Source organism: Acipenser ruthenus, chromosome 5, assembly GCF_902713425.1.
Source record: "Acipenser ruthenus chromosome 5, fAciRut3.2 maternal haplotype, whole genome shotgun sequence".
Taxonomy (NCBI): domain Eukaryota; kingdom Metazoa; phylum Chordata; class Actinopteri; order Acipenseriformes; family Acipenseridae; genus Acipenser; species Acipenser ruthenus.
The window spans coordinates 40,515,698-40,789,643 of NC_081193.1; the positions used below are offsets into that span (position 1 = coordinate 40,515,698).

General features: G+C 37.8%; 5 protein-coding genes and 1 pseudogene across 9 annotated transcripts; 2 read left to right on the top strand and 4 right to left on the bottom strand.

Annotated features, from left to right (window-relative positions):
- The first annotated feature begins 8,974 nt into the window (after window positions 1–8,974).
- Window positions 8,975–20,955, top strand: rsph3 (radial spoke head 3). Of its 2 annotated transcripts, XM_034004050.2 has the most exons (10): window positions 8,975–9,108; window positions 11,271–11,362; window positions 12,694–12,781; window positions 15,988–16,129; window positions 16,841–16,986; window positions 17,729–17,932; window positions 18,252–18,414; window positions 18,579–18,665; window positions 19,795–19,877; window positions 20,796–20,955. In XM_034004050.2, exons 3-9 carry the CDS (start codon window positions 12,725–12,727, stop codon window positions 19,869–19,871), a joined length of 876 nt encoding a protein of 291 aa, XP_033859941.1. In that variant the 5' UTR covers window positions 8,975–9,108; window positions 11,271–11,362; window positions 12,694–12,724; the 3' UTR covers window positions 19,872–19,877; window positions 20,796–20,955. The 2 variants fall into 2 exon arrangements, with proteins under 2 accessions (XP_033859941.1, XP_033859940.1); XM_034004049.3 differs by lacking the exon at window positions 8,975–9,108 and having other exon boundaries at window positions 10,935–11,362.
- Window positions 20,956–42,840: 21,885 nt separating this feature from the next.
- LOC117403085 (ezrin-like) lies at window positions 42,841–72,632 on the top strand. 3 transcript variants are annotated; one of them, XM_034004991.3, is made up of 14 exons: window positions 42,841–43,053; window positions 43,876–43,966; window positions 52,324–52,407; window positions 58,105–58,200; window positions 60,127–60,401; window positions 60,883–60,966; window positions 61,079–61,225; window positions 66,107–66,203; window positions 68,013–68,176; window positions 68,865–68,995; window positions 69,312–69,472; window positions 69,775–69,867; window positions 70,181–70,426; window positions 70,859–72,632. In XM_034004991.3, exons 2-14 carry the CDS (start codon window positions 43,955–43,957, stop codon window positions 71,021–71,023), a joined length of 1,755 nt encoding a protein of 584 aa, XP_033860882.1. In that variant the 5' UTR covers window positions 42,841–43,053; window positions 43,876–43,954; the 3' UTR covers window positions 71,024–72,632. The 3 variants fall into 3 exon arrangements, with proteins under 3 accessions (XP_033860882.1, XP_058880171.1, XP_033860885.1); XM_059024188.1 differs by lacking the exon at window positions 42,841–43,053 and adding an exon at window positions 43,299–43,317; XM_034004994.3 differs by lacking the exons at window positions 42,841–43,053; window positions 43,876–43,966; window positions 58,105–58,200; window positions 60,127–60,401 and having other exon boundaries at window positions 52,349–52,407.
- A 1,037-nt stretch (window positions 72,633–73,669) lies between these two features.
- LOC117402602 (synaptotagmin-like protein 3) lies at window positions 73,670–107,826 on the bottom strand. 2 transcript variants are annotated; one of them, XM_059024187.1, is made up of 17 exons: window positions 107,710–107,826; window positions 104,760–105,195; window positions 100,185–100,400; window positions 98,154–98,221; window positions 97,415–97,466; window positions 93,418–93,468; window positions 88,648–88,714; window positions 88,117–88,189; window positions 87,589–87,710; window positions 85,487–85,618; window positions 83,627–83,805; window positions 83,304–83,406; window positions 82,641–82,811; window positions 80,356–80,473; window positions 79,707–79,815; window positions 76,209–76,414; window positions 73,670–75,756 (listed from the first exon to the last, which is right to left on the bottom strand). In XM_059024187.1, the coding sequence occupies exons 2-17, from the start codon at window positions 104,867–104,869 to the stop codon at window positions 75,617–75,619; spliced, it is 1,917 nt and encodes a 638-aa protein (XP_058880170.1). In that variant the 5' UTR covers window positions 104,870–105,195; window positions 107,710–107,826; the 3' UTR covers window positions 73,670–75,616. The 2 variants fall into 2 exon arrangements, with proteins under 2 accessions (XP_058880170.1, XP_033859816.3); XM_034003925.3 differs by lacking the exon at window positions 93,418–93,468 and having other exon boundaries at window positions 107,710–107,825.
- A 4,902-nt stretch (window positions 107,827–112,728) lies between these two features.
- Window positions 112,729–158,913, bottom strand: LOC117403254 (ectonucleotide pyrophosphatase/phosphodiesterase family member 3-like). The gene is made up of 23 exons (XM_034005270.3): window positions 158,346–158,913; window positions 153,150–153,222; window positions 148,816–148,876; window positions 143,651–143,748; window positions 140,217–140,296; window positions 139,950–140,069; window positions 132,199–132,308; window positions 131,886–131,951; window positions 131,573–131,645; window positions 130,955–131,063; window positions 130,142–130,273; window positions 129,790–129,821; window positions 129,574–129,701; window positions 126,675–126,744; window positions 119,507–119,594; window positions 118,795–118,979; window positions 118,456–118,498; window positions 116,859–117,013; window positions 116,120–116,255; window positions 115,340–115,414; window positions 114,914–115,046; window positions 114,376–114,532; window positions 112,729–113,656 (listed from the first exon to the last, which is right to left on the bottom strand). The coding sequence occupies exons 1-23, from the start codon at window positions 158,499–158,501 to the stop codon at window positions 113,489–113,491; spliced, it is 2,448 nt and encodes an 815-aa protein (XP_033861161.1). The 5' UTR covers window positions 158,502–158,913; the 3' UTR covers window positions 112,729–113,488.
- A 12,949-nt stretch (window positions 158,914–171,862) lies between these two features.
- Window positions 171,863–180,675, bottom strand: LOC117402645 (peroxisomal biogenesis factor 3-like). The gene is made up of 12 exons (XM_034003997.3): window positions 180,423–180,675; window positions 179,734–179,865; window positions 178,719–178,800; window positions 178,268–178,311; window positions 177,924–178,048; window positions 177,494–177,560; window positions 177,354–177,408; window positions 176,061–176,229; window positions 174,749–174,819; window positions 174,239–174,361; window positions 173,619–173,715; window positions 171,863–172,938 (listed from the first exon to the last, which is right to left on the bottom strand). Exons 1-12 carry the CDS (start codon window positions 180,493–180,495, stop codon window positions 172,855–172,857), a joined length of 1,122 nt encoding a protein of 373 aa, XP_033859888.3. The 5' UTR covers window positions 180,496–180,675; the 3' UTR covers window positions 171,863–172,854.
- A 23,556-nt stretch (window positions 180,676–204,231) lies between these two features.
- LOC117403166 (androgen-induced gene 1 protein-like) lies at window positions 204,232–261,820 on the bottom strand (annotated as a pseudogene).
- Window positions 261,821–273,946: the final 12,126 nt, after the last annotated feature.

A 273,946-nucleotide genomic window follows, 5' to 3' on the forward strand; every position in this document is an offset into this window, starting at 1 on the left:
ATTAATTTCCTAAATGCATGGGCCACCTCACAAAACTTCCACCATCACATGTATTATAATCATCGGTAACACTGTATATGACTGTGCTGCTTATTAATGTTTTATAAACCTATACTATATGCTGAATAACTATGTTATAGAGTGTTAATAAAGCATTATAGATGGTTTATAACCATGCAATAGCAATAGACAAAATTACATCAAACATCCCAAAAGTAGATTAGCCAAAAACCGTCCCCTTTATAAAATTGTAATTCTGTATATGGCTATCGCATGTATATAAAGCATCTATAATGCTTTATTAACACTATATAACATAGTTATTACGCATAAATTATATATTTATAAAACATTTATAAAACATTAATAAGCAGCACCTTCATATAAAGTGTTACCTAATTAACATAGTCTGATGATGACAGTTTTAAAGGTGTGGTGTGTGAAAATGTAAAGCTGATTTGACCAGCCCACTCCTGTAATCATCATAAGCATGAAAGGCATTTGCAGGAGTAAGTGACGAGTTGTGGCTATCTGCCCTGCTTTTGCAATGGATTGCTCACCACTGCAGTCCTGTACTTTTCTAATGCTGAAAAACAATAATAAACGTTTTCAATGTCAACAAAACATTATTTCCTGTGCAAAAATAACCACACAGCACCATTGCCACACATCATCATAACCACAGTGCCTTCTGTCTCTTTATTTCACAAACATACCATAGTCATCTTCACATCTAAATGTCAGTTCTTGGGCATGTTTAATACAAAACAGAATACTCTTATAATGGGTAAAGTCCCCTTTCCACAGTCCTCCACAGAAATCAACATATTTTATAAAGTGACTGCATGCACTGCTCCACGTTCACTGTACAAATGTATAAGATCTTGTGATGTCCAACTCACTCATGTGACAGACACACTGCAAGTGAGATATTGTGTTTACAGTTTGATTTATAGAATTACCCTGTAGTTCTGCTTCTCAATGAACATCAGTGAGGTTATCACACGTGATTCTAACTATTTCTGAATCAAATTCATAAATACAGAAGTGCCTTTTTTAAGGAAGTGAAAAATGCATATCACATGCATGCTTTGTAGATCACATGCATGCTTTGTAGATTTGCTATTACAGAAGCTTTAAGTAAAGCTTATTCATCAGAGAGATCAGGTTTCTGGGAGATGGACACTCTGTCACAGTTTTAGCTCATATTACAAATTCAAGGTTTGGATAATCAATCAAGTTTTTTTTTTTTTTTACAGTCCCTGGTAAACATCTTTGACGCTCTATTAAAACCATATATGACCTAAGGGCTTACATTTATCCGTTACCTTTAGTATGGTCAGTGCTCATAATCAGAACTTTATGTAAATACTTGGCCAGAATCTTGTATCACAGATTATACTATAAAGTATGATACATAAAAATTACATTAAGAAATATGATTTCTAAAATGTGTTTTTTACATTCATAAGAGATATACTTGCTGTTATCAACAGACTGTTGACAAAACATCCTGCGGTCAAGCACTGCAGTTCTATTCTGCACCTGAACTCTCCATTTATTACCACAATCTCAGCAAAAAGAAAAAAAGAAACTGCTTCCAACTACAGTGTTAGACAAATGTAATATACTCACATAGACAAGACTTTTAATTTATTTTTTTCATGCTGTTATTAGTTTCAGTTGTAATAATAAAAAAAAAACCTTTATTCTAACTATCCCCACTCTCCCCAGGTAATCAAATCAGTGAAATGACCAAATTCATATTAGTGACGTGACACTCTTGATAAGACTGGGGAGTGGGGGCAGTTTAATACACTGTACAAGCCATGCTCTTGTTTGGTCAATAAAAGTAGCCTACTGTACTGTACCTTGTTTGGAAACACATGGAAACACATGGAGCACTGCATATGCTGCAAATTACAGATGAGCTTCTACAGCAACTCCGCAAACCCAGGAGCTGCGCCGCTCCAAGCGGACCTGCTCCAACAATCCATTACTGCTTCATTATAGAGACGCCATTCACCAAACTGCACAAAGCCCTTTGTAAAAAAGGCATCATTATTCCGTCTGGTTTGGATCGGCTTGCTCTTTTTCTCAGTTTTTATTGCCAGGCTGTTTCAGCTGAGCCTATCATTCCTCCCAGCCTGTTTGCCACTGTTCAGTCTGCCTGCAGTCCCACTAAGCAATCCTCCGTCCCCTGCTCCCGTCCCTGCTTCAACTCATAGAGCAGCCGCACACCAGGCAGCTCCCATCTCACAACCAGCCGCTGATATTCGTCAGGAATTTTTATGAGAAGATATGAGAACTCTGATGCAGCCAGTAGCAGATGCCATCTCCTCCATTAACACCAGGCTTGATGATATTGATAACCATGTTCTCGCTTTATCAACAACAGTCGCCATTCCTTCATCCTCTATCACCGCAGCATTAACCACAGCTCCTCCCCCCAGGCTCCCAGCTGTAGCTCCTACAGCAGATCTTCTGATATACAAACTGGCTTCTGCATTAGTAGTCGGATCTCAAGCTCCTACTTCCATCCATCATCTTTCTCTTTCCACTCTTGCCTCAATATCATAGAAAATCGCCAGATTTCAGCAGTTGGTTCCCACAGCATTTCCAACATCTCTCCAGTTCCAGAATGCCAGCACCTAGTATTCCTGTGAGCTCTCCTGTCTTCAATCTTCTCCAATCTGCTAGAAATTACATGTCCACTGCACTAGCCCCATCAACAAGATCATCCTACTCTATAACCTGGTCTTCTTTCTCCTCCTTCTGTGCAGAAAAACAAATTCAGCCAGTTCCATTTAATCAAGACTGGATCCTAGCCTTTATCATCCACGCACAATACAATCTACACCTCTCCGCTTCCACAATCAAATCTTACATCTCTGGAATTCAGTTCCATTACCATCTCATGTCAGTGTCCTCTCCGATTCTTCTGGCCATTCCAGCAATCCGCCTGACACTCTGTGGCATACCTAAGAGCTCTCCTCCTACTTCCCCATCTCGACTTCCTATATCCTCGGATATTCTACAGACGCTCATATCAACCTTGCGGAAAGGCTGTTTCATCCCCTTCAACAATCTCCTCATGGAAGTCATTGGCTTAACTGCTTTTTTTGATTCCTCAGATGCTCCGGATATACAGTCCCTTCCCTTTCCAGCTTCCTTTCTCTCGGCATCCATTCCAACGACATCTCCTTAGTTCCAGATTCTCATTTCCTAATTATGCTCTGCATCTCTAAGACCAATCAACTTTGTCAGGGTCAATTTATACAGCTGTCAAAGATGAATTCTCCATTATGTCCCTACACCTCCATGTCTAGATATATCTACAGCAAGAAGGCTTTCCTCATGACATATTCAATGGGGGGGTGGCTCCTCTCCACTGTGCGGCAGGTAAACACATAATTCCACTCTACCCTTTCTTTTGTCAAAAAAATCCCTTTTGTTTGTCTAGTATGTCTTTTCCTCCTTTTATGTTATGCACTGGCACGTGATCTATTGTTTGTCCCACAGGTGTGGGGAGCCGGGGGTCCAACCTTTAGGGGTAAGTGAGGCTCACTTTCCCGACCTCAATGGCCACAACCATCTACGCCTCCGCAGAGGGGGGGTTCTCACCGCGTGAGTCAGAGGGGACCACACACTCTATTCTTTAGCAGCTCCTGCTCTTTATCTTCCTCAAACTGAGACTGGGCTCTATTTACAGCTCCCTATCCTATCATTCCTTTTCCAGGTTCTTCAGCGCAAGAGCCTTTCCTCCTACACGACTGCTGCTTCGCAGAGCCTGTCATGGGCTCTGCTGAGCCAATCTATCTTATGTGTTTTCCTGTTCCTGAGGCTGCTGAACAGCCTGCCTTCAAGGCCAGTCCCTTATGGAAAAAACATATATTTTTAATATATGGTAGAAAAGTATGATCCTTATATTTTTCATATACAGAAATTGGCCCCTTGTTTGTATATTTAAAATATATGGGATATATTTAAAATATATTTTAGTCTGTAATCCATATAGTTATTTTATATGTTGAAAATATATGGTGCACAATATATTTTCATTAGTATGTAATCCATATAAAATAATTATCACCAAGTGATGTCACTTCCGACTCAACGATGCAGAGCACCGATGAATTTAACAACGCACCCAAACTGCACAATTAAAACCCAACAAAACATTATCCAATCTCTGGCTAGTCATGTTGTCTTTGCAGCCAATCACAGTAAGAATAAGAAAAATTCAGAGCTGCACAGGTTGAAGTGTAAACACCCCAGTCCAGCTACAATCCCAACTGGAACCATCGTCAGAGGCAACCGCTAACAAAAGAGGTGCCTATTATGAACTGTTTTATAACGTATTAATGCATGTCCTTATTGTATTTATCTGTATGGCTTTATATTGACATTTTAACATGTTCACTGAGTTTAATAATTTAATGTGCTTTCTGTCCTTATCTTCAAAGGCGTATTGGCTGTGGTCAATAAAGTGAATAAGAATAGCTGTTTTTTTGTCTCTGATTTTTTTTTAATATAAATATTAAGTTTTTGAATATTAGTTAAAAGTAACATTACAGTTAAAATGAAAGGCTCTTTTTTATGCCTACCCCATTAACATTCAAGATTGTACAGTATTTATCAAGATTACTCAAGGTAATGCTGCTTACCCCCTGAAAATACATTTTACTCTCCCAGTGTTAAAATTAGAGGGTAAGTTACTCCCAGACCCAAACGGACTTCACAACAGCACACAAACTGTCAGTTAATGAAAATGACGACCAGATTTCAAAATGTTACTGATGAAAACAGAAACGTGTTTGTTGAAAATCAGGAAAAAGCTGCCACACGAAAAAAGACGTTGAGTGATATAAATGTACTGAAACTTTTACTAAAAGCGTAACTCAACAACATTACGGTATATGGAAGCAAAGACGGGTATTTAACGTGACACAAATATGAAAGTTCAATTTACTATGGTAAACAAACAGACTTCACAAAAACAAAATAAAATTTAGTGGCAAACCAAAAGCATTACAAAAAAACAAGGGAAGGGAAATGGCCATATGTGCTACTTCTCAAAGCTACTATAAACGGCTGTAACTGATTATAATAAATCAAGTGCCCCAAAGCATACCTGTCAACATTGAGTTTTCAAAATACGGGAGCTTTTGTAAACTGAAATCATGGCTAAGTATGTGAACTTGCCTCGCGCACTGAATGCATGCTTGCCACAGGACAGGCCCGGTTTTTGGGATGGAACCGCATAACATTCTCGCGTTGTGATTGGTCCATGTCTGTCACATGAATATGTCGTCACACAAGTGGAAAAGCGTGCAGGCATTTTTAACATTGTAAGCAGAGAGAGAGAGAGTGATCTGCTTTCCACAACCTTACCATTAAAATATAATGTGGTATTACGCTGTACTGATATAACAAACTGTGGGTAATTATTTTATATGAATTATCATGTTATGCACAAATGTAATTTTTGGCTTTCTGTAATGGTGTACTTTTTAGCATATATCTATAATCGTTTACGCGATATATTTTAATATCAAATATATGTCTTCCACACTATTAGTTTTGTTAGAGGATGTATTAGTTTAGATATAATGTAATCACAGTTGTACATATAGACTGCCCATGTTTTCATTCACGTCCCAAATTATGTGCCGCTTTGGTTTTTAGATAACGTCCCAAATTCTGGGCCGCTTTAGTTTTTAGATAACGTCCCAAATTCTGGGCCGATTTGGTTTGCAGATAACGTCCCAAATTCTGGGCCGCTTTGGTTTTTAGATAACGTCCCAAATTCTGGGCCGATTTGGTTTGCAGACAACGTCCCAAATTCTGGGCCGCTTTGGTTTTTAGATAACGTCCCAAATTCTGGGCCGCTCTGATAACATCCCAATTTCTGGGCTGCTCTGGTTTTTAGATAACGTCCTAAATTCTGCATTTTCGAATTCAGGTCAGTTTTTTATCAATACATAGTGAGGCGTAGGGGTTTATCAGAGCTTCTGGGTTTAAGAGACCAGTGCCCTTCAACAACTTCAAATAAATCCTATTGTATTGTATTAGTCAACATTTCCCTTATCTATTCCTGATAGTTTATACTGTAGGTCAGGGGTTTTCAACCTTTTTTTGAAACTGTACCCCTTCTATCTGGAGGTTTCAGCTCGAGTACCCCTTTACAATTTTCGCTCAACTGAACGGTACATCAGTTACAATAAAATGGAGAATTTAGGAGGCTGTGTGGTCCAGTGGTTAAAGAAAAGGGCTTGTAACCAGGAGGTCCGCGGTTCAAATCCCACCTCAGCCACTGACTCATTGATTGACCCTGAGCAAGTCACTTAACCTCCTTGTGCTCCATCCTTTCGGTGAGATGTAATTTTAAGTGACTCTGCAGCTGTTTCTCTGTTCACACACCCTAGTCTCTGTAAGTCGCCTTGGATAAAGGCGTCTGCTAAATAAACAAATAATACTAAAGTGTTAGAAAATATATCCTATTAATACTAAAGAATAATCTGATGACCCCCCCCCCCCCCCCCCCCCCGTTTATTTAATACATTTGGGTGACAAACTGCTGGTTTAGGACAGAACAACAAATGGTAGGCTTAATTCTTAAAAATTTTAAGTACAAGTATTTGGATGCACAGAATTAAAAAGATGAGTATTGGATTAGGAGCACACCTATTTTTTTGTAACTTTGACAGCCTTTTTTTAAATTTTGACCGCCTTTTGTAAAAGTGAAGGACTTTTGATACCCAGCATACACTGCAATACCCAGCAAAGTTATACACTGATATTCTGATAGCACAGCAATTCAAATGAAGTTTGTAATTGGTTGTGTTCCTCAAATACACAGTAAAAAGTGATATTTATAGGGTATACAGTTGTACAGCGATACAATGGTTTCGGACATCGAAGAACAGGTACTGCGAGCATCTGGATTCATACCCAGAGGTACTCTGTAGCCTCCTGGGACATTCACAGCTTGTTTGACACCCTCTTGTAGTTGCCCGTTTCTGCATATAAAGCAAAATGCTGTTTGTCAATCTCACTTTTTTCTTATAAATCAGTCTTTGCAGGAATCATTCCAAAAACACTTGAATCAGTTAGGGACTACCAGTCTGACACTACAGGCCTTTAAATTGCAGTACCAATTTACAAGTTGCTAAGTGGTTGCGTTCCTCAAATTTGCACTGCAAAGTGATATTTTAAACAATAGGGTATATAGTGCTTTTTTTCGCCTCTGCTCGCTTTTGGTGCAAAACTCTGCTCCGATACACTCAAGCTGATACCGTGATCACAAAACACTTGGAATGGACTTAAATGGGTGCTTCTGTTGCATAAATACACTACAAAATGTGCACATTTCAGGTCTTACATATAATTAACATTTTTTGTATGTATTTTGCTATAGGAAATCACGGTCGGGGGTAGGGGGTGGGGGGTCCTCCTGTCGTACCCCATGAGTCCACAAATCCTGGGCCAACAAACTCGCTAGTACTCTCTTTAGATGCACAACAGTCTTAGCTAAAGAAAATGGGCTCCTTCGAGCTCGTACAACCCACGACCACCATTGGCCGAGCCTTGCCCCGATGGTGTTTTTATAATGGGATTTGCCATAGGGAAGGGGGTGGTCTCTTATCGTACCCGTATCTCCACGACCTCTGGGCCAACGAACTCAGAAGGGCACTCTTTGCGTGCACAAGAGTCTTAGCTACAGAAAGACATCGGCCACGGGTTCAAACGCCACCCCACCGCCAGATGGTGGGCGTTGACCCAAAGGGGTTTTATAATGGGATTTCCCATAGACATTTTTCAGGGTGCTGTATCTCGGGTTCCGGGGGTCCCCGAGACTTGAAAATCGGTACGAAGGTCCAATTCGGGGCCCCTGTCGATCCCTCCAAGCGTAAAAGAAAAGGGTAAAAGAAAAATTACTACAATCATTTATTTTCACTTTCGGCTCCCAGTCTCCTTACCCTCACTTTATGATTTTATTTTGTGATTATTTAATTATTGTCAAAATAAACGGCCTTCATCTACTCACAGTTGCAGTCTCATTTCTGTCCAAAAAGAACCTGAAACACTGCAATATATTGATGGACGTTACATAAGAAAATGAGATGTCCTTTTTTCAGAATACCATGTTCCTTCCCAAAAATGTGTTTTAATATTAGCCTTTAATAAAGGAAAACGACTCCTTTAAAATACATTAACTTTGATTCATATACTAAGGGTTACTCTCAAATGAATTCACGATCCAGTTTATGGTAAACTGTGCATGGATGACTTAGAAACTCGGCTGTCAGCTGAGTCCCCAAAACTGGGCTGAATTCGAAAATGCTTATCTAAAAACCAAGGCTACCCAGAATTTGGGACGTTATCTAAAAACCAAAGCGGCCCAGAATTTGGGACGTTATCTAAAAACCAAAGCGGCCCAGAATTTGTGACGTTATCTAAAAACCAAAGCGGCACATAATTTGGGACGTTATCTGCAAACCAAATCGGCCCAGAATTTGCGACGTAAATGAAAACAGGGGCAGTCTATATGTAAAACTGTGATTACATTAGAGATAAACTAATGTATCCTCTAACAAAACTGCAATAGCGTATACATTTTATATTAAAATATATCGCAAAGACGATTATAGATATTTGCTACTTGAAAGAAAAAAGTACACCACCACAGAAAGCCAATTCTTACATTCGTGCATAACATGATAATTTATATAAAGTAATTCCTCATAGTTTGTAATATCAGTACAGTGTAATACCACATTATATTGTAATGGTAAGGTTGTGGAACGCAGATCACTCTCTCTATCTGATCACAATGTTAAAAATGCCTGCACGCTTTTCCACTCGTGTGACGACATATTCATGTGACAGACATGGACCAATCAAAACGCTAGACTGTTATGCGGTTCCATCCCAAAAACCGGGCCTGTGTCATACCTCCCGGAATTGCAGTAATCACACATCTGCTACGAATGTTGTAGACATTAAAGGTTTGCTGACATAAAGGGGTATCACAGTAGAATACAGGAGAAAATTGGTCCCGGGAGGTGTCTGGGAGAAGGGTCCAAAATACGGGAGAGTTGACAGGTCTGCCAAAGTATGCAATAAAAAGCATGTAATTGTATCGCGGGCTTTTGTGCCATGGACACTCCACCTTTGCTATTGTCATTATCTTGCCACGAGAGTTTATCCTTATATTATTATTGGTGTTTTATTTTTTGAACTGCCTGTGTTGTCAAGTGTAACAGAAAAAAAATATATATATATATGTTACAATGCCATGCTTAGGATGAGTAATGATTAGTTGCAGTGATTGTGAGAGTAAAATGATTAGAAATTGAACCAGCATAAAAGATTTGTGAGCTAGTTTCCCCCCTAGTTTAAGTCTGTATTTCAAATAGGTTTATTTGTAGCTTTATTGTTGTGGACTATTTGGCTGTCCTGTGTAGTTGCTGTTCTATCTCAATGGCAGCATGCTGTGTTCATTTTTAGAAAGGGAAATTCAGAACAAAAATGCAGCACTCTGATGGCTGAAACACTTCACAGCATGGTGATGCTCAATTGTTGTCTGCATGAGATGGGATGTTGGTAATGTAGTTCAGTTGTGTGTACCATGTGAAAGATTTATGGGGACGCGCCTGTCCACATCTCTCGTTTTTTAATTGGTTGATAAGGCAGAGCTTATAAGAACATAAGAACATACGAAAGTTTACAAACGAGAGGAGGCCATTCGGCCCATCTTGCTCGTTTGGTTGTTAGTAGCTTATTGATCCCAGAATCTCATCAAGCAGCTTCTTGAAAGATCTCAGTGTGTCAGCTTCAACAACATTACTGGGGAGTTGGTTCCAGACCCTCAGTTCTCTATGTAAAAAAAGTACTTCCTATTTTCACATCGAAAAAAGTCCCTTGGGTTGACATTGTCAATACCTTTTTAGAATTTTGAATGCTTGAATCAGATCGCTGCGTAGTCTTTTTTGCTCAAGACTGAATAGATTAAATTCTTTAAGCCTGTCTGCATATGACATGCCTTTTAAACCCAGAATAATTCTGGTCGCTCCTCTTTGCACTCTTTCTAGAGCAGCAATATCTTTTTTGTAGTTAGGTGACCAGAACTGAACACAGTATTCTAGATGAGGTCTTACTAATGCATTGTAAAGTTTTAACATTACTTTCCTTGATTTAAATTCAACACTTTTCACAATATATCCAAGCATCTTGTTGGCCTTTTTTCATAGCTTCCCCACATTGTCTAGATAAAGACATTTCTGAATCAACATAAACTCCTAGGTCTTTTTCATAGATTCCTTCTTCAATTTCAGTATCACCCATATGATATTTATAATGCACATTTTTATTGCCTGCATGCAGTACCTTACACTTTTCTCTATTAAATGTCATTTGCAATGTGTCTGCCCAGTTCTGAATGCTGTCTGGATCATTTTGAATGACCTTTGCTGCTGCAATAATGTGTGCCACTCCTCCTATTTTTGAGTCATCTGCAAATTTAACAAGTTTGCTTACTATACCAGAATCTAAGCCAGTAATGTAGATTAGGAATAGCAGAGGACCCAATATTGATCCCTGTGGTACACAACTGATTACCTCACTCCATTTTGAGGTTTCTCCTCTAATCAGTAAAATATGCAAAAAATGTATGGTGCAGTTCTCTTTTAAGAAAATGGGTGCTTCACAGAGATAATTGTGCGCAGATTCTGTGCAGAATCTGACCAGTTTAGCCAATGATCTTCTAAGAACGATCTCCGTGAACGCACCCATTGGCTAAAGTGGTCAGATTCTGCACAGTATCTGCGCAGAGTGATCTCTGTGAACGCACCCAATGTTATATTTACACGCAGGACACATACGTTTACTTATTAAACAAAACATTTAGGATTTTTTTTTTTGCTATAATACCTTTAAAACAATGTATCACCACATGTGTTGTAATATACCTCCAAGATCTTGTATTTCTTTATACATTTTTCTTTTGTCGCTGATTGTGTTTATTTATTTATGTGGATTTGTTTGTTTATCCCTGTGTATCTTGCCAAGCGGAAGTGGCGTTTTGAAACGCTGCAACAGTGTTTATGCTGGATACGGTTGCTAGGGACTGGAACGTAACTAACATCAAGGCAGACTGTGACAAAACAACTTGGACATCGTTGTGTTTTTACTTCTGGCACGTTTCATTTACATTTGTAGTTTTAGTTTAAAGTTATATTATTGTTAACATGACGTCTATTTTACAGCCCCAAAAGGAGGCGACCGGTACCTACACATTTTCTAGTCGACCCAGAGCTCTACAAAACCGGAATAAATACAGAGACCCCGTGGCAGAGCAGTAAGTGTGTGCGTATTTTGGTCGGATAGCATGCTATATTGATAGAAATATGCAGTTAATAGGGAACCAGTTGAGCAAAATGTACCAAATCAAATATTTGCTTCAGCTTCGTATAGCCTACAAATACATGATTCAGATATACTAATTTAAGGCATCACATTTTCTAATAACTACTGTACAGTTATACCAAAAATATGTGCTGTATTGTGAGAATCTTATTGCTTTCTACCCATTGCATAGTGAAGGGACATCAAGTTTCATTTCATTCATTGCAACATACAGCAGTGACATAATTGTTTGTTATAACTGTATCCATGGATTTAGAATGGTGTGACATCATTAAGTTCATCATATATGGGTGAACATTTTCTTAAGAATGTTGTTTTGAGATATGCCTAAAGTATATGAGGAACTACAGGAAAATGTCAGTATATTAAAGCCTTGCAAGTTACTAAATATTACTAAATAATATTTAGGTGCCACCACCAAGCATCCAGTGTTTATTCATGTAGAGTAAAAGCAAAAGGATAATGATTATTCCTATATGGCCAGTCTTTTAGTTCACTGTTATCAAGTTAACTGTGCATAGAGGGAAGCAGTCCTTGATATTATACAAAATGACATTCTGCTTGGTTCACAGGTTCATTTAATATTTATATTCTTTCAATTGGTTAGCATATTATTGCTTTTTTTATTTATTTTTTTAAATATAATTTCTCGACCTGTGACTTATATTGGAAAATTATCACACAGATGGCGTTTATCCTAAAAACTGCCATTTATTTGACTTTAATGGGGTATTAATAGGAAATTAGGACTCGCACCATCTAGACTGTATGGGCTGAATCACTGGTCTAGATTTGCCTGCCTAGAATGATTAAATAAGAGCTACATACAGAACAAGAAGAAATATTAGTGTGCATTTTACTGCCAAGGCCAAAACTTGAATTGCACACTCAATATATACACATTGCCAACTGACTGGTTAAACTTTGCATGGGACAGTTGTGAGCTGTTCTAGTACAAGCTGTGGATGAAAGTTAATTTAATGATCATCAGCTACCTATTTGAAGATCATTTTCTAAAAAGGTTCCATTCATTGCAGACATAAAAAGAAGCATGTTTTCTTAGATTTCTGTAAAAAATTTTGCACCCAAGCAAAAGCTTATTAAATCTTGCCCTCTGTGCATTGCACTGTTTGATCTTATCCAAATATTAAATGATGTTATCATTATTGCATTCTCAATAACAGTATTTTGCTCAATTATGTTTCACTATTGTATGATAAGGCTTTTTCTTCAATGATTTGCTTTTTATGTTCTGTAATACAGAAATGAGGAACAAGCACAGTATGGGAATATCATGTATGACAGGCGAGTTGTGCGAGGAAACACTTATGCACAGAACATATTGCCAATTGTAAGTATATTATCTATCTTATCACCCTAGTTTGAGGATTTAGGAACAATCTGAAAAGAGCAAAAAACAATTCCATATTTACCAATGCATCTACATTTGCACCCAGAATAGGGTCAAGTGGATAGACAATGATTTTACTTAAATGATAACTAAAGTCAAGGTCACTAAATTAAACTGTGAGTGTTTTAACCTTGAGGATTTTAGGACAAAAGGACTGTAATATTTGGAACCCTTATTAACTTCCAATGCAAGTAGACACTGAATTTGGCTCAAGCAAACTGGGTACCCGAGGGCACTAAAGATTGAATGTCCTCTTGTTACACAGCCACCTTTTGGTAAAAAAAAAAAAAAAAAAAAAAAGTGTGTGTATGTTATTCTAAGACCACTTCGTGAAAATTAATGAAAACCTGGTAACATATTAATTAATACCTTTCCTTAAAACTTGCATGAATTCATAACGACTTCTTTCAGTACAAATTTCCATAGCTTAAAGAGTAAGTAGCGGGGTTCTGAAAAATATAGTGTTATACATCCCCACCTATTGCTACAACTGTTTAAATAACATAATTTTGTAATTTTATTTTCATTGGCTTTGTTTACATGCACGTGAAAATCGACTACAGTCATGACTGTTGTGACGTTGTCACGTGAATACATCATGAAACAGCAAAAGGACGTCCTTTTGGCAGCACGACTTTAAGGGCAGGGTCAATCGCTTTCTCACGATAAAAATAACTGTAAAAACCCATGTAAACAGGAGCAGGAATCATGCTTGTGGCTCACGAGATTTCAGCAGTCAAGATCCCGTTTTTCTGACTTAATCTCACGTAATCTCCAGCAGGAAGGCCGTACAAAACACATGCACACACATACACACACAAAATGTACATTTATGGACTACTTTAACACTAGAACCTACAACCGCCAACGGCAGTCATTATCACGGTACATTTTAAACATCATCAATATTAAAATGAAAAACAAACTAACAGATACAACTCAAAAGTTTTATTCAAGCACATCATATCAAACATCTGCACAGCCGAAACGCCGTATTTAAATGAACAATTAAACATAAAAGGGTTTATTTTCTAACTTACCACATATAAAGCACTACATCAAAAAATGAAAAACTAAGGTAACCAGACAAACAAGTAGCTAATGTGCGGCGTAATTCAGAATGTGCGCGACAACAAGTGAATTCATTTCTCTTGTTAAATGTTTATCTTCAATGTTTAGCTCTCCTCACGATATTCAGAGGCATCATTTTCCTACTTAGTAAGCAGACACAGACATTTAAATATCCCCTCCCCTAAATGACTATGAATTGAGTAATCTGCATTGGTATGGCCATTTTTTTTCCTAAATCAGAACTGCATAACAACGCATTTCCTGAAATGTACGGCAAACACGTCGTGAGGAAAACTGTCAAGACTTGTGCATGTAAACGCCGCCAGTGTTAACATCCTGACAACTTTTTACATTTATAACTTTAAAGTCTGTTTCAAAGCTGTTTTTAAAATGTCAACTCAGGTGCACTGATAGTGTAGAGATTATTGCAAACATTGGCAAACAGGTAACACAGCATTAATGATCCATGATGTGGTACAGAATAGAAAAACTAGAGCACTTGTTATTTTTTTTATTGTTTTTAATCACTGTTCCTGCAGCGATTTAGAGGACAGATCTCAAACCCCAGTGCACTAGAGCGGACATTTTGAAAAGAGCATTTGCTTAAATTTAATGTATCAGTGTTCAGTGGCTACCTCTAATTAAATTGAAAGTGTATTTCTCACACACCATTTGCTTTGTCAGGCAATTACAAAGAGTGCAAGAGAAACTACACTCTCAACTTGATTAGAGAAAGCCACCACACACTTATAAACATATTATAAGTTATTAAATCTAAAAGAAAAAAAAAACATATGAAAACCTGATAACACACTTAATATGTTTATTTATTATTATTATTATTATTATTATTATTATTATTATTATTATTATTATTATTATTTATTTCTTAGCAGACGCCCTTATCCAGGGCGACTTACAATCGTAAGCGAATACATTTCAAGTGTTACAATACAAGTAATACAATAAGAGCAAGAAATACAATAACTTTTGTTCAAGTGTGACAAACCACAATTCAATAATACAGCAGATAATAGTGATAGTTACATCAGGATATGATTAAATACAAAATACTACAGGTTAAACACTTGGCAGATTACAGTATTCTGAAGTACAGGATTAAATGCAGTAAAATAGGGGCAGATAAGAGCAAAATAAAGCACATTTAAATGAAGGGTGATAGTGTCCCAGGATACAAACAGAGGAGTTCTACAGGTGCTGTTTGAAGAGGTGAGTCTTAAGGAGGCGCCGGAATGTGGTCAGGGACTGGGCAGTCCTGACATCTATAGGAAGGTCATTCCACCACTGCGGAGCAAGTGTGGAAAAGGAGCGGGCTCTGGAGGCAGGGGAGCGAAGAGGAGGTAGAGCCAGTCTTCTAGTGCTATATAGAACCTGTTGTGGTTTAAACATCTAGAATGCTTTGTCATTGACATTCTGAGTGTGGGATCCACACTCTTAGTGGAAGTTTAGTTGCTGCTAATAGGTTACAATGGGCACATGACTTCTTCTTCTTATTATTATTATTATTATTATTATTATTATTATTATTATTATTTATTTCTTAGCAGACACCCTTAGCAGACACCCAGATCCAGGGCGACTTCCAATTGTTACAAGAAATCACATTATTTTTACATACAATTACATTATTTTTTACACATTATTTTTACATACAATTACCCATTTATACAGTTGGGTTTTTACTGGAGAAATCTAGGTAAAGTACCTTGCTCAAGGGTACAGCAGCAGTGTCCTCCACCTAGGATTGAACCCACAACCCTCCAGTCAAGAGTTCAGAGCCCTAATCACTACTCCACACTGCTGCCCAGCTTATAATGCTTTGTACAGTCAATCTGTTAGACATGGACAACGTTTATCCTTTAACACGATGTGACTTGGGGTCTATTATTATTTTAGTAAGATCAGATCAAATGTCTTACCTCTTGATTCACAAATATTTTATATGTAAATGTTCTTGTTGAGCATTTAAATAATAAAGAAGCTAGCTCAATTTAACCTTTGTGTTGTTACCCTTGAACCTTTGTTTTATTATTTGTATTTGTGATTGTTCACAGTCAGCACAAACTGACCCTATAGAGATTCAGAGAATGCAGGAGGCAAGGAGGAGAGCAGTTGCCAGGAAACGAGCTAAAGAACAACTTCGACCCAGAACTCCTGAGCCTGTGGAGGGCCGAAAACATATTGATGTTCAGACAGGTACAGTGATCAGTAAAGACTGCTTTGTTTATGCTTGGCAAATGCCATAGCAATCTATAGCAGATCCAGTGTGTCTTTGTCCCAGAGCTCAGTGTTTCACTAATAACCTAATTTTTCACAAACAGCTGTATTTGCATTTTTAGGTGTTTTTTATGTTTTGTTATCTAGAAATTATATTTCTAAAAATACCAAGAAAATCTATATCGAGTCTCGTGCAGATTGTATTAATAGATTGTATCTAAAAATAGAATGTCATTTATAATAAATACAATTGCGCGAGACTGTTTGCCACAATAAAATTCAGCAATCCAGTAGTTTTCTAAATATAAAGAATGTGCTGAAATACTTGTACAAGTATTTACTGAGTAATTTCCTACTTTTAAATGTCCAACAGTTGCAAGTGGACTGTATATTTGTAATAATATAGTAAGTAAAGTAGTTTATAGTCCAAATTTCAAACGTTAATGTGGGTTTACAACAAAACCCCTTACTGTATCTGGAAAGAGAATGGTACATTTTTAATTCTCTCAATAGAATATTCCTCAGCAATTCTACCTGCTGACATTTGTAAACATAACAGCTCACCAAAATGAAAATATTGTCGTTCTTACTTATTGCTAGTGTGGATCACTTTGTATTTCATTGTGTTCTGTAGTTTAAATTTGAAACTAAAATTAGCCTTTTGTTTCTAATTTGGTTTCTTTTACTCAGAATTGTACCTTGAAGAACTGAGTGACCGTATTGAGGAGAGTGATGTGCAATGTCAGACAGATGCATTCCTGGACAGACCGGCAACACCTCTCTTTATACCAGCAAAGACAGGGAAGGATGTTGCAACACAGATATTGGAGGGAGAGGTATGGCATACCCTTGCTTATTTAGGACATGGTCCTAAATAAGCAATATATTACTGTAATCTTTAGTATGGATTCTAATATATCTGTAATTTTCACGATAGTGGTATTTGAAAAGGTTACAGAACACACTTAAATGGGTACAAAAGACATGTTGCTTTACGTTTACTTATTCCTGTGTCTGTACAGCAAAATTACAGTATGTTGTCATACATAATAACCAATGTTTTAATATTTTTATTCACACATAAATCACTTGGGGAACATGTTTCTCTTCGCCAGAAGAAGAATGAATGTCTGTTATAAGCATTGTAGCGTGTCCAGATTTCTCTCCATCCTGCAATGCTGTTTTGTCTTTGTTTCAATTAGGGACTAGCGTTGTTGCAGACAGGAGCAGCAATACACTATGATTTCTTCTTCTCATGAACGCTACAAGAGGAAAAATTGAATAATGTATTTCTAGTTGATCACTGTGTGAATAAAATTATGAAAGCCATCAGGATTATGTTCAAAAGTATATGGCTGTGCTACATGGGATAAACCAGTGCTGAAGTAGTGTTTCTTTTAAACACTGCAGGAAGTTCTGTGACACATTTAGTAATAATTATTGTAAACATATGTAATTTTTAAACATAGGTCAGTAAACTTGTGTTTCAAACATTATACCAATTGTAATGAAACCCCAAGCTTCTTAAAACAAGTGGCTATTTACTTAAGCTGTCATTCACATATTCTTTCCCTTCAGCTTTTTGACTTTGACGTCGAAGTCAATCCCATCTTGGAGGTGCTGACTGGAAAAACGATTGAACAGGCCCTGCTGGAGGTCATGGAGGAAGAGGAGTTAGCTAGCCTTCGTGCTCAGCAGCGGGCTTTTGAAGAGCTGCGCAACGCTGAGCTGGTGGAAGTACAGAGACTTGAGGAGCAAGAGCGAAGACGCAGAGAGGAGAAGGTATTTGTTGGAGAGATTTAAATTCATTGAAAATTGATACTCTCACTTTTGTTATTCTGAAATCTGGTATGGATTCTTCTGATCCAAAATAAGACTTTTCTTCACTGAATTTTAGGTCTGCTCTTTGTTATTACAGAAAATGGGTTGGGTTACTAGCTTCCAGTTCACTTAGGCCCAACGCTGTTTTTCTATAAAAATGTTTTTTGTTCAAGTGTGATTGGCTGTAATTGAATCAAGCGATATGTTTACTGTGGTGCACCGTGACCTGTGTTATATACAGTAGTATATTTAGCTTGTGTTCGCTTTCTTTACTTTAAAGGAACACCGCATGAAGCAACAGAGGGAGGTTCTACGGTTGGAAAAGGAAAGTGCCAAGAAGATTGCAGCACGAGCATTCGCACAACACTATCTGGCTGACCTCCTTCCCTCTGTTTACAGTTCATTGCAGGATAATGGTTATTTCTACGACTCAGTTGAGAGAGGTTTGTACAAAAGTTCTTAATCTTAAAATGGTAAATTTCATAAAATGAAAAATCTAGCATACAGAATCTTGATTGGAGGTTAGCAAAGTCCAGCTGTAGTAATGTCATAATATAATACAATTGTATAATATTAATTGTAAACATTTTATTTTTCCCTGTCACAGATGTGGAAACAGAATTCATGCCTTGGCTAATGACAGAGGTAGAGAAGACTTTGGATAAGAGGGTATTTGGCAGAACAATGCTGGATAGTAAGTAACCATTATGTAGTTATTGCTTTAAATTTTCTAAACCCAGTAAGTGGGAAGTGGGATCTTTTTCACAGCCACGTCTTGGGTTATATAGTCTCATTACGTATGGCCATCTTGCTTAGACACAGAACACACACATGCTTGAAGATGAGGAATTAGTAATTGTACTTGTATTGGGGTTTAGAGGAACTACTTTTTCTATAACAGGTTCCATGCTTAAAAAAACAAAGCCTAGGAAACGCACACGCACTTTAGTTTTGTGATAGTGAGAAACACTTTACAAGAAAGAATTGATCATACTATATTTACAAAGTGTTTACTCCAGTAAAACAACTGTTCATTTTACAAAATGAGAACCGAACAACCAAGCACTCTCAATTTGTATGTTCATCATTAACATGGAATTTTCTTCCTAATTGGAGTTCATTAAAAATGGGAGTAAACACTTTGAAAGTATCCCCCTATAGTGATCTAAAATGCACACTTAAACAAGTGTTGAGATAATGGTAAAACTGGCCATTTTTATTGGACAATGGAAGTGAGGTTTTATTAAACATATTAGAATATTGTTGGTAACAAAGCTGAAGTGTACAGACTGATACATTTGACTAGCACATCAGCGCCACCTTGTGACATTGTTTTTTATTTCATGATAATCTACCAAATCAGACTTTTAGTATTCTTTAGTAACGCATGATTTAAAGCAAGTGTTCCAGTTATTTTATGAAGGAGCAAAAGTTTTCTGGACTACTTTTATCTTTACATAATTTATTTTACAGTTACAACAACTCCTTAAAAAGAAAACAGAATGTTAAAAGAGAAAGGATAAGCTACAAATACATTTTGCAATACATAACATTAATTTAAAAGTACATCTGTAGTCTAAAATTACAGTTCTACTATGTGGTAAACTCAGTAAAATAGTAAGTTAACTGTGCACTGGAGTAGGACATAACAGTGGAACTAGCACCAGAAAAAATACTAGCACAATCATCCAATATATTCAGTTATTAATTTGACTTTGTTTATTGTTATTTCTGTCATTAGTGCAAAGTGATGTTGCCTTGTTGTAGGACAATACCAACATTCTGACTCTTCACATTTAACAAAACTGTTTTTCTTCTTTTAGTGTTGATCCGTGAGGTGGTTAAGCAGAGGTTAGATGTCTTTGAGAAGATGGAACAAACGAACCATGCTTCAAAATAATGAGAGGTAATGATGGGTAAAGTGTTAAAAAAAAAATCTTGTCAGGCAAAACAGTTACCATTCAAAGCATGTAGCACAGTAAAATAAAGTAATTGCTTGTTACTTAGAACATATTGTTGTTTTGTACCTGTTTACCCATTTTATTTGTAATGCTTTTTCTTGAAACACAGCAGTTCTAACAAATTGCTCCCATTCCCTCTTTAACTGTACAACTAAAAACTTTACTATAGAAATACAATAAGAAGCATTGAATACATATTTTTTTGTCAGGAGTGGCATCCAATATCAAGCCGAAAATAAGCTGCAGAAAAAAAAATGCGTCCTTCTAATATGCAGCATTCCTTCCCCTTTTTTATTAGTGTGCCATTCAAATTGGGGTACTATTTAAAGACAGTAAATGTCTATATCTTTATAATTAACAATATTTCTTGTCTTAGTTAGAGGCAAAAAAATTAATAACTCCAGGGTTCATTGAGTGTACAAGCTGATATATGTTACTTTGGACTAATGTTTTAATAAAAAAAATTTAAATTTAAGTCAGTTATTAGTGTTCAGTGGAATAGGTCATTCTGTGGAAAGTTGGGCTTTGCTGTGAAGGGGAGCCTTTGTGATGTTTGTTTATCGAAACTGTACCATGTCCTGTTATTGCAGGATAACACTATTTGGAATCCCAATGAAAGTGAATGGTAGAAAGATTCAATTTGTCATATAATGCACCATACCAGAATTGTAATGTTTGCCCTTCATCATTAATATTTATGACCTCTTATTTTGAGTTACATGAAAAGCAAGAAAAAAAAGGAGGCAACAGATACAGTATTATTTTGCATGGGAAAAATAATAAAGGCTGCCATTATGGTAAATATTACAATGGAGATCAAAAATGAATGTATGTCATCTTAACAAGTACGTTCTTCTTTACAGGAGTTTCATTTTGGGGAGAAAGAGAGTAAAGAAAATAACAACTGATCCTCAAAATTAGGAAAGAATACAGTTATTAAATTTGTATTTGTGTTGTATTTGTGACCGTACATTGACATTATATGCATCCATTTAAATAATAATAAAACGTTTGTCAAATTGTGTTTGCTTTTGTAATAATGTAATACAAAGATGTGGCACTGATCTTTAGCACCTCACAACAATACGTCATATTAAATGAAGTGATTTAGATGCAACACAAGAATAAACAATATCCTTGTTGTTGTTACTGATTTCTTGATGCATATTACTAGTATAAAAAATAAAGAAACAAATCTAATGGTGTTTCCTGCAGGATTTTTTTGTTTCAGCTTGAAAATGTAGCTTGGTGCTGAAGGTGTTTCTCAGTAGTTACAACAAAAGAATTAACTCCTTGCCACATATAGGGGCAGATGTAAGGATACATGCAAAGTGATTTGCGGCTGCAAAACACCCATATTGCTGGCATAAAATGGGACTTTAGCGGTCACTAAAAATGGGACGTATGTAAAGAATAGTTTTCACCTGATGCTCTGTACCCACTATCAAATTAGCACTTTGCCATCATTAATCAATTTAAATGATATTGAAATGTATTCAAATGAAGAATAGAGCATTGGAATTGAGCGGGGATCTGGAATACTAAGCGGGCGCAAACATTATAATGAGATGTAAGGATTTCGCTTTGCACTCGGGCAATTGCTGGCTCTCCCGCACCTTTTCTGACAAGATGCAAACCATTGTAATAGCCAGTAATTAAGAGCTGTATAAAAGCACACACCTGCAGAGACCTGTCATTGGCCTCAGGATGGCTGCTGTGGTACACTTCTTGGTGTGGCGATGCTTGTGTAAGGCTTTTGAAACCCTTGCCTATATATTGCACTAGCCTTGTAGGGCGTAATTAGCTTTTCATAACTCAGAGTGCAGCTGTGATGATAGCACTTGTTTCTGCTTACTAAGGTGTTTTAAGCCTATGTACAAACCATAATTAAACCAATTAAAACTGGTTCTAAAACCACTTTTGTTAAAAGTGACATGCTGTAACTTTAGGTAAAGTGTCATGGAATGCCTAATAACACATTATAATGGAACACTAGGTTTTTCCAGTTAAATTGCACAAGTTCTTATTGTTTCATCAGCCGTTTGTTCCTTTCCATTATGAAACCCCTTGCTTATGTGCCCTTTAAATAGTAAAGAAATCATTGAAACTGTAAGTAAACATAGTGTTATTTTCCTGTTTAATGTAAGCTCTGAATCAACGCAGGGTAAATGAACTTTTAAAATTAAGCTGTACACAACTGGTGTACATCAGCAGTTTGCAATCACCAGTCTTGTCGTTCGACCTTGTGATGCATGGGTACAGCACTTTGCTGGCTGTCAGAATTTAGCAAACTCTTAAATAGAGGTGCAACAATTAATCAATGCATCTATTATTGATCAGCTGTCCTTGAATTTCCCAAGCTTTGATTACATATTGGTGAATCAATGCATCAAATTAGGACCCAGTTTGAAGTCTCCTTTTGCCGGTTTGCATTAAAACCTTGAGTGTGTGAGAGTGCACTTCTTTTAGTACTAGTACGGTAGATTAGCTCGTTGCTAGGATACACACTTTAGCCTCTACATTTGCGTTGGACAAGCCAAATCAGAAGTAGGCCTAAGGCAATACATTTTTTTTTTAATCTATTAAATCTACTGATGACCGTCTTTTGTTTCAAAGCATGTTGTATTTGGATTATATGGCAATATTATATAAAAAGAAGCTGAATTTAGTATGATAGTTAAATTAGTCAGAATTTGTGAGATTCATTCAAATGTTTTGCTTTGCTTTTGGACATGAAATGTTAACAATAATGAAAAACCATAGTTCAGATAGAAATTATTACAATGTTAAAGGGACCTCTGATGTGGACGCACGCACATTATTTTCAGTTGTTAAAAACTCAAGTCCTTTTTTTTTTTTTATAATCGGAAGTGTACTAATTTGAATATAAGTTGTGCTTATTTGTTTAACTATTATGCACAACAGTGTTTTTAGTTATTGGATCTTCTGTTAAATTTTGAAAAATAAAACGTCAATGCATAAATGTCTATACGATAATTGAATATGAAATTAGGGTGCCGATTGCACCACTACTCTTAAATGTAACTTCTTGTTTTCTGCTGACCATGGTGAAGTGAAGAAGAAACACAGATGTTAACTACTAATGTGCTTTGTCTCACACCATGCTAGAGAAATAACAAATTACGTAAGCTAGCTGTATATCTGTGCTGAACGAAGTAATTTCTTTGCTCAGCTCAGAAACATCTGCACTGATGCCAGCTCAGAAACTAACATCTCTGTGCCATGCCAGCTCAGAAAAAAAACAACACCTCTGATGCCATGAAAGGTCAGCTCAGAAGAAAATAACATCTACACTGATGCCAACTCAGAACACCAAGTGAGACTTGTGTGTGAGATCACTGATGTATCACATTTGATTTGCTTTGCTCTTGTTTGTGTTTTGATTCCTGAATAAACTCTTTTTGATTGACGTTATCTGAAGAATTTTACACTTGGCTCTTGTTGAGGACAGGCAGGAAAACCTTCGGAGGAGAAGGACAAGACAGAGAAGACCACGCATATTCAAACCCAGGGTCACTTTGTTTGGGGTGGATTGTCCTCTCTGCTTGCCTCTACAGCGGTGTCTGCTGTGATGTGACTGGCGGCCCTTCTCCTGTTCCTGCTACGTTGCGAGTTTTGCTTTTGTTCATCGCCGCAGGTCCTGCCACTTTTTCATTACCTGGTTGACTGTCCTCCTGGTAACACCAACAGCATTGACTTTCTCCACTATAGAGGACTGTGACACTGTATTCCCTGCCCCTGTGCATATTATGATTTGTATTTTGTTTTTGTTTTATTATTATTATGTATTATGTTTGGCAGGATGAGCAAGGTGCCATCCGCCATTGTTTGTTATTGTTTTGTGTTTTTCAATACCTTGTGAGAATGCGTGACTGTCAGCTACTGATTATTTAATTAGCTGACAGTCACGCAGAATTGTTAAACCTGTGCAAAATGTGACTGAGGGGTTAACAGGATAATTGATAGCTAGTTAATACCTCGGTCACCACTATAAGGACCTGTTGGGCTGCACAGGGTTGAGTGTTCAGGAGTGGAGAATGTAGTCTCGGAGTTTTGTAGGCTCAGTAATTCAAGTTTAAAGTTGCAGAACGTACCGGTACGTTCGTACTCCCTAGGGACCACAGAGCAGTGAACGTATCGGTATGTTCATACTACTCAAAGGGTTAACCCTTTGCGGTCCTATGTCGGACCAGGTCCGACATTACAATTTTCCCTTTCCTGTCCGACATCATCAAAAAGACATAAAACACAGGTCTCTAGTCGTTTTTTCTCCGGAAAAAGCCGAGAAAACCATTCAATGGCCGAGTGAGACCGATAGGAGCTAAGAGAAGCCAAAAAAAAAGGGGCAGATGTGAGCAATACACATAGCCCCGGCACCACAGAGATAACATGGCCATAAACAAACAAGATGAAGAGGTATGTGAAAAATACAGCGAACAAGGGGTGAGGCAGTCTGAGGGTGGTAAACCAAGGTCCTGATAGATTTAATCCCCAATAGTTTACATGTTTCACGGGCCAGCCGGGACATAAAGTTGGTTCCTTGGTCGGTCAGCATTTCCTTGGGGATCCCCACCCAAGAGAAAACCTTCACTAGCTCATTGGCAACAGATTTATATGCCACAGAGCGGAGGGGAATGGCTTCCAGATAACGCATATCGTAATCCAAAATAACCAATAGGTGTGTGTCCCGCTGCACTCCTTTCTAGCGGTTCGACTATACCCAATACGCTCAAACTGAGCTTCATCTAGTGGCAACGGCACCAGTGGGGCCTGTGGAATGGCTTTAGGGCTGGCCATATGGCATTCCTTGCAGTGTTTGCAAAAACGCTGCACATCCCCATCCAGCCCCAGCCAATAGAACCATGTCACCAGCCTCGCTTTGGTTTTATCCCTCCCCAAATGACCCGACGGGAATAGCGTGAGCCAACTGCAATAAGTCCTTTCTAAAAGGCTGAGGGTATTTGTTCAACATGATACAAGAGATCTTGATTCATTTCAAAGTGAGGGTACGTGGCGGCGCGTCTGGGCTCTAATCACAGCGGCTTGGTCAAAGCCTGCCCAGAACATCATCATGCCCTTGCTCGAGGCAGAAGTCACGGGAGCGAGCCAAAAAATCAGCTCCCATGGCTTCCAACTCGGGATCAGGTCAGTCCTGAGCAGAGACAGCCATGCTAAACCCTGGCTCCCCCCGGAACTTTCACCAATCGCCCCCACCTGAAACTTCTCAGACCCCTCCATTGTCTTAGCAGCCCGGCGTTCCCGTTTAGTTTTTCATGGTTTAAATCTATAGCAAAACCACGCTGGATCACGAAAGGCGAAGATCTCTCCAATTACTTCCTCTTTCTTAGCCAATAGGGAAGACGGGGCAGTCACAGCAGCCAGACAGTTTTTGAACTGCTCGCAGTCCCGCCCCAGAATGACAGGAACCAGCATGCAAGGACACAAACCCACTTGTATTCGCGCAACCTGCTGGCCAATTCTTTTAATTTAAAATAACCTTTGGATAAGTACGCATATCCCCATGAATGCCCCCGTTATTTCTTTATGCCCCGGTGAGATTAACCCTTCTTGTATTAGGGACTGAGAACACCCTGAATCCAAGAGAGCTTGGGTTTGTGTACCATTGTAGCAGGGCGATTAACCTGCACATGTGTAAATTAGTGTTGGTATAATTTGTATGGGGAAATGGGTTTATTGTGTGTCTTTGTGCTTTTGAAGGCAATGCCCAGCCAAAGCCATATGAAGCAGCAGCAGTCGTCGTATGAATACCAGCTCATCAGTAGGTTAGTTTAGGGGATAGTGATCAGAGGGAGTAATGTACAGTGAGGGTTGCGTAGTGTAGCCGGTTCCTGGAGCGGGATGCCTTGTTTTATAAAGCTAGATCCTCTCTACCAGCCTGTTCCTCCGTCGAAAAGACCTCTTCCCGAAACTTTCTTCGAAATCCCTCTGGAGTAGCCCCCACCCGAGTGAGGATAGCAGCTTTTAAAGTGGGGTAATCCATCATCCTGGCCAGGGACAGTTCTTGCCACTGCCTGTGCTTCCCCCGTCACCTGGGGCCACCGGGCCGAGAGTGCCAGGGCCTTGAAGACGTCCAGATAAGCTTTGGGACGGTTCTAATTGTCATCTTAGTCGGCCGCTGTAGTCTCGGATCAGGTCCCACAGACCTTGCACCTCCCTGCATGGCCACCGTCAAGGTTTGGCGCAGGAGATCCATCATTGTGGCGACCTGTTCCGTGTCCATTCCGCCTCTCCATGTATGGTACTGCCGTGTATAAGCAGAACCAGTGAATCCCACGGCTAACACCACGTGAGACAGAGTGTTTGTAATTGTAAACGCCGCTCAGGCTGGCAGATTTATTCTGTTCTGTATCCCGGTGGTATGGCACCAGGAATGCACCAGGGAGGTTTACCAACAATGGTATTCCTGTCCAGGGTGTGGAGACAGCTTCTATTATGGAAATAATAATCCAGAAATCCACAGGCGAAAAAAACACAAGAAAACAAATACTGTAATTTCAAAACTACAAATAAACCAGCAGTATCAGCCTCTGCTAGTCCGCAAGGCGCCAGTTTGTTCTCCCCTCGCTATACTAGAACAGGGTTGCCCAAGTTTTACCTGGAGCTAACTATTGGATATAAGTCCCAGCGACTGTCAGTCTGGGTACGTGGAATTGTGCTGCCTCACGGCAGTACCCCTCCGCTGTCTTTCTTGCCATTTTCCTTTACAACATGCCCCACAGCTTTCAGCAAACCATCCACATTTTGTTTCTTTGGTTCTCTTGGGTTCTTTGCCTTACTCCGGCTCCCAAAACCAGCATCCTGCTGGCTTTTCTCCTACACGGGCAAGACAGAGGGAATCCCAGCATGTTATTTATATTGGCCAATCGTTCCCCCAAGACCCGCCTCCCGACCACTCAGACACATTATAATGTTTAGTTCCCTGTATATTTTACAAATGGTGCTTGAAGGGTATCGTCTAATGACAACTGGAGGTTTAATCCTAATGTTATATATATATATATATATATATATATATATATATATTTTTTTTTTTTTTTTTTTTTTTGCTGTTTTATTGCATTAAACATTTTAAATTAAGGTTTCTTGTATGCTGATTATCCTTTTAGCAAACATGGTACATGTTTTGTCTTTTTTTCATCTTAATTCAACTGAGAAAAATATTAAAGGTTTATTTTGGCTTCTTCATGTCAAGCTAACAGTGATTAATGGCCAGTTGTTGAATGGATTTGGATCAGCAGTAAACAGTGTAAGGGCATACTGACCTAAGAAATATTCCCTTCAATATGCAATATGTAGGTAAATTACTAGGAGTAAATTAACAAAGTTCTAACAGCAAGAAAATATCAATTTACTACTTGTACTAAATGTGTATCGGGTGTTAATGAAGGGCATATTGACAGCAGAGTGAGCTCCAGGCACTAAAAGTAAACAGTAGAAGCTTGGGAAGTTCCACCACAAAATGTCTTTTAACTCTAGGTTGCTCTTCAAGTCCAGCCAAGATTGGTCATGTCCGCGCAGTTAGTTCCTAGTGGACATCTCAACAAAACACATGCTGTTGGCACTAATGGTCTTCTTTGCTGTTAATCATAAAGGTTGAAGATTGTAGCATAATTTATGTGACATACAATACAATACGGCATAAACGTCTATGATGTACCTGCCCTGTGAATAAATAAGTTTCTGGTCAGAACACATTTCTTATGTACTATAGCAATTTAAAACAAAAGGATATCAAATAAACACATCACAATGTGCTACTGACAGAAAAGGTTAAATGCAGGAAGTTCAGATAAAACAACCAACATAGCTGTCAGCAATTAGTATAGGAAGGTAGATATGTGTAGATAAATGATTTTATAATTTTCTTGACCTTTTACAGTTCTGCTGTTCTTATTATCACAAGTAAGCAGTTTATGATACATTGTTACTGTATGTCCCTGTTCTTAAGATATGTTTGATAACTCAGGCTGTAAAAAGTTCCTGATACAAATAGCCTAATTGGGCCTTGGGGTACACACTGCTAATATGCAATTATGGATCAGTCCAGGGAAGACACAAGGGATTGTACAAAATGTAATTCTATATATATATATATATAGAGAGAGAGAGAGAGAGAGAGAGAGGGAGAGGGAGAGGGAGAGAGAGGAACGGTAGTTCCTCATACAAGTTAGAAAAACTTGTTTGAAACTACCGAGTCTCTATACAGCTCAAAGAGTTTGGCTGTTTTTACCATGTTGCAGCAGCAAAACTAAATCACTTAGAATTACCGTCTGTACTAGTATTTCTTACCTCAAATGTGAAAAAAACGTACATACCTCTTATACACAATGAGATATAAGTCGTCAAACTAAGGTAAAATTGTTATTCTCCTTCTTCCCCTTCCGTCTTTTTAAGGGTGTGTAGCGACTATTCAAACAGAAAAGCTAAATAACTGGACATCTAGTTGGTCAACGTCAAAACATACAGGGCGTAAGCAGTTTGATATCCACACCATTTGTATTAAACAAGTGGTTTGAACTTGCAACATGACGTTCTTGAAGAGCACACGACCTTAGCCCACTGCGCAGTTGTTGAAATGCATTCATTTTTTAAGCTTAAATCCAAGCCTGACCAGCTTCGATTTCCTGTCTCAAAATTTCTAGTTTCCTGTTTGTTATGGTAGATACCATAGAATGGAATTGCACACAAGAGTGGCATGTAGCTTCCTTGTCTAAATCTCTGATCTCTGATAAATTGTAGTTCCTCGTTTAATTAAAAATAAATAAAGGAATTATTTATTTGGTAGAAATAAATAAATGATTTAAATAAATGCATAGATGAATAAATACATTTAGAAATAAATATGTTTAAATAAATAAATGTAGAAATGAATACATGTTTATATCATAAATGTATAAATAAATTAATAAATAGCAAGCTAGAAAACTACGTCATATTAATTGATTTGGCTGATGCGTTTATGCACAGCAATTGACATTTATATACCTATATAAAAAGTACAAGTTTCATGTAAAAGAAAAAAGTAAGTTGCCTATAATTAATAGCGCATCAAAGAAAGTCGCCGAGGTTGAAATATTTAATGGTAGCTACTGAGTCAACATGTACATTGTAACGTTTAAAACAATCTTTTAAAATGTAATAAACAATGGTTATTTAAATGTGTTGCCTGAGAAAAGTAACAAGCAGACAAAACTGATGAAAACTAAACAAGTTTGAATGACAAATTCGGCAACATTGTCGAGTTTTGTAAACATTTAAAACTTGTATACAGTAATTAAACGGACTGTGTTGTATAGCGTTATGCTGACTTTGAAAAACAAAATATTAAAAACAGGATTTTAACGCAAGTGACAAACCCGTTTTTTTTTACACACACTAAATTATATATTACGCGCACGCAAGCATGCTCACACGCGAGCGGGCTCACACACACACAGGCAGACAGACAGACAGACAGACAGACAGACACACGCGCGCGCGCGCACACACACACACACAGACAGACAGGCAGACAGACACGCGCCGACACACACTCACACGCACGCACCCACACGCACACGCACACACAAATTATCTGGCCCGTGAGCAGAAAACTAGTTATTTGTTAAAAGCCAGCATGGGCAGCAGTGTGGAGTAGTGGTTAGGGCTCTGGACGCAGGTGGGGGACACTGCTGCTGTACTAAATAAATAACAATAATAATAATAATAATAATCGTGCATCTTGTTGCAGTTTCAACACTCGTGCTTTGTCTTTGTTGTGTAAAAACCTGTCCATGCAGAAACTGCTCGTGCTGCATCCACGGCGTTTGGTGGAATTGAACAAAAAACAGAGTGCAATTTTTGACATGTTTCGTAATCTGATTTCATACCTCAGTCAGAAATCACCAATATTTACATTTTTCATGGTAGGCAGTCATATACGTGAAATCGTGAATTTTCCGTGGCCTTACACAACGAGACACTTAGTGATCCGTCGCTTGCAGCATCTGTGGAGTAGCGGTTAGAGAACTTTGTTCTTGACTGGGTTCAATCACATGTGGGGGACACATTGCTGCTTTATCTAGATTGGTCCAGTAAAAAACCCGACTGTATAAATGGGTAATTATATGCTTGTTTGGTTGGTACTTGGATGGGAGACTGCCTGGCAATACCAGATACTGCAAACTTTTCTTTGAAGTTTTACTTGTATTATTAATAAATAGTAGATTAAACAGCAAAAATGAGCTGATTTACTTTTAATTTATTGAAATGGACCGCAAAGGGTATTAATCGCTATTGAAATAATTGCATAAGAGACGTTATAAATATATTTATTTCACTCCTCCACCCGCTGTTTTAATTGTACTTGGATCATTCCAGACACCACCTGATAATTGAGCGCAACTAACTCAGCAATGCATTGAACATTAATACATTTTAAAAACAAAACATCAAAGTCACAGCATGCATTATATTCGGGCGGGGACATTTCAATTTGATGAGAATAAGCATTAACAGAAGTGACATTAAATTTGACTGTATTATGGCTACGTCTGTCATCTTTTCATACATTTACACTGTAAAACACGAGGCTGAAGTTGGCTTATTCGCCAGCTTCTTATTCGCAAGCTTTTAAATGCATAAATGTATTTGTCTACGCTGAATAAGTAGCCTTGCATTTAATGGGTTAAATCACGTTTGGCCGCTGATTGCTCTGCCGGTACCTGACAAGGGGCAACCCTCTGCAAGCCCCACTTGTTACCCTGGCCCAACGTGGTTTACTGGGGAAGAACAGCGGGTAAATATGCCACATATGCCAATTGCTCAGCTTCTGATTCGCTATTTATGTATCTACGTTGAATAAGTAACTTTGCATTTAACAGGTTAAATCATGTTGGATTGCTGATTTCTCTACAGGTACCCAGTGAGGAGCACCCCCTCTGCAAGCTACACCTGTATTTAGCCCGACCCAACATGGTTTACTGGGGCAGAACAGAGGGCAAACATGCTACATATGCCAATCGCTCAGCTTCTTATTTGCTCTTTATGTATCTATGTTGAATAGGTAGCCTTGCATTTAAGGGGTTAAATCACGTTGGGCCGCCGATTTCTCTGCAGGTACCTGGCGAGGGGCACCCCCTCTGTAAGCTACACCTGTATTTAGGCTGGCCTAATGTGGTTTATTGGGGCAGAACAGCAGGTAAACATGCCATATATGCCAATCGCTCAGCTTCCTATTCGCTCTTTATGTATCTACGTTGAATAAGTAGCCTAGCATTTAACAGGTTAAATCGTGTTGGGCCACTGATTTCTCTGCAGGTACCCAGCGAAGGGCACCTCCTCAGCAAGCTACACCTGTATTTAACATGGCCCAACGTGGTTTACTGGGGCAGAACAGCGGGTACACTTGCTACATATGCCAATCGCTCAGCTTCTTATTTGCTCTTTATGTATCTATGTTGAATAAGTAGCCTTGCATTTAACAGGTTAAATCACGTTGGGCCACTGATTTCTCTGCCGGTCCCTGACGAGGGGCAACCCCTCTGCAAGCCCCACTTGTATTTAACCCGGCCCAACTTGGTTTACTGGGGAAGAACAGCAGGCAATCATGCCATATATGCCAATTGCTCAGCTTCCTATTCACTCTTTATGTATCTACGTTGAATAAGTACAGAAATCGGCGGCACAAGGTGATTTAACCCTTTAAATGTCAGGCTTTTTCCAGCGAAGAAGCTGTGCAATTGGCATATGCGGCATGTTTGCCCTCTGTTCTGCCCTAGTAAACCATGTTGGGCTGGGCTAAATACAGGTGTAGCTTACAGAGGGGGTGCCCCTCGCCAGGTCCCTGCAGAGAAATCGGTGGCCCAACGTGATTTAACCCATTAAATGTAAGGCTACTTATTCAACATAGATACATAAAGATGAAATAAGAAGCTGAGCGATTGGCATATGTGGGAAGTGTACTCGCTGTTCTGCCCCGGTAAACCACGTTTGGCCAGGCTAAATACAGGTGTAGCTTGCAGAGCGGGTGCCCCATGCTGGGTACCTGCAAAGAAATCGGCGGCCCAACGTGATTTAACCCGTTAAATGCAAGGCTACTTATTCAAAGTAGATACATAAAGAGCGAATAAGAATCTGAGCGATTGGAATATGTGGCATATTTACCCGCTGTTCTTCCCTTGTAAACCACGTTGGGCCGGGCTAAATACAAGTGGGGCTTGCAGAGGGGTTGCCCCTTGTCAGGAACCGGCAGAGAAATCGGTGGCCCAAAGTGATTTAACCAGTTAAATTCAAGGCTACTTCTTCAACGTAGACAAATACATTTATGCACTAAAAGCCAGCGAATAAGAAGCTGAGTGAATGAGAAGATGGCGAATAAGAAGATGGCGAATAAGAAGCCAACTTCAGCCTCGTCTCTAAAACCACAGACGTGTGAAACGTTTGTATGTAAATGGAATGTGTGTATAGTAAAAAAAAGTGCTCTATTCCTAAACAGCAGTGTTTATACCTCATTATACCTGGACTCTTGACCGGAGGGTTGTGGGTTCAATCCCGGGTGAGGGACACTGCTGTTGTACCCTTCAGCAAGGTATTTTACCTAGATTCAGTATAAACAACTGGATAAATTGGTAATTGTATGTAAACATAATGTGATATAATTGTGACAATTGTAAGTTGCCCTGGATAAGGGTGTCTGCTAAAAAAATAAATAATCATTTAAATGCAATCTGCTGAACTATTTGCATTTGACTTGGTATTTGTATATTCTGAAATATAAGAATTTGCATTTGAATTTAAAATCATGGGAAAGCTTCAAAAATATTTCAATTTTAAACACTTTTCAATAATAATGCTCATAATAAAGTAGAGAGACTTTTCAGTATTGCTGGTAAAGTTGATTAACCTGAAAGATGCAAACTAAAGGACACTTTTGAAAACTTCATGTTTATTAAACATAACAAACAAAACAAGTAAAAATAATAATTGTGCAATGCACACATATATAAATATATACATATATCTCATCATTGATGTCAGTTATTCACAAACCTGGTCCTGCGGGCCCACTGTGTCTGCTGTTTGTGTTCCAACTGAGTTCTCAATTATTAAATTGATCCCCAGTTGAACTAACAATTAGTGACTTAATGCAATGTTAGACATAACTTGAAATATCCAACTCTTCTGGCTGCTTTCACAAACCCTGATCAGCACTAATCTTGGACTACTTTACCTGAGTTAACATTAGGTAGTCCTAGATTAGTGTTAATTGAGGCCTGTGCAGTCAGCCATTTCTATAAATAATTCAAATGCTCTGATTAGACATTTTATTCATTCAATTGAGGGTTCAATTCATAATTTAAAGCTCAGTTGGAACACAAATCAGCAAACACTGGGTCCTCAGGACCAAGATTTGGAAACACTGTTTTATGTAACTTGCTTCCTATATTGGTACATACCTGTTAATTATTTTGAACTACGTGATTACTGTGTTTATGTTGTTATTATATAAACCGCTTTCCTTGTATGTCACCTTGGATAAAGGCCTCTGCCAAATTCATGTTAATAAATTAACATTTGTTGTATGGGAAAGTATTTGAAGTCCATTTAGCATTTGTCACTGGCAGAGTGTCCCGCCCCTATTTATTATTATTTGTATTATTGTTTGCGGCGCGGATAACAGCGTCGCGTATTTATTATTATTTATAATTTAAAAACCTGTGAGGATGCGTGGCTGATCAGCTACTGATTATTTAACTAGCTGACAGTCACGCATCCTTACCAAACGCGTGCAGACTGTGGCCGAGGGGTAATAAGATAATTAACAGCTAGTTAACCCCTCGGCCAGAATATATAAACCTGCAGCTCTCTGCACTCGGGGTGGAGTGTACAGAGGAGAGTACGGGGAGCGGAGAGAGAGAGAGAGCGAGGAGAAATAACTACATTTAAAAACGACTGCTAAACAGTATTTATTTATTCGTTTGGCCCTTGTGCCTTTTTGTTTTGTGTTTTGTTGTTGGTTTAAATCTTTTGTTTTGTTTATTTGATTTATTAAACACGCTGAGTGCCGTAGCATTCAGCTTCACCCGCCCATCCACTGTTTTGGTTCAGTTACTTCCTGGTCCGCAACGTCACGCAAGCCATCCTGCCACAGTCACATATTTGCATTTGTATTTAGTTTGGTAGTAAATGTATCACATTTGCATTTGTATTAAGCAAATTCGCAAGAACATTGGCATTGCCACTGGTCTCATCAATTTCCTACTATCTGAAAAAACACAAGTATGCTCAAAACCATAACCATCACATTTAACAATGGTGTCACCCATACCTTTCAACATTTATGCTCAAAGTTTGAAATCATGGATAGAGTCTACATTGTTCGAGAGCAGTTCCCAGTCATTGGTGCTCATGCAATCACCATTCACAAATGTCAGGGGATGACTCTAAAAACAGTTAGGATGGATCGTGGTAACTCCATTTTCTCCTATGGACAAAGTTTCATTGCACTTTCCACAGTTACTTCCTTAAGCGGTATCCACCTTATCAACTTTGACCCCACCTGCATCTATGCATGTCAAACTGCAGTTGAAGAGTACCATCGGCTGACAGGGATTTATTGTCCGAAGTTGAAAAGCTTGAAGGAGACTAACGCACAAGGGAAACAAGGGAAAAGATCATGCGCATTTCATTCACCGAGCCATCATTAATGTTCAGGAACAAAAAAAGCCTCAGTCTTCTAAGAGAACATTGCACTTACACATCCATTCAGAGGCTTGAGCAACCCCAATTTCACCTCATGCTATGCAAATGCAACATTGCAGTGCCTTCTTCACTTGCAACCTCTGAAGGATTCATTAAAACACAGTCAACAAGAGGCTATCAGGAGCTTTGTTCACAAATAGGATCACTTGCCATCCACTGCGTCTCTAACTACTGTGGATATTTGTCAGAACCTTTCAATAGAGGTGAGCAGCAAGATGTTGCAGAGTTTCTCACCAAATTGTCTGAAATTTGTCCTGAAGTATCTTGCATGGTTTCAGTCACAATAAGTCATGGCATTCTATGTACTATATGTTACTACTGCTCATCAAACCGAGAGGTGTTGTATATTTATCCTCTACATGTACCTGCTGGTACGGATTCCATGTGTTTGGAAGAACTAATTTATAGAAATGACAAATGGGCAAGGATTCCTGGTAGCAAATGTAGGCAATGCAAAATTTCTCCAATCATGAAACGTGAACTTATTCAATCAGCACGGAGACTGATTGCAGTCCAACTTATGCTTTGGGAAACCAAACCAGACTGGACCGTTACAAAGTGACATAATGCTAAGTTTACTGCTGTGCAGAAGAGCACAATTACTGTGGACAACAGGAATTACCAATTAGATTCCATTCATACACCAAGGACAGGGTGTTACTTCAGGACACTATGTGTCTGTTCTTGCTGTGGGTGCTACTGGAAAATGGTGCATGCAAATGATGCACTTATTGAAGTCAAACCATGGTCAAGAAATGCAAAGAAAATGTATATGGCCTTTTATGAAGAGATCTAATGCTTTACAAATGCCTTAGCCTAACCACTATATCAAGGAGAATAAGGTTTTTATCCAGCATTAAAATGTGTTAGTATACTACCCTTTAGCACGGACATGCATATGTACCTTTTGAACCATTTATAACATTGTAGTTTTGTACCTACGTAAATATCAATATATCAATACCTACCAAAATAGACATATTGTTTTCACCTCTCATGCAACTATAAGAATATAATGTTTACACTTTCAATACTGTCCAAAAGTCCCTTCTACCATTATTTTACTTTCAAATCTTTTCTCATTTCTCTTATATTACTCTACTTATTACTCTCTTGTAATGTCTGTCTGTCTATTTACCATACACATTCTCAAATATCTTGCCCCCGCTTTATTCATTATTTGATGAAGTAAAAAAGAAGTGATATCTATAACAAAAACATTGTCAATGTAAAAAAACAAGTTAGAAAAATGCATCAGCCATTTAAAGGGGTGATATCAAACACAAAAGCCCAAGTTAGGAGAAGCAATTAGGCGAATCTTGTCAAGCATCAAGCAAATAGGCACAATTGGAAAGTTGCTGGGGCCCAAGATTCACACAATTCTTGCTTCTAACTTGGCGCCTTTTTTTGATCGCTTCGCTCCACTTTATCGCTCCAATTGAAATGCTCTTTGTATGACTTGAAGTGACTGAGACACACACACACACACACACACACACACACTCTGAGGCACACACATACACACTGAGACACACACACACACTGAGATACACACACACTGAGACACACACACACACACTGAGACACACACACTGAGATACATACACACATACTGAGACACACGCACCCACACACACACACTGAGGCACACACACAAACTGACACACACACACTGAGACACACATACACTGAGACACACACACAATGACACATACACACACACACTGAGAAACACACACACACACTGAGACACACATACACTGAGACACAAACACTCAGAGACAAAAACACTCTGAGACACACACACACTGATACACACACACACCGAGACACATACACTGAGAAACACACACACTACAACACACACAGTGTGTGTGAGTGTGTCTCAGTGTGTGAGTGTGTGTCTCAGTCACTTCAAGTCATACAAAGAGCATTTCAAGTGGTTTGAACTTGCAACATGACGTTCTTGAAGAGCACACGACCTTAGCCCGCTGCGCCACTGTGTATTTCAAGTGGAGCGAAGCGATCAAAAAAAGGCGCCAAGTTAGAAGCAAGAATTGTGTGAATCTTGGGCCCCAGCAACTTTCCAATTGTGCCTATTTGCTTGATGCTTGACAAGATTCGCCTAATTGCTTCTTCTAACTTGGGCTTTTATGTTTGATATCACCCCTTTAAACGGCTGGTGCGTTTTTCTAACTTGTTAGAAATTATAGAAAATGTCTAGAAATTTGTAGAAAATTAATTAAAAATAAAAACTGAAATAGCTTGGTTGGACAAGTGTCCAACCCCCTTGTAATAGCAATCCTAAATTAGCTCAGGTCTAACCAATCGCATCCAAAATCACACACCAAGTTAAGTGGCCTCCACCTGTGTTAAATTGTAGTGATTCACGTGATTTCAGGATAAATTCAGCAGTTCCTGTAGGTTCCCTCTGCTGGGTAGTGCATTTCAAAGGAAAGACTCAACCATGAGCACCAAGGCACTTTCAAAATAACTCCGGGACAAAGTTGTTGAAAGGCACAGATCAGGGGATGGGTATAAAAAAATATCGAAGGTCTTGAATATCCCTTGGAGCATGGTCAAGACGATTATTAAGAAGTGGAAGGCGTATGGCACCACCAAGACTCTGCCTAGATCAGGCCGTCCCTCCAAACTGGATGACCGAGCAAGAAGGAGACTGATCAGAGAGGCTACCAAGAGGCCAATGGCAACTTTGCAAGAGCTACAGGCTTTTATTACCAAGACTGGTCAAAGTGTGCATGTGACAACAATATCCCAAGCACTCCACAAATCTGGCCTGTATGGTAGGGTGGCAAGAAGGAAGCCATTACTCAAGAAAGCCCACCTTGAATCCCATTCGAAGTATGCAAAAAAAAAAACACTCAGGAGATTCTGTAGCCATGTGGCAAAAAGTTTTGTGGTCTGACGAAACTAAAATTGAACTTTTTGGCCTAAATGCAAAGCGTTATGCTTGGCGCAAACCGGACACAGTGCATCATCCAAAGAACACCATCCCTACTCTGAAGCATGGTGGTAGCAGCATCATGTTATGGGGATGTTACTCATTGGCAGGGAATGGGGCACTTGTCAGGATAGAAGGGAAAATGAATGGAGCAAAGTACAGAGAAGTCCTTGAGGAAAACCTGCTGCCCTCTGCAAGAAAGCTGATACTGGGACGGAAGTTCACCTGTCAGCATGACAACGACCCATATCACACAGCCAAAGCTACACTGGAGATTGCTGTCCATAACGCTCCCCAAGGAACTCGACAGAGCTTGAACAGTTTTGTAAAATACAAAATATATTTATTTTGGAAAATAAATATATTTTTAATATATGCCATTATATATTTTTTAAACCTGAAATGTATTTATAATATATATTTTTAAACATGACATGTTGCTTAAATATATTTATAATATACTATAAATGTATTTTGTAAATCAACATATTCACATTTATACATTGTATTTTTCAAAATTCTATTCAAAATACATTGTAAAATATGTTGTAAATAAATATATTCACATTAATATATTTAAAAGTGTATGCAGTGTTTTCAAACAATATATTTATATATTGCATATAATGGGAGACTGCGACGGTCAGGCAGCACTAAATTTAACACAAGAAGGCTTCATAAGTTTATCCATGTACAGCAGATAAAAATACAGACACTGTGATTTGAATTCGGTAAATAAATTTATTCTTGATGGAACAAATATGGTCGTTAATCAATCTTTCTGCAGATACCGAAGTGTTACAGATACCTCATAAAAGATAACTGGGCTAAGCCTAGTATTTAGAAGAAGAAAAAAAGAGAGAGGTCAATAACAATCAAGGACACAATAGGCTGTTCATATTTTAAGTCACCTTAAATTTAAACTGTATGCCCACCAATATGAAAAAAAATAATTAAATTGTAAAAATGTATTTCCAGTTTATTAGTGTGTTTTTTTTTAGCTCTATTTTCAGCAACAATTCCATAGCTATTAATAAATTTTTAATTGGAAGCAGCAGTTTCAGAAGAACAATGTTAGCAGGTCTACAGAGAAGCAGCCCAAACACCTGTTGTAATGCAAACAGCCATTTAGCATATGTTGAAAGCTTTTCATTTTTGTACTTGAGTGTTTTATATACACTGAATTTTTACAAAATGTTGATATATTCTGTTATGTTTAAAGATAGTAGTTATTTTTAAGTGAAATTGCGGAATTCCATTCCTTTCTTATTTATTTGCTTCATATCTGTTTGGTGGAACACATGCAAAATATGGTGTGTGTCCAGGCACTTTACATTATGTAATATATTGTGAATACATTATATAATACATGTTTAGTAAATATATTGAATAATACATTTCTAAAAAATACATGGACAATATAATTGATATATTGTTACCTGAAATTATATTTTAAATATATTTTACATATGTTTAAGCAAATACATTGTAAATATATTTTACATATGATGAAAACAGGCCAATTTTGTAATATGTTAAATATATTTTATATAACGTTACATGCATAATATATATATTTTTCCATATATTTTATCAACGACTATGAGTTTTATATGAATAATATGTTTACAAAAATATATTTAAAATATATATCTTTTTAGTATGGGATGGTCAAATATTGTCAAATCTAGGTGTGCAAAGTTGGTAGAGACCTATCCCAACAGACTCACAGCTGTAATTGCTTCCAAAGGTGCTTCCACCAAATATTAAATCAGGTGGGCGAAGACTTATCCAATTATAATTTTTCCTCAATAAAAACTTTTTCCCCCTTAACTGTGGAGTATGGTGTGTAGATAAGTGGAAAAAAATCCTCATTTAAATGCATGAAACTCTGAGGCACTGACACAACAAAATGGGAAAAAAGTTCAAGGGGGTGTAGACTTTCAATAGGCACTTATATATATTTATATGTATAGAAGTATGGAAAGTGGGAATAGACCAAAAAATAAGGGACTTGCACAGTAGGTAAGAAAAACATTTTTAAATCCTGGGTTTACTACACCTTTAAGTGCATAGATATTATTTTCAAAAAGCTAATTGTGGTTCAATTGATTTTATATGGGACATAGGACCAATTAAAAACTATACCATTTTGTATTCCCTCAGGTAAAAAAAAAAAAAAAAAATCAAGACTTTCAGAAGACTCTGCCATGTGTGATAGTAGCCTATACAGTAGCAAAGAAAAAAAAAAAGAAATCCGGAAGACTGCTTTCCACTTTCCACTGTTTGCCAAAGACTGTTGGCACTGTTTTTAAGTATTAAGAATAAAAGCAGGACTCACTTCACATCTTTGTTTATTCATTTTAAATATAAAAAAGAGCAGACACGCAAGCACAGACGTGCTGTGGTTCCATGCCTTCCTCAATACAGCTGAAACACTAGGCGAAGAAGGTAAGTTATAATACACGTATACTACTCACAAACCTGAAGGAGGAACGTTTATTATATTGCTCTACAGGAGCGCCTGAAGCATATATATATGGTTCTATTTTAATCGCGTTCTCCTATTGGTCAACCTTTTCTGGTACGACACCCTCCCCAGCCAGTTCGAGCTTCCACTGACTGAAGTTCCATTGGGCTGCCGTGGGAGTATCTACGACCGCTGCTGATATAGCTATGTGAAAGGTATGACTTGTACCACGTACCCACGTAATGCAATTAGAAACACTACATTGTATCTGTGTAAATATCCATATGCATTAGTCCTGCGACCGCTTATTCGCTAGCGGTTCACAATCTCTGTTGCTATGATCCCTTTTGTTTGTTGTGCTAGTGAGGCTTATTAAGTTTGCATTTGTAGTCGACCTTGTAAAGAACACAGCGTGACAAAAAAGTGCAGGTGAATGACGCAAGTGTAACTTAGAAGTCTAATAACCAGATAAACTGTATCAGCCCTATTTGCCCCACCTCAAGTGCATGCATTTTATTATACTATTCACGAGCTAAGCTTACTTTACTAACCAATTAGGTTAAAAAATACAATAGTACAATCAAAAAACACGTAGGTTTTCTGCAGTAAACTGCAGTAGTTGCTATAATATATAATAGGAAACTATAGTATTTTTTTTTTATGGGGACACATAAAAGTACATTAATTGATAGTATTGATACATTGTGTTTACCTCAGCACAATATAGGTTACAATCCAGGGATTCTATGTTATGGTCAAGGAAAGTGGGAGGTTGAATTGGTAAAGTGATGTTACACTGCAGCTTTTGGTATAAGACCCCTTCTGTTAGACATAAATAAACCATCGATTTTCTTTTCTTAATAAAGCCAAATATAATAAGCTAGATATAAAGCTCATAATAGGCCAATACAAAATCATTCATTTGGACTCACTGTTAATATATATATATATATATATATATATATATATATATATATATATATATATATATATATATATATATATATATAATACAGAATTATAATACAAAAGAACAGGTTGCACTAAAGCATGATCATCTTGTAAATGGTATTATAAAATGACCTCTTATTAGCACTAGTAATAATCACCTGTCCTCCTTTTCATCTGTTGAAGATCTTCAGGTGGTTTGCTTGTATTTTTAAACCTTTAGAATATGAAGATATATTTCAAAGGCTAGTACACAAAAAAGGAAGGAAGTAAAAAAAAAAAACCAGTAGAATGGATTGCATTGTACTTGACAAATCTTTGTATCCTGAAAAAAAAATAAGAGTGAGCCTCAACACAAGAAGAGGCTGGCCAGTGACAGTGCTAACAGGTAAGACATTGATTTTGAAACATCTGTTAACCCTTTAAAAACACTTTAAATGTACTATTAATTGATCTGAAGTTTATTTAAATCAGTGCTGTTTTTTTTTTTAGATAACCTGCTAACCTGCATTAAAGAATGCTCCAATATCCAAGTGTTACTGCTACCAGTATTTCCACAGTAGCTATACTTTAAAATGAGTGTCTCACTTTTCTTGTCTGATATATGATTATACAGCAGCTATGTGCAGCTTTTTTTGCAGGCAGTCTAACACAAATGCTTTTCATTTGCAACTCTCACCTATGGCACTGTTCAATCATACTCTTGAGTATGGCGTTTGAGTTGACATAGAACAGAGGGATGTAAGGTATCTGTTTGTACTTTTAAATTAGTATGAAAGGTGAGTGACATGGCATTGGATATGAACTCCCAAACTGCCAAGCCTGTGGTTGTTTTGCTATGTGGACACACTTATATTTCTATGAACTAAACTAAATAAGAGCAGCACCTATAGCTCATGTCAAAAGGGATTCTGTTATTTCTCTGCCTCGAAGATAAGATTTTTTTTTCATTTTCCATAGCTTGTGAAGCTTAAATACAAATCTATATGATGATATCAAATCTGACACATCCTGTCTTATAAATAAATACTGATATGAGAACTTATCTCTGTAGCACTTTTCACATAGCAACTAAATTAACCACCCTAAATACAGAAGGCCAGGGGAAACTACATGTACAATATGTCATCATGTGACATTTCGACATTCTTTCAGATAGTAAGTTTGAGCTCTGTAAAAAAAAAAAAATACTTCCAATGTCATACCTTTGAATATTTTAACTTTCAATTAATAACACATGGTTATTTTTAAAAAGCTTGCAACAGAAACACCTTTAAATATGTGTTTATTTGTAATAGGGGTAGGATTACAGCTTTACTTTTTTTTGGATGGAATGATAACATTCTTCGTTTATAGCTTGCTACTTTTATATCTTCTTCTTTATAGTTATAGTTGTAAGTGTGAAATCAATAGACATTCTCAAAGTTGTTTCCTGTCTGAACGTACATGTTAAGCCAAATGATCATTTACCGATATCTTAAATTCAATTTCTATGGCAAGCCATATTATCATTTAGAGATAACTTAAATAGCATTTGAAGATTTTTTTAAAAAATATTTCAGGATAGCTTGAAATCGTTTTGCGATATCTCTAAATGATAATTTGGCTTGCCATACAGTATGCAGATATTTTTAGACGGATTGAATATGAAACCGACAGGTCTGACTGCGTGCAGTCAATTTTCTTTTCTCAATGAAAGAGCCACTGTTTTAGTTGTATATAATTCCCGTGTGGACACAGGCGGTGCTTGTTGCTGTTTTATTTCAGGGTGGTAGGAGTCGCTGGAGTAGTCACCGATTCTCATCGGCAGCGGTAACAAACAGGAACAGGCGGGTGATGAAATTAATAGAGCTGTGTGAGTTAGAGGGGCAGCCATATTGCAGCATTATTACTCAATTCAGGGAGGGGATAAACGGACGCTAGTACTGTCTGACTGCTGTAAATCCCACCTGTACGGGTAAGAAAAGAAAAGTTACATTTAAGTATGTGTTTTTAGCACGACGTAAAATTCAATCGACCAACAAAATAGACGATGTTTCTAGATTGTTTGTACTGTATAAGAATTAAAAGGAAATCAGTCAACAGGTGTTACAGGGATTACTGTGGGCTGTGGCTAGTATAAATGCTGAAGGTTAGGTAAACCGATTGTATTTGCTGTCAGTTCACTATCTACACAAAAATCTATTCCTTTTATTTTCTAAGCTTTTATTTTTAAATCAAGGTAGATTTTAAAGATACGATTTGGTAGATGGCAATTTGATTGGCACATAGTGCCGTTTTAGTGGATTGGATAAAATAATAACAACATCAACAACAACAAATAACAATTTTGTAATTAAATGTGTTTTTCTTTTTTTTTTTACGCAATACTTAAATACCAAAGTTGTGAAGGAATGGCCAAGCAGTAAATGTTACTTAGTTAATTGTTATTGGGTCGTTGAAAAATGTAAAGGTGCAGTATAAAAATGTCAGTCTTTGTATTAATCAGTGACTATGCAGTTAGGAGAACGTAAACTTTTGTCTGTTCAAGGGTCACACCTTTAATAAAGGTGATGAGTTAAGTATTTACCTAAAAGGGTGGGGACTGGACGACCTTTAAGTAATGCTATTACACATGCAGTTGGACTCCTGTGCTTGGAGGGTGAGGCTCATTTCTAATCAGGGGTTCTGTATTCACAACTATTTTTTCAGTAGCCAAGTGTACAGGCAGCAGTTGGTTGAAGGAGCAACAATCTTCTGACAGCGGTTTCTGAAGTAAAGCACCTTTCTTTTAATTTAGGAAAGGATTTGGGGGAAAAGAAACCTATTGGAAGGAGAGATTGCAGTGCTTCTGAAGGAAACCTTGAAAACAACTGAAAATGCCAAAGCCAGTAAGTACATTCAGGTACATTGATTTCTTTGGCCATTTCTTTGTGTAGCTATAACTTAATTTTAAATAGAATTTTTTAAAGAGAAAGCTGACCTTCAGTTCACTTTGGTTGAAAGAGAGAATATAATTGAATTAAACAGACAAAAAATAAAGCTTTGGGAGAAACAGTAGAAAAAGGTGGAAAATTGGCCTCAGGTCAGCCACAGACACTTGAGGTGGTGTTATGTGAGACTTTCCAGCCAAAATTAATCAATTTCTTCAAATACATACTCTAACTTTACTATTTTCCCAGTCACCACGGACTGTAGTCGGTATTGGTAATGCTGGTATTTTTTTTTATATTAATGTGTGGGCCAGTGACTATGATATGGGCCTTCATTAACATTATTTCCAAAATAGTCTATAACAAATCAAAATTAGATTATATATATATATGTGTGTGTGTGTGTGTGTGTGTGTGTGTGTGTGTGTGTGTGTGTGTGTGTGTGTGTGTGTGTATATATATATATATATATATATATATATATATATATTATAATATGTGTATGTGTATATATGTATATATACATATATATATATGTATGTGTGTGTGTATCTATATATATATATATATATATATATATATATATATATATATATATATATATATATATATATATATATAATATATATCTGTATATACTGTCATGTTAGGATAGTCACTTGGTGCAATGTGACAGCTCTCCATGACAAAAAAAAAAAACACTAATCCCCTAGGCAAAATACTCCTGATAGTAAAATTTCTGGAAATCAGTGGGACACACAACTTGTGCCTGTAGTTTTTGAAGCATAGATCGCCAATTGCATGTGGTGTCTTGCCAGTAAAACCCGACTACTTCTCTCTCTTCAGTTCCTAATTTTATAATTTGCATTGTACAGCCATCATGATTGCGTCTCACAAAACTACCGTTTCAGGTGATTTTACAGGCGTGTCAGCTACCACTTATAAAAAATACATTTGTTTGTTTTAACTTTTTTTATTATTTTTTTATTTAAAGAATTGGAATGTGTTTATGAAAAGTAGTGTCTTGGTTAGATACAATCACTTTTATTATACCAATCTAACCTCTTGCTTGTCATATGTGCAACATTGTTCCGAAAAATGGTCTTTACAAGCTTAAGGGTCTACCAATAAAAATGGGTGAGGTATTTGGATCTGCTGACATGTTCCAGACACCATTTGTTTTACTGCAGTCTGAAGTATTAGCATTATCCTAAAATTAGCTGGGGTAATCTTTGATAGTAAAATAATACATTGTGTGTATATAATATACTGTGTGTAATTTGTTACAATGTATTAAATTATTTTACAAATCTGAAGTAATGCACTTTATCTGTGTAGAGAAACTTTACCGCTATGCAGTTTTACACAAGCCTCTTGTCAGTTCTGCTATATTTATAGCAAAGCAAACATACTAACAAAGTAGGAATAGTTAGGTGTGGTTTTAATCCACTTATCTGCTCAGTGCTCTTTTGTTCCCACACCTTTTTCTGTCATTTGTCCCAATGAATAATTTACTGATATACAATAACTTGTTACCGTTAAACCTTTTAGGGAGTAATGTATACAGGTGGCTGTTGTCACTGTAATAGTTTATAATTGTAACGTCTGAGAAACAGTGCATGTATTTATTCAAACAATCTACCAGTATAAATATGCAGCTGTAAAAGTCAGCATTGCACTTTGGTCAAACAAGTCAATAAACTACATGTCAATGAAGGTAGTCAGAGTTTAACACCTGTGTGATGGGAAAAATAAGAAACATACGCCGCTTCTAAAAGGTAGAGAAATAACACGTTGCACTTTCTTGGTCTCAGACTCAAAGTCTTGGGTTACTGCGGTCACTGCATTTTTAGGAAGTGTTTCCATAGCTACAGTGAACACATTGCAAAAGCCAAATAACATGGTGTTTGGTTAAGGCTTTAAGACCTGCATGAAGGTTAAAGTAGATTCTGGGATTAGATTTTAAGTGTGGCAAGATTTCAGTGGTTCTAACCAAAACTGAGGTCATTGCAAATATGTTAAACTGCAAAAATGGCCTGAAGTATCAGTGAGCCATGGAACTGTTCTAGTTTTAGTTATTTTATACACCTTGACTTTAATTTACTTTAATAGGGATTACAGGTCAGGTTACAGAATCCTCAGTAAATGTGAGTAACTGATTGCCACTGGAACTAATCTAGTCATTCATTCTAAATGCTGCAACCGTGTGGAATTTGAGATGTGGTTATTTAATTACATAGTTCTTGATAAAGGTAAATGTTATCTTTACCTGTCCTTTGAGGTCTGTATTGCCAAAGTCATTTGGGTGTGTATACGTTAAGTATGAAAATTAGCACATCCACCCCCTTATTGTTTTGTATGTTTTATATACATTAATACAGTGATGGGAAGTAATAAATATTGCATCAGCATTCACGCCAAGAACAAAGAAATATCTTTGAATGGTTTCAATTTTTATTCTCAAAATTAAAGTTTTTAAAAACAAACAAAAAATGTATTGGGAGGTTAATCAAACCAAGGGTTTGATTCAGAGCGTGAATTTTTTCTTTAGTTTTCAGAACAACGTAAAACAGTTTGAAAATGGAAGTCGTCAGCGAGAATACAGAAGTTTTCTCAAAGATTGAAAACATTTTTGGTAATGTTTTACAAGATTTTCAATCTGACAGTGAGGATGAAAATGCAAGCTGGTCATTCGTCGAAAATGAACGCTCTGAGAATCCAGCCCTGAAGTTGGAGCAGCCAGAGTGTGCTCCGAGCGCTCCGAGTTTTTGAACGCCACCACAGAGCACTCCAGGAGTTTCCGAATGGTCAGAGTGCGCTCTGACACTCTGAGATTGAGTTTACAAACACACCCCAAATGCATTTAACTGTATTGTGTGTCAACATCATTATTGGTGCCAAAATCTAGCTGATTTACTGAACTAATTAACATCTTGCCCAAAGAAAGTACAGTAATCCGTCACATATCCTCCCTAACTTTTTATCCACAATGATCAATGTCTTCAGCAATGTTAGTTTTATTATTGAACAGAGAAGATTAGTTCAGAGATCCTATTAATGTTTTCGTACACTGTGTTTTATGTGCTCCGTGCACACATTTCCGATCCTAAACCAGGTTTTCTCCTACAATATAATTGTCAAAGATGTTCTGCTTTTTGGAAAATTAAGTTCAGCAATTTTAATTAATGTAAAATATATTTAGTTTTTTAACCTTGTAAAATATGTCTTGTGCTTTTGTTTAAACACCATCAAAGTCCTTAACAGTGGTCATTCATAGCAATGGTACACATATTTTAATTCTCTTAGCAACAGCTCTGACCAAGACTGACCCATGCTCACTTTTCACATCACAAAGAAAAGAATATGGTGGTAACGCATTTACTTCAGCTTTCTGAAGGTGAGCACCAACAAATTCTAAAAGAGAAAGATGCTAAAAACACAAAAGTTGTAATGAAAATATCTACTGCTATCTTTCAGCAAAATCTCCACTCCAAAAACAGAGACTTAGAGAAGCTATGGAGAAATATGAGCCTCAGGGCAATATAATCCCCTGTCTGACAGTATATGCTCCTCGGAGACAATAGTGTTCCACTATATGCCCCAACTCCAGTCCATATTTGTACGTATGCATACATGCCTACATACATATACACACACTAGTATATTGTGATACTATAATAGTCTGGAATGTTAAGATGTAAATCATGTCTGTGTTTGTTGATTAAAATGTTATGAGCAATATTTCATTTTCAGAGATTCCAGTTACTGTACATATCTGGTCCATTCTCTTTAATTTAAGAATTGGTATGTTTGATATTTTTCAAGATGGTTAAAACTTGGTCCAAAATGTTGAAACAGAATGTGTAAGGACAGTATGTGTTCGAGGAGGAAGCAAAACCTTCCTTTTGTTTTGAAGGAATTGTCCAAAAGAGGTTCTCTGCCATGGTGGATATTGTTGGGACACCTGTAGAGGAATTGTCGGCATGATGAAATCAAGGGGTCAATAGTTATAGAAAGGTGTGACTTGGAATTATGCATTAGGTTATTAAAAACACATTTGCTAAACAAGCAATTTACCCCTTACAATATGTAACTGCATAGACTAGGTATTCTCCCCTGTGGGTAAACTGCCCACTCCATAGGAAATGAATTAGATGGGCAGTTTGCCCACAGTTTGCACATGGGGAAAATCAGGCCTTTAGAGGTTTTGGTTTCTTGCATTTATGCAGATACATAATGGATTAAACTTACTGAACATTTCTGTATAGAGACGTTTGCATCAAATTCATGCATGTGCTGGGGGAAATCATTGCTTTAGAACTACTGTACGTTTTCAGGAAAAAAACTGACCGCTATTGATAGCAATATCTTGGGGTCTTTGTGGTTTTTGTCAATTGTATATCCTTTTTAGTTATTTTTATTTATTTTAAGCCCTGCATCTGCAACATTGTCTCTCTAGTCAGGTGATTCTGGCAGGAACGCTTGGGCTTAATTGTCAGTTCTATAGTCCACGACTCTGTGTCGACAGGGACGTAAATTGTGATGGAGTGTGCTAAGGACCTTCTTTAGCACAAGTTGTTATGAAAACCTGATTCTGGGTTGTATAGTGGGACGCATTGTCTGTATGTTATGCTTTTATGCTATGCTTCTCAGTTTCTTTCTTGCTTTCCCTATCTGTTGAGAAATGGCTATTCAAATGCATTATATTATGCATGTACGCCATTTTGCCAAAATGTGATGAATATACTAGAAAGAAAATCGTGTGTAACAATGTTAATTGATTGTTTCTGTTAAATTTCCCACGTATTGAAATGGATTCCAAAATGTTCACTTCTGGCAAGTGACAGGTCTAGTGTGCATGTAAACCCAGAACAAAAGGGTGAAAACAAGGGTTTGAAACACTCCACCATTTAAGTTTAATTTAGTGCCCTATTCACAAAGCATAAACTCATGAGTTATTAAATGTGATATTCATGAAGAATAGAAGTTTGATATGCAGGAAGTTGTTCTAATCTGTTGTGGGCTTCATATTGTAATAATGTCCCATGTACACCACATTTTACTTCCATAAACAGCCTGGTAAACAGTGAATCTGAAAGTGAAATATTGATTTAAAAGGTTTTCTGTAGTGACAACAGTATGTAGAGTATGTTACTGATATTTTAATCTATATTTAAGGAATTCCTGATTTAACCTAACTTCCTGTACCTTTATTGATGTCAAAGGTATAGCACCCTATGATGTTCAATCTCATACCAACCCTTGTGTGCTCCACCTGTGAGTGACTTCCAAAGCAATGCAATAATAGAACGCTAACCATAGGGATTAACAAGGGCCCTTCCTGATTTGCAGTCCAACCAACACCCCCAGTTTATTAAAACTGAATCCATGAACCACGGGAAACTAGTGCCCATGATTCGAGGACTAATTCAGCGAATTACCCCTTTTATTAGTCATGTATGTACATAGGCTATACTCCCCCAGGATTGCTGCAATATTGAAGGCAGATAGTTGTCTTCATTTTGTGTTAAAGGTTATTCCTCAAATAATTATGCAGTGATATGGCATTTCCTAATTGCTCAACCACTGTATTAGAAATAGGACTTTCACTCCATAGACTTTCCTTAAAGATTCCTCCGGTTACAAAGTCTTGCAATGATATGCACAAATGTACTGTAGCTTGTTTTAATTTCAGCTTCAGAAATATATAGTCAGAGAAGTTTATGGCAGACTAAAAAATAATAAAATTATTCAGAAACGTATGTTTCTAAGCATTAAACAAACATGGTTAATCAAAGTATTGGACAATAACATTTCCCCTCCTTGATTTTAATGGTATGATAATGAAACTTCTTATACTTCCAGTGCTTTTTCTCAAGCACTAACTGTTACCTCAGTCTGGTCCTAGGTGATCTTTTCCACCTGTGTAAAAGGTGCTAATTGTATGAATTGCAATCCAAGCTAATTTAAATGACTTGCTGAACACTACAGGTGGTACTTGTTATAAATTAATACTTAAGATGTAAATGACTGAGGCTTTAAAAGTCTTCTCACATTCACAGGTGTCTTTCTCTATGCAAAATGTTAACATTGTATACAGTGGAACTCACCTATACAGTACCTGGGAATAACGTACACCCAGTATATAAGGTACCTATTGTAAGCCGTGGATTCAGGACCCAAACAAGTGATTTACTATCAAAACACATCCTTTAATACGTACTCTGCTGCTGTGTACTCCTCGGATATTACGTACTAATATCAAAATCCCGGTATGTATTATAGGTGTTTAATACTTGCAATCAAATCACTCTCAGTAAGAACCCTTCCATAAATGTTCTATTCTAAATGTTTGAAGATTGCATAATAAAATAGAAATATTGAAACCTACAAGCTTAAAACTAGCTAATATGTCAATCATGTTCCAATTGGCAAATTAACTACCAAACGGGTCTGCAGAAAGCTTAAAGGGTATTAAGTTTATTTTAAAGCATTTTGTATGTGTAACATAATCTCAACATGTGGCCAGATAGATATAGGGAGATCGGAACTGAAAATGCCGGTGCCACAAACATGATGCAACAGCAAAGTCACAAAACTAAGTCACGCTCACCCTAATATAAGCAGTATCTGTTATAAGTGGCTGTTGGGTACCTGTTCTGTTACCATGGCTAGTGTTAAGAGATCTCGTTTATCAACCTCTCAAAGATATATATCGGTGAAATTTCTAAAGGGTGGAAACAGTCCGATTTGTGTGCAGAAACTGGCTATCAAAACAGTTTTCTTAATACTGTACTGTTTTATAAGTTACTTGAAAAGGATACATTCATTAATAGTGTTTTACATTTGTTAAATACAGTTTTGTCCCTTTTTCTACAAAATATTGTTTTAAATTCATTGAATATGGAGGCTATGTGGTCCAGTGGTTAAAGAAAAAGGCTTGAAACCAGGAGGTCCCCAGTTCAAATCCCAGCTCACTCACTTGACTCTGTGTGACCTTGAGCAAGTCACTTAACCTCCTTGTGTTCCGTCTTTTGGGTGAGACGTTGTAAGTGACTGCAGCTGATGCATAGTTCACATACCCTAGTCTCTAAGTCGCCTTGGATAAAGGCGTCTGCTAAATAAACTAATAATAATAATAATATGCATTTGTTGCAGTTTCTACAAATAGACCACTTTCCCTATATGCATTGAAATAAAGGCATTGTTGGATATAACATACCTTGCTTATAAAGTACCCTTTTTCTGGTCCGAATGTGGTACCCTATATTAGTTTCACTGTATTTCTTTATTACAACATAGGGCTGCCCCTCATTTTAAAAGTTGATATATTACTTACCAAACAGAAGAACTGCTTTATTGTTCCAAAGTTCAAATGATGGGTTATGAAACTTATTTTTTAAAAACACTAAGCAACTGAATTGTAAAGTGTGCAATATGAAGGCACATAACTTCACAATTTGTCTCTCAACTTGAACTTTAATGAAATTATGCATAATGGTAGCAGTTTGCACCGTGGAGTAAAACTGTTTGTGTAAAATGTATCTTTTTAGGAACACTATCCACATTTTTATATCCACGTCTGGCAAATTTGCAAGCTGTTTCTGAGCAAAAATTGTGGGGAGGGGGTAATACCGTACACCCTGGAGAGTTGACATAAATACAAAAATAATAATCTCTAGTTGTACCCTGTGTTTGGTAGTATTAAAGTTTAATGAACTACTATCCCCCTTGTAATTCACTGTAGCTTAATGTGATACTTTGTATTGTGATATTTTGTAACAACTGTAAGTCGTCCTGGATAAGTGTATCTGCTAATAATAATAATTAAAATGAACTGGCTTCTATGTTCCTCTTCCTTTTAGTTAAAGGTGAATGGTTCGAACCATGCATCCTGTGGATATGGAGTTACTCATGTGCAAGTTTTGGGGCGTTTATTAAGTAAAATAAATACATACTTAAATGTAAATCCACATTTAGGGTAAAACCTGGTTGGAACAAAGTAAGGAATTGTAGTTGTGCCCTTTTCGTGTGTGTGTGTGTGTGTGTTTTATTTATTTTATATATATATAGTTTTTCATTAAGTGTGTGAAAAACTACAAAGCGATGTGTAAGTCAATATGTTAACGCGACATTATTCAGCAGGTTGCATTCGACTTTATGAAGCAAAATTTGTTAATTCTATGTGGTGATGCGAAACTTTTTGCCAAAGCTGTACATTGTAGAGTTATAAGTCTGGTGAGTTAAATATCACCTCAAATGTAATGTTTTTAAATAGATATTCCTCCTAATATTTTTGCATTTGTTTTTGCCAGATCAATGTTCGAGTTACCAGCATGGATGCAGAGCTGGAGTTTGCCATCCAGTCCAACACAACCGGCAAACAGCTCTTCGACCAGGTTGGTTTCTTTTAATTCTTTGGCTTTGATCTGGTATGAGCTCTTGAACATGTTATCAGAAATGTAGATGTGTGCTGTATGTGGCAGTAACTGTTCACTGCCTTACTTTTTATGTCAGCTATTTCAAAGAGTGATCGCATCGACTGATTCTTGGATTGGCACACTGTAAAAGTCCTTTCGCAAGAATGGATTTTAGATAAAATATTACCTTACCCAAGAAAAGGCAAATTGAACGATCAATTTGAAAGATCTTCTATTATAAAAATGTAAAGTATAGAATGTATTGTCCATATAATGGATCATTCATGAAAAAATACACAAAAAGCAATACCCTTTAATACAATGACTGTGGTCATGGAAGTAGAAGGCAGAGAGTAGAATATGAATATATTGAAAGTATTAAGAGTCAGGTACTAATTCAGATCAATTTGTAAGTTGTGCAGAGAAATATATAGCACATTTAGACCCTAGTCACGATGAAGGAGTTAAAGGGATTGACAGCTGGGACCTGCCAGGTTGGAGACCAGTGTTTTAATTTAATCACTGTATTATGGCGTTGAAATTGTCAGTTGCCTTACACACCAGTACTAGTTCTTGTTTACACCATTTCACAAGATCTATAGATTAATGGTAACCACAAACATGTAACCGAAGAAAGCAGGGATCTAAATTCAGTTTAAGATTTTAATTATTGTAATTTTTTGTGGCTTAACTGAACCTAGTTGGTTTTTAAACTACAGTGCTCGTCTCCAAATGCCCCCTGATGCATGAACTTAAAAAAGCCTGTTATAAAAATTGTCCAAGCTTAAAATAAATATTACTTTTCCAGGTGATGGTGAATGTCATTCTATATACATTTCAATCTATCTAGAGAGAACTGGCCTTCCCATTTTGATGAATTAAAAAAATAGCTTTAGTGTAAGTGTGTAGGTCATGGTGGCCTACTGTACTGAGTTCTGGTCCATGATTGTCTGCACTATGAAGGTTAGCAACCCATCCTTTTTTAGATAAGATTCCACTGTGAAAAGGACAAAGTTATTTTGTTTTCTGCTTTGAAGGTAGTACGTTTATTTTTTCTGCTTCTTTAAGAGTATGCAATAAGTAATGCAGTGTAGAAGGGGAATTCCTTTCATTACTTGAAACATTTGATAATGTTTCCTTTTGAATCTTCTGTCATCTGAGTTCATTCTAATCGTACTACGTCCTCTTTCTTAGTTTGCATCAACCATAGCTGTGCTTTCATCAGGTAACCTGATTTAATGTGTAACATTCCATGGGTATCCATCGTGATAGTTATATTTACGCCTTTATTAAATACAAGTGGTTGGTTAATCTAGTTTTTAGCACACACAATGACGCGTTGTGACATGTCTTTGATTTCTATAGGATGAGAGTCAGCAGGTTTTAAGATTATCATTTTGATTTTTAAAAGAACAATAAATGTATTTGTTTGTGTGTGGGCACATACAGGTATTGCAGTTGTCATTGTGCAATGTCTTCTCTTGAATTTTGGGATACTAAAGGGTCAGCCCTGAGAAAACATTGTAAAATACAATGTTGTGTGTTTTATTTTTTATCTCTGCTCGTTGATGAATGGTGGACAGAAAGCAAACTCCGCAAGGTGATAATCAGCCTGGCTGTTAGTGCATCACCAAGAAGAACAATCTTTCTGAATAAAGATCAGCTTGTTAGGGGTGCCCAGATCCCAAATTGGAGCATAAACACTAGAAACAATTTAACAATTTTTCAACTATGTGTTTTAGATTTTCTGCAAGTACTGCTATACATCTCTGATATCATAATTGAATATTTAAAGTTATGGATTACTGAGTATCAAACCACTTGGACACCAATAGTTTTCTTGGTATTCACAGATCTAATTCTGAGTAAACATTACTTGTTAAAAATTCCTCTACTTTCAATTAAAGCGTGAGAAATAATGATTGATGCAGATGGTGTTAAGCACCTCCCGGACTTGTAATGTTTTTTACCTTATACACTTAGAAGTTATGAGACATGTAAATAGTTAAATTCACTTACACATATTAGTAAATCCAGACAACTCAAACTGATAAGCAGGGATGGATTACAGTGTTTACTCATACAGGCCTTGTATGAAACAGCCCTGTTATCAGCAGGAAAATGGGCTGTACTGCTTTGATAAGGTGGGGAAGTTGTTTGTTAAAGGTGAAGTTGTTTCTTGACATTCTATTAACCAAGATCCTTTTAATCCAGCACAGTACTACTATTCAGTGTACACAGGAATTTGTACAGTTCAGTCTTTTAAATTTGTGCTGAAGTTTTGGTGTCCTAGTGGTAAACCTCATATTTTAGGCATAAGTGTTTTTACATATGTAAAGTTAAACACAAATGTAAACCTGTTTGTACGAACTACTGTGGACAGAAATCTGTGATCTGTGAACCCTCGAAAAAAGAACTGTCACAATTCTGCATCATAGAGTATTGCAGTTTCTGCTTTCAATACGAGAACAGAAATTGTATGATGCATTTACAGAAATTGCATTACAAACCATCATTGTATAGCGAAAGACCTGATCTTCTCAAGGCATTTTTTTATAAAAAGAGGAAACATGAGGAAACAACAAAGCCTATTCAAAGCCTGGGAAAGTTTGTAACATCATTTTCTTCATTGTTGTTTCAGTGGTTTGTAATTTAAACAGCTATGGCTAAATAAGCCTTTAACTGCTGGATCTCTTTGTTGTCAATATTATGCTGTTGGCACCATCTTAAATACTATTATAGTACATAGTATAAATGGTAATATTGAATGCCAGGCACATTTTTTTTCTTCAGTTTCTATAATGTTAGCAAATTGTGTGTTTTAACAATTCAATGCACTATTGTTGGGTTTTCATGACTCGAGTCCCTGCAAGCAAAGACTCGACTCGACTCCCTGCTCAAAAGACTCTCGACTTGACTCCCTGCTCAAAAGACTCTACTCGACTCCCTGCTCAAAAGACTCTACTCGACTCCCTGCTCAAAAGACTCTCGACTCGACTCCCTGCTCAAAAGACTCTCAACTCGACTCCCTGCTCAAAAGACTCTCCATCTGACTCGAGTCATTGTCTTTATGATAAAATCAATAACAAACTTATTTCATTTTCAATACATGCAGCCCCTCTCTAACACACACAGTCATCTTGTCATTTTGCACATAAACAGGCTCCTGCCATGGTTGTTAAGACAATTGCAAAGGAAATAGAAAACCCCTTTCTAGCCTATAGCACAGTTCTGTGATCGTAACGTCACAAGCAGCAGGGAGCCCCGGAATCAAAATATGTAGGTGGGAACCAAAGACAGATTTCTGATCACTGATCACAGAAAATCCTGAGGAAAGTAGTGATTTTTTGAGTTAAATCACAGACACGAAAAAAACAAAACAACAGCATGGAGAGTACACTAAAAGTACCTGCGGTGGTGGAGTTCTGTTTTAATAATTATAGTCGACAGGGAGAGAAACAAGCAGGCTGCATCCCGCCAGCACTGTAATTTAAAGCGACAATATGAATAAACTGCATTCAAAACAAGCACGGTAACTGCCACTAATTTATACCAGTAGGTTTTTAATTTTTTTTCAATGGCTAAAATGAGAATCTGAATTAATTAAAATCTCATGCACAATGCAACAGCAGTATTTTTCCAAAATGAGTAGGTAGTCGATATTCGATATTTAAAAAAAAAAAAAAAAAAAATTCCAGGGCAAATTAAACAAAACGGCAGAAAAAGCATTGATTAGGAGTTATTTTTCAGGTTTTGCTAGCACACAAACAAAGGTAATGAATGCATCTAAAATGTTTGTAATAAGTACAAATTTGAAAGCTTGAAAAGTAAATAATTTGGGAAGTATTTGGTGCTCACTATTCTCTTTATTTAATGTATGTATGGTTGTATGTATTTCTGGACAACATATCTCTTAAGGGAGTCGGTGCTTTGTAGCTATTTTTAAGTGTTCCTTTAAAACCAATACTGAAAAAAAACATTGTTTACAGTACACATTTGTTAAGCTAATGCAAACTAATAAACTACAAATATTTGGAAGCTTAACTAAACTAATATTAGGTAGTCTAATCTCAGTGCTAATCAGGGTCTGTGAAACGAGAGGTTTATGTTAAACTTTAACTAAGGCTTAAAACGTTTTTCTTTTCTTTCTTTCTTTCCGGTCACGTGTTATACTTTAACATACATATACATAAAACTTGAACTTAGTCGTATGTATATTAAGTGACTGGAGAGAAAGTTTAAAAGATTAATTTGTTTTTGTACTTTTTGCAGTACAGTATTATGTTTTGTTATGCCATTAGGACTCCAACAGACACCTTTTTATTATGTGTTGTGCTTTTGTGAAACAGTATCTGTTACTTAAAAATGTCTAGTTGACATTTAATGGAAAAAGACACAACATAGCTCAGCTTACACTAAGGAGAGAGATGTAGTACAGATTCTGTTACCTGTGAATTATATAAAATTTTGCCTCAGTTTCTTTATTTTTCTGTTTGTCTCCTATGTGTAATATTACCATGAAGTAATATCTCAACATGAAATTAAATGCCACCAAAGTCTATAAAAATATTAGATATGTTCTTTGTTTTGTGGTATCATTCATTACTAAACACCCAACCCAATTGAGCACAGAGAAAGGGGTCTTTATACAGTGGCAAAATGTGCTTATAAATAGATCGAGAAATCCAAGTCACTAAAATGGAAAGACGAAAACAAAGCAGAAACCGTGGACTTTTAATGATGAACTTACTTCATCATTGAGCTTACTTGATTTGAAAAACGTCATGAACGACATACTTCTTACACTACTTGGTTTGATTTAAATGAGTAGCACACAACAAAATATGAAAGGTGAATTTTAACAAAGAACGACGACAACTTTTTAATGAAAAAAAAATATTGTAGCCTACTTCAATAAAAAACATTAGCCTGCTATATTCTATTAAACCAAAACAATAAAAAATAACGACCTGGTTCTCTCTCCCCTTTTTCAATGAATATAATTATATTAATAGAGAATAAAAACATACTAAGATAACAACTACATAGCCTAAGTTTAATTAATCGTTTTTGTAATCTACCAGCAGCTTTTGTTGCAGACACATCTGATAATAGTGTAGACCGTAGATCAAACCAATGTTCGTGTTGGGGTGCGATTTTTTTTTTTTTTTTTTTTAATCCATGTCGTCCTTCTGGAGTCAACTGAATGCCTTTTAATTTTTGTTTTTTTAAACAATTTAATGCAAAACCATAACAAAACATGTACACAGGCTTTTTTCTATTTATTATTTGTCCTGCCTTTAATTAATTTTTCTGCACGCACTACTACTTTGTATATGATGTAGAATACGTGAATGTAAACGTCTAACACTAGTACATTCAATACTCAAATAAACGTGTTATGATTTTGAATATGCGCTTCTTAAGGATGGTATTATTGTCATTGCTTGAGCCCCGGCACCTCTTTCTTTACAAATTAAGCATTGGTCAGAACTAATGACTCTAAGTGACTCAAGCCAGATTGGTTGTTCGACTCACGACCCAATTTTGGTGACTCGTTACAAATCTGACCTGGACAAATGCCAATATTAAATAAAGCAGTCCTTATCTTGAATTCTGATCATTTTAAATGTGTAAGATATGATTTATTCAGTGTGTCTTAATTCTATTTTACAGGTGGTTAAAACCATTGGATTGCGTGAAGTGTGGTACTTTGGACTTCAGTATGTGGACAGCAAAGGGTACCAGACATGGCTGAAGCTGGATAAAAAGGTAAAGGTTCACATCCTACCATTAGGATATATGGTGGATAACAGTGTGTGTCTTGTTTACGGAGATGAGACTACTGTGTTTTTTTTTAACTGATTCATTTGTTTTTATGACTGACCAAAAGTATTTTTTTTAATTAAATAAATAAACCCTAGAAGTTTACTGTACCTTCCAAAATGAGCAGTGAAATGGCAGTTATGACAATTTTGTCCTGCACATGCTTTGTGCTGAAGCAGCGGCCCTGGCTGGGTGCAGTGTAACTGTTTATCTAGAGCATTCTGGCCCTTTTGAAAGCCCTTGCTCTATCAGAGCTTTTTTGATCACAATATAATATGGAATGCGGGGGATGTAAAATGTGTTCTAAAAAAATGATTGCAAAGAGAATGTTACAATGTGCACAGTATAGTAGTTTTAAATAATGAGTTGCTGGGACATAGTTCGTGTACCTGTACTTTGAAGTTCATCTCAATTGTCTTGGCAGCAAAATTCAAGAATTCTGTACTATGTTTAGCAATTTCCATTAATCGCCCATATGTATTGTATGCAGGGCCTCTGCATTCAGGTGTTCCAGCTGTGGGATGTTCACATGGCTAGTTTTTATTATACACAACACTGTGGTATACCACACAGGTCTAGCTCACCAAAAAAAAAAAAACTTAAATTCTTCTGTACATTATTATTGCAGTACAGTTAAATGTGAAATATTGCAAGATGTCTTTGCTTATATAGTACAGCAGAACCTCAGGTATGACCACCAAACTTCACTGGTCAACCGAACAACCCACGTTTTAGCTGGAAGTGTGCAAGCACTCAACCATTCCTACAGTGCAATCGGAAACCAATTAAAAGTGCAAGGGTACTGAAATTTGAAGAACTGGGAAACACAAACGTGTGTCTCATTCAATTGAAAGAAAATATTTTAAAACTTTGCATTTATTGATTCATATTGTCTGATGGTCAACTCTGTCTCAAAGCACACTTTGGCTAAGAGAACACTTTGCTTGCTTCTCATGTATGGTACGATTTTAAAGCCTTTCAAACTATAACTGAGTATTGCATTACTGTGCTGTATCCTTGTATTATTCACTAGATTTAAGGCTGTTTATTAAAAACTCATTTTCAGAATTAGACATTGCAGACTTATGAACAACCTCCATTCCCAAGGTGTTTGTAAGTTTGAGGTTTTACAGTACTTGTGGTATAGAAGGGATACACCACACATTAAAGTAGTACACGTATTAGCTGCATTGCTACAGCATGATGCACATGGGCATAACACAAGATGTATTTATCTGAGAGAGTTCCTGGGAAAGTTTGCTTGCAACAAACTTTCCCAGGCTTTGAATATGCTTTGTTGTTGCTAATGTGTTTATTTATTTAACCAGGAGATTTACCCATTGAGACCGAGGCTTCATTTACAAAGGGGTCCTGGAAAACAATAAAGATAATTGCAATGTATAAAAGACAATTTACAATGTCACAATAAAAACAGATGCGATTCAAACTTAATCAGCAGCATACAGAGATCTAAAAATAGTAAAGATAAGTCATATCTATTTTAATGTGGTCTGAGGGAGAAGCATTAGCAATTTCCTAATACAATCTTTAATAGAATACTCATTTGGATGCCAAGAACAATGTTGTAATAAAGTTCATTTTGGACTACAATGCAGGTCTTTTCTTAACTTGATTTTGTGTGGTTAAGTTGTGTAGCTGATGTTTTCACCATGTAGTTGTACTTTATCTAACATTATGTTTTAAAGGATATCCAGATATGTCAAGGATTTAAAAAATTAAAATCAGACAGGAGGCACACATGGTCTGTGTATTTCCGCTAAGTCTGATATTCAAACCTGGGTGGATATTATTCTTTCAAATATGGCTTCTTTAATACCCGTTTCATCTTTTTTTTTTTTTTTTTCAAAAAAGGTTTCTTCCCAGGAAGTGAAAAAGGAAAATCCTCTGCAGTTCAAGTTTCGTGCCAAATTCTTCCCTGAAGACGTGTTTGAGGAATTGATCCAGGATGTCACACGGAGGCTGTTTTTCCTCCAGGTGAAGGAAAGCATCCTCAGTGATGAAGTCTACTGCCCACCAGAAACTGCTGTTCTCCTGGGCTCCTACGCAGTCCAGGCCAAGTTTGGAGACTTCTCCATGGAAAGTAATAAACCTGGATATCTGTCATCAGAACGTATCCTCCCTCAGCGGTAAGTGATGTTGTTACTGTGTGTGTCTCTGTGTCACTTTGAACGGTATCTTTTATACCGATTCGGATAAACCTTCATTGGCATAACTTTTGTTGTGGGTGTCAGGCCCTCAGTCATGGTGACCTCCTTTTGGAATGAGTTCTAACATGCCTGCAATTGGTTGGTCTGATGAAGGCAACAACTGCAGAACTGCTCGACCAAAATTCGATGAGACTTTACGTGAACCTTGAAATGATGTTTGACAGCATGTCCGTTTGTTATGGGTAGGGTGGTTGATGTCGGTTGTACAATTGGAACCCCATACAATGTCAGTGTAACTACTGCAGCCTTGGAGACATTCATTATAGTGTAGGTTTACATCTAGTTGTGTCAGCCACTGGAAGTTTAACTTTAAATCAGTATTTGCATGAGGTCTGTGACCTCGTCTGAATTGTAATACACTTAAATGCCCTTTTAACCCTCACTGTTTTGTTGTATTTAGTGTTCTGGAACAGCACACACTCTCCAGAGAACAGTGGGAGGAACGCATCCATGTCTGGCATGAGGAACACCGTGGAATGCTCAAGTACGTTGTGTTAGAGGCCTATTTAACATGATCACAGCCTCATACAAACATGTTGTGGGTGTATTATTTTTATTTTTTCACATTAAATAAAAAAAGTGTGCTCTTTTAACAGGGAAGATGCCATGCTGGAGTACCTGAAGATTGCCCAAGACTTGGAGATGTATGGCGTGAACTATTTTGATATCAAAAACAAGAAGGGAACAGACCTCTGGCTGGGTGTAGATGCCCTTGGAGTGAATATCTATGAAAAGGAAGACAAGTAAGTGACTCGATATTATTTTATTTATTTTTTTATTTATTAATTAATTAAAAAAAAAAAAAAAAAAAAAAAATTATAGTACCATTGAATGAAGAGTACTTCCTTTTCATGATTTTATTTAAAAGATCTATTCTGTACATGGAGCCATGTCTGCATAATTATCCTCCAAAATAAGTGCCAAAAATTATCCATGGTTACGTGACATTTTACATGTAGTATTGGATTCTGGGGATAAAGAAGGTACATGTCTGTAGCTTTTTTGCACGCTACCATTTTCACGTGTACAAGCTGTGGATATAGGTGTACAAGCCGTGGATACCTTTTCATGATACCGATGGTTTCTGACGTGCTTGTCATATAATAATAGGGTAACATTAATAAGTAGGGTGACAATTTGCTTGAGGCTGATGTAACCCAGTGATTCAGAGTATAGCTAGCAACTGGTGTCCTGAGGCAGGTTTAGCCTGTCCTATGACATTTTAAACCTGTACATGCTGAAGAGATGGGTCAGTGTAGTCGAATACACAATTAAACAAAAAAAAAAAAAACTATTCGAATAGCATACTGCATATTTGACGACATGAAAAAAGTATGTTGGCAACAAGTAGAATGCTACCGCTTGACAAGTGTTAAGAATCAGTGTTAAAACCTGCGCATTCATGTGAATGAGATTGACATATTAAGGACCCTAATTAATCATGCAATGCTTGTAACAGCAAAATTCTACAGTAAACGTATTCTGTTTGAAATTGTTGCCAATTCTGTTGCCTTGTTTTCGAATAATGTTAGTAGATCCCCTGCTTGAGTTCCCTTGTAATGACTGCACACAGCCGCTGTTGCTAGGCAGCCGTGAAACAGTTTCCGGGATCACGGCACCAGCTAACTTTAAAATTTGTAAACAAATGAATATAGCAAGTGCTGAAATGGAAGCCTAACGTTAGTAACGTTGAAATTAGAATGCTACTTTAGCTTTTATTTTGAATTTAAAGACATACTAAATGCTAAGCAGAACACTGCAATGACTAAGAAAACAGTGTGGAAGGAGTAATGTCAACATTTGCACTGACCATTAAAAGTACAACCAGGTATGTTCCTTGTTTTGAATTATTTGCAGGTTATTGAATAAAGCAAGTAACTTGAACAAAGAAATCTCGTCTTGGACATTGTTTGTATACTTCGTGAACCCGGCCGGTTCCTCCGGAGAGTGAACTTAAACTTTAGCGGCTTACACTTTTTATGCTGTCTGCTGTAGTACACATACGTATTTGCCTTTTTAGTCTTTGTTTCGGATATTCGAATACACTAAAATGTTGGCCCCCATGTATTCGAATAGGAAACTATTCGGAATTCGCATCCCTAATATGCTGTATTCACCTACCAGGTCTTGCACAATTATCTTTTGGAGTTACAAGTATGTGCTTGGCAGGTCTTGCACTCCTACCTGTGATGTGTACATTGAGTCATTCCGAGGGTGAAGGTGGGCCTGACCTGCCTGTCAAGACTGCCCCCCAGAGGAGAAAAAAGGATACGCATTCAGTTGATAAAGCATATGTAAAAAGGTTGAGCCAACAATGGTAAAATACTTGTGTAATTTGGAGTAATACCATTGGTTTTTACATACAGTATTCACCAATCCAAGTTAAAATAAATCACCAAGGACTTTTAGGATTTTGTTCACAGTAATTGGTTGCCCTTAGAAATTTTATTGACGTGATGGGCCTATGCAGTACCTGAAATTTGTCTTTTGAAATTACTCATCCTGTTTCTTTAACCAAATACAATTAATAAATGGATAAAAAGTGTAAATGGTCTAATTGAACGCTCAGCTTAGTTGTAAATACCTGTGCACCAGCGCTTCAGGAATTTCAACAGATACAATCTGCATTGCTGGAAAAAGCCTACCTTATGTATTGTTGGGAAATGATTTAGTATGTACGAATTAATATTTTCCATTCACAAGGTATGGCAACATAGTTACTAAAGTGCTGCAATCATTAGTTTCAGTAATTGGTAGGTGGAGTAAAGAAATCTTCAACATATCTGTGCAGGTACGGTACTGGTATGCACTACTTCTTTTAGTTTCTGCTGAGGTACTTGCTTCAGGAAAGGGAGTGGCAAGGACAGGGTGTTCTCTTCTTTAGACTGCTGAATGCTTCTCTCCTACAGTGACCTGAGCTGTAACCATGGATATGCACAGACTGGTTTTTCAAGCTGTGCAGCATTCTAGGTTGTAGCTTATGTGGCTACATACAAGTGCTTCCTCCTCCTGAGAAATAAACTGATTAATCCTTTGCAGGCAGTACAGGCACAACTTTCTCATGTGTTTGGTTTATGAATCACCCTGCATACAATAGGTAAAAAAAATTTCATATCTTGTGCTGCACAAACAGGTTATTGGATTGTTTGGGTTGAGCTCTCCACAGAAATCAGGTCTTTGGTGCTGATTGATCTAGTTTACTATTTCAAGTGAAACGGGAATCAGCTGCTTGGATTTTATATATAAATTTGTTGGTACCCTTACAGCTCATTGAAATAATGCTTCATTCCTCCTGAAAAGTGATTAAATTAAAAGCTATTTTATCATGTATACTTGCATGCCTTTGGTATGTCATAGAATAAAGCAAAGAAGCTGTGAAAAGAGATGAATTATTGCTTATTCTACAAAAATATTCTAAAATGGCCTGGACACATTTGTTGGTACCCCTTAGAAAAGATAATAAATAATTGGATTATAGTGATATTTCAAACTAATTAGTTTCTTTAATTAGTATCAAACATGTCTCCAATCTTGTAATCAGTCATTCAGCCTATTTAAATGGAGAAAAGTAGTCACTGTGCTGTTTGGTATCATTGTGTGCACCACACTGAACATGGACCAGAGAAAGCAAAGGAGAGAGTTGTCTGAGGAGATCAGAAAGAAAATAATAGACAAGCATGGTAAAGGTAAAGGCTACAAGACCATCTCCAAGCAGCTTGATGTTCCTGTGACAACAGTTGCAAATATTATTAAGAAGTTTAAGGTCCATGGAACTGTAGCCAACCTCCCTGGGCGCGGCCGCAAGAGGAAAATCGACCCCAGATTGAACAGAAGGATAGTGTGAATGGTAGAAAAAGAACCAAGGATAACTGCCAAAGAGATACAAGCTGAACTCCAAGGTGAAGGTACGTCAGTTTCTGATCGCACCATCCGTCGCTTTTTGAGCGAAAGTGGGCTCCATGGAAGAAGACCCAGGAGGACTCCACTTTTGAAAGAAAAACATAAAAAAGACAGACTGGAATTTGCTAAAATGCATATTGACAAGCCACAATCCTTCTGGGAGAATGTCCTTTGGACAGATGGGTCAAATCTGGAGCTTTTTGGCAAGTCGCATCAGCTCTATGTTCACAGACGAAAAAATGAAGCTTTCAAAGAAAAGAACACCATACCTACAGTGAAACATGGAGGAGGCTCGGTTATGTTTTGGGGCTGCTTTGCTGCGCCTGGCACAGGGTGCCTTGAATCTGTGCAGGGCACAATGAAATCTCAAGACTATCAAGGCATTCTGGAGCGAAACGTACTGCCCAGTGTCAGAAAGCTCTGTCTCAGTCGCAGGTCATGGGTCCTCCAACAGGATAATGACCCAAAACACACAGCTAAAAGCACCCAAGAATGGATAAGAACAAAACATTGGACTATTCTGAAGTGGCCTTCTATGAGTCCTGATCTGAATCCTATCGAACATCTATGGAAAGAGCTGAAACTTGCAGTCTGGAGAAGGCACCCATCAAACCTGAGACAGCTGGAGCAGTTTGCTCAGGAAGAGTGGGCCAAACTACCTGTTAACAGGTGCAGAAGTCTCATTGAGAGCTACAGAAAACGTTTGATTGCAGTGATTGCCTCTTAAGGTTGTGCAACAAAATATTAGGTTAGCGGTCCCATCATTTTTGTCCATGCCATTTTCATTTGTTTTATTATTTACAATATTATGTTGAATAAAAAATCAAAAGCAAAGTCTGATTTCTATTAAATATGGAATAAACAATGGTGGATGCCAATAACTTTTGTCAGTTTCAAGTTATTTCAGAGAAAATTGTGCATTCTTCGTTTTTTGTGGAGGGGTACCAACAAATTTGAGCACGTCTGTATATAAAATATAATATTACACACAAATTACTTTTTAATATTAGGATAATGGCTTCATAATGAGAATGCAGGACCTATACCTTATCTAAAATAACACAAGGTAGTCCAAGATTAGTGTTAATTGGAGTCTGTAATTAGCCAATTTTAAAGAAATGTCTTGGTTATTGTCTTTCTCACCAAGATGAAGTTGCTAATTCCAATATCATACATCATAAGTTACACCACTTATTATTTTTCTGAATTCTAAATGTGCAGTTTACGTACAATACATAGGCATATGTAACTCCATGCTACGGTTCTATCTAAAATGAATAGCACTAATAAAGAAAAATGCCTAGCACCTGTGGATTTGATGCAATTAAAATCTGGGACACAGGCTTCTCTTGAAAACAATACTTAAGCATCTAACCTGTTAATTGCATTAAAGTAAACATGTTGCACAGTTAATGCTTGTACAGACTTGAGAATCAAGTAATCCTTTTGGCAACGTCCCAGATCAAGCTTGTCAGGCAATATCAGGAACATCAAAGTACACAGGCATTGAAATGTTACATTTACAAGATATAGATAACTTGTCCCAGTATATTCCATCAATAATTTTGGCATTTTGTGGTTTCATCAAGAGTGTCTCACTGTGTGAGTTGCCTTGAAACACTTCAGTGTTTTAATCAACTGATCTATACAGTTTTAGTCTATTTCAGATGTCATGCTTGGGCTTAAAAAATATGGAAGGTGTAACATGTAACTTATCATTTCAGACTAACTCCAAAGATTGGTTTCCCCTGGAGTGAAATTAGGAACATCTCCTTCAATGACAAGAAGTTCATTATAAAACCTATTGACAAGAAGGCTCCAGTAAGTACAACATCCTTATAAAGCAAGTCTAGTGCCCAGGATACAGGTCATTATTTTTAATACGCTACAGTAATATGCATATACTAGTTTAGTGGTTTGTATCTAAAATGTCTTTATGCCCGAAAAACAGGTTTTATTATTGCAGTCAAATTTTAAAACATGACCTTATTTGGTTACCAACATTAGTGTTTTGGTGACCCATGACTATTGAATGGTGTACGTCAAAATCTAGTGGAAACAACCCACACATTCCTTGTAGAAGTTAAAAGGTAACTAACACAAATTACCCATCTTACAGTATTGTACCATTTCCCTGCTTTTATTTATTTGTTTGTACACTATTTAATTTTAACTATTTAAAAGAAGTTTTTTCTTCTTTTTATGTAAAATTATGCTTTCAGTTAGTCAGATTACTGCTAGAGCTAGGAAATCTCTGTGCAGTGTTTTGATGTTGCCATGGAAATCTTGTGTTGTGCCTATGAACATACCGTACATTGCAACAAGGTCCAATATTCCCTCTTGCTTGCTCACTCATTAGGGTTGCAACCAAAGAAAAACATCCTGTATTATCAAAACTAAAAATACTACATTTGCATATGTGCTATAAAGATTTTATTTCTGTACACAATGTCCTTTTTATGTTCCTTTAATCAATATAACTGACAAAACTGCACCTTCAGTATTAAACAAACTTGTGAAGCATAAAGGGAGAACTGGATGTGTTTTGCTGACCGCTAAATAAGGCTCACCTCAGTTTTACACTAAACTACCTAAACTGTGGTTTGTCTAATTCAGGTTCCAGTATAACCTGGCTCAAACCGCAGTACAATGAGTGCCTTGTTATCATTCCTTATGTGGTTGTTACTCATACTATGGATATGTATTTTGATGCCAAGAGGGTTGGTGATAGCTTGAGCAAAAAATAGTTGTTAAATTCAAATTTTAAACAAATGTAGAGCCGAGGGTTCACCGAAGATTGGTTGCTATAGCATTTGGCTGGTTGGCAATTGGTGTACATTATTTTTGAAACATTTTAAAATGATTTGACTTAAATACTCAATATAGTAAACTGCAGTAGGTAATTCCATTCAAAATCTGTTTCTTCTCTCCTGTGAGTAAAAATTGACTTAACAGTTACAGAAGTGCAGTATCAGGTCACCTAGCAAAACGGAGTGTGCTAGTACAGAACAGAGAAAAAAGCAAGTGTAGCTTAAGGCAATCAGATAAACAAAACCCCCAAACAGGTTGCATGTAGAACTAAAGAGGATGGCAAAGTTGAGATTTGTGCTGTAGTCTTTACAATTGTATTTGATTTATTTTCTCCTTTGGTGTGGATATTCTTAGCACAAGTTATAGAGATAAGTGATGCAACCTGCTTCTCTGTGTTACTTTGCATTTTTACATGCTTATTTAATGGATATAGATGTTGGGTGATGTTTGTTACTGACATACAACCACAGTGTTGTAGATGGAAATGAAAAGCACATATATTAAAGTACTTTACCTTGGGTCATTCATTTTGGGTTATTGGATTCAGTAATTTCCGATTTTACAATCAGCATCTGTTTGCAGATGAAAGTATGTATTTAGACCTTCTCGTCTTTCCAATACAGTACCTTTTGGAAAGTGGCTTATTGTATTTCAGCCTGTGACCTATATGATTCATAATGTCAGCACTGGCAATATTTAAAGTGCGCTTGCAGAAGGTGCATCGTTTGTTTCTATCCCACAGGCCTGGTTTTGAAAGGGTTGACTATTGATGAAAGTTTGAGGCAGACAATAGGAAACCTCTTTGTTGTGTGTTTTCAGGACTTTGTGTTCTATTCGCCACGCCTGAGGATTAACAAGCGCGTCCTGCAGCTGTGCATGGGGAACCATGAGCTGTATATGCGGCGCAGGAAGCCTGACACCATCGAGGTGCAGCAGATGAAGGCACAAGCCCGTGATGAGAAGCACTACAAACAGATGGAGAGGTGGGTCTCCTACATGGCTGGGGTTATAGAGTAATTCATGTGTACTATTCTGTATAAGTTGCAATATCCTTGCTAGCTGACCTGCCTTATCCCTGATCTTGTTTAGTCCCCTTTATGTAAATAGGGCAAAGCTGCTTTTTAGGGTATTTTCAGTGAAAAAAAGAACTATGTAGAGAAAGCATAACATTGCATTATTGTCCTATTTTCATAGCATAATTTTGCTGTACTGTATGAATTTCTTAAAACGCCTGCCATGCTTTCTTTCTTGGTTTAAAAAGTATTTGTGGTAACTGTGGCTGCCACAAGAGAAAACATTAAAAAAAAAAAAAAATTAAATGCACTTCTGATCTTTAGAACTAGAACGATTAACTGCTTATCTAAAAGATCTGTGTTTATACTTGAAACTTCCTTAAAACTGTAATAATCAGAATACACGAATATAACAATATTTGAAAATATATATATTTTTCCATCAGTTTTTCTTGATATGTTGTCAATTCCCAATTCCCACCTGTCTGTCAGTGTATTGCCACAGAAGTCTTGTGTAGTGCAGATACCCATCCACTCCCCACCCCCAAAATCATCAGTCCCTCAAGGAGTACAGTATCTGCTGAGTGCATGTTTGTCTGCATGTCACTTTTATTGTCCTCCCCTGCCTTTGTTAACACTGGTCTGCTCTTATCTACAGAGCACAGCTGGAGAGTGAGAAGAAGAAAAGGGAGACCATTGAGAAGGAGAAGGAGCAGATGGAGCGAGAGAAGAGAGAGCTTGAGATGAGGCTGCAACACTTCCAAGAGAAGACCATTAAAGCAGAGAGAGGTAAGGCTCCGTATTCATACTTTCCGGGGAACTGGATTAAAAGAAAATAGGAAGCAGAGTGTGGGGCAGTACAAGGGTTGGTGGTGTTGGGGAGTGGGGTGGAACGACTGGTAAGGGATGGCCAGGGAGAAAACAAATCTTAGCAGTATGACATTATGCTGTGGACAAAATATCATAGTTCACATGTCATAATATTCAAAGGGTTGTGTGCTACATTTCTCTTAAGAGATTCGTCATAGTAATGGGTCTAGAGTTTGAGGGGTGGTGCTGTGCCCTAACTTCACAGACCCCTCCTGATTAACTCTTGGTCTTGTAGATTTGCAAGAGCAGATGAGGAGAGCCATTCAGCTGGAGGATGAGAGAAGAAAGGCAGAACAAGAGGCAGCGCGTCTGGAGGCTGATCGCCAGGCTGCGCTTTTAGCCAAGGAAGAACTGGCCAGGCAGGCTGAGGACCAAATGAAGAGCCAGGAGCAGCTGGCAAGTTATACATTGATACATCTGCTTCCAGGACTAGTTTCTTCTTTTAAAAGACTGAAACATGACTTGTGTTGCATTTTATCCTAACAAATTGTAGTTTGTGGAACAAGATACACAAGGATTTAAGGGGGTTTCTATTTAATTCATTCTGTTTTTACTTGATTTTATTTTATAACTGCCTTGTTCATATTGAATGTTCATTTCTATTTTAGAAAAGTAACTTTATGACACAGCTGCAATACAGTGGTGCATAATGTGCTTTTTTTTGGTATCACTATTAAATTGGAACTGTTTTGTGACAGGCTGCAGAGCTGGCAGAATATACAGCCAAGATCGCACTTCTGGAGGAGTCCAAGAAGCGTAAGGAGGAGGAAGCTGACCAGTGGCAGCACAGAGTGAGTTTTCTGTTTCTGAGGCCCCAGTGCAACACCAAGTTACTTAACAGAAATATAATTTACAGTTTTGAGTGGATTCTTTTTTTCTTAAACCTTTTTTTATGGGCCATTATATTTCATATACAGTAACTTCACTTCAGAAAGATAATTTGAAACATACAACTTTGATTTATTTATTTAAAAGAAAAAAAAATGCTTCAGTGAGTTTGGGAAGTAAGCCAGTCTAGAGCTGGCATTGGTGGTATTAACCAAACACCTGGTTTCCTTTATTATTACTAATATGTGAACCTTTTATCCCCATCCTTTTCCTCAGGCCACGGAAGCCCAGAAGGACTTGGTAAAGACCAAAGAGGAACTGCACATGGTGATGACAGCCCCTCCACCACCACCCCCTCCCCCAGTGTACGAGTTTGTGGAAGACAATGAGCAGGAGGATGTTGAGGAGACCAATAGCACCTACAGCGCCGAGCTGCAGTATGAGGGCATTGATGACCACCGCAAGGAGGAGAACCGGATCACTGAGGCCGAGAAGAACGAGCGCGTCCAGAAGCAGCTCATGGTAAGAACAATAATCCCATTCCCTGATCAGATGAAGTGTACCGCCTTCCAGTCGCCTCCCAACCCGTCTACTGAACAGATTAAATGTAAATTGAAAATGCAAAGCAGTTTTAAATTGTTGTACTGTAGAGCATCAGCCGTTTACAAAGAGAACATTCAATCCTTTCTTGTTATCGGTCCAATCTGTCCTAGGGTCAAAAGAGAAACACTTCCGTGTAATGTTTCTTTTTGCATTTTTTGTTTTCTTTCCTTGATATATTTTTGGTACAGGATTTTTTTAAATAAATTCTAATTTTAAATACATTATTTTTTTTGTTTGCCTCAATAAATTTCAAATAGTGTTTGTTTGAATGTTTATTTGTTCCAGCACTAATCACTCCCCAACTGCAGTGTTTCAGTTCTTAATGGATTTCTGTCCCACTGTCTTCCCCAGGCTTTGAGTTCAGAGCTGGCCCAGGCCAGAGATGATAGTAAGAAGACCCACAATGACCTGATCCACACTGAGAACGTGAGGGTTGGCCGTGACAAGTACAAAACACTGAGGCAGATCCGACAAGGCAACACCAAGCAGAGGATCGATGAGTTTGAGGCTCTGTAAATCCCTTGCTGCACTGTGGGCTTGTAGGTACATACTGCAGTACACTGTCCCAAATGCAGATCTCTCACCTTTTTTGACTTTCTGAGTGGTCAATGTAGGAGCTTGTAGTATTATTGTAAAAAAATAAATAAATAAAAATTAAAACACTGGTTTTCACCAAGCAACAGTATATCAGAGGACTGCTGATTCATATAGAGCGCAATACAGTTTGGTGATAACAGGTGTGAAGATTGATTGATTGATTGACTGGTTGATTGATTTAAAAGGCACAATGTGTTTTAATTTTATAACATTCCAGTGCCAAAACTTATCAGATTTATTTCTTTCACAATTATTTTAGTTTTTTGGTAGCCCAATTACCTTTCACCACATAATTGCCATTAATCTAAAATGTTTTAAATATACTTCTGAATTCCTTTGCAAGGGATAACGGAATACAGACACACAAGGAAGATCGTTGTAGTTTGATTTGTGCTTGGTTTACAATAGAATACGTGTAGCCAAATAGCGTGCCATATAAGCTAAGGGAGCTTTGAAGCCAAAACTAAACCCATTGTTTGTACAGGGCTGCATAGTGTTTTAAACCATATACGATGGTATATTATATACAATTTGCCCACAGCTGAAGGCTGTGACCTTTGACTTCAAGAACTGAATTATTAATTTAGAGATGAAAGATGTTTTGCAGAGGCCACTCAGAAATGAAGATGAGAAAACAGTATAAAAACAATTTCAAATTACTAGCAGAACAGCACTTTTTTTTTTTTTCTATATTTGAAAGCACATTTCCATACACATGTTTAATATTCCTGGATAACCAATAATATTGAATGGTTTATTATTTATACACTGGTCATTCCAATAAAAAAGGTAATTGATTTTGTTTTGTATATTTTTGCTACATAGTATATTGAAACAGTTAAAGTTGTGTAATAAAGTTCCTGCGACTATATATCAACCAAAATAATGTAGGTTTGTGTTGAGTCTAGTTTCTAAAGATGACTTAGTTGAAAGATCTATTTGTAAATGTCATTTTTTTACTTTTAAAATTCAACTTTCATGAAATTCTTTGTATAAATTAATCTATAGCAAATAACATTTCTAGATGTGTTATTTATAACAAAACAATGTTTTAAAGCTAATGGCATCTGCATTTTGTAAGACTCCACAATTGAAGTGAGATATATATATATATATATATATATATATATATATATATATATATATATATATATATATAAAATCTCAACTTTTTTCACATGTCTTTTTGCACCTTTTCTAATCACTACACAATGATGAGTAATGCAAAGGAGACTATCACTGACTATCACCATGTTTTAATAAGGTTACAGTTAATAATGGGTTGAAATTAATAGTGTTCAGGTATCTGGGTTTTTTTTTTTCTATACTGCTTTTAACACATTTCAGATAACCATGTCTGTCTTTTCTTTATTTTTATTCAACATGTGTAGTTACAGAATGTTTTTGTTTAGTGTAAACAGGCAGCAATGCTCCTCCACTACATACTTGCTGGTTTGTATTGAAACTGAGTACACTTTTTACTAAGGTGTTCATTAAAACATTTTTGGCAATAAAGATCTGCAAAAAACTTATGTTTTTGTCTTTTTCATATAATAATCACCAATGGCTTTGTATAAATACAACTGCACATATGGACATATTTCTGCACAATGTCTTTGAGATGTGAAAGTGAAATTAACCCTACTACATTGATCAAGTCTTAGGTTAGTATTTAAGTTCATATGCATTACATATGTTTGTTTTGTTTTTTTTTTGCAGCTTTCCTTTTGCTGAAATATACAAAATATATTCTCTACAGATTAGTCTCTTTCAGATTAGTTTAGTGATCTGCTGTTTTGAGTGGAGCTAACTTTCCTAACCCTGGTTTCAATGTTGATAGAGTAAGTTGTTGCTGCTTTTTCTTTCTTTCTTTCTTTCTCTTTCTTTTGGTGTTTGCAATTATTCTTAGTCGTTCCTATTGCAATTGCTCATAATGGTGTTTTTTTATTTATTTTTTATTTTTTAGATACAGTTTGTGATAAGGTGCTTTGACTTGTATATTGACAGTAATGCAAAAGAGAAAAAAACTTGATTTAGTTTGTAATTTAATGTAATAAACAGAAATATTATTTTTCAATCTATATACTGGCCTCTGATTTAGCTAATTTTGAGCACGCTTTTCTGAAGATAAGACCTAAACGGCGTATGGCCATTTGTTAGAGAAGAGTTTCCACATGGAACACCTTACTTTCAGTGTGACAGCTGGTTGGCACCGGTATCGATAGAAGCAACACCAGAACCACTTCTTGAGTTTGGATGGTCTGCCTGGCCATATGGCAATGATAGATTTAGGTCATGTTGAACTTTTTTTTTTTTTTTTTTTGGGGGGGGGCACCCACTGCTGTAATGTGTAATTTATTTGAGGAATCTTCTACCACTGCCTGATTTGTCATCAATTAGACTTTGACTAACATTTTATTTAGCCATGCATGTGCACCTAATGGGACAATTAATGTATTCCCAGGGGAAAAAATATATTTGTAATAGGTTCATAGAAAAACGTATCCCAAAATAGGACATTTTAGTTGAATCTTGTGAAAGCAATTTATTATGATGATGGTACAGAATTTAATATGTTTAAAAAAAAAAAAAAAAAAAGGTAACAGATTTAACAGTTATGACCAGATGCAACTGATACAATATATTTCTGTTTTGCTATGTGGTGTAACTAAAAATATATTAAACTTATTAAATATTATGCAGTCTCATTTACAAGGGCTAATACCTACCTCCCCTCACTTTTACATAGTATACAAAGACTAAAAATCAATACAATTAAGTTTTGGATACCTACAGCTATGGCCACGGGTTTTTCATTACCTAATTTTGCTTCATAAAGTCAAATGAAACCTGCTGAATAATGTTACGTTAACATATTGAATTACATACCGCTTGGTAGTTTTCCATATACTTAATGAAAACTGACAAATGAAAAAATGTGACATTTCAAAATCTAACATGAAATACTGCACTGCTATGGCTTCCGGTAGACACTCGCAATATCATTTTGTAGTTTATTTGATTTACATGATAAATAAAACACCTAAACTATGTTCATAAATATTTTATTTTTATTTTGTCTCAATCCTTAAATTCTAGGTGATGCAAAACTTTTGGCCATAGCAGTACATGTCAAAATTAATCGCCCCTCATCACTTTGGCATGTGGAGTATCCAATTATACCTCTACTGTACAATACAATTGTATTCTTGTTCAGATTACTGTAATTTCTATTGAAAAATACACTGAAGAGTAAATAAAGTCCTACTGTACATTCTTACATTCTAACCGTTAAATGCAGACATTTCAACTTTCCAACTGACCTTCCACTGTAAATGCACGTCAAATGTATGCGTGTGTGCTATTCAGCAGCATATTATCTTTTCAGAGCTGTGGTGGTTCTATACATTATATTGTAGTCTGTGTATTAATGTGTTTTGCAATATACGTGCATAGGTTTCAGGTGCGTGATAAGCATTCAGGTTAGTAACATAAAATAAAGGGGGGCTCAGACACAATATTACAGCATGTCTTAGAGAGTCCTGCATCGGGTCGGGTACTCGCGGGTCGGGTTCAGGTTGGAATGTGAACTTTTTCACGGTTTGCGGTTCGGGTGCGGGTCCAAAAAAAAAATTGGGGGGTCTGAATTTGAATCACCTAAAACGTTTTCTGTCCTTTCAGCGTACTCGTCTGTAACCCTTTCCCAAATAATTAGAATGTACCGGTATTTCCAGCTAAAGCAGGAGGCGATCAGATGACTAAGCACTGTTGTTCTCGCTTTTTTGACACGTCGCAAGATCTTTTTATCACGTCTGCTTGGTGATATTAAAAATGCCTGTGGACGAGGTGAAACAAAAGATAGCGCAGGATTTACATCATGTAGTGGATAATAGTTTGAGGGTAAATCACAAGTGTGGAATTCGTTTGGAATCATAACGAATGAAAATAATAAACGTGACTGGATTTGTTGCTTGTAAAACCTGTCATTATGTTTTTGTAAACGACAGCCACACAACTCTGTGGAAGCACAGGTGTAGCTCCCTTTCAGCTGGTGGCACGAAAGGAATAGACAGGTATTTTATAGTAAATTAAGTAGAGACAGTTCATGTTAAAATATATTCAGACCATTGTGTAAACTCAATCCATGGAGAATGGTAGAGATATCTGTGTGTGGATGTGAGCGTGAGAGAGTCAGTCGACGCAGGCAGTAGGTAAAGGACAAACACTTGCAGGTTCAGGTCGGGTTGCAGGTCTTATTAAAACGGGTCGGGTCATGGGTAAGAAGACAGTGTTGCAGCGGGTTCGGGTTGGGTCCTGTAGTAGCGGGTCCGGGTCGGAAGTGGGTCGTAAAAATCGGACCCACACAGGACTCTAGCATGTCTTGGTCTACAGTATATTCTTCGCTGGCTCCTACAATTTTAGGACCAACAATATTAATGTTCTACAAGCTGTATCTTACTATTGCACAAATAGGTGAAAGGATCCATAAAGATGCATTTGGAACTGGTCCTGTTAGGTTTTCATCATGTACTCCATATTTGGATGAAGTGTAAGTGTGGTGTCATTCCAAGTGTTTGGTCTCCTCAGAATGTTTTGCCAAGATTGTCCAGAAGCGACTTCCACCATGTCACGGGAGTCTGTTGACAGTATCCCTGTTTAATGTATAGACAAAAAATTTTTATATATATATATATATATATATATATAGATATAGATATAGATATAGATAGATAGATATAGCTCATATTGATATTTGTGTAACACTGTTTAGTATTTCTTGGTTTTTGTGTTTGTGTAAATTATGACATTTTAGAGATGTTATTACCAGGGTATTATACCAGTTTGTTCTTTAAACTTTAAGATATGAAAATGTAACTTTATCAGTCAGCCCAAAGGACAGTATTAACAATTTAGAGATGTAACAGAAAATTAGGTGGAAACCCCTTAAAAATACTGAATTAGATGATGGCATAATGGAATACTTACACAGATAGCTATATGCTAATATAACAGTGACAGACCTCTAAGTACCAGTACAAGAATAAACCTAAAAAAAACAGGGTCACAAGTCAGTCACTCTCTATTGCCACCAGGATAGTCTTACCCCTCTCTAGTCGGACTCCCCCCAGGAAACGGTCGGTGACGCCAAAGGCAGCATGGTCCCAGACAGTGATATCAAGACAGGAGTCCAGCAGTTCACACAGAAGCACATCGCTGAACACAAGCTGGTGGTTCCACTGTGGGCAAGCTTTCTTCTTAAGCACTGGAGTCTTCTGTTTCAACTGCCTATTGTCTGGAAGTATTAGGCACCTGAAAACAAAGGACATAGGCATTATACATTTTGAATATGTTTTCATATTGGGCCATGTTTTCATACAGTATTTATTGGGCTTTTCTTATTTTTATACTGTACATTCCAGAGGCTAGAAGACACTTTTTTACACAGAGAGTGGTGAGTATATGTATGGAATGGGTTACCGAGTCCTGATGGAGCTCCTATGTCTTTGTGATGTCTAAAGAACCGAGTAGGCATAGATCCGGGATGAATCATCTATCAGGAACCTGACAAGCATTAATGGGCCCAATGACCTCTCGTTCACTAATCTTGACTAAAAAATTAACTAAAAAAACAGTTGAAAATCCACAATCAGCCATTCATTTGAACTGTTTGCAATCCTAAATTCTGTCATGCAACTCTGAATACAAAACTCAGCTCTGGAGGTGTGTATTGATAATGTAACGCATACACATTTTAGGTGTTCTTAGTATAGTGTATTCTGCATAATAATATAATAATGTTTTGAAGCTGCAGTTAAGTGCAGTCATTCCAAATCCAATACAAGTACATTCTGAAAAAATGTGTAACATGATTCCACTGTAATGTACAGTAACAGGAAAGTGATTAAGTTGATTAATTAAACAATTAAGTTGATTAATTAGCAACTCAACAACATCTCATTAGTGACAATGTGTCTTTTGTTTTGGTAGTATTAAGATGTTCATACCCTGGTCATAAAATGTTACTTTAAAGAACCCGTATAACATCCATATAAGCTATGACAATACCTGTAAGAAGTATTGGACCTTTCTGTGCTGTTTCCTATCTTCCTGGATCACTTGAAATAACTTTCAGTACTTTTTCGGCATTATGAACTGCTTTAAGCTACTCCAATCTACCCCTGAAGCTTGTTTACATATGGTTGCAGTCCTGGAATTAGCATCTTCATTCCTTCTGGCATGGTGCACCACAATAAAAAATGTCGTATGATACACCTATTATTCTTACTCGAATTGTAGCTCAGGTTGCTAAGGCACAGTCTGCCTTGCTTGGGTCATGGCTGCTGGTGCGCACACAGGCTCCAACAAATTAAACTGGTGCCGTGACTCAGATTCTCAGCCAACCACCAAGATTAATTCAGTCTTGGGATCATGACTGCTTGTATGGTATGGTGAGAGTGGTGATTATGGACTATTTGGCCACTGGTCCCACCTGTTAAGGGGAGAAGAAGCCACTGCCCTATGAAAGAGGAACTGATCTGGTGGTGAAACTCAGGTATTGACCGCTGCCAAGGGTACTACTGCCATTATAAACCAAATTCAGTTAATGACCCTGCCGACGGCATTACAGACCAAACTCAGGTATTGACCTCTGCCGAGGGTATTACTGACCAAACTCAGGTAATGAGCGCTGCCGAGAGATTTACTTCTGTTATAAACGGCAAGCACAAAGCAACACGGTGTAGCAGGAAAACAAATTCCCCCAAAATAGAAACAAACTAACAAAAAATTATAATAAAAAATATATATATATCGACTTAAGACTGTGACGGTAAAAAGGATAGGACAATCAATCCCATGATTCAATGTGCGTATCACTATGGGCGACATTATTGGAGCTCACTCAGAGGTGGAGGGCAAAGCATTGGACAGGCAGAAGAAGAAATGGAATGTCAAATTTTGTAAGATAATGTATTGCCAAAATTGCATAGGGAAGTATTGCAAGCCAGAACGAGAAGATGTCGTAAATCCATGCTGCCATAATTAATGCAGACAGAAAAAACTCAGTGGTGAGCGTAGGGGACGTGGTGGTAATGACACACCTTAGTAACAATGAATATGTTACTACCAATTCTGGAGCCTAGATGGGTCAGCAGGGCTGAGGCGACAGGCTCGGGACTGTACAAACAAGTAAAAGCACAACAAAACACAGAGCATGGCGGAACATAAGCGGGCACTGTAAAACTGAGAGAGGCATGGTGAGTCCCCCAAACAAAACCCACGAAGACAAACCAGGTGAACCGCTCCTACAAAGTTTCTCACACGCAAAGCACAGAAAAATGTAACAATGTAAGCAAGAGCCTGCTGCACAAATGAAAACTTTTTTTTTTTAATCGGCAGTGCAGCTGTAGGATTACAACAGGAATTGTGATGACAATGCCCAGGTGAGTTTACCTGAGATTTATATAACATGAGGAACTGCTCTGATGAGAGAGCAATCATTGAATAATCCCTCCCCCAAATTTCAGCCTAAGCTTCTAAGAGAGGAAGAAAGTATAACGGGCAGTGTTGTGTGATGTACTGCCGTATTCTGTAAATCAGAAATTTAGGATCAGTTGAGTTTAAAGGCTGTATAACTGTCTTTTGTGCAGTGGTTAGGATGCTCGCTTTGGGCATGCATTGTCACTGTTTGGTGCACAGTCCACCCTGTTACACATATCTAACTCAATATTAAAAATGTGATTTCTAAACAGTGAAATTATTCCCTCAGCATTTCTTAAGTGCTGTTTCATGACACTAAACAAAACCACACAGGTCCTGCAAATATAGAACCCTCTATTTAAACTCAATATTCCATAAGAATATTTGATTCAGAGGAACCTTGCACAAAAAGAAACCTTAAGATCAGGTCCATGATATCCATTGTTTTTATCGTAAAAAAAAAAACCATGTCATCAAAAACTGTACTCTGCTGGGTTTTAAAGTGCTGTAAGCTAGGCTTTGCCTAGGACAATTCTTGTTTAATGACACATATAAAAACTACTGCTTGTTCAGCAAGACATATCACAGTGTTGACAAAGCAAAGATCAAACTGAATTCAAGAAATAAGAGGTTAAAGGCTGCAATGACATGGGTAATGGCACATGAAGACAAGCAGACAATAACATTAACGAGGAATCTAGTCAAGTGCATTCACACACTTCTGTTTACTGACACAAAAGTAACAGGTTACAGTCTCAGGCTTTTAAAAGAAGACACTGCTTAAACATTCGCAAAGGGAAACTCAGACTGTGCATACTGGCTGCTCCCAACACATTCAGAATGTGGAGTAATGTAACACACACACAATAATGAGACAATAATAATCACAACCATACAATGAAATGCTTTTTATTTTACAGAGGAGTGGGTCGCTGGTACAGGCTTTCCCTTAGCCCATGCCAATCTGTTTAAATGCTAGGGAACCATCACCACAAGTTGCAATTAATGTTTTTTTTTTCCTTTTAGAAATGAATGTGCTAAAAGCAATTTGGAATTAAAAGCTGTGAGAACACACTGTAGGTCCACAGTGTGCATACACTACACACAATTTTTGTTTACTTACACTTTGACAAATGAGTTTAAAGTACCATCAGGCCTTAAAGATGGCAGGTTTTTGGCTCCAATGATCACAACTTTGAGTTGACCGAGGATAGTCATCTTGTTCTGCAAATCTGCAAAAAAACATGTTTCCATTAAGATGCTGATTAGAGAAATGATTAGGACAGTATTGGTTTATAAAACAGAGTGGTTTTAACACTATTGCTAGTTCAGTTCCAGAGAATCAAATTAAATGTGAAGAGTTGTTTTTTTAACCATACACAGTAGCCTGAAAATATGATGTATCTTATGTGATCAAGTAGCCTGCTTCCTATTGATTTTACAGACATAAAACACATGGTTCAATAACTCCACAGTACCTGAAGACACTTAACCAGAGACACATGTTAATTTTCAAATTGGTAGCGCTGTGTAAAACAAATCTGTGCTTGGTGTGTCTTCTTATATCAAACTCAGCCCAACCAATCCATTAGGAGAATGTACCACTGCAAGTTCAACATGCATCAGTTAATTTAGTTTGGTCCTACTAAGTATTGCCCTTAAACATCCAAATACGTAAAGTGTTCAATAAAATATTTCTTTATATCCCCTTGATACTATTGGGTTTTGGGGCAATGATACACTTTTTTTTTTTTCTTTTTTTCATTTCCTACCTTCCATTGAGAGCTGTTGAGTCTGGATTTTGGAGCTTAGCGATGGTAAGACAAATTTCACCTTGATACAGAGCTCCCCATTGTACTGTACTGGTACACAATCTTCATACTGGTCAGGCTGAATACAACACAAAAACAGCTGTTATAGGTACAGTGCCGTGAAAAAGTATTTGCCCCCTGTCTGATTTTCTGCATTTTTGCATATTTTTTGACACTGAATGTTATCAGATCTTCAACCAAAACCTAACACAAAAATGTGACACATATTTCATTTATTTATTAAAGAAAGTTATGCAACACCCAATGCCCCCGTGTGAAAAACTAAATCGCCCCCTTAAGACTCAATAACTGGTTACACCACCTTTAGCAGCAATAACTGCAACCAAACACTTCCTGTAGTTATTGATTAGTCTCTCACAGCGCCGAGGAGGAATTTTGGCCCACTCCTCCATGCAGAACTGCTTCAACTCAGTGACATTTGTGGGTTTTCGAGCATGAACTGCTCGTTTCAGGTCCTGCCACAACATCTCAATGGGGTTTAGGTCTGCACTTTGACTAGGCCATTCCAAAACTTTTAATTTCTTGTTCTTCAACCATTCTGATGTAGATTTGCTTGTGTGTTTCGGATTGTCTTGCTGCATGACCCAGCTGCGCTTCAGCTTCAGCTCACGGGCGGATGGCCTGACATTCTCCTGTAGAATTCTCTGATACAGAGCAGAATTCATGGTTCCTTCAATGATGGCAAGGCGCCCAGGTCCTGATGCAGCAAAGCATCCCCAAACCATGACACTACCACCACCATGTTTGACCGTTGGTATGAGGTTCTTACTGTGGAATGCAGTGTTTGGTTTTCGGCAGACATAACAGGGCCCACGTCAGCCAAAAAACTCCACTTTTGACTCATCTGTCCATAGAACATTGTTCCAGAACTCTTGAGGATCATCAAGGTGCTTTTTGGCAAACTTGAGATGAGCATTCATGTTCTTCTTAGTGAGCAATGTTTTCAGCTTTGCTACTCTGCCATGAATCCCATTTTTGACCAGTGTCTTTCTGATGGTGGAGTCATGAACACTGACCTTAGCCGAGGCGAGAGAGGCCTGCAGATCCCTCGATGTTGTTCTAGGGTTGTTTGTGACTTCCTGGGCGATTTTACGCCTTGCTCTTGGAGAGATTTTGGCAGGACGGCCACTCCTGGGAAGATTCACTACTGTCCCAAACTTTCTCCATTTGGACAATATGGCTCTGACTGTGGTTCAGTGGAGCCCCAGAGCCTTAGAAATGGCTTTGTAACCCTTTCCAGACTGATAAGCATCAAAAACTTTTTTCCGGAGGTCTTTAGGAATTTATTTTGTTCGTGGCATGATGTGCCTCTAGAACCTGTGTGCTGACAACTTCACTCTGATGGTAATGGCCAAAGTTAGTCAGATTTATATTGGGCAGGCCTGGTTGTAAAGTACTCAAACAGCTGACCCTAATGATCCCTTTAATTGGGTTGAGTTAACTAGGGGAGGCAATAACTTTTTCACACCTGAAGATTGCATGTTTGATTACCTTGCACACCAAACAAATGAAAGAAGCACCAAACTTTGGTGTCATTTTTTCTCTCAGACTCCCTCTATATACTACTACAACCCATAAAAAAATCTGACCAAGTACAATGTGAAAAATGTGCAAAAATGCAGAAAATCAGACGGGGGGCAAATACTTTTTCACGGCACTGTAGGATAGTGAACATTTTAGTACAGGAAATAGTCAATTATGGCTGGGTTGAGCATAGGGTTTTATTAAGAAATATATGCTTCAATCCTAATTTCATTAAGAAATTTCTTTTTTATTTAGGATTTTTTCTTAACTCTTTAGATATTTGCAATATTAAGAACACCTTCACATACTATATTGAATTGAGCACCTCTAGCTTGAACTACCTCAATTACTGTACATGCCAAAGGTTATCAATAATACACATACAGCACATCTTGGCTGAGTATCCAACTGCTTACAGACCCCAGCATTGTAGACTTAGCCACTTTATACTGTACTGTACTATGGGCATCTGTGTTAAATGTTAAGCAACAAAATATCTGGAAGCTCTCACTAATGCTTTAGCATTTGTTAGTACATGATAGCACCAACATTGTCAAAACCATACATCAATATCTGACTCTAACAAACTACTTTAAACATTGCTATCTGAATCCGACAGTTGAGGTGCAAATTTCTGTACCACTGGACAGCAACACAATTTATGATTTACAGAATACTATGAAAGAAAGCAGTCGGCTTACCTTAGAGTTCAGTTGGTACCAGTTGTATGACTGTGTGGAGTCCTCTTCAAACTTCCAGGAATCCAGAGGAATGATGACCTCCCCCAGGAAGACCTTGCGTTTGAGAGTCTCCGAGTGCCACACAGACACCTGCAGGGATCGGGTTTCCAGCTGAGACCGATCGATGTTGTACTGGAATGCAGGTGTGGGAGCAATGCATTGATTTTAGACAAGACTTTGTAATATGGTATTATATAATATTCCAATGTCTGCTTAAATTCAAACAACCAATCATTTTTGTGAAACTTTATCTAAATACTGAACAGATCAGAGTATACACTAAGGTAATGCTTTGTTTTTGTATATCATTTTAATTTAAAGGGTTTAAAATTCATTCATGTTTGTTTTGCTGACTTAATTTTTATATTAACCCAGGTACCCAATTTATCTGCCACAGAAAAATTGTGTTACGTACTTGAAAGAAAGCTGTTAGGTTAATGCAAGGAAATAACTGGTCATTCTTTTAAGCAGCAATGTATATCTGAATGTTCCAATGGACAGCTCATGTTATGGGCTTCATGATTGTGAATACAGGTTTTTAATTCCTGACTAAAGCCCTGCTCTGGCAACCCACATCCAGACCTCAGTTAGTTTCCACAGTTGGAAATCTGCATGCTTTCTTACCCTTAATGTTTCACTGAAAGTGGGGTGTGTTGTGTTCTTTTTAATTGTTGTTTTCAGTTTACTCTGAGGGGACTTATCAGGAAGCAGGTAGGTTTTGATGTATCTGTATAATTAAAAACACACACATCATCACTTGGTGCATTCAGGTTATTGTGGAACACCATGTTATGAGATATATGAGCAGATAGCATCCAAAAATAATAAAACAGAATGTACTATATTTGCCCAGGCTCATCTTTCTGCAATACACAATTATCACAATGATTTATGGTTTAAGAGCAATGGATTGTTTACACACAACAATATACACATAACAGACTTACGGGCTGCACTTCTTCTTCTTTTCATCCCCGTAGGCCAGGTTTTTACAAGCTTTGATACAGATTTCTAAGCAGGAGGTCTTGTAGTTGTACACAATGCAAAATTCAATTTCTCCAGTGACTCTGGCATTCTCAAAATTGCCATCTTCAGTACATGTACTGCTGATACTGCAAGTACTGTCCTGTATGGAATACAGCAAAAAATCAGATACAATCATGAATACATCAAACAAGCAAGCACTATTGTCCCAGGAACACTGGCTGTAGGGGAACTCACAGATGCTCAAGTTGCCAAAGTGGCCATTAGGCCATCAAATGAGAAAGATAAAGTGTTGCATCTAAATGTACAGCTATAGCCAAAAATTTTGCATCACCCTATAGAATTAACTCATTTTGCTTCTAAAAGTCGAATGAAACCTTCCGAATTATGTCGCATTAACATATTGATTTACATATCGCTTTGTAGTTTTCCATACTTAATGAAAAACTGACAAACCTTGAAAAATGTGAGTTTTCAAAATCTAACATGAAATGCTGTACTACTATTATGGCTTCCGGTAGACTTTTGGGATATCCTTTTGTAAACCTTTGGCCATAGCTGTACACAGCTTTTAATAGGATTTAGAGCTTTATAGCATAGAGGCTGTCTTCATATAACACAGTTAAACCTGGCATTGTAATTGAAAAATAGTCAAAACAGGTAATACGAGAGGTCCCTTATGCATTAGTCATTTCCCAGCAATGGTGGTAATACAGAGAAGCTGGTATTCAAATTAATCATCCAGGAAGAGTCATTTTGTGCCCCCTCATAATGTAATATGCTTTAAAGATGATCTGCCTTATAGAAATGACACAAACCCATCTTGATACATAGCTCTACTTTCCTGATTTCCTGAGCCGGCCACACTTCCTGAAAATGTATTGGGGCTAGACTAGATGAACTGAGCAGGTTTGGTCCCGATCCAAAACTCCAGAACAAATGGACAAGCAAAACAAGGTGCATTCCATAGGCAATGGTAATGATATAATGGCTGGTCAATTTGGGCAAACCAAATATGTTTCCCTCCCACCGCCATTCAACACAATACCAAAAAGAATATTCCATTGTTAATTGATTATTCTCTGTTTGTTACTAATTGGTCCTGTAAGGACAAACAGGTTTCTCATTGGCACTGACACTAGCCTATTTAAGTAAGTGTCATGGATCTCATTATGTCTGGCAATTGATGAGAACAGATTTACTGGGGTTCATTGCAAATTAACTAAACAGCGGCAGATCTCTGTTGGAAATGGTCTATCTTGTTCGTTGGTATCAGCTGCTGTTTAGAGGGCTGTAACTTTTTAAATATATGTGAACTTGGAAGGTTAACTTTAAGGATGTTTTTGGACACTATAAATAATTTTAACAAATAGAAATAATTAATTATGAGGCATACTTAGGACCAAGCACAGCGATTTTCTTGTAAGAATTTCCAGGCAGTACATATGCACACATAACAACAGTTGTTAATGTTGTTGGGTCATGTACCAACGCTATTCATTCCACCTTTAAACTAGACGCCTAGATGCATCTTTAATGGTGTGGAAAAACTATACACAGCAGATAACTGAAAGTTCACAAATGGAGACCCAAAATGATGGACCACCAGATTCTAGCACTTCACCGCAAGTCAAAGAGTCTGTTGTATGATATCTTTGAAACTGATAATACTGCTAACATTCATTTTATGCATGGGTTCTCTATATTTGATTGATGACATCCTTCAATTTCATTAGCAAGGCATTTTAGCAAATTGGCTGGATGATTTATAGTCACCCTGTGTATTACACTTTTTAACACGAGTGGATACTGTCAGCACTAACCATTTTCGCTGCTCCAGTGTACACTGTATCTGCAGAGTTGGCTTTCGCCACACGGCCAATATCTACTCTGTCTTCATCTTCATTAGCTGTAGCTTTTTTGAACAGGATGGGAAGACTGGGTGCCTTTGTTAGCTGTAAAGGGAGAAATGAATAGATGGCTCTTTTGCACACTATACATATGTTCATACATGCATACATACTTACACAATATAGATGGTATCAAACAATACCATAAATGTAATTAATTACACTGCAAAAAATATAGTTTTTCCTTTTAACAAACTATGAATTCCACTAATTATTACCACCCCCCCATTCATTGCAATAAAAAAAATATACATTAAAAATATATCTTTTAAATTATTTGAGAACAGAATTTTTTTTTATTTTTATCATATACTAACAGTGCAGTATGTGCTTAATATCTTCTTCTCTGACTTGATCACTTAGAAGAAAAACTGATTAGGAAGGAAAAATAGTGATTTCTTTTTGGGAAGTGGGGGTTAGGAGTACATTTTTTAAAAGTAATATAATCATTTTAATGGTATAAAACTCTTTGCTAGTTTTTAATTTTAAAATTGCTTTATTCAGGGGTCCCCAAGTGGCTCATCCAGTTAAAGCTTGTATTGTATTGTAACACTTGAAATGTATTTGCTTACGATTGTAAGTTGCCCTGGATAAGGGCGTCTGCTAAGAAATAAATAATAATAATAATAATAATAAAGCGCAGGATGAGTCACAAAGCTTGGACGGTGCCATTTTGGGTCCGGGCTGTGCGAATTTTGCTGGGGACTCCGAAGGGGGCGTCACATTGGCTCTGACGCTCCCGTGGTGGGGGAAGGGAAACCTACAGGGATCTCATTATGTCTGGCAATTGATGAGAACAGATTTATGGGAACTGTGTGGGGACTCGCTGTGGTGAGGAGAAAAAACCATAATTGGACATTCCAAATTGGGGGAAAATAAATAAAAATAATAATTGGTCACTCTAAATTAAATATATACTTTTATTGGTTTTAGAAATTTTGCATTTGCCTGACCACTATTCCTAATCTTTGGAGTTCCACTCTCAGTGAATGGCAATACATTAGAGACAAGTGGCAGCTGGTGAACAAAAGGAAACTGGGGAGGCAGAAGAAAGATAGAGGGTTTGGGGTTCCCTTAAGCCCCCATCAGTAGAATAATCCTACTACTGTATTCTGACTAACACCACTTTCATATCTTAACATTTTACCCCAATTCAAGGCTGTTAAACACATTCTTTCCACAGTAGAAAACAGTAGCCCATCACAGTGTGTATTCCAATAAACGTAACGGTTACACACTCCCAGCATATTTAAAAATACAATATATACAAAATTAATATAGCATTTAGATTTCAAGACCATGTCTTTTTAACATACTTAAAATATTTTCTAAACAAAGTTGTTAAGGCAAAAGAAAGGCGGACAAAAATCAAGCACATCCTATTGACTTAATTTGCTAAACTCTAAATAAATTACACCTATCTATTTAATAAAAAGAAAGCAATTCAGCCAAACTTTAATTCTGGAGCAAGGTACATTACAATTTGAAGAAACAAGTAAAAGGGGAGTGGAGGCATGCCAGCATTGACTATTTTTCAGATGGCTTTACCAGTTGAAGAAATGGAATAATATGACTGGCTAATAGACATGCAATTACAACTACAAAGAAGACAAGAGTGCGCCTGCCTCCTTCAAACGTACTGCAGTAGCTGCATGGAGAATTTGGATCTGATGGCTACCTCCTTGTAAAAGCTATGATGTAACTATCACTATTATCTGCTGTATTATTGAATTGTGGTTTGTCACACTTGTACTTTGCTTGAACAAAAGTTATTGTATTTCTTGCTCTTATTGTATTACTTGTATTGTAACACTTGAAATGTATTTGCTTACGATTGTAAGTCGCCCTGGATAAGGGCGTCTGCTAAGAAATAAATAATAATAATAATAATTACATATTAATAAATAAAGGCAGTGATGAGCCTGGTCAATGCATACGATTACTGTGCACGTACAGGAACATGAAAGCATAATGAATACAGCCCCTAATGTCAAGTTTTACCACTCCCCTCATACCATGGCTTGTTTGTTTATGGCTGTGTCTGACTGACTTCTTCTCTCATTATTGGTTCCCTGTCCGTAATCTGTTGTCAGGAGAGTTTGGTTTACTGTCACATCGTTATGGGACTTGGAGATTTCTGGAATGTAATGAAAATTATTACTTAAAGTGTATTTTTAATACAGCGAGTGAGTTTTTGCATTGATAATGATGGCAGTACAAACCAAGGATTTCACACACACGCACACGCACACGCACACACACACACACACTCACATGCACACTCACACGCACACACACACACACACACGCACACACACAAATGTATTGTGCAATTGTGGCTTACTTTTAACACTATTTCTCATTACTTAAATCTTTTTAAATTGTAAAACATAAAACCAATAAAAACGGTCACTTTAATGAGTCTATAATGATGGTATGTTTGTGACATTTAGATCATGGCTTATACTGTTAACAAAATACTTGGTTTTAAAATGTATATAGTGTGTCACCCATTCATAAAATAGAAATAAAAAATGACTTACTTTTCATGTGAGTTGTGAGTGAAATGAACAGGTTTTCTACTGATTTAGTGAATCCTTTTGTATGTTTCAACTCCTAAAATCATAAAGCAATGCAAATGATTTCCAATGTATTTGCTAGTAACATTCAATATGATTAATAAACTGTACATTTCATTATAACCAGACTAGATGTTTCTAGTATTATTTCTGTACTGTATTCACCATGTGAAATATATGAAAATGTAAAGTAACAAGGACACCTGGGACCAGGTCTATTTTAATGATCTAAACAGTGACACATCTAAATTCCACCACCCTTGTTTATTATTTCTGATGGTGTTTCCTTGCTAAGGAAGACTCCATTATAAAAAAGAGAACACAAATATGGTGGTTTAAGAAGGGCCGTGGTATTTAATATCTTGTTGTTAAGGTCCTTAAAATAGACTCCATTCATTTACTTTTATTTTTAATTGTAATGCCACCAAATAACCAATGTGTGTATTCAGAACTGTTAAACTAGCAAACAAATGCATTGAAATTGGATTACTTTACCCCAGTATTGCTTACAGACACATTCTCAATAAAAGGAGGTGGAGTGGGAGGTACAATGGCAATATTACTGAAAATTAAACAAAACAACAAATTAAACACAAATATTAAAGATTAGTTAAAATTCATAAGGAAAATAAATATTATAGGAATATACATGTACATGTATTCTGCAAATGTATTTAATTACCTTTTTTTTTTTTGTATGAAATATAATGACATACATGATGTAATTAATCAATAAACTGAGCCAGGGGACATTATCTAATCTATATACAGTGCACTCCGTTTATTAGAATCACTGATATTAGAATCAACCGTATATAGCGATTAAAACCATTGGGACAAAATCATTCCTATACCAACCAATGTAAGAATCATGCAATCCGCTTATAAGAATAATTTCGGGGCAAACTGACTACATGTAATACGGTACTTGATCAAGTGCAATGATGTGTACAGCCAATAAAGCTGTTTTTGAATTTGAATTTGATCACATCTCTCGTGATTAGGCACGTTCGCAGTGTGGATCGTGCAATGATGTAGGAAACACTGCATTGTTTGTAATCAAATGATGCCTGTTCCACTGCATTGTGCATTATGTTTTTTTTGTGTGTTCTCTGTTACTGAAAATGTGTTTCAATAAAGTGAATACACATTCATTGAATACATACTGTGTACAGCAGTGTTATTGTGTGATATGCATGTACAGGGAATGGGATTGTGATGTGGCGCGGTGAGGAGGAGGAGGAGGAAGAAGAGGAGGGGGCGTTGCAGAGATCTGCATCTCCGTTTAATGAAAAACTATGAGATCGCAACAGAAAATAAGTAAGCCACAGAATGCAGTGGTAGTCCTGACAGTAAAATACTGTACTGTAATGTCATTTTAATTCAAAGGCCAACACCGCACAGCAGTTAAATCACTTCTCAAGTATACTATACTATAGTTTCTGCAGCCTTGAGTACACATGATTGTGATCATAAAACAAGCTGCTTACCCACGAGGACTTGTTATGATGTATTGTCCTCAGTGATTGAGCACCATTGACATCTGTATACTGTATTTAAACTGCTGATGGCATGCTTTTGCTAATTGTAATGCGACAGAGTGGCCGAGGACAGTGAAAATTATCAGGCTGGTGCAAGGCTACTCAACCCTGGTCCTGGAGGGCCGCTGTCCCTCCTAGTTTTTGTTCTAACTGTACACTAAACTGATTAATTGGTCCAATTAAGATTCTGATAAGCACTTAATTGGTACAATTAAGTAATTTAGGGTACAGTTAGAACAAAAACCAGGAGGGACAGCAGCCCGCCAGGACCAGGGTTGAGTACCCCGTACAGTTGAGTACAGTTAAGTACAGTTTTAAACCGGTGTTGGTTTTATTTTTCTTACACTGCCATGGTGAAACAACCGCTAATAAAACAAACAAAATAAACCTAGCTCTCAGCTGGAGAACTAACTAAACAATACTTTGTGTGGAACAAACACTAGATCTCTTACTCACATTTTGGTTTCTTTTTCTTTTTCCTTTTTCTTTCTTCTGCTTCCTTTCTCCTCTATAGCCCCATCACAAAGCTGTCGGCTAAGCCATTTCTATCTAGGTGTCATTAAGTTTAACAAGCAGTTAACCAATTGATTATTATCCATAATTCTTAAGGAAAAGCAGCTGTGGATTTTTCGTGGGCGTGCATACATGCGGGAACTCGTGACATCTAGTGGTCAACCTGTTACACTGCAGCCAGGAAACAAGCTCTTGTCATTCTCATAGTAAGTTTGATTCTGCACCACAGTAATCATATCGGTCCGCTTTTAAGAATTAAAACACCCGGGACGGATGTGATTCTTATAAACGGAGTGCACTATAATTGATCTTTGCCTCTAAAAGTTAATGGGAATTTTAAACGGCATCTACCATAGTATAACCTGACTGGTTGAGACAATCTGTGAGGTTAAAAATGACCAGTATGTTACATCTGGGTTTTAATTTGGTTTCAATACATACATGATATATCCTAAATATATTTATTTTTATATGAAACAACACAGCAGGAAAAATCTAATAATTTAGTCATATGATATGTGTCATGCCTCTCAGCTCCATCATTTCATCAACTGAAGCATTCCATCCACCGGAGGTGTGTAAGCTACTGCAATATTCAAATCCTGAATACTAAATACTGTCAAGGTTTCACCTTATATTACAATTATACTTTCAAATAAACAGACAAGATCAATTAGCACCAGAGAAACCCATAGCACAAACTGGAAGTCAGTGGCAATCATTCCTGGGACAGTGAGTTATTCAATTATTTTTAGATAAGCAAGGTTGCATTGAATCTGATTATATATGTAGAATAGGGCAACATGTAGTATAAATCGACATATAGGCATGCCTTAAATTCAGCTAGATTGCTTTTTTATTCTAACCTCATTCAAGACGGTTCTGCAAATCCCAGGCACCTCTTTTCAACAATAAATCATATGTTGCAACCAAAACGTGTGTCTGTACCCACTGGCTCTAAAGAGCAATGTGATACATTTCTCCATTACTTTATAAGTAAAATTGACAATATTATACTTCAGCTGTCACGTTCTGTACCACATGCTGTCTTGCCTACCACATCGGTTTTTACATGCACTAACTTGTCCTGTTTTGCTGAGGTTACTTCTTCTAGCTTGATTGAAATAGTCACTGAAACCGACCTCTTGTTTCTTGGGTCAAGCACCAACTTCACTTATTGTGTCTCAATTCCCAGTTCTCAGCTCGGTGGTGACTGACATCATCAATAAACCACTGGGTACTGCAGTAGTTCCGTTAGCATTTAAATATGCTGTTGTGACTCCTTTGCTAAAAAAAAAAAATCTCGATCCAGATGTTCTCAGTAATTATAGACCTATTTCCAATCTGCCATTTCTGCCCAAAGTTTTGGAACATGTGGTGGCTCATCAGTTACAGAGTCATGTCTTGAAATGTGACATCTATGAACCCTTGCAGTGAGGTTTTAGATCACAACATAGCACTGAAACAGCCCTTGTTACGGTTGTTAATGATCTGTTCATGGCACTGGCCATTTTGGTCTTGTTAGACCTCAGTGCTGCTTTTGACACCGTAAACCACTCCATTTTAATCAATCGTTTGGAATGCTGCGTGGGTATTGCTGGCACTGTTTCACAGTGGTTTAGATCATATTTGTCAGATCGCAAACAGTGCATTTCTATGGGCGGTTATTCATCCGACCCTAGTTCAATATTTACAGGTGTGCCACAGGGCTCCATTTTAGGACCCTTACTTTTTAACATCTATATGCTGCCACTTGGACAGATTATGTTGTCAAGGTGTGAGCTTTCACTCATACGCAGACGAAACACAATTATATATTCAGACTACACCCAATACAAACGTGGCTGTCTCGGTACTTAATAACTGTTTATCCGAGATCAAAGTATGGATGCGGCAAATTGTTTTGCAGCTAAATGGCAACAAAACAATAGTAATGCTGCTTGGCTCTCCCCAACAACTGAGAAACATTGGCTGTTTTAGTATTGTGAATGATGGGCTCGAAGTTAAATCTAATTCTGAAGTTAGGAATCTGGTTGTGGTTTTCAACCCCAGTTTGACTTTTGAGTCTCACATCTGCAAAGTCACAAAGGTGTCCGTTTTTCATCTCTGGAACATAGCCCCTCTGCACTCTATCTTGTCCATGCCTGACGCAGAGAGGCTGGGCATGCCTTTGTTTCCTCCCGGCTTGATTATTGTAATGCTCTGCTTGCTGGTGCTTCCAAGGTTGCTATTGGCAGGCTGCAATACATTCAGAACTCTGCCGCTCGCATTTTAACTGGCACCAAATTGGGTGCTCATATTACACCAGTTCCTTCCTCTCTGCATTGGTTGCCGGTTAAGAGCAGGATTGATTTTACGGTTAGGCTTATGTCACTGTGCAATGTTTTATTTTTTAATCTGTTTAATTTTTAACTATATGCTGTGTATTTGTTGTTTCTACTTTGTTCCATTGTTTTTAGTGTTATTGTTCTAAACTGTACAGCGCTTTGAGATGCTTGCATTTAGGCGCTATACAAAATAAAGATTATTTATTTATTTATTTATGAATAATACATATCATTTTACATTTAGAAAAAAAACATTGTGTGAGTAGCTTAATAATAACAACAGGGATGGGCTTTATTTGCATAGCTGTTGTGTAAAATATGAATGGATATTTGTTCTTATTGGCTGAAACAACATGCAGAAATGTGTCATTAAAGTGATTATATTATTTGGAGAAAGTGCTTAAATATTTCTTATCATTACACTGGGAGTTTTATCCTCTGGTGCTAATTATTTGACTTGTTGATCAGACCTTGTTGTGTTTTATTTAAACTCTCATTAGAATCAGGTGTATAGGATTGTATTAATACAAACTTGTTTGCAGCCCTATGGGTTTGGGTAACAATGGCAACTTATCATTTTGGAATATGACTTTTCAAGATGGACAAAAAAAGATGGTTCATCTTTTTTTCTTGTTGACTCCAAAATGATGCAAAAATCTTAACTTTTTTACAACAAAATTGTAACATATCAGTCAACAACAATAAACAAAAAATATTGTAATGATTTAGAACATGCTATAAGGCACTTTTCAGAGAACTTGAATCTTCATCCATTTTCCACACCTCTACTTCCTCCTACCCATCTTATTGGCTATGTTTACAAAAGAGAAAAGGGACTGGTATACTGTTGGCGTACCTTTGTAATGATAGCATTTTCAATTTACCTGCTTTTGGGAGGGTTTACAACTTGCTTGTAGTCTGAAGCGGCCATCAGTCTAATTTAATAATAATAAGGACATATCATATAGTAAAATACATTTTAAAAGAAAAACAAACTGTTAAATATAGGAAAACAAAATAGCACAAATAGCTTTTAGTGAAATCAGAACAAATTCACTTATTGAATAATTATGAAATTATATATATATATATTGAAAAGTACAGAGTGAGATTGGAATTAAACCCTTGGTTTAGAAAGCAGCTATTTTAAATTGTATTTTAAGAACTTACAAAATCCTACCTAATACAATTTAGCAAACATCATACAGGTATGCTTTGGAGGAAGATTTCAGGTGAGATATCGTCAATAATCTGAATAGGTTTTTGTGAAAAAGGTGACATACAATAGGCATTGACAGATTACAAAAAAATATATACTGTGTGTATACCACTCATTGATACAACCCCATAAAAAATATTCAGTTATAACTTACATTTTCGGGTACATTACTATCCCACTGTTAACACTATCTTCAAGTTATATAAATATAAGACATTACAATAATTTAAATTAGGGCTTTAAGTCTGGGCAAATTCTTGGAAACATTTGTTTTCTTTTGAATATTCATTTTGAATACTGATGTACGTTTTTCTCCCCATTCCTAATCCACTAAAAATATTATATTTTTGTGCAAAAATATAATACTATTATGCCCAGCAATAGCCGCAATAATCAGAGTTTGACTGGCCAACATAATCTGGTGATAACGTGTTTGTGAACCACGTTTGAACGTTATTTGATCCTTTGACGTCTAAACGTCTGTTGTATCCTAGGATACAGTGTAGGGCTGCTTATTACAATGTCAGTCAAAATAAAACAGCATTTTAATCAAAATATTGTGTATTTCGTAGAAAATAGTACCAGGAAAATATTGATTAACAGAGGAAAACACGGTATAAATCAGTAAAAAAACAACGTCTAGTTAAAAAAAAAATCCTGTAATTTTTCGGTAAAATTCGGAATAAACCGCAAATGCGGAACACTAGTTATTCTTAAACATGATTCGCATGGGACTAAACCCTACATACCTTCAAATGCGCCGTTCAAAGTATCCATTTTTTAATAGTCACCAGTCATGTTTTGTATTTTCCCCCGATCCCCAATTTGGTTGTTGCGTTTTAGTGAACTGTAGAATCTCAGGACAGATCGTATCCATTTTAATATTATATTATGGTTTATTGTAAAGTCTGGTGTTGCTTTGAGGCAAATACCCCGGAAATGTTGTATCAATTCTAACACAACACTGACATGGACGATTGGCACGGGAGTAAAAAGACACAGGACGCCTGATTTCACCTATGTCAGTAAAAATTCCCAAACCACCTGTCTTTAGTTAATTTTTAACTGTTGTTGAAATTATATATTATTTATTATATTATGAATTAATTTAGTAGGTTACACTTTATTAAAACTCAGTATTTTAAACAAATATTTTGAAAAATGAGGGGTTTGGGATTTAGATTTCTGTATGTTCATGTTGCAGTTACATGAAAATTGTTTCGAGTTGTATCGTAAAGACGAAGTGAATGGTATGCTGTTTTTCAAGCCAAAGTGGCCTTTGGCTCGTACCACAAAATAGTGAATTATGGGAAGATAACATACAGTTTGGCTTGCCAAGTCATTGTAAATGTAGCCAGTGTAAGGATATTGTTAGATTTAGTACCAAAAAGAGTGTAATGAATGTCAATTCTAATTCAATTTAAAAGGTGCATTTTTTAGCCTCATGCCACATACTAAGCATGCACTCAAGATTAAACTAGTTATGGTTTAAAACTAAATAATGCAATGGAGACACACTCTTGTCACTTTCTTCAGACAGTATCGCTCTAAAGGGCATATAAACAAATTAATTAATTTTAGAAGCAAATTATACTTAACTTAAGTTTATAGTGTTTTTTTATTATCAACTTCCCCTTTTTAAAACTTTTAAATCCTTCAGGCTGGAAACAGACGTCATTTTAATAGCTGCGAAAAAAAAAAAAAACTAACCAAACAAATCAGTTTTTTTGATTAATGTCAAAAGAACTTTGATAAAGCTGAGGCTGCAACCCTAGGGTTACCTAGCAACAAACAACAGAGCGATTCTGAAACATCCGTTTTTTGATTAATGTCAAAAGAGCTTTGATAAGGCTGAGGCTGCAATCCTAGGGTTACCTATCAACAAACAACAGAGTGATTCTGAAACTTCCTTGCAGCCAATTCAAAATTATTTTAGGTATCAATGAAGAAAAACAACTCAAAAGTTGTATCCAAAATAAAATGACATAAATGCAAATGTTTTATGGGTTGTTTTGTATTGTTTTTAAAATTGATTAAGAAGCAACACAAATTGCTTTGTATAAAAGGTTTCTCCACAGTAATGCTCGGCTAACTATTAATTAAACACAGCAAATTGCTACGATTTCTAAAAAGCTACTAAAAAAAAAAAAAAAAGGACAAATGTTTTGGCTATAACCTTCATCATTTTGTCTACTTGGCTTAGTTTTGAGGTTACAGATAGATTGAATTTGCAATGAAGACCCTTTTACTGTTGAAACATGACTAGAATGAGGATTTTTAAAATGTTTTACTTTAATACAGTCATTATGATTTAGACCAGGGGTCTCCAACCCTGGTCCTGAGCTACTGTGGCTGCTGGTTTTCGTTTCAACCAGTTACTTAATTGAACCAATTATTGGCTTAATTAGTCAAGATTAACAAGTGTTCCAGATCTTTAGCCACTGATTACGTAAAGACATCTATAAAACCTGCTGGATGGCGGCTCTCCAGGACCAGAGTTGAAGACGCCTGATTTAGACAATACTTATTTAGAATGACATACTGGATCATATATAAAATGCTTGTAACTTTGTCTTATTTAGTATTTTTTTTTGTTGCTTTTAGGCATGTTAAAAGGGGTCAACAAATCACCCTTTTTTTAAAGGGCATCTTATATCTGCCGCTGTTAGACCATTTATATCAGGGGCGTCAAACTCCAGTCCTCAAGGGCCACAGGGTCTTCTGCTTTTCATTCCAATTTAAGCTTTCAATGAACATAATTGATCAAATGATTTGTTCAATTGAACAAAAGCCAGAAGACACTGCAGCCCTCTAGGAACTAAGTTTGACACCCCTGATTTAGATAGATTAACCCAATTGATATGCATTGACATTGGGGTGCCATGTGTAAAAAAAAGGGTTCATATTTTAACATTTCTTCCCAGATTTAACTGAAATCTTGTATTTTTAACCCAAATTTATAAATGTTATGAAAATAAATAAATATTTTTTTAAATGTGTACATTCAGATATAATTTATAAATCTAGTTACAAGATTTAACATTTAGCTAAATATTTAACTAAATCTTAAATCTCTTAACAAGATTTAACATTTAGCTAGATATTTGACTGGCCACTTAAATCTGGAGTTTGTATGCAAATGAGCTCTGCCCGCTTTGTGCTTTCACACGATTTGATTGGCTCTTGTAATGCTAATCAGGAAATATGCAAATTTCAGCATTACAAGAGTCAATCAAATCGTATTTAACTAAATGTTAAATCTAGTTAAGAGATTTAAGATTTAGTTAAATATTTAGCTAAATGTTAAATCTTGTAATTAGATTTATAAATTATATCTGAATGTACACATTTAAATAATATACATTTATAAATCTGGGGAAAAAATACAATATTTAAGTTAAATCTGAAAAAAGACATGTTAAAATATTAACACTTTTTTTACACATGGCACCCCATACATTCTGTGGCTTTAGTAACAACTTTGATGCCAAGATACTCTTTTTGACAGCTTTCACCACAGCCTTCAGCAGCTCTTTAGCAACTTGTATCCACACAGAAGTGATTTATGCAATTATGTAACTGTAACAGTAAACAGCTAACAATTTGCTTATAAAATTCATCCATAATACATTCTATATAACAGTATAGAGTACTGGGCTTACCTTAGTCCTTGATAGGATTTTAATAATGTTTCACCAACAGACTCCTGTTTACCTGTAAGAGCAAATAAATACTGTTCATTTGTAAAGCATATCAAGTTCATCCCTTAGTTTGAAAACTTGTTTTACATGAATGCAATCGGATGTATTTACCATACGGTCATTTTGAACATATGCTTGTCTAAAATCTGAAGTTACTGAAGTCTTTAACTCCTTTTTTGAGAAAAAAACAGCTATTTGTTTTATAAAACATGAACCAAACAACAAAATCATAGATAACTAAATCCTGGATACTCTTTGAATATGTGCCTCCCTGTGTGATACATTATCTTGTGACACACTTACACAATTTATAGTTATAGTTAATATAACAGATGATGCTGTGGTATTCTTGGGGTGCTGCAGAAACAATTGGCCCTGCACTTTCTGGGATGCCTGACTCCTTACCCAGTGTACTGTAGAGCTGACTCTGAGAAACATGCAGCATATCTTTGCAAGTGTGCATCAGGTGTGAATTGGATTGCCTCATTTGACACACATAGTTGCTATCAGCCAGTCTTAATCATTTGTGGTAGTATTCTTTCTTAAATGATCCATACTGTATGTATTGTGCACTTTGACGTTTTGGGTTAGACATATTAAGAAGTATAGACTATATCATAATGTAAAGAAATAACACAGCATAAATGCAAACTTAATTACATACAATACTGGTAGTCAAACAAATATATTAAAAGACAACCTTCACAACTTGGAAATTTGTTTGCTCTTTCTTCAAAAAACCAGTCTCCAGATTTGATTTTCACTTCCCTGTATATAAAAAAAACAGATGCAGACAGTTTTGGTTTAATTGTAGCATATAGCATACAGCATACAGCATACAAACTAGACAAAGATGGTGAGTGGCTGGAAGGTGAGTCGATGCATAACATAATACCAGACTCTTTCTTTGTACTGTGGTAGCTTTAGTGAGTTTGGTTTTGTTGCTTTTCTAGACAGAATAGAGACAGTATGCCACTTAGGAGAGTTTACAGATATCCCAGATACTGATTCATTCATCTGAAGGTGCTCAAATTTCTAAGTACTGCATGAGTTCATGAAAAGCTTTTAGCTAAATGTAGTACCAGATGGATCATGCCAGCCAACATGGCTCCTCCTACTGGTCATGACAGGACATGCCCCCCACTCTTGTTTATCTGGATAAAACCTGGGAGTTACAGAATTTACACCTTCTTGGTTAGCAGTTAGATGTTTAGTAGTTAAATTAGGAAAACTGGGTATGGAAATAAACCACTTTGCAGGCTGGTAGTTAAGGAAAATGTGGAGTACAGATAGGGATTGTGGAATGATATTGAATGCATTGGTTTGCAGGTATGCATTTGGCAGTAAGATTATTTTTAGGTTTGGCAGATCTCTCCAACGTGGGCCTTTGTGAGTTCCATTGAAATTAGGTTTGTATGAAGGTATGCAAATAATAAATACTCTACATAACTTTATAATTCATATTGCTGTAAATGTGCTAATTTTAGTAGGTAGGTCTATACATTTTGCAATATGTCACTATGTACAGTTAATATGAGTTTGAAGTTTAGTTCAGTCTCACTATTGTTACCAATACCTTAACCTTAGTCATTTCAGTATGCTATGAAGGTGTTGAATGCATTTATTATGACGAGTAAAGTACTTTAGTTGAGTTAACATGTTTAATCTTCTTGTATATGATTTGCAATTAGTTTTAGCACATTACATAAGTTTATGTATTCTTATTACAACAATAACCATTTTTCAGCAATCAGTAAACCAAAAATGAAAAAACAGTCCGTCTCACGGTCATTAACTGAACATTTCAATGTGTATAGAAAGAGTGGATTCTGAGTCGCATGAAAGCCTGCCGAGACAGGGCAATTAAATTGTGACCTTTGCTTAACGTCTGACTTTTGCATCAGCGTAACAATATATAAACACACATGACCAAATTGGATTCACTTTCTCTGACAATGTCATTCCTTATTTCCTCATCAACTAATGAGCCAGAAGTAAAGCAGTCTACTACCTGCTTGTTGTGTCCCAAATGCTAGACTTCAGATGACAAATACACAGAGACCCCTGTTGTGTTTAATCGGAGCTCTGCATTCCACGGTGTGTTTATTTTCAACATATTTGGATAAGATTTCAGATATTACTGATATATAGTCACAATTACTGTAAGCTGCATTCTTCGAGTCACTAATCAGTTTAGTTTAAAATCAACCATGCCTTGTCACTCTGCAGAAAGCTTTCTAGCTACAGAAAGAGAAAGGTTCCACTTGGTTTACTACAAATTTAGTACAGTATTCAGAAAAAAACACTCAGGCTCAATAAGAGGTCTGTGACGGCCGATCCTTGTAGATGGGCAACTCAGGATTTCTTTGCAGCAAAAAATGGCTGTGGTTTTTGGTCTACGAAGCAGGAGTACAATGATAAAACTTTTTTTTTGCTCTGGTAATAAACAATAATTACCTTCCATTCACACCTCTAACACACCAGTCTAGTTGTCTCAGTTGATGTTACAGGTTAGTTGTCATGAAACATATATGGTACAAAAGAGCCAATAAAAAATATATACATATACATTTACTTAATTTCTGATAACTGTACAAACTATGTTGTTCAAGTGTTCTACGTTTTCTAAAGCAGCAATACCTACTACTTAATCTCCAGTTTTCTAGTAGCCTGCACCGATTCCTATTGTACACATTTGAGTTTCTGAGAAGGCGATGCAGTTATGGCTTACCCATAAGCGTAACATACTGTGCATTTCCACACCCTGGCAGAGATAATGATACGGCAACTGGTACAGATTCGGTGGCTGCATCCTTTGCACACAGCTCCGCTGTTCAATATCTTCCCAAGGGATTTCTGACATCTGGCACAGGTTTTATTTGTGTACTGCTGGTTGAAACTCTTGGCACCCTTCCAGTGGATTTTTTTGAGCTCAGACTTCAGCTTTCTGTAGAATAATAACAAATTAAGAACATATTCTCATAACACAGCATAGCATACCAGGAAGCATGCAGTAGAACAAGGGTAGACAACTGCTGTTCCGTTACAGGTTTCATAGAAGGAAAGGTCATGTTTATGTGACAAATCAATCAGTTCAATTTGCTAGTTTTGCAACATATTTTCATTGTCAATTTAAAAGTCGCAGTGCAATCATACTGCAATTTGCATTTTTGTTGCGACAATTTGTAAAGTATACATTTTGTGGTATGTACTAAGAGAAAATATGTTTATGGAGAGAGCCGCAACATACTAATTTAAATGTTTGTTGCGTCATCTTAGCGAGATCTCTAGCATTTTTTCGAATAAATAATGAAAGGCAGTTTAATCCCATCAGATTCTACAGTGGGGTCCCCACCTTCACCCCCAAATAAAAAACGTCTCTATCAAAAAGCTTTTCATAATCATACAGTAGCCCCTCACTAAACTAGACATGTTTGTCCGACTTAAGGCGGTGTCGGGTTTAAAAAAATACAATAAAAGTCGCACACACATACATTTATAGTGCTCAATGTACTTTAAATGTATAAATCATTGCGCTGAAATAACACTAATGTGTTTTGGGTAGACTACACATTACATTATGTAGAAATATAAATATGTAAAGTAGACCTATACAGTATACAGTACAGTAGTAAAAAAAAACTTTTTACTTTAGCCTGCATTGTTTTTTTTTGTTTTAATTATTATTATTTTTAATTTGGCCTACTTAGTACCCTTGACAATGAACACAAAATAGATCATGGTGCTGCATTAACAAGTTATGATACTTACAGGAGGACAGTCAATTCTTGTTAATACGAATTTCATATTATCATGAGTAGCCAATAAGCCAAATGCATACTGTACGTTTTTATTTAAGTTAGTCAGTGGTGCAGTGCTAAATTGTGCACAATTACAAACCACCTGCACATTAATAGAATAGGTGTGTTTCCTATTCCTATATGCTAAGAATGAGCTGGAGGGGTTAGTGGCACATGCGTGCAGTCTATTGCTCCCAACACGTTGGGGAAACCAGAAATGTCATAGAAATGAGTTTTCAAGGCTTGGAAGTACACCCTACTTTTAGGGAAAAATAGGTATTTGGGTGTCGCCATAAAAATGCATTGAGCTCAACTGGCAACGCACGATAAAAAGGGGACTGGGAAATTCCAGCAACAGCTGCCACAGTCCCCTGAAGGACCCAGAGGTAAGGTAATGCAGAGTGGACAATAGTGTGACCACTGCAGAGATAGCATGGCGTCTCTGGGTGACAGGCTCCAGGTCATCTTTTAAATCAGACAGCAGCTCAAGAATTATGTGGCTGCCGAACCTGTACCTGTGCTTAATTTGGTCTTCATTTAAATCGAAGCAGATAATGTGGGTACAAAATACCCTTTCTCTTCTCATCCTACAACTCACTCATTTTTGCCGAAGACAATGTCTCCTTCTTGCTGCAATCACAGCTGCCATGGTTAGGGGATAGTGTTTTTGCATACATTTTAAAGGTTTGCTAATTGCAACTATTTAAAACGTGCTTTCAAAAGTTCTTAACAAATTGATGCAATTATAAGTGTTGCAATTACCAGCAGCTTTTGTACATATCATTGTAATATCTGAGAACGTTAATTTGCACCATCTCCACCCCATTTTTGCGAATTTATGATAATTACTGCAAAGAAAAACTGCTGCTGCAAAGCATTTCCTAAAAAGTCACTAAAACAGCATTGCACTTGTTTAGTATTTCACCCTAGACTTTCGACTTGTTTGCAACTGGTTTGTGACTATTAACAGCTTCAACACTTAGTACATCTACCCCTCAGTGCGGAAGTTAATTGTCATTGATTGGTACTCAGTTGTAAAGGCGAGGGAGGGGTAGCCTTTCTTGTTCTGAGCGCAAGTGTAACAGATTTCCTAAAGGCATGGAGACAGAACTTTCTTATATTAGCCATTCACGAGATTCGGGGGGTGGGAGCTGGGGCCCCTTAATTAACGTCTATCATCGTTAATTCCCTATTTAAACCTCAATCACACACACCTTCTCTGTCTAGTGTTTTTGCTTTCTCCTCCTCCTCCCCTCCTCCTCCTTTCATTGTGCCTTTGCACCGGTCTCCTCTGGGGAGCAAGTGAGTCTCACTTCCCCGACCTCAGGTTAACTACGCTACTTCTTCCTTCGCTATAGGGGGGTTCTCATCATGCGAGCCAGAGGGGACTCCCGGCCATACTAGCCTTTTGCAGCTCATGCACTTATCTTACCTCACCACGTGAGGCCCTGCTCTATTTCCTTTCGGGACATGGCCCGCTTTACGCTCTCTGTGCTCAAGTCCCAGACTAAACCACCTACTCTGTTTTATAGGTTTCCTGCGGGACGCCTCTCTGCTCCCGGCTTCGGAGGCCTGTGCCTCACCTCATCCGAGGGCAGCACCAGATGAGTCAGGGAACCCTTTATACTATCATTTCCTTTCAGGTCCTAACCACACCAGGACCAGGACCACACCAGCACCTCTGTCCTTTTATGTAATTTCAGGTCCTCTAGCTAGCACCCTTCAAGACCGAGCCCTCTGATCCGAGCAGGACGGCTCTTCCTATTCTAATTTCCAAGTCCGGGCTCTCTCAGCCCGCTCCTAAGTCTGGGACAGAGGCTCACATCTCTATCCTAAGTCCGGGCTCTCTCCACCTGCTACTGTCCCACTAACAGCTCGTTTTTGCTTCCTCAGCTCTATCCTCATAGCCCCAGCTCACGCTCCATGAACCTTTAACCTAATGTATTACCAGGCGTTTTTTAATATAATAATAAAAAACATGTTTGCTACAACATGTGTTCCTTTCAAAACAGGTTATATTTATGGAATAATTTTGTTAGCTACAACCGCTTTACATGTAAGTGATTTAGTACCCGGTCAGTGGTTTAATTGGTTCAATTTAATAATTTAGGACATGGTTGAAAAAAAGACTTTGACTAGAAGTGCCAGCTTTGCCGACTGCTTTTCAATGGTTTAAAGACTAAACAGCATGCAGGCTGTTTTGTTTTATTTTTCTTTGATGTAGATGTGAAAGGTCTGTCAGGTATGGCACAAACCTCCAGCAAAGATATTTAACCCTGAATTGAAGTGCCCTTGCTAATCAGTCTAGGGCCTCCACTGACAAAATGCATACTGTGAAAATATGTTGAATGCCCAGTGAGGAGAAATAGCATCCTATAACAGCAACAATTGTCAAAAACAGTGGTGCATAGTGAGGCCCATACTATGCCAGTTACAACCTAATTGAACAAATAACATCTCTATTCAGGTATTAATGTGTTAATTAATTTTACTGATGTGAAATGGCCCCCAAGGACACCGGTAAAAAGAAATATATCTATATACTTAAGGAGAAACATACTTGATTCTAATCATTCAAGCCATAGTATTCTAGATATTTTAAAAAAGATTGAAACATTTCTTTTTTAACCAAATACTAGGTACTGAAATTAAATGTCCAGTTATTCTTTTATCTTGTAAAACAAGCTGGATTCCAAACCAGACCTACTAAAATGAAAATCTACTGTATTACACCCCACAGTATAAACTAGACTCTGGACATGCTAGACTCACTGCTTTTTGATAACACCAAGCTTTGGTCTTCTTACAGTGTCAATTTAACCACATACCTAAAACTAAACATACCACAAGAAACTGCTAAAATAACTGAAAGTTGATATCCCCCTATTTTAAATCCCTTCGTGGTACAATATAATTATTGCATACAATAAACTAATAGCTAATTTCTTTGGACAGTATGTAAACAGATAACTCTTCAGTAACAAACACATGACTACTCAGTGTAATTTGTAACACACACTACATTTCCTTTTTAAATTGGGCAATAGAGTTGAAAGGAAGTGGTTTCATTTTCAGAAAACTACGTCCACAGCTAACTTACTGGTTTTCAGGCAGGGTCACCCTTGGTGGAAAAAATGATTATATTGTGAATGAGTGGGGGCTGCATATAGCTCTCCAAAGGTGTCATATCTTTGTCATAAACAATGTTTTATTCATAACAGTGAAGCCTCAGCATTTCATTACCATAAGCAAATATCCTGAATTAAATTGCACAATATACTTACAGTAACTAATAGAGACTAAACTAAATATTAAGGCGAAGCGGGTTTGTCAGCCCTTTGTACTTTTCAAAGATGCTTTCAATTTTCAACAGTATTCAAATATATCTGTGATAAAAAAAGCAACCAAAAAAGTATCCAGAGGAGTAATTTCATGAATATACACCAATATGTGTATCCTTTGACCATATTCCCTGCACTACGTTAAGAAATAAAACAATGAATTACCGTATCCGTTGTTCTTCTGCTGCACGCAGTACCTTATCCCTGTACAGGACTTCCAGAACCTTCTCTCTTTCAAGTTCTTTGAGGAAATGTAAGTCAATGTTCTCAGCCATTGATTATGCTTGTTTTGTTGTTGATCATGTCTACATACTATTTAACACAATAGGATTTGGACTATCCATGAAATTCCGGGACATTAAATGCATTGCCCAGAGAAACTGCTTCTGTTCAAAGCTTAATTTTACTGAAGATGTTTCAAAGACGTTGAGCTGTGTAACTGTTGCTTTTAGTGACTAGCAGAGCTGGCATTTTTCAGGTCAGCAGCAACAGGATGGATTAACAGCAGCTTCTTAACTTCACATTGTTTTGCAGATGAATGGGTATCTTACACTTTCTTGAATGTGGGTCCTTTTGCTAGCAGCGGGAGAGATACACACAGCTGTAAATAAACAAGCAAAGTTTAGCTTCAGCTCGCATCACAGGTGTCGTTCAGTACTTTCACACAGTGTATACTTGCTCCTAGAATAATAATAATAATAATAATAATAATAATAATAATAATAATAATAATAATAATAATAATGTCTCTCTGTGACCCTCATAACAAAGATGTACTGTAAAGGTTGTGTGAGTAGAAGCAGAGGCAGCCTTATGTTTCATATATATGTTTTGTTATATGATGTGTTCCTTGGCCCCATTAAACAGGGATCCCCTCTTCTAGAAGCTTATCACAGATTTCATTAGCACTCAATCTCCGCCTTAATGGTTTAGCAAAGCCTGCATTCTGTTCAAAATTTCAAATCAAATGGGAAGACTCCTCATGTGACGGCAGTGCTATAGCTACCATGTCAGTTTGAAAATATATATATATTGTAAACAACTAATTTTATTTGTTATTTTCTCTGACAAATAGTCACATTTTAATGCTGTGTTCATGAAATATGTAAATTATTGTGGTGGTGGTGGGGGGGTAGGTTTTATCACTCTTGACAATTCCCTGTCTGGTAAGGAGAGATAAAAGGTTCTTCTACTTATCTTTGTCAGCCATTACTCAACAAGTATCTAGTGGTAACAATAAAAGTAAGGCTTTTTAACCCACACTGACTCTGGCTCTTGTTTGCCTTAATGAGACAGGACCTGATTTAATGGTGGTGCTGAAACATTATGGAAATTTGTCTTTTCCTCTTGTTTTTGTAAAAACTCCCTTTCCATTGCTTTTCAAAATGGAGACCGGTACTAGATTAAAAACAAAATATCAAACTAGTTATTTATTGATGACTTTATTGACAAGCTGGGGATTGAATCACATCCCATTAGCACAAAAGAGCTTTCTGTGCCTTTATATACACACAAGAGGGTATGAATGGAGTAAAAGTAAGTTTAAAACAGGTAGGTAGCACTTTTTTACACAGATAGTTAATGCATGACATTGCCTACCCAGTAAAATAGTAGTGTATAAAACACTTAGAGACATTAAAAAAAGATTGAGATGCTTTCCTCTTAAATAAGTTCCATTTGGTAGGGGGAATGATGTCCTATAAAAGGATGAGCCTTAATGGAACATGTAGGAGATAGGGACCAGCACTACAAGGCTTTTGTTTTTGGGAGATCTGAGCTGTAAATAAAAAAGAAAAAGAAAATCTTGTGATCATAGATTTGGATTTTAAAAATACCTTCTACCAAGTCATCAGGATCATACAAAATATGCTTACTTGAGAAAGGTGTCTGAACCTTATGCATGGAATAGCCTATCAGGTGACATAGTGTAGTAGCATCTAAAACACTGGAAACAAACACTGAAATGGGCATCACCTTCACACATTATTACTATGTAGGGCATGATGTTACAGAGTGTCTTGTGAATGCACAGGAAACCCACCCTTGTGCTTTGTGCATCATCAACTACAAAAGAAGTCCCCACCCAAGCTGGAATAATATATTACTAGTTTTAGCCTAAATTAAGAAAATATTGTCTCTATGTTAGAAGTATAGCAAAAATACAATATGGAATAATGGAGAATACATGTAACGTTACCTCCAACTACAGAAATCAGCAGCTGGCGCATGCCTATTAGGCTCACAGAATAGTGATGACAAGCAGGATTCAAGGGGTGGCAAAGCTTATGTTCCTTCAGCTAAACTACCCTTAGTTAAAGTAAACAAACTGGACTCACCCTGCTCAAAGCATAGTCACAATAAGGATGTTCAAGACAACATAAAATGAACATTTGTAAATGATATTGCCAACTTAAAATATTGTTTAAAAATAAATTAAACTAAAGCATACCATAATTATAACATTAATGAAACGGGCATACTAAATATTACACCAATATATAATTGAGTTCCTTATGAATGGTTCTATATGGCATAATGTACATGCTTTCTGTTATTTAAAAAGGAAACTTATTCAACGGGAGGCTGAATTGTCAACCAAAGCAGCAGCCACAAGAGTAGCAGAATTACATTCTAATAAGACCATCAGCAGAAAGATATGGCAGCCATCGAATTGTGGCTTTCTACATCTCTGAAAACTTTGTTGGAAGGCTTCAGGGGATGTTATGTATTAAAGCTGCTACGGTACAGAAAAAGAACATCAACCAAGTATCCTGGTGCCAATCCAGGGAAGTGGAACTGCTTTAATATACCGAACCCTTAAAAACACCCATAAAGGAGTTTGAGCAGAAGTAAACTGGATTGATACTAGACTGATGAGGATTACGTCAGACCCAGTACAGAAAAGGAGAATGTTATGGACATAAGAACATTTCAGCTGAGTTAGTTTTAATGTACAGTTCTGTTTAAATATTGTAGTTTGATGTAACTAACAAAAAGTACAGGTACTATCTACAACAACCAAACAAACCAAATGCAGAAATGAATACATATTAAAACAAATCTCACTATGTTACTTAATATAGTATGTAGATCCTTGAAGGAAAGAAGACCCTACCTGTATTTCGTCAGCCTGTGCAGTTATTCAAGTTCCCCCTACACATGCAGAACTTTTGGTTATGAGAATACTGAGCTGGGAAATGCACGTCATCTTCTTTCCTTCCTGCTTTGGTGTACCAGAGAGCCTGTAAGTGCTGAAAGGTACAGCTTGTAACTGATTTTCTCTACACCTTCATGTATGACGTAGTTATTACTTTTATGCATTTATTTCATTTTTAGTACCACACTTTTTAGGAGGGTTGTCTGCATTAAAATACAGTACAAAATATATATTTAACATTTTCAAAAAATACTACAGCAATCTAGTTATTAAGTTGGAATATAATTTCTACACCATTCTGTGATCTTCAAAGTTAACTTTAAATCAAAACGCATTTTGTCATTTTATTAATCAATTCTGCCAAAATGTGTATTATAAAAAGTTAAATCCAGGTAGACACAATCAAAAATATTAGGGGTGTTTGCAGAAGGTTTATGTATATTCACTTGTAAAATGATAGTGCACTTGCAATATTTGGCCTCAAAGTATTAAATACAAATTCTATTAAAATGTAGTTTTAGCAATAACACCTTTCATGGTTCCACCAAGGAATTTAACTAAATAAACTATTTTCAACATTTTGATGAAACAAACAACTTTCATTAATAAGTCATCATGAGTTTATATTTAATATTATATGTACTATATGCCTATTGTGGATAGGCTTTACATGAATCCTATATACTATCTACATTCTTAATATTTCATTTCTTAACTGTTTAACATCCCATTTTGTGAATTATTTATTATAATCAATGGTTGCAGTTTTACTAACTAATGTCCCCCTATAATCAGTAAGGTGGTTTTACTAACAGTGTCAACTGGGAGCTAGCAAAAGGGCCATCTCTTTTAAAAAAAATCGGTTGTCATAATTTTTATTTCAGAAGTTCATCTTTTTTAGTTATTAAACAAGAAATCAAGTTTTTATAACACTGTATGTAAACCAGCAAGAGCGCTGCTCTGATACTTTTAAACAGAATGAAAACCACTGAAGCAATACTGCCCTCTAGTGAAGGAATGAAGCTAGTCCTTAAAGTATATATACAGTCACCTCCAAAATTATTGGCACCCTTGATAAAGATGAGCAAAATATAAAATAAATAATACCAGTACTGAGCTATATTGTAATTTTCCAACATGTGGAATATATTTGACTTTATTAATGATTCAAGGGAATCAACCAAAATTACACATTTCTCAAATTATAAATTTATTTCCAAAAAAATGAAGTGTCACAATTATTGGCACCCTTGTTTTCAGTACTTTGTGCACCCTCCCCTTGCAAGGATAACGGATAGTCTTTTTCTATAATGTTTAATGAGATTGGAGAACACATTGGGAGGGATCTTAGACCATTCCTTCATACAGAATCTTTCCAGATCCTTGATATCCTTCGGTCTGCGCTTATGGACTGCCCTCTTCAATTGAAACCACAGGTTTTCAATGGGGTTCAAGTCCGGAGACTGAGATGGCCATTGCAAAATGTTGATTTTGTAGTCAATTAACCATTTCTTTGTGGATTTTGATGTGTGCTTGGGGGTCATTGTCTTGCTGGAAGATCCACTTACAGCCAAGTTTCAGCCTCCTGGCAGAGGCAACCAGGTTTTTGGTACTGGGTAGAGTTCATGATGCCGTTGACCTTAACAAGGGGCCCCAGGACCAGTGGAAACAAAACAGCCCCATAACATCAAAGATCCACCACCAGATTTTACAGTAGGTATGAGGTTCTTTTCTGCACACGCATCCTTCTTTTGACGCCAAACCCACCGCTGGTGTGCGTGGCCAAAGAGCTCTATTTTCGTCTCATCTGACCATAACACCCGGTTCCAATCGAAGTGCCAATGCCGTTTAGCAAACTCCAGGCGCTTACGTTTGTTGCTCTCAGCAAAGTATTTTTTCTGGCAACCCTTCCAAATAGCCTATTGGCATAGAGGTGGTGTCTAATTGTAGATTTGGAGACTTGGTGACCCCAAGATGCAACCAAGATCTGTAATTCTCCAACTGTGGCCCTTGGATATCCCTTTGCCTCCGGAACCATCTGCCTCACTGTGCGTGGGGGCAAGATACAATTGCGTCCTCTACCAGGCAAGTTTACCACTGTTCCAGTGGTTTTGAACTTCTTAATTATTGCCCTAATAGTGGTAAGTGGTATATTTAGTTTTTTAGCTATTGTTTTGTACCCATTGTCTGATTTATGAAGGTCAACAACCATTTGTCTCTTTTCATTGTGAGTTCTTTGCCTTTCCCCATGGTGATGGATGACAAATGGATTTCATATGCATGTTACCTCATTTTTATACCCCAGTGAAACAGTAAGCCATGGAAGGCCACAATACAGTTCCTTTAGACTGAGATGAACTTAAAGTAGTAGAATGTTAATGCAAATTTAATTTTGTTTGATTTTATTTCTAAGAATCTTTAGGGGTGCCAATAATTCTGACACCTATCTTTTTTAGAAAAAATATTACTTGTTAATAAAAAAACTTTTTCTCTGAGCAACTGTATTAAAATAAAATATGGTTTTCCCATATATTTGAGCATAAAATATAGCTCATTACCTGTGTTGTTTATTTTATACAGCCTTTTTTGCTCATCTTTATAAAGGGTGCCAATAAATTTGGAGGTGACTTTACATGTACTGCATGAAGTTTGTAGAGGATCTGTGATGAAAAACAAAAATGACATCATACAAACACATGAAAATTATTGTAAAAAAAAAAAAAAAAAAAACATTTTATAATTATAAAATACAACAGACCTAATTTGAAATACTGGTGGTACTGAATCGTTTTCAAATCAGGGGCGTTGCCGCGGCCACCCAGTTAGCACATAGACCCACCCAAATATGCGCCTATGTGTATGCCAAGTTTAAGTAAATGTAAAATGTATTTATTGTTTTTTTTTTTTTTAAACTGTGCACCCCAAAGGCGAGAGCTCAAGTTTAGGACAAATACCCTGTAGAGAAAATGCCGCAAGCTTTAGCCAGTCAATGCAATGCAATGATGCAATGTTTGGGTGGGATCTTCCTCTTATACAACGAATCATGTGCAAGCTGCGTTTGAGTGACAGCTTGTGAGGAAGTTGGCGCGGATGTGTTAAGTCCCAGACGTTTCCATATTCCAACTTTATTTAAAATGTGCAGTTTTTTTAAGCAAACTTGCAGGCCAATTAGTAGTAGTGCGGCGGTCAACATGCCAAAACAACTCGTATTTATTTTTTTTAAAGACAATGGACAGATAATGAAGCCACAAAAGCAACTCACATATCATCCTCTTCCTCCAAATCTGCACTTCAGCAGTGGAAATGGCAACATGTGAAAATAAATGTCAGAAGAGAAAATGACCAGATTGACTGGATGATTCGTTTGTTAATTCATCTTTGGGAAAGTCAACCAGGGAGCACTCTAATGAAGATTTGAGAGCAATGTGGAATCATATATATACATTGTCAACTTTGCGAATTGAACAGCCGATTTCAAAATTACACGATATGGCTTTATGAAAGCCGCGTCTGCATGCTTACCAACATCGGACACATTCTGCAATAGAGAAAGTCTACTACTGGCATTTCTTACTGTTTTTAACTGCATGTCATGTCTGTGTCATCACGGACGTTACAATATTATTATTCTCCGAGATATCCTGAACACATCTCACAATGGTTCCCTTGACAAACTGATGTTCTCTAACTGCCTTTTCCTGTCTGGGCACAAAATAGAGTCAACCGTACATTCCTTTATAAATTTTCCTTCGAGAATGGTTTGCTGTTCTTGCCAATTTTGTGTGCAATCATGTAGCTCACTCTCGTAATCCCCTCCTGTACCGCTGATAGCTTTGTGAACATGCTTTGCTCTTTTTGGTTCAGTTCTTACAACCATCTCATCAGTTTTCTTTGCTTTTTCTTTGACAGAAAAGTTAATATATGTACGTGCATATTTGCTCTCAAAGTGCCAATTCAAATGGTATTTTTTGAACACTGCCACATTGTTTTTGCAAATTAAGCCCACAGCTTTTCCACACGTCATTAAAAAAATATTTTGAAGTCCATTCCTTGTTGTATATTCGGCACTCACCGTCTACTTTCCTCTTCTTTGATAAACTCATCTTCGAATTCACACTCACAGTTTGTGAGAGCTAACAGCAATTAGCAAATTGGCGCTCAAAAAAACACTGCACTGTTACCACAGTACCAGCCTATCAGTCCTTACACTACTACGCTAAACCATGGCTTGCGTAGGGATATAGTCAGGTCAGGTGCGACTAGCCGGAGCGAGGCACAAATCCTACACAAATACCCGAGATAGACGCGTTTTTTTTTATTGCTCCTGCCTGCCGTGGTGATATATTATTATATATTTTTTTTGCTCGACACTGTGCGGTTATTTTATATACATTTTTTCTTTTGTTAGACAGAGGTGGGCCACATAGAATCCTTTGGCGGGTCGTAATTTTCCCCCCTGCTGAACTAGGCAATGGTAAGTCATTTACTAGCTTTCGTTTTATTTAATAATTGCTTGATGAAATATGACTGTGTTCTCGCTGGTTTGGTGACACTGCCCATTTGTCTTTTTAAAGCACATTCACTGTGGATATATGTAAATGTATTTTTGTGTCTACTTCAAACATTTCAAATGGATTTACAGGGGAAATATTTGATGTACTCAGGGTTTTAAATGGATTTAAATCATTTTTGCAAACTATTTCCTGTGAAGTGCCCGTCCACCTTAAGTTGGGGCCCACCCACATTTCCAAGCCTCGCTGCGCCACTGTTTCTAATTACATTAATTTTTTTAAATGATCTGAGTTAATCAAACTAAGACTTAAAACCACATTTTCATCCAATCAAATCCATATTCTATTGAATATATAATAATTGTCTCTGCTCTTATTGGCACATGAATTGGATTTTAGTTAAGAGGCTAGTTCAAGAATGTGTGTTAATATACCAAAGTAATAAAAACAAGGAGAGACCTACAAGGACCAGAGCTTTACTTTAATATTGAATTTAAACCACATTGTTTCTGATACATAAAAATAAAATGAAACAACTTTGAAATATAAAATTGTATTTTTTTTTAACAAATGCCTGCCACATAAAATATTTAATTTGATTAATTATAACAACAACAACAACAACAAAAGTCACAACTAAAATAAAACAAGACAAGAATGAGCTGCCTCACCCTTTTCTTTGAACATTTATTGTGTCCCTGAGATAAAAGTAACAGATTGGTTATTAAAAAAATAAATCTGCTACAGTACACCATGGCCTCATGACATTTCATGATTACAGGCAGCACATTAAAAAATATATAGAAACAAACACCTAACTCCGTTTTTGGAGCGCTGACTACACAGGTAAGTCCCTGACTAACTCGCAGGACGGCTAAGCTGTTTACCTGTCACAAAACAAAAACCACACAGGTTTAATACAGCACTTATCTTCCTCACGACGGCTAAGACAGAGCACACTATCTGCCTTCTACTCAGCAGCCGCCCCGTGCAGACTGGCTGCACGTCTTAAATACCCTGCACCCGGTTCTAATTTTCAATCACCACCGGGTGCAGGGGATAATAAAAAATAAAACAATTAGCCACTGGGGCATATGCATGTGTTTTATGCAGGGAGGATTTTAACCCCCTCCCTGCTGTCTTACTATATATATATATATATATATATATATATATATATATATATATATATATATATATATATATATATATAATGCCGTTGGAAATTAATCTTCATATTGAAAAGTCTGTAAAAATGTTTTTAACTGTAAAATCTCAGTGACCGGCTGTCTTCTGTCCTGGTAAAAGCTGAGTCCTGTTAGCAGCTCTATATCTCGTACACGGGCAACATGGAACTTGAGCCACTTTTCCACCCACTGCAGGTCTGTACCAGTCTGAGAAGGAAATACAAGAGGCAAAATCACTTAATTAGACATTTTTATCCTCATTTATGAACGCAATTTGAAATGCTCAGCGTTACCAAGCCACTGAACCGTGGAAGCGAGGATGGGCCCAGTCTTAGAAGTCCATGTCTGACGCTCGATGAGGAGAATATGCTAAGGTTTAAATAGTCTTCTTTCTCTCTCTCTTACTCATACTGTCACTTTCTGCCTTGACAAAATTAAACTTGTGAAATCAATTGGTAAGCACCCTTTCCAGACATTCTAACAACTCAAGCCATCTCTAGATGTACTAACTTCTTTTTTAGAATATACATGTAAACTATTAAAATTGCTTTAATAGTGTTCAGAACTGCATTACATGGCAGCATTTTGTTGGGGTCTGCTTGCCATGATTGCTAGATCTTTTCTGGTGGCACTATTCTAAACATTCAGTTTGGCTGTTCAGCTAGTAAGGGGCTTTCTGGACTGGTGGAGATGGTGGTGCAGATAAAGCCTTATAATTCAAACTTCTAATTGGGGATATGTAGTTAGGCCATTTTACAACATACATTTTACCTTTTGATTAAAATGGCTCCCATGTATTCAACATGTTGTATAGCACAAAGACTAGATAAAACCTTCCCACAACAGTATTCCAATTTGTTAGTTAGAACCGTGTATTTTCAAGCTTTAAGAAAATACATCCACCCAAAGCATAATAAAGTACTTACTGTACAGCTCTCCGTGTTATCAGGTCTGTGAGGAATAATGAACGAGAAAACATCCAAACTGCCATTGCAAGCCTCAGGGGGGTAGAAAGAATTCTTACAGCTGGTCAATACCACAAAATAGTGAGTTGGGATGAGAATTTGAGTATCTGTGACATTCCTAAAAACAAAAATCATTAAAAAACGTGTTTTAATCCATTTTAAATATCATGAATTTCTTTAGAAGGAACAGACTGCTAACCTAAAGGGGCATTTTCAGGTATAATTAACACTATTCTCTACACAGCCACATTTAAATGTTTACTGAGGTAAATTTGAAGAGCAATTTATTGTTAATAAGCAGAAACGTACATAGAACCTTTATCATACTAACATTTATTGCACCCATTGATTAACACTAAATTAGCTGTTACCATGTGGTCTCACTGCTGGAAGAGAGTTAATTCTAAACCAGTGCATTTTGATGTAGTGTAAAAATATAAGCAGGGCAATAAGTATTGTGTCTATCAACATTAGTTATTTTCAAAAAGACACTGCTTACTGTTTAAGTTGTTCTGGAGTATCAAAGTGTCCATCATAGTTGTAATCAAATACTGGTCCACTAATTATATTGAGTCCATTTCTTTCCTTGGCGTATTTTAATAGCAGCACACTGTGAAAATGGATCCAGCTATCTGCAACAGAAAAGGAAATAAAAAAATAAATTAAAAAAAAGTGAGATTTTTACTTCTCAGGAATCAAATACAGTGTACTTTTCAGACACATCACATTCCATTATTAAGAAAAACCGCTGTTTTTTAGATAGATCAAAATTAAAAATATGTTTTGTTAGCAGACTAGAAGTTAACAAAAAATGCAATACCTTGATCATTTGTTCTTAAAGAGAGTAGGTATTAGGTCAAAAACAATGTGTTGTTTAGTTTAATTGATAAGAAATGTTAACATTTACTTCTCATTCACCAGTTACCTTTGAAAGCAGTATACATTGGTACCGTGTTGCTAGTAATCAGTGAGTCAGCTTTTCTGCTGGGTGGCCCTCGATCTAGAGAAAAATACATATACATATACATTAAAGCAGTTTGAAGATATACAACATATACTGTAGGTTTCTTGAAAGCAGTTAATACACACATTTGCAATGTAATAATGGAGATCACAATTAAGTTATCACCACATTTTAGTGCACTAGGGGTGGATTTGATCAATCTATATTCCAACAGGATAGAGCCGGATATTTTCAGAGCATTTTACAGCACTAGGAAATGCACCAGGATTTCATCAACCAATCCCAGGATAAGCATGAATACGTGGCTCTGATGCAATTCAGGGGGGCTGCCCTGCTATATAGGAAGTTACCTCACTGTTGTGGAAGAACAAATTAGCATCAGTGTGAAAAGAAATGTGCAGAAAATCTATAGCAAAAGCTCAAAGGAATTTGTTTTGCTGGTGAGGTGTATAAAAAGTTTTAAACCTTTTAAAAATAAGTATATCATGGTAAAGGCATACTAAAGTATAGTAAAACAAAACATGATCAACTATGGCTAGTAAACTGTCATTTTGTAAACTGCAATTTTGTATGGTAAATGTCTTAAGGGAAAGCATTTGTTATTAACCCTTTGTGATTTATGGAGGGCAGTTAGACCAACATTCTGCAAGTAGCTGCACATCACTGCGCATTATACATTAAACTAGTAACACTTGTAGCTTCTCATGCGAATATGACCAACATTAATAATACCGCACTTACTAGGGGGATGCAAGTATCCAAATGTAAGATTAGGATCTTTCTTGTAGCTCAGACAGCTTTGACTCCGACTGGCAGGGATACGAACATCAGCTCGCAAACAGTCAGCACTTTCTGGCTTTAAAGAACTAACATTTTCCTTTTAAAAAAAAAAAAAAAAAAAAAAAAAAAAAAAAGACCGAAGTAGTCAGGTCATGTATTCTTTGTTATCCTTTTAGAACAAATTATACTACTGCGTTGTATTTTAATTTATGCAAAACAATAAAAAGGTGACTTAGCCTTTTTCAGTGCCATGGAAAATACAATGCAGGGGTATATTTTCAAAACACTGGGTGCGGTTTTAATGGAGCGTCTCGGAGTGAAAAATTTAACAATCACCGATTGAAATCTGCTCTGACCACTCTGAGCTGCTCAGGAGGAGTGGAACTGAGCATGCTGTTAAGTGATTCTTTCACGGAGCTGCTCAGTTACTTAATACACCCATTTACTCCAGTCTAATTAATTAAAAAGCAAAAACACCCCATATAGCCCCTATTGTGCCACAGTAAATATGTCAAATACAGTGACCAAGCAGTATTTAACATAAACAAAAACAACAACAACAAGAACACCTTTAATGGTGGTTATTCATACTATTACAATACCATGCTTATCAGGAATGAAACCATTTCACAAACATGTAACCAACTGAATTTAGGGTGTGTATATTATTGCCATTTTAATAAAATGTATAGTAACTTACTAGTTTTTGCACAGTGTATGCACACCATAATGGCATCAGAAAATCCTGACTGTATCCATTTATATATTGAGAATGGTATAAAAGGCAGTATTTAGCATTTTGTTGCAAAACCCTTGGTCTTCCAAATGGCATGTGAAGTTCATTTGCTGTGTTCACTTGAAAAGAACAAGAATACACAATATTTAGACTTATTTTACATAATAAAAACATTCCTGAAACCTAACCTCTTGTCACTCATTCATACACTAAAACAACAAACAATACAAAACACGAGACCAGTTCAAATATCCAATATGAAATAGAGAATATGCATACGGAATTCTCAGGCAATACAAAACAAAACAAAAATGTTCAATTTATATAGTCCTACGCAGCGTAAAGAATATCCACTAGAAAGTGTCCTGGGGGCATCAGATGATTCTACAGCATTTTCCAAGCACTCCCACCTTTCACTTCCAGAGCTCGGCAAGTCTACGAAATCAAAACACACTGACTCTAACCCAACCCCAACCCCAACCCCAACCCCAACCCCAACCCCAACCTTAAGAAACCCCAGCCCTAAAACCTAACCCTGACCCAATACCTAACCCTAAACCTAACCATTAAAAACCATCTGATGCCCTCAGAACACTTTCTAGTGGATATTCCTTTGTGCTGCATATATTATTTACACAAATATAAAATAAAAACAATGAATTGGTAAAGGATCTTTACATAGTAATTAAAACAGCACATATGCAATTACTGTTAACATAGCCTACCCATGAATTAACTTTTTATTGTTTTTGAATGATTGTGACAGGGATGGTTGACGTGGTGACGTCAGGCCAGAAGCAGGAAGGAAAACAAAAAAATACTGCAGAGCAAAATAAAGGTTTTAAGTAAAACAAATCTTGCACACTAAATACAACCCTAAGGTCCGGCTGGGCAGTGGCCTTCACGGATCCGAAAGCTAGTTGTTCTTTTTACTTTTGGTTTTGTTGCTCTCGCTCGCTCCTCCAAACACCCACCCCGAACTGAGAGCACTGCAGGTTTATATACCGTGGCCGAGGGGTTTAACTAGCTAGTAATTATTCTATTACCCGTCGGCCACAATCTGCACAAGTTTATTAATTACGTGCGACTGCCAGCTAGTTTAACAACGCACTAGCCGACAGCCACACTTTACCACAAGGTTTTTAAATACTACTGGCAGAGGATGAGCTGCCGACCTTGTCTCTGCCAGAACACATTTAAACAATAACAAAACATACGACTTCACCGTCATATTTATAAATAAGTCATAATAATAATAATAATAATAATAATAATAATAATAATAATAATAATAATACTACAACAAAACAAATACAAAATAATAAATTGCCCTTTTCATGTACAGGGTTCTTGGCCCTGGTACAATGATCAAATCATGAAGGAAGGGAGCATCAAATAACTTATTTTATTTTTTAGTTAAGGATATTTCTTTAAATCCAATTTCTTCATTTGTTTTAGCAACCGATTACTTGAAAAGATAACAAATGACTTGACAAATCAGTGGTGTCACGCTGAATTCAAATACTTGTTTAAAAGCTCCACTACGAGCCTATACTCTTACCTTGATCTCCATTAAGTTCCAGTTGTTTGTTCAGGTTTTCTACCTAAAATATTAATTAGGAGGTAATGATATGAAGAAAATCTAAAGTATTACAAATAAATAAAACAGAACACTAATTAACCTAAAAAGAAACCAAGATGTGTATCCTGTTGTAAAGCAAAACCAGTGTCAAGCAGGGGATTCAATTTGCAGTTTATTTCAATATATGAAATTAAAAACTGTTAACCAAGTTATTATTTGACTACCTCGAATAAAAGTTGATGGTCCTGCTTTGATAAATTAAAAATATCTATCCATCTATTTTTTTAAAGAAAGGGTATCAAGGAGATGAGATAGTACCTCTGGATTACTAAGAGAACTGCATTGGCATCCCAGTGTATCTGACGGCAGCAGAGTAGTTATAGAACAGATGTCAGGCGATGACACCTCTGTAGGATGGACTGGACTATAGACAGGTCTCTTCAAAATATGATTCAGACTTCCATGGGTTCCATTGTTTGGTGCGGGTGTAATATTCAGCAAATCTAAAACAGTTCAATAACAGTGTTAAGATCTTGCTGGAACTGTAAACTTTGCATGTTTATTACAAGAACATAAGAAAGTTTACAATCGAGAGGAGGCCATTCGGCTCATCTTGCTCGTTTGGTTGTTAGTAGCTTATTGATCCCTAGAGGGAGCATCGAGTGCAAGACAGGATAGCAGTCTTCTGAGTGTATAAAATATGGCTTCAAGGATTTAATGCTAGCACAGGAAACTGTTTTGGTCTTTCCTACTTTTAAGGTCCTGAATTTTCATGAAAAATCAGTAATGTACTGCTTCTGACATTCAGCTAGGCCACAGGCTGCTGTTGCCGTGGTCTCTATTTATCCGTTCTGTGTTATGTTATCTCAGGATAACAGGAATCCCAATGAATAGGGAAGGGCAGTGAGATTCTATGTCATATAATGGTTTTAAGTATCTTCAGCAGGACCAACCACAAAATGCATAGCTGGTAGATATGCAGGGTATACATTGAAATGCTACAATAAAACAGAACACATGTTGACCTTACCACACAACAGGTTGTAGACTTCAATATTTTCAAATGGTTCCACTTTATTGTGGGATTTTATTCCTGGTCCATGTCCTATAAAGATTGCCTAAAGGAAAACAGAGTTTGTTATAATAGTTGAAAACCTGTCTGCATGTGATTATTATTTTTCTTTTTGTCGTCATTTTGGTCCGTTAACTATACTTATTATATAATTTTAACTTCGACCCAGTTACTTATATTTTTCATCAACTTTAAAATAAACAGTTTCTCTCAAGGCCTGAATTGATATCTATTGACAAAATGTATCCATTATACACTGCTGTGCAAAAGCTTTAGACATGTTGCATTTTTCTACTCTGATGCATTATGAGCATCAACAATTTACTCAAAGCACTCCACTAGTGTTTTCTACTATTATAACTACCTTGACCTGCATAAAGAAGAAAAAACATTGAGTGAAATAGCTCGCATCACTTGATTTTCAAGGTGTGGTATCCGAAGCATAATCAACAAGTACACAAAAACATCATCTGTAATTAATAAACCCAGGACTGGAAGACCCAAAGAGCTGTCTAACAAGGATAAGCAATACTTGAAGATAATAGCCTTAAGGAATAGAAAGAAGACAAGCGCTGAATTGACAACAGAACTGGAAGAAGGCAGATTTATATACAACGAGCATGTAACATTTTGACATCGTAATACATTAAAACATTCAGTCTTGAACAAAGACGACTACATGGTGATCTGATTCAAGCATTCAAAATTCTAAAAGGTATTGACAATGTAGACCCAGGGGACTTTTTCATCCTGAAAAAAGAAACAAGGACCAGGGGTCACAAATGGAGATTAGATAAAAGTGCATTCAGAACAGAAAATAGGAGGCACTTCTTTTTTTTTTTTTTTTTTACACAGAGAATTGTGAGGGTCTGGAACCAACTCCACTTCAAGAAGCTGCTTGGTGAGATTCTGGGATCAATAAGCTACTAACAACCAAACGAGCAAGATGGGCCGAATGGCCTCCTCTCATTTGTAAACTTTCTTATGTTCTTAGGTTCTTATGTAAAACATGCACTTTTAATAACTTTTTGCTTCCTTGTTTGAAGTTATACTGCAATGTCTTACTTCTTTTGCTGCATATTTTCACACCACAAAGCAAACATACATCTTACAAGCTTCACCGCAACAAAGTCCTTGTCCTGTATTGTGTATGCCTCACACAAGTAACACAAGACAAAAAAGTAGTTTGGACATTGGAAGGTTTTTCATATGTGTTATGTAGCTTGTCTTATAAAATAGCAAAAAAATATATAAAAGTAGTAGATGCGTTTGTCTGTTGCCCTACATCTGCCATTCAGCTACAGCAACTGCTGTGATAATATTCCCTTTTCACAAAAACTGTCACTTCTAGCTCTTGCTACTTTTCTACTGATAATTTATCCAGGCTTCTTTGTTCTAACTCTGTTGTATACTTCCTGTGACCGGCAGTGGTTATGGCAAACCACATTAAATTTCCCGTTCTGTCTGCATTTGTTTTGGCAGTGGCATTCAGGTCTTAAAAACTATAAGAAACTACAGTCAAGTAGTAGGCAATCACTTCAGCGCATGCCATTGCATTATAAGGGCAAAACCTCAAATCAATATAGTTTTTAAATTTGGAGTTAGCACGCACGTGCACGTAAAGTAGTGAGCCTAACGTGTGTGATAAATCTAAATTTACTGTCCCATTTACAAACAGAGAACGCATTAATTTACATGCACAGTATTTTGCTAATTTACATACCATACTGTGCACACTACATGTATGTGTGAGCGATAATTTAAGGTGCAGAATAAAGAGACTTACCCGTAATCACCCCAGCAGTCCTGGCGTATCTTTTGGTCAGTAGCTTATTGTGAAAGTGGAGGTGGCTTACATCGACTGGAAATGAGCGAGCAACAGACACAGCACTCAGCACGGAACAGGCAACGTAAAGTAAAACTACACTGCTTACCTTTTACCATGTATTCCTTGTCTGATTAAAAAAAAAAGCAAACATTTTCCTTTCTCCAGTTTCCAAAATTGCATTGTACTGTATTGTTTTGGAATTCTTCTTTAAAACAACCCGCCTCTTTAATATAACACGCATATTCAACATGTGCAGTCTGCATTGTATGAGTGACATTCCCATTAAGCCAATCACAGCTCACAGAGGTAGTAAAATAGCCAATCAAACAGCACACAGGATCAGTTTCCTCACACCCACAGCTCACATCATTTTGATTAGGGTAGCGAAGCGAAGCCTTGTTTAAACTATTTATTTTACTTTGTGTCAAATTTAAAATCAATAGCAAAAAAGTAGCTGGAGATGTCACGGAAGTGAAAGGTGGGGACGGAACACGAAGATTCCAAAATCGTTTGCCAGATTATTTTTTCACTGAGTAATTTTGACGACAAGGTAACATGTCTGATTTGTAGTGCAACGGTTGCAGTTCTGAAAGACTATACCGTACCATGTCACCGATATGCTGCACAAAGCAACGTATTTCCCTGGCTCTCCTCTGCGCTCTGCTCGGCAAGAATCACACTGCGATCTGCTGAAAAGAAATGGAAGAGAACCAAACTCCCAGCTGCCCTAGACCTTTACCGCACTCTCCTCTCCTCCTCCTCCTCTACTCTCTCCTCTGCTAAATGTGCTTATTTCCAATCTGTAATCCAAGCCTCCACTAACAACCCACGTAAACTATTCTCTACCTTCTCCTCCCTCCTAAACCCTCCCCCCCTCCTCCTCCCTCCTCTATCTCCCCTGATGACTTTGCCTCCTTCTTCTCTTCTAAAATCTCAGATATCCGCAAACTCTAACACATCTCCCTCCCCCGCACCCCCTCCTGATCCAACCCCTACACCCACTACATCCCCTACTTACTCGCCCTCCTTCTCCACCTTCTCACCCCTCTCAGACTCTGACCTCTCCTCCCTGCTCCAGGGTCACAAACCCACCACGTGTGCCTTGGACCCCCTCCCCACTCATCTCTTTCAAGCTGCTGCTTCTGCTCTACTCCCCTTCATCTCCTCCCTCCTCAACACCTCTCTACTTTCTGGTATCTTTCCCTCTGCCTTCAAAAAAGCCTCTATCACTCCCCTCCTCAAAAAAACTACCCTCGACCCCACCTCCCTCCAGAGCTACCGTCCTGTCTCCCTCCTACCCTTCCTCTCCAAAACCCTCGAGCGGACTGTACACCGCCAGCTCTCTGCTTTCCTGTCCAACCACTCTATGCTTGACCCTCTCCAATCTGGCTTCCGCTCTGCTCACTCCACTGAAACCGCCCTCCTGTCTGTCACCAACTCACTTAACCCTTTGCGGTCCATTGTCGGACTGGGTCCGACATTGCAATTATTCCTCACAGGTCCTTTGTCGGACTGGGTCCGACATCATTATAGCAACGCAATAAACGGGTGTTTAGTCGTTTTTTCTCCGGAAAAAGCCGAGAAAACCATTCAATTGCCGAGTGGTAGCGACAGGAGCCGAGACAAGTCGGGAAAAAAAAAAAAAAAAGGCGTATTTCATGAATAGTCATACATGGTATCAGGTATCAGATAATGGGCGTCCATAGTAAACAAGCTGGCTAAGTGCGTCAGCGCACTGAGACTATCATGGACAGTTGCAGAGCTTTTTTCAGATGTTATAGTAATAAAATAATGACTTGGATCGCATTATTGAGGAGTTTGGTGATAAAACGAGTGATCTGGAGATGATCGATCGGTATGTACGACTATTATTATTATTATTATTTATTTCTTACACAGCTGAACGCTATAGCAAACAAAAGGCTGGGGCGGGGCTGGAGATGCCTAGTGTGTGCTTTGTTGATATGCAGGGCCATTTAAACCCGTTTGACTGTGAAAAAAAATACTTTTAAACAGCGCGTATAAAATTAACTGCGCGTGTGAAAATTAATTAGACCTGGCGTGCCTGACGCGCGATTAATAAATGGACCGCAAAGGGTTAAGTGTGCCCGAGCTGCCTCTCTCTCCTCTGTCCTAATTCTCCGAGCTGCCTCTCTGCTGCCTTTGACACTGTTGATCACTCTATTCTACTATCATCTCTTGCTGACCTGGGGATCTCTGGCACTGCTCTGGCCTGGTTCTCCTCCTACCTCTCCAACTTACCAGGTAACCTGGCGTGGAGCAACCTCCACACCTCACCCTCTCTTAACTGGAGTCCCCCAAGGGTCAGTCTTGGGTCCTCTCCTGTTCTATCTCTACATCCGCTCCCTGGGCCCCCTCATCGCATCCTATGGTTTCTCATACCATTTCTATGCTGATGATGCTCAGATTTTCCTCTCCTTCCCCACCTCTGACTCCACCATCTCCTCCCGTATCTCTACCTGTCTGTCTGCTATTTCCTCCTGGATGCACTCGCATCACCTCAAACTCAACCTCTCTAAATCTGACCTCCTTTTCTTTCCCTCCTCCTCTCCCTCCTCTGATCTCTCTATCTCTGTTCCTCTGGAATCTACCACACTCTCTCCCTCTTCCTCCGCTAAGAACCTTGGAGTCACCCTGGACCCCTGCCTCTCTTATTCCCAGCACATCTCCACTCTGGCACGCACTTGCCGATTCTTCCTGAGCAACATCCGAAGAATCCGACCCTTCCTCACCAACTATGCTACCCAGCTCCTGGTCCAGGCCCTGGTACTCTCCCGCCTAGACTACTGCAACTCCCTCCTGGCTGGCCTCCCTGCGTCCGCCACCCGTCCACTCCAGCTCATCCAGAACTCTGCTGCCCGCCTGGTGTTCTCTCTGCCTCGCTTCGCCCACGCTACTCCACTACTCCGCTGGATCCACTGGCTCCCGATCACCGCTCGCATCCAGTTCAAGACTCTTGTACTAGCCTACAGATGCCTTGACCAGACTGCACCCAGCTACCTCCAGACCCTCATCTCTCCCTACACCCCCACTCGACCTCTCCGCTCTGCCTGCACTAGAAGACTAGCTCTACCTCCGCTACGCTCCCCTGCCTCCAGAGCCCGCTCCTTCTCCACCCTTGCTCCGCAGTGGTGGAATGACCTTCCTACAGATGTCAGGACTGCCCAGTCCCTGACCACATTCCGGCGCCTCCTTAAGACTCACCTCTTCAAACAGCACCTGTAGAACTCCTCTGTTTGTATCTTGGGACACTATCACCCTTCATGTAAATGTGCTTTATTTTGCTCTTATCTGCACCCTATTTTACTGCATTTAATCCTGTACTTCAAAATGCTGTAATCTGCCAAGTGTTTAACCTGTAGTACTTTGTATTTAATCACATCCTGATGTAACTATCACTATTTAATCATATCCTGATGTAACTATCACTATTATCTGCTGTATTATTGAATTGTGGTTTGTCACACTTGTACTTTGCTTGAACAAAAGTTATTGTATTTCTTGCTCTTATTGTATTACTTGTATTGTAACACTTGAAATGTATTTGCTTACGATTGTAAGTCGCCCTGGATAAGGGCGTCTGCTAAGAAATAAATAATAAATAATAATAATTTTGAGTTTACTGGAAATTAAAGAAGCTATGGCGTCTCAATGAAACGAAAGGACTTTCAAGAAGCCATGGAAAGTGCAGAATTACCTTGGATTTAGAAACTAACTGGTGGAATTACAATAGAGGGTGCACCATATATGACTGAGCAAAAGAGTGGATTGGCTAGTAAAGTACTGGAAAAAATTAGAAAGAATGCAGACGTACCCATTTTCTTACACTGGATTCTGCATCAACAGGCATTATGTGGAAAAGTTGCAGAATTAAAACAATTTATATAGACATTTTCGTGTCAACCCCATGGGATTCACCTGTCAGTCATGGCAGTGACACAGAGGTGGGGAAGTGGGTGTGTGAGCTTTCCTTCTCTCTGAGTGGCTGGGAGGCGGGTCTTGGGGGGGGGGGGGGGGGGATTGCTGGTCCTATAAATTAATACTTTGTTGTTTCCTCAGATCTGCCTCTTTAGACCTGAACAACGAGCAAGCGGTCACGCTGCTCAGTAAAGATCGTGACAGATGGGAGAAAAGTCCCAAAGGAAACATAAAGAGAAGGACCTAGAGAAATAGAGAGAAAGCAGGGAAATCCTTGGGCAGACCCCAATAGTGTTTTAAAACTTAGCTGAGGAACAGTGAAGTGTAGGACGGAGACCCGGGTCGTACGGGTAGCGGCGACTGGGGAAAATCACGCTGCAAAGTGCAGCACATTTATTTTGTAGTTTTGATTACTGCGTTTTATTTTCCCTTTTTCTTTTTGCCTTTTCGTTTTCATTATTTTTGATCACCTGCGAGTGCACCTGTACTGGACTGTGTACCCTGCCTGGTATTCCCGTAGGTTCTGGATACCATAGTTGGTAGCCAGACCACGGACAACAGCGCCCTCTGCGGGCTAAAAGAAAATCAGTACAAATCAAAAGATTAAACAAAATAAAACTGAGCACCTGTACAGTGTTTCGGCTACAACTTCTGTCTCCTGTGTCAGTGAATACCCACACCCCGTCACAACCGGTATATATTTTTTAACGGCCCCCCAAGTGAACAGTCTTAACTTAAATGGCCTTTGCTGACAGATTTTTCCGTTCAAACAAATTCATAATAAAGTAATTCAGCAGGATGTATTTGTTTCGCGTTAGTGAATCAAAGGAACAAATCTGTTGAATTAATTCACTAGACTGAATGAATCAAACTAATCAAGTAAAAAGAATCAAACTGCACTAGTATTCATGCCAGAAGAATAGGTTTAAATAGCGCTCCTCTATCAGTGGTTAAAGCTTGGTGTCCAAACAAACTAGTTAATCGCTCACTTTAATGTGCACAATACAATTACTACCCTTTAGTGAATGAAGCTCATTTCATTATTCAGAGTGGGGTGCCTCATTTACATTATCATGCATTACCATACAAATCACAAATTCATTCTGATTACCATAGTGTGGAACAATAAAATGAATGCGCACCATAATATTCCCACTATTTCACACGATAATGAATAAAATTGCAATAGTAAATACGGAAATCACTAATTTGCACGGTAATTGCAATTATCATGCAACAAAGTTTAGCGCCCTTTTGTAAATGAGGCCCAATGAAGTCTGAATCTCAGTTGAAGATCTGTGAAACACTTACCACTGTATTAAATGCAGTCTGCAATCTAGTCAAGCACTAAATACTTGCCTCCATGTTTTTGAAGATGTTGTCAGAACCATGGAATCCCCCTGTACAATCTTTCAGATTGCCTGGTTTCCTAAAAGAAGAAAGCAGAAGAACTGTATCAAATAATGTGTGAGTGTGTGTGTGTGTGTGAGTGTGAATAATGTGTTAGGGTGTAAGCATAGCTAAATTTCATGCGATATTTCTTATTATAGAGACAGTTATTGAGAATTATATTGAGAACTTTGATGTAATATTTAGAATTGTTTTTTACAAATAAAAAAAAAATGTCATGCGTTTCTTTAAATGTAGGTGATATACTGACTTGATTAACCTAATCTAGTAATTTTTGAAAACATCACAAATAGGTCCCAGCTCTTACCACGTTTCCATGAACCACATAACCCGGGTAGGTGCTCAAGTTACCCCCCTACACCTCCACTTCCATGTTTTTAAATTACTCAAGTTGACTCCCAATTTGAATGGGAGTCCTAATTCTCTGGTCCAATTTCACTCCTCGTGCTGGCCTAAATTAGGGCTGGGAGGAAATTACCTCACTAAATGCCAATCAAAAATGTTGTAGGGGGCGGGAACATAGCGTATAACTGGACATTTTGGCTGGTATTAAATTTGGCGGATTTGCTACCTTGGGGGATTTTGACGGTTTTGGAATTGCTGTTCACCTAGCAAGGTCACAAAGAAAAATGCAACGCAGTTTTGCATTTATACTTTTAATTCCAAAAATATTAAAATAAATGTTTAGCCTACTTAATGAAATCTGTCTGCTAAAAAAGCATCTCATTTACAGTAACTCGTTCTACTAGCATCTACAATGTCACTGCAGCAACTTGGAAAACAAAGGCCTTCTAATCAGGTAGACTAGCAAGCACTGGTAAAATCAGCACCATTTTATACGGTGCAGAACTAATTTATTTCAACGTTTTGTTTTGTTTATGGACTTTGCAATACCTGCATGGTGTGTGTCTTTAGTAATATCTGCAATGTATCGACAATAACAATCAGCCATTTTGTTACATACTTTCTAACAAGTCTGACATAAACAAGTTTGGCTGTTAATTAAACCCTTGTAACAGTCATACTACAGTAGAAGGTACAGTTTACACTGCCTCAGGGTTTCTGATCAAATCATCAATTCTAGATTTTTTAAATCCTTTGATGGAAATGTCCGGTCTACTTTTAATGTTTTCAAGCAAATTGGCTTAATCACTGCCATTCTCATATCCACTTTGACATCTGACACGTTATTTCCCTTGTCCAGTGCTTCTTTCCCTGTTCTGCATACCAGTTTGCCAGAGGTCTATGTACTGCATGAAACAAATGTGAAAGAATACCTAGATGGATTTATTTTTTAAATCACTGACAATTTGACTGTAATACCGTCTACAGCGAATACATGTCTTGACCTTAACTCACAAGTATTTCCTGCCCAACTCACGTGATAACTTGAGTAACTCGGAAAAGCATGGAAACGCCTCCTTTTCTCTGAGAATTCAGACCAAATCGAGTCCACTCAAGTTGGCTGTCCATAGAAATGAAGTATATGACTTTTTTCCCCATGTTTCCATTTGCACCATGGAACCAGTCTGTAACCCTAAATCTCCATTCTAGTGAAGACTGCTTCCATCTGTGATCTTCAATCCAATCTACTACCCGATTCATTTTGCTTGTGTGTATTACGTTTTTGTAGAGTTGGCATTTTATATTAAATATACCTTCCTAAACACGAAGACAGGCAGACCAGTAAACATATAGATGGATATACTGATACATATTTCAAAACCATTTACAAACATATCAAAAGTACAGTCAATTCTCATTAAACACATTTCCTGTTGCTATGAATTTTCTACATGGTCCCAGCCAAATTTAGCAGTCGCTTACTGTAAATTACTTCTTATAATATGAATTAACTTAATTTCCTGTTTGTGCAAATTATTCTGGAGCCCCGCAGGGAAGAAAATTTTGAATAAAACTAAACTGCCCTAGTTTGAACAACTGAGTGTAAAGGGTATTGGGAAATGATTGACTTGCATCCAGATCAGCGCCTCTGTAGTGTATTTTAGTGCTGTTTTGGGACTGCTGATCCTATGATGCATTTCGAATTGGCATTGACAAAGTTTGAGTTGCCACAGTGCTGATGCTTCAATCCCATTTCTATGAAGCAGCACAAAAATAAATAAATGTATTACATATATTGCAGACAAAAGTGGAGATGTTGAAAGCTGTGGAAAATGTACCTCAGTACAAGAAAAAGGAAGATGTTGCTGCAGATTTCTCAACACTTTCTCAATTACTCTGAAAAACCATGATACAATAATACAGGTCTATGAACAACAAAATGTGGATGCAAGTTGTCAGTGTTTCCGATTTGCACAATACCTTGGTGTTGCGGACACCTTGTTTTTGTGGTTTAAATTCCGTGATCAGAATGGGACATGCAGATTTCAAGTGCAGTTAATTTGCAATGTCTACTTTAAGAGTTCACTTACAACTGTATTTTCAATACCATGCACAGTACTTTTAAAATGTATTATGTTTTTCATTGTACTATGATTGAAATTTGATTTTGGTGTTTCTGTAACTTCAATAGAAACTGACAGTATGCATTTGGCTTAAACTTTGATAAGACCATTTTTTTTGGTGGCCCCTTGAAATTCATATTAAAATGAGAGTTGACTGTATTTTAAGTTAATGTTGAAGGCAAAAAAACAAAATTAATGAAAATTAAGATAAAACTTATATGACTGGATTCACATATACTGCTAATTTACCATAGATAAGGCAAGCTAAGATTAGTGCTAATAATGTTCTTTGAAACCAGTCCATTTTCAATCAGAGCTACTAGCTCAATACATCAGATTTCTTGCATAGTCATAGGTACAATAACTCCTGTTTGACTTACTGTGCTGCTTGCCACTGAGATTCCATATAGAAATGAACAGGTTCAATTCTGATGTTGTTGGCGAAGTGAAAACGCTTTGGTAGGTGTTGTTTCATATAAGGTTTAAAGTGCTGATCGGGAGTTTTGCACTGAAATAACAAATCAAAACCATATAAATAAATCACCCACAGTCCAATAACAAATAAATAAAATAATACATTTAATAAATAAACTTACTGAAAGATTTTTCACAATGCCTTCATAGTCAACTGAAAAAGTCAAAAACTACAATTATTAAATGTATTGGAAATGACACATACTGGCCAGTGACAGTTTCCTAAACTCAAAATGTTATACCATACAGTAACTGATTGCAACACTTCTTTTGTTCAATAGCCACAAATCTTAAAGGAAGAAAATACTGGACCGGTACTGAAGTAACTATAATCTAAGTTAGTTCTTATATATATATATATATAATTTAGGAAGAACCATGATTTCAAAAGTCTCCATATGCACTTCTAATAATGAGGCAATTTGTTCAGAAGTCAAATACTGTACAAAACATATGGAATAAAAAAATACATACAAGTGAAAAAGTCCTCTGGTAGATTCTTTGGTTGTAACCGAGCAGCAGGTCCAGGTATTATGATGAAGTTGTCCACATTATCCATGTACTTAGATATATATTCTGCCTTCTGACAGCTAGCTTCTTCCATCCCTATATCAAGAACATCATTAGTTTACCGTATTTTCTGTGCATCCATTAGGCGTAGAACTAAAGCACTTCGCGTTTAGTGCAATATGAACTACAAAACCCTCTACCAGTAACATTACGGCTATATGAATAGTTACAATAAACAATAATTTAAAATGCTTAAAAATGTGGCATTCAGTTTTAAAACTAGTTTTTAGATATTTAATAAGGTTATGAATTTTTAAGAAATATTAAAAAAAACAGGATTACTGTCAAATGTTATAAGTATCAATGATCAGCTTTAGGACCGTAGCAGCAATGTGCAATGATGTAATGCTGGGATATCCTGATGTATCTAAGAACATTATCCAGGATCCCCACCAGGACCAACATTTCTAACCGATGATTACTGCTCCTGGTCTAGATTCAAACCTGCTAAGCATAGTTCTCCAGCTCAGGACAAAACAGAAGAAATACAGCCTGAAACAGGAAATACAGCAACAAGAATTGGTATATATGAAAATAAGTATTACTGTAGTTGTAAGTATTCATTTATAGGTTTTACCTGATTACACAACAGGTATATTCTGTAATATGAACTGTCTTCTTTTATTGTAACTATTAAAAGTATAAGGCCAAATACAATATAAATATTTCCACAAGGTTTGTATTAATATTCTTATCTAAAATTTAAAAAGCAGTTACCATGATCAGAAAGGAGGACAACGTTTACACAGTTATGCAAGTCTCTCTGTTTCAAACCATCCATTAGCATTGCTACCATCTTGTCTACTCTAAGCAAGGCCTGAATTACCTGTGAATAAAAGCACAACATATATAAAAGGTCAAAATATAAACATGATAGACATATTTAGGCCCATGTGCAAGGGCATGGGCAAAGGCACGTTTTCTAAAATGTTTCTCTGTATAAAACTAGCAATAAATTGCTCAGAACAATAATTGACCTGCTCCTAGTTTTACCATTAAAATAGCTATGCTCCTTTTTGTCTTTATCTTTCCACTCGCTACTACTAGAGTTTGACAGTGATATGCAAAATGATATATTTACATAAATTATTCAAAGAATTATTAAATTTAACAGTTTATATCTAAAATGATTTAGTGTAAAAAATGTTGTTTTTTTATACTTTTGGGCCATGTTTATATCAATTAGCTATTTAGTAATTACTTTCCACCACCATATCTAAAAGGAATTATACGGGAATCACCAACTTTAAACCCTCTTGCTGTTAGGATTAAACCAGTTTGATATTCTTTAGTAAACCTGACAAAAAACCAGCTACAGAATGCAAACAAACTCACTTCATTGCTCACAGGTCCAAAGTGATGCCCAGAGTGATCTGGTTCATCAAGGTACAATGTATACAAGTCAGGTCTTAAAGAAACACAAAATGAAAAATAATCTATTTAGAAAAAAATGAACTTGTAGTGCAGAAAACCAAAAAAATATAAACCTTTACAATTATGCATTGAATACAGGAAGCAGAGGTAATTTCCTTCCTGTCACCATGGAAACTATCACCCAGATTGGATGAGTTCATAAACTCCCCAACACACTCTCCTGAGGGATAAGCACCTGTGCCAACCAGTGTACAAATACAAGACAGTGTTTTACCTTTGTTCAGAAGGTAAACTCAACCACTTAAGGAGACTCAAAATCCTCTCTTCAAATGGTATGCTCCTGCAAAAAAGAACAGTTTAACAAATGTAACTTTTTTTATCCAGCTATCCTTAATAATGGCATTTTAAAGAACCACCTGTTCACCAATCTTTACAAACAGCTTTTTAAATAAAAGTGTAACTTAACATTTAGCATACCTGTGTAATGATATCTGGTGCTATCATGTATTTAGGGTAAATGAAATTCAACAAATTAACTATACATGTCTTAGTCAATTAAAAGTTTCAAAAATATATATTTTACCCACTTGCTATATATCTGGTAGATATCCGGGTAAGTCTCATTGATTGCAACATCTGATCCAGGCCAGAAAAATGTTCCCGACTTCAGATTGTGATACTTTGCAGTCAACCAGATCTGGGAAAAAACAATCATGAGCCTCCCGCAGCTGAACTATGGTATCTAAGTTTACAACCACAAAAGCTAAGATATGAATCTCATGTATGGGAGGTCAGTTCATTCTAAAGCCTTTATCACCACAAACAGGTGGTTTTAGAATTTTTACCGATATCTGTGAAATGTAGTCCCGGGCAAACCGTCCATTTCTTTTTATCCCAGATAATTCTCAGAGGTCCTCTGATTTTTTTTAAAGGACATCGGGACCTTCTGTAAAATTTCAAAATCAAGTGTCCTGTGTCTTTTTATTCCTGTGCGAATCAGCCATATCAGTGTTATGTTAGAACTGATATACACATTTATGGGCTATTCGCCTCAAAGCAATACCAGCCTTTACAATAAACTATAATATTAAAATTTGCACAATCTGTCCTGAGATTCTACAGTTCAGTAAAACGGTACGATTGGGCATAACCAAAACTGGGGACAGGCGAAAATACAAAACATAATTGCCGACTCAAAGTAATGCTTTGAATGATGCATGAAGGTATGTATGGAAATACACATCACTCAAGGGACGAAATAGTTATTCTATCCTTTGGAAAAGAAGGTACAACAAAATGAAAAGGCGCTCAGTTTCTCCATCTTGCACAGGTTATTTACATCCGGTTCAATGTTTACAAATCAAGCACAAAAAAGTGCCTTTTCTGGCATGAAAACCGACTTTTCTTAATGAAAACTAATCCACTGGGAGGTTACTAGATGTCTTCTGCTTTTGACCAACTCTGAGTACAAGGTATTCAAGTATAATTAATTCGCGAGTTTGAAAATCTCAGATTATGCTTAGAATTCTCAGATTTTGCTCATAAGTTTTACATTAGTCCCAGTTTTAGGACAACATTCTCTACCGACCAACACAACAGATCGAGAAACAAGCAATTATATTTCAAATGTATTATTTTGTATTCACAAAATGCAGGTCCACCCACTTATGTCAATGTGCTGGAAGGATTCCCTGGAGAGGTAGGCACAAGCCTGAAAGAGGGTAGAGGAGGAGTGTACAGTAAGCAAGTTACCATGGCTCTAAGGAAGGACATATGTATTCATAATTACCCTTCACAAGGAAGGGTATTCTGGGAGGGAAATTTCAATAAAAGTGAACCTAAATGAACCTAAAACACACAACCTGATGAACCTAAAACACACAGCCAGACTAAACCTAAATTACTGAAATCTGAAAGAACAGGTTATGAAATTGATGCGCTGTCATCCCCAGTCGCCTGACCTTAACCCCATTAAAATACAATGGGATGAGCTTGACAGGAGAGTGAAAAAGAGTGTAACCAGCATAAAAATGCTCTGGGAGATGATTAGGACTGAATGGACAAACACAGATGACGATGCCCTGCTAAATTTGTGTGACAGAATGCCAACAGCATGTGTAGCTGTGATTGTTAACAAAGGTGTAAAGTTTGCAGTAAAATGTCGCAAAACATACCCTCTGTTGAATTCTCTTTTAAGAAGGTTAACACATTTTCATATAAATCAATAGTTAGATTAGTAAGATTTAGTGTACCCATAATTTTGACCACGAGTGTGTGTGTGTGTGTGTGTGTAACTGGAAGAAACAAATGGTTAGACATGTATATTGAAGTATTTACAAATGAAATAGTAACATGCCTAAGAAGTAAAGATAAACTAAATTTAACTAAGAATGAAAAAGAATAAGCATTAAAGGAATTAATAGAGGATGATAGTATCATTATAAGACCATAAGATCATTATAAGGTTCTGGGGTGGTAGTAATGAACAAAGATAATTATATAAAGGGACTGAATTGCAAAACATAAATACATATGAAGAAGTAAAAACTAACAATAATAACAACATAATAAAGTGAGAATTTTAGCAGATGGATTATATAAAAATGGGTTTGTATAGAAAGAATTAAACACAAAAACACAAAAACAGGTTTGGTTAGAGGTAACCCAAAAATGTACAAAAGAAAAACACCCAATGTGAACGACTGTTACCACAATTGATAACCCAACATATGTTATTGCGGAAATAGCTGAAAGGCAGCTGCAGCCACATGCTGAAAGCTTACCTAGCTATGTTAAAGATACAACACATTTTAATAATATAAAAGGTTAAACTTCCAGAGAATACCATTTTATTTTGCATGGATGTAAAATCCCTGTACCCCAGTGTTCCCAGGCAAGACACTTTAGAAGCATATAAAGAGGCACTGGAAAATAGACTTGATAAGAACATGAACCCTATGGAAGAAATATTAAATATGATCAAGATAGTTTTAGGAAATAGTTATTTTACATTTGGAAATAGAAGTTACAAACAGAATGATGGCACAGCAATAGGCTCAAAAGAAACCATTCGAATACAGAAGATATGTGGATGACATATTTGGAATATGGACACATGGAGAAGAATCTCTAGTAAAGTTTCATAAATTAGCAAATGATATCCACCATAACATTTCGGTGGATTTAAGGTGGACAAAATCTGAAATTGAATTCTTGACACCTTGGTTAAACGTGATTAAGGATCTATTAAAACAGATCTTTACTCGAGACCTACCATATGTCATCTGCACATCCTATCTATATAAAAACAGCAATTCCTAAAAGACTGAGTATAAGGATAAAAATAATCTGTTCTGATGAAAATGACTACAAAAAACAGAGAAAGGAATAAAAAATAAATCTGAAGAAAAGAGGATATAAAAGAACAAATTGTTGAAAGAGAATCGAGAAAACTTGACAAACTCAATAGGTATGAACCACTTGTTTAGAAGAAAATGGAAGAGAGGGTTAAGAAAGTACCATTAAGAATTACATATTCTAAGTTATTACCCAATATTTCAAAAATAGTTTGGAAGGTTTTACGTATACTTCATAATTCAGAATAAATGTAAAAAAATATTTCTGAAAGCACTGTTCGTAGCTTTTAGCAGGGAGGCAAATTTGGCTGACATTTTAGTCCACAGTAAACATAAAGGGATCACAGATACATTAAGGGACATTGAAACCTGTAAAAGCAAATGTAAAGTGTGCAAATATATTGGTAAAGATAAAAGTGAAATTGCAAATAAATGTAATAAAATAAAATATGTAGGAGAGACAGGTACATCATTATATAAAAGAATACAGAACCACCTATCAAACATTCAGCACTTTACAAGGAACAAACACCATGGATGACCTAAAGTTTGTGGTTTTAGAAAAAATTTAATTAGATTATGTACTGCAGTGAAATCGACTCAATGAGTAATTGTCAAGATTTAGTACCTATCCAGTCTAGCTATAAATCAGGTCACATAACCTTAAACACAGGAAGTGATTAGATATCAGGAAGATTAGAAGAATCTGTATATGCAAAATTCAAGCGGAAAAAACAAAACATCTTCAACACAAGAAAGGAGGGACACAATGCTGCTAATAACATGTGAGGAAATAGATTCTAAAACCTTGGTTAGCACACCTTTAAGGCCATAATATACTTATATACACAATCCATTAATGATTTGCCAATTACTACAAAGCTCTCTTATTCAAGTTTGTCAAAGTTCTCCAAAGGCCTGTTAAGCAGCAATTAAAAAAAAAAAAAAAATGCTTTACTTTTTCTTGTACAGCTCCAGAATCTTAAAAAAATCCTTCTGCCACTGCTCCAGCTGCCTTAACATAGCAGTTGCTAACTTTCCTTTTCACATCAATTGCTCGTAAATATTTCTTCTAAAAATCATATACTATTATGTGCACCTTTCTATGTAAATGTGAGGCATACTGAAAGGTCACTATAATTAAACATTCATTAAAATACTTCTCTGGCTCATAGTCTGTTGAGCAGTGGACAGAATTCAGCTAGATGCTAGGCATCAGAAGTGTAAAATAATAGAGTCACTGATACAGACGTGCTCAAATTTGTTGGTACCCTTACAGCTCATTGAAATAATGCTTCATTCCTCCTGAAAAGTGATGAAATTAAAAGCTATTTTATCATGTATACTTGCATGCCTTTGGTATGTCATAGAATAAAGCAAAGAAGCTGTGAAAAGAGATGAATTATTGCTTATTCTACAAAGATATTCTAAAATGGCCTGGACACATTTGTTGGTACCCCTTAGAAAAGATAATAAATAATTGGATTATAGTGATATTTCAAACTAATTAGTTTCTTTAATTAGTATCACACATGTCTCCAATCTTGTAATCAGTCATTCAGCCTATTTAAATGGAGAAAAGTAGTCACTGTGCTGTTTGGTATCATTGTGTGCACCACACTGAACATGGACCAGAGAAAGCAAAGGAGAGAGTTTTCTGAGGAGATCAGAAAGAAAATAATAGACATGCATGGTAAAGGTAAAGGCTACAAGACCATCTCCAAGCAGCTTGATGTTCCTGTGACAACAGTTGCAAATATTATTAAGAAGTTTAAGGTCCATGGAACTGTAGCCAACCTCCCTGGGCGCGGCCGCAAGAGGAAAATCGACCCCAGAGTGAACAGAAGGATAGTGCGAATGGTAGAAAAAGAACCAAGGATAACTGCCAAAGAGATACAAGCTGAACTCCAAGGTGAAGGTACGTCAGTTTATGATCGCACCATCCGTCGCTTTTTGGGCGAAAGTGGGCTCCATGGAAGAAGACCCAGGAGGACTCCACTTTTGACAGAAAAACATAAAAAAAGCCAGACTGGAATTTGCTAAAATGCATATTGACAAGCCACAATCCTTCTGGGAGAATGTCCTTTGGACAGATGAGTCAAAACTGGAGCTTTTTGGCAAGTCACATCAGCTCTATGTTCACAGATGAAAAAATGAAGCTTCCAAAGAAAAGAACACTATACCTACAGTGAAACATGGAGGAGGCTCGGTTATGTTTTGGGGCTGCTTTGCTGCGCCTGGCACAGGGTGCCTTGAATCTGTGCAGGGCACAATGAAATCTCAAGACTATCAAGGCATTCTGGAGCGAAACGTACTGCCCAGTGTCAGAAAGCTCTGTCTCAGTCGCAGGTCATGGGTCCTCCAACAGGATAATGACCCAAAACACACAGCTAAAAGCACCCAAGAATGGATAAGAACAAAACATTGGACTATTCTGAAGTGGCCTTCTATGAGTCCTGATCTGAATCCTATCGAACATCTATGGAAAGAGCTGAAACTTGCAGTCTGGAGAAGGCACCCATCAAACCTGAGACAGCTGGAGCAGTTTGCTCAGGAAGAGTGGGCCAAACTACCTGTTAACAGGTGCAGAAGTCTCATTGAGAGCTACAGAAAACGTTTGATTGCAGTGATTGCCTCTAAAGGTTGTGCAACAAAATATTAGGTTAGCGGTCCCATCATTTTTGTCCATGCCATTTTCATGTGTTTTATTATTTACAATATTATGTTGAATAAAAAATCAAAAGCAAAGTCTGATTTCTATTAAATATGGAATAAACAATGGTGGATGCCAATTACTTTTGTCAGTTTCAAGTTATTTCAGAGAAAATTGTGCATTCTTCGTTTTTTGTGGAGGGGTACCAACAAATTTGAGCACGTCTGTAGATACCGACAACCGTCGAGAGTATATTGTCCCTCTGCTACAAGACTACACGATTAAAAAGCCTCGAGATAAGTTCTCTAGTTTAAAGATAATAGAAAAAACTGCACAGAAGCAGAACAGCATTAAAACACGGCAACAACAAGACAGAAACCCAAATAAAGTACGACGGGTGGAAGACAGGGCATGCTGAAACAATAACTATTTATAATGGCCGAGCATTGGCCATCTAAGACTATTTGGTTTCATGTTGTTTTATTATTTGTCTGGATTGAAGCAGCCTACCATTTATTACAGGAAACTGGCAGAACATCTGTCTGCTTGGTTTTTAACTGCTACATTTCAGTTCCCTGCTGTGCAAATTGTGGGTTTCCTTACAACACCACAGATGTATATAGGAACAGCGTGCACCGTTATGTATGTCATACTGACTTGCAAAACTTGAACTGATGTCAAACAAGTCTCCCAAAGTGGAGGCTGAAATATGTAGTACAGATTATGTAACACATATCCGATACTAACAGCAGTCACAAATGTAGCAATATAACAAAATACTGTTTATGGTTTTGAAAAATGACAAAAAAACATAAGACACCCACACTTCATAAAATGCAATATGTACCATGTAATCATGTATGTGTAAATGTACCCTTACAACAAACTGATAACATGTTGAAGGACTGTGATGAGAGCATGCTTCCAAGATATTTAGAAATGTGTTCCTTTTGTTTCAGAAGCGTAAAACTATTGCTGACCATTTATTTAATTTGGTAATTGGATTTGGTATTTGCTTTTTTGTTACACTTAGTTTAGACAGTTCAAATGTTTGTCTCTCATATTGTGGGAATGTTGTCAAAAGCTCCTTGGAGTTTGAGTTTGAAATCCCACTTACACAGACAGAAGTGTCTGTTGTAAGTGAAGATAGCAGCGTGAACTGTGTTTTAGAAGTATAACATTAAAGTTGCATTAGAAAAATAAAAATGCAAAAAACAAAGGAATATGAACCGGGAACGGAGGGTAAAGTTATTGATCATTTTGCCAAACCTAAAACAGTTGAAGATCTAAATATTGTTGCCAGCAATGGGTTCGAGAAGTACTGCAAAAGCAGAGTTTAAATCTAACGTCTGTGTAAATTGATGAAGCTATACAAATTGATGATGAAAATGCTGTTGTTCCTGAACCTGTCTAGAAGATATGCAAAATAAAAACGAGAAGCGTGGTGTTTATGTGGAAAGTAATTTTGTGGTAGAATGTGGGGTAAAATTGCTGCTACATAGGACCCTGAATAGTATGCAGTCTTTACCCAAGGATGTAAGGTATGCATAAAAAATGTGGGTGCAAAAACATAAATGTAGTTCTGTTATTTAAATGAGGAATGAAAAACTTCATCTCCCTACCCAAGAACAGTTAAGCTACCGGTTTGTAATTTAACAAGCCAGGCAGGTATAAAACAACAGATTTCAAAGTCAATAGCTGTCTTTCTGTAGGTAAGGACCTGTGTATAGATCTGAATATGGTGTACGTTAAAACAAAGTATATTACATCTGTGATTTGTGAATAATATATTTAAAGTCAGTAAGCCAGATTAGTGGTCTGACAAAGTTATGGATCCTGTTATAGTGCTCCGAAGCTAGGATTTATTTTTGGTTTGTACTGTTTGTTAAAAGATGCTGTGTTCCCACTGGAAAAGGGACACCACAGAACAAAAATATAGAGGTACCGTCCTGTTTAAACCCATCCTTTGTTGTCGGAAGTGCTTTATCCACCAAAGGTAGTGTTTGGAACCCAGAACTGTGTTCAAAGCTATACATAGTTTTACGTTTGAAATGTGTAATACTATAATTAATTAATTGTTGCGTAATAAAATGGTATTCGCTTTTCTGTTGAATTGTTCTGACTGTGGTTTCGTTGTTGAATCAACAGTTTTCTGCGGATTTGTAGCACAAACTGCGGGTTCATTAATCAAGAAGATATCTGCCCCCGCACTCCCCTTCTCTTCAAAGCCACTTTTAGTTAGAAGATTCATAGAATTAATCAATCAAAATATCAAAGGGTGATGTCACAAAAATGTTTTTAAACGGTAATAATTGATCTGTTTACTTACAGGTTGGCCTTGGTACCAGCTGGGATTGAACTTCTCTTTCATGTTAAGTCTGAAAGTGGCATTTCGATTCACATCATACATGTTATTATCCACTATACCATGGGATTCTGGATAAAGTCCCTGTAAAACATTAAGGGAAGTGAGTAAAACTGCCAGACTTACAAGCCTTTTGGCTGATGCCTTCGTCGGTGTAATGTCTCTCATAGTTTTACCTCAGAATCCATGGCTAAAACCTATGGAGATTGGATTGTAGAATGTAATACTCACTGTAACAATGCTGTAGTGGTTGGGAAATGTTTTGGAAGGATAAGCGGGTCTCATGTAAGGGGCAGAGGTTCCACATTCTTCTGTAAAAAAAAAAAAAAAAAAAAAAAAAAAATTAATAATAATAATAATAATAATAATAATAATAATAATAATAATAATAATGAAAATGTACTAGTACTCAAATATTTTTGTAAATAGTTGTCCCTCTGGAGTGCACTGAATTATTTAGGGTAGTAGATGGCGCTGTTATGCCATGGTCCCAAATACAGACAACAGTAAATGGGGTAGCACGCAGTGATTACCAGCAATCATCCCACCCCCTCCCCCCCCCGCCCCATATTTGACACACAAATCACAAAAATAACACACAGGTTACTCACCCTGATTCCCTCTCTCAACAAATGATTTCTAGCTGTTTATATGCAGCTATGGCTGGAGCTCAATTTTTCAATTATTCACTCCAGCCACATTCTCACGTGGAGTTGGCAGGGAGAGATTAACTCCTTCCCTGTCAACTCAACACAACCCACGTGCAGGGCCTCTGTCCTGTCACATATCCCCTTAAAACACCAACCCCCTCTTCAAATGTCCATCTTTTCCCATCTGGATTCTTGTGGGTGGGTTGGTCCTGACTCTGGTGGTCTGGGTCTGGTGGAGGTGGTCCCCTCGCCTACGCCTTTGGCCGTTGTGGTCCTGGGTCTTCTGTAAGGGGTGCCTGTTTAACCCCTACTGTGGCCCCTGAGCTTTTGAAAGGGGGCGCTGCCGATGCCGGCAGCAGGGCAGGGTAGTCTGACAGTAGCAATGATGGGTACTCCGGCTGTGGCAATGCTGGCAGCGATGTGGAGCACTCCAGCAGTGGCAACACTGGCAGGGGATGCTGGGCCCTCCAGCAGTGGCAAAGACAGCAGCAGCATGGGGCAGTCTGGCTTTGACAATGCTGACAGCGGTGTGGGGCACTCCAGACGTGGCGATGGTGGTGCTGGGCACACCGGATGTGGAGACAGTGGTGCTGGGTACCCTTTGACGTGGAGACGGTGGTGCTGGGCACTGCGGATGTGCAGGTGCAGGACCCTCCGGATGTGGACTTGCGGCTGGCTTTTGTTATGTTCCCATCAGCAGCAAACGTAGTGTCGGCTGAGGGCTTCTCCTAGTGGCGCTAGAGACAGCAGGGCTTCTTGGGGGGCTGGAGACAGCGGGGCTTCTCCCTGTGGTGCAGGAGACAGTGGGGCTTCTCCCGGAAGAACTGGAGACAATAGGACTTCTTGGGTCACTGGAGACCACTGGGCTTCTTCCAGTGATGCTGGAGACAGTGGGGCTTCTCCCGGTGGCGCTGGAGACAGCGGGGCTTCTCCAGCAAGGGTGACGGCACTGGGCAGTCCGACTGTGGGCACGGCACAGAGGGCTCCGGCAGCGGCAGCACGAACCATGACATTGGGCACACCCACAGTGGCAGCGCATGCCATGGCACACGGTAGCCCGGCAGCGACAGTGCAGCCCATGGAACAGATCTAAGTGACGGCGCAGGCCACAGTGCGGGGCTGTCCGGCAGTGACAGCGCAGGTCACAGGACAGGGCACTCCGACCGAGGCAGCACAGGTCGCAAGATAGGGCACCCCAACCAAGGCAGCGCAGGTCGCAAAACAGGGCACTCCAACTGAGGCAGCGCAGGTCGCAATACAGGGCACTCCAACTGAGGCAGCGCAGGTCGCAATACAGGGCACTCCAGATATGCAGGCTCTGGACCCTCCGGACATGCCTCTGGAGACAGCAACTGCTCCTCCCCTTTCGGCACTGGAAACGGCAATGGCTCTTCCATTTTGGGCACTTGAGCAGGCAGTACCTCATTTGCTCGCCTGAGGGAACGGCAGCTCTTTCCCTTGTTCCTCTTTCGGCCAGGTGGCAACTCCTCTTCACCCAGGCAAGGCACCACCCTGGTCCTCCAGGCTTGCAAGGAGGGTGTCTAAACCATTGCTGCAGATGGGAAGCTCTGGCTTTCGGATAGACAGCTGGTCTTGGGCTTTAAGAAGGAGCCACTCATCCAGGGACTCCATCTCATCCTTCGCGTATGTCATCATAAAGCAAGGGTCTTTGTATGATGCAAGCCCCGCAAATGACAGCCCCTGCAGCTTGCTAACTCCTCTGCTCCAGTTTCTGACACCACATGTGAAAGGATAGCGTCACAGCCTAGGCTGGTGAAATGTCAGGAAGCAGATCCAGAGACAGAATCTGCAGTTTAAAGCGCTGGGACACGCTTTTAATGAACATAAAACAAAGAAACAAGCACAAGGGCCAAAACAAAAGGTTTAAACAAAACCGCACTTGTAGGCTGTGCATTCGCGCTGCTTACATACAATCAACCCAACCCATGTGCAGGACCGCTACCCTGTCACACTGTTGCATGGAAAATACTGTAAATTACAATCATAGTAATTTAAATGTCTGCAAATTTTAAATTGGAGCAACCATAAAACTGTGTGGACTAAACATTTAAAAATATTTGTTTTTCAAATGTTCTATATTTCTTTGCTAATACACATCATTTAAATAAATTCAGCGCCGATGTCCCATAATTCTAGCTTAAAGTTTACTTTTAAGTTGCTTAATTACTATGCAAATTTAAACAGGATATACTGAATTCTATTTGTTTAATTTAGTTTAAATTCTTCCGAATTTGTTTACTTAAGTTAAAATTGGTCACCCAGCATGAGCTTAAGTAATTGTTAGAGCCACTTTCCAGATATGCTGTTTACAGTAACATACTGCAGAATGGTTTATATTATCTCTGCAACGTAACAAAACATTCGCCCTCTCCAAATACCTACAGACCTAAAAACAGATCTGTGCTACATTGTGAATAGAAGTCGTGCTACACTGTGAATAGAGCTTGTGTGTATACACAGCTATGGCCAAAAAATTTGCATCACCCTATAGAATTAACTAATTTTACTTTATAAAGTTGAATGAAACCTGCTGAATAATGTTACATTAACATTTTGCATTACATACAGCTTTCCATATACTTAACGAAAAACTGACAAATTGAAGATTTTGACATGTCAAATTTTAACATGAAATGCAGTACTACTATTATGGCTTCGAGCAGATCTTTGTTAAAGAAAAGATCCAATTTATGTTCATATAGTTTCTTTTTTATTATATCTCAATCCTGCAATTCTAGGTGATGCAAAACTTTTGGCCATAGCTGTACACTGTGTATACTGAAAGGCATAATCCATTTAACCCCTCTTAATTACAGTCCATGACAAGAATTATTTTTCATTATAAAAACATGCCAAGTAAACCAGAAACACAGTAATGAGTAGAAAGTTTATAAAACACCTCTAATGATGTAAACAATAACTTGTTAAAATAGAACCTTATTTAACAAAAAACGAGATTTTAGTATGTGCAAATTACTTTTCTACATTACTTACTTAATTTATGTATTGCTGGCATTAAATGACCCCAGGTTTGCAAGTACTCAGCTCGGAACCCATCCAAGGAAATTAGAATGACAGGTGGCTGTGAAAATCTGTACAAAAGTGTGAAAATGTGTTAGATTTACTTTTATGACACCTAGCATAGCAACTTTTTAAAATTAATCCGATAACAAATAAACAAAGCAGTTTTTTTTTCAGGCTACACCACAGTGGAATACCGTCATACTCAGATTGTCAAGTGGCAATACCAGATTGAGCCAGGAAGTGGATCAACCCACATGTTGGCTCAAAATACATGCAAGATGTGGTCTGTGGCTATGTGGGCAGCGTTGGTGGCTGCCACTTCCCCAAGAATGCCTAGTGCTATTTTTTGGAAAACATATAAAGTCCCTAAAATTAGGCAAACATTACCTGTCCCACCTCAGTTAATGTAGACAAGTGGGTTCCCTGAAAACATACTTTGATGGGAGGCATACTTTGGGGCTGATGTAAGAATAAGGCGTAGTGCAAACAATTGTGGCTGCAAAATCCAAATTGCCTAGCGACCGGGCAAATATTTTGCACTGCAGCCTAAGTAAGCATAAGAGCAATACAAATTACTCAACATGCACAAACAATGAGCTGCAGTCATGATAATAATGGTCACAATGAGCGTCGCCTGTGCATTGAAGTATTTAGCGGCTGCACTTACGTCCCAGAGGTGAGGTGAGTTAGGAGTAAAGAGAATAGTAGGCGCTGTATGAGATTTGTGGAGCACGAAAAGCAAACCAAACAAAAAAATGTGATGAAAAGGTGAATTCCGCTATTAGGTCTAAGATAACGCCTTACCAATGCATCCTCCGGCATCCCAAACAAAGTGACTCTGGGTTTGAATATGCGGGCTCTCTGTCTTGCCCTTCTCCTGCCTGTCCTCAACAAGAGCCAAGTCTCACTGCATCAGGAAGTGTACCACAGCACCCATCCTGAGGGCAATGACAGGTCTCTGAAGGTGTGTGGTTTTATACAGCTCTTAATTCCTCACTTCTACAATGGTTTGCACCTTGTAAGAGTAGGTTTTGTTCTGCAGTGAACTAGGGTGGACATTTTGAAAAGAGCTTTGAAACAGACTTTAAAAAGTTATGTGTAAAAAGTTGTCAGAATGTTAAATTATTATTATTTTTTTTTTATAGGTACGTTATTTAAACAGTTGTAGCAACACGTGGGGATGTATAACGCTATATATTTTGGAACCCACTACTTACTCTTTAATAGGATATGTTAACCGACCATAATGTTTAATGTTCTCATTTCTACTCGTAGTGCATCATATATTTCTAGGGAAAGCACTGTCGACTACGGTTTAATACTTCATACGATTAAGGCACAAGTGACTCTGGAGGTGAATTACCATGTCCAAAGGCTTGGAGTTGGCAAAACACAGTATGCCAAATATATCTGTTGTATTTTTAAAGATGAGTTACACCTACAGTATGCGCACCAATTTGAACAAATGCTGTAAAAAAAACATGAATGAATGGACAAGTATTTTGAGAGCTGCTAACCATGCTAATTTACACTGACTGACACTTTTTCAGCCACCGTCAAACTGAAAAGCTAAAACCTATAATAAACTGCCAATTTTAAAACGCGGTTAGGAGTACAAACCTACGGAGTCCGAGAGGGACACGAGAGAAAAAAATGTATATGTCGTGCAGTATGATATATTATCTCGTGGCCACGGGATAGTAAGTCGTGTGCACAAGATATATATTTTTTTCTCTCATGTCCCCTCCGGGGCTCTGTACTAATAAAAGCTGGATCTCTTATTTTACGAGCCTCTGCAATTTACATCTTCAACATACAGCTATGGCCAAAACGTTTTGCATCACCCTATAGAATTAACTCATTTTGCTTCATAGTCGAATGAAAGCTGCTGAATAATGTTACATTAACATACTCAATTACATTCCTGGATTTGGCTAATGCATATGTTTCAGTGCCACATGAACTTCTTTGGGCAGCATTTGATTTTTTCAGTGTACCGATAACAGTAACAAATTTAGTGAAAGCCTACTTTGGAGATTTGCAATTTTGTTTTTCAACTTCAGAATTCAGCACTACATGGCAATGCCTAGAAGTTGGAATAATGGCAGGATGCACCATTTCTCCACTGGCTTTTACCATGGCAATGGAAGTAATTATTAGGGCATCAAAATGGGTAGTGGGAGGACAGCACTTAGCTTCTGGAACGCGACTACCACCATTTCTAGCACACATGGATGACATGACTACAATAATAGCCTGCACTGATCGGTTATTAGGCAAATTAACCAATAACATCGAAAGGGGACGAATGCAATTCAAGCCCACTAAATCAAGGAGCACCTCTATAAAATTAAAGGTAAAGTAGTGGATAAAAGGTTCTACATTAATGGTGAGGCAATACCAACAGTGTCTGAGAAGCCAGTGAAAAGTCTTGGGAGATGGTACAACAGGGATCAAAAAGACACAGTTTGTGTGGGAGAAGTTAGACAACAAGCAGTGGAAGGGTTGAAGAGCACAGACAGCAGTGCTTTACCGGGCAAACTGAAACTCTGGTGCTTTCAGTTTGGTCTACTGCCAAGGCTGCTGTGGTCACTGTAGACTGTGTATGAGGTTTCTCTGACAACAGTAGAGAAGCTGGAAGCTTTAATCCGTTCATCTGTCAGGAAATGGTTGGGAGTTCCACGCTGCCTCAGCAGAGTGTGACTTTATGGTAATGGAATACTGCAGCTACCAGTCTAACCGGGGAGTTTAAGTGCGCCAAGGTCTGACTGGAAATGACATTAGTAGAGTCACGTGACAAATGCGTAAGGGAGACAGCACCTGTGTTGAAAACTGGAAGAAAGTGGGCGGCAAAGAAAGCTGTGGAAGATGCAAAGGCTGCCCTTCGAATTGGTGATATCATGGGGCAAGTTCAGCATGGAAGAGGGTGTCTTGGTCTCAGTTCAGGTCCTCCTACATGGCACAAAGCAGCCCCAGCTCAACGGAGGAAGCTGGTAGTCAACAAGGTGCAAAAGCAGGAGGAGAGGATGAGGTGTGTAAAAGCCGTTTCCCAGGCCAAGCAGGGAGAATGGATGAGCTGGGAAGACCTATGGACAATGGAACAGAGCAGGATCATTTTCTTCATCAGGTCAACATATGATGTTCTCTAAACCTCCCTCATATCCTTTGTGTTCATCACCTCCAACATTAAGGCACATTTTGACAGGATGTAAGGTGGGTCTTAGCCAAGCATGGTTGACCAGGTGCTGCAATGTTTGGTCTTAGCATTGGAAGACAAGCGTAACATGGCCAATAAGTTGCCACCAGTTCCATCAAAGCATTACACACAAAAGTCAACATTCATCCGTCCAGGAGAGCAACCACCAAGAAAAGGTGTTAAAACCAAGCCTCGCCCAGGACAACTGGAAGATGCTAGAGACTAGAAAATTCTGGCAGATGTTGGTCAACGGCTTATTTTTCCACCTGAGACTGCCACCACTAACCTTCGACCAGATATTGTCTTGTGGTCTGCACGCCTTGTTCACCTGGTAGAGTTAACAGTGCCATGGGAGGATGCTGTGGATGAGGCGTATGACAGGAAGAAACTGCAGTATGCTCAACTAGCTACTGAAGCGGAACAGCGAGGATGGAGATTCGGGTTTACCCAGTGGAGGTGGGTTGTCGAGGATTTGTGGCACACTCTACAACCCGGTTTCTCAGGAGACATTGGGTTCAGTGGCCAAGAGTTGCGTCACACAGTGAAGAACTTATCTGAAGCAGCAGAAAGGAGCAGCAACTGGCTGTGGTTGAGACAGAAAGATTCTGGCTGGGGATCTCAAGCACAATAGAAAGAAAGCAACGCTGATGTACAGGTAAGTAAGCTGGGCTGAGTTGAGTGGGGGACGGACGGGGGAAATGCTGGGATGCCAGAATCACTGTGGAGCCCTCTTGAGGTGTCGACGAAACATCGAGGATGGAAGGTGCCCACTTGAAGAGCCCCAGAGATGTACCCTACTTAGCTCAAGCCAGATGGTTGTTATGCTGACGCGCTGGGGAGACTGCACTGTGGTTGATCCCCGGAGCCAGCAGCGCAGCCGTTGTGTGTGCCGATGCGCTGGGGAGGCAAAATAAGCTGATCCCTGGAGCCAGCATTACACCAGCCATCAACACGAGGCAGAAGGATATCTACATCATCAGATGGAAAAAAATGCAAATGGATGGAGACGCAGATGGATCACATTAGTTTACTGTAAAGCTATGTCTTAGCTGGTGCTTATCTTGGCGAGAGCCGAGTTCAAACCAGTATGAAGTTTTAACATCTACTCTCATGTAATGGAAATCGTCATCACCGCTTTGTAGTTTTCCATATACTCAATGAAAAACTGACAAATTGAAAAATATGACATTTCAAAATCTAACATGAAATACTGTACTACTATTATGGCTTCCAGTACACTTTTGCAATATCATTGTGTAGTTTCTTTGATTGTATGATGTGAAATAAAATATCTAATTTATGTTCATATAAGTCCATCATTAAGAAGTGGAAGATGCATCATACCACCCAGACACTACCCAGATCAGGTCGCCCTCCTAAACTGAGCAGCCGGGCAAGGAGGAAACTGGTTCGGGATGTCACTCTGAAGCCAACAATGATCTTGAGAGATCTGCAAAGTTCTGTGTCTGAGATGGGAGTCAGTGTTCACACATCAACAATAAGCCGGTCCCTACACAAAGCTGGCCTGTATGGACAGGTGGCAAAAAAGAAGCTCAAAAAGTCTCATCTTAAAGCACGTATGGAGTTTGTGAACAAGCATGTAGATGTTGCCAGACGAGACAAAAATTGAACTTTTCGGTCAAAATTCCATGCATTACGTCTGGCACAAGCCCAACACTGTTGGTCTATTGTTTAAAATGTTATCAAAATTACACCTATTTTGTATATTTATTTTTCATCTAATCATTACTTTACAGTTGTAAGCAATTATACATTATTTTAAAAGTTGTGTAAGATCAGTAAAATATTGTAGTGAAATGTACTGATCCGTTGTATGTAATCCTGGTAACTAGGAAACCCCAAGAGTCAGAAATCCAATGGGAAAGCTTTAGCACATATATTCTGCAATAAGAAGCTATATTAAACATATACATATTACCCTGCTGGGCACTGGGGTGTATCAATATCCTCACAGTCTTCCTCCACCCAGCTTTTCTCACCTTCAAAAAAAAAAAAAAGATTAAACAAAAAGACACCTATAAATTTCAAATGTTTCATGTTCATGTAAGACTTCAGTTACAGAATTCTGGAAAAGCTTTTAATTTGAACATTCATAAATTTCTTTGGCAATCCACATACAAAGCAATGATAATATCCCACGTTATACAAAAACTGAAAAATAGGTTTGATATTTCTGATTAGCTATTTTACAACCAGGACACACTAACAGTCTAATGTACTTGCTTCTAACTGCATAATTTTAGAACTCTCAAAACTTGAAAAGATCTCAAGGGCATTATTGTACATTATATGGCATGTCCCCATTGGAACCAACTACACTTGTAATTTCTCGGAGTGCAGATCTCACATTTAGAATGTCACTGGCAAAGCATTTTAAATGTTTCAACCATTTAAAAGTTAAAAACAGATAACATTCATTAACATTAGGTTTGTGTCTGTTTTTTATTTAGATTTAATGGCTTACAATAGGCTTAGAAGTGTATGGTGGCTGCCTTTCATTAAATTGAGTGTTCTTTCTCTTGTGCTCTTTGTATGACAGACTCGACAAAGCAAACAAGGTGTGAGAAATACACTCTCAGCTTGATTAGAGGTAGTCACCAAACACTTACAAAACATACAATGTAACCCGGCAACACTGAACTGTCTCATTGATTATGTAGCCGTTAGCTTTCGTATCAAGCTCAGTAGGGTACTATTCCATATAGACCCATTATAATCAGGTTTGTTGTGTCTGTACCCACTTGTTTGTTGCCTCATTAGTTAATCTATGCAAGTGATGACTGGAATGAACTCGGCATGTTTATATTTGTAATATTTTGCAAGTGTTGTATGTGGAATTGGTGACCGCAGCTCAATTGTGTCCAGTTGTAATATGGGAACAGCATGCTGCAGCTCCCATGCTCAGTGTCAGTGAAGTCCTGATCTGACAGCATGCTGCAGCTCCCATGCTCAGTGTTAGTGAAGTCCTGATCTGACAGCATGCTGCAGCTCCCATGCTCAGTGTTAGTGAAGTCCTGATCTGACAGCATGCTGCAGCTCCCATGCTCAGTGTTAGTGAAGTCCTGATCTGACAGCATGCTGCAGCCCCCATGCTCAGTGTTAGTGAAGTCCTGATCTGACAGCATGCTGCAGCCCCCATGCTCAGTGTTAGTGAAGTCCTGATCTGACAGCATGCTGCAGCTCCCATGCTCAGTGTTAGTGAAGTCCTGATCTGACAGCATGCTGCAGCTCCCATGCTCAGTGTTAGTGACTCCTGATCTGACAGCATGCTGCAGCTCCCATGCTCAGTGTTAGTGAAGTCTGATCTGACAGCATGTAACACACACACAGCGCTTATGATTTACATACTGTTTATGCTTCAGTAAAAAAAAAAAGTTTACATTGCAGTGAGTTCGTTCTGCTATATTTACAATATCTACAGCAAGCGCATTGTGCTAAGTTTCTAGGGCATTGTGTTAATGGCACATGTGCGACACACACACCTGAACTGCATTTTTAGTTGTTGCTGTTCTTGTTCTACATTTCTTACATGCAGCTGTTCATTTTAAGCTACTTTTTTACACAACAGATCTCACACATTTTGCAAGAAACTGGGGTTTGGTAGGGGAGACCGGGGTTGGTTGTCACTGTGCTCATAACTATGAAACTAGATGGCGCAGACAGGTGATACTAACACTGAAATGCGTATTCTATTGTCTGGAACTCAAATCATCTTATAACTTGAGGTCAATTCCATCTAACATAAAGGGTCAACATTTCAAATAGATATAGGTCTATATTTTTTTTATGTTCACATAAAAAGTAAAAATACAACTTTCTGTCATTGTACACAGTATGTTATTTAAATAAATAAATAAATAAATAAATAAATAAATAAATAAAATAATAATATGTTGCATTACTGTCTACTGTAAAAACAAGAACATACTTTGTGACCACCAACCCCAGTATGGGGCAGGTTGTCACAGGTGACCGGCGCATTTTCAACCATCTAAATATCATATTTGGAATAAAGTGATGCTGGGGAGCTTCCGAGTGGCGGATCCAGGAAAGGCGCTCCGCGTGGAGTGCAGGATGCGCTCTATAGTCTGGACGTCGCGAGTTCGAGTCCAGGCTGTTCCTTTGCCGACCGAGGACGGAAGCATGGTGAGTCCGCAGTGTGAAAAAAGCGGTCGGCTGATGGCACACACTTTGGAGGACAGCGTGTGTTCATCTTCGCCCTCCCGAGTCAGCGCAGGGGTGGTAGCGGTGAGCTGAACATAATAAAACAATTAGCCATTCCAAATTGGGAGAAAATAATAAAAAATAATTGGCAACAACTACATTTATTAAAAAAATAAATAAATAAATAAATAAAGTGATGCTGAAATAAAAAACATCAATTTGTACGTGCTTTTAAAAAGAGATGCAGCATTTTTGTGAGTAACCCCTAAAAAACACCTGTCAAAATGTTTTTTTGTTGTTGCATTTGTAACCATTTTAGTCACAGTCTGGAGCCCTGCATCATAATTTCTAACTTCTCTGTGATTCAGTGGTACAAACAGATACAGATACATTACGATGGTGCGATTGAGGAAGCATTGTGTTTTGAGGAATCGTATTGTCATACAGAACTGTCAGTGTGTACCAGTGGCAAGCCTGTCGCGTACCACAGGTTGAAAACCACTGGTTTAGATAATGGGCCTTTATTATGAAACATTACCACTAAAGAGAATTCATGCATATACTGGTACAATACTGTGCAATGGGAGCTATGAACGTAGCGAAACTGCTGCGGGTGGACACCACAAATCCCCGGGCTTTGATGTGAAGGCATCCCCGGGCGGTGACATGCAGGCATCCCCGGGCGTTGCAGGTTTTGCAGCCCTAGGCGGTGCAGGGCTGGTGTGGACCCTCGGAAGGGGACGGCAGCAGCGGACCCGCGCGCGGGATGTAACTCGAGCTCCTCTGGTGATGGAGGCGGAAGAAGCGGGTAATCTTCCTCTGGCAGTGGAGGCAGGAGCAGCAGGTAGTCTCCCTCTGGCGGTGGAGAAAGGAACAGCAGGTAGCCCCTTCTAGCGGTGGAGGCGACAGCAGCAGGTAGTCTCCCTCTAGCGGTGGAAGCGGTGCGGCTCTCCCTCAGTCACTGGAGACTGGTGCGGCTCTCTCTCGGTCACTGGAGACTTGGGCTTCCCCCTTTTGGGCGCAGGAGACATGGGCTTACCCCTCGTGCTGTGGATGCTCTGGCTCCCCCCTCTTGGGCTGTGGATGCTGGGCCACCCCCCTCTTGGGCTGTGGACCCTCTGACTCGCCCCTTCTGGGCGCTGGACGCTCCAGCTCCCCCTTCTGGGCGCTGGACGCTCGGGCTCCTTCCACTTGGGTGTTGGATGCTCAGGCTCCTCCCACTTGGGCGCTGGACGCTTGGGCTCCCCCGTCATGGGCATTGGACGCTCCGGCTCCTCCCAATTTGAGTCTGTGTCTGTGTCCCAGCTAGCCTCCAGGCAGCTGTCCTCCTCATGCCCAATAGCGCAGGCAGTTTGTGTCTGGGTCATTCTCTCCACTGCTTCCATGAGCCCTGGATACCCTCTGCTGATCCCCTTCAGCTGGAATTCAGGTTTCAGGCTGATGAAATCCAGTAGCATATCCAGATGGCTGTCCTCCAGCAGATGTCTCCCCTCCATTCTCAGCCATAGGGGGGTACTGGGTTCCCTCAGCCACTAGTAGCAATTGTTTTTCCTTTTTTACTTTCTGTATCGTTTTTCCCGTCTGTCTCACATACACGTTCCTCCTCTCGAACATCCAACTCGAACACAGAAACAGTTTATATACCCGTGGCCATCTTCAAATCAACACCCAATTAATTAATTCAATGATGGCCACATTCTGCACGAGAGTTTTAGTTTGCATGGCTGACAGTCAGTTTGTCAACAATCACAGACTGCCGACCACGCATTCGCAAGAGCTGTCTGGCAGAGACGAGCTGCTAACACCGCCTCTGCCAGACCACATTTAAACCACACAATAATAAACACAATACATTCAAAGCATACCAAAACAACACACAAACCATTCTCTTAAATACACAAACAAATTCACCGGTTCTAAAACAAACAAACAAACAAACAATACATTTTAAATCACAATACAATAAACACAACACATTTAATTTACATGCAGGGCTTAGCCCTGTCCCCTCTCATTATGTGCAGGGTTTTTCTTCTGCCCTGCCACACTAGGTCAATGTGCAAATCACTTAAAGTTCATATTTGTTACCTTCTTTCGAACAGCATGATCTCAGTCCAAACACAAGCGCTACAATTATGATCAGCAAACACAGCAGCAGAACCTGCAAGAAAATTAAAAAATGTAAATACATTACCTCTTTTGTACCTGTATGTGTACTACTGATGTGGTTTTCCCAAAGATTGAAGATCTGTACAAAATTATTGAGCTCATTTTAACAAAGAGTTGTAGATCACTTTAAACTAGATAAAGCTTATAAAACATTACATTAATCCTCATCATACACACTTTGCTAAATGTAGTCACAGAGAAGTGATGCAAACAAACTCAGGATATTCCAAAATGATTGCCAATTTGTTTTGGTCAAATGATAAATTAACACAGAGGCAACAGTTTGTTATCTAATATTCCCCAGATACAGCTTCACCGTATTGATCTTTTAAGCTTTTACTCTGTCTTTATGCTTTGCTATTTCTGGCCAAACTAAACGGCCTCAAGAAAACATTTCAAAATAGTGCCAACCCCATAGCAAAGGACCCACCAAAACCTCTTTCCATTGTCCCCTTGGGAATTAAAATGCCAACTGCTGTGTGGAATATACAGCAAATATGGTAACATAAAATAATGGTTACTATGTCTGGGTTCAAAGTATGGTAACCTTAGTAAAAAATAAAGTGGAACATGTGATAAATGCTGTACAATAAATTAACTATATCTTTTAGTACCTTTTTCCTGTAATCACACAATGTACAATATAATTATACATGATTAGTTAATTTAAAAACTTGAAGTGAAATTAGTTTATGGCAGTATTAACCCTGTTAAAAGGTATAGTACAGTATTTTTGCACAGTATTTGTACCATACCTTTCCCATAGTTATGTTATGCATTTACCATATTTTACCCTGGTTTGTCATGTTTACAAATTTGCTTTACCACACTTCACTATTTTTTACAATGCTTATCTATGCTTTACCATGTTTTCACTTTGCAATGCTTTTACTCTGGGAAACTTTTATTAAGCAGACCCCAGCGGACATACATGCAAAATCACCAATCTTGCACTATATTATCTGAGATTTGTTCAAAATAAGTTACCAAGCTTTGAACATCGGACACTTAAAATGTGTAATGTAACTTGAAATGTTTGATATCACTTCCATGTATTTGTTCTTGCAGAGCAATTAACAGTAAGGAATGACTGCCAATCCAATTTTTTTTTTTTTTTATAAATCACAGTAGCCTAAAACATCAAGAGTTACTGTTTGCGACTGACTCATCTACAATAACTTACATTCAGTAACATAAATTAACTTCTGACAAGTTACGGCAATGTATTTTGGCTATGACATTTTTAAACAAGTAATTTTGTTCCAAGTTCATGACCAATTTCCCTGTGGGAACAAAGGCTTAATTCTACTTCTTCAGTTCATTGTAAGCTTGGATGGAAATTTAACTATTGCCCCACATGTCTTGCATGCCTGTGCAGCGAGATACTGTGGATGGACCTGCTGTACCAGGCTGCAGTTAAAGGAACCTCTGGCAGCACTCCAAGACCTGTTCTGCTGTAATAAGCACAACAGCTGGGCAGAATCCAATGCCCTCAAAATGTTTACTGTTGTATACTATAGTAAAAGCACATCACAGTGCTTTTTGTTGTTAGCATTGGCTACTTAAGCAATAAGGCATGACAGGATGTGTGCATATACTTTAAAACCACCACACCTCGGGTGTGTTGCAAGTCATGAGGTGAGTCACACACCCTGAAGTGCCTTATTGCGCTTATAAAATGGGTTAACTTACTAAATTGAAAAAAAAGTTGTCAACTTTTTTTTTTTTTTTTTTTAAATGCATTAATTAAAAAAAAGCAATTTATAGATGTTGAATTGAACATTGCCATTTAAAGTACAGTTGTCCTTATTTGGTTTGTGTACTTCTTGGTTTGTTCATTAAATGTTAATGTAAAATATTACTGGCCATTTTCATCATGACACAGCACAGATGAGTCTGCCTTTAAATCATGGAGAACCTTCCTCGCAATACCTGCGACAGTATCAGGTGACTGTGCTGTTTTCTTTTTTATTTTAAACCAACCTTTGTTATGAGGGGTTTGTGCTACCGCTTTACAGTGGAAAGAAACACGTTATTTGCATCACGGAATACCCGCACTTATCAAACTGACTTTGCAGTTTACAGCTGGACAACAAGGAGAAGTACTGAGCCTGTGTTAGGAAACAATTTAAAACAATGCAGGGCTCAGCAGAAGAGATGATACCATCATGCCTGGACGAATTTATGTGGTGCGGGAGGAACTGTCGAGTTGCATTTATAAATATTCTGCATCAGATCACACAGCTGCGCAGGGGGTGGGACCGGTGACAGCAGGCAGGGCAAGAGATGCAACCAACCAGAGGAGAAGACCGGGCATAGACTGGAGGCAGCAACAACAAAACATCGAGTGCGTTCACGGAGATCATTCTGCGCAGATTCTGTGCAGAATCTGACCAATTTAGCCAATGATCTTCTAAGAATTGGTGAGATTCCGCACAGAATGATCTCCGTGAACGCACCCATCCATTTAACCACCAAAGTCTCTTTCAAGAGCGAACCAAATCTTTTTTTAAAAGCAATACTTACGTTTGCATTATTTCATTATTAATTACTCATTGGTGTCCGATTCAGACTCATTCAATAGCTCATGTACACTTTGGTTTCCCAAAAGTTCAACATCTACATAAATCTCGTCAGTCGTGTTTATTGCAATAAATTCCAAATTGTCTGCCATTTTTATTATTATTCTAGTGGTGTATGGATATCTACCAGTGATTTTAAGTGTAGAATTATTTGTAAGTCATTCCATACAATGGTTATGCACATTATTGTGTGATAGTTTTGTTTTTGTAACTGGATTGACTGAACCGCACTGTAAATGAGATGTGGCAACTATTTGAATAAATTAATTGAAATGAATAAATAAATGTCATCTGTAATTCCAGTATTGATTTCTAACCAGGCTCATTTATTTGTTTATGTTCATACTATATTCAGAATATTGTTCATTAAATTATATGCAGTATTCATTACAATTCTGAGCTAAAAGCTTTGTGAATTGGGCCCAATATAACTACAAACAATTATGTGAACAGGATATTAGCACTAACTTTTATGCACTTTAGAAATTATTGTTGGGCATGGTGGTACAAAACTGCAGTGAAATTACCCAATTTGGCACTGATGTCTGTCTGTTGTTGTGCACTTCTATACAAGTCTCAGATTAGACTTGGCTGGGTCTTCTCTGACATAGTGTTTGTGAGCTGTACAGCATAAACAGGTCAAGAAAACTTCCATACAAGTAATGAACTGCCCGGCATAAATGAAAGGCAAAATGAGCAGACATGGAAAAAACACAATACAAGATACACAGCTTTCAGGATTGACTTAACATTGGGTGTGGTTTATTCAACATTATGTATTAAGCTTATTTTGTTTGGAAATGTTGACATAGCAGTTACTGTAATACACTTATTCACAAGAAAATCCAGATAGTATTTCCTGTGAGATTTTCCAGATCATGCCTGAATTTAACCGACTTGAAAACTTGCTATCCCATACCTTTTTAATAGGGTAAACTCATATAATTGACACTCATTATTGCAGGAGTGGCAATAAAAATGACCTGCCTCAATATAGCTACAGGGTTGTAAATCCGTCAAAAGAAAAGGTTTGGTGGTAACAATAGCAGTTTTGTATTCTTTGTCCCCTCAACAAAATGAAGAGTCTGTTTTGTGGTCTACTAACCATGACACCTGCTTACTTATTTTTAGGCAATGTTCTTATAGATACTAGATCTTAATGATACTCCCGAGACAAAGCCAAAAGGTCTTCCATAACTGTGCAACCTCAACCATAGCATCTGCACAAAGTATAGTTTCAATCGAGTCGAAAGGACCTCCGCTATTGCCAAGGCTGTTTATTTATTTAACTTCCCAAACATACTTCACTCTCACATCTGCAATGTAGACCTACTTCTCTTTCTAAATCAGAACACCTGCTACTTTCTTCTATAAAATCAGCCTAGCTAAATGAAGCTATCATTTGAAATAAAAGCCAGCATTCAATGCTTATTTAAAAGCCATCAATAATACTAAGTTTGTAAGTACAGCATGATAAATGGTGGGGGGGGGAAGCATATGGAAGTTATCAGTGAAATTACTTGAATTGCCACATTAAATACTGTATGTACATTTACAGTATTAACAATGGCAAATCATGTGGTGTGACTGAATCAAATAAAAAAAACATCTGAAACCAAATTGACCTTAGTGTTGCAAAATATTCTCTGCCTTACATGTTACAGAGTAAGTAGTGGGGTTCTGAAAAATATAGTGTTACACGTGTTGCTGCCGCTGTTTAAATAAGATACCTGTAATTTTTATTTGCATGGTTAACATCCACACAACCTTTTACACTTAAAACTTTAAAGTCTGATTAAAAGCTCTTTTCAAAACGTCTGCTCTGGTGCACTCTCTAAGGTACTCTTACCAGTTCTGCTTTTGGATTAAATTGAATGTTATAAGCCTTCTTGTGGAAAGGGTAGTATTAATCAGAAAGCAAAGATGTAGTGCCATATAGAGTAGTTTGTACATATTTAAAATGTAATATTTTGTGACAATTGTAAGTCGCCCTGGATAAGGCTGTCTGCTAAGAAATAAATAAGGTTAATTTCCCTCGCATTCTTGAAGTGAACAACATCCTGCCTTTCCTTTTCACGGTTTCTAAATAGTTTCACAGCGCCTATGTGACAATCATCTCAAGACCACTTTGCTTGGAGCAAACATAAAAGAGATGAACCCATGCAAAGCACTCGTATATTAAGTTCCTGGGAAGAGTGCCTTAAATTCACAGAGTTTTACAATTTGAAAGGCTCTGCAATTTAAAAGGTATTTTGCTTACACAGTCTAAATGACACGACTGCATGTTAAAAGAAAAACAGGGTTTTATTTGTATTTTTATGATTAAAATTCGTAGTACATATAGTCAGGTCAGATATCAGGACTGCTCAGCCCCTGACCAACACCTCAAGACACACCTGTTCAGACAGCATCTGTAAACCTCACAACCCTCGACAACCCACCCCGTGCTCTTGCTTTTGCTAAAAAATAGATGCATCAGAAAGCTGAACCAGCCTCCCCAAATAGTATGTTTTGTTTTCTGTTTTCTACTTACCACGCTGAGTATTTTGCATTTATTTGACACTTTTTTGCCGCTGTTAGGGGGTTTGTCCAGGTCTCCGATTTTCACAGTATCCAGCATTGGTATAGAAGCCGGTCCTTCAGCTGGGTGTCCGTCGCTTTTCTTTCTTTCCGCTTCCATTTCTGTCATGTTTTTACCGTCTTCGGAAATATGCAAAAATTAGAACTGGGGTCTTTTTGTTTTATAGGTCGCAAACTGGAACCGCCTCCACTCGATTTAAAGGCATTAGGGAAACGCCGGCACATAAGATCGTTTGATATGAATGTGCAGGCTCTCTTATTTAATTGCCGTTCTGCAAGCGTGTGGAATGTTAGCAAAACGAAAGTGCGTGTTAAAATAAGTACTGGAACTAGGGTAAACGAGCAGGGCAGATTGGCTGGCTATTTAAAATAGCCCTACTGTACCCGGCTGTTAAACGGCCTGTGGTTGTATCAACCAGTACAGACTTTGATATCTGGCAATCCCTATGGGAGTTTGTAAACAACGAATCCTTTGATGTGTTAGTTGGGAGACTGTGGGTGGAGTTAAGCTTATAACTTTTTCTTTTTGTCTTGAGTCTGGGGTGTGTGTGTGTGTCAGTCTCCCGGAAGTCTTATGTGCTGCTCTTGGGGAGAAAGCGTGCACGTTTTGGTGTTAGGCTATGACTAGGGGTGGTGTTTGGGGGGGATTTATATAATAAAATATTGTGCTACCATAAATTTGCGCAACCAGGTGCTAACTAGATTACCATGCTAATGCCTACTCTCATTGACCACGAATAGTGGAGACTATTGTAGCGTGGTTTGTTTATTGTTTTTTCTCTTTGGTGTGAATCCCCATTATTATTATTACTATTCCTATGGGTGTTATTTTTATTATAAGTATTACTAGAACTTGTTTGAGCCTTTGCAGTGTAATATTTATTTGTTTTACAGAGCACAAATTGTTTGGTAGTTAATAACCACTGGTGTTGCCACTACTATTCTGGTCCAATAAGTTGTTTGCCTGGTGATACTTATTAGCATTGAATTTTGTTTATAATTACCTTTTTGCTACTAGTGGTTGCTTGCTGGTATTTAATTTTATACTTAACTACCTTGTTGCTACCATTTGTAACTCCTCTGTATTGGATCCTGCATCTTTTTGTCCTGTAAAATGCTTTGAGATACACCTGTATGAAGGGCACTATATAAATAAACTTTGATTTGATATACAAGCTACCTCACCGCTGATAATTCTTACCTATCTGTATTGTATTTGCCTTTAAACACCTTGTTGCTGCTATTTGTAACTTTTCTGTATTGGATTTTGCATGCATAAACAGTTATATTTTACATTGTGGTGGTCTCTCTTTGTTCCCTCTCAGTATAGATTTCTACCCTTTGTAGACAAATCTGTGTGTTTTAAGTAATCTGTTAAAGCTAAAACTAATCTCTGAAGGTGCAATACCTTAAGTGGCGTAGTCTGGCTACAGGATTTTAGTATATCCCAATAGTGAAGCTCCCTTGTCTGGTCCTCGCCCGTGGGACACTACAACTGCACTAGGGTGTAGCTCAGGGATGTCAAACATATAGCTCACGGGCCAGAGCCACCCCCCCAGAGCGATGTCACCCGGGCCACCGAATATATTCTGTGGAATTTTATTCAATAGGATACAGGTAAAAAAAATTGTTGAAAAATACCAAAATCACAATAGATACATAGCCATTTTTTTAATTTAACACTCACCAAAAGATAAAGACAAATAATTAATGACTGCTGCTGCTGCTGCTTCCAAATACCATATAGTTATTGTAATGTTTTGACACTCGGAATGAAGTGTTAAGTTGTACAGAAGCCATTTATTTGTGTGGCATAAATATTTACTGTAGTTATCAATTATACAAATGTAGTCGTTTTTTTCAACTTTCCACTTCTGGTCTGCAAACATAATTATCAGAACAGCAGTGTGTTTTATATACTCACACTAACTTTTATCAATTATCAAAAGGGTAATTCCATACCAGCTCAACCACAGCTGTTGCCTGACCATCTCAAATTTTGCTAGAAAAAGTTACCTGGGCCCGCCGAGTTCAGAAATGGTAATCAAATTATTATTATTTTTCTTTTTTTAATTTTCCCTTTGAGCGGTGACCTAGCAAAGGTCAAACTAAAGTGAAAAATCACCCTGGGCTCAATTTAGATGCTACCATCATGTGTAGCATCTCGTTTGACTTGTAATGAATAGAGCTTTTGAGAAAAAAATACCAGGAGCACCTAACTCACTTTTGGCAAGTTGCCAGACGAGGGGTAAGTGACAAGTTTTATTCGAACTTCAGCCCAACCCTTTACCCTGTAGGGGATGCTGGTCCTAAAATGTTAGTATTGCTGTAAGAACCTTAGGAACCAGTCTTGTTGAAACACTTTTGGTTTCAAGCCCCTCCACTGGTCATTAACCCCCTCTGAAATGTGAATTTTTGGTAGGCTGAAATAACTCATGTGGGGGGGCTCCCAACTGTATTTTTGGATAGATTTACTTAGATAGATTTTGATGAGATCTACAAGAATCAAGCAATACATTTTGGTATCTGTGGATTTTGGATTTTTGGCAGATTTTTGCAGTTGCATTTGTCATGCATTCGAGCATTGCTTATGGTCACTTTTGTGAGGATAAAGTACCACTAGCCCTAACCGAACCTGCATTGTTCTTCAATATTGCATTGTCTGAAGTTAGATCTAGAATAAAAAGTGACAGAGTGTGCTTCCAGTGGCACTAGCTTGGAGCTGAGGGGTTATGACCTTGCATGTGGAACTTAGATTTCTTTGTTACAGTGACACATTTGAAACTACCAAAACCTCAATTAGTTGCATTTTAAAAACTACAAACTGATAAACACAAAAAATAGATTATTTTGCCAAGCTTTAGGTGCTTGAGAGGTTAACAACTTTCAGCATCACTAGAATTTCACGTCTACTCCTACTGAAATTTAACTAAAAATCTCAGTTCTTATGACTAAGTATATAACATTTTAAAAGTTGCATGCAGAATGTGGCTGGTTAATAACTGCTATAGAAACCACACAACACAAAGTTCAGTAATCATTAAAATGACTGTGGGCTTGAACTGGAACTACTATGCTACCCAGCTCCTGGTCCAGGCCCTGGTACTCTCCCGCCTAGACTACTGCAACTCCCTCCTGGCTGGCCTCCCTGCGTCCACCACCCGTCCGCTCCAGCTCATCCAGAACTCTGCTGCCCACCTGGTGTTCTCTCTGCCTCGCTTCGCCCACGCTACTCCACTACTCCGCTCGCTCCACTGGCTCACGATCACTGCTCGCATCCAGTTCAAGACTCTTGTACTAGCCTACAGATGCCTTGACCAGACTGCACCCAGCTACCTCCAGACCCTCATCTCTCCCTACACCCCCACTCGACCTCTCTGCTCCGCCTGCACTAGAAGACTAGCTCTACCTCCGCTACGCTCCCCTGCCTCCAGAGCCCGCTCCTTCTCCACCCTTGCTCCGCAGTGGTGGAATGACCTTCCTACAGATGTCAGGACTGCCCAGTCCCTGACCACATTCCGGCACCTCCTTAAGACTCACCTCTTCAAACAGCACCTGTAGAACTCCTCTGTTTGTATCCTGGGACACTATCACCCTTCATGTAAATGTGCTTTATTTTGCTCTTATCTGCCCCCTATTTTACTGCATTTAATCCTGTACTTCAGAATACTGTAATCTGCCAAGTGTTTAACCTGTAGTACTTTGTATTTAATCACATCCTGATGTAACTATCACTATTTAATCATATCCTGATGTAACTATCACTATTATCTGCTGTATTATTGAATTGTGGTTTGTCACACTTGTACTTTGCTTGAACAAAAGTTATTGTATTTCTTGCTCTTATTGTATTACTTGTATTGTAACACTTGAAGTGTATTTGCTTACAATTGTAAGTCGCCCTGGATAAGGGCGTCTGCTAAGAAATAAATAATAATAATAATAATACGAAACTGTTCTGTGTTAAACAAAATTAGAAGTACAGATAGGACTACCAAATGCAATCATTTCGATGCATCGTGATGTTTTTTTTTTTTTTTTAAACAATACAGTAAACGCAGATGTAACATCAGACAGCACAGATAGTTTTACATTATAGTAAAAACGGTGAGATTATTTTAATATACCATACATAGGGCCTCATTTACTAAAGGTTCTTAAAAGTAGCCACAATCCCGTAACACGCGTCTTAAAACTATAAGTAAGTTGATATTTTCTAAGTTGAATGCCGCTTATTAAGACACGTGCTCTGGAGATTGTTAGCATAGCACGCGACTCGTCTCACATGGTGCGTGTTAACAATTAGCACAGCTCTTATTATAAGACGTGCCTTATCATGAGGTGCACCTGTATGGCAAGCCAAATTATCATTTAGAGATATCTCTAATTGCATTTTAAGATATCTTGAAATATTTAGAGATATCTGTAAAACATTTCAAGATATCTCAAATTGAATTCCAGATATCTTTAATTGTGCAGTTTTTAAGATATCTAAAATTAATTTAAAGATATCTGTAAATCAATTTGAGATATCTAAAAATGAAATAAAGATATCTCAAATTGATTTACAGATATCTTTAAATACTATGGAAACCATATGGATTGTGCTAGCATGGCACGCCAAACTGTCATTTAGAGATATCTTAAAATGAGGGTTTTAAAGATATCTCTAAATAATTTAAAGATATCTCGAAATAACTTCCTGTTCATTTAAAGATATCTTTAAATCGTTTGAAGATATCTTCAAATAACTTCCTGTTCATTTAGAGATATCTCTAAATCATTTAGAGATATCTCTAAATATCTTCCTGTTCATTTGAAGATATCTTCAAATGGACAGGAAGTCCATTGAAAACATAGAGCATTTTCACAGGAAGTCATTTTGAGATATCTTGAAATGGCTTCCTGTTCATTTGAAGATATCTTCAAATGATTTAGAGATATCTCTAAATGAACAGGAAGTTATTTCGAGATATCTCTAAATGATTTAGAGATATCTCTAAATAAATGGGAAGTTATTTCAAGATATCTCTAAATGATTTAGAGATATCTCGAAATGAACAGGAAGCTATTTGAAGATATCTTCAAATGATTTGCAGATATCTTTAAATGAATAGGACATTATTTAGAGATATCTCTAAATGATTTAAAGATATCTGAAAAGTATTTAAAGATATCTCAAAAACATTTAGAGATATCTTAAAATGATTTAAAGATATCTAAAAATGCATTTTAGATATCTCATTTAAAGCTCCATTTAAAGATATCTTCAAATGATTTAAAGATATCTAAAAATGCATTTTAGATATCTTAAAATGATTTAGAGATATCTCTAAATATTTGAAGATATCTTCAAATATTTAGAGATATCTGGAAATGATTTAGAGATATCTTCAAATATTTAGAGATATCTATAAATGAATTAGAGATATATCTAAATGATAATTTGGCTTGCCATACACCTGAAGATCACCAAATGATGCCATACATAGGGGCCACTGACTATAAAAGAATGAGCGGTTATTGAGGTGGTGTGGGAAAGTGTAGGAGAGACAGCGTTTGCAAGCAGTTGGAGCGCACACCACACGCAAAATCAGTCTTTTCCTTATACTCAAAGCCCTTCGTTTCCTCTTCTATTTTTAACCACGTGATGTCCCTTTAAATATATTTTGAGCCAATTTGCTTTCTTAATCAAACTCTAATTACCAATTGCTTCTTTTTACCCCCTTTTTTTGCGCTACAGATGTTCTCCAACAAAAACAATATTTTAAAAAGTTTGTATCATTGTCTTCAATTAGGTGCTGCCAAGGAATAAACACACATCCAATTTCTTGCATGTGCAAAAAACAAATTTAAAGGCACTGATTTGTGCTGAAACTGTCTATATCTTTTTAGAAATGTAATAAACTACTTTAATATTTGTACTTTGTGTGTGCGCCATAAATCTGTTCTCTGCATAGGTAAGAAATTGGATGTGTGCGTAAGATATAGATATATGCATACAAGCCTACATACATAGTAATGTATATTGTTACTATTTTGAAGGTTCAGCGAATGTTGTGTAAAGCGAAAGGTCTGCAGTTCAACTGCCCTGGCGGAGGAACATGCTGACCAGCCTGTAGATGAGTCCATTCAGTCTGAACCCTTCACATCACCTCTACATGACATTACCCCACAGAGGCCAAGGGAACATCCTGTCACACCAGAGGTATGATTCTGCTATCCTCATTCAACAAAGGCGTCAACATAGAATGCCGCAGCGCCCTCTGAAAAGGCTTGGTAAACATATGCACAGCCAGTACCTGATTCAGCGCAGACTCTGCCAGGCTGTAGAAAGGTGGCAATACAGTGCATATGTACACAATAGGGATATGCTGTTGAGCATGGCAGCTATTAACAACACATTACAAGGAGATACTGATACATTAAACTTGCTAGCCAGACATATTGCTGACAGATCCAACAGGGCTCAGGGTGGATCCAGCAGCAGCGTGCCTGGGACATCGCAGCCGACAACCCCATCCGTGACTCTGCCACAGCCTCTGAGAAGAGGATTATGCAGGCAAAGGGGTGGCCTCTCCAGACAGGTGGATCCTTCACCTCCTGCAAGAGAAATGCGAAGACAGTAGTGAAAACACCGTTAAGTCTGTCGTCCAATAACAAAGAACAAAATGACATATTGTTTTGATTATATCATATGTATATTAAAAATACATACATGCAAAACATGCAATGACGTTTTGTCGTATTTCTCTTCCACTCCCAGCATCTTGGCCCACCTGATGTTCCTCGGGGATAGGGTCTGGCACGATAGGTTCCTGTATGTCCCCCGCAAAGCCATTATTGACGGCTATATTATGTAGAATGCAGCAGGCAACAATAACTTTGACTAACTTTATCGCAATTGTACTGTAGCACTCGACTTTTTAACAATAAAAAAAAAAAAAAGTCCGCTCAGTGATAGAGCATGTGGACTGATGTGCAGTATTGTAACGTAACTTCCCTGGGGTGGTAGGTGCCATTTACAGGACTCAATAGCCAGGGTCAGCAGGGGTATCCACTGTCACCTATTCACAGGCATTAACAGAAGCAAAACATGATTGAATGTTGGTGCAATTACACATCATTCCCAGGCAACAGTAAGTAGTCTCCACTAACTTACCTAGCAGCCATCCATCATCATAAATGCCATCTTCAAAATTAGCGTTTAAGGAGGAGTGCCGTAATATATAGTCGCGGGCACTACCTGGATGGCCGGCAATCACACTCAGGATTCGCATTTGCGCATCACACACCACCTGTACATTAATGGAGTGGAAATGTTTCCTATTTCTAAAAATGTGCTCAATCTCACTAGGTGGTGATATGGCGATGTGCATACAATCTTTAGCTCCTACCACATTGGAGAAGCCAGCCACCTGGTGGAAACCCACCTTCAGCTCCTGCAATGCTGACCTCTGTGTGGGAAACAATATATAGTTCCTGGTCAGTTTCACCATGGCATGCAATACCTGCTGGAAACATATAGAAAAGGTTGGTGGAGAGATGCCAGCAACTGCAGCTACTGTGGTTTGAAATGACCCAGAGGCTAGGTAATGTAATGAGCACAGTAATTTCACTAGACCAGGCACAGCATGACTCCTGTCAGGTTGGATGTCCTCCTTAATTTCCTCATACAAAGCTAGTATTGTATGTGTGCTCAATCAGTATCTGGTGACGATTTCTTCCTTTGTCAAACCTAGTAATGTTTGCTGTGCCCTAAACATTCTGGGTGTACTTTGTGCTTTTTTCTTCTTCATCTCTCCTTCTATAACGGTGCCTTTCTCTCTTGGCAAGTAGTGCCTCCATGATGGGATAAAACACTTGTGCCGACAAGCAACTTTTTATAAGACGAACCTTGGCTCGTCACACTTGCTTTCCATTCGTGCTATCTAGCACGCAATTTAAGGTGCGTCTCATGATTAGCACAGTTTAGTAAATATCATCTGAATATTATTAGCCTCATTAGTGCTCTCATGCCACTTCTTTCGCATACATCACCGTGTATTTTGCATATTCAACAGATGCTAATGAACCAGTTGTCTTATTTTTAAGGCGTGTGTGTTAACTCATGTCTTGTGCTTTAAATCACGTTTTATCGTGGTTGATAAATACTGGATTATCTAGCACGCATCTTATGGCATAAGAACCTTTAGTAAATGAGGCCCATAGTACTTACCTGGAATTCTGATTTCCTCACTATTTTCCCAGAATTTCTTTGTATTCTTTGTCGAGATATTTCTTGTGCTGCTTATCATAAAGACCAGTCTATTGCTGCACTGCTATAATCAGACGTTTCCCCATCTTGCCTATGATATTTAGAGTGCAAATGAACATGAAGAACTGGGTTGCAAAAAACTTTTCGTTTGACATTATTGCTTGTTTTCTTCCAGGACTGTGTTTGTGACACTGTGTTTTGCAGCCTGCTTGCTACACATGATGGACACCAAGCTTGGGAGAGGTGTTGGAAGGGGAGTTCTGATTGGTTGCATTGTGTAAATGTTGCACATGTATGCAAATGATGGGCTATAAAATAGGGTGGTTTCAGCAGCTTAGAGACCACTTTTGATATGCAGTGGGAGCTTATGACACTCTGTGGTGCAGTAGAGAATTACAGTGCCCACAGTTTGACTCTGTTGGCTGCTCAACGGTAATTTTCAGTCTCATACTTTTTTTCAGTCTTGCAATAGCTGGTTTGCTGCACTATTATTCTGTAACTTTATTTTTGTAGTTAATTTTCCATATTTTTTTCAAAACAAGACCGCACAGCCAAAGGAAATTTTGAGATTGGAAACCACAAACTACGGTAAGCATGTCAAAAAGATCATGAAATGGTTAAACCCTCAAGCACCTAAAGTTTATCCAGACTATCTATTTTTTTTTTTTTTTAATTAAATGAATGATACAGTACTCCAATGATTGCTGCCACCCAGTGGTCACAGTGATTTAGTGTCATCTGTTAATTTTTAGCTTACCATATTGTGATAAAATAAGCCCATGAAGAAAGAGACAGATTCATTAGCATTTCCTTTAAAACATTTCTTTAAAAACAACTTGATCCCTATTTTCATTTTTATTGTAACATGTGTAACCTGCTATTTCTGCAGGTAAAATCATTCACTTTGCTCACTGAGTAAGGTAATGTAAAGCACCAGGTTTTTCCAGGAGTCAGTGGGAACTCCCTTGGAGCAATGTATATGTTACAGTGAAAGTGTGAAATCCAGTGATTGTACAGAATCCCTAGTGACTGTATACAATCACTGGCCAGTAGTGAATGTATGAAACTGAATTCTGTTGTACACTAGTCATTGTACACATTCACTGTCACATGTTAGTAAAAGTATGAGAAATGTATAAAATCATACAAAGACCAGTAAAATGAAAATGGATTTCTATTAATAAAGGAGCTGCTGTACTATATTAGCACTCATAATTTAGTCCAAACCAATGATATTATTGTTTTTAAAATGAATCTTATAAGCTAGTACAGTCACGCTAGTATAGGCAAAATACAAGAAACATATAGACTTCAAGTATTCAATTACTTATTAAACAACTTAATCTTCAAACAAATTAGATTATAATAAACAACAGATGCACGTAAAATGTCCATAGAATAGAAACTCAAGGAAAAAGCAAAAATTATAAAATGCTGTAGTTCCAAAAATTAGTAATGCAGTTTAAACTATAAATGCATGTAAAATGTTCATTTATAAACGTAAATAAAAAAGGCCTCTACGCATGCGCTACCAGTGATTCTATACACACTGATTTCACACTTTCACTGTAACATATACAAACAGAACTGTCTGGTTGTTTGTCAGGAATTTACAGAAAAGGTGTGTCTTATTTTTTTACTTTGTTATCAGGGAGAGGCAAACCTCCTAAATATCCAGTTTGTATGCAGTCAGAAGCAGGTATTAACCATCAGTGTGATAGGCGCAGCACATTACATCAATTACATACTAAAGCAGCTGAACCATTCACATATTTTAGGTGATTAAGGATACAGGACACATTTCAATTAACATTTACCTGGAAAAATTGGTTCCCGGGAAATGCAAATTAACTCAATAAAGATGTGAGAATTTTGGATTTGTTGTCAGTGATGTTAAACAAATCAAAATTAAAATGGCTTGCACTGTCAATTGCATTAATTTATATATTTCTGAAATACTTTTCCCAGCTTATCGTTAAGTGAAGTGGACAATAAACAAACAAAAAAGTCCCTCTGATTATTGTCTGTTTCTCTTGCTGTAATACAAATGTCTAAGCAAACACACGTTTTCTTGTATGACAGCAATGATTGAATTTGACAGAATATTAAGTCAATATTATTTGTTTTTATTTAGCAGACGCCTTTATCCAAGGCACCTTACAGAGACTAGGGTGTGTGAACTATGCATCAGCTGCAGAGTCACTTACAACTACATTTCATCTGAAAGACGGAGCACAAGGAGATGACTTGCTCAGGGTCACACAATGAGTCAGTACAATAGCATTGCAGATTTCCATATGTAAACCTTTTAGAAAACCAACTAGATCACAAGACTTGGAATCTTCAAAATGTAAAGCTTCTTAGTGGATGAAATTTGATGTCAAAACAACACAGATGGCCATCTGTTTGTGGCACCTCAAATAACTACGAAGCACCATGAAGGTAATAAGGAACACGTTTTCTGTTTTTGTCCCAAGGTGCCTGTACCTATATGATGGCTATAAGTTACAAAATGCTTGAATTAACATTTACGGACAACCTGCTTTTTTAAAATAGTACTTCCAGTACAAGTTAAATTGGAACAATGTTTAGATAGTCTAATTAGATAGATAATGTATTTATTATGAGACATTATTCCAATTTAGTTGATTCACATGTTTTCCAATGTTAGCCATTTAGGTTTCACATTGTGGGGTTTTAAGTACTCTTGGAACTGGAATAATGTGGAATTGGGGCCGAAGCGGGACCTAGTGGCATTCACATTTTAGAAAATTGCTTGCTGCACATCTGCCATTTTGAAGATTACAGACGAGACGACTGGTCGCAGAGTTTTCTTGATATGAGTTTATTATTTTTTTACAAAAATACATGGTGACTCCCTGTCTGTTGTTATTTTATTAATAATATATGAATATATAACGTGGTAATGCGATTAGCTCTGGTAATGAGGTGGCATAATATAGATGTATGTGCCTACCTGTTTTGGGTCTCCTGTTGAACAAAATATTCAATGATATCCTCATCGTTGGATTGAACTAATAGCAGTAAACACAAAAATAAAAACAATAAATTTAGAATGAAACGTCAAGAAAAATACACACTTCATCCTGTCGTCTCGCTTGCAATCTTTAAAATGGCGGATGTGCAGCAAGCAATTTTCTAAAATGTGGGCGGAGAGTACAACTCACATGATTGATGACCGATCTCAGTATAGAGTGTATAAGCAAGTAAACTCAGTATATAGTTTATGCATCTCAGTATAGAGTGTATCAGGCTGATTCAGTTATAATGTTGATCATCTAAGATTGTGAATCAGAGCCATGATCTGCCCCTAACTAAAGATTATATTAATAGCATAATTATGGCCACTGAATCCTGCAGGCGATGCCCAGCCTGGCTTGTCTCTACCTGGTCTGTAGGGAACCTGATAAGTAGGGGTTGCTGACGTGTCATGAAGTTAACTATCATCAGGTCTCTCCTCCTAAAACTTTCGTCGATAGCACTCTGGAGTAACCCCAACTCAAGTGAAGATAGCCACCTTTAGAGTGGGGTAGTCCATCATCCCGGCCGGGGACTGAGTTCTCACCGGTGCCTGTGCCTCCCCCATCAGCTGAGGTAGCTGGTCCACTGAGTAATACAGTAATAAAACTACAAACAAAAGGTGCTGCTTCTTGCAGCTTCCCTCAGCCTCCGCTCTCCGGTATGACTCGGGCTTCAAAGATACTTTATTGGTCCCTCACTCACACTCACGGGGTTGCCCAGTATTCCCCAGCTGTACTACAAGAACGCCCCAGTATGGGAATGTGAAATTTAAATTATATTATTGTGGCTGTCTTCCTTAGCCTCGCTTACCTGCCGCTTTCGCTTGCTCCCTACACTGGTGTTCTTTGCCTTTTACTCCAGGTTTATGAACCCAGCTCCCGCTGTCGTTTCTCCTAGAAGGGCCAGCACAATGGAACAGCAAAGCATCACTTTTATTGGTTGAGTGACCCCCCTCACCCAACCTCTCTGTCATTGTCATGACAGACAGGCGGATCCCACAGGGCTCCCGAACATGCCTGCGCCTGATAACCAGTACAGGTCTCCTCTATCACAGGCCAGTTTCAGAAATACTTGTTCTTGGTGAAGTATTTGCAACAGAGGGGAAAACAGTGGTAAGGTGTCTGTTTTAATATTGGGTAAAGTTACCTGTTTTATTGGATTAAAAATGTAAATGCTCATGCTAATGGTGAAACAATATTTTAAAAAAATAAAAATTTGTGTTGTTTAAGGTTTTAGTGTGTGCAAGAGAACAACCATGGTTTGCACTGTTATTAGTTCCAATGTTTTCATCTTATTTTATTTTTCTAGGTTAAAATGCTTGGGTATTCAAAGGCTGTAAAGTCGCTCCCTTTTGTAAAGAAAGGGATGACAGCTATGCTGCCACAACTTTCTTACAGTTAGATGCCTTGTCAATGGGGCTCTAAAACTAACCAGTATCAGATGAACAAAGTTTTTTTTGTTGTTGTTTTGATTGTTTTTCAAAATGCCTGTGTGAAAAATAGTATGATTTAAATGTCTTAAATGTTCTTTCACAAAACAGTTTTTTTTATATATATATAAATGTTGATTTAGTTGTACATTGTCAAGACCTGGCTACATATAGGAAATATACTTCACTATTCAGGTTAAAACTAAAATAAACTTTTGCAGTGTGTATAGTTAATGGTAAATATTTCAGGTACTTACTGAATGCATAACAAAGCAAAGATTCTCCAGTGGCTAACCTAGTATAATACCACTTTTGGAGTGCAGGGAGCACTGCATTGGCCTTTTCCCTCATCAGGGTGAGGAAAGAAATGCTTCAAGGACCTCTGCATGCTTCAGCAACACCTACTGGTCAGGTTACAAGTCCAAGTGTGGACTTCCCTACCTCGTCTCCAGGGTTTAGAGGCTTGGTAACATCTGTTGCTGAGGTTCAGGAAGTAAAAAGTGCTGACTGCGGGAACAAAGCTCACCAGTTGATGGTAAGTGAGTTGCAGTTGTGTGCCAACCAAGATGAGTACAGTATTTCAAATTCGGGGAAGAAAATTGGTAAGACACAAAAAGGGAACGTATGATGCCATGAAGTGGGAGAAACCACCTCCATGTAGTGAATGGAAAGCTGTAACTTCAGTTTGAAATTAAGATACTATTTAATAACTAGCACAAATTACAAACAAACAAAGCTGATACAAGTTCATACAATTTTATTTATCTTGGGAGATGTGGGTTTGGTGATCTATATGGCTAAGGTTAAATATTTAATGGATATTTTACAGATAATCTTGTATTGATCATTGTTAAAAAAAATAATTAAAATTGCACTAGTCTTTACAGTAAGAACCTGTTTAGAATAAAATATACCCAACATTATTCAGCTTATTCCTACTGGACATAACTCTTCATTCAAAATTAAATTAATCACAGTATATTAAAACACAATTAAATTAAAGTGTGTATTTCTTCCTTTTGCAACTGAAAAGCAGCTAAAAAAAAAAAAAAAAAAGATTAACAGGCCTCTTGTAACATAGATTGGTGTCAATTTAGTTTTTGTGTAGTATGTTAATACATTAATATTATCAACAATACTTGCAAGGTAAGAGACTTGTAAGTAGAATGTAATTCCTCAAATAGATGTATTACTTTTAAATTTGATAGGTACTTGCAGATGAGAAGCTCAAGTACAGTTTCGCTGCAACAACATGCTAGTTTCCTCAGTAACGGACAGGTGTATATGGTGGTATCAAGCATGCTAAATTAATTTAGTTTCAGGTACTGTTAGAAAGGATAAATGGACAAAGGGACAAGTTTGTTTGTCAGACAAAATAAACAAACCAAAAAACAACCTGAACAATCATTGTTGTTATACATCTTCTAGAGCAACTTCTAGGTTGTTTTCAGTCCTGGTACAGTTCTTCAGCACAGGCCTTCAATTTAAAGCCAGGTGCTACTTGGTTACTGAAACACTCCGCTTTTAACCCCACTAATCGAAATGGTGGATCAAAACATGCAGGGTCTTCCTTTAAGTAACAGCATTAGAAACTTGGTTTCGCAGTGTGTAATTGCTAGGAATGTGATGCTTAGCTAAAGGAGGTCCCGTCTGCTGTAGATTCACTGGGAATGTATCTGCAGAGTTGTGCACTATGTGTACAATCCCAGTACAAGTATTCCACCTCTTTGCAACTCATTTCTGCAATTGCTGAGTTGCACTGAAAGCTTCATATACATTAGCAGAAAATTCCTTCACCTGCTCAGCCATTAAGAGGGCCTGAAACACAAAAGAAATTTCATTAAGTGTGAAGCACTAACTCAAGCGTGATGACACTCATATATGGTAATTAAAGCTTAACCAGGTCTGACATCATCATAAAGACGTAAAAAAACAGGTCTCTAGTCGTTTTTTCTCAGGGAAAAAGCTGAGAAAACTGTTCAATGGCCGAGTGAGACCGATAGGAGCCGAAAAAAAAGGGGCAGATCTGAGCAATACACAAAGCCCCGGCACCATAGAGATAACACAGACATAAACAAACAAGATAGCTGCTTCCGCATCCAGCGCTCAAAGAATATCATTTGCAGAGCTTTTTGAGATGATATAGTAATAAAATAATGACTGGGATCACATTATTGAGGAGTTTGGTGATAAAACGAGTGATCAGGAGATGATTTATCGGTATCCACCACTATGAAGATGTATGTGAAAAATACAGCGAACGAGGGGTGGGGTGGGGCTGGAGATGCAGTACTGAGTGTCCTGTTGATATGCAGTGCCTTTTAAACCTGTTTTACTGTGAAAAAGAAATACTTTTAAACATGTGAAAATAAATTGGACCTTACGCGCGCTGAATAAATGGATCGCAAAGGGTTAAAGTTGCTGGAAGGTATAATGTTCATCAGCACTCATGCTTAGTTTCTGAATGGTGGAATATACAAAAAAATGATGCTTCTTACCTGAACAAACTGGCTTGGTGTTTCACTGCACATTGAATTAATCTGTCCATTTACTACAGGGATGACTTTGGCTAGCGGAAGACTGACATTGGACAGACTAAGAGATAAAAATAGCAAAACAAAATAAAACACAGGTACAGTATGTTAACTGGCAGACAGATAAACTTAATTCTGAAAGTAAATGCATTAAAAGCCAGTGTATGCTTAAAAAAATAATTTGTAGTCTGTGAAATGAGACACTCACTAAAAAATGATTAAACACACTTATTTTAACAACTCACAATATTACTAAAAAAACCAGCACCAACTGCAATGCTGCTGGAATATTAAATAAAAACAAAAACTGGGGGCATTTAGCAAGTTATGAAAGTAGGTGTCAAAAAAAAATATTACACCTTGTTGATTCTGAGAAAATATCCTGTTTTAACAAAGTAATTTGGAACTATGTATTCTATAAGTGTATTCAATGTTACATGTTTTTTCTACACAATTTGAATTCTTATTTGAATGTCACCTCATTGACAACTACAGTAGTCAGTGCTGTAGGTGATCCCCTTAATGTTACTTATATTAGATTCATATAACCAGTCACTCGAATGGCAGTTAGCAGCTGTACAGACCTGTCCGCTGCGATGCTCTCCCCAGGATCTTGCCGATTAGGCCTGAAAAACTCTGCCATATTGTCAAAAAGCTGGCTAAACCCACGGTTCAAACAGGTATTCAAAACAATGTAGAAGTCTGGACTGTGAAACCACAATGTTGGAGAAAAGAAAATTAAGTTTTGTTTCGTCAATACTGTGGAATTGTAAGGACTCAAGTTTACTGTACAATTGCTTAACACATTATCCAATTAAAAAAATAAGTACTGTACACAATATTTCCATTTATAACTGGTTAAGAAATGCAAAAACTGTAAATAAATGTTCCGTTCTTAGTTACTGTAAGTACTTGATAGTTATTGAGGATCTACATTATAAAATATATAACTGTAAACATTGAAACTAATGATGACTGTATGAATACGGTATTTTTTGATGCCAGTCTGTCCACTTGTGTAATAAATAGTTAAGCATGAGAACAAGTGCAAAGAAGAACTGTCCACATAACATCAGTCCACTCAGTCTACTTACCTTTCTAACAAGTCCCTGGTTTCATTTAGCAATTTTATTGTTCCAACATCTTTCTCTGTTAGACCACATGCCTGCAGAGGTAATATGAGAATGAATCTACTGAGTGACATCATAAAGTAATTTTGGATATGACCCCCAGGCTGTGGGTTTGATACTATGCTTTAAGAATCCCATCTCCTATTCATACAGACGTTAGAGAGACAAAATAAATCACAGCCAATTTTGCTTTTCTTTCCTTTTCTTTTGCAAGGGTTGTGCAAATTAAACTGCAAAATATTACTTACAAAACTATGCATTGTCTATCTTTAATGCTTTTTGCATATTTAACTACAATAACAATAATTTATAATAATTGATTGTACTTCACTGCCCACCCACCGGCATGTCATTGAGTTGGGGGAGTGTGGTGGGGTGCCCCGCCCATGTGTAGTTTGTGTTATATGTTGTATGTAGTGTGTTGGGGTATATATATTGGTGCACGGGATATAAATTGGGCTATGTAGCACAAGTGTTGTAGTATGTGAGCACGGGGAGTACACAAATTAGTTCACGTGCTGGGATTCAAGTGAATGATTAATTAGTAATTGAATCCCAGGACAACTGTACATATAAATGCACGAGTCACTCACTCTGTGTTCAAGGGCGAAGGAATGGGAGACAGTCAGGAGATTAATAATTTAAAAAAACTGCTACCCGTGCTGGAGGACCAGCACGATACTTGTTTGTTTCGTCCACTGTTTGTTAGTGTCTGTTTGTTTGGCCATTGTGCCATTTTGTTTGTTCAGTGTTTGTGTTTTGTTAAATCTTTTTATTTATTAAAACGCTCAAGCAAGCGCATTCACATTTCACAGACAGTGCTGTGTGCGTTCCCTCCGGGTCTCACGTCACCGCTCAGGCCTGCTTGCCACAGGGATTAAAGATAATTTTCAGGTGAAACAGCTTACATAATTGAGGGAAAGATTATACATCGCTGCACAAATCATTTAACCATAAAATGTTTTTATTATTTAACAGCAAAAATAATGCTTATATCGGCATTTGAAAATAAACACTGAAAACCAATTTAGTCTTCTGCAGGCAGAAAACACCATGGACTGCTATTATCAGTAACTAATTACAATGTGTTAGTTGGAAGCCATTGGTTATAGACTGCAATACATATTTTGCCTGATAATGAGAATGCAAGTGCAATTGAAAGGGCACACTGCCTCATAATCAATTCGCTTCAAAAGGTGTGTGTTATATATACACATACACACACACTATTGGTCAGAATTGTCAAGCTTTTGGAAGTAGAAATATTAAAATGTACCTGAGCTGATAAAGTGCTTTCCTCATCTGGCATCATGTACGAAGAAAGAGTCAATTTGTTTCCACTACTTTCAGCTGTGCTTGAACGTCGCCTCTGCTCCACCTGCTCTCTGATCTGGTTTACATGCTGCTCCAACTCCAGCAGAGAGATGCTCTGTTTAAGGGAAATGCTGCCAGAAAAAAATAAAATAAAAATAAAAATAATAACTTTATATTTATGTACTGGACTTTTACTTTCAAGCTACGTTGTTCAAGTAAATGACAATACATTATTTATTGTTATTTGTATTTATTTTAATCAAGCAACAGTTTTAAAAACTGTTTAAAGACAAACATTTTAAAAACGAAAGAGAAAATACAACTTACTTTAGAAATCGCATTAATGTTTACAGAAAATGCAACAGAAACAAACTTCTGAAAACTGTAAAATCAACAGTGTTCAAAATTATTAATGCACTTGTATATTCTCTGACTCGGTAGTTAACGAGAAACAGCAACATGGGAAGGTATGTAATCTCAGAATCTTGGAAGACAAAAAATAAATTTAAGGACTGGTTGGTTCCATGAATATTTTTAGAAATGTAAAATGTGTTTTTGTTTCGTTTTTTGTATTAAATGCAAAAGAAAATGGAATACATGAAAAAAATACATAGAAAACAAAATACAGCTTATAGCTTACCTTTTCTGTATTCAAATTTACTATCAATTAATATTGCTTATCTTATGTCTTAAATTTAGAAATTGCTTCACATTTTTCTCACTTGGTATTATGCTATCTATATAATGTAACATTGTTTGTTTTTCTGCCTCAAATATAATCTGTTTCATTGGTGTCTGGTTCTGTCTCACCACTTTTTTCTGTGTATAATAAATGATTGTAAACCCAAACAGTTTGCTTACTAAATTCATTTTCTGTGGGGGGCGTTGCACCCTGCACCCACGCTGGGGGATGACCCCCATACCCCCCTGCACCCACGCTGGGGGATGACCCCCATACCCCCCTGCACCCACGCTGGGGGATGACCCCCATACCCCCCTGCACCCACGCTGGGGGACGACCCCCATACCACCCTTGCCTTCTACTTAGGATTTCTAGCCTCCTACTTTAAATTAAAATGAAAAGACTGTGTATCAGATGGTTTTTATTTGAATGGTTTAAATTGTTCATTTGTGTGTGTCAGTGAAGTGCTTTGGGATCCTTGTGAAGATAGGTGTTATAGCAATGTGAATTGTTGTTGTGGTAGTGGTGGTTGTTAGAGTGAAATATTAAATTCATAATAATTGCTTGACTTACCCTCCTAAAACTTTCTGTACAGCTTTCTTCACTACAGTCATTAGTTCATTCAGGCCTTAGAGAGAGGGAAAAAAAGGCTTAAAACTACCAATAAATATGAAAGATAAAGTGATTGAAGCTGTAGTCTCTGCATAACTTACCATCCCCAAAAAGGTGCTGAATACTCGAGAGGTACTGCTGTTGTACTTCAGGGGGTGCGAATGGTGTCTGTAAAAGAAGGATGTGGCAACTTAAAGATTACATATTGCTTCACTTTAAAAATAAAACAAAATTAAAACACCCCATCCTGCGGCTTTATACTAGTATTGGAAACTTTTCTATTTAAAAAGGGTTGTCAAAATAGAGAGAAACCAAATACAGTAAGCCCTGCAAGAGACAACCTTAACAACCTTACCAGCCAGTAATCCCTGATTAAGACAACTTAAATAAGTAGCCACAACTGGTCTTAAGCAGCAACAAAGTTAAATCAGGTTTAACTAATGTAATAAATAACACAGTCTATGTTATATTTTTAGTGAGTTTTGTTTTAGTTGACTTACATTTTCCAAGGCAAACCAATTGAAAACTTACCATTCCATTCTTGCTGAGAGCAGAATTATCGAGGAATATGTATCCACCAATGATGTTTAGCTGGACATGCAACAGTACAACTAGCATACAGATACTGTATACAGCTACTATGCTTCTAGTGAAACCTAAAAGAGAAAGATATTTCCACTAAACTCCAACCTTTGCCTGTGCAAGAATCAAAGAAATTGAATAAATTAACAGTATGGATTGTCTACCCAAGGGTATTAGAAAGAAATTAATGTTTTTGTCTTTGAAATATATATATATATTTTTTTAAAGTATTTCAACCACATATTAATGCATACGCCCAATACAGATGTTTCTTCTATAACTATGTGACTTACTGATTATCTTTAAATCCTCCCAGATCTCCAGCTTATTTGGTGGCCTGGAACAGAAATTGATAATGTGTTTAATTACACTGAAAAGATTTTAAAACACAAAATAAATAAAAAATACAAAGAAATGTATGATCAAATAAATTGAAAAAGGTGGTTTGCTAGTTTTTATTCGGAAACTTTACATCCAACATACATAAAATGACAAATCTCAGAAGTTTATTTTTTTTACTGTCTGTATAACTGAGTTTTTATGGGCTAAAACAAGTTATTGTTCAGAAATGTTTTGGTGTTTTCCCAATAGACAATTCTGAAACAACTGCTTAAAAAAAACAAGAAATTGACTGTTATTTGTGCACATTTTTACAGCAATGTAATTAAATGTCATGAAGGCATTTCCATGGATACTTAAACTGTAGCAAAACATGTTAAACCAGGGAAAAAAAGAGATACCCACTTGTTCTTGAGCAAAGCTGTGAGGCTTTCTGAATTCAGGTGTTGTATGATAGCATCTCTTAAATTTGGAAGCATTGATAACACTGTCAAAAACCAAAAAAAAAAATATTTCAGTAAGGGATCTTATGCTGAATCATTTTCAGTTAAACAAGCAATGATTAAATGACTGTAGTTACATACAGGGCTACAAACTTAGATCAGACACCATATTAGCATTCCTTAAATGTCATCAGGTTACAATGAGATTCCCTCCAGATTTAAAGTTTTTGTTTGAAACTTGTCCAGATCCTGTTGTTTCTACATGCCTCTGACAGCATTGGTTAATGATCCAACTACCAGAAGGTTGCTGACCAAATGCTTTTATGTTTGGCACAGTTCCTTAAAGTTGAACACTTCTTTTCTATCAAATTATCTGGCACATCATTTTTCCCCAGTACAAAGCTTCAACTTGGTTACAGATTCTGTTCCACAAGTCTGACAATACATTGAACACAATATAAAAAGACACTAAGAGAGTTGACATTGAGCTGAAGTGTCAAAATGACATGTAATAACAGTCTGTACGTGTGCACATTTGGCACACAGCTTACCAGAACTCTGCCCCCCACAAATAAAAACAACAACTTTAATGTAATTTGTATAAACAAAAATGTTCATTCCAGTTTAAGGGGACCAAGTTGCTGAACACCTTACAATGATTCTTTATGTAAAAACTATCTCAACACATGAAGGTCATTTTTAACACCTTCAGAGACACATTCTCAACACGTGGGGGCATGAGTTACACAGCTCTTCTTTTGCAGGCACAGGGCACCTACCATTAACCTCTTTCTCCCTGTATCAAACACAAAATTAGGAATTGTTCCACTTGAGCTAGAATGACCAGTAAGATGATTTAACATTTACGTTTTTTTTTTCTAAAAGTAAAAAAAGAAATGCAATAGAAATCCTTACAACAGTTATGTGTGCTCACTTAATTGCCATCATTTGTTATTAATTTAAGATACTCTAATTACCTGTCATGTTACACGTTCTTTGGTTACTTTCAAAATGAAATTGACGACGTGCTTGTGCAATGTATTCTGCTGCTTCTCGTTCCTGAATTTGTCTCATTTTCTTCTGTGCATATTTACCCAATAGGTAAACTCCTTTAAAAACGACAAGAACATGTTTTACTCTTGGTTTACAGCTCACTTCAATAAACAAGATTTTAAAAAAAAATGTTAGTTGGTTTGGCTGGATGACGAGTCGTGTACATGAGTTAATTACGTTATAATTATATAATGCAAATTAATGTTGCAAGGATTAGGCTATCTCTTCCTTGAATAAGGCTAATCCAGTTACACACCTTATCATACGCTTGCTGTGTGTTTTACATTCATTGAAACGGAGATATAGGAAACTAATAAGAAACATTGCCTGCATTCACTGCTGAAATAAAACATATCAAGTAGACACATTGATTTCCACAAAACGTATTTTTACAAATTTGACAAAATTGATGTATGAACAGTATGAACTCTGACATCTACCAACTGTATTTTTTTTTTAATAAAGTCGTGGGGTTTACACCACCATTTGTATTAGTCTGACGCTGCACGGGAAACAGCTGATAACAAAATAACAATACTAATAATAACACTACTACGATTACGAATAATAATAATAATAATAATAATAATAATAATAATATAGGCTACCGTACCTCCAACGAAAACACCTGCAAATATAAACTTCCTTCTATGACGCTTCAGAAAACCCCACGTGGATGTCAACATTTCTTAGGAATTAAAACAACTCTTAAATAAATAAAATATATATTTTTTGTATTATTTGTATTTTAAATCATCCATAAAGGCAAGCAAAAGTCTGTTCACCACTGCACGCTCAGTTCTGAGATCAGCTGGTTCTGTCTGCACTGGAACAGGTTGATCCCTGTGAAACTTTGGCGGTTTACATATAGTTCCACATGTGAATACACAGAAACGTGCACTTAGCTTTTGCCTATGTTCTGTTGAACCAATCAACATTATGTCATGTTTCTTAGGCTAAACTTGTAAACTCGCTGTGTTAAAGTTCACAAGAATGTCTGTGAGGTGTTGCTAATCACAATGCTAAAGGTTTAAGGTTAGTATGTAATATTATAATTTGTATTAATTAATACAAGTATCGTTGTGCTTGTATTGTTTTTAGTTGCACGTTACATATGTTTGCTCACAAATATTGTAAATATATGTAACAGGTATTTTACAGTTACTTTACAGTTACACATTTTGTAAACAACCACAATGTGACCTGCTTACTGAAACCCTGTCTCATACGCGTCAATGCCGTGAATTTATGGATTGGTTTTTAACGTGTATTTATTTATTCTTTCAGAAGATAAACAAGCCCTGTTTGTGATTCTACAAAAGCTAAGACGGGAACAGATTGTGAACGAAGTTCTCCGGACAACCGTGGTGTTTGTCATCCATGTGCAGAGAAAATACAGAAATGGATACAGAACGCATTTGAAATGGTAAGAGTTTTCTCTGAGGCACAGCCAAGTGGGTGCAGGTTTGGCGCAAAAGACGGGGGAAGCGAGTGCATAGGGAGTGCAGGAAAAATTAGAGAAAGCAAGAGTGACAGAGATGGGTGGGGAGAGATAGAGAGGAAAAAGATCAAAAGAAACCAATACTACTACTAATTGTAATCATTTATTTTCATTTTTGACTCCCAGTTCTTTCCCTCATCTTATGATTTTATTTTGTGATAAAGTTAATAATTGTAAGTAATAAACGGCTTGAGCCTTTTACTCACGGTTGCAGTATCAATTCTGTCCCAGGAGAACCCGAAAACGCTACAATATGTTATTTGAAGTACTTCAATATCATTCATAACGCTAAATGTACTTGTTATAATACTGTACTGTATTAGGTAAATGTCTTCTTGTTTATTGTAGTCAGGCTTGGGCAAAATGCTTAGGTAGGCTACGTTTATTTTCAATACAAAATGAATACAAATACAAAATGCAAACTAATTTGGAAACACTGTATTTTCGATACAAAATACAATTGTATTTGTAAAATGCAATTTGAAATTACAAAAAATACCTTTAATAAAACAAAGCAAGATTTGTATAGGTCATCCAGAAAACAATATTTTGTCAATAAAGGAACTGAAGCAGTGCAGTTAAGTTTCAAGCTACATTAAGCAAACATGCAGTGGGTCCTTGTTTCCACCAGGGGACCCGCAATATCTAAAGCCGTATTCCCACAGAAAATGCGGGATCAGTGCCTGCATTTCGTTTTTTAAATTCACCTTTTACACACAGGCCAGTTCAGTGTCGGCAATTTGGCGGCTTACCCCCATATACACAGAACAGCTGATTTTATTAAATAAATAAACCAAAATATTTAAACAAACAAAACACAACAAAACAAAAGGGCACGTTGGCAAAACAAATAGAAATAAACAAATAAGCGTGCTGGTTTTAACCCAGCACGATACTTAGCAGTTGTTTTATTTTATTTTCCTCGCTCTCTCTGCTCCCTGTACTCTCCTCTGTACACTCAACCCCGCAGCACGGACAGCTGCAGGTTCTTATACTCTGGCCGAGGGGTTAACTAGCTGTTATCTTATTAACCCTCGGCCACAGTCTGCACGAGTTTAGTAAGGATGCGTGACTGTCAGCTAGTTAAATAATCAGTAGCTGATCAGCCACGCATCCTCACGAGGTTTTTAAAATATAAATAACAAATAACAAAATCGGCTTTCGCCGTAATAAACAAATCATAATAAATAAATAAACAAAGGGGCGGGACACTCCGCCACACATGCCCCCCCTTGTGCGCAGCACACATTGCCTTTTCGGCCACCTCCCCCCTTAGTACCGGCTAGCAGTCCTGGCCTAGGAACAGGGGAAGCAAGGTGTCTCCGGGGGCAGCCACGGCGGGATGTCCTCCTCCCACCCCAACAACTGTAGTGTCCCAGTGGACCACGCACAGGCCGGCTCCTCCGGCCAAGGAAATGGTCAGATGAGACCAAGATAGAGCTTTTTGGCCAAAACTCAAAGCGCTATGTGTGGCGCAAACCTAACACTGCCCATGCCTCAAGACACACCATCCCTACAGTGAAGTATGGTGGTGGCAGCATCATGCTGTGGGGATGCTTCTCATCAGCAGGGACTGGGCATCTTGTTAAAATTGAAGGAAGAATGGAGCGAGCAAAATACAGGGAAATACTGCAAGAGAACCTGCTTCAGTCCGCTAAAAAACGGAAGCTTGGGAGAAAATTCACCTTTCAGCAGGACAATGATCCCAAGCACAAGGCCAAAGCAACACTGGAGTGGCTCAAGAACTAAAAGGTGAATGTCCTACAGTGGCCCAGTCAAAGTCCTGATCTCAATCCCATTGAGAATCTGTGGCACTATTTGAAAATTGCGGTCCACAAGCATGGTCCAACCAACCTGAACAACCTGGAGCAAATCTGCCAAGAAGAATGGGCCAAAATCACTCCGACACTGTGTGCAAAGCTGGTACATACTTACCCCAAAAGACTTAAAGCTGTTATTGCAGCGAAAGGTGGCTCTACCAAATATTAATGTGTGGGGGTTGAATACTTATGCAAGCAAGATATTTCAGTTTTTTATTTTTCTAAAAAATATTTCCCAACATAAAACCAATGTCACCTTATAATAATTGATTTTGAGTTTCAGTGTTTTAAAATAAAATATCAAACAGAACGAAATTTCAGTGTACCATTTGTAATTCAGTAATATGAGAGAATTGGTCAGGGGTCTGAATACTTTTGCAAGGCAATGTATATATATGCTATGATCCCTTATTGATGTAACCTGTTAAATCCACTTCAATCAGTGTAGATGAAGGGGAGACAGGTTATAGAAGGATTAAGCCTTGACACAATTGAGACATGGATTGTGTATGTGTGCCATTCAGAGGGTAAATGGGCAAAACAAAAGATATAAGTGCCTTTGAATGGGGTATGGTAGTAGGTGCCAGGCTCGCCAGTTTGAGTGTGTCAAGAACTGCAACGCTGTTGGGTTTTTCACGCTCAACAGTTTCCTGTGTGTATCGAGGATGGTCCACCACCCAAAGGACATCCAGCCAATAAGAAAGGCCAGTGGTCGAAAACGGCTCATTGATGAAAGAGTTCCACTTCTTTCAGCAAAAAACTGTGGTTGCAGTGGGCTAAGGAACGAAAACATTGGACACTTGAGGATTGGAAAAACATTGCCTGGTCTGATGAATCCCGGTTCCTGCTGTTTCACGCTGATGGGAGGACTAGGGTATGGAGAAAACTACATGAGTACATGCATCCATCATGCCGTGTGTCAATATTGCAGGCTGGTGGTGGTGGTGTTATGGTGTTGGGTGTGTTTTCATGGCACCTTGATAAAAGTGGAGCAACGTTTGAATGCCACAGGATATCTGAACATCTTTGCCAATCAGGTGCATCCCTTCATGGCAGCAGTGTATCCATCTGCTAATGGATTTTTTTCAGCAGGATAATGCGCCATGCCACAAGGCTAGGGTTGTCCAGGAATGGTTCCACAAACATGACAGTGAATTCAGCTTACTGTAGTGGCCTGCCCAGTCACCAGATGTCAATCCAATTGAGCATCTGTGGGATGAGATGGAACGAACTATTCAGAGTAGAGAGCCACTAACAGCCAACTTGACACAACTGTGGGAAGCATTAGAGTCAACATGGGCCAACATCCCTGTGGAACGCTTTCGACACCTTGTAGAGTCCATGCCCCGACGAACTGAGGCTATTCTGAGGGCAAAAGGGGGTGCAACTCAGTATTAGGAAGGTGTTCCTAATGTTTTGTACACTAGGTGTATGTATATATATAAAACAAGTAGCTTTTTTTATATATATACATACATAATGTAGTGCAGAATCAGCAAAAAACTAGAATGCCAAAACAGGATTTGATTAATTTTGAGACTGCACTTAAACAAACAGATTGGAGTGAATTTATGGCATGTTATAATTTGGACATTTGTTGAGATAATTGAAGAATATTCCAAAAGGTTTAAAGCCAAGTCTAGCAATAAAAATGATCTACCAATGGGAATTGCTGAAAAAAAGGAATCTAGCTCTGAAGACATAGTTCAAAACTGAAAGAGGTAGTGACAAAAAATTATATAAAGGGTTAAGAAATAAGGTAATAAGTGAATTAAGAAAAGACTAAGCTAACTATTTTATTAATGTTATAAATGAGGCAAAAGGGAATAGTAAATTAATAAAAAATATTGATTAACTAATCAGAAGGAGCATGAACTGAAGATACAGGGCACATGGATAAATGATAGTGAGATTATTGCTACAGCTTTTAACAATTTTCTTATAGATTCAGTGCAGGAATTGGTGCAGAAATTTAGCACCAGAGATTTGGATTTTTTACCAGTTAATGATGAACATCCTATTTTTAATATTGTTGAAATCAGAGACAAAAGCTTATACAATTTTAGGCTTTTTAAAAAATTCTAGAGCAAAAGATTTGTTTGATATGGATACTGCTTTTATAAAAAAAAAGAGATATATTAACTAGTTCTATAACTCATTTAATGAATTTATCTGTAAAATATGGAAACTTCCCTAGTGCCTGGAAGTCTGCAGTAGTTATTCCAGTGTTCAAGTCTGGTGATAGTGAAAAGGTCAGTAACTACAGACCCATTAGTTTACTCCCAGTTATTTAAAAAATTGCTGAGAATTGTGGTAGAACAGCAAAGCACTCCACAGAAACGGCAAATTGTTATTTTTCAGAAGGGATAAAACCACAGAGTTGTTGGAGCTGTATTTCTGGACTTGAAAGCTTTTGACATGGTTAATCATAATGTCTTGCTCTCTAAGTTATCCAAATTTAATTGCTGTTAGAGTCAGCAATAATCAATCTACTTTTAGAACTGCACAATGGAAGTACTCAGGGATCTATGCTAGGACCATTATTATCCAGTCTTTATACTAATGATCTTCCTGAAATTTGTCCTGGAGTTAACATTCAAATGTATGCTGATGATACAGTGGTATATGTAAGCGCTAAAACTAGTCAAGAAGCTGCTAGAAAATTAACAACTGTTATGGAAGAAGTGTCAAAGTGGCTTGATTACTCGTGTGAGTATAACTGTGGGGATGTGTTTGTCTATAAAGCCAAAAACAATACAGAATCAGTCTGATATTTTTATAAAAGGGGAAAAGATTAGCATGGCTTCAGGATTTAAATATTTAGGGGTCATAATGGACTCGCAACTTTCTTTTAAAACATATCAGTTACTGCTGCTAAGTTGTATTTACATTCTATGATTTTATCTCATTTCCTGTTGTGTAACTGTCTGGTCACAAGCTGGGACGACTGCAATTAAGCCTCTGAATTCTTTATACAAACAAAGGGCTGGACCAAATAAAAGTTAGCACTTAGCGAACGAGGACACGAAAGCATTTACAGTAATAAAACACAAGAAAAATTCCAAGCGAAATCTCGCAGAACCAAAAACAAGCCCTTTTCGCCCTTCAAAATGGAGCCGCACATTTTGCGGGTGCGGCAGTTGTGTGTAGTCTGAAATCTCGGTGGTTCTAGTGTTAATAAAGCAACACGTATTGTATCTTTAAGACGTACACACAATAACCTCTTTTCTACTCACGGAGAGGTTTGCTTGAAGCAGTGTCTCTTTCAGTGATGGTAAATCTTTTTAGATATATTTTCTTTTTTTTCTTATCTTTGTAGTAAGCTAGAACTATGGACGAGGTGAGGCATAGGCCCCCAAAGCCGGGAGCAGGCACCCTGCAGTGAACCTACAAAAGAGAGAGATGGGTTAATCTGGGAGTTGAGCACTGAGAGCATAAAGTGGGCCACGTCCCAAAGGAAATAGAATAGAGCCCCACGTGGCGAGGTAAGATAAGCGTATGAGCTGTGAAAGGATAGTTTGGCCGGGGGTCCCCTCTGACACACGCATTGAGAACCCCTCTATGCGAAGGAAGAGGATGGACCCTACTGTGAGACAAACAACAGAAGTCGCGACAGTGCGTAGCATAAAAGCAAGAAGGACATACAAGACAAACAAGAAAGGTAAGGACATACAAGACAAACAGGAAGAGAGGATAAGAAAGGGTTAGTGTGAGATGGTTCTGTGTTTACCTGCCGCTTGGTGGAGAGGAAAAAAAACCCTTTGGCTATTAGGGGAAAACCTCTGGTGGCATGAAACGCCTCCTTGGGATTGCAGGAGGTTGTTGCACACTTGTCTGCCGCCTGGAATTTTGATAGGCCATTGATATTGGACTTTAAGTGTTAAGTCAATTTAGGTGGAGCCGAAGATGAGGCTGCTTTTGGCAGAGATGTAGAATGCATCGCTCTGAGGCCTCTTATTTTCAAATTCACAATCTTAATTAATTAAAATAGTTACACATAATAGAGTAGCACCAACTAAAGCAATAAAAGTGAAAAAATACATACAAGAACAAATAATGTTATTGAGATGTTCTGGTTATTCTATTAAAGGCTACCCAACATGCAGAAATGTTGTCTATTGAACGGGTTCTGGATTGGTGATGTGTTTGAGCGCACTGTTCTCTATGTAACCGTGCAGCCATGTATTATGTTTGCAGGAACACTGCGCTTATTGAGTATCCTGAACACCCTAGTATTTTGCTTGTACAATGTTGTGGAAGGGTGGTGGGTAATTCACTGACACAGGACACAGAGAAGTAATTCTGAAACACCGCACAGGTGCCCAGTTTTATTATGGGAGCTTAATTTCTTTTCAGCCCGCAGAGGGCGCTGTTGTCTGTGGTCTGCCGTACCAGCTATGGTAGCGACAGAGCCACAACTATACCGGGGCGGTACAGGGTACAGAGTTTCAACAAAACAATAATCAAAAGGCGAAAGGAACAGGAAAAATAAAACACAGTAAACAAAACTACAAAATAAAAGGTGCTGCGCTTGGCAGCTTCACCCCAGCCGTCGCTACCCGCACGGCCCGGGTCTCTGTCCTACACTAGCGGCTCCCTCAGCCTGCTATACACTCTTTACCGGCGCTACCGCTAATTCTTTTCTTTATTTGTTTATTTATTTTTCTTGTTGGGATTTCCGTCCCTGCTGATTTTTCTCCAGCGCTTCCGCACACCTTTTACGTCTCGGAGGGCAGACCTGAGGGAACAGCAGAATGTTAACTTATAGGGCCAGCAATTCCCCCAAGACCCGCCTCTCAGCCACTCAGAGAGAGGGAAAGTCTGCACACCCACTCTCCCACCTCTCCGTGTCACTGCCATGACTGACAGGCGGATATTGACGGCCCGCTGCCCTCTCCCTGCAGCACTATGAACACATCAGAAGAGTCAGCACAGGTCTCCCCCTGTTACAAATGTATTCTGTTTTTTTTCCAGCATTGCATTCTATGAACCCTATAAATAATTTATTGCATGAAAAATGCAGTTTATTAAACTACTACTCATAGTACATAGATACAGTAGTACTGCATTACAAAGCTATTGGCATTTATCTACTTGATTTACCTCTTCATACTGATAAAAGCAGAATTTTCCAAATACATTGGTAAACAGTGTAAACATAAAATAAAGATACAAAATCTCAGTTCATATTTCAAAACCTAGGAAGCCTAAGAAGAGAAGACAGCTGTAAAGAGGTGCGTTTTGAGAGAAGTTTTAAACTGAGAAACTGAAGTAGAATTTCAAATGCAGCTGGGCAGAGAGAGTTCCATAAGGAAAGGGCAATGCAATTAAAGCTATGCCCACCAAAGGTAATACTCTTAGGTGAAATGCATTTAAAAAGTCCAGAATTGGAAGACCAGGGATGTATGGGCTAAGAAGGTCCATGATGTAAGAAGGACCCTGACCATGTAGGGGCTCATGTCAGCAGCAGAATCTGAAAGTGACGCGGGAACAGACTGGTAGCCAATGAAAACGTGCAAGAACAGGAGTAATGTGTTCAATCCGTCTGGTGCTCATCAAGATTCTAGCTGCTGCATTTTGTACCAGCTGTAAACGATTGATAGTGCGAGACCAGCAAAAAGGACACTGCAATAATCTAAGCGAGATGTGACAAATGCATAAACAAGGGTCTCAGCAGGAAAGGACAGATTCTATAAATGTCCTTTTGGTGGAAGAACCCTGCCTTCACCACTGTAGAGATGTCTGTGTGAAACGTTAACCTAGTCTAACTGAACACCTAAACTTTGGACCACCGAGGGTGCATTAAGGGAACGATCACTAAAAGAACATGAAAACCCAGAGAGAGAGCGGTTTACACCCTACCACCAGCAACTCAGTTTTGTCAGCATATAATTTCACGAAATTACTTGACAACCATGCTTCTACATTAGCCAGACATGCAGATAGAACCGCTCCAGTAATAGAATTAATTTTAAAATACATTTGGGTGTCATCTGCATAGGAGTGGAAATGTAACTGTACTAAGTTTATCTGGACAAAATAGAAAGAAGACACCACAAATGAGGATAGACAAATACTTATTCCATGAATGAGAATAGTGGAGTGGGTTCTTTAAAGCCATTCTCAAACACAGCAGTCCATTCTTGGAGATTGCTGTTTATATAGCCAGTGCAATGTATGGAAAATAAAGTTTAAACCTGGATTATACCGCTGAATTTGATCTATTAAGTATTGTTAAATCAAGATAAAACAAGGATAGATTCCAAAAAGTGATCTGTTAAGAAAATGCAGTATTTTTTTTTTTATATTTTTTATTTAGTTGTTGCCAATTTTTTTTTTTATTATTGTCTCCCAATTTGGAATGGCCAATTATTTTTTTTAAGCTCAGCTCACCGCTACCACCGCTGCACTGACTCGGGAGGGCGAAGATGAACACACGCTGTCCTCCGAAGCGTGTGCCGTCAGCCAACCGCTTTTTTTCACACTGCGGACTCACCATGCAGCCACCCAAGAGCTACAGCGTCGGAGGACAACGCAGCTCTCGGGCAGCTTACAGGCAAGCCCGCAGGCGCCCGGCCAAACTACAGGGGTCGCTGGTGCACGGTGAGCCGAGGACACCCTGGCCGACCTAACCCTCCCTCACCCCTGGGTGACACTCGGCCAATTGTGCGCCGCCCCCTGGGAGCTCCCATCCACGGTCGGCTGTGGAATAGCCTGGACTCGAACCGGCGACGTCCAGGCTATAGAGCGCATCCTGCACTCCACGCGGAGCGCCTTTACCGGATGCGCCACTCGGGAGCCCAGAAAATGTAGTATTGAACCCAAGAAGTTATTAAGTGCTAGATCTTTCAACACTTGTAGTAGAAATAAAATACTGCTGGTTTCTTAGTCTAGTTTATAAGCCATGTCACAGTGGTTTTATTGTATATCAGGTTACTTTGAATTAGATATTTCTCATAAAATACCTTATGTGCAACTTCTAAATTCCATGTACAGTTATTGTTTAAGGTGCAGCATCTAGCAGCTTGATAAACAGACAGTATGAAAAATCATTTGTAAAGGCTGCAATATCTGGAAACAAAGTACTTTCTAGTTTTGCTCCCAATTGTCGGAAATACTGTAGTACTGTTTTTTTACCATTTGGTTGAATAAAGTAGGGCTACAAGAGCTGAGGCTTTGACAAGGGTAAATCCAGTAACATCTTGAAAGAATTTAGTTTGGACTGACGATCCGAGATGGAACATTGTGTTTACATAACATCTTATTACCTTAACCCTTTATTAATATAAAGTTATTGTTGTTAATATATATATTAACAACAATAACTTTATAATATTAAATATTCTGTCCAAAATGTGTGTGTGATAAATCTCCCTCCTGACCTGTGAGGGCGCTGTGTAAAGAGAACAGAGTGCCTTGGACTGGATGGCCAGACAATTTATTCACAGGGTTAGGTGGAAGTCAGCCATCTACAATGGGGGTGGAGCTACGGTACACTAAATCATCGACCCGGAAGGGAAACGATGTGGCAGCGGTTGCAGTCGTTAACCAAACGGTATGATTGACGGTATATAAGGGGACATAGTGAGGTGATCTGTTCCGTTTTATGGTTAACGCTAACCCGGAAGGAGAACCGTGTAAAAATATATCTGTGAGTGTTTGTTTGTTTTTGTCGTGTCTAATACTGTGCTTGTTTGTGATTTATTAGACAGCTAAACACGATCCACAAGCTGTTACTTAAGGCCAGCACAAACCTGGACAACACTACCATCACCACTAACACCACTGTTCACGTATTGAATTGTATTTCACCACTTGCACTGAAACCACTCACTAGGGACTTGTGATCGTGTGTGTACTTGTGGGTCATAAAGTAACTGTGTTATTATTTGGGACTGCAACCTGTGCTTCAGAACAGTGCAATACACATTGCTGTGTATTGCCTGGGATTATAGCTTGTGGTCACCAGACCAGGATTATAAAAATAAACACCACTGTACCTGGATTATCATGGTCTGTCTTTTCATTGATCCCCGCATCACTCCTGCACCTGCACACTGCAAACCACTTTGCCGCAGTGTGTTATATAGGTTCACAATGGTGAACCGCAACAAGAACAATTGTATCTACGGTAAAGATGTAAACTGTACCTAAAATATACAGATTTTGTTTAACATTTAAAATGACGCACTGTAGCAGTTTTATTCCAGTGGTCTTTAAAGCATCTGCCATATTTTATTTTATTTTATTTCAAATGTTATTTTGTTTTCCATACCAGTGCATTTCAGGATGCAGAGCTGAAGAAGCCATGGAAATGTTAAACATGTTTTATAAACAAGAGGGCCCAAATGGTAAATATAATTGCTGTCACTGTATACATGTTGATTTCATATTTTTTACAGACATGGCTTTACTTCATTTAGTTTTTCTATAGCTCCTAAATCCAAAGCAAGAAAGAAGGGCTAATAAGAGAGCGCTTAGCACAGAGTGATCAAACAGTCCTGCTAACCAGCAGGGGGCTCCATCTACTTTAAAATGTAACAGTTTTGTGAGGGAGATTGAGAGTTGCATAAAGGAAACATGTATAGCATTAATCTAAACTTTATCAAGCAAAGGTTGATTCAGAGGCTTTTTTGTGTCTAGGAATCCCTCATAGATAATCCCTCCTGTTTCTTCTTGTAACATTCATAATGTGCACCTACTTATGTTTAGTAAATAGGTTGGAATTCCACTTTTTAAAAGCAACATTGCTTATTTCTTTTTTAATATAGATTAATTCAACAAGAAAAAAATGCTTTTATGTAATGGGTCTGTTTCAAAGAACCACTGCATTTATGTGTTGTAACTTTTCTAGCTTATTCTGGTCTTTAAAATCCTGTGACAATTGAGAGCATACCTCTTGAATTGTATACACTTGTGTACTTCCACTGCATCTTTAAACCAGTTTGTATATCTCATTGGAGCTGGTTTAAATCTAACACATTACAAAAAGCTTAGCTTTTCTCTTGACGTTCCGTTATTCTGTACTGAGCAGGAGCTCAGACTCGTGAAGTAAACATCATCACACTTGCCAGTATTCCCCCACATCACTTGCAGCGTCCATGTGTCATCCAGACATGAGATCAATTTCCAGTCAGGTTCTTTGCAATTGCCATGGCAACAATGTGGGCGAGTTTTGTGTATATCCCTTTTGGGACACTTGGAATCACAGAGCAAGTCCGGTTCATTTTAAATGTGCATGCTCTTGGAGTATGGCCCATTAAATGACTTAATCAGAAGCAGATCTCTGTGGAATACTTCAGCAGCACTTTAGTTGGAAACTGGGAGGGGGAGATCATTCAGTAAAAGAAAAGAAAGCAGTGGAAATGGACCAGATACACGCCAGGCTGTGCCTGTATATTCTGATACAGTAGTTTGTATTAGGAAATGAAGTCACATTAAGATAAGATGTGTTATTTAAATGTATTGCACAGATTAATCAACTGGATTCTTTGCTGCATACCTATTCTGATAAATTTTACAATGAGGCGCCTGATTGTAGTTGAGGTTGGTGATCACTTGCAGGCGAAAAGAATGGGGTTTATTAACTAAGTATACCCTTCATCAAGTACTGAGACCATTTATACACTGGTGGAGGGTGATGTATCACAGTATCAGAATTACTGTCTAAGTCTGGTAAACCATGAATATACATTCAATGTTCAGCTTATGTTCAACCAAATTAACATTACTTCATTGTTGCCATTTATTTGAGAAAGCCGCAGCTCAAGATATTAAATGGGCATTAAGACAGCATTGAGATTCCTGCAGGGTTGAGGGCTTTAAAAAACAAAAAAAGGAAAAATACACTAGAGTGTAGGCATGCATGTCAAATCTTACATCTTGCAGCAGATCATTTCCCAGCCGGTGTATATAGATCAGAAAAAAATATTGTTTTGGATAAAACTGCAAAGGACTTCAGAGTCAAGAAAAAACATCCTGCTGAGTTATGAACTTTAAAGGTAATGAATTAAACAGCAATATATTTGGTAGACCCTTTATTTAAGTAAATGTATGTTTACCTTTTGATACAGAATTTAGAAACATATAGCAAATGTGGTAAGGTAACAGAGGGCAGATACCTTAGTCTTCACTTGAAAAGAACATTATTCCTGCAATTTCAGCGAGATGAATCCTATCTCTCAACGAAACACCTGTTATAAATTAGAATTATATTATTAATTAGAAAGATAGTAATGTGATCATTGGTTTGCACGTGTGGGTATCAAAACACCTGAGGTGTGTTTGCTGTTGGGAAAAACTGAGGAGAGTTGGACAGGAGTGTCGGTGAGAAACTAGAAAACTAAACATTACAGGGAAATGGCTTGGCCGTCCTGGTTAGAAAGGGAAAACAAGATAAAAGTTTAGATCTCTGTGTGGAATTAGGTTTTCTTTTGTGTTTTCAATTGTGTGTTATGGTAAATAATTGTAAATAAAACTTTGAAAACTGAAATTAATGTCTGGAAAGCACCTTAAAAGGTTACCCTACTACACAAAGTATAGCTGTATTAATGGGTATATAAAAGTTAAAAATAATAATTCTATATATTGTGTGTATTGTATTACTGACATGTACACTGTAGTTTCCAGAGAGTGTAGTAACCCATAACGTTTGTGTGATGCTGCATCTAAAAAAGCTACATGTTTAAACATGATGGTAGCCATAAAATGACTGGCATTTTCAACATATTCAATAATAATGATCAATACCTTATTGGGCGTACTATATGGGTTTGAAATGTGTAACTTATCTGAAGGGCTACCTGACCAATTCATATCAGCAATAAAAGTATGATAAGAATCAACAAGAAAAAGGACATTTTTTTATTCTTTACAGAAACAAAGAATGAAATTCTGTTGATATCCCTCAGTGTTCACTTCTTCTACAGCATGGTGACAGTATTTATTTCCACTTATGGTGACTACACATGTTCTTATTCTTATATGGTTCTTGATGCACTACTTTGACTCTAGTTGATATGGTTTACATCTATTTATTGATTTGTTTTTTATGTCTAGATGAACTTTGGACTATTTATAGTTGCTTCCAGTGTAACAGTAGACTTGGTGGAATGACAAACAAATGACCTTCCTTATTGATAGTATAGTGTTTTAAATGTGGTCTGCACAAAAAAGGATTACATGAAAATAATATGATCTCTTTAATTGAAATACTGCATCAGAGATTCATTCTAAAAATATATCAGTTTTTTCCTAATGCTTCCAAATAAGACAGAGGAAAGCCTCAGTCATTATTGACCTGAGGTTGGTTAAAGTGCTTTTCCTGTAATCCTTCATTGTATTTTTATCATTGCACATGATGTGAACGGCTTATATTATGCACTCTGGCTGGAGCTTTTTGGTTAGGATAGTACAGTATCTAAGAGCAAATTTATCTTGGATGGGCTTTAAAATGATGTATTTACACATTCGGTCCTATAGCAATACAAAACTACAGCTATGGCCAAAAGTTTTCCATCTCCCCATAGAATTAACTCATTTTGCTTCATAAAGTTGAATGAAACCTGCTGAATAATGTTACGTTAACATATTGAATTACATACTGCTTTTTTTCCATATACTTAACGAAAAAACGACAAATTGGAAAATGTGACATTTCAGAATCTAACCTGAAATACTTTGCTACTATTATGGCTTTGGTAGACTTTTACGATATGATTTTGTAGTTTCTTTGATGACATGCTATTAAATAAAAGATCACAATTATGTTCATATCGTTATTATTTATTTATTTATTTTTTTAATTATGTCTCAATCCTAAAATTCTAGGTGATGCAAAACTTTTGACCATAGCTCTACATGTACACTGACTGGCTGAAAAATTGGAGAATGGTCTTAAACCTACAATGTATAGATCCTTCTAGTGCAGTGTTAGTTGCACACAATCTCTTCTATAGGTATAGTGGATCACGTGACATACGTTTGCACACATTCCAGACTAGAGGATTTTCAAATTGTACAAACTTACATTGTCCCATTTTTTGGCCTGTCAGTGTATAAAAAAACAATGTAAAATAAAGTGTTACTATTTGGGTGCCTTAAACCTTGCCAGCTATTGCTCAAAATATGCTAAAAGAAAAGCACAGGACACATTCAGGACCTAGATATAAAGCATGGACATTGTGCCAATACTGCACACAAAATTGAAGAACAAAAACGAATTGTTGTTTTGTGTGTGGTGGTCTATCACATGATGAATCTATTGTATCGCATTAAAGTTGCATCTCCCTGTATCTGAGACAAGAGAGTAAATCTGACAGCCTTTGACAGAGGGCTGATAGTACTGTATACAGTCGGATGGCAGGTACTTCCATGTCCAAGACGGCACACATTTCTGATATTTCATGGGCAGAAAAGTCTTGAAAGTGATAATTATAAGAGACGTTGTGATGAAAATACTTTTTCTTGAATTACATTTCTATGGGATTTACAGTTACAGATTTACAGTGTCATTTGTTTTTTTTTCCTTTTCATTTGCTAGGTTTACTTCAGGGAGATTAAGTATGATGTTTACACTATAATTTTAAACCACGCTGTGCCCCTGTTTCCTGCTGTAAATGACAGTCTTGTAAAAAGATATTACTTAAACCAAAGTACTTTGGCAGCATAGACTACCAGACACAACCCTTGCCAGAACAATAAAAGTAAAAGCTCATAAAATAACTAAACCCAAGTTTAATAGGCACTAATACAATGATATATGGGAGTGATATTTTAAATACATTTTGGCTGCCATCTCACATTATCTTCCCTAGATGTGGAAAATTCAGACCTTAGCCATTAATCTTAGAGTCGGCAATGTGCTTTCTCACTTAATATACCGAGCATCAAAAGAAAATTATCACTATTATAACACATTTATTTTCGGAAAAAAAATAAGATATATAAATGATGGACACTGACAAATGTTTTTGGTTTCTTTTTAATCACTTGATCATTCATCCTCGACCATGACACGCTTGAGTGACTATGACCGAAGCATATGTACATAATCACCTAATTAGTGAGACCGTTGATTGGACACTGGATGTGGAGTGATTTCAGTTTTTAATTGCAAGCTTGAATAAAAGCAATAAAGAAAATCTCAGAAAAAAAAACAATATGCCACGTCTGTCAAGAGAGCAGCGCCTTTGTGCAATCGGCATGTTGGAGGCTGGACTAGGGCAGCGTACTGTGGCTCGCCGTCTTGGGTGCTCACAGCCAGCAATTTCAAACCCGGCGAGATGGTATAACCAGACACACTCTGTCAATGACAGGCCACAAACTCGGAGACCAAAAGTCACAACCCAAGATCGACAGATTATTTTGCAGCATCTTTGTGATGTCAATTGTTAATCAGCTCTATAAAAAGTTACTGCACCTGCTGTGACGGGCAGCAGGGGCAGCAGTGTGGAGTAGTGGTTAGGGCTCTGGACTCTTGACCGGAGGGGCATGGGTTCAATCCCAGGTGGGGAGCACAGCTGCTGTACCCTTGAGCAAGGTACTTTACCTAGATTGCTCCAGTAAAAACCCAACTGGATAAGGGCGTCTGCTAAGAAATTAATAATAATAATAATAATAAAACAGAGTTTGTCATTTTTCGATTACATCGAGTGAATTTTATCCAAATATAAGTGATAAATTTCTTTTGATACTAAAATATAAGTGATACATTTCTTTTGATGCTCAAATATAAGTGATACGTTTCTTTTGATGCTCCGTATATATCAATGAATGTGATATAATTATTATAGCACCGATTATGTGTTCAATAGAGAACTACACTTTGCCACCCAGTACAGTATGTGTGATCTCCCTTTATCTATCCATTTTGACCAAAGATGTTTTTAGTGAAGTTTGTAATTTTATTACATGTAGAGAATAATATTGACAGTGGTACATTTCAATGTATTGTATTTTATTTATATGTGGGTCATTTCTGCTGAAGAGGACCAAGGGGGGGTTACTCGACTCTTTATTCCAGCGACTTGAAGCAAGCTTTAAAATTATATGTCATTTGACTAGGTCATCCCTCACGTGGATAAAAATGAGGTAAAAAATGTGCATTTCTGCAAGCGTCAGACACTAACCAGGTCTTGTATGAGTTACATACTCTTCTTGTGCATGCATACAACTAGAATCTGATCAAAAGTGGTCAGTTATTTAAAATGCCATCAGTAAGACAAGGTAACACTTTGGTTTAGATCTGTTATAAAAAATAAATTGCACATGTATTTTGTAATAGGAATTATACTGTAATAAACTTATCCCTGTTTCATATTTGTTATTTTAAATCAAATAAGACAAATCAATCAATCTGTGTTTTGTTAAGATTCCAGTACATCCTTTCCTGTTTAAAGAATGTCTTCCCGTACACAGAACACATGGCGTTGTTCAAACACTTTTTTATGTTTAATATTTTCATTTGTGAGATAATTTCTCACAGTTATAGCTTTCAGAAAACTGAGCAAGATGACATCTCTTACATGATGAGACACCCTACCCACGGCCTTATAACTTACAAGTATTGCTATAATAATAAGTTTCCCTATAACTAATGAAAAGGTATACCAGGAAGATAAAACAGCCTAGAATCACAGTGATGAAATTAAAAATAAAGCTTGTGGAAAGTACTGTAGTAACAACTGGTCAAATGTGTCTTCAGCAGTTGTGAATTCAATGGCACCAAAGGTTACTAGCTTCATTTTTAGCACTGACAGACACATTCATCAAGAATGAAGTATGGATTCACATGCAGCAGACAGGAGACAAGAAATAGTGCCTTCTTAAAAGGTATTCAGTAATACTAGCTCAAGCATCAGATGCAGCATTAAAATGTAGTTCATTTAGTGAATAATTCTGTAAGTTGTTAATATTGCATAAGCTGCTTTTTATACCATTTATAGGTTTTGGCGCTCTGTTGGGATTAGAGAAGCTGTAAACACAGTGGAGAAAGTTAAGAGGCATTTATCTAAAGCCATTAATAGATGCTCAAATTTCTTCAGGAGTTCTTTAATGATTAACAGGATTACAGAAACTTGTTATGGGTGTTATAGGGGCAGCTGTGTGGAGTAGTGGTTAGGACTCTGACCAGAGGGTCGTGGGTTCAATCCCAGGTTCAGGACACTGCTGCTGTTCCCTTGAGCACGGTACTTTACCTAGATTGCTCCAGTAAAAACCCAACTGTATAAATGGGTAATTGTATGTAAAAATAATATGATGTCTTGTAACAATTGTAAGTCGCCCTGGATAAGGGCGTCAGCTAAGAAATAAATAATAATAATGACATATCAGGGTTTTCTTAACTAACGCATTCTTTTTGTTGTTTAGATTCACTTTGTACATCATTTTGTTTCAGTATTCACATCCTTGTGTCTCTGAAAACACTAAAGAATAGATACTGTATGACATTTGTGCTTGATGAACTGTGGTGTTGAAAACAGCAAATGGTCTACGGGGTTCAAGACTGTCTGTAAATCAGTTCCTTGGTAGCACAATAAGATATGTCCAATATCAAATGCAGATGCCTCCCCTCACCATAAACGATTCCCTTTCCAAACAGTCATATTTAATTATTTTGAATTGAGCAAACCATTCTTCTCAGGCTCTCCAAACTCAAACACGTCAATCATTAGTGTGCAGATTAAATCTGGATTCATCAATAAACAAAACAGGTGCCCAGTGACGGAGCTGCAAGTTCTGGTATTGTTACCTCAGGTATTATTAAGCTAGTTATCATGGAGTTGTAAATCTTAGTTAAAATTCATGGTTGTGTTATATGGGGTGACCAGATAGCAAGAGTGAAAAATCGGCACACTTTCAGTTGGTGCGGGGAGGAAAGAAACCTTGTTTAAATATACTACTGCACAACACAAGCGACACAAACTACGTATCTTTCTTCTGTAGACAGGCTTTTTTTATTCCTTCGCCTTCCTGTGTGGATTGCACTTAGGCAAAAACAAAAAAGTAGAGAAATATAATTTAAAAAAAAAAAAACTCCAAAGCAGTTAACTTGTTCAGATGACAACGATGTTTTAATCAGCCTATCCGTGCGTCTGTACTGGCTTTTCTGTGACCTGCTGTACTGTACGTAGCAGGTGGGACAAAGTCAGTGCTGCATTGTTTTGATTTAGGTTGCTAAAATCTAGTTTTCAGCATTGTACGTAAAATACCAAAAATGGACAACAAAGCAAAACAAGCAAAGTATATTTCAGCTGAGGTATTTCCCAAAGAAACTGTACATGCAGACGGAGGTAATTGTATGGCACATCTTGTAATGTGACTTAAAGAAAATATGATCGATCACTATTTAGCTTCAGAATCACAAATTAAACAAAAGGCTACTACTATAGAGGCTGCTGAATAGAACGTAAAATAAACAACAGTTTTCAGAAAACAAACTGGAAAGTTGGCTGTGTCAGTTGTAGCCAAGTTAAATCAGCACTACAGGTACAATCAATCACAGCTACCTCGGTTCAAACAACCGGCTGTTTACTTTTTAAATGCAGTTAGAATTTTAGACCTGAATAGGCACGTTTTCTTTGTTTTGACTCGGTACTGATAAAATAAATTCCTGGATGGGACAAATATCATGACAATGAACGTGCTGCATATATGGACTTTATTAAAGAATGCCAGATACCCTTGGGTGACTGAGTTTTGGGACTGTTTCTAATTGATTTCCACATCTGTATGGCCTAACTAAGTTAAGATTTAAAAATGTCCTCCATGAATAACACAATTGATTGTCTAGAAGTGTCTGTTATCACATGACAAGCTGACAAAAACACTGACACGCATTCTTTAGAGTAAAAAGCGTAATTTTAGTATTCTGCACTTCACACAGCTGGGAATAAAAATATGCATGGAAAAACATGTACTGTGTATAAATAATTAAATGCTTAATAGATATTGCTGTGTGGAATGGCACAGTTCTGCCCAACAGCCACATACAAATCTTTATTGCAACTTTATCTGGTTACAAAAGCATAATCTGTCAGAATTTAGTATTCTGTACCTCATGGAACCAATCAATCTTTAACATATGTTCCTCTACCCCTATAAGATTATCTTTGACAGTGTAAAAGTCTCCAATCTTAGCCATGGGCATTTGTGTTTGTTTGGCAATTCTTTATTTTGACATAGAATTACCCATTTATTGAAATGTAGTTGTCACAACCCGCACACAGGCCCTCAATCGTTACCAATAGTGTGTGAGCCTGATCAAGTTAAATGCAACAGTATTTCAATTGTAGGCCGACTACGCCAGCATGGATTTTAACTGTACAAAAATAAAAAATAAAAAATTAAAATTATTTTCCTTCCTTTGACAGTGTTTAACCACTCTTATTTTTTCAAATGGGTTTAGGGGAACCACACCTCTTATGACCCAACACCAGCCAGAACAGGGACCACAGACCACAGGTAATATTTATCCAATTTTTATTATCACATTCCTCTCTCTCGACAATGATAGTTACAGAAAATGTTTGTTTTACAGACTAACAAGACTAGAAGTCACAACATATATAGATTTGGATTACCATACAGTTATATTACCTTACCATCTGGGAAGCAGAGGCAGTCAAACCACTAGACATCCCGTTACTCACACTTTGGAAAATAAACTCAGTGGTTGTAACACAGCCAATCACGACCCACCCACAGGAGCTGCAATTCAACAAAACCCTCTGTCTCTCAGCTCTCCTAAAAATACAATACACGAAACAATGTATATCCATTGAACTGTTATGCTCATTTTCCATATGTATGTGAAGTATGTTCACTTCCTTTTTGCGTATCTATTGACTGCTTGTTAACATGTAACTGGACTTACATAAATGGGTAATTGCATAAAAAGTGTTCTGTAGTACAATACTGGTCATCAACACCTGCATGAAAATATATATTTTTTTCAGAACATATAATCAGAAAATAAATGTTAATGTTCATTTGAAATCACAACATCCCTGGTAATTTACATTATTGCTGTGCTGTTTCTGCAGTCTTGTGTACAACAAAATCACAGTCAATGCAGAGGAATTTCTTGTTAAAACATCTCATAGTGGCAGCTTTTACATACATTAGGATATAATTCTATTTGTACACAGTTTTGTATAAGATAATATAAGATTGTATGATGACAGAAGGGTAGCTGGTCTTGGTTAGAATTGTGAAGCACTGGTTTGCTTTGAAAATGTGGATTAGAGCTGCAATTCCTGTATTTGACCTTTGTTGGCACTGTGTGCTACTTTAAAGGTCTATTAGTAGTCAATGTTAAAAAAAAAATACTTGGATAAGGGACATGTTTTGTAACTCTAACGGTACCCAGCTAACAAGAAACAGCTTGCAGGGTGGAGCAGGTCTCTGACATTTAGCCTTTTCCTTTCAGTTTCTTAGAAAGATGTCTCTTATGTACAGTCGCAGACAAAAGTATTGGCACCCTACACTTATTATAACAAGCATTTAGTAAACTCTAACCACTTTTTAATAAAACAAAAAGCAAAATAGACTCTAGTAATTTAACAAATAATCTATTAAAAAAAGCCAAACCAACGTATTTCATTTAAAGTATTCCTTCATGACAGAAGTATTGTCATCCCAGCTTTAGTATTTCATGTGTCCTTGTCATGGATGACTGGGTGGGGACGTCACAGACCAGGAAATACAGGCAAACACAAGGACTGCGGGGTGAGATGCGAATGCGCTCGTTTCTATATTAAACAATAAAAACTTTAAGTAATAAACAAAAAACGGCACGAGGGCCAAACAAACAAATGTCAAAACAAAACAAATATTGGCTGGAGTGCACAGTAACGGGCTCCCAGTGGTGAGTGCTGTGCAAGGGTAGTGGTGCTCCAGGTATGTGCTGGCTCAGTAGCGGCAGCTCCCAAGTCTCCACGATTCTGCAGCCTGCCGGATAGCAGTTGTTTTTGCTACATTTCTTTTGGCCTGTTTCTCTCTCTCTCTCTCTCTCTCTCTCTCTCTCTCTCTCTCTCTCTCTCTCTCTCTCTCTCTCTCTCTCTCTCTCTCCTATCGCAGTGCTCAGCTGCTATACTTTTTGTACATGTGGCCATCCTCAAACAATTAACCAATTTGAAGACGGCCACATTCTGCATGTGTTATTGTTGGCAGCGAAGATAATTGCCTGCCAACCCAAAACCCACATTAACAATAATAATAATAAAACAGCATTTTAACACAAAATACAGTTAAATAATAACAGTAGTACTACAAAAATAACACAAATAAACACAGGGGCGGGGTGTACCCCGTCACAGTCCTCTTCTTGCTTTCAGGCGTTTTTGCAGTCCCAAATAGAAAGATTCCCGAAATACTAAATAATAATCACAGTCCAAGGTGGGCAAGTGCAGGTACTCCAAGTGGTGGAATGGGTTGAGGTGGTGTAGTGATGGCTTTCTGCATGAGGTATTAATTATGTTATTAATTATAAATTTTACATTATGTGTGTGTTTTTCTTTTATAGTTAAGTTGTTTTTAATCATTATGTTTAAATTGTGTGTGCATGTGTTTTGTTTCTTGTTTTAATATGCAGTATTGTGTAAGTTTCGAGTTCTTTCATTTCCCATCAGCAAAACCAGCTACGTGCAGTTTTGCATAGCCTAACACGACTGGAAGTCACAGATAAGTGTCGGAGCTAAACGCCAAAAGGCAGGATATTAGCAGAGATAGTGTGAGATAGGGGGAGGGGAACTGAAAGACAAGATGGCAAAGTGGTTAATAGTGTGCAGGTGCAGGTGATCAAAGAACAGAACTTGATCACAAGAACATTACAATTGTAATCCAGGTGCAAAGGTTTGTTTATTTTATTTCTTTATGTCCAGTGCCTGACAGCAAAACAAACAGTAAATAATAACGCTGGTAAGTAATACAGCGGCGTGTATTACGTTATAATCCCTGTGTTGGTCCCAAAATAATAGTCCCGTTATTGTATCCCCACATTAAACACAAAACACATACACAAGTCTGGTTAGTGTGTGAATTAGTGATTGTGGTGCAATACAGTTTACAGTGATACAAGTGATGTGCTGTCCCGGGTTTGTACTGGCCTCTGGCGACAGCTCCAGAACGTGTTAGCCATCTAGTGATTACAAGCAACAATAGAGAGAACAAAACAAACACTCACGATTATTCACCACACAAATACAGGTCCTCCCGAGTCACTTATTAATAACCAAAAACGAAGGAACAGATAACATTGCTTCGACCCCTATTTATACCGTCACTCATGACCCCTTGGTAAATGATTGCAGCCGCTCCTCCAATCCGCGGCTGCCACATCATTTCCCTTCCGGATCAATGAGTTAGTGTACCGAAGCTCCGTCACTTTTTTACATGACGACTTCCTTTTAACCCTCGGAATGAAGTGTCAGGCCAAGTAGTCCAGAGGACTCTGTTCCCGTTATTTAGCGCCCTCACAGGTCGGGAGGGAGGTTTACCACCAAGAATCATTGTCTTTCTGTCACACTGACAAAACAGTTTTCCCCTCCCCACACTTGCTGCATCATTATGACTGGCTACAATGAACAGTGGCAGTGGGTACGGGCGAATAAATCTGCCTCAAGAATGGCATTTCAAATATTCTGAAGTGCAAAATTCCTCCACTCCCCAGGTTTTTATCAAGATCGTTTTTCACTCCATTTAATGTCAAATAAGGAATTTACCTGCCCCTTCTTGGCATAATAAGATTGTATCACACATTAGTATTGTGTGTAGATGTCATGAAATTATTGATAATCATATCGTATAAATTGCTGTTCGGTGCTGTTCTATCTGAAATGGTTATAATATATCCTCTGTGGTAATATGATGACATTTTACTATTGTTAACCAATTAAAAATACAGTGCATACAAACAACACAATACTGTACTATATAAAATATTATAAAATAGGCTTCACACATATGCTTTTATTGTAAACCACATTAAGGACATTGTTATTTTCTGTGTTTGGTCTCATACTACTCTAGCCACAAAAAGAAAGTAAAGTACCTTTGAAAAAACAAGTATTATTCATAAAGGAGCTAACACTCTTCAGTACTCACATGTCCCATTGGTAGCTGTTCACCAAGAATATAGTGCACATTAATTAAGGCAGTCAACAGTGTAAAGAAGATGATCTTGGCAACAAGACCAATTTGGTCTAGCAGAGGATAAACCCACACTCCAGTAACATGGTTGATCCAACACCAAAGCAAACAAAATTAAGAGAAAAGTGTTTTTTTTTTCTTTTGTTTTTTTTTACATCCTTCTGTGGTGCTACCTTGTTTAAAATCAATGGGTTCCAAAAGTAGAGCCTTGATTATGACACTGCTGATGTTGCTCTGACTAGGCAGTGCAATGAGAAAGATGCACTGGAAATATTGATCGGGCATGCTGTATCAGGAGCCCGCTGCTCTGTGTTAGTCTATACCTATTAGAACACCCTGTGCTGTAATTGCTTGTCCCTTTACTCCACTAACACAAAATAGTGTTTATAATCCTAAGAAAATTAGACATAGCCTAAATGCAATTATAAACCAATGATGTCTACAGGGTATGTCCAACTTTTTAGGGGGGCGGGTGGGGGACAGGACGGGGGGACAGACATGGCAGGTGTTTGGATAATACAGTCAAAGATATTCTATACAGTCATTTCCCATAGTAATGATCTAAGATAACACACATTTCCACACACAGTGGAGTCAACATAAGTCGAACTTGCATACTTGAAATTCTTGTTAACTCAAAGATTTTTTTGGACTCATCCCCAAGTCTGACACGTGTATTACTTTAATAAGGGATAATTATTTTACCTCGAATTTCGTGATCTCAATGGCAGGCAGCATCCCCTTATCTTCCATCATAGTAGTTTTTTTATCTGATAACTCAAAGTATCAGCTATATACTTAAAAGTAAAATGAAAACACCCTGCGTGCAAGGCAAGTTGCTTGTTAGAGTGTCGCATTGTGTTTCTTTATTGTTTAACCCTGGTAGTTGACCCCTGAATATTAAACCCCGGATGTGTGGCCTTTACAGTACAATAAAAGTAGCCTATACACAAAGGTACTCCAGTACATTATCATTGGCTTGAGTGCTAGTATTTTGTTTGCTGCTTTAACCATCAGGCTACAGTACTATACTGTATACAAAATGGCAAATAGAAAATTGCTAACACTATCTTTACTAAAGAAAATTGTACTTATAGGCTGTAGAGAAAAATGGTATGAAGAAAAAGAAAAATTGCGGAGGAATTTGGCGTTTCAGCTAACACACTGATCCTTAAAGACAAAGAGATTATTATCTGTTTGTTTAGCAGGCGCCTTTAACCAGAGAATAGGGTGTGTGAGGTATGCATCAGCTGCAGAGTCACTTACAACAATGTCTCACCTGAAAGATGGAGCATAATAATAATAATAATAATAATAATAATCATATTTTTTTAATATATATAGCGCCTTTCATAGTGGACCACCATCACAAAACGCTTTACAAGATACAAGACAAGGAGGTTAAGTGACAAAAATGTTATTGAGGCACACTTTGTAATTGAGGACATTGTTAGTGGGGATATTGATGTAGTGGTGGCAGAAGAACGGAGTGAAGAGGAAAGCCTCTAACGTACAGCATCAGGAATTGATGACTGCGGTCAGCCACCTGGCATTTTTCCAGAGATATTTTTGCCCATTCTTCAACACATACAGCTTTGAGTTCTGCAATCGACTTTGGTTTCATTTTTGCAACAGCAGCCTTCAAGTCAATCCACAACATCTCGATGGGATTCAAGTCTGGGAACTGAGATGGCCAATCCATAACTGTAATCTTCCTTTTTTCCCCCAAGAAATTCCTTTGTAGACTTTGCAGAATGCTTAGGGTCATTAGACTGCTGGAATACAAACCAATAAGCCTCCTAGCACTGGGTAATAAATGTGTGCAAAATTTATTTATATTTTGCAGCATTCATTGATCCTTCTACACTGAACAAAAATATAAACGCAACATGCAACAATTTCAAAGATTTTACTGAGTTACAGTTCATATAAGGAAATCAGTCAATTGAAATAAATTCATTAGGCCCTAATTTATGGATTTCACATGACTGGGAATACAGATATGCATCTGTTGGTCACAGATACCTTAAAAAAAAGGTAGGGGCGTGGATCAGAAAACCAGTCAGTATCTGGTGTGACCACCATTTGCCTCACGCAGCGTGACGCATCTCCTTCGCATAATGTTGACCAGGCTGTTGATTGTGGCCTGTGGAATGTTGTCCCACTCCTCTTCAATGGCTGTGCGAAGTTGCTGGATATTGGCGGGAACTGGAACACGCTGTCGTACACGTAGATCCAGAGCATCCCAAACATGCTCAATGGGTGACATGTCTGGTGAGTATGCAGGCCATGGAAGAACGGGGACATTTTCAGCTTCCAGGAATTGTGTACAGATCCTTGCGACATGGGGCTGTGCATTATCATGCTGAAACATGAGGTGATGGCGGTGGATGAATGGCACGACAATGGGCCTCAGGATCTCATCACGGTATCTGTGTGCATTCAAATTGCCATCGATACAATGCAATTATGTTCATTGTCCGTAGCTTATGCCTGCCCATACCATAACCCCACCGCCACCATAGGGCACTCTGTTCACAATGTTGACATCAGCAAACTGCTCGCCCACACGACGCCATACACGCTGTATACCATCTGCCACTGGTACAGTTGAAACCAGGATTCATCCATGAAGAGCACACTTCTCCAGCATGCCAGTGGCCATCAAAGGTGAGCATTTGCCCACTGAAGTTGGTTACGACGCCGAACTGCAGTCAAGACCCTGGTGAGGACAACGAGCACGCAGATGAGCTTCCCTGAGACGGTTTCTGACAGTTTGTGCAGAAATTCTTCAGTTGTGCAAACCCACAGTTTCATCAGCTGTCCAAGTGGCTGGTCTCAGACGATCCTTCAGGTGAAGAAGCCGGATGTGGTCCTGGGCTGGCATGGTTACACGTGGTCTGCGGTTGTGAGGCCGGTTTGACGTACTGCCAAATTCCCTAAAACGATGTTGGAGGCGGCTTATGGTAGAGAAATAAACATTCAATTCTCTGGCAACAGCTCTGGTGGACATTCCTGAGTCAGCATGCCAGTTGCACGCTCCCTCAAAACTTGAGACATCTGTGGCATTGTGACAAAACTGCACATTTTTTAGTGGCCTTTTATTGTCCCCAGCACAAGGTGCACCTGTGTAATGATCATGCTATTTAATCAGCTTCTTGATATGCCACACCTGTCAGGTGGATTGATTATCTTGGCAAAGGAGAAATGCTCACTAACAGGGATGTAAACAAATTTGTGCACAGAATTTGAGAGAAATAAGCTTTTTGTGTGTATGGAAAAATTCTGGGATCTTTTATTTCAGCTCATGAAACATGGGACCAACACTTTACATGTTGCGTTTATATTTTTGTTCAGTGTACAATACAAAGGTCACCAGTGCCTGAGGAAGAAAAACAAGCCCATAACATCACACAATCTCCACCATGTTTAACACTGGGCATGATGAACTTTTCTTTAAATTCTTCTCCTCTCTTCCTCCAAATATATTGTTGCTTTCTTGGTGAAAAAAGTTATATTTTGGGTTTGTCTGACCATCAAATCTGGTTGAAGAACTCATCAGGCTTCTTCAAGTATTCAATGGAAAACTCTATTCACTTTCTTTCAGGTATTGGTTTTACCAACAATTTTAAATTCTAACAAGAACAGATAATTTCAGAGTGGTTGGTATGAGAGAGCTGATGGCTGAACGGGGATGCAGTTACTAACCGTCTTGCTGGCCCTGTTTACTTTTTAGTGAATGTGGTCGTTCGCTCACATGGACAAAATATGGCTTTAATGATTCTTAAAATCTGGATGCAAATCTATAAAAAGTCACAGCATATCTAGCTCGGTAGGAACAAGCAGTCCGTGGTCACAATGAAACACCAGATTCACTTAACAGGGGAAACTACAGCGAACTTAAAGAAATAATTGCTTGCTACAATGAATTACTTGCTTCTCACATTGAACAAGCAAACGTATTTACTAGGATGTCAAAAACCACAGAGAATGACTTGATTTCATCCATTCCATTTACTGTGCTAGAAGAAATTAATTAAGCACCCCCCCATGGCAGATCTATGAAACAACGGGTTCGCAGTTGTGCCTCTATAACCGTCACTGGTACAGAATGGTATTTCATTATTTTGTTGGTCATATTAAATCGCTAGAATGTGCCTGAAAATTATTTTCTAGAAGCCTAAGGATCTGAATTCATACATGTCCCTTATTCATATGGCTAAGACAAAACCGATGTTTAAGGAATATCTAATAGTATTAAGGAATACATTATGATATTTCCATTTCCTCTCAAATATGCTTTTTCATATTCATTTTTTATTTGCCATTTCCTGCATACCTTCATGTGGTAAATGTCTATCATTAATAGCACTTATAAGTATTACATCAAAGCCAGCCAAGTATCACATTATGAACAGTTTGTGCAAGCATGGCTAACCACTCAGTGTGACCTTGATTAACATTATTCACAGAGCAGGTCTCACTGCATTGCAATTTCTTTCACCCATAAAATGGCACACACTCAATGGTCTCTTTCATAATTACTAGATTAGCTGAAGCAGTGCTGCTGCTGCTATGGTAACATTTTATGACTGCAGTGTTAGTGGGTTCATTTAAGATAATCGGAATTGAATTAAATATGTAATAATAATAATGTTTTTTTTACAGTTGTTTCTACACCAGGCCAGGTGTCTGGATATTATTTAATGGTTGGGCACAGATAAGAAAATATCCCCCAACACCATCTTCTCAGGTTAAACTGATCCTGTTTAAAGCTTATTTTTTATAATATTTAGATACAGTAAGTGCCCAAATTAAGATTAAAGATGACTTTACCTAGTAGCTTTTAATTTCTAAGGGATTATTTCTGAATCGGTTTGGCACATAAATTGAAACTGCGTAGCATAGTACTGTCACTTCATGTGTGTTGATGCCGATTTTCATTAAATGTTATGATGCTGTCAGGTAAAATGGCAAGCGTGCTTTCAAAACACATAATGCTGAGGGTTCTACTTTCCATCATATTAAAAGCTTGGGGGTGAAATCCATTTGATGTTCTTGCCTCAGAAAACAAGATGGCTAAAGAATTTAAAAAAGTGTTGATCTAGTCTTCTTTAACACATTCCTAATGCGTGAGGTTTAGCATTCGTCTACTAAAAATATATGCATCAAGGGAACAAAGACAAAACCCATTTCTTGGATCATGTAAAGGCACACAGTGTGAATCTGGCACCGAGTACAAGTATAATCAGAAGTGTGTTTTAATAAGTCCATGTAGGGCTCGGCATGAAGTACAATAGATCTTACCATAATACGTATCCCATGGCAAAGCTGTCGACTGCTGCAAGCCCACACAGCCTACTGGGATAACGATGGTGTGTTGTTCTCATCTCAATTAGGGTAAAAGGAAGAACAGTTGTATGCTGAAAAATAAATATAAAATAATTGTATTTAGTTCAAAAAGGGCAGACACCATTTGAATCCCCCAAATGACCTCAGCTTAGTTTTGAAAAGAAAGAACAGTCCAAAGTAAATGCGTCTATGGTAGGAATTTTTATGAACGTTTAAATGCTATGCAGTGTCAGTGTTTAAACATTTAAACCATATCTACACACACACACACACTTTATATTGCATTCTGATGTATATTGCCAGCCCTGGTTAGTATTTTCTAAGTAAATAAACCCTAAATAAGCAAATAACATTTTAACATTGCAAAGACTTAATTATAAAGTTAAAAAAAAAAGAAAAAAAGTACTAACCAAAGTATATATTGAAATTTTTATATTTAAATGTCCTTGTGAGTCCCCAGACCAGATACGGAAGCTGACAGATACAACACAGCCAGGTACTCGGGTGAACAAAACGCACTGCGGAGCCGTTTTATTTAAACAAAAATAAATAAAAAGGTTGAACAAAAAAAGCACTGCTCACAGAGGAAAAATAAAAGTTTTAACAAAACAAATCTTGCCCACTGACACCATCAACCAAATAAACAAGTACCATGCTGGTGCTTCTAGCACACGTAGCAATTGTTATTTTTTTTACTTCTTACTTTTGTTTCATTTTTTATTTCTTTTTCGTGCTCTCTCTCATACACGTTCCTCCTCTCGAACACCCCCCCTAGCAATAAATTAATCAATTAATTAACTGGAGATGGTCACTTCCTGCATGAGTTTTGTGGATGGGCTTCTAACCCCATCCAAGCTACCACACACAATAACAAACACAGTCGTATTTTTAGATTCACACAACATGCATTTAAATCATACAATAATAACAAAACATACTCGTTTTAAATGAACTGTTTTTAAATAAATAAAAGATTAACATGATCAAACTCTTCAGCAACGTCACCCACTGTACAGCGCTAATGCAAAATGGCTACAGGAAAGCGAAAGTGACAATTGAAAAAAAAGTTGGAAATACTTTCACTTCTGGAAAACGGAGTTACCAGGGATAAAATAGCACACGATTTTGGAATTGGAAAGAGCACTGTGACTGATATTAATAAGTCTGCATCAGAGATTTAAAAAATTGCGTTCTTTGATAGTAGGGGCATGGGTGTCCGCAGAGGAGGGATCTGAATTTTCAAAAAAAAAAAGTTAGATGAGTGGTACCCTACCGGCACCAGGCAAGTACATGACTCTTAAGAAGAATATTAAGTTAATATTCAATTAGTGGTACACAGTAGTACAGAGGAGTGATCTATTCGGATGATGATATAATGTTTTTTAAAGCTATTGGAAAGCACACCAAGCTGATCAAAAGGATACCAAGCTGGCTGTCGTGCTCAAACGTGGGGCGGACTGTCCAGGGATTCTTGTGCAGGACTTTTTTTTCCACTGGTGGGAAATAACTTGTGTGTTTAGCAGTACAGACTACAGGGACAGAAAGGCAACTCACAAATTCAAACAACCAGGAGCGCTAAAAAAATCTCTACGAGTAAAGTAACTTATTAGATAAAAATAATTTTACTCTGTATTTGTTGATGTTCGTTTGTCTGAATTTGATAATCGGAGTCAATATGGAGGCACATTTACAGTAATGGTTGTCACCAGATTTTGTTTTTGTAGCTGATTTATGTGCACATATACAATATACATATACATATACAGATAAGTAAGTGGGTGTGTCCAAAAACCAGAGGTCCAGACAGGAGTTTCTCAAAGAGCGGACGGTAAGGTCCAGGTAAGTTTATTATTTACACAAAATCAAAAAAATCAAAAAAATAATATACCTAGCCCTTTGCAGGCCTAACTGACTTTCTTCTTTGTCCCTCTCTACACAGTGAAACAAACAAACACAGCTTGAGTCTGTTACCAAGTATTTCCCCTGTTCACCAACAGGGGCAGTATGGATGATTTGTAAGGTGAGTGGAGTCTCAGTCGCGCCACGTGCGCAACAGACATTCAGTTATTTTCTTGTTTTTTTTTCCTGTTTCAATTCCCTCTTTATTCCTTTTATTTCAGATCCGAGTGGGTTGCCTTAGTTTATGGCAGATTTTCCATAGGAAAAATACAAATAAGTCTCACCTTTTTCTCACGCTAGTTTGGTAGTACCTTTTGGGTAATTTGGTTTTCCATGTAGTTCTCTTTTAGAGAAATTCTCCTTTCAAATGTGAAGGACCTAATTAATATTAAAATACAGGAGGGTATATTTAAATGTTTCTGTCAGCCTTACAATTTGGCCTTACGTGACTACTAATATTGTGCAAGCTTCTTAATCCTTTCCTGCCTAAATAGTATGACCATATACAACTATGAATAATGACAACTTTGTGTTTTATTGCTTGTAGTTTGGCAACCTCAAATCAGAACTTAAAACCCAATATATCCAGAGAAATGCCTTACATAGCTGTTTCCAATTATATAATGTATTTTGTTGTGGAATTGTGACAGAGATCAAATGATTCTTGGTGTTAGATCTCCCTCCCGACCTGCGAGGCAGCTGCATAAAGGGAACAGAATGCCCTGGACTAAATGGCATGATAGTTTATTCCCAGGGTTAGGTGGAAGTTGGCCATCTAGAAAGGGGCAGAGCTATGGTACATGAAACCAATTACCCGGACGAGAAACGGCGTGGCATCCGCGGATTGAAGGAGCGGATGCGCTCGTTGACCAAAGGATCATGGGTGACATTATAAAAAGGGGACGTAGTGATGTGATCTGTTCCTTTGTGAATGGTTATATTGAAGGACCAGAAGGAGAACCTGTAGTGTGAAACGTGAGTGTTTTGTTTATTTTTGTTTGTCGTTAATAATACCGTTTGTAATTATTTGGACGGCTAACACGATCCGGAGCTGTCGCCAAAGGCCAGCACTAAACCCGGATCAACAACACTGCACTTTTGTTGTCACTAAAGAACTGTATTCACCACGAGCACTACAGCATGCACTGTGGACTGGTGTTTGTGTTTGTGTTTGTGTTACGTGTGGGTGAACTGAAACGGGACTGTTATTTCGGGGCAAACCCGCGGATTACAAATAAGCAATACATACCACTGTATTGCTTCATTAACATTGTTATTGTTTACTGCTGTTAGCCATCAGGCATTGGATTATACAATTAAACCTTCATTGCACCTGGATTATCGTTGTTTGTCTGATTATTGATCACCTGCACCTGCACACTATTAACCACCTTGCCACAGGAATGTATTCAATTTTTTGTATATAAGATGCGCACCCCAAAAAATCATAACAAAAGTTATTATAAATAATATTTATATAAAACGTTAGAGTTGCAAAATTTAAGAGGATTTCAAATTAAATAAAAATCAGATTTAAAATATCTTCTACTATTGAGGAGCTACAAAATTTTGTCCGAGCCATGGTCTGTATGACAAAACGGCCCTACTTACAGGCACTGTCAGCTATTTTATGGAAGTAGTCCAGGCTAAGCAAAATATCACAAAGTACATTTGCCAAATCATATGTAAAACCTTTTAACCTTGAAATATATGAATAAATACAAGTCAAAAAATGCAGTTGTTTTTATTAAATTGTTTACAGCTTTGCATTATGAAGAGAAAATCATATTTAAATACAAACATTATAGAAATAAATATAACCACAATAGCAAATTAAAAATAAATGAACTGTAACAACAACAGCAAAAAGTATATAGAAAAATGAACTATAAATGGCGACAAAGCCGTAAACTATATTGGGCTAATACAATAAATGTGGCCACCACTGTAAAGCAAACAAACAAACAAATGAATAAATGCATTTATACATAACGTACTGTGTATATTTCCTGACTTTCAATAATTTTGCATTATGAAGAGAAAATCATATTTCTATACAAAAGTTATAGAATTCAATATATAACCACGAACAGCAAATCAACAATAACAAAAAAAAAATAAGTCTATAGAAGAACGAACTATATGGTGATCATAAAGCAGGAATTATAAAGATAATGGCATGATGCAATAAATGTAGCCACCACTATAAGCAAGGCAGCAAACAAACAAATAAATAAATAAATACATAAAAGCGATGTAGTGTGGTCTATTATTATTTATTTATTTATTTATTTATTTATTTATTTAGCAGACACCCTTACCCAGGGCGACTTACAATTGTTACAAGATATCACATTATTTCATATTATACATTATTTCACATTATTTTATTTTTTATTTTTTTACATACAATTACCCATTTATACAGTTTTTTTTTTTTTTTTTTTTTTTTTTTTACTGGAGCAATCTAGGTAAAGTACCTTGCTCAAGGGTACAGCAGCAGTGTCCCTGTGACAGGCTAGCTGCAGGGATGACATCAGGCCAGAAAGAATCAAACATAGACAGGCAGTACTCGGGTTGAAACTGAGAAGCAGTTGAGTTGCGCTCAGCGTTTTAATAACACACAGAAAATAAAAGGTTTGAGCAAAACAGAAAACAAGGACACGGCACTTGAGGCCAAAATAAACAGACAAACAAAACGAATAAACACTAACAAACAGGGTGGACTAATGCTAAACACAAAACAAGTACCGTGCTGGTGCTTCCAGCATGTTGTAGCAATTGTTTTCTCTGGTTTCTTTTTAGTTTTTACCTCCTCTCCACACCCGTTCTCCACTCACGAACACACAACCCCGAGTGAATGAAATGTGCATCTATATATAGAATTGTGCTGGGATTCAATTACCAATTAATTATTCACTTGAATCCCAGCACGTGAACTAATCTGTGAAAACCCCGTGCTCACATATTTAAATGCACGTGAAGTGAAGTGCAATCCCCGTGCCTAAATACAATTATACATTTTAAATAACTTGTGCTGCACACACCCATTTATATCCTGTGTACCAACTACAATACACCAACATTAACACACGCAACATACAACATAAAACACACAAATACACACAGGGGTGGGGCAAATTGCCACGTATACCCCCCCTAGTGCACAGCACACATGGCCTCAATGGCCACCTCCCCCCTTAAAATCTCAAAAGTCTCGCTCAAAGTCCTGGGCCAAGAACAGGGACTTTAAGGGGTTCATGGGCGGCAATGTTACCAGTAGCCCGGCTGCTACTGGCAATGCTGTCAGCAGACGTGCTGACAGTGGGGCGAGTTTCTTGTCCCGCTGTATCCCTGGCATCGGAAAGGCTGCTGGAGTTGGTGGTCTCCAGACCTCCCCCCCTTCTTCAAAGCCGGCAGCTCCCTTTTGTGGGGCTCCGGCCATAGTACTTCCGGCAGCGAAAGTGCTACAGTGGGAGCAGGTCTCCTGACCTCCCCCACGATCTCCGGCAGTGAAACTGCTGCTGGGGTTGGTGGTCTCCGGACCTCCTCCCCCTTCTTCGTGGCCGGCAGCTCCCCTTGGTGGGGTTACGGCCACAGTACTTCCTGCTGCCATGCAGGGCTGGCAGCGACCCCAGGTGATGCGGAGCAACAGGCAGCTCCAGGCAATGCGGAGCAACAGGCAGCCTCAGGCAAGGCTGAGCAACACGCAGCCCCAGGCGATGCGGAGCAACAGGCAGCACCAGGCAGCCCCAGGCGATGCGGACCAACAGGCAGCCCCAGGCGATGCAGAGCAACAGGCAGCCCCAGGCGATGCGGAGCAACAGGCAACCCCAGGCGATGCAAGGCAGGCATCCTTGGGCGAAGCGAGGCTGGCATCCTTGGGCGAAGCGAGGCTGGCATCCTTGGGCGAAGATTGGATTATTGTAACTCTCTCCTCGCTGGTCTCTCTCCAATCCCTCATTGTCTCTTTATATTCCCTCACGCCCTCTCTGCTCATCCTCTACTGGCCAACTTGTTATGCCTTCTCTTCACTCTCCTTCCTCCCGTGCTCACTCCTTGTCTCCCTGTGGTGGAACCAAATACCAGTTATCCTCAGGACTGTTCAGCCTTTTACTACTTTTCGCCATCTTCTCAAAACCCATTTATTCAATCTATACTTGTAAATTCATATTTATATATTTTTATTGCCTATAATTATATACTGTAATATTTTGTTTAATTTTCTGTAAGTCGCTTTGGATAAAAGCGTCTGTTAAATTATTAAACAATAATAGTAGGTGGTCGCTCAAACCTGGTGCTGTCGGTAGCCCGCAGCACAAATTCCCAGGTATGCTAATTTAATAATGTGGCACTAAGGCTTGCGGGTGATGTCATACCAGGGAGGAGACAGACACAGTACTGTGGTATGGAAACGCTGTTGCGCAAGTTTATTATAAATAACTATAAATAAAAAGGTTGAACACAAAAAAACACTTACACAAAACAAAAGGACTCTCATTCCACCTCTGAACACACCAACCCTGTGCGTGTGAAAACAGACTCTTTTTATGCAGTTCTCCCGCTTGCTTAATCAATCATTCACTTGAATCCCAGCACAGTCTGCACTTGTACTCATTTGTGGAATCCCCATACAAAATACCCACTTTAATCTGCACGTGAAGTGATTGTGCAATCCCCGTGCCCAAATACAAATATACATTTTAAATCACTCATGCTACAAAACCCAAACCATACCAAATAAACCAAATAAACCCAGGGGCGGGGGTACTCCATCACAAATACATTATGCATACAAACATGACTTTTTTTGCCCTTGGTAGGTACCCATGATAAGCCCTCTTTCCATCCATGTATCGAACAAGTTTATAATTTACTCAGTAAAATTGCTACAAAAATAGCAGTGACACAAGGAGGAAAAAACTGTTTTCCAACTAATGCATATTCTACCGAGTAAAAGGGGTTTCCCTGTGGTGTTTAATGTCATCATAAGTTGACACCACTTTATTTACTAATGGTCTAAACTTGTTACAAAAAGGTAGAAGGCGATTTACCTTCCCTTTTAAGTCTTACCATGTTTTGGCCGCACACTTCCTATAGCGTGAGGAATGCACATGATATGTACCTGCTACATCACATTCTCACAACAATGGATAGATAATCTGGAGTTTCTAAACTACAAACCCAGTCTATTAATACAAACAACTACACATGCTAGCTCCCTGAAATTCTTAATAATGGAACACAAAAAGCTGGTATTCATTCTAAGACAATGCAAACATATGTTTTATGTATAGGGAGGCAGTTTCTCATGAAAAATAACTCCTATACACCCTGGCCCTAAGGAAGTTGTCATTAGAGTAATCTATCTACAGTATTTTCATTACACTGTTCCGCCTAAAGGCTATGCTGTAGGAACCAGCCAAAAGACAACAGTCCACTATTTTATATGCAAATATCCTCTTTATTGCCTGTATTTATTTAAATAGATATGTAGGTACCCAGTTATAAATACCATATGATAAAAAAAAATGTGTGCAGGGGCCTAGCATGTACAATGTCTAATCTGAAAACCCTAATTGAAAAAAAATACTAATTTATATTGCTGCCATTTTTCGTCTGCTTCAGCATGTGCACATTCTATGATTAATACGGCAATTTGTGGCCAACTAAAACAAAATGGCTGAGCAGCTATCTTGGTCCCCATGGCAATATGTTCTATCTTAACAAGGCATATGTACTGTACACTTTGAAAAGGCTTCTAGTCTGACTCAAGGTACTTGGTTTAGATTTCCATCAAGTCAGAGTCAACACTAACCTCCTGCTCTCAGTGCCTCGAGGAATTAGTACAAAACCTTAAGGCTGTGCCTAATTTGGAAAACCTTGCCAGGTTTAAATCAAATACGCATATTTACCATCTGTGTTATACTAATTCTTCTGTCTGATTTTCTCTTGCAGTATACAACACATTGTATGCTACACGTAACCTTTTTTTTACTGTTATGTCTCTCCTGTGTTGGTGGTCACTGATTGTGCAGATCTCCATACAGTAAATACACCTGCAAGTCGTCAAGATTTCCAGCTTCTTCTTGCAGCCAACGGGAACAGGCTGGGGCCATGCACATGTAAATAATGTTTTTTTTTTTTGGGGGGGTGGGGGGTTATAAATAACATTTATTAAATTTAAAACTAAAATTTGTGTTAAATGTGGCAGGGCTGAGTAGTTAGAATTCTCTCCCTGCCTAATTAATGTGCAGTAGGTGGTCAGGTGTTGATTGACTAATTGATTATCAATTAACCCTGGCCACACGCCTTTAAAAAGGAGCTAAAACGCCAGTCCTTTGTTCTGTGCGTTAATGACCAGTGGAAGGCCTCATGACTATGTGTAAATCCAGGGTGAGGCAACCAAAACTGAGGACTACCGCGTGTTTAACTTGGATCCTTGGGATCTAGCCAAAATGATTCATTTAGGGGATTTTAATCCCATAAGAGTTTATTTAGTGTGTGTCAGTGAGAAGGTTCCTGGAGCAGGACCTCTCTTTTAGTGGTAGCAGCGCACAGCTGGTGTTTGGCAAGCTTTTGTTTTGTTAGCTGTTTTTCTTACTGTGTTTTATTTTTGCATTTTTTTGTATCTGTCCTCACCATTGTTGGCACCCTAGTGCCACCTACTACTGCACCTGCCTGTAAACTGTAAATAATACCTGGATGCCTGAGCAGCGTTTTCAACTTCAACCTCTGTCTATCAGCGGATATCCACATTTGTAACAGAAGACCCCTGTTATAGAATTTTTTTTTTAAATGTAATACTTAAAAGTCAAAATCAATTTTATTGTACACTGTAATCATCATTTTTAATACTCTCTTTTAATATTCACAGTGGCGAATTTAAATGGCTCTTGAATTTAATCATTCAGGAATGATTTATTGACACATCAAAATCAGGTTTATACATTTTAGTTTGGCTGTATTAGGATCTGCTACTGTTTAGATAAGTAAAATAGACACCAAGTCTGTGATTAGTGTGTGAAATCACTTGTGAATAAAAATAAAATTCACTTCTTGTTCCCGGCTGGGAAATCAATTGGAAAAATAATTTGCTGAAGTTTCCCAAAAGAGTAATATAACATATTACAAATGCTATGGCAGAACAAATTGTGTCCTCTTAAAAAATTAAAATAAAAACTGGTAATGGCCAAAACACTTACAATAATATATTTGATTCAATATAGTATACAAGTGCATTTTTATGGGGTATTTTTCTAATTATTAAGCGCACTTAATTTAAACATTCTAAAAAAATAATGACCCACTGGGACTAATACAACTGAAGGATCATTGAGTTCTGCTGCTGTGTAGCAAGAAATAGCCATATAGAACAATTCATAGGAGTCTGTGTGGTCCAGTGGTTAAAGAAAAGGGCTTGTAACCAGGAGGTCCCTGGTTCAAATCCCACCTCAGCCACTAACTCATTACTGACCCTGAGCAAGTCACTTAACCTCCTTGTGCTCCGTCTTTTGGGTGAGACGTAATTGTAAGTGACTCTGCAGCTGATACGTAGTTCACACACCCTAGTCTCTGTAAGTCGCCTTGGATAAAGGTGTCTGCTAAATAATAAACAAATATCTATCACTCTTCTACCTTACAGATTACCATGCCTTGTAAATGTTACATAATAGAATTCATAAATGTCTGTCTCTATATCACTGCATACTTCATCCTTAGGAAGACATCTTATTTCTTCTTATTCCTTTGTGTTTTGCATTACTATACAAATAAGTAGAAAGATAAGGCCCATAAGCAGGAATTATACCACATTCATTTCCTATTTACAACTCCTACCAGCTTCTTGTCTCACATTTACAACACTATCTTGTGCTGACCTCAGTCTGATATGTGTAATAACATTTCAATCCTCTTGCTGAACAGTTGTGATAGGTATTTGTCTTACCGTACAATGAAATCAATTGCCAGGGATTCCATTTTTAAAACTATATCATTAAAACTTCACTTACTTTATGTTTTAGGAACAAATAAGATTCAGTAAGATTATAAAGGTTTTTGGTCACTACATGGTTGCTTCCTTGAACCCTTGTACAGCTACTTAAGGAACCCATCTTTCTTTCAGATATTCATACATCATACCAGCGTTACTTTGATGATGGTACTCGAAGAGTTTTTATATAATTTGGTCTAATTAATCTTGCAATTTGTCTGTGGGTGACGAAGTGCCAAATTCATAACTTTTCTTACACATCAATATGACTCATATAGTTCTCAAAGGCCATCTGGATTTAGTGAATAATAATGACATTCCCACTGTAATATATATCTTGATACATTTTATGTGATGTTGCCATTGGTTACCACTTTGAATCAACACTCCATCTCCTCAGAAAACCTCTTCAGCCTTTGAGTTTAGTCTAATATTTGTGTATATTTTTTTATGTGCTGTATAAAAATGATACTGCATGGTTCAGTGTACAATAAATAGAAGATTCTATGTGAATGTACATGGGCCACTGTGGCTATTCCACAAATTGGGACTCCATGTATGTTCATATAGTATTCTGTTTATATAACAAACACAATATATGGAAAAGAAAGAATGTTTAAACTTAAATTAAGCAACTACAAATCAATTAGCAATGGTGTGCAATTTGACTGATTCACCCAGTCTTAGGGTTTGAAGTAATGCAAGAGAGATTCTAAAATGATAAAAGGTTTTAAACACTGTAACATTTAATACTTAAAAAAAGAAATGTAGGTAAGCACCAAAATAATATTTTCCGTAACATCATATTAATCCCCTGCATCAGCTTCATTTAAAAAAAAAAAAAAAAAAAAAAAATCCTTGACTAAAATAATGTCAGACTGCAACTCTAAAACAAGATTCAGTACCTGAAAGAAAGTGGAAAATGAATTGAAGAACGGTCATAAAGTGAAGGAACTGTAAGCACACTTTTTATTTAAGTTAATGGGTTTGAATCGTGTGGTTTCATCGTACAAATATTTTTTTCAGAATCACTATAAAAGCACAGCTTGAGTGCAAAAGAAGAAATTGTCATTACGAGAAAAATAATTCTGACATACTGTTTTGCAGCAGATTTTCAGAGGTATTTTCAATAACTTCTAGAAACTGTCATCAAATTATCTCACTCACAACTGTAGATGCCATTTAAAAAATATTTCCCTTCAATTTAAATATGCTTTTGATGTGTAAAATGTCACATACACTTTTTTAAAAACTGTACTGTGACAGAAAGAATTAATCTTGGTTATAAATCTTCCTCCCGACCTGTGAGGGCGCTGTGTAAAGGGAACAGAGTGCCCCGGACTGGATGGTCTGATAATTCATTCTAGGGAAAGGTGGAAGTCAGCCATCTAGCAAGGGGGCAGAGCCACAGTACACCATGTCATCGCCCCAGTTGGGAAGCGATGTGTCAATCCCGGATTGGAAGAAAAGCGATTGCACTCGCTAACCAAGGGGGCGTGGCTGAAGGTACAAAAGGGGATGTGGCCGAGCGAACTGCTCTTTTGTTATGGTTGCGAGAGAATCGCTGAAGGAGAGTAATAAAAGAACTGTGAGTGTTTGGTGTTTGTTTGTTTTGTTGTTTCTAATTGTACTTGTTTGTTCTTGTTAGACAGCTAACACGTACCGGGAGCTGTCGCTTAAGGCCAGCACCAACCTGAACAGCACTGCACTACTGTTCACGAATAAATTGTATTTCACCACTTGCATGTTGGCACTCACTCTGGTCTTGTCATCATGTTTGTGTCTTGGTGTGTGTTTATACTGTGTTTATTATTTCAGGACTGTAACCTGTGGTTTAAACTGTGCGATACACGTTGCTGTGTATTGCCTGGGATTATTATTTGCGGTCACCAACACGACCTGGATTACAAATAAAACAAATAAAGAATTGTTTGGACCATGAGCTTTGTTGTTTGTCATCTGTTTACGCATTGCATCACCTCTACACCTGCGCACTGCAAACCACTTTGCCACATGTACCCATTATTATGTATAGTATAAGATCAATATGCTATTACAGAAACAGGGTAGGCTATCCCTAAAGGCTATTTTTTATATTGGGAAAACCACAACATTCCAAATCCAGGGTATCAGGTTGCCCTAATAGATTTCACAGAAACACTGAGCTGTGTAATACGATTTAGCAATTCTGTCTGGCTAGGAAATAATTGAATTAAAAATGTAATTTATCAATTTCCAGGTTATGAAGAAAACTCATGTAACATATACGGTGTTATGATAACAGGTGATTGTCCCACTAGACAATCACTTTAAATGGATTTTGGTAAGTGGTAAAACATCAGGATAATCTTGGACAACCAGGACAGCACTGATTGGATGTAATGAGTCTGCAAGGTGTTTAAATAACTTTGGAGTAACCATGCCCCAATGATTTTACCCTGCCTCAAATAACTTTGAGGGGGGGGGGGGGGTGCATGAGTATAAATCTAGTCTATTGACCAGAAAGGCCCATAAAGTACAGTTGTTTGCGTAGTCTTGGCTAAGGATGATCCTGCTAAATGAGTGTCTGCTATTAGCCCTCTATCAAAGTCTGTCTGATCTGCCCATTGAGAATGCAACTGACTTGAAATATTTTACCTTGAGTCATTCTAACCTGGATTTCAAACAGAATCCCAGAGGTGAAAGAGGAGTACTTGCTGCAGAAGATACTTCACTCTGTCTAACCATGGTCTGCTACGATAAACATAAATATAGTTTCCTATTATACTTTCCAGCTCAGATTTCAACCCAAGTTTTATTTTAAACCATTATGTCCTATTGTCAGTGTCTCTGCATATCATGCACAGTTCACAGCCTACCTCTGTAAAGCGCTTTGTGATGGTGGTCCACTATGAAAGGTGCTATATAAAAATAAATAAATATATTATTATTATTATTATTATTATTATTATTATTATTATTATTATTATTATTATGATGTGACCTCCTTTGACATCACCAGGTAGCAGCTCACTAATTCGTTTTGACAGTCTGAAAAGCAGTCCAAAAAGATTTCTCTTTGCTGTTATGCAACTTGAAATAGCAGTTTGTTTTATTTTTATTGTGAAGTTCTAGTTAAAGTGGTAACAAACTTGTTTGGTTGTGTAGTTACACATCTAATAAAAAAAAAAAGTATTGTATAATTGTGCAGTTACAGTATATTTACAGTAATAATGATAATAATAATAATAATAATAATAATAATAATAATAATAATAATAATAATAATAATAACAAATGGAAATCATTATACAGTACTTGCTAATTAAAGATAGATTGTCATTGTGAATTGAGAACTGCATTATTTCCACTTTGTAACCCTTTTTGTTTGGGTCTGCACACACTGCTTTTTAATCATGGTGTGGCCAGTAGGGATACATACAATATTAAACCTGCATATTACATTATGTGTAGGATAATGGCAATACAGACACAATGCTGCTCTTTCATAACACCAAAGAGCTTATGTTATTAAATATATCTCTACAATATTTATAACAACTGTAATGTAGTCAAAGGCAATGCATTTATTTGATAAAATATATATTTCAGCTAAATTAAAAAAAAAGAATTGGACTGCAAGAACAGAAATGTGTCTTGTCATACTGTCGGCATGCAATGCTTTTCTCTTTGTATGAGACACAGTAGGCAGTTCCAGTTTTGTATCTGGGTAACCACAATTTTTCTTTTCATTGAGATGAGTAAATATTTTTTCTGTTGTCAAGGATGAGCTAGACACCCAACTATGCACTCAGATTTAATGACAGGCTTTGGATATGGAACTTCTTTAGTAACTTTTCCAGACCAAATCACTAGGAAAGCCACGACACTTTATACCACTTTGTTTAAAACTGCAATAAAACATTATCGTTTTCAAAAATGGTGTTTCAATTATTGATTTTAAAAGTAATCCCATTCCACTTATGAAACCCCATGAAATGGCTGGATAGATGTCAAAATGAAAGCAGAGCTTCTTTTTCAAAAAATGGAATACCTGAGAAAACAATTGTGGATTGAGATTTTATTTCATGCTTATTTTTCAAGGTTCTTCATTGTGCATTTTTATAAAAAAAATGTTTTAAAGCTATTCTTTTTTTTTTATTTTTTATAGTAACTAATGCCATCACAAAGTCATTCATCTCTATTTTTCAAGTTTTTGAAACACTTCTTTGTAAACAACAGTTTGCAAACATTCTGCCATTTTAAACACTAGGATACCATATGATACCATATGATACCATGCCCTGAATACACACACTAAGGTTCAGGGAATGCACACACCAACAGGTTCAGTTTTAAAAACTGGATGTCTGTTAACATTTCTGATTCTGAGTCTCAGGTTTTACAGTTACAGTGAAACCTAGCCTAATAGCAACCACAATACAAATGCCACCCTGCAACTAAGGCAGTTTGCATCCACTTTATGTTTACACTTTCAATATTAAGTCAACTCTGCCTATATTGTCACCATCTGCAGTCCCAAACTAATCAGAAAAAAATATATAATCTCCTACTTCAGGTTTGGTACAGTGGTACAATAACCACTATATAAACATATTTGAAAAAGGATTGATTTTTTAACTAAACTTTTTACGTTTCATTATAAGTCTTATGATTCCCACTGGCACACCACAGGCAAATTTGTTCTAAATTCTTCTAAAAAAGGAAAAGTAGGGTCAGTCGAAAAATGTATCGTATGACAAAAGAGCTCTGAAAATCTCTTTGTATAAAGGCAACAGAAATAGCAAGATGCACCCAAATGTGACAAGAAGATAATATCAGATTACCCTTGTAAATCTATTTTTTCAGCATAATAATCACATATCATGAGAAGCAGCGTTCTACATGTTGTTTCATCTAAAAAGAAATAATCCCCTAATAGTTAACTATATAACTATATACTGTATCTGCTTAGTTGTAATCTTTTCCGTTCTACAAAATGATATTTTAGCTTGAGACTGGCAGTTCCTGCATAGCTGGGTCATTATGTAAGTCTGAAGTAAGTACATTACTAAGCAATCATTTAGACTATTGCCAATAACAATAAGCAATGTCCATCTGTCATCCTACAGAGGTTGGATTTATAATGCAACATAATAGTGTTGACTACATTAATGCAAAAACAAAATTAAGGACATCTTTTTAAACATATTGTATGCAATTAATGTGGTTTTATTTGTGTTTTTTGGAAATTACATAAGACTTTGATTGGGAGCCTTGTTAAGATGGTTTTTAATATTTTCTAATACAATTTCATTTGAAATACCCAAACTTTTCTCTTTCTGTCCTAATCAGGACTGAAAACCTAATACATTGGTGCTAAAGAAAGTCCAAACCAAGTTTCATCACAAATGGAGAAGCAATTATTTTTAACATAAGGAGAAGAAAGAATGTAGCACAGATTGCTGATCCTACAAAATGAACCTGCTATGTCAGTAGTACCATGATCAGTACCGTGAACTTGGGAAAGAAATATATCAGCAGCAAAAAGCTGAATATACAGAAAACTAATGCTGATAAAAGCAAGCTACTGTAGATACAGAATGTTTAAAATAGGTGAGAAAATGATCAGGTGGTCACCAGAGCTGGCATGCACAGTACATTAATAGCTAATGGGTATTTCTGAGTGACTCACAGTGGCTGCTCTTGTGAAAAGGGTGCCATAGCATATCACAGTGTCCCAGAGCATTATTATTTGCAGCACTACAAAGGCAGGGTAGGAATGTGGGGTGTCACAGACGGTTCTGGCATGTCTCTTTTGTGCTATCAGTCATTAGATCCTTTTGCATGGAAGGCCTCGGTTTCAAGGATATGCGGTTCTTTGATGAACCCAGATTCAGTTAAAATGTGTTTGCCCACTGATGATGGGAATGAGAATATAGAGATGGGAGCCCAGCTAACAAGATTTAAGTTTGTTGCAGGTATCAGGCTTTTAAAGACTGTCAACCACACCTATGGTGGTTTTGACAGACTCACTGAGAGCAGAAACTGACCCTCACAGCTACTGGAAGCAGGCTGATCTTTGGGATACAAATTGAACATTTGTGAAACTGCAACAAATATTGTAATGATTGTGATGTATTTTAAAAGAATATAAAGTTAGCAGAAATATTAAACAAATTGTTAAAACACACTATTTAGAAAAAAATGTTTTAATCTACTCTATTAGTCTATGAGAATATTGTAGGATTCCATATTGTTGTTTATTCTAGTATAACAGTAGAAGAATATTGTAACAATTGTACTTTGTTTTGAAAAATATAAAACCAGCATAAGTAATATTGCAGCAAATTATGAACAGGTTACAGGGATCTGAACTAAGAAAACTGAACAAGTGTTTATGTTAGGAAAAAAACTTATCTATTTGCCTTTGTTATTCAAGTGTATAAACTCTTGGAAGCTGGTCAGACTTAAAAATAGGGTCTTCCCCTATCTTTAAATTAATAAGCACTATCGTGCGCGGAAGCCTGTGTTACCCTTGGCAGAAGCAGGCATCTCATTTAATTAACTTGAAGATTATAACAAAAAGAAAAAAGTAACCCCTTATAGACAGAACAATGTTTAAATCTAAAAAAGCGATGTTATACCGATTTGATTTTATTGCAACTAAGCACAGATGTTTTAAAAAGTATTTTGATCTAATAAGGAACATAATGAAATAAACTCTCTGAAGAGAAATAATATGTTTGAAGTAAATAAACGTAATATTTGAACTAACAAGTGTTTTGCCTGTTTGGGGCTTTAGTGTAATAAACATAGTAATAACAACAGAAGTCTTAATAATGCTGCTATATTTCTCATTGTTAACAAGTCTATAGTTTAATTAATTCACAGTCATGTATCTTATTTGGACTAAGTAATAAGACTTGATCTACAAGTAGTCCTTGAGTTAAAAGCAGATATTGTAGAAAGATTGAAATAGTACAATTATTAAAATATTATGTTTAACCCTTTGCGGTCCTGTCGGACCTGGTCCGACATTGCAATTATTCCTATCCGGTCCAATGTCGGACCCTGTCCGATATCATCAAAAAGACGCAAAAAACGGGTTTCTAGTCGTTTTTTGTCTGGAAAAAGCCAAGAAAACCATTCAATGGCTGAGTGGGAGTGACAGGAGCCAAGAAGCCGAAAAAAGGGCGTATCTCATGAATAGTCATACTTGCCCCTGGCAGCAGATAACGGCGGCCATAAGGAAACAAGCTGGCTGTGACTGCATCAGAATATCACAGACATTTGCAGAGCTTTTTTCAGATGTTATAGTAATCAAATAATGACTTGGATCGCATTATTGAGGCGTTTGGTGATAAAACTAGTGATCAGGAGATGATTGATCGGTATGTTCGACTATTATTATTATTATTTATTTCTTAGTATATGTGAAAGCTATAGCGAACGAAAGGGTGGGGCGGGGCTGGAGATGCCTAGTGAGTGCTTTGTTGATATGTAGGGCCTTTTAAACCTGTTTGACTGTGGAAAAAATACTTTTAAACAGTGTGTCTAAAATTAACTGCACATGTGAAAATAAATTGGACCTGATGCGCCTGACACGCACTTAATAAATGGACTGCAAAGGGTTAAAAAAGCAAAACAATAAAATGTAAACTGTAATTAATAACTTCAGTACACAGTGGACCTACTAAAGGAAAATAACTAATTTTGTGAACTCTTCTTTGCCTGCTTGTAGCAGAGCAGTGCTGGGCATGGAAAGACAAAGCGAGACTTGCTGGTAATCAGCAGTTTTCAATCCAAGGTCTTTCTATAATGAGCAAAATTAACTACCGAAATACCCTTTGGTACCAGAATAAGGGAGTATATGGGGTAATGTCCATTCTCTTCATTATATTATAGAAATTAATGAAAACTTGGCAGCCGAAGCGAGCATTTCATTTAATTAGAAAAGTTGTCTATAGTATCCGTTTTTATCAGAAAGGTAGCGACTTTAATTGGGATGATGTTTTTGAGCCAAAAATACGGAGGCTTTTGTATTACAAAAGAAAACGCAATTGTTGGACAGAGTTACATTTAAAACTAAAAAAGGCACAGTGTTGCATTTATTTAAGTTTTACTGTAATAAACTGATATATTTATTTACAGGAAAACTGCAGAGTTTAAAAGTGAAAGAATTAAAAATTTGTCTCAGACACACAGTATAATTCTGGAAGGGCATTAGACCTTCCATAGATAAGGCTTAATCTTTGGCACGTCAATGCAGGATTTGGTGTTGGCTCTTAAAAGCAGGATTTGCCAACCTTGAATTATAACCAACAGAAGGTGCTTTAACCCTTTGAGTAGTGAGTTCTAAAATGCACTGCCGGTCCTATGGGAATGACACGTCCTAGTGAAAAAAGGGCAACAGACAGAGAGAGAGAGAGAGAGCAACATGAATAAATCAAATCCGGGTAAACAGGTTGTGGGGGCGGAGGGAATGAGATTGTCTAATGCTTCAGTGTATGATACTCCTGAAGTGTGGAGCAACACACAGAGCTTGGCGCTGTCTCTTCGCTGTCACTTCATGTTGATGGTAAATATTCTTTGCTTATGTCTTCACGGACACACTCACTGACATCTGATTCAGTGGAAGAATTGTATGTATTTGAATTTAAATTGGAATCTGAATTCAGTATTATTACTAGTACTTCTTTCTCACTGAGCGATTTTCGCCGGTTTACAAACACTGTTGACATTTTGTGAATGGGTTTATTATATGTAATTCAATCAATATCTGGCAGAGGGTGCAAAAGACCAATAAAAGGTGTTACAGAAACCCAGTGTTACAGTATTATGTTTAAAGTTGCAGAACGTACCGGTACGTTCATACTCCCTGGGGACCAGAGAGCAGTGAACGTACCGGTACGTTCGTACTACTCAAAGGGTTAAGAAACACAGGAGTATGTACCTCATTATATTAAGAAAATAATGACAGCCTAGTTATAAAAATTAGGATGTAAGCTTTTTTATTATCTGAAAAGATACTGATTCAAGGCTCTCTTGAATGTGGCCAAAAATGTCTTAATGCGGTGAATTTGGAAAAGCGCTTGCAGTAGAGTTTTATATTAATTAAAAAATAGCCTTGGCAGGTAAACAGGGTGTCTCAAACCTGCTTGCATAGGGGATTTTTAGAAACAGAGAGAGGTCAGGCTTAGTCCAAGCATGGTACAGTTAATATGAGACTATTATATGTAACATATTCATTATAGCCTGAATTTAAATGAAAATAACTGGACTGGCCACTGTATGCTTATTGGTTTTATTCAAAGGCTTATGATAAACCCCTACAGTCTTTGTCCAATATTTTGTTAACACACATTTGTATATGAAGTTAAAGTGGCCCATTGACAACACACTGAAAAGGTAACATAATATGCTGCTAAGAGGGACATATATATATATATATATATATATATATATATATATATATATATATATATATATATATATATATATATATACTTGGTAGCAAGGACCCCGTGAACTCCAGTTCACCTATTTTTTAGGGAAAGGAGGGGTGGAAGATAGTGAACCATGAGCTCAAATTCAATTAATTTTGAAAAGGGGGTCACCGGTACTTTTTAAAATATATTATTCACACAAAGATAAGAGCTGTCAAAACAGAGCAAATAATTGGATTTAGTTGGGTCTGACGTATTAAATGGAGAAAAAACGCTATAAAAGCTGAGGTAAAACCCCAGTCAAGTATCACTCAACTTGATCTTACAAGTTGCGTGGTCCATGCTCTGAGGATCTCTGAAAAAGCTGGTTGCTGTTTGGTCGTATTTAGAAGTCTTTTGAAGACAGCTCTTATTTTTATGTTATATTCTACAACTACACTTCCATATAGTGGAAGGTAAAAACAATTTTGAATTTCTGTCTCATTTAGTTATAGTTTTGAGAGCATAATCTGCATACACGTGGGTATCTGCTTCTTCCCCTGGCTGGAATTCGTGTTGCTGTTTCAATCTGCGTTGAAATAGGTACGTGGATTGTAGTTTATTTGTTATAATCATTGCTTGCTTAGGTAAGCAGCATGCACTTAAATTAAAAATTAAAAAAAAGGAATTAAGTTACCCAAACTGTGTTGGGGCATGTTGAATTGTGAGGTTGATGCAAATTTAGTGTTAAGTATATGACTCCAGGCCTACAGGATAGTATACATTGGCAATTAGTGTCTTAGAACGCGAGCCGTTCTAAGCGCCAGCCAGTCTAAGGGCCACAAGTCCAAGGGCAGTCTGAGCTCTGGCAGTCCGAGCAAGGACACGTGGAGCAATGACCTTTTCCAAATCCCTCCCAATGGCTACTAGAGGTCACATTCCTACCTTGACACCTAACGTCTGGATCCTAACGTCTGGATCCCCTGGACAAAGCCAGCTCACTCATTCTCCACTACCAGTGTGAACACCGGTAAATACTTGCTGCACATACCCTTATTAATTCCTTCTCCCCCTACTCTGCCTGCTGCCTGCTACAAACTTGAAAATCTCCTTTTTCAATTGCTGCTCTCTGACTAACAAATCTCTGCTTCTCAGCAAACTTATAACTGATACCAATATTGATCTTCTCTGTCTAGCTGAAACCTGGCACTATGTAAACGACATGCACTCGCTGCATCTAGCCACCACAAAGGGCTATTCCCTCTTTGATAAACCTCGCCTCACTGGCCGAGGCATTTGCATTGCTGTTATTGCAAATTGGGTGCTCGCTTCCTCAGTACTTTCTTTGCCTGCCTTTTCTTCATTTCAGGATCTCGCCATCAAGCTCCCCTCTCCCATGTACCTTACCCTTGCTTTATCTACCGTCCACTTAAGAACAACTCTGCTTTTATTGCAGTTTTCAGAATTCCTCTCCCTCGTCTGCACTTCTACTGACAAAATCCTACTCCTAGGTGACTTCAACATTCATGTTGTCTTGCCTTCCTCCCCCCTAGTGACTGACTTCAACACGTTTCTGGACTGTCTTGGGCTCTCTCAATCTGTCAACATCCCCACTCACACCCGAGGACACACCCTGGATCTGCTCATCACCAGGGTCCTTGATGTTTCCAGTCTCTCCATATCAGATGTCTCTCTCTCTCTGACCATTTCTTAATTACTGCTAATATTAAACTACCTGCTTCTTCCTCCGCTACTGATACTATTGTCTCCTTCCATCCCAAGAATCTGCTGAATCCTCTGAAACTCTCAGAATATGTCTCTGCATCCCCTCTAACTGGTACTCTCCCGTCCTCAGCTGATGATACGGTGACCTTCTACAACGCCACCCTTACTCATATCTTTGACACTGTTGCCCAGCTTACAACCAGAACCGTCAAGAAAGATCAAAACTGCCCATGGTAAACCCTCGAACTTTGACTGCTTAAATCTGCCTGCCGCAAGCTCGCGCACAAGTGGAGGTCATCTGGACTAATGGTTCACAGACAGATCTGGACCGACCATCTCCCGAGCTACAGGTGTGCACTTGCCACGGCCAGGATGAAATACTTCTCTGACATCATAACAGTTCCTGTTGTACAGTGCCCTCACCGGTCGACAGGGAGATTGTTGATTCGGATTCATTTGCTCTTTGTCACACTATGGGACACGGTAAACCAAATGTTCTCCTTAAGACCATTGACCAAATCCTACATCCAGCCACCGACAGACCCAACTCCCGTCCATCCTCCTCTCTTACCTGTCATGATTTCTCCTCTTTCTTTTGGAACAAAATCGACATCTATTCTACACTCGCCCACCACAAACCCAGTTTACTACTTTAATTATTATTATTTGTTTATTTGTTTATTTAGCAGACGCCTTTATCCAAGGCGACTTACAGAGACTAGGGTGTGTGAACTATGCATCAGCTGCAGAGTCACTTACAATTACGTCTCACCCGAAAGACGGAGCACAAGGAGGTTAAGTGACTTGCTCAAGGTCACACAATGAGTCAGTGGCTGAGGTTACAAGCCCTTTTCTTTAACCACTGGACCACAAAGCCTCCTCACAGACCACACAGCCTACTTGACCACCTTGGTGCTCCTCCGGTTGCCCCTCCTGCCTCTCCTCTCCTCTCTCCATTGCTGATGTTTCCGGCTTGCTGCTGAAATCATCTACTGACACATGCCCGCTGGACCCCGGGCTGACTAACCTTGTCCGTCTCTGTGCTTCTGATCTTGCTCCCTCCATTATGCACACTCTCAACCTGTCCCTGGACTCTGGCTCGGTGTCTGCTGCCTTTAAGCTTGCCCGAGTTACGCCGGTACTCAAAAAACCCTCCCTTGACCAGGCTGACTTATCTAATTTCCTTCCTATCTCCAGTCTCCCTTTTCTCTTAAAAACTCTCAAAAGGGCTGTAGCCATTCAGCTGATGAAACATCTCACGGACAACAATCTGCTTGAATCTCTACAGTCTGGTTTCCAGCCGCATCACAGTACTGAAACTGCTCTGCTCCGGATTGTGAATGATCTCCTGCTCAATGCTGATGCTGGTGCTCCCTCTGTGCTTGTCCTCCTTGACCTAACAGCTGCTTGTGATACCATAGATCATTACATTCTACTTTACCGCTTTCAGAAGTATGCTGGAATCTCTGGAACATGTCTCTCCTGGATGTCCTCTTACCTATCCAGATGCATGCAGTCTGTTTTCTATGCTGGACATAGTGGTGTTGCAAACCCAGTCACCTATGGTGTCCCCCAAGGATCTGTTCTTGGGCCCCTTCTCTTCAATATCTACATGCTTCCCTTGGGTCACCTCATCCGCCAACACAGCCTCATGTTTCACTCCTATGCTGACGACACCCAGATCTACTTAAAACTCAACCCTGGTAGCCCCTCTGCCATGGTCTGGCTCTCGGCTTGCATTCAATACATCGAGGCCTGGATGTCTGCCAATTTTCTTCAGCTGAACACTAGCAAATCTGAACTCCTTCTAGTAGGATCTAAAACTCAACTTAAGAATCTAAATATAGCAATCTAAACTGTCTGCTGCTGCTGCCTCCCCCCACAGTACAAAGCCTTGGTGTACTTCTTAACAGCAACCTCTCCTTTTGATGCACACATCTCCTCCGTGGTCAAATCTTCCTTCTACCATATTCGAAACATCTCCAAAGTCTGTCCCTACCTTTCCGTCCTGGATGCAGAGATACTTTGTCATGCATTTATCTCCTCTCGACTTGACTACTGCAGCTCTATATATGATGGTCTCCCGACATGCACCATAAACCGACTGCAGCTAGTTCAGAATGCCGCTATCAGGATCCTTACCAAATGTAAAAAACGTGATCACATCACCCCCCGTCTTGCCCAGCTGCACTGACACCTGTAAAGTTCAGGATTATTTTCAAAACTCTCCTACTCACCTACAAGGCCCTTCATCACACAGGTCCCGAGTACCTCCTCAACCTGCTGACCCGCTATGTCCCTGCCCGCAAGCTGAGGTCCTCCGACTGTGGCTTGCTTGTTATCCCCAAGCAAAAGTGCACCACACTTGGAGAACGCTCATTTAGCTTCATGGCTCCGACTCTTTGGAACTCTCTCCCAGCTTTGGTGCATGATGCTCCCACCGTCGGTCGCTTTAAATCAACTCTCAAGACTCACCTGTTCTCTCTTGATTTCCATGCTCTTTAAGCCTGATATCTGCTATTAGCTGCTGTGTTGCTGCTACTATTTCATGTGTTATGCTACTATCATGTATTACTATCATGTATTATGCACTTTCCACTGTATTTAATGTATTATGCATTGTTTTTTTACTGTATATCATTGTAACAGGGCAAGGAGTATTTGTTTATTTATTTTTAGAACGGGGTCTCCCCCTCCGCCCCTGCACAGGTTATTGTTTTGTATTTGTTTGTTTTATGATTTATGTATTTATATGATGGCGAAGCGCCGTCGGTATTGTTTTTGTATTTATTTATTGTATTTAATATGACGGCATAGCCGTGCGTTTGTTTGTTATTGTTTTGTTTTCATTTAAAATGTGTTCTGGCAGAGGCGAGATTAGTGCTTGTCCTCTGCCAGGAATAATTAAAAACCTTGTGCAGATTGTGGTCGAGGGGTAATGAGATAATTGATAATTAACCCCTCGGCCACAGTAAATCAAAACCTACAGCTCTCTGCACTCAGGGTGGTGGGTGTTCAGAGGAGGAGCGAGCGAGAGGAGAGGAGAGGAGAGAGGTAAATGGAAAAGAAAAGAAAACTTAAATAAATCTGTGTCAGTGAAGGCCACTGCCCAGCCTGACCGATTTATGTATTGTTGTGTTTGAGATTTGTTTTGTTTAAATATTTATTTTGCTCTGTGAGCACTGTTTTTCTGTTTAAATATTTACTTTATTTCTGTATTATTTAAAATAAACAGTGTGCAGCGTCTTTTTGCACTGCAGTACTGTATGTGTTTTAGGTTCCAGCTGCTGGAACCTAAAACACCACACGCCAACCCTGCCATAATCATGTATTATGCATTTCTCTGTATTTAAAGTATTATGGACTTTCTTGTTGTTATTGCATCTTGTAAAGCACTTTGTGATGGTGGTCCACTATGAAAGGCACTATATAAAATAAAGATTGATTGATTGATAGATTGATTATATTGATGCATTACTATAAAATATAGGATTTACATTTGAGCTTTGGAGAGTGATATATTGGATGTTTTACGATTTAGCAGTTTGCATGTCTAGACTAAGGGCTGGGTATGTGATAACCATACCTGTATTACTGTGTTGAAATATTAATGCTGTTAAACCTGTAAAGGCAATGGAATCGCCCAGACTGCCTATTGCTTGGAATTTGCTGTAGTCCGCAACCACCCAATCCATTTTAAGCATTTAATAAACAGAAGTAGCACAATTACTGCTCTGATTGGTTAAAACTTCAAATTAAATGAGTCTGTATGATTAAAGTTGTCTGGATAAGTTGAAAGCCCAGGGCACGAACAATCCACTACAGGAGTCCAAAACGTCTCCCCTAAGTTTAACACTAGAAGGACCGGAGATATACTCATACCTAGAAGTCCCGCAGCAGTCTTCCTGACGGCTGTATTCAAAACACTGTAAATAGTGTAACGAAAGGAGAAACAGTTGGATGTAATTAGTTTTTTTACTGAGTATATCACTTAAACATCTAAACAACCGAAACATATTATATATACATATGAACATTTATTTTACAAATCAAAACAAGAAAATGTAAATAAATAAACATCTGAACAGACAACGGTTTACAACATACATATTTATAAAACTGAAACGTCGGGAGCCAGCTTTCATGGAATACTTGCCATCTGATCCAAAACATCAACTCCATATTTTGTTGCATTGTAAAACTCCACGTCCTCTGGTATTTATTTTCACTAGTCCCGATGCTAATTGACTGACCAAAACAGCACAACTGGCAAGCAGGCGCCAGCCTTTGAAAAGGCTGATTGAAAAACAATAGACTGTCAGTCATTCACTCAGGCAGACAGTAGACACTAATCTAATTACAGTTAAATACATTGCAGACTGGTAAAAAAAAATAATAAAATAGAATACCGTTCTGTATAATCAAAATACAATTGTTTTCTGTGTGGCCGTCAATGTGACTGCTCCTGGGGCTTTTAGGTATAATGTAATATATCTCCTTAATTTCTGCACTCCCGTGTTTCATGCTTTGTGAGAATATTTAATACATATGGACAGAAAGGTACATGAACGCACAGCCCCATATGTGTTACACAACTGGTGAAAATTACGTTTTAAAACCAAAAACCGCCAAAATGACTGCCGCGGGGCTTTTAGTGTTAAGAGTGTGCTCAGAGCAATAAAAGAAGTACATGCGAAATATGACAAGGGGGGTGTTTACGAGGATTATCTGTCATAAAACATAATAGCTCCCATCTTTCAGCACTGTGTAATTATATATTATATATTGTAAATGAAACGTTGCTACACAGGTTCGTTGCCCCTTTAAAAATACAACCAAACACACTGAATGGAGTTTAAAAGTGCTGACGCGCTAATTCTTTAATAAAACACAAAACAAAACAAACACAAAATAAACACCTAGCTCCTCCTCGAGCACTAACTAAACGGCAGGTCCCTGGCTGACTCGCAGGACGGCTAAGCCGTTTACCTGCCAAACAAGAAAACAAAATAAACACAGGTTTCACACCACCAGGTTTACCGGCAATACTTTTCTCTCTCGTACGCTTGCACACACTTCCAAGTGGGCTTTCCACACAGCAGCCCCGTGCAGACTGGCTGCACGTCTTAAATACCCTGCACCCGGTTCTAATTTTTAATCACCCCCGGGTGCAGGGGATAATACACAATAAAACAATTAACAAAACTAAATTAAACAATAAACAAAAAGGCGCGTTTTACTCTTCCGGGAGGTTTTAACCCCCTCCCTGCTGTCTCACACATCCCATATATATATATATAGAGAGAGAGAGAGAGAGAGAGAGAGAGAGAGAGAGAGAGAGAGAGAGAGAGAGAGAGAGAGAGAGAGAGAGAGAGAGATCCTGTGTCTCTTTTCTTAAATTAAGTATAAATATATACTTTTACAACAGCGTAAAATAATAGGGTAGCTTTCCTGTCGCCAAGCATTTAACTTATGAATGGCCAAAGGCCAAAAGCAGTTTATTTTCTATTATAAAACAGTATATGCCAAGTGTGTTCAAATGCATCAATAATAGGTCAACACACATTCAAAGAAACAGCAACAAAAGGATATTAATGAAATCCAATAATCCTACTATGAGCTTGAAACCTTACTGGAATATTTTTTTACACATCTTGGTTGTGTTGCACTGAATGTCATATTCTAATGACTACACCAAATGTAAAATATGCAGTATATACCTGTTGAATTTACAGCTGCAATAAGTGCACTGACAGCTCTTAAAGTGCATATCCTATAATAAAACCTGACTGCTTATGCTGTGGTGAACCTGCAGATCTCACACTGTGACAAATAGATAAAATCTGGATATACAGGTTCCTCATGTGTCTTTAATTGTATTAAAATAACTGCCAAGCAAAAACAGGACTTGATATTTGATTTCTCCAAACTGCAAAGGGAGTATTTTACAGTTTCTATGGTGACACGGGTAAACAAGCAAAGGCAATACCATGGACTTCTTCAAAATATTTACGGCCTAGTAACCCAGTTGTATTGGTCACATGTGCGATAATACAAACTGAGGCTTTCATCTGGCCTATTATGCATTGTTTACAGCTGATGACTGTGGTTTTCAGAGGCTTCTCCTAAAATAAAATAAAAACTTCAGGCCCTCACATGAAGTTTAACACATATACAAAAAGTGTACACTATTTATAAATATGACTTTTTTTTTAAATACACAATGTCAATTTCATAGTAAATTAAAAAGGATGGCAGCCCATTCATGTGTTAGCCACATGTATATTTTGTCTGCTACATGTATATGTTTAGAAACATTTAACCTTTTTGAGTTACACAACAAGCATATTACAGCTCTGGCCATCTAATGTTATCAGTTATATCCTTTTCCAAATAATTGAGTTTTAATATTACAACATAGTTTGTCCAGCTGCCGGATAGGGTCCAGATGAAGGGGATCCATGGGCAGTAACCTGCGTTGAAGGGGGCCTTGGGCGCTATGACTATGGTGGTCAGACAGACCCATGAGGAGCACTGGGAGGCGGAGCAGTCCAGGGTAGTCCGGGAGGATGCACCCTGGTGTCCCATTTGCCTGCTCTACGGGCATGAAGAGGCCAACTGCCCGGAGCTGGATGGAGACACAGATCCAGAGTGGGGGGAGACATTGCCGTGTCCAGAGCCAACACAGCTGCCAATATTCCTGGGGGAGGTTCCCCTGGTGGAGGAACAGGGGCCTTCATTTTTTTTGGGGGGTGGGGGGGGGGGCAAAGGCAAGTCAAATTTAACCCTCAGCAGCCACCGGAGGCGCTGCTGAAGGAAACAGAGAAGGAGGGTCTGCCTGCCCAAGGGCCACAGAAGAACTGCCTAACCAAGAGCCAGAGTGGGAGGATTTGCCTTCCCGAGAGCCAGAAAGGGAGGAGTTGCCATCATGCATGTCAGATAGTGTCTTTATGGTACGGATTAATTTAAAGGATTTTAATCCCATCAAAGTGTATTTAAATTAGTGTTAGGGAGAAAGTTACTGTTGCGGGACCTCCCTTGGCCACCTTTTGTTTTGTTATAGATCACTGTGTTTTTATTTTTGCATTTTTGTAATTATGTACACTGTGTTTGTGTATGTTCTCCCGCACTAGGGATACTATTGCTGGTACCCTAATGGTGGCCACCAACCACTGCAACTGCCTTTGCTTTTATAAAACCATGGCACCAATGTGGCGTTTCAACATCAAAACCCTCTGTATCTCTCATTTCTCAGTGGATACCCACACAGCAACATAACACCCCTGTTACAATCCATGAAAGTTCATTCAACGGAATTGGAATTGCAGTAGAAGTGTCAGAATTGCAGAAAACCCAAGTGACCCAAATTTCATGGGTCAGAGCCGCAAATTGACATTAAAACCAGTCGTTGTACAAGCCGCAAAATAAAAAGTATATGTACGATCACCGTTTGGCTGAAGTTTGTCATTATCAACATATAACTGTATTTACACTCAACTCATTGATGGGTTTTTAATTCAAATGGCAAATTATATAATTTAAAATTAACCTATGTTGTTGTTTTCTTTTTCTTTTATGGATTCAAAATGTAATTAATAATCAGATTAATCATTGTCCAAAATTTTCCAGAGGAAGGGAACATTGTTATAGTTTATAATGATAATCATTTCTGATACTCACCATGCCATGGTTTAGCCACTGTGGTATGAAGTTATCTGAAAGTCTTGGTTAAACCAGTTCTCTGTCATATAGGTACAGGGTCCAGAACATGGTCACCACAAACTATAGTAAAATAAATAAAGAAATAAAGAAATAAAAAGAGATTTAAAAAAGGACAATAAGATATTTTTTTCCATCAAGGGCTGACACAGAGTGATTCCATTGCATCAAATATGTTTTTTATTATCTCCGTTCTAAAACGTCTCTTTTGTATCGTGACTACAGTAGGTATGTTCAGGTTATTGTTTTCTATAAAGGTTGTCACAGAAACACACAATTCAACCATATGGAGGAATTCTACTGTTTATAAAGATTTGTCTTTTTGTAATAGGCAACATTCACAAGTGGCTGAAAAAATGATTTATTAGCTGTTGCTGCCAGATTAAATTGGATACATTACTGCATTTGGCCCAGTGCCTTGTCCTTACGGAGCACTTGGTTCCTCTTCACAATGCTGGCAGGAATAGGCTTAAAACTGCTTGCCAGGCCTTGGGATACGTGTAAAGAACAATTCTATAGGGACATGTAATTTAGTATATGTTGTAGCGCACCCTCACCGCAAATTAAGGCTAACTGCAATGGGAAATAGAGATGCTGACTGATGACAAAAAAACTGTAGAAACTATTTTTAAGGAAACTTTTTTGAAAAGTGTTTCTAAACATACTCTTAGATTAAACAATGCTTTAAAACAGTTCTTAAAGTTTTGTGAATAAAGCCCATCGCTACCACAAAATAACATTAACAAACAATGATGGATGGTGAACAGTACTGTATTATGAATATTCACATTGATTATTATGTACAGAATGTTGATCCTTTCAACAAAAAATACATAATAATTTGACTATTAAATTCTCAACATTTCTTACAAATTGTATTGTATTTGATACCAATAATTATTTGGATGTATTATACAAGCTAACTGAACTTTAACCTTCAACAGATTGGGACATTTTTACAGTAAACTCAACAACAGCAGGTGATTGACAGGGAAAGTGACAGGGAAACAGTTTGGATATTATTAGTAGCCTGATTGCCATGATGCAATTATAGACATAGACAATGGCTATGTTTACAACAACTTTTGGCACCCATAATGGAACGTTCTTTTTATAGAATGTTGATGTCACCTCACTGCCATCATACTGTACTTTTCTAGATTTTGGAAATGCGCTTTCAAAATGTGTGAAATTCAAGGGACAAATTGTAGAATTATTATTTTACTGAAATGGAAATGTAATCCTGTTTCATATCCAGTGTTAAGAAATGCTTATCAAACTCCTCCCTGTGATCAGCCCGGTGCCACGGTCTATCCAATTGCTGTATGCCCTGCAGCTGACCACAGTGGAGTTGTTTAGTAGACTCACAGCTGCGCGCCCTCCCCAAGATGGACGACTTCCAGTTGCCACCTATTGTCGATACAGCCCATCTATGGGAAAGCATACTACCCTCCCTTACACAGCGTCCTTTCTGGTCAGGAGGGAGATTTGCAGCTCAGATTACTCATCCCTCAGAGTGATGCTGAAGGAACACTCGGCCAACCCTACGTCCCCTAATGGACTCCCCTCCCATGAAAAAAAATCAGCATTTTGATGCTCCTTATCCGCACGATGCTTCGATATGTAGTGGAAGGGTTGCAGCGCCAGATATGGCCGTTCGTGTCCCTCATCGTATGTAACTACCTTAAAGTGGCATGGTCCGTGCCAAGAGAGAAGGAACATCCCAATAAGTAATAGCGAAGAGCGAGTCAGTAGCCTATTTGATGGCTAAATACGCCTTCTCAATAACTGAGTAGTTTTATTTTCCTGGGAGCCATTTTTTTGCTCATATAATTTATAGGATGTTCTAATCTGTCAACTTCTTGGGACAGGACCACCCTTGGACCAATCTGGGAGGCACCAGTCTGGAGAATGAACTCTTTACTGGAATCTGGTGAAATGAGAGCTGGGGCCTGGCATAATTTCCTTTTAATCATATCAAAGGCCCCCTCACATTCCCCTGTCCACTGAACTACTTTAGGAGCAGTCTTCTTGGTGAGATCCACCAGGGGGCGATACTAGACCCCTAACCCCAATAGTGATCTCACCTGAGACTTGGGTCATGTACATGAAAAGGTGCGACTGAGTACCGGAAGCAGGTTCCATTGCTGATAGGAACCAATGTCCTTCGAGTGAACCGTAGTTGTCTACAGGCTGTTCATGAAAGTTACTTGGTCAAGCTTAAGCAGCAGTTCCCAGAATGGCATGCAACCTTCTTGAAGTTAGGGGAGAAAGAGTTTGGAGGACCCAGTGGAAAGGCCGGCAGTGCTAAATATGTGAGAAAACGTGTCCATATTGCCCACATTAAAAGCCAGGCTCCCAAAGGGCCAGGTGGAGCACCCTATACTGCACTGATTGAAAGATCGGAGGGGCTAGTCATGTGAAGAATGGATGTGTGCCAGTGAAAGTGTGTAATTTGCGATTAAGCCTAACACCTATCTTGCTGAGCTCTTTCTTGTGACCGCTGTTGATGATAAGACCAGTGCTGAAGAGCTAGATGGTCAGACTGTCACTTCACCAGGAACGGTGGGGCAGCATCTTGCCACCTTAGCTAAGAAGTCCGTCTTGTCAGGAGTCTGCCGAAGCAAGGAGGCAAAAGCACTGAAATGGAGACAGTGGAAGTGATATGGCCTAGCAAGAGTCTGTTCGCATCCCATATTGTTGTGGTAACCAAGAAGGATAGGTCACTTCGGATATGTGTTGATTACCGCAAGCTTATCCCTATGTGCAAATTTGCATGATACATGTCAACAAAGTGATGCACAGGAAACGCATCTACCAGCGCATATTATGATTTTTTTATTCCTTAGCTACCGGAGCACTCTAAAATCGATGTGTAGTATCCATGACCTTTCATGTAATATCTCGGCTGTCCAATCATCAATCTTGGTTTTATTTTTGTGTGGGTTATAGCCATGACTACCGGCCATGTCTCCATATGATTGGTTTAGGGTTAGGATGGGTGGGACGTATAATATTATAATTACAAAAGATGTGTCACCAAGCGCCGCCATTTTACAGTGATGTCTGTGTCTCCAGTACAAAAGTGCTGATCTACAACTCATTTGAGAGGTGAGTACTTGGACTAACTAGCTGTCGTGTTTTTTATTTATTTTTTTTTACTTTATTACACTTTTTAAAAAAACGTGTTGAATGTTTTTTTTTTCTCCATCTCTGTGTGTGTGTGCTTGCAGGAGATTATTTTAGTCTAGACAGATACATATAGAGAGACAAGACTACTACTGTACCAGCATCAGATATTTTTATTTATTTATTATTTGTTCTTATTTATTTATTTGATCATGTTTTTGCCTAAACAGCTGCCGAGTCATTTTTATTGTTAGCTATGTCATTTATTATTACTAGTTTACTTGTTCTGTTTTCTTAGTTTCTGTGTGTGTGTAAAAGGGTGGATGGTCATTATTATTATTATTATTATTATTATATGCTTTCTCTTTCTACCCTACTGTCATCACACTACATAGGCATTGTTTCTGTAAATAGTTTACTGATTATTATCTTCTATATGTTACAAAATATAATGTTTTTGCAATAAAACCTGACATTTGCAGCCCGATTTATTTATTCTAGTTTTGAAAATAAAAACCTTGCTGTCAAAGTTTTGTCATGACCGAGTGTTTTTTGTATATTTGTAGTGTTTATGTATTTAGTGTGCACAATTATTTGTACCAATGCTAGTTGTAAGTTCCTTGTTTTTGAATAAAATAAAATAAAATACTCAACATGTATTTATTTATTTTTGTGACTAATATATTCATAAATAAATATACCTTTATCATAAACAGGGTAATAATGTTTCCATTCTCAGTTTTTGAATAGTCTTTGAGCTGGTCTGCATTTGCCATTTCGGAGGCTGTTATTTATAAAATACCATGCATTAAAAAAACGTGTGTAGCTCTGCGAGTGTACAAAATATTTCAAATCTGATTTCTGATTTGAAGTCCTATATGATCTAAGTTTTTTTCTATCTAACTTGGAAAGTGGTCGGCATTTTTAGTCACAACAGTCAGTTCACATCAAGCGCAAATGCTGGCATTAGGGCAGGTAAAATACGGCAATACATCATTCATATGAATGCTGGCATTCTCACACGAGACATACCTTAAAACTCTGTTTCTATGGAAACAAACTGTTTCTTCGTTGTCATACATATAAATATGGCACCTAATGATGATTTGGCTGTTGAGCACTGTTATACATACATTTTTAACTCTGCAACAGCAATTTATGACTGTTTTTGACACGACTGTCATGTATGCAGAGAATGCGTCGACTTCAGATTATGAGAAGACGGCGGTGTTTTGAGCAAGCTAGAAGAACAAGGTTTTGTGAAAATTATTTTTCAAACCCTCACGTCATTCAATTGTAACGGAGCTACAAAAAAAACATGACCCAACACAGGAACTTTGGTTTTAGCGAGGTTGCGCACTTTTATTCAAACACAAATAAACACCTAGCTCCTTTGGAGCGCTAACTAAACTTCCAGGAACAACCCTGACTACAAAATGGGATGGCTAAGCCGTTTCCCCACAACACAAAAACAAAACACACAGTTTAACAAAATACACAGGAGTACACCCAGTACCTGTCTTGTGACTTCTTGGCAGCAGGGCACCCACCTTCCTGCTTCCTTCTACTCAGCAGCCCAGAACAGATTAACTGCTTTCTTTAAATACCCTGCACCTGGCTCTAATTTACAATGATAGCCAGGTGCAGGGGATAATTACTAATAAAACAGTTAAACAATTAAACACAATAACATAATTACGGCTTTTCAGCCTGTAATCTTTGTAGTCCTTTGCTCCCCATTACTACACTTTCTCACACAATCTTGCAGTCTTCTACGGATGCTGAAGTGAGCGATCGGTCTGGCGGATGATTAGACCACACGGCAATGTTCAATAAAATAAAAATGGTGCTGGCTTTGTTGTTTTCTCTATACATACACACAGTAGGTCTACATAGCTAAAAAGGATGTACGAAACATATGGGAATATTTATTAAAAGCTTTATTATTATACAACAATTACAACAATGATACTGTACGAGAGTACTGCGTGTGCCTGTGCTTGTTCTTGTTCATGTTTAGCAAACGACTTTTCTCCTTCCCCTTTCTTTGTACACAACAGGAAGTAGAGAGGGGCAGTGTGACGTGTACTAGGGGAGGTGTTGTGCATTGAGTGGCGCAACCATAGACATGGGTGCAATGAACTGTGGGTACATGGCTGGCTTCATTATTATTTCTACGACACGCTGCTTGTTCTATGTCGTATACAAAAATATACAATCACTGCAAGGGAACGGCACAACGGAGCGCTTTAACCGCATGTTGATGGACAAGCTAGGTACCTTGGATCCAAATATGAAGTCCAACTGAAAAGTGTATGTAGATGCATTGACCCATGCATATAACTATACTCAGCACAACTCGACTGGTTATGCACCACATTTCCTCATGTTTGGAAGACACCCAAGACTGCCCGTTGATCTGATGTTTGGATTGCCCTCAGACAAAGGATCTGTGAAGTATGGTAATTATGTTGAGAGTCTGCGTGAGTGTCTGTCTTTTGCGTTTGGACAAGCCAATGTGATGTCCAGAAGTGCCAAGGAGAGTCAGAAACAGTATGACCGAAAAGCTAAAGAAGTGGAGTTTTAACCTGGAGACAGGGTTCTCGTGAAAATGACAGAAGTTAGTGGACCACTGGGACAATCATCCCTATGTAGTGGTTAAGAAGCAGCAAACTATCCCTGTCTATGTGGTGAAGGCTGAGGATGGACGAAAAGAACGGGTGGTGCATCGCAACCTGCTGATCCAATGCATGTTCTTTCCAGTCCAGAAGATCAGTTCCGAGGAACCAAAATGAGTGCAATTGCGTGTGACAGAGAAGGATGACTTTGATGCCTCTGAAAGTGAAGGAAATGCTGGCATATCCAAGAAGGGCTATGTGGTATGAGGTGCTGACTGAAACATCAGATGAGCCTGAAGTGCATCGTTAAGAGAGAGATGCCCCCTAGACACCTGACAACGCAACTGAGACATCAGTAATGGAAAGCGTGCAGCAAGGAGAGGTTCAGGACACTCTAAATGTGTCTACTCCTACAGATGGCTCAACTCCAGAAGAAGATGAGTAACCCAAGTTACCACTCCACTCTCCAGATGCTGAACCACCAAGTGCAGATGGTGTGCTAAGCGACGCTCTGGAACCTCAGCAGAGATACCCTACTTGAATCAGGTAACCCCCCTACAGCAAGTGGCAGCTACTAAAACTGAATCAGATAGAGAAAAGATAGAAAGGGGAATAAAAGTATGGAATACCATAAGAAGCAGAAATAGAAAGAGTACCCTGGTTAATAAAGCAGCAAATGTTAACGACGATGACCTCTGAACGGAGGGGTGGGTGTAGCCTGTTGGTCTACTAAGTTGGTCTACTATTAGGCCATAGCTTTAAAAACAGCCACTAGGGGGAGCGGTATGATTATGTATGCCTTCAGATTAGAGCGAGACGCTGTAACAACAATCTGGAAATGTTGACCTTGCACAACAGTATTGACGCGAATCAATGCCTCCTGTGTTGTTACTGAAGATCCTGTGTACTGCTGATGTCTGCGCTGAGGGATCTGGAGGGGAGAGAAAAACAAATTAAAACTATTTGCTTTATTCACCCACATCCAAATTGACTGAGGCTGTTTTGTTTAGCAAATAACATTAACAAAAAACACAACGCAAAGTACTAAAACAAAACCAGTGACTTAAATTGGGATACAGTGAATTGGCCTGTGATCCTATATACAGTATATTTGTATATATACAATTTAGTGTAAGGTATAGTACACCCGCCTTACACACACACACACACACACATACATATATATATATATATATATATATATATATATATATATATATATATATATATATATATACAGTCACCTACAAAATTATTATTATTTATTTCTTAGCAGACGCCCTTATCCAGGGCAACTTATAATCGAAAGCAAATACATTTCAAGTATCACAGTACAAGTAATAATACAATTAAAAGCAAGATAAATACAATGACTTTGGTTCAAGCAAGTACAAGTGTGACAAAATACAATTCAATGATACAGCAGATAAGTGTCAGTGATAGTTACATCAGGATATGATTAAATACAAAAAACTACAGATTAAACACTTGGCAGATTACAGTACTCTGATGTACAGGATTAAATGCAGTAAAATAGGGGGCAGATAAGAGCAAGTAAAGCGCATTTAAGGAAGGGTGATAAGTGTCCCAGGCAATGAACAGAGAAGTTCTACAGGTGCTTTCTGAAGAGGTGAGTCTTGAGGAGGCGCCGGAATGTGGTCAGAGACTGGGCAGTCCTGACATCTGTAGGAAGGTCATTCCACCACTGCGGGGCGAGGGTGGAAAAGGAGCGGGCTCTGGAGGCAGGGGAGTGTAGAGGAGGTAGAGCTAGTCTTCTAGTGCAGGCAGAGTGGAGAGGTCGAGTGGGGGTGTAGGGAGAGATGAGGGTCTGGAGGTAGCTGGGTGCAGTCTGGTCACGGCATCTGTAGGCTAGTACAAGAGTCTTGAACTGGATGCGAGAGGTGATCGGGAGCCAGTGGAGTGAGTGGAGCAGTGGAGTTGCGTGGGAGATGCGAGGCAGAGAGAACACCAGGCGGGCAGCGGAGTTCTGGATGAGCTGGAGCAGACAGGTGGCGGACGCAGGGAGGCCAGCCAAGAAGGAGTTGCAGTAGTCTAGGCGGGAGAGTACCAAGGCCTGGACCAGGAGCTGGGTGGCGTAGTTGGTGAGGAAGGGTCAGATTCTTCGGATGTTGCTCAGGAAGAATTGGCAAGTGCGTGCCAGAGTGGAGATGTGCTGGGAATAAGAGAGGCAGGGGTCCAGGGTGACTCCGAGGTTCTTAGCGGAGGAAGAGGGAGAGAGTGTGGTAGATTCCAGAGGAACAGAGATAGAGAGATCAGAGGAGGGGGAGGAGGAGGGAAAGAAAAGGAGGTCAGATTTAGAGAGGTTGAGTTTGAGGTGATGCGAGTGCATCCAGGAGGAGATAGCAGACAGACAGGTAGAGATACGGGAGGGGATGGTGGAGTCAGAGGTGGGGAAGGAGAGGAAAATCTGAGCATCATCAGCATAGAAATGGTATGAGAAACCATAGGATGCGATGAGGGGGCCCAGGGAGCGGGTGTAGAGAGAGAACAGGAGAGACTGACCCTTGGGGGACTCCTGTTGAGAGAGGGTGAGTTGTGGAGGTTGCTCCATGCCAGGTTACCTGGTAAGTGCGGTTGGAGAGGTAGGAGGAGAACCAGGTCAGAGCAGTTCCAGAGATTCCCAGGTCAGCAAGAGAGGATAGTAGGATAGAGTGATCGACAGTGTCAAAGGCAGCAGAGAGGTCGAGGAGAATTAGTGGAGTGAGCAGAGCGGAAGCCAGATTGGAGAGGGTCGAGCAGAGAGTGGTTGGACAGGAAAGCAGAGAGCTGGCGGTGTACAGTCCGCTCGAGGGTTTTGGAGAGGAAGGGTAGGAGGGAGACGGGACGGTAGCTCTGGAGGGAGGTGGGGTCGAGGGTAGGTTTTTTGAGGAGGGGAGTGATAGAGGCTTTTTTGAAGGCAGAGGGAATGAGACCAGAAAAGAGAGAGGTGTTGAGAAGGGAGGAGATGAAGGGAAGTAGAGCAGGAGCAGCAGCTTGAAAGAGGTGAGTGGGGAGGGGGTCCAGGGCACATGTGGTGGGTTTGTGACCCTGGAGCAGGGAGGAGAGGTCAGAGTCTGAGAGGGGCGAGAAGGTGGAGAAGGAGGGCGAGTAAGTAGGGGATGTAGTGGGTGTAGGGGTTGGATCAGGAGGGGGTGCGGGGGATGGAGAGGTGTTAAAGAGTTTGAGGATATCTGAGATTTTAGAAGAGAAGGAGGCAAAGTCATCAGGGGAGATAGAGGAGGGAGGAGGAGGGGGAGGGTTTAAGAGGGAGGAGAAGGTAGAGAATTGTTTACGTGGGTTGTTAGTGGCGGCTTGGATTATAGATTGGAAATAAGTACATTTTAGCAGAGGAGAGAGTAGAGGAGAAGGAGGAGAGGAGAGTGCGGTAAAGGTCTAGGGCAGCAGGGAGTTTGGTTCTCTCCAGAGATGAAAGACAGGGGTCTAAACTGCTCGGCTGGCATCAATAATGAAAAAAAAAAGCAATCACTGTGCACCAATCCAAAAAAAGAATAACAATTAAACAAAACAATATAAAATAACAAGTATTGATCTGTTACCCCAATTGTATAATAGTTGTATGATCTGAGTCACTGCTTAAAAAATATTAAATGAGTTAACACATTCGCAATGTTTCAGAAACAGGCCACAGAATCACAGGCCGCAAAAAACTGCCATGAGCAAAAGGAACACAGTTCTGAGGTTAATGTTTTCTTATCAGCATATTGTAATTAATCCTTCAAAGCGAACTGCTTTTTTTCAGCAGTTACGTCAAGCAAAATATGCTGTCTGTGAAAAGGACAGCAGCAAGCTGCAAAAATATGTTAACACTGACAGTGTTTACATGGACAAGTCATGACAGTTTTCCTCACAATGTTTTTGCCATGCTTTTCAGGAAATGTGTTTCTATGCTGTTCTTATTTAGAAAAGAAGTCGGCCATACCAATGCAGATTACTCAATTCATAGTCATTTAGGGGAGGGGATATTTAAATGTCTGTGTCTGCCTAGTAATTAGGAAAAGAATGACTCTGAATATCATGAGGAGAGTTTCATGCGTTGCCATGAAGATTTAAAAAAATTAACAAGAGAAAATAATTAACTTGTTGTCGCACACATTCTGAATTATCACGCATTACTTGTTTGTGTCTTGTTACCTTTCCAAAACACGCACACACACAAACAAACAAACACACACACACACACATAAAAGTATATCAAATAAAACTTCTACTAAGTACTGTACAAGTTTTACTACTTAAAAAATAGATATGTGTAACATCTAAAAGTTTTATTTAATTAAAGTAGTCTATAAATGTAGGTGGAAAATGTGGGAACACGGGGGGTTACACTACAATACAATAAAAAAACGGTATGATCCTTAGGCCTACATGAATATAAAGTTGAGAACAGGGGGATATGTAAAAAATACATACGAGGCTCCTGAGCAGCTTCATGCACTGGCAGTTCTATAGGTGGAGTACCAGGCTGAGCATCCTGTGTTCGTGTACACATGTGCCGGTCCCTATACCCTGCCTCTGCTCCGAGAAGCCAGTGACTGCTGGTCTGCATCTGCAGTAGAAGTGCCAGGCACAGAATCCGCTTAACACACACACACATTATGATGAAACGTGGATGCCTTGTAATATTATAAACATTCAAACAAAAGTCTTTATTTAAAGCGACACGGTACATTTATTTTGTTTGTTAACTATATTCATTACTTATTGCGCAATATGCCAATTGATGCTAACAATTCATTCCATTTCTGTGAGGTGGAAGAAGAGGTGGAGCTCTGTTGTTCCTGGGACATCTTAAAAAAATTATAAAAAGAAAATACAACTACTACAACTACTAGGACTATTACTCCTACTTCTATTACTAATAATATTAATATGAAGCTAAAAGTTTGGTTAGTTGTGCTTAACAACATGCATGTATAATAATAGGCTATACGAGAGGTTTACATTTGCAGATTATTTTGCATTCTTTCTGTGTGTGTGTGTGTGTGTGTGGGTGGTTTGGTACAGCTTTGCTGAGGAATAATGTGAGATTCTGCCAGTTAAATGGGATCTTGACTGCTGAAATCTTGTGAGCCACAAGCATGATTCCTGCTCCGGTTTACATGGGTTTTTACAGCTATTTTTATCGTGAGAAAGCGATTGACCCTGCCCTTAAGGTCACGCTGCCAGAAAAACGTCCTTTTGCTGTTTCACGATGTATTCGCGTGACAATGTCACACAGTCATGACTGTAGAGTCGATTTTCAAGTGCATGTAAACCAAGCCATTGAATGTATAGGCTTTGAAATGGGTAGTTGAAATTCCAGCTCCGTCAAGCCATTTCTTCAGAGAAATTCCAGTTCCACCAATCATTCCCTTTTATCCGGAACTCTTTAAATGCCCACAGAGCTTCCAAACACTATTTTAATTGAAACTATGTTTTTAATTGAAACTATGCAAAAGAGAAAAAATAATGACAGTATGGTGTGACTGACTGACAAACAGACTGCTGTTTACTAAGTGCTTATTGTTCATTCATTTTTTCCACATGTTTTTTTTTTATTTTTTTTATATAAATAGAACACATGCAGCTTGAACTGTATTTGGACCCAGTCTGAGGGGTCAGTCAGTCATATCCTAATGCAAAGGCTACCTTAACTGGACTTTATCAATGTCCACTCCTTTTCTGTTCCCTGGTATTCCTGAGGCTCCAGTTTAAGTCTCTTTGACATGTGCATTGAATCATTTACTTGCTGGGATCAAACTGATCTATCGCTTTAACTGGCCTGGATGAGTATGAGGAATTATGTGGCTTAATCTGTTGATTTCCCGTCCTCCTAACACTGTGATGAGATGTGGACGAGTACGACAGTTTATTCAATTATTATTAGTTTATTTAGCAGACGCCTTTATCCAAGGCGACTTACAGAGGCTTGGGTGTGTGAACTATGCATCAGCTGCAGAGTCACTTACAATTACGTCTCACCCGAAAGACGGAGCACAAGGAGGTTAACTAACTTGCTCAGGGTCACACAATGAGTCAGTGGCTGAGCCGGGATTTGAACCGGGGACCTTCTGGTTACAAGCCCTTTTCTTTAACCACTGGACCACACAGCTTCCTACCCATAATGCTCTGGGTAATTAAGAGCATTACCCAGAGCATTCTATTTGAAAACTGAACACAGTATTTCTCAAAAAGGTCTTAAGAATTCCCTGAGTAAGTGAGAAATGGGTAAGGCACAGTGTGCTTGGGTGAGCTACTATTACAAGAACAGAATGTCCTCTAACTACTGTTATTTAGTGTTGTTTTGTTTCTTGAGGAAATTATTAAATGCCAACGATCCTTGGTCATTTTCTGGGAATTAATGACCGTCTGGGAAAGCAGGTGGTCTGAAGGCTAAGCCTTAGGTCGAGGTCATTATTGCAACTATAAGTCATCTTAAATATGTTGTAGATAACAAAATAATGTGTATTTGCTATATGGATTTCAAGTGTGCAGTTTTGAAATAATGTTACAGCAAGCATGCATTTTCATATCTGGGATTTTTTTGCTTGCAAGCCTTTCTTTTAGCTAGTGTTACACTTCTTTGTTAATTTCACCTGTCATTCACAACCTGCTTCCCAAATTGACTGACATACTTTGCAGCCAGGGACATTATTGTTAGTATTATTATTTATTTCTTAGCAGACGCCCTTATCCTGGGCAACTTACAATTGTTACAAGATATCACATTATTTTTACATACAATTACCCATTTAGGTTTTTACTGGAGCAATCTAGGTAAAGTACCTTGCTCAAGGGTACAGCAGCAGTGTCCCCCTCCTGGGATTGAACCCACGACCCTCCAGTCAAGAGTCCAGAGCCCTAACCACTACTCCACATTGCTTCATAAATATTACTTGATGTGCATGACAAGTAATATTTATGAAATTATTTTGTTAGCTATAACAAAGTAAAGATACAATTAAAACTGTAGAATAATACTGTGATCGTTTCATGGGCTCAAGTTTTGAATCTTTTGTTCTGTACTGAACATCCCGTTTTCTGTTTCTATGGTTATTTATATGGTTATCTTAAGATTACCTCTAAACACTCAATCCAAGGGGTTCCTTGAGTTTGTAAAATGATCAAAAAAAATATCATGCTGTGGCTTATCCTGTCGGGGTATAAGTTGATCAAATCAATAGTCTCTAAATATAGATAATTCATAAATAGATATGCAGCTGCTTTTCAAATATTTATCGTATGCAGAATATTTGAATTAACCAGCCATCTGACAAGTGCATTGGTACCCCACATGTAATCAATTTACTAACCAATGCAGAATGACTAGATGCCTTTGTTTTATTCCCCAAAAGGTTTTATTTTGTATTTTTTTATTATTGCAAAGTGACTGTAGCATATGCAGTACTTATTTGGCATTGGTAAGGAATAACTTTTTCGGTAACCATGCACTTGTGAGATGGATTGCTTGTTCAATGTATTTGAGGGGACCATCGTCTGACCTTTGTTTAAGTGGAGCCAATAAATGTGCAGTCCCTGCTGTTCTGCATTCATTCATCTGCCCCAATATTTGTTGAAGGGAAGTGTACAGTATTTGAGATGTATCTTTTCAATTCTGATGTACTGGACTGGTGAATTTATGAAGCCTTTTTTTAAAGCTCTTATCCCACTGTTTTGGTTTCATATGTTAGTAAGATATCTTGTATTGATATGACGCTTGCAATTTGCACAACTAATCTAGGTTAAAGCTGATACAATGCCTTATGGAAATTTTATCGGAGTCCTGGCCTCATGTATGAGGATATAGATGGTAAGTTTGCAGTACAGCAACAGAAACTGTATGTATGTTGATCTCAGCTTCAGTTTGTAACATCAAAGAAGCAGTGATGTTGCAAAACACTCATAATTTGCTTTGCTAGACATGTTTTTAACAGGAATGCAGTGCCATTTTATTCTGAAGCACATGAAAAGGCTAAGAACCATTTCCAAAGAGGGGAAAAACATATTTTAACAATATATAACGAGTAAAAACCCATTCCACAATTATTTAAAGTAAATGCTTCATTCTGTAACAAAGTAGTTTCTTGCTCCTATTATAGCATTACAAAAGTTTTATTCCACTAAAAAAAACTTTGTCATTTAACATGCTTTAAAATAGGGCCTTTAAGTCATTAAAACCACATAACAAAAAGTTGAATTGTAAAGACTGTATTACATGAAGCTTGTAAAAAAGCTGACAGAAAATGTGTAATGGTGGCTATATAATAAAACCTTGAATCAAGCATTACAGTATCTTAAAGTGTGACTGAAGTTGTAGGGTTTAAAACATGCTTTACTTTTCCAAGCTTTCTGCTTTGTTGTACATATTATTGCAATTGTTATGATATTGTTATTAACATATTCCTGGTCCTATCCCTCTGATGGGAAGACCCGAAGCATAGCTGATGTGAAATGAAAATAATTGGTCAAAACTGATTTATGACCAGGGATATGGTAATAAAAATATCAAAACAATCTTGATTAAGTTGAAAAAGACATTGCAGGAATATGTACAACAAAGCAAAAAGATAATGAAAGTAATGTTTGTATTGTAAACCTTACAGCCTGTTCAGGAACACTTTAAAGCAATATATCACTGACATTTTCCTAATATTTATTTTGCACTTGTTTAATATCATGTTATGTGTGTTTTGTATGATTCTACATTTTTGCTTCTGCTCAGATCAATATTAGGAAAATGTAGATGATAAGTAGCCCTTTAGGTTTTCATTTTAAAGTTAACTGGCACTTACCACTCCAACAGGAAATGCTAATACTGCCATCATCCAGTCATGTAGACATTTGAGTTTCTTTAGCTGTCTTTCTTGTTCTAGATTCTCACTACCTTTTGTAAACAGACTTGAAAAGGTCGGTCAGTACGCAAACCCCCAAAGAAAACTGCCTGAATAAACTGCAAAGGAAATACAAAACACTGTATAAAAATACAATGTTTAATATACATAAATATATTATGTATAGTTATATACGTTATAATTTGCATACACAAGGAAGCAATGTCTAAGATTATTAAACTATCTGCATGCATTCTTAGGTCAGCCAATAAGACGTCAGCACTGTGAAAAAGTAGTTCAAGACATTTCTAGTACAGGCCAGTAACTTAATCAAACAGATCTTCAAGCACATCTAAATCAATTGAGTGTTCTGAAGATATTGGCCAACCAATACAACTCAAACAGAAGTACACAAGGAACTGTTCAGCCAATACCTGCATCAATGAGATTTTGAACATACTCACATAGAGTATTACAAAAGCTGTAGTAAAATGAATAACCATGACAATTGGAATAGGCTACAACTGGGTTTTTAGGTGAAACTTTTAACTACCATAATTTGTCGTGTATTAAATTCAATACATCCTTTCATTTCATTGTTATGAACATTATTTTGTTTACACAGTTTTACTTAACTCTCTGCATCAAACACTCCTATGAGCAAAATGTTTCATAGTTCAGTATGTAATAATAACTTTAGAGGGAATTTCTTCACATAACAAACGTACGTGGTTTTCAAATACTGAATTGTGAAGTATATGACTGTGGCAAAGTGGTTGATTGGGTACAGGTGCAGGAGTGATGCAGTGCGTGAATGAAACAGACAGAGATTATAATCCGGTTTGGAAAGGATTTTTATTTAGTTTTCTAGGTCTGGCGACCAAACAATAATCCCCCCGCAATACACACCAATGTGTACTGCACGGGGTAAATAACAGGGGAATTGCAGTCCCACCCCACAACAATACAGACACGGTCACCAGTCCTGGGTGCGTGCAGTAGTGCTCGTGGTGGGTGATTCAATTTATTTCGTGATAGTGGTGAGTGTTGTTCTGGCTTTGTGCCGGCCCAAGGCGACAGCTCCGGAAACGTGTTAGCTGTCTGGTGATTCACAAACAAGACAATTACTAACAGACAGAACAAAACAAATAAAACACTCACAAAACTGCTACGTTCTCTGGGGTTTCTCACAGTCCTTCTAGGTTAAAATACAAAACCAACACAAAGGAACAGATTGCGATTCTCCATCCCCTTTTATGCCGTCACACATGACCCCTTGGTAAACGAGTGCAACCGTCTCACCAATCTACGACTGCCACGTTGTTTCCCTTCCGGGTCAATGTGTTCTTGCAACGGAGTCTCACCTTCATCCAGACTGGCTGACTTCCCGACCCTGGGAAAGAACTGTCAGACCAGCCCATCCAAAGAACTCTGTTCCCGCTGCTTAGCGCCCTCACAGGTCAGGAGGGAGATTTACAACCAAGAATTATTGTATTTCTGTCAGAATGACATATAGTGGTTATGTGACAGATGTACTGTATCCTGTAATATTACTTTCATCAAGGTCAAAGCTTGCAAATTCACATATTGCTATAAAAGATATAAAGCAAGTTCCACTTATAATAACTCTATTGTTACATTCTAACAAATGTCTTAGAAATGTTATAGACCATTAGTTTAAAGTTTATTTTATATATATATATATATATATATATATATATATATATATATATATATATATATATATATATATATATATATAGAATGTGTCACCTCCTTCTGACTTCTGGCTAATAGAAACTATTCTTTCCAGCAAACAAAGACACTGGAATGTTTCAATACTGACATCTTCCATTATTTATTTTAAAACATATTAGAATATAAAGTGCTCTCTGCTGTTGTTACATGTGTTTTTTTCACAAACCTTGGGAGTGAGCATATTTTTAAAGCCCTTGGTCATGAGGTATAAAAACCTATCATAGACAATATCAGCCTGAGAATCAGTGGTGTGTTCAGAACTGCAGTAGCTATTCTGGTTAAGATGTCTTTGGTGCAATTTGACTCTTTATCTTTTCTTTTTTATAAAAGCTTTCCCTTTATTGGTAAAAAATAAAGGCAGTTGCCATGTATAGTTGACAAACAGACAGACAGACACAATCGGTTCATATGGGTCCCCATTTTGTGAATGAGGACCCTAAAAAGACCAGTAACATTACTATTTTTAACATATACAATAGTATGTTTTATTTTTTTTGAATGAATGTACTAACTGTTTGCATGCTCCACAGCCAGGTTATGTTAGTATATGTTATTGAGATTACAGTACTCTCAATAACCTATGCCAATGAATGTGCTTAACTTGTTTAATTGTAATTAGATAAACCTTATATGGCTCCATCACTGGGGATTAAATTAATGTTTCTTTTATGGATAGTAAAACACTTAAAGCTGTTAGGCAAGAAATCACATTTCAGAAAAAAAAAAAAAAACATTTACAGACTTGGAAAGTAAAATGCAATAAGCAAGGCATTTTACATTTGTCATCAATTTTGTAGGAATGATGAAGGACTGGGGTTGCCCAATATACTGCCAAGTTACAGAGAACTGTGCTGGGATAAGTGGCACCTCAGCATCTGACTACTGATCTTTTAACAGTCTAACCATTTTTTGTGACACACTCGATCATAAATAAGTAACAAGAAACAGCATCAATGCTCAGAATTCCAACATAACTGTTTAATAAACATGATGCACAGCAGAATAACATGTTTATTTGACCTGTTATGAGCAATTATACTTTACTGATGCCAGTATGTAGAAATGTAGCATAAGAGTTAATAACCATTTCAACCATTTTTGCTATAATCAGCACATTTGTGCTTAGCGGTGCAATGCCTACCAGGTTCCTTATCACTTTCAAAAATAGATTGCATACTTTAAATTGTCTATTATAACATGAGAAATAAACAACCAAATGTCCTAAACTGCTTAAAATGTAATACCTGTCTTGTTTATTAAAAGTTTTGTTATGAGGTTGAATAAAAATATCTAAAATTGTTTCAATTCTCTTTAGGAAGGAACACCCAGAATTAGTGCAGTGATGTATTTATCTACCTTTTGTCTGTTAACAGTTCTATAGTATAATCAATCTTTTCTTTGGTCAAACAGAACAATACCCTCAGACTAATAACCCAAGCCATTACATTGTTCTTGATTATTAACCACCCTCTTGTACATTTTACAAGTTGGAACTCGTATTATCTGTTCAAGAAAAAGGCTCTATAAAACATGTTTATATAACAACTTGCTAACAAGATACACCTTAAATCTATGGCTGCTGCACATCTCCGTAAGCCTGTAATTGATACAAAGTGCTGCATCTCTGAACCTGAAATTGACATTCAGTACATGCTGCAATCTTCTCGATGAACCTGGAATTTAAATATGGTAAATACTTAAGAGCAATACTTTAAATGTCAGTACAACAGGCTAAACAACTTTATGTGTCTAGTCCTTGTGTCTATGGTGCATTTAAAGTGAACAGGCTGTAGGGTTTAAAACACAACACATTACTTTCCCTAGCTTTCTGCTTTGTTGCACATATTCCTGCAATATCTTTTTTCAACATAATGACAATTGTTTTTATTTTTTTCTTACCATATCCCTGATCATAAATCAGTTTTGACTAGTTATTTTAATTTCACATCAGTTATGCATCAGGTCTTCCTGTTAAAATGTCTTCTGAATTCACAACATCGGCGGCTTCAATCCACCCTGTTCAGTCAGAAACATTTCCCAACTCCCAAAGTTCAGTAGTTTGATTGGTTCAACCGTTTTACCTGCTCGCTCTGGCACAGGATCAGAAGGGCGGGAACATGTTTATGAGTATGCATGAATACCCCCATATATTGTCAATAAATAAATGAATAAATAAATACATTATTCTGGTGGGTCAGGGTGGAATAAGAACTAGTAATAAAACCTGAAGCGAGAACTCTACACACTAAGCAACACAAAAGTGTTTAGACAGACAGGAGATTTCACAGCCAGGATTCAGTTTCAGGGGGGATTTTGCAGATTTTGCAAATGTTACTGTAATTAACAATTAACTACAATCCAAACTTGCAATGAACTTGAAATCGTCCTGTTAAGAACCGTGATGTATCTCCTTACAATCACATTTAGAACCACTACTGCAGTTATCTAACATACTAATTAAATAACGGTTTAGATCCCCAAGTCCATCCTCCTGTTTCTCATTGCGAACTTGTCAAGTACTTATAGGTCTTGGTTTTACAACAGCCATTTAAAGCATGATTCACACAGGACTAAAAGCCAAGTGTCCTCAGAGTTGGTCAAAAGCAGAGGACCGTCTAGTAACCCCCCAGACGTGGATTAGTTTTTGTCAACGAAATTCGGTAAATTCAAAATGAAATGTGATGTTGTGGCCAGAGAAGGAGCTTTTGTGCCAGATTTGTAAACAATGAACCGGGCTTAGATAACTAATTTCGTTGTACCTTCTTTTCCAAAGGCTACAATAACCATTTTGTCCTTTGAGTCGTATGTATTTCCATACATATCTTCAAATGCACAATTAAAAGCATTCATTTTTTAAGAGTCATCAATTATGTTAATTATGTTAATTATGTAATTTCGCCCATCCCCAATTTGGCTATGCCCAACCATTGTGTTTTACTGAACTGTAAAATCTCAGGACAGATCATACAAATTTTAATATTATATTATGGTTTATTGCGAGGACTGGTATTGTGTTGAGGAGAATACCCCGGAAAATGCTATATCAGTTGTAACATAACACTGACACAGTCAATTTGCACAGGAGTAAAAAGACACAGGATGCCTGAGTTTGAAATTTTACAGGTCCCGATGTCCTGTAAAATAACCAGAGGACCCATGAGATAAAAAAATCTGTGAAAAAAAAGTAATGGACGGTTTGCAGGGGACTAAATTTCACCATTGTCGATAACACTTCCGAAACGACCTGTTTATGTGGTGATTTTTAGTCTTGTATGAACTAGGCTTTATTATTTATTTCTTAGCAGACACCCTTATCCAGGGCGACTTACAAGATATCACATTATACATACAATTACATTATTTTTTATTTACACATTATTTTTACATACAATTACCCATTTATACAGTTGGGTTTTTACTGGAGCAATCTAGGTAAAGTACCTTGCTCAAGGGTACAGCAGCAGCAGGGATTGAACCCACGACCCTCCGGTCAAGAGTCCAGAGCCCTAACCACTACTCCACACTGCTGCCCTAACAAGATTGCACATAGTTACTGGTACACCTGGTGGTCCCTGCTGGAAACGTACTTGAGATAAAAAGGTTGAAAAACACTGGTTTAAAGGCAGTAGGACAAATGAAAAAAAAAAATCTCTGATTTTTTAGTTCTTTTTTCTTTTCTTGTAATGCTAGTATTAGCTAAGGCCATCATTTCTATATTAATCTTTGACTAACGTCTCATCGCACGTCGGTTTGAACAGTACATGAACACACGTTGTCCAATCAAAGAGTGAAAGGCTGAATCATCAACCCCCAGGTGATGCAGGCTGTGCAGCCCCAGGTGGTGCAGGTTTTGCAGCCCTAGGCGGTGCAGGTTTTGCAGCCTTAGGCAGTGCAGTAATGTATAGTGAGGGTTAGGTAGTGCAGCCGGTTCCTGGAGTGGGATACCTCGTTTATAAGGCTAGCGCTCGCCCTATGTGGCACCTTTTATTTATAGTTTTTGTACTGTGTTTTATTTTGCCTTTTGTACAGCTTGCTGTATGTGTCCTCTGTGCATTACCATCGCTGGTAACCTTACATGACCCCTTTGTTTATTTACTTTCTTTTGTATTTATAAATCCTGTGCGCCTGTGCTGGCGTTTCAACTCCACCTCCCATGTCTCTCTGTCATTCATATCAACGGTTACCCATACACATGACACGAGCACCCTGTCACAACACAAAAAAGGTGTTTTCCTATAATTGAAGTCTCAAAAAAGGGGGAGCGACTTTTACACCAGTGTAACCTAAACAACGATTTTTACAGCACTATAATTTGTTATGGAACCTTATTTTTCAATGGCTTAATGCACTACAATGCACAAACAGGTCTTTATTAGAAAAAAGTGTTAATGTGTATTTTAGTGCTGGCTAGACTGATGGCATTAGAAAGTGAAATTCTATATTTATCCACAGATCAGGTACAAAATTGGCAGTGGCAATGACAACATGTACGTATTTCCCTTACTACACTTTTAGCATAGTACCACAGGAAACTTTTTAAATAGGCAAGGTGTCAATTGTGATGATGTTTTTTTTTATGTGTAAGAACCAAATCAAAATAGTGTAATTTAATTATGGTATGTGTCACTTGCAGGAACGACCCTATATACAGTATTAGATATTTTAACTGTTAACTGTATAGTCACTGTTAATGTATGACAGTATTCACTAAAATTAATTCTAAACAAAATTTTTGTGTTTTTCTTCTGTACGACTATGACTGTATTCCCTTTCTAAACATAACTCGTTGCCGTGTTACTACAAATGTAACAGTCCCCCACCACCGCACCAAAAATGTTTTGCAGGATGGGAAGTCACTTGTCATTGATCAAGTTCATGGTATTTTTCTTATACATGAGCTGAAATGTATTAGGCTTAATTTCATCTTCATTTTTAAAACATTTATGAAATGCATGCAGGTCCAATGGTGGATAAACAGGTGTTTTGAAAATGTTTAGTACTAAAGAAAAGAATAAAGAATGGACAATTCACAAATTCTCATCAATAAAAGTGATATAAAATTAGACAATTATATGGGGGTGGGTTTCATTTAGAAAGAATGAACTAGGCTTTAATATGTGCTTCTTGGGTAAATGTAAAAGCAATTCTGAATTAAATTGAATGGGTCAAAACATGATTCAGATTCTAAACGCCTACCACTGGCCTGATTCCCAACATAAGGTGGGTGGATGAGCAAATGGAAATGCAATTACCGGGATGCACATTAATGACTGAGTGTAGAACACAGTAGAACAATGAAGACTTACCAGGTCTATGAATGTTAAAAACTTCCAGCTGCCGTCATAAGTTTGGAAAGCTGGCATGCCAAGTGTTTTATAATTGCAGAAATAACATAGAAGGATCGCCAGCCTTAGAACCTGGATACCTGTGTATCCTCTTGACTGAATATTGTTATCTGGTTACTCACTCAGTGAAGAGGTGACTAGCTAGAGATCAAAAAATGAAGAGGCGATGAAGGTGTGCGTGTGGGAGCGCGGGGGAAAAGGGGGGTCTATGTTGCTATAAAAAAAATGCAAATGGTGCTGTTAAGGGCTGCCAGGCATCATTTTGAACGTGTCTTCAAAAAATTTGATAAAGATCCCATGCAAATCACCAATATTGATGTTTAATAATACTATTGCATGCAAATCATTTCCTTGACATGTGATATCATGTATTATGCTTAAAAGTGGAATCTCCCTTTTCCAGATCTGTTTTAGATCTAAAAGACTTGGATGGAAGGCTGATAGCAATTTGGGGGACTTTGCTGCAAATTTCAACATTAAAGGAATAGTAATCTTTGGGGAATTGTCAAGTATTCCAAAAGAATGACACCTTGAATACTTGCTATGTGTCGAATCAGCCAGCATGGTACCCTACCCATGGTACCCTACTATTGACAGTTATGACAGATGTTTCTTATTATTTTGTCCAACCGCCATATACTAAATATTTATTATGTTGTATTTTTTAATTACAAGTTTGTTATTTCTACATTTAGAAATAAATCAGTATTCTGAATGCTTAGAAACCAACATGAATATTTCACAATAAACATAAAAAAGAAGAAAATGGGTGATCATTAGTGTTATTTCCAGTTGCACAATTATCAGTCTTTTTTTTTTATTTAGTCAATTATTTTTATTATTTTCTCCCCAATTTGAAATGGTCAATTATTTATTTTTTTTTAAGCTCAGCTCACCGCAACCACCCCTGCGCTGACTCGGGAGGGCAAAGACGAACACACGCTGTCCTCCGAAGCGTGTGCCGTCAGCCGACCGCTTCTTTTCACACTGCGGACTCACCATGCAGCCACCCAAAAGCTACAGCGTCGGAGGACAACGCAGCTCTTGGGCAGTTTACAGGCAAGCCCGCAAGCGCCCGGCCAGACTACAGGGGTCGCTGGTGTGCGGTGAGCCGAGGACACCCTGGCCGACCTAACCCTCCCTCCCCCCGGGCGGCGCTCGGCCAATTGTGCGCTGCCCCCTGGGAGCTCCCGTCCATGATCGGCCGTGGAATAGCCTGGACTCGAACTCGCGACGTCCAGACTATAGAGCGCATCCTGCACTCCACGTGGAGCGCCTTTACTGGATGCGCCACTCGGGAGCCCCCACAATTATCAGTCTTCTGATGTGTTAATTTAAAAGAATATAATCAGATGTAAAAAAAAAATACTACACTTTAAAGTATTTTGTTCACTTTCATTATAGCATATGCTTTCATTAAATACACTGTATGCTTGCTGTAAGCCATGATATAATCAAATTATTTTCTTTGCCAGACTTTTCCATATTTACAGATTTGGAAAAAAAAATTAAATACAGATGAAAATAACTAGTTAATTCCATGCAGGAAATACTCAGGTGGTATAACTAAAAAAAGTAATGTGATGTACTGGATTTTGGAGCATTTTACAGCACTGGGGAGTTGTTGTCCTGTATTGCGTTAACCACTTATTCATGGCTAAGAGGGTCCTGTTGGATTGTATTGTAAAATGATTATCCTGGCTTAGTATACCCCTTTGTTTCTTATACTTAGACCTGTTAAAGGTACAAAATCCTTACCTCCATTCAAAGTTATTTCTATGACCTACCAGGATGTTTGTTAACTTTCACTTGCTTTATCTACCGACCTGTACAGCTATTGACAAGTTTTGCATCACCTATATACCTAATTCTGCTTCATAACGTTGATTGAAACCTGCTGAATAATGTTTGTTAACATATTGAATTACATACCGCTTTGTAGTTTTCCATATACTGCATGAAAAAACTGACAAAATGTGACATTTTGAAATCTAACATGAAATACTGTACTTCTATTATGACTTCCAGTAGACTATTGTCATATCATTTTGTAGTTTTTTTGATTACATGATGTTAAATAAAAGATCTAAATTATATTCATATAGTTTTTAAAATTGTATTTCAATCCTAAAATTCTAGGTGATGCAAAACTTTTGGACATAATTGTATATTCAGTAAGTATGCACCAACAACACTGTTTTGACGCTAAATGTACACCCAACAACGATGCTCACGTCCACATTGAAATACTTTTTATTCATCAGCTCTGAGAAAGAAACCAGGAACAAGAGTTCTGAGAAAGGCATTGATTGACTTGTAATAATATGTAGCATCGTCCATCTAAGTGGTGTTTGCAATGTGATCCACAGCTTCAGTAAGATAGCAGAAGACAAACTCTTTAGATTGCCTATTTGCACAGGAACTGATTAAGTGTCTACTGCCAACATAATAAACTGCAGCCGAACATCTATGTTTATTTGTTTCTGTTCAATTTAGATCTATGTAAGTCAAATTAAACCCACATGGGACATACATATTTACTAGCTTAATTTCAAATCTGTCACACAAACCAAAAAGGGTCAGGACTTGTCAAGCCCCCATTCTTGCCATTGCCCTCCAACATACCAAACGGTCAGAATACCATTTTAAATGCTTTTTTAAAAGTTTTTGTAACATAATGTACGGTAATTATGTACTGTAATTACATATTATTATTATTTGTTTATTTAGCAGACACCTTTATCCAAGGCGCCTTACAGAGACTAGGGTGTGTGAACTATGCATCAGCTGCAGAGTCACTTACAACTACGTATCACCTGTAAGACGGAGCACAAGGAGGTTAAGTGACTTGCTCAGGGTCACACAATGAGTCAGTGGCTGAGATACGATTTGAACCAGGGACCTCCTGGTTACATATACCCAGTAACTAATATAAATAACATATTACATATGTTATTCCCATGGAGAAGTATGTTACCATGACCCTGATCCACAGCATGTAGTATAGAATCTAATTACAATCACCCATTGATAGTTTCATCAAAATCCACAAGTGGTTCCCAAGATACTGGAGTGTCACATGCAGCCTTTTTAACAGCATAAGAAAACAGTATTGTGACACTCTTTGGACAATGTCCATTTCCACCACCCCCAGGAAATTAAAACATAATAATAATTGGCCAGTGACTGCAGTTCTGCAACCAGAAATATGCTTTTGGTTTGGTTAAAACTCATCTGTTTTATAAAGCTCTCCTGAAACAAGAAGCAGAAGTTTGGCCTTTGCAACTTCAGCTGGGCTTTTTGTTCATTGCTTCATCACATTTGATAAAACTTCATTTGAAATGCAAATGTTTGCTATGTCAATTTACAAAATCTATACATTTAGTATTATAAAGGCAAAATTTGCCAGAGTCAAATGTCATTTCTCACATTTCAACAGCAATGCTCTGTGGGTATAGACCAGGGGTGGCCAATCCTGGTCCTGGAGAGCTGCAGGGTCTACTGGTTTTCCCATGTTCTCAATTACTTAATTGAACCAATTATTTTCTAAATTGAACTAATTGTTTTCTTAATTGGTCAACACTAACGTGTTTCCAAGGTCTTTGGCCACTGATTTAAAGAGACCCAGAAAACCTGCAGGATTGTGGCTCTCCATGACCAGGATTAGCCACCCCTGGTATAGACTATTAAACTTTTCTCTGAGGAAAACATTTTCTTCAGTAAAATATCAAGTGTAAGCTGTGAATCCGGTTTTTGAATCTGTAGGTATTTATTACATATAACTTATTTATGGCACTGTACATAGTGATTTTTATTGGAATTGATTTACTGAAAAAACAAACCCATTGCATAGCAATACTCTCTCTGTACAAGATATTTCGTTTTTTAAAATTATGTTTTGTACTGCAGTTTGGATTACAGTATGGAATACGGTTTCTTTTTTTCTCCTAGCTGTTAATTCTTTCCTGTGTTGTAAAAGTTCCTCCTAATTCCAATGGTCTCATTGCAATCAGACCTATAGGGCAGGTACCAGGATGCTGGATGCAGCAATGTATCTACAGTGTTAGATTTGAAATAACCACACAACCTGAATAAAGGGGAGGTCAAAAAATAGCCTGGTGTCCAGGTATTCATTTACTTTCTTCATTTAAGCTCTGTGACCAATATCTTTCCATGTATGTGTGTATTTTTTTTACCACGGTTAACCAACCCTTTACTATGTTTTGCAACACTTTGGTATCACCACTTCTTAGAAATATTTTCTTTTTTCCTTTCACAAATTTCAATGGGCTCGTTTTTTGTTGCTGCAGGTTTATATAATACATGATTGACTGTTGGAAAGCAGTTTAAGTGTGCTGGTTTTATATGCCATTAAAATGCAGTAATGGAAAAAGAAATGATTGTTAAGTTTTAAGTTTTTTTTCCAGAATTAACAACTTTAACAGTACTGCAATATCAACACTCCAAGGCTGGTGTTGTAGGCTGAAATAAATCAAATTATTTCCCATCCCAGTTATGACATATTTGTTGATGACATAATTATGAGTACCATTCTTGTTGTTGTTCAAATACAACAATGACAAGAATACATAACACACCGACAGAACAGATAACTGTGATATTTCATACCCAAGTTGCTCTTTAAACTTGGTGCCTGGGATGTGGGTACATTTCAGTCACTGGAATGCCAATGCATGAGGGACTCATCACCCTCTCTTCATAGCTCTCTCTAATCTCCTGTCAAACAACTAATTACACACATCACCATAAGGTCCGGTGTCAACTGTACTGTGTACCCAACTGGCTGAGGAGCATCATAAACTATGAAACTGGAAACTATGTGATGTGCTTTTTGTATTTGGCACAATGTATGTATAGTACGTCTTTTTTCACTTGCTGTGCCAATTTATTTAATGCATTGTCCATGACCAACTTTGAAAAGTTTATTCTTAAGTTTTCTAATGATATTTTGTAATAATATGTTTTTTCTTTCTTCTCATAAGCATAACAGCATTCTTACAAGTTTTTTGTCGTTGATCTTTTTGCTTTCCAAACTTACAGATTTGAAATTTTACTATGAATCCAGTTTATCCTGCCCCATCACAGTAAATTACATAGTAGCAGTGATGACATGCAAAACCAGAAAAAAAGCTAACAACGACAACAAAAAAAAATGTTTTACGGAATGCCATGTGCCTGTTGGAACCGAAGGCCTCTGAAGTACTGGGTGTGTAAAGTAACTGAGCGGCTCAGAGCGAAACATTTTACAATCACCAATGAAATCTCTGAGCTGCACTCTGAGGAGCACAGCTGAGCATGCTGTTACGTGGGTTACGTAAGGCACCCCAGTAATTTACAGTACTTCCTGGCTCATTGTTTCCAACAGCCACATGGTATACACAACTTGCACGAGGACTAGAGGTTTCATTATGATGCCATTTTTTCTTTACGTAAAGCTTATTTTTTTGTTGTGTTTTCTGGGTTTGCACATCATCACTTTTTAAACAGTTGCCATGTTTTCTGGAGGATTGTGCCTTTCTTTTTTTGTTTGTCATACTTTGGCTGGGCAGGGCTCTGCTTGTAAATATTTTATTATAATATAAAATGTATTGTTGTTTAAAATGCATTGTGTGGTTGTGTGTTGGTGGGGGTTGGCAGGGATGGGGTTAATTTCCTATCCCTGCCAAATACATGTGGCTGGAGCCTTAATTGAATGATTCATGGTTAATTAGGCTCCAGCCACATGGTATTTAAGGAGGGAAACAGCCTTTGTTTGGAAAGGAGGGAGTTTGGTGAGTGTTTACACTGGTTAGTCTTTTGGGTGAACCTGTATTTTGGCCCTTGAGCTGGTTATTTTGTTTCTGTGTTTGTTCATGGTGTTCTTGACTCGTTCTGTTAAACTGTTTTATTTTGCTCTGTGAGCAGTGTTGTTTTTGTATTTATTTGTGTTAAATAAATGCGTGCCACAGTTCTTGAACTCTGAGTCTCCGTACCTCCTGATCGCCTTAGACACCCAGCTATCCTGTCACACATACATTTTTAAATGATTGCAGGCAGTGTTTTTATTTTGCACTCCAGGGCCACTTTTAAGCACTAAAACTGCCATTAAAAAACAAAGGGTATTTATATTTTACCACTGTATACGCAAAATGCATCTGCAAAGTTTGCAGAGTTTGTGGTCAAGGTGTATGGAAGGGGAAGCTACATAGATGCCTTGCAAGAATGCAGTCTGCAAAATTTCAAGATTATTTCCCAATGAGCATGCCAACTTACTTAACTATATAAATGCTATGACCACATCATCTTGAAATGTATATGTGCTGCCTTGTTGTTAGCACTAGGGCAGCAGTGTGGCGTAGTGGTTAGGGCTCTGGACTCTTGACCGGAGGGTTGTGGGTTCAATCCCTGGTAGGGGACACTGCTGCTGAGCAAGGTACTTTACCTAAATTGCGCCAGTAAAAACCCAACTGTATAAATGGGTAATTGTATGTAAAAATAATGTAATATCTTGTAACAATTGTAAGTCGCCCTGGATAAGGGCGTCTGCTAAGAAATAAATAATAATAATATGGTCCTAGTGTCTCCATTTCACTTGCATTTGTATTCTTCTAAGATGGTGATTTACTGTAGTATACTATGGGAAACTTTTGTGGTTTTGGAAAGTATTCCATATATTTATGGAAGAACTGCAGCCATTGTTCTTGGGTTTCCCCTCCACTGACTGTTTGGGGTGCTTTAGAATATAGACTTGTGGGACCAACACTGCCTGGGTGGAAGGCTATGTTTGTTTTGTCTCTTCATTATAACTTGGACAGCTTCCCACTACCCAACAGTCTACTTGCGATGAAAGTCATAGTTTTGTGGAACATAGGCTCATTTGCATATGCAATCTGTTTCTGACCACACTGTGGTCTGTGTAGTATTTATTTATTCATGAACATCCTGTGATTTTATAAAAGTAGGTTAGTCATTTGGAGTAGCCATTGTGCTCTTAGCTTGTCATTGGTAGGGTGAAGGCTATTTAAGAGCATTTAACACCTTACAAGCAAAACCACTGTGGTATTTTCAACAGGCAGTGTTGTGTGATGCCCTGCCGGTGATACGAGATGAGGATTAAAGTTCTATAATCCCAAATGCAGATGAGTCTAGCTCTTGCGAATACATGGTTAAGAGGTGGGCATGGTTGCCACTTCATACCCAGCCTCCACCCTGTTACACTTGGTTATTTTCAACCCAGTTTACAAACTGAGATAGGTTTACCAATATATAATTTTAGCCGCATGGAAACAAAGAGTTTTAAATACCTGTTCCTTTTAATAGGACTGGAACCCACTACACCAGAATGCAGAGGCTTGGGATAATTCTAAAACTACTGCTTTTAAAGGCAAAGCATAAGCACACTGTGCACTCCTTGTTTGATGGCAATAGCATCGCTTTATTAAAACCCAGCCATAGAAAAGCTAGTTGTGTCTTTCTGTTTTCAAGGCCATCACAATGAAAAATCATAATTTAAGCACAACAATGCTAGCAACAAACGCGTCTGCAAAATAGAAGAGTCCATCAAACAATAAGGAAAATATGGATAATATGGTAAAAAAACAAAAAAAAAATATCCATACACAAAGGTAGGAATTGATTCTTATTATATAAAAACAAATCTTTGTGGCATGGTTATAGGGGAAGGCAGTGAAAGGAGATACCATTTTTAATGTTGGTTAATTAAAAGTAGAAAATACAGTAGTCAAATATAATACATTTTTATTTATATGTTTTTCTGTGGTATTACATGTAATCTCATATTCTTAAAATTGGTAATTGAGAAAAAAATATATAAGAATGATTAATGGTCTTTAAATACAATTGCAATTAGAAGATTATCCTCTTTATGTCTCTGAAGCAGAACAAGAGACACAAGATACAATTATTTAGCATCTGCTGCAATCAGTATACCAGTTATCCTGTGTTAGATATTATCTCCATTTGAAAGGCGAGCTTAGTGCAGTATGGTAGATTACAGTATTTTGTCTGACAATATTACATTTCACTTCAAGGCTGTCATTGTTATATACATTATTATTTCATTTCCATTTGATAGTAATGACATAATAAGAATGCATGCTAACATTTCTGAATGTCATTTGTTAACAGCCGACACATCTTTAACAAAATCTCTTGCTCATTAATATACTGTACCAGTTTTAGTAATGAGTACACTGATGCAACCAGTAGAACTCTTGCATTGTTTAATACTCACTTATACTGTAGATTAATACATTGTTTCCATAGTTAAACTCAATACACAAAACAATTTCAAATGAAAACTGTACCACAGTTTAAAACTACACCTGAATCAGAGATGCTGATTGAACTCCGCTGTCCTGTTCTGTGGATTTGATGTACTGGTCACCAGATTCACCCTTTTGAGATGCTGTTTCCATCTCAATAAAATCACAGCACTTCAGATGACGTCATATAACCCACAAGAGTAAGGCTGTGGTACCTGTAAACCAGAGATTCTTGTCACTGACTTGCAATGCTTTGTAAGTGTTTGGTTCGAATTTTCTGTTTCTTACCACTGTAAAGGAAGCTTGGTAGATGATGCTCAAGTTGTTCCATTGTTTGCTATGTTATGAATTGTAAATGGGTAGTTTTACTAATTTTTCTTTATAATGTTTTTTTTGTTGTTGTTGTTTTTGCTATGATGAGAAAAGGCTTACTAACTATTTCAACAAAAAATGCTTCTGAAAAGAGTCCTCAAGGCTGATTGTGGGGAAGTAAGGTGGGGAAGCATATTTATGTTGTGCTGTGCACTTACACCCATAGGTAAAGCATGTGAAACCCAGGTATGCTTCCCCACCTCTGTTACCCACAACTAGCCTTTAAGAGTCTTTTCTGATTTTTTTCCCCTGGAATTATTAGTAAGCTTGGCAAACATAGAACACATATACTAGGATATTAAATAAGTAAAAAATTCAATATAAGGAAAAGTACACATATAAATCCCTTTAACATTACTAGTTGAATGCAGTCTTAGATCTAGTATATGATGTTCTCTATTTTTGCATATTTACAATGGGAACTGTGTGACACATGTGACAAAGATTCTTATAATAAGACAGTGATTTGCATAAATGTGTCCAGCTTTTGAATGTAAGCATTGATAAGCTGACAAAGGGACACAGATGCATAAAATTGGTAGTGATAACCAAAGGTTTAATTTTTTTCTTATGGTACTTCTCATCTTTCAACTTTCTTACAAAGTCCTTTGCTTCAGTTGCATGTGGGGTCTTAATATCTGTCGTACAGTGGGGTTAGTGTTTGTAGACTGTCAGAAGTATTAAAAAAAACTGTAATAATTTAATGTATTAAACTAAGGAATACAAATGTGTTTTATTTATGCTTAAAATGTGCAAAGAGGTTAGCAATTGTCATTTCATCTGTAGATCCTTCTCTTAAAGAATAGCTTGGATAGCATTGTGGTTAGCTTTATGGTTTAGAGGATAACAGGAAGTTTAAAGGAATGATACCCATTTAAAACCCAGACTGGCTTCCCCTATTCATTGTAAATGTTAGGAAATTTAAAGCTTAGCGCCCTTTTGCCAGTGATGGAGGAAAAATGCTATAATATCGGTATATATCCTCCATTCTGGTGATGTCCATGCTAAAGTAATACACTCAAAAACAACCTACACTCAAACCTTATGGCTGTCAAGCTAATTAATATAATGTATGTAGTGTAACAAGTGATTGCTTTATATGTAAATGTAACGCCCCCTCCACAAGCATTAGTTTTCATCCAGCAGGGCAGTTCAGCCACTAGGGGGCTCTGCTGCACACAGCAATTGTGCAACGTTAAGTCCCCTTCACTTTACAGCATCCATAGCCTGTCAACAATTTCAGGAGCCTTGCCAATGTATAATGCAAATTCCTATTCAATACTCAGTTGCAACCATGCTACTCCAGGAAGCCATGGTAAAGTTCCCATTGTTAATGATGTTCAACTTTGAGTCAATCATATCTGTGAAGGGGAAAACAGAAGTTAATTTCTTAGTAGTTACAGTATGTGAAAAATGTTGGTATTTGTCTTTAAGGGAACTTGCCATTACCATGGTTACATAGTTAACCTTTCATCTGGAATGAAACCATTCCAGTAACTGGTTGTCCAGTTCTACAAGTCGAATAAAATACGTTCATGAGGCAGGTCAAATGTAATTAAAGCTGCATGCCAGCGTCTTGAATGTTACCCTTATTTAAGTCTTAATCGTACTCTTTCATTGTTGGAGAAGAAAAAAAATGTTGTTGTATTTTTATACCATGTTACTTTCAAAATGTTTTTTTCCAACTACAAGTGAGCACAAACACTTCACAGCACACTTGTTATTTATGTGCATAATTCAGAAATGTCTGGATTGTCAAGGAGCTGGGATCTCTGGCCATAATAAACCTATGACTGTATAGTTGCTCACACAGATCTTTATAGTTTGAAGATACATAACATCGCTCCTAGCTATAAAGTAGGTGTGGGGAACAGGGTGAGAAACCTTTGGCCATCAGCCAGTATCTTCTGTCGGAAATAGTAAGTGCATGCAATTTATGCAGGTGATCTTGGTTTGGCAAGTATTTAGGTGAGGTTTTAAGAATAGAGATTTGCAAACAAAACAGGAAACGTATCTTTGTGCAACACAAAGGTTTTTGGGAGTTCCCTTATGCAAGATATTAATCAAGTTTAACAGATAGTCTTACAAGAATTTTTTTTTTTCAGAAGGTTGACAGAGGAAGCTAAGCCTTTTCTTTATAGAATATCAATGTACATATTATTTGTTTAAAAATATGATGAAATACAGAGTAGTACATATAATTTAACCAACATATCAATGTTGTATAACGTAATGCCAGTGTTACATTTTAAACAGGGTAACAGCATAGAATATCAGTTGTTTATTTAAATGTATCTTTCAGTACACTTCAATTGTGTAAGAAGTATCAAACATTTGGTGTGCCTTCTTGACTGATGTGATTAATGTGATTAGAGAACTGGTTAAAGTCATGAACAACACCATTTTGATACAGGTCAAAAGCAGTGCTACACACAAGTACTGTAAATAATAATAATAATAATAATAATAATAATAATAATAATAATAATAATTAGACAGCAGTGAGACCAGCTGTATTACATTGTACAGTGCAATGTTTGGTTAGCAGTCATTTAAAATTACATTGCAAAATCAGTTAAAATGAATGGCATGGAAATAAATAGGGCTTTACATTATTGGGGCAAAAACTTGCTGAAGGATTGTATGAATATTAGTGTATGTCCTGTAGTTCTAAGCTATCCCAATACTTCATGGAGAGAATTCTAGAGTGGTGATGCAGTTTATGTTTATCATATAGTTTTCTTTTGTACATGCATTGATCTTAATGGTGTCTGTTGTCCATTTATGAAAACAAGATATAAAACTTGAATATGACCTGTTTAATTTGATTACTTGCTTGGCTAAATTATTTCTAAAATGATGTAACAGTGACATAAAAAAAAGCTTACTGCAGGTCTCTTTTATAAACTTGTTTTAGCTCAAGGAATACAATGTCCTTCCTTAAAACCAAGCAACATGGACCTTTAGAGTAACAACCTTCTTAAGAAGTATTTTGTAAACCAGATAGGGGCTCAGTGTTATATGTTTTGCAGAGGAATCACTGCCATTTTATTTGGTAAATATTTTTGAATAATAAAATGTCATGTTGTATGCCAACCTGTTTTTGAACTTGTAAATGTAAACATGGTGATGGTTCAGATATTTACAATGCATGTTAGCAAGTCTAGTTAATGAGCATTATATTTGAAGGAACACCGAATTTAAATTGAAAATTCCTCTTATGAGAACAAAGATAGGCCAGACATCCTTTATGTAAAGAACTCCTGAGTTTTAGAATTGGTTACCATTTGACATTCAAAATGCAGCTTCACTGACTACATTTTGATATTTGATTCATAATTATTTTCTTGTTCAAAGTATATGCACTGTAACCTGAGCAATGAGAAATGCGTGTGAGAATGGATGATGTCACTACTTTTTGTTTCACCAATCCATCTTGAAAACAAGCTGGCTGCGCCAACTTAGTAAAGTTTTCCTGGTTTGTCTGGAAAATAAATGAAAGTAGATGATGTGTTGAATAGAAACATGTGTTTTATGAAAAACTCTTGAACTATGGGAGCACCTTAGTTGAATAGGGATGGGTATGTGTCACCAACAGAAATGATCATGTGAACCATATTCATTTCTTTGGAATAAGAATTTAAGGGGAAGAAAGAACATGTTTATCAGCATTGCAACACAGCTCTAGTAATCACAGCTGGCAATTGTTCCCAGAAAGTCAGTATCTACTTCCTATTTGTGTGCTCCTTGAAAATAAGATCTTTTTACAGAATGCACACTAGAACGCACTGGGATTACTTTCCATGAGTTGGTGAGCTATAATCTATTTACTGAAGGTCTAATCCAGTTGTTGGTTTATCTGTCCTCTAAATTGGTAATACAGTTAACAGTATACAAGCAAACTGAACATATGAAACAAATGCTGCTAATTCAAAAGAAAAAAAACAAAACCTAAGTGTATCTATTTAAGCATTAATGTCCAACCTGCTAGACAATTGTCCAAACAGCAATTAAGTACAGGTCAATTACTGCATCGACAGGCAATAACCATTGCAGAAGATATTGGTGCTTTATAAACCTAACAATTTTATTTGTGTATAAAGATATTTTTAAAAAGTTATATCTTGAACTGGATCCTTTAGGCTGGTGGGTTACAGCCTCAGACAGAGGAAAGTTCAAGTCTGGTCACTATGAATGTTACAACTCGTTATCAATTAAACAAACACAGCAGCCCTGTCTGTAGTGCAGTGACCCTAGGGCTTTACTGGGTCACACTGTGCAAGGACAGAGATCAGTTTCCCATCTGTGACTGTCAGGAGAAAACAGGAAGCTCAACAGAAAGGGTAGAGTAGACAAAAACAAGTTTGTATTGCTTATAGAGCTCAGTTTACCAAACATCTTCAATTGGAATGACTTGACTTTTGAGTAGTTAAGCATTTCAATTGAAAAGTCCAGGGTGATAGCTTTTTTTCTGTTAGAAATTGATACATGTAGTTTAGTTGTCTGCAGCTGGGAATAGTATAAACCCCTGTATTGAACACTCCCACATCACAAAAAACCGGCAAAGAATTAAACAAAACAGCAGATACATCTTTTGAAATGTTGTGTCATGTCCAAAGACGTCACAATAGTAAGAAATAATGCACACAGGCTATCCGTCGCTGTACCATGGTATCCTATTATCAATACCAGTGTACTGCGAGTCAGGACCACCGAACAGCGCAGTGTTTGCTCCTCATCTGTTGTGTTGCTACTGCAGGTTGTGGAGTGATCTGCTAATGATTCTGTTATCTATGGTTAAATACTAGCACGACAATGATATATGTTTTATTGTTTATTTATTGGTAGAACACTACAATATCTTGATTTATTGTATTGTCTGTAAGTAAAGATAACACAGGTGTCAGCAAGCCAAAGTGGCACACCTTATCGCTGACAAATATATCCAGGCCTTTGTCTGACTTTTTATTATTATTATTATTATTATTTATTTTTTAGCAGACGCCCTTATCCAGGGCGACTTACAATTGTTACAAGATATCACATTATTTTAACATACAATTACCCATTTATACAGTTGGGTTTTTACTGGAGCAATCTAGGTAAAGTACCTTGCTCAAGGGTACAGCAGCAGTGACCCCCAGTAGGGATTGAACCCACAACCTTCAAGTCAAGAGTCCAGAGCCCTAACCAGTACTCCACACTGCTGCTCCAAATGAGCATAGGAAAAATA

Bases quoted from the DNA above. Each gene is read 5' to 3' on its own strand.
- LOC117403254 (XM_034005270.3), bottom strand. From the start codon at position 158,501: ATGACAGAAATGGAAGCGGAAAGAAAGAAAAGCGACGGACACCCAGCT. The intron at 140,297-143,650 runs GTAAGTAATGTA...TTTTTTTTACAG, and splicing joins GCCAGCAATACATAAATTAA to AAGAATGTGGAACCTCTGCC. The intron at 129,702-129,789 runs GTAAGTTTATTT...TTGTTATTTCAG, and splicing joins GCATTGTGAAAAATCTTTCA to TGCAAAACTCCCGATCAGCA.
- LOC117402645 (XM_034003997.3), bottom strand. From the start codon at position 180,495: ATGTTGACATCCACGTGGGGTTTTCTGAAGCGTCATAGAAGGAAGTTT. The intron at 179,866-180,422 runs GTACGGTAGCCT...TCGTTTTTAAAG, and splicing joins TGCAGGTGTTTTCGTTGGAG to GAGTTTACCTATTGGGTAAA. The intron at 172,939-173,618 runs GTAAGAAGCATC...TTTGTGTTTCAG, and splicing joins CACCAAGCCAGTTTGTTCAG to GCCCTCTTAATGGCTGAGCA.
- LOC117403085 (XM_034004991.3), top strand. The intron at 68,996-69,311 runs GTAAGGCTCCGT...TTGGTCTTGTAG, and splicing joins GACCATTAAAGCAGAGAGAG to ATTTGCAAGAGCAGATGAGG. The intron at 69,868-70,180 runs GTGAGTTTTCTG...CCTTTTCCTCAG, and splicing joins CTGACCAGTGGCAGCACAGA to GCCACGGAAGCCCAGAAGGA.
- LOC117402602 (XM_059024187.1), bottom strand. From the start codon at position 104,869: ATGGCTGAGAACATTGACTTACATTTCCTCAAAGAACTTGAAAGAGAG. The intron at 93,469-97,414 runs GTAAGCCCAGTA...TTATTAAATTAG, and splicing joins AAATCCTATCAAGGACTAAG to ACTGATGGCCGCTTCAGACT. The intron at 79,816-80,355 runs GTAGGAAATGAA...GTTTTTTTGCAG, and splicing joins TCAACAGCTCTCAATGGAAG to ATTTGCAGAACAAGATGACT.
- rsph3 (XM_034004049.3), top strand. From the start codon at position 11,253: ATGACGTCTATTTTACAGCCCCAAAAGGAGGCGACCGGTACCTACACA. The intron at 11,363-12,693 runs GTAAGTGTGTGC...TCTGTAATACAG, and splicing joins AGAGACCCCGTGGCAGAGCA to AAATGAGGAACAAGCACAGT. The intron at 16,987-17,728 runs GTATGGCATACC...CTTTCCCTTCAG, and splicing joins CACAGATATTGGAGGGAGAG to CTTTTTGACTTTGACGTCGA.